This window comes from Rutidosis leptorrhynchoides, chromosome 7, assembly GCF_046630445.1.
Source record: "Rutidosis leptorrhynchoides isolate AG116_Rl617_1_P2 chromosome 7, CSIRO_AGI_Rlap_v1, whole genome shotgun sequence".
NCBI classification, from domain to species: domain Eukaryota; kingdom Viridiplantae; phylum Streptophyta; class Magnoliopsida; order Asterales; family Asteraceae; genus Rutidosis; species Rutidosis leptorrhynchoides.
Genome location: NC_092339.1, coordinates 258318708 through 258607065, shown reverse-complemented (window position 1 = coordinate 258607065; position 288358 = coordinate 258318708). Strand labels below are relative to the sequence as shown.

Below are 288358 nucleotides of genomic sequence, written 5' to 3'. Positions count from 1 at the left end.
CCACCCAGTTTTTCTGACGATTCACGAACGTCATAACTCGAAATAATTATATAATGATGTATGTATGGATATATATACTTATGATTTGATAAAATGATATTTAAGTATCTCATTACATATAATAACAATTGGTTATATACATAAAATGAGATTACTAACTTAAAGACTTCAAGATTATATACATATATATATAACGATTAACGTTGTAATAACTTCTAAATTAAAATGTATGTATATGTATTGTATTAATATGTATTAATACACTTTTGAAGGAATTAAACATATATACTAACATACTTATAGTCAACAAAGATAGCTATACTCATAATCTCATTCAATTCCATCAAGAATTCTATTCGTATTCATTCGGTATTTATACTCGTATCATACCCAGCTTCCATACCTAAATACTATGAGTATATACCAATATGAAATACCAATTATAGCCTCCTTAGCAGCCCTATGAGTCACAAGACAAGGATAAACATGATGGAGACTTGTGGGAACCAACATTTAACTTCTAATTTGTATTATTATGCTATATTCCAAATTTTGATAAAGTCTCTTAACCATATGCATGAACCACGACTTTTAACACTCTTTTTACTCATTCATATCAGCTATTTAACTTACCTTCACTCTCATAATACTCACACACAAGAACTCCAAGTATTCTCTCCATTTCTTACTCTTTAAACACTCATTAAACACACATACTTCAAGTACTAGAAAATCTTCATTCACTTTGATCATAAACTAGCTTCAAGAACACTTTGTTAACTCATCTACTCCTTTTTATCAAGGTAAGAATCATATATAAGCTTTGGTTCAATTTATATACTTATAACTATCTTAATTCAAGATATAAATCTTATTCGAACTTTTGTTCATTCTACGATTCTACTCCAAGGATTACAAACCATCAAGGATATCTTTGATCACAAGATTATCATCTTATTTTCTCAGCAACTTTGTTCATTTAATTTGAGGTAGTCACCTTATTCATAATCTTTTTCGATTCATATCCATATAGCTATCTTATTATGAGTTTATAACTTACAACAACAAGAACATAGTTTAGATTAATTCTAAACTTGTTCACAAACAAATTTAATCCTTCTAACTTGACTTTTAAAATACTTCAACACATGTATTATGACAGTATGTCAAGCTAACATAAGGATATAAAACTTGTAAACACGAAGAACACCTTAAAACTGAACATACGCCGTCATAGATCATCGGGGGCTGTTTTGGGTTTAATTTTAAAAACCTATCTTAAACTTTGAATTAAAAGATTTCCTTTGGTGAAATATTTTATATGGATATCAAATATATCCAAAATCCATGGTTAAACTGAAATGTCCCGTTCTTATTGATTAAAAACGTTCCATATTAATTGATTTCGTTGCAAGGTTTTGACCTCTATATGAGACGTTTTTCAAAAGACTCATTCATTTTTAAAACAAACCATAACCTTTATTTCATAAATAAAGGTTTAAAAAGCTTTACGTAGATTATCAAATAATGATAATCTAAAATATCCTGTTTACACACGACCATTACATAATGGTTTACAATACAAATATGTTACATCGAAATCAGTTTCTTGAATGCAGTTTTTACACAATATCATACAAACATGGACTCCAAATCTTGTCCTTATTTTAGTATGCAACAGCGGAAGCTCTTAGTATTCACCTGAGAATAAACATGCTTTAAATATCAACAAAAATGTTGGTGAGTTATAGGTTTAACCTATATATATCAAATCGTAACAATAGACCACAAGATTTCATATTTCAATACACATCCCATACATAGAGATAAAAATCATTCATATGGTGAACACCTGGTAACCGACATTAACAAGATGCATATATATAAGAATATCCCCATCATTCCGGGACACCCTTCGGATATGATATAAATTTCGAAGTACTAAAGCATCCGGTACTTTGGATGGGGTTTGTTAGACCCAATAGATCTATCTTTAGGATTTGCGTCAATTAGGGTGTCTGTTCCCTAATTCTTAGATTACCAGACTTAATAAAAAGGGGCATATTCGATTTCGATAATTCAACCATAGAATGTAGTTTCACGTACTTGTGTCTATTTTGTAAATCATTTATAAAACCTGCATGTATTCTCATTCCAAAAATATTAGATTTTAAAAGTGGGACTATAACTCACTTTCACAGATTTTTACTTCGTCCGGAAGTAATACTTGGCCACTGGTTGATTCATGAACCTATAACAATATATACATATATATCAAAGTATGTTTAAAATATATTTACAACACTTTTAATATATTTTGATGTTTTAAGTTTATTAAGTCAGCTGTCCTCGTTAGTAACCTACAACTAGTTGTCCACAGTTAAAGGTACAGAAATAAATCGATAAATATTATCTTGAATCAATCCACGACCCAGTGTATACGTATCTCAGTATTGATCACAACTTAAACTATATATATTTTGGAATCAACCTCAACCCTGTATAGCTAACTCCAACATTCACATATAGAGTGTCTATGGTTGTTCCGAAATATATATAGATGTATCGACATGATAGGTCGAAACATTGTATACGTGTCTATGGTATCTCAAGATTACATAATATACAATACAAGTTGATTAAGTTATGGTTGGAATAGATTTGTTACCAATTTTCACGTAGCTAAAATGAGAAAAATTATCCAATCTTGTTTTACCCATAACTTCTTCATTTTAAATCCGTTTTGAGTGAATCAAATTGCTATGGTTTCATATTGAACTCTATTTTATGAATCTAAATAGAAAAGTATAGGTTTATAGTCAGAAAAATAAGTTACAAGTTATTTTTGTAAAGGTAGTCATTTCAGTCGAAAGAACGACGTCTAGATGACCATTTTAGAAAACATACTTCCACTTTGAGTTTAACCATAATTTTTGGATATAGTTTCATGTTCATAATAAAAATCATTTTCTCAGAATAACAACTTTTAAATCAAAGTTTATCATAGTTTTTAATTAACTAACCCAAAACAGCCCGCGGTGTTACTACGACGGCGTAAATCCGGTTTTACAGTGTTTTTCGTGTTTCCAGGTTTTAAATCATTAAGTTAGCATATCATATAGATATAGAACATGTGTGTAGTTAATTTTAAAAGTCAAGTTAGAAGGATTAACTTTTGTTTGCGAACAAGTTTAGAATTAACTAAACTATGTTCTAGTGATTACGAGTTTAAACCTTCGAATAAGATAGTTTTATATATATGAATCGAATGATGTTATGAACATCATTACTACCTCAAGTTTAGTAGGTAAACCTACTGGAAGTGACAAGAAATGATCTAGCTTCAAAGGATCTTGGATGGCTTGAAAGTTCTTGAAGTAGGATCATGACACAAAAACAAGTTCAAGTAAGATTTTTACTCGAATTAAGATAGTTTATAGTTATAGAAATTGAATCAAAGTTTGAATATGAATATTACCTTGAATAAGAAAGATAACCTACTGTATATAACAAAGGTTTCTTGATCTTAGATGATTACTTGGAATGGATTAGAAAGCTTGGAAGTAAATTAGTAAACTTGAAGGAATTTTTGAAGTGTTCTTGAAGTGTTCTTCCTGTGATGATTATAGCTTGATTCTTGAAGTGATTTTTGATGAAGATGATGACTAACTACTAGAAAAATACGTTCATAATAGTGTGTGTGTGTTGAGAGAGAATTAGAAAGAGAATTGGAAGTGAAATGGAGTGAATGATGAGTGGTAATTGGTGAGTGGTGAGTGGGGTTAAAAGGAGTTCTAGTTAGTTGACTAGCTCATGGTAGAAGTTAAAATTGATTAGTCATACATGACATAATCAAGAGTGGAATCCCATGCTAGTTCCTATTGGTATATACTCATAGTAAGTACGTTTTGAAGCTGTGTATAATACGGGTAAGAATACGACTAGAATTCTTGATGAAAGAAAAGAATGGAAAAGTAACTGTAACCATTTTCATTAAGTATGAGTGTTTTGATATATGTCTTGAAGTCTTCCAAAAGTATTTTAATACATCTAAATACACTACTTGTATATACATTTTAACTGAGTCGTTAAGTCATCGTTAGTTGTTACATGTAAGTGTTGTTTTGAAACCTTTAAGTTAACGATCTCAATTAATGTTGTTAACCCATTGTTTATTATATCTAATGAGATGTTAAATTATTATATTATCATGATATTATGATATATTAATATATCTTAATATGATATATATATATATATATATATATACATTTAAATGTCGTTACAACGATAATCGTTACATATATGTCTCGTTTCGAAATCCTTAAGTTAGTAGTCTTGTTTATATGTATATAACTCATTGTTAATATACTTATGGAGATACTTACTTATCATAATCTCATGTTAACCATATTTATATCCATATATATATCATCATGTCATTTTTACAAGTTTTAACGTTCGTGAATCGCCGGTCAACTTGGGTGGTCAATTGTCTATATGAAACATATTTCAGTTAATCAAGTCTTAACAAGTTTGATTGATTAACATGTTGGAAACATTTAATCATGTAAATATCAATCTCAATTAATATATATAAACATGGAAAAGTTCGGGTCACTACAGTACCTACCCGTTAAATAAATTTCGTCCCGAAATTTTAAGCTGTTGAAGGTGTTGACGAATCTTCTGGAAATAGATGCGGGTATTTCTTCTTCATCTGATCTTCACGCTCCCAGGTGAACTCGGGTCCTCTACGAGCATTCCATCGAACCTTAACAATTGGTATCTTGTTTTGCTTAAGTCTTTTAACCTCACGATCCATTATTTCGACGGGTTCTTCGATGAATTGAAGTTTTTCGTTGATTTGGATTTCATCTAACGGAATAGTGAGATCTTCTTTAGTAAAACATTTCTTCAAATTCGAGACGTGGAAAGTGTTATGTACAGCCGCGAGTTGTTGAGGCAACTCAAGTCGGTAAGCTACTGGTCCGACACGATCAACAATCTTGAATGGTCCAATATACCTTGGATTTAATTTCCCTCGTTTACCAAATCGAACAACGCCTTTCCAAGGTGCAACTTTAAGCATGACCATCTCTCCAATTTCAAATTCTATATCTTTTCTTTTAATGTCAGCGTAGCTCTTTTGTCAACTTTGGGCAGTTTTCAACCGTTGTTGAATTTGGATGATCTTCTCGGTAGTTTCTTGTATAATCTCCGGACCCGTAATCTGTCTATCCCCCACTTCACTCCAACAAATCGGAGACCTGCACTTTCTACCATAAAGTGCTTCAAACGATGCCATCTCAATGCTTGAATGGTAGCTGTTGTTGTAGGAAAATTCTGCTAATGGTAGATGTCGATCCCAACTGTTTCCGAAATCAATAACACATGCTTGTAGCATGTCTTCAAGCGTTTGCATCGTCCTTTCGCTCTGCCCATCAGTTTGTGGATGATAGGCAGTACTCATGTCTAGACGAGTTCCTAATGCTTGCTGTAATGTCTGCCAGAATCTTGAAATAAATCTGCCATCCCTATCAGAGATAATAGAGATTGGTATTCCATGTCTTGAGACGACTTCCTTCAAATACAGTTGTGCTAACTTCTCCATCTTGTCATCTTCTCTTATTGGCAGGAAATGTGCTGATTTGGTGAGACGATCAACTATTACCCAAATAGTATCAAAACCACTTGTAGTCCTTGGCAATTTAGTGATGAAATCCATGGTAATGTTTTCCCATTTCCATTCCGGGATTTCGGGTTGTTGAAGTAGACCTGATGGTTTCTGATGCTCAGCTTTGACCTTAGAACACGTCAAACATTCTTCTACGTATTTAGCAACATCGGCTTTCATACCCGGCCACCAAAAATATTTCCTGAGATCCTTGTACATCTTCCCCGTTCCAGGATGTATTGAGTATCTGGTTTTATGAGCTTCTCTAAGTACCATTTCTCTCATATCTCCAAATTTTGGTACCCAAATCCTTTCAGCCCTATACCGGTTCCGTCTTCCCGAATATTAAGATGTTTCTCCGATCCTTTGGGTATTTCATCCTTTAAATTTCCCTCTTTTAAAACTCCTTGTTGTGCCTCCTTTATTTGAGTAGTAAGGTTATTATAAATCATTATATTCATAGATTTTACTCGAATGGGTTCTCTGTCCTTCCTGCTCAAGGCATCGGCTACCACATTTGCCTTCCCCGGGTGGTAACGAATCTCAAAGTCGTAATCATTCAATAATTCAATCCACCTACGCTGCCTCATATTCAGTTGTTTCTGATTAAATATGTGTTGAAGACTTTTGTGGTCAGTATATATAATACTTTTGACCCCATATAAGTAGTGCCTCCAAGTCTTTAATGCAAAAACAACCGCGCCTAATTCCAAATCATGCGTCGTATAATTTTGTTCGTGGATCTTCAATTGTCTAGACGCATAAGCAATCACCTTCGTTCGTTGCATTAATACACAACCGAGACCTTGCTTTGATGCGTCACAATAAATCACAAAATCATCATTCCCTTCAGGCAATGACAATATAGGTGCCGTAGTTAGCTTTTTCTTCAATAACTGAAACGCTTTCTCTTGTTCATCATTCCATTCAAATTTCTTCCCTTTATGAGTTAATGCAGTCAAGGGTTTTGCTATTCTGGAAAAGTCTTGGATGAACCTTCTGTAGTAACCAGCTAGTCCTAAAAACTGGCGTATGTGTTTCGGAGTTTTCGGGGTTTCCCATTTTTCAACAGTTTCTATCTTTGCCGGATCCACCTTAATACCTTCTTTGTTCACTATGTGACCGAGGAATTGAACTTCTTCCAACCAAAATGCACACTTTGAAAACTTAGCGTACAATTCTTCCTTCCTCAATACTTCTAACACTTTTCTCAAATGTTCACCGTGTTCTTGGTCATTCTTTGAGTAAATAAGTATGTCATCAATGAAAACAATGACAAACTTGTCAAGGTATGGTCCACACACTTGGTTCATAAGGTCCATGAACACAGCTGGTGCATTAGTTAAACCAAACGGCATGACCATAAACTCGTAATGACCGTAACGTGTTCTGAAAGCAGTCTTTGGAATATCATCTTCTTTCACCCGCATTTGATGATACCCGGAACGTAAGTCAATCTTTGAATAAACAGACGAGCCTTGTAGTTGATCAAATAAGTCGTCGATTCTCGGTAGTGGGTAGCGGTTCTTGATGGTAAGTTTGTTCAACTCTCGGTAGTCGATACACAACCTGAATGTACCATCTTTCTTCTTGACAAACAAAACAGGAGCTCCCCACGGTGATGTGCTTGGTTGAATGAAACCACGCTCTAAAAGTTCTTGTAATTGGCTTTGCAGTTCTTTCATCTCGCTGGGTGCGAGTCTGTAAGGAGCACGAGCTATTGGTGCAGCTCCTGGTACAAGATCTATTTGAAATTCAACGAATCGCTGTGGGGGTAATCCCGGTAATTCTTTCGGAAATACATCGGGAAATTCTTTTGCAATGGGAACATCATTGATGCTCTTTTCTTCAGTTTGTACTTTCTCGACGTGTGCTAGAACAGCATAGCAACCTTTTCTTATTAGTTTTTGTGCCTTCAAATTACTAATAATATGTAGCTTCGTGTTGCCCTTTTCTCCGTACACCATTAAGGGTTTTCCTTTTTCTCGTATAATGCGAATTGCATTTTTGTAACAAACGATCTCTGCTTTCACTTCTTTCAACCAGTCCATACCGATTATCACATCAAAACTCCCTAACTCTACTGGTATCAAATCAATCTTAAATGTTTCGCTAACCAGTTTAATTTCTCGATTCCGACATATATTATCTGCTGAAATTAATTTACCATTTGCTAATTCGAGTAAAAATTTACTATCCAAAGGCGTCAATGGACAACTTAATTTAGCACAAAAATCTCTACTCATATAGCTTCTATCCGCGCCTGAATAAAATAAAACATAAGCAGATTTATTGTCAATAAGAAACGTACCCGTAACAAGCTCCGGGTCTTCCTGTGCCTCTGCCGCATTAATATTGAAAACTCTTCCGCGGCCTTGTCCATTCGTGTTCTCCTGGTTCGGGCAATTTCTATTAATGTGGCCCGGTTTTCCACATTTATAACAAACTACATTGGCATAACTTGCTCCGACACTACTTGCTCCGCCATTACTCGTTCCGACACCATTTGTTCCTTTCGTTCTATTAACCCCTAGTCCGTAGACCTCACACTTCGCCGAGCTATGACCATTTCTTTTACACTTGTTGCAAAATTTGGTGCAGAACCCCGAGTGATACTTTTCACACCTTTGGCATAGCTGCTTCTGATTGTTGTTGTTGTTGCGGTTATTATTGTTGTTGGGATGATTGTTGTAGTTGTTGTTGTTGTTGTTGTTGTTGTTGTTGGGCCGTTTGTTGTAGTTGCGATTGATGTTGCGATTGTTGGGATAATTGTTGCGATTATTGTTGTAATTGCTGTTGTTGTTGTATTGGTGATTCTTATCACCGTTTTCCTCCCACTTTCTTTTGACTTGCTTCACATTGGCCTCTTCAGCAGTCTGTTCTTTAATTCTTTCTTCAATCTGGTTCACTAGTTTGTGAGCCATTCTACATGCCTGTTGTATGGAGGCGTATTCGTGTGAACTTCTATCTTCTTGGATTCTTTCCGGTAATCCTTTCACAAACGCGTCGATCTTCTCTTCCTCATCTTCGAATGCTCCCGGACACAATAGGCACAATTCTGTGAATCGTCTTTCGTACGTGGTAATATCAAATCCTTGGGTTCGTAACCCTCTAAGTTCTGTCTTGAGCTTATTGACCTCGGTTCTGGGACGGTACTTCTCGTTCATCAAGTGCTTGAATGCTGACCACGGTAGTGCGTACGCATCATCTTGTCCCACTTGCTCTAGATAGGTATTCCACCATGTTAACGCAGAACCTGTGAAGGTATGCGTAGCGTACTTCACTTTGTCCTCTTCAGTACACTTACTTATGGCAAACACCGATTCGACCTTCTCGGTCCACCGTTTCAATCCGATCGGTCCTTCGGTTCCATCAAATTCCAAAGGTTTGCAGGCAGTGAATTCTTTGTAGGTGCATTCTACACAATTTCCTGTACTGCCAGATCCAAGGTTATTGTTGGTATGTAGCGCAGCCTGTACTGCGGCTATGTTTGAAGCTAGAAAAGTACGGAATTACTCTTCATTCATATTCACGGTGTGTCGAGTAGTCGGTGCCATTTCCTTCAAAATAGTCAAATGGAACAAGTTAATCATACAGAATATTAAGAGTAGTTAATAGTATTTCGTAGCATAATATGAACTCATTTATAAAAGCTTTTTCTTCATATTAGCGTTTTATAAGTTTAAATTCGGGTAGTACCTACCCGTTAAGTGTGACAACCCGGAAATTTCCAATCAAATTTAAACTTTATCTTTATATTATTCCGACACGATAAGCAAAGTTTGTTAAGTTAAATTTCAAGAATTTTAAACTGTGTTCATACATTCATTATAACCTTGACCAAATTCTGACGATTCATGAACCGTTATATATAAATAGATATGTATATATATGTATATATATATATATATATATATATATATATATTATAACTTGAGAATATTAATAAAGTATTAAACGTATATTACTTTACACGAACGCATTTGTTTCAATATGTTTATCGATGGAATTAGAAGATAATATCAAATGATTGATTTATCAGATACATTGTGATATGATTACGGGTCTATGTTATGAGGTCCACTGTGATTTAAGAAATCTATTCTTTTTGACAACATTCGGAAAATGGTAAAGTGATTTATAAGTAAGAACGTGGAGTGTAAATAACTTAGATGTTGGATATCGACAAGTTAAGTAACTCGACATTTTTCATACGTTTATTTAACCTTTGGACTTTATCTCATGCTTCACCAACAGACCGTAATTTAAAAACTTGAAACCTATTATGAATATATATGATTCTACTTTTCTAAAACGTTTTATGATATAACGATTTCCATTATTTTAACCTTTTAACAAAATGATTCTTAAATATATTTAGTTTTAGAAAACAAAATTATCATATTTATTTGATTTATTTTCAAACGTACAAAAACGTTTTTAGTTTAAAAAGAACTTTATTATTAAAACGTATATAACTTTTATAAATATCTAGAACCACTTTTGACAACTCATTACTTAACCAGTATGATAAAGATAACGATATTTATATTTTATTTTATTAAATATAAATAATGATTTAAATTAATTTTATATATATTTATATGCGTATTATACGTACATAGTTTTATACTTTTACTATACTTTAACTTTACCTTTACTTTACTTTTACTTTACTTTAACTTTAATAATTTACTTTAATAATTCATACTTTAATAATTCACTTTAATAATTCATACTTTAATAATTCACTTTAATAATTCATACTTTAATAATTCACTTTAATAATTCATACTTTAATAATTCACTTTAATAATTCATACTTTAATAATTCACTTTAATAATTCAAAAATCTATTATAAATAGAATTCAATAGATTTCATTATTTCATAGAAACTTGAAATATATTTCTCTAAACTCTCTCAATCGACTTACATATATATATTTACTCAGTATTATTTCAAGATATTATTAGTATACATAAAATACTACGACGAGGACATGAGCGTATTATTTCAAAATGGATTTTTCGAGCGGGATAGAGCTAAGGAAAACATGGGTTATAGCTATGGAGGTGATGGGTATGGTTCATGGTATTGCTTGTGAGGTCAATCTAGTGTTTATCGTCTCTGTTGCGTCTACGTACCTTTCCTGCAATATTGAATCTCAATATTGATACGTGAGTACTCGTAAATTATTTTTACATATTAATAGTGTATCCCTGACTAGTGCTCGAGAATATAGGATTATGCATGCTTGTACTTTTGATATTGCCCTTAGATAGGTTATGTTGAATCCTGAATTAGTTACACTTGCGGTTGAGATAAGGTATAAGATATGCATGTCCTTGGAAGGATAGCGAAAAATTGAGAACTTTTCATTTAGATATCGAATGGGTTCGATGAACGGATTAGAAGTTATAGTCAATTGAATTTTTATAAAAATGATTATTATTATCGTCGTTATTATCGTCGTTCTAGTTTTATCTTACTATTGTCATTATTAATAAAAGGAATTATCATTAAAATTGTTATTTTTATTATTATTACTATTGTTATCATCGTTAAAGTTATAATTAGTATTATTATTATTATTATTATTATTATTATTATTATTATCTTATTATTATTATTATTATTATTATTATTATTATTATTATTATTATTATTATTATTATTATTATTATCATTATTAATATATATATATATATATATCACTATTTAAAAATGGTTATTGTTATTGTTATTATTATTATTATTATCATTAAGATAGTTATTATTATTAATAATATCATAGTAATTATCATTATTAGTATTATTGTAATTAAAACTAATATTAGTAACACCTAATTCTTTTTAGTACTATTATTATTAGTATTATAAACACAATATAAAAGACGATTAAAAGCTATTAAACGAAACGATTAGGAAATAATGAGTATGAGTATCATGATGAAATTAAAATATTATAAGATATTGATCTAGATAAAATTATCATTCTTATTATTTTTATCATTACTATTATTATTAAAAGTATCGTTAGTATTAAAACTATCATTTTAACAAAAAATATCATTTTAATAGAAATGTCATTGTTATTATAAAATATCATTATTATTATCATTTTAAATAGAATTATTATTTTAAAGTTAATATTAAAAAGTATCATAAATATTAAAGTTATCATAATTAGAATTATCGTTTTATTATAATATCATTATTAGTAAATATAAATATTGATATTTTTAAAAGAATAATAATAATTATTATTGCAAAATAATACAACTTTTACTTATTATTATTATCAATGTTATTTTATCAAATAAATATGTAATACAAATAATATAATTACCTTAATAAAACCTATCATAATATTTTTTTTAAATTAACTTTATAAATTTTATTACTTAAGATATATAAAAGTATATTTTTATATAAAATTTTATTTATTAATAAATGAATTATATTATTTACTCTATTAAATCTTTTAAAAATATTTAAAAATATAAAACGACGATATTTAAACTATATAATAATCATGTATAAATTTTGGAAATCATTTTGAGTCAAATTAACTTTTGTTAATCTTTGCATATTAGTCTCGAGCATTAGGATTGTGGTACACTATGACTTGACCTAATTTGTTAGACAAATATTGACCAGCACATATATATACATAATTAATTTAGGTTCGTGAATGCGAGGCCAACCTTGCACTTGTTCAATGACGTTATATGTATTTTTACTACGAAATACAGTATGGCGAGTTTCATTTGTCTTTTTACCCTTTATATTTTTGGGCTGAGAATACATGCGCAATTTTTATAAATGATTTACAAAACAGACACAAGTACGTGAAACTACATTCTATGGTTGAATTATCGAAATCGAATATGCCCCTTTTTATTAAGTCTGGTAATCTAAGAATTAGGGAACAGACACCCTAATTGACGCGAATCCTAAAGATAGATCTATTGGGCCTAACAAACCCCATCCAAAGTACCGGATGCTTTAGTACTTCGAAATTTATATCATGTCCGAAGGAGGATCCCGGAATGATGGGGATATTCTTATATGCATATTGTTAATGTCGGTTACCAGGTGTTCAATCCATATGAATGATTATTTTTGTCTCTATGCATGGGACGTATATTTATGAGAACTGGAAATGAAATTCTTGTGGTCTATTAAAATGATGGAAATGAATGATTATGGTAAACTAATGAACTCACCAACCTTTTGGTTGACACTTTAAAGCATGTTTATTCTCAGGTATAAAAGAAATCTTCCGATGTGCATTTGCTTGTTTTAAAGATATTACTTGGAGTATTTCATGGCATATTTCGAAGGACGTTGCATTCGAGTCATTGAGTTCATCAAAGATTACTATTAAGTTAATTTATAATTGGATAGTGGATATTATGAAATAGTATGCATGCCTGTCAATTTTTGATGTAAAGAAAGTTTGTGTTTTAAAAACGAATGCAATGTTTGTAATATGTATCATATAGAGGTCAAATACCTCGCGATGTAATCAACTATTGTGAATCGTTTATAATGTATATGAACGGGTCCTTTCAGTTGGTATCAGAGTGGTGGTCTTAGCGAACCAGGTCTGCATTAGTGTGTCTAACTGATAAGTCGTTAGGATGCATTAGTGAGTCTGGACTTCGACCGTGTCTGCATGTCAAAAGTTTTGCTTATCATTTCTAGTCGGAAATCATCTGCTTATCATCCTTAGGAAATTACCTACTTATCATTATTAGTCTAGACACGTCTTGCTACATTAATTGCATGAGTAGTGTATAGACAAAATTCATATCTTAGCGTATCTGCTAAATCATATCTTATCGTATCTATTACTGTAAACTTTGCCTGACATATTCCGTAAATTCCTCCGTAATCTACGAAATCTTTTGATCTATATACATATATGGATATCCTATGTAAATAGAATACCACCCGATAGCCGGAAAATCATTTTATATCGAAAAATCCTTTATCCAATCGTACGAAATGGAAGTTGTCATCAGTTCAACTCACTAGGATTCTGAAATGGAATCTCACTCAAGCTCCGAAAGCAGTGTGACCGGAATGGATCAACCAATCAGTCATCATCTATTATAGATGAATTGGGGATGGGTTCGTAGTCTCCTCAATCATTGGAGACAAGAAGAAGGCAATCCTTTCCATCCACCACATTGCCCTCTTGACGAAGAACCTGAAGCACTTACCGGCGAACCTGTCCGAAACACCATTTTCTCTCTCATTTCCAGAGTATCTCGTCACGATTATATACTCCATCAAATTCTAGATTTTATTTTTCCGCTCGTCCGAACCGACAATCACCCCGGTGTAATAGAAGAAGTCAACGAGCTTCGCGCTCAGGTAGTGGCTTTGGAGAATATGGTACAAAAATTACAAACACCAGTAGCAGCACCAGCAGCAACACCAGCAGCATAACCAGTACCACCATCATCAACGCCAACAGTACCATTACCGCCTCCAACCACAACCGCGTCGTAAACCTCAACTTCACAATCTGTCCCACGAGCATCAACGTCATACGCACCATAGATATCAAGGAATACCAGCAACAATAACTGACGATGTATTAATTCATAACTTCATTGGAGAAACATTCCACCGAGATTATGTAATCTCTAAAGTCTTAGAGATTATCTAATCTAGCCCTAACCATAAATCAGTTAAGCGAACCAAAATGATAGAAGGAAGAGTAGAAACCCTGACAAAAATGGTGTGTGATTAACAAGCTAAACTTGTTTTACCAACAGCATCAACAGTACCGTCAGCGTCACCAGCATCGTCAGTACAGTCAACATCAGAATCAACAACACCTATAACATCACAAACTTCGTCAGTTCAAGAATCACTGTGGACATCATTACGAATCAATAACGCGTATATTGTATCAAGGAGTTATGAAGAGTTAACTCATTCCCTCTGAAGAAATTATATGTATATTTTATATATACATATTTTGAAATAAAAATAAATCTTTCCGTGCTAAGCTATTGTGTGTGAATCTTAACTACTCAGTTAATTCATCTTACAAATATGCAATAATGTACGTCCTTCACCCGCAACTTAACCATCGTTAACTACAATCTCTGTCTCAATTCAACAAATTCCAATTCATAATAAATCAAGTATATATTTGATTTTACACTTTCATCATCGATGTAACCGAAACTTCTCAGATACCATCACTCGTACTTTGCGAAGTTCACAAGAATTTAACAAAATTCAACATCACACCTCAACAAATAACGAAGTATTGATTCGTAATTTCAATATTATTGAAGAAATACTTATGTAATCTCTAAAGCCTTCAAGGGATTATTCAATTCTAGTTTCAACCGTAAATCGAATGAGTTTAATTTAGTATTAACTCATTAAAATTTATGTTATATCTGAGGAGAATATATACATATATATTTTCACAAAGACTGTAATAAAATTCTTATGTACAAAATATTAATTGTGAAATTTTTTAACGGGTAGGTAATACCCGAGAGATATATATATATATTCACAATTAATATGTTACATTCTTCGAATCTGATCAAGCAAATTATCAACTATACTTCCTACTTTCACAATAATATACATTCTTTCATAGAGATCAAAACAACCATACTCATTCAAACCCAATTACAAATTTTGATTTTGAAACCTCAGAATTCAATTCGAGATATAACCGGTATCATCACTTTTAGATTCCTACATCTTTCAAAGCTATACTTTGACTTCAAAACTGTGTTAGAACATTAAATGTATATTAACGATTACAATCTGTGTTCAAACCCTTCGAAAATATCTGAAGACACTTCAAATAATGAGCAATCGAGATGATGATCCAACCACATATTACCCACAGTTAGGTACTTAAAAAGCACTCGAAACCAAAGTCATAATTCCACACATATCTGTGTCAGATTCTTTGGCATTTATTAGCAAAAATAACTTTGCAATTCCTTTTCAAAGTAGCCAATTTTGTCACAGCTCCAGCAAGTCAACTTCGACTTTTCAGTCAGACTAACCTTATTATAACCTTGAGATATACACTATCGTTACCAGGGAACCTTTTACATCCCACCACATTATTAGCAGATGTACCAACAACTTCAATACCCTTTGACTTTAACCTCTCCAAAAAGTCATTATAGTTATTCATTGAAACCCCACCATTTACTCATTCGCATCTTGTAACAAGAATTGCCATACGAATCATCGGGAATTAGCAATCATTAATTTGAAATCTCGCAGCATGTCTACGCCAACAGTTATATGTGTACGTACAACGTCTATCTCCTGGACTTACATACTTTGAATGTGAAGTTTCTGAAAAACACCTTGAACTGTGAACTAGTTCTTGAAATGCTGACGAAGCAGCAACAACTGTAAACGATCTTAACAGTAAAAAGTTTGATGATAAAGAATAGTGTATTGGCAAAGCTCAGAAAAAGAGAAGTTTTGGAACTGGAAAATGGATTGAGCAAAGTATGAAAGAGGCTGTGGACAAATCACAAGGGCAAAACATGCCTTCAAAGAATCTAAATGATTCAGTACCTGCTGAAGTCATTAAAGGAATACCTTGCTCTTGACTCTAAACCCCTGCGGACAATATTCTTCATCATCCTCTGATATTAGAAATTCTAAGATATCATCATATCTTTCATTATAAATATCCTCCATATTTCTGAAGATATTTTCTTAATTATTCTTATCCGAAATCATTTACCTCTTCGCGCTATCTGTATTACATCATAAAAGAAACTATTTTAGTTTCTAAATTCTGAAACATTCGAGTTTAAAATAGGATTTTTTTTTAAGTAGTGTTGGGAGCTGAAGCATGAGTTAGTATAATATAATGACACTTGATCAACGTGATTATATTACAGTAATTCATGCTGAGTTTCTAAATGGAACGTGATGATTCACAGATCATAACGTCATCATGTGCCATGTTACACGACTCCTATATTCTATTTAATCTCTAAAATATCAAGAAAATATTTCTTGATGATTCGGTCTTTTCTAGGGTATTCTGGTAATTTAACAAATCAAGATCGTGCCATTACAATTTCCTTCTTAGAACATTAACTATGTTCATTCAGAAATTCATATCTACGAATTCTGGACCATTACATACGGTGCTTAATCTCAAGAAGAGGAAACGAAAGAATGAAGCTCCGAAATAGAAATAGGAGTATAAATCGCATCAAATAGAAGGGAGCATTAACTGTGGATGACAATAATTATAGAAGACAGAAGCAGGGACTTCGAAATATAAAGGAGGATATAAAGCCCAACGACGACCCAGAAATTATAAACCATATATATCGATGCATATAGCAATATAAAGACATGGGAGAACTAAAAACACTATAAAACTAAGAGTATAGTAAAAGTAAATAGATTCTTCCGGTGGCAGATGAAAGAAAAAAATGACATATATGAAAGTTAGGAGTATATTAAGAATCAGAACTGGATGGAGCATATTAGTGAATAAAAGGTGTGAGTTGTGAAAATAAGGAAACGAAGGGGGTGGATATATAGTAAAATATCCGACAGAGCAATCAAAACATATTATCGCATTTAATCAAAGCTGATCTTAACTTCCTTAATTTTCGAAGAACCAAATCTTATTACGAAGATTTTCTCTAAATTCCTTGAATTTCGAAAATCGACCGTGACTATGTCATTGGTTAAAAGGAACGTGCATTTACTCATTTCATTCTTTTGTGATAACTTCACTCGTACCCTTCACAAAAATCAAATTGCTTTATCTATATTACTTGATGATAATAAAACTCTAATTTTCAACTCGTATACGTCATGAAAACATACTTATTGTCAGCCATGACCATTCCATTCAAATTTCGGGACGAAATTTCTTTAACGGGTAGGTACTGTGACAACCCGGAAATTTCCAATCAAATTTAAACTTTATCTTTATATTATTCCGACACGATAAACAAAGTTTGTTAAGTTAAATCTCAAGAATTTTAAACTGTGTTCATACATTCATTATAACCTCGACCAAATTCCGACGATTCATGAACCGTTATATATAAATAGATATGTATATATATATATATATATATATATATATATATATATATATATATATATATATATATATATATATATATATATATATATATATATATATATATATATATATATATATATATATTATAACTTGAGAATATTAATAAAGTATTAAACGTATATTACTTTACATGAACGCATTTGTTTCAATATGTTTATCGATGGAATTAGAAGATAATATCAAATGATTGATTTATCAGATACATTGTGATATGATTACGGGTCTATGTTATGAGGTCCACTGTGATTTAAGAAATCTATTCTTTTTGACAACATTCGGAAAATGGTAAAGTGATTTATAAGTAAGAACGTGGAGTGTAAATAACTTAGATGTTGGATATCGACAAGTTAAGTAACTCGACATTTTTCATACGTTTATTTAACCTTTGGACTTTATCTCATGCTTCACCAACAGACCGTAATTTAAAAACTTGAAACCTATTATGAATATATATGATTCTACTTTTCTAAAACGTTTTATGATATAACGATTTCTATTATTTTAACCTTTTAACAAAATGATTCTTAAATATATTTAGTTTTGGAAAACAAAATTATCATATTTATTTGATTTATTTTCAAACGTACAAAAACGTTTTTAGTTTAAAAAGAACTTTATTATTAAAACGCATATAACTTTTATAAATATCTAGAACCACTTTTAACAACTCATTACTTAACCAGTATGATAAAGATAACGATATTTATATTTTATTTTATTAAATATAAATAATGATTTAAATTAATTTTATATATATTTATACGCGTATTATACGTACATAGTTTTATACTTTTACTATACTTTAACTTTACCTTTACTTTACTTTTACTTTACTTTAACTTTAATAATTTACTTTAATAATTCATACTTTAATAATTCACTTTAATAATTCATACTTTAATAATTCACTTTAATAATTCATACTTTAATAATTCACTTTAATAATTCATACTTTAATAATTCACTTTAATAATTCATACTTTAATAATTCACTTTAATAATTCAAAAATCTATTATAAATAGAATTCAATAGGTTTCATTATTTCATAGAAACTTGAAATATATTTCTCTAAACTCTCTCAATCGACTTACATATATATATTTACTCAGTATTATTTCAAGATATTATTAGTATACATAAAATACTACGACGAGGTCATGAGCGTATTATTTCAAAATGGATTTTTCGAGCGGGATAGAGCTAAGGAAAACATGGGTTATAGCTATGGAGGTGATGGGTATGGTTCATGGGTATGCTTGTGAGGTCAATCTAGTGTTTATCGTCTCCGTTGCGTCTACGTACCTTTCATGCAATATTGAATCTCAATATTGATACGTGAGTACTCGTAAATTATTTTTACATATTAATAGTGTATCCCTGACTAGTGCTCGAGAATATAGGATTATGCATGCTTGTACTTTTGATATTGCCCTTAGATAGGTGTTGTTGAATCCTGAATTAGTTACACTTGCGGTTGAGATAAGGTATAAGATATGCATGTCCTTGGAAGGCTAGCGAAAAATTGAGAACTTTTCATTTAGATATCGAATGGGTTCGATGAACGGATTAGAAGTTATAGTCAATTGAATTTTTATAAAAATGATTATTATTATCGCCGTTATTATCGTCGTTCTAGTTTTATCTTATTATTATCATTATTAATAAAAGGAATTATCATTAAAAATTATTATTTTTTTATTATTACTATTGTTATCATCGTTAAAGTTATAATTAGTATTATTATTATTATTATTATTATCTTATTATTATTATTATTATTATTATTATTATTATTATTATTATTATTATTATTATTATTATCATTATTAATATATATATCACTATTTAAAAATGGTTATTGTTATTGTTATTATTATTATTATTATCATTAAAATAGTTATTAGTATTATTAATAATATCATAGTAATTATCATTATTAGTATTATTGTAATTAAAACTAATATTAATAACACCTAATTCTTTTTAGTACTATTATTATTAGTATTATAAACACAATATAAAAGACTATTAAAAGCTATTAAACGAAACGATTAGGAAATAATGAGTATGAGTATCATGATGAAATTAAAATATTATAAGATATTGATCTAGATAAAATTATCATTCTTATTATTTTTATCATTACTATTATTATTAAAAGTATCATTAGTATTAAAACTATCATTTTAACAAAAAATATCATTTTAATATAAATGTCATTGTTATTATAAAATATCATTATTATTATCATTTTAAATAGAATTATTATTTTAAAGTTAATATTAAAAAGTATCATAAATATTAAAGTTATCATAATTAGAATTATCGTTTTATTATAATATCATTATTAGTAAATATAAATATTGATATTTTTAAAAGAATAATAATAATTATTATTGCAAAATAATACAACTTTTACTTATTATTATTATCAATGTTATTTTATCAAATAAATATGTAATACAAATAATATAATTACCTTAATAAAACCTATCATAATATTTTTTTTAAATTAACTTTATAAATTTTATTACTTAAGATATATAAAAGTATATTTTTATATAAAATTTTATTTATTAATAAATGAATTATATTATTTACTCTATTAAATCTTTTAAAAATATTTAAAAATATAAAACGACGATATTTAAACTATATAATAATCATGTATAAATTTTGGAAATCATTTTGAGTCAAATTAACTTTTGTTGATCTTTGCATATTAGTCTCGAGCATTAGGATTGTGGTACACTATGACTTGACCTAATTTGTTAGACAAATATTGACCAGCACATATATATACATAATTAATTTAGGTTCGTGAATCCGAGGCCAACCTTGCACTTGTTCAATGACGTTATATGTATTTTTACTACGAAATACAGTATGGTGAGTTTCATTTGTCTTTTTACCCTTTATATTTTTGGGCTGAGAATACATGCGCAATTTTTATAAATGATTTACAAAATAGACACAAGTACGTGAAACTACATTCTATGGTTGAATTATCGAAATCGAATATGCCCCTTTTTATTAAGTCTGGTAATCTAAGAATTAGGGAACAGACACCCTAATTGACGCGAATCCTAAAGATAGATCTATTGGGCCTAACAAACCCCATCCAAAGTACCGGATGCTTTAGTACTTCGAAATTTATATCATGTCCGAAGGAGGATCCCGGAATGATGGGGATATTCTTATATGCATATTGTTAATGTCGGTTACCAGGTGTTCAATCCATATGAATGATTATTTTTGTCTCTATGCATGGGACGTATATTTATGAGAACTGGAAATGAAATTCTTGTGGTCTATTAAAATGATGGAAATGAATGATTATGATAAACTAATGAACTCACCAACCTTTTGGTTGACACTTTAAAGCATGTTTATTCTCAGGTATAAAAGAAATCTTCCGATGTGCATTTGCTTGTTTTAAAGATATTACTTGGAGTATTTCATGGCATATTTCGAAGGACGTTACAAAAATATGAGTAATCATTCATGACTTATTTACATGAAAACAAAATTACATATCCTTTATATCTAATCCATACACTAACGACCAAAAACACCTACAAACACTTTAATTCTTCAATTTTCTTCATCTAATTGATCTCTCTCAAGTTCTATCTTCAAGTTCTAAGTGTTCTTCATATATTCTACAAGTTCTAGTTACATAAAATCAAGAATACTTTCAAGTTTGCTAGCTCACTTCCAATCTTGTAAGGTGATCATCCAACCTCAAGAAATCTTTGTTTCCTACAGTAGGTTATCATTCTAATACAAGGTAATAATCATATTCAAACTTTGGTTCAATTTCTATAACTATAACAATCTTATTTCAAGTGATGATCTTACTTGAACTTGTTTTCGTGTCATGATTCTGCTTCAAGAACTTCGAGCCATCCAAGGATCCGTTGAAGCTAGATCCATTTTTCTCTTTTCCAGTAGGTTTATCCAAGGAACTTAAGGTAGTAATGATGTTCATAACATCATTCGATTCATACATATAAAGCTATCTTATTCGAAGGTTTAAACTTGTAATCACTAGAACATAGTTTAGTTAATTCTAAACTTGTTCGCAAACAAAAGTTAATCCTTCTAACCTGACTTTTAAAATGAACTAAACACATGTTCTATATCTATATGATATGCTAACCTAATGATTTAAAACCTGGAAACACGAAAAATACCGTAAAACCGGATTTACGCAGTCGTAGTAACACCGCGGGCTGTTTTGGGTTAGTTAATTAAAAACTATGATAAACTTTGATTTAAAAGTTGTTATTCTGAGAAAATGATTTTTATTATGAACATGAAACTATATCCAAAAATTATGGTTAAACTCAAAGTGGAAGTATGTTTTCTAAAATGGTCATCTAGACGTCGTTCTTTCGACTGAAATGACTACCTTTACAAAAATGACTTGTAACTTATTTTTCTGATTATAAACCTATACTTTTTCTGTTTAGATTCAGAAAATAGAGTTCAATATGAAACCATAGCAATTTGATTCACTCAAAACGGATTTAAAATGAAGAAGTTATGGGTAAAACAAGATTGGATAATTTTTCTCATTTTAGCTACGTGAAAATTGGTAACAAATCTATTCCAACCATAACTTAATCAACTGGTATTGTATACTATGTAATCTTGAGATACCATAGACACGTATACAATGTTTCGACCTATCATGTCGACACATCTATATATATTTCGGAACAACCATAGACACTCTATATGTGAATGTTGGAGTTAGCTATACAGGGTTGAGGTTGATTCCAAAATATATATAGTTTGAGTTGTGATCAATACTGAGATACGTATACACTGGGTCGTGGATTGATTCAAGATAATATTTATCGATTTATTTCTATACATCTAACTGTGGACAACTAGTTGTAGGTTACTAACGAGGACAGCTGACTTAATAAACTTAAAACATCAAAATATATTAAAAGTGTTGTAAATATATTTTGAACATACTTTGATATATATGTATATATTGTTATAGGTTCGTGAATCAACCAGTGGCCAAGTCTTACTTCCCGACGAAGTAAAAATCTGTGAATGTGAGTTATAGTCCCACTTTTAAAATCTAATATTTTTGGGATGAGAATACATGCAGGTTTTATAAATGATTTACAAAATAGACACAAGTACGTGAAACTACATTCTATGGTTGAATTATTGAAATCGAATATGCCCCTTTTTATAAAGTCAGGTAATCTAAGAATTAGGGAATAGACACCCTAATTGACGCGAATCCTAAAGATAGATCTATTGGGCCTAACAAACCCCATCCAAGGTACCGGATGCTTTAGTACTTCGAAATTTATATCATATCCGAAGGGTGTCCCGGAATGATGGGGATATTCTTATATATGCATCTTGTTAATGTCGATTACCAGGTGTTCACCATATGAATGATTTTTATCTCTATGTATGGGATGTGTATTGAAATATGAAATCTTGTGGTCTATTATTATGATTTGATATATATAGGTTAAACCTATAACTCACCAACATTTTTGTTGACGTTTTAAGCATGTTTATTCTCAGGTGATTATTAAGAGCTTCCGCTGTCGCATACTTAAATAAGGACGAGATTTGGAGTCCATGCTTGTATGATATTGTGTAAAAACTGCATTCAAGAAACTTATTTGGTTGTAACATATTTGTATTGTAAACCATTATGTAATGGTCGTGTGTAAACAGGATATTTTAGATTATCATTATTTGATAATCTACATAAAGCTTTTTAAACCTTTATTGATGAAATAAAGGTTATGGTTTGTTTTAAAATGAATACAGTCTTTGAAAAACGTCTCATATAGAGGTCAAAACCTCGCAACGAAATCAATTAATATGGAACGTTTTTAATCAATAAGAACGGGACATTTCAGTTGGTATCCGAGCGTTGGTCTTAGAGAACCAGAATTTTGCATTAGTGTGTCTTATCGAGTTTGTTAGGATGCATTAGTGAGTCTGGACTTCGACCGTGTTTAATTGAAAAATGATTGCTTAACAAATTTTGTTGGAAACTATATATTTTTAACATGTGAATATTATGTGATATATTAATCTCTTAACGCGTTTGATATTATGTGTTAGATGTCTACCTCTAGAACAAGTCCCATTGACTCACCTAATAATAATGAAGAGTCAAATGTAAATTGAAATGATTCGTGGACTGATTCACAAGTTCCCGAAGAGGAACCGGAAGAAGAGTCGGAACCGAAAGAAGAGTCGGAACCGGAAGAAGAATCGGAACCGGATGAAGAAATAGAACCGGTGGGGGAAATAATAAAACGGTTAAGTAAAAGAAAATCCTCAACCAACCGACCAAGGTTAATTATGGTCAATGGTGTTTCCGACAAAGAAGCAAAATATTGGGAGGATTACCAATTCTCCGATGAATCAGATTCCGACGAGAATTTCGATGATGTTAAAGAAATTACCACAACTGAATTTAAAAAGGCAAAAGAAAATAATAAGGGAAAGGGCATAAAAATAGAGAAATCTAATTCCAACCCCGATGAACTTTATATGTATCGTCAACCCCCGAAGTCCTTAAGTTGTAACAATGACCCGGGAACCTCTAAACCACCAGGTTTTTCTAAACCAATGTGGAAAACGACGGCTCGTATTAGGGGAGCATCATATATCCTTAGAAACTTGGCAAAACGAACCAAAACCGAAGAAGAAGAAACAAGCGAGTCGGAATAAGATAGTTGTATTTGTGTGGTGTAATATGTGTAATATAGTGTGCTTATGCTTTATGATATATGTAAAAATTTCTTGTATTAATAAGTATTTTTTTTTATGAATCTAACTCTTGTCTATTTTACAGTATAAAAACACAAAATGGATAGACAACCCAATATTTTAAGAGACCTACCCGGAGACATGATTGATGAAATCTTGTCTAGAGTCGGTCAGAATTCTTCGGCACAACTATATAAGGCGAGATCAGTTTGTAAGACATTCGAAGAACGTTCCAAGAATGCCTTGGTTTATAAAAGGCTTTCGTTTGAAAGATGGGGGATATCACATTGGGAAATCCATAAGTTAGAATGTGTTTACTTTGACGCATATATTGCGGGGAACCCAAATGCTATTTTACGCAATGGGTTAAGAAATTATTTTGACTCAATATATCCGAATATTGGACTTCGTGATTTAGAAAAAGCGGCTAACATGCAACATAAAGAAGCATGTTATGCTTACGGATTAGTAATGTTCGCTTCTCACTAAAGTGAGAACAAGAACATCGGGCTACAACTATTAAACAAAACGTTCCCACAAGTGACGGAGTCGGTAATTGGGGTAAGAAATGAGGTTTTTAGATTGTTACGGGACTATTGGACATTACGTAACCCTCGTCCATTTGACGACGTTACAACACACTGTCTTATCAACGGCCATAACGGTTATGTTCCACAAGACCAAGGATGGGAAGTAATCCTAGTAAAACCAGAATGCATGACTTGTTTCTGGACGTATGAATTACGTGTCTTTATTGCCTTTGCTGAACGACTTGTGTACTAGATAGAATTATCTTCACAACCATCTTGTATCAAATTTATTGTGTGCTATATTTCATGCTATATGTAAAATAAGCGGTATTGTAAGTTTGTAAAATATTGTGTAAAACTTTGAACGCGAAATATTATTATAATCAGTTTTTCATATAGAATTGTAGTAGTTGAATTGTATATTAGCTACTAAGTATGAACTTAACGGGTAGGTACTACCCGAATTTAAACTTATAAAACGCTAATATGAAGAAAAAGCTTTTATAAATGAGTTCATATTATGCTACGAAATACTATTAACTACTCTAAATGTTCTGTATGATTAACTTGTTCCATTTGACTATTTTGAAGGAAATGGCACCGACTACTCGACACACCGTGAATATGAATGAAGAGGAATTCCGCACTTTTCTAGCTTCAAACATAGCCGCAGTACAGGCTGCGCTACATACCAACAATAACCTTAGATCTAGCAGTACAGGAAATCGTGTAGGATGCACCTACAAAGAATTCACTGCTGCAAACCTTTGGAATTTGATGGAACCGAAGGACCGATCGGATTGAAACGGTGGACCGAGAAGGTCGAATCGGTGTTTGCCATAAGTAAGTGTACTGAAGAGGACAAAGTGAAGTACGCTACGCATACCTTCATAGGTTCTGCGTTAACATGGTGGAATACCTATCTAGAGCAAGTGGGACAAGACGATGCGTACGCACTACCATGGTCAGCATTCAAGCACTTGATGAACGAGAAGTACCGTCCCAGAACCGAGGTCAATAAGCTCAAGACAGAACTTAGAGGGTTACGAACCCAAGGATTTGATATTACCACGTACGAAAGACGATTCACAGAATTGTGCCTATTGTGTCCGGGAGCATTCGAAGATGAGGAAGAGAAGATCGACGCGTTTGTGAAAGGATTACCGGAAAGAATCCAAGAAGATATAAGTTCACACGAGCCCGCCTCCATACAACAGTCATGTAGAATGGCTCACAAACTAGTGAACCAGATTGAAGAAAGAATTAAAGAACAGACTACTGAAGAGGCCAATGTGAAGTAAGTCAAAAGAAAGTGGGAGGAAAACAGTGATAAGAATCACCAATACAACAACAACAGCAATTACAACAATAATCTCAACAATTATCCCAACAATCGCAACATCAATCGCAACTACAACAAACAGCCCAACAACAACAACAACAACAACAACAACAACAACAACAACAACTACAACAATCATCCCAACAACAATAATAACCGCAACAACAACAACAATCAGAAGCAGCTATGCCAAAGGTGTGAAAAGTATCACTCGGGGTTCTGCACCAAATTTTGCAACAAGTGTAAAAGAAATGGTCATAGCGCGGCAAAGTGTGAGGTCTACGGACCAGGGGTTAATAGAATGGAAGGAACAAATGGTGTCGGAATGAGTAATGGCGGAGCAAGTAGTGTCGGAGCAAGTTATGCCAATGTAGTTTGTTATAAATGTGGAAAACCGGGCCACATTATTAGAAATTGCCCGAACCAGGAGAACACGAATGGACAAGGCCGCGGAAGAGTTTTCAATATTAATGCAGCAGAAGCACAGGAAGACCCGGAGCTTGTTACGGGTACGTTTCTTATTGACAATAAATCTGCTTACGTTTTATTTGATTCGGGTGTGGATAGAAGCTATATGAGTAGAGATTTTTGTGCTAAATTAAGTTGTCCATTGACGCCTTTGGATAGTAAATTTTTACTCGAATTAGCAAATGGTAAATTAATTTCAGCAGATAATATATGTCGGAATCGAGAAATTAATCTGGTTAGCGAAACATTTAAGATTGATTTGATACCAGTAGAGTTAGGGAGTTTTGATGTGATAATCGGTATGGACTGGTTGAAAGAAGTGAAAGTAGAGATCGTTTGTTACAAAAATGCAATTCGCATTATACGAGAAAAAGGAAAACCCTTAATGGTGTACGGAGAAAAGGGCAACACGAAGCTACATCTTATTAGTAATTTGAAAGCACAAAAACTAATATGTAAAGGTTGCTATGCTGTTCTAGCACACGTCGAGAAAGTACAAACTGAAGAAAAGAGCATCAATGATGTTCCCATTGCAAAAGAATTTCCCGATGTATTTCCAAAAGAATTACCGGGATTACCCCCACATCGATCCGTTGAATTTCAAATAGATCTTGTACCAGGAGCTGCACCAATAGCTCGTGCTCCTTACAGACTCGCACCCAGCGAGATGAAAGAACTACAAAGCCAATTACAAGAACTTTTAGAGCATGGTTTCATTCGACCAAGCACATCACCGTGGGGAGCTCCTGTTTTGTTTGTCAAGAAGAAAGATGGTACATTCAGGTTGTGTATCGACTACCGAGATTTGAACAAACTTACCATCAAGAACCGCTACCCACTACCGAGAATCGACGACTTATTTGATCAACTACAAGGCTCGTCTGTTTATTCAAAGATTGACTTACGTTCCGGGTATCATCAAATGCGGGTGAAAGAAGATGATATTCCAAAGACTGCTTTTAGAACACGTTACGGTCATTACGAGTTTATGGTCATGCTGTTTGGTTTAACTAATGCACCAGCTGTGTTCATGGACCTTATGAACCGAGTGTGTGGACCATACCTTGACAAGTTTGTCATTGTTTTCATTGATGACATACTTATTTACTCAAAGAATGACCAAGAACACGGTGAACATTTGAGAAAGGTGTTAGAAGTATTGAGGAAGGAAGAATTGTACGCTAAGTTTTCAAAGTGTGCATTTTGGTTGGAAGAAGTTCAATTCCTCGGTCACATAGTGAACAAAGAAGGTATTAAGGTGGATCAGGCAAAGATAGAAACTGTTGAAAAGTGGGAAACCCCGAAAACTCCGAAACACATACGCCAGTTTTTAGGACTAGCTGGTTACTACAGAAGGTTCATCCAAGACTTTTCTAGAATAGCAAAATCCTTGACTGCATTAACGCATAAAGGGAAGAAATTTGAATGGAATGATGAACAAGAGAAAGCGTTTCAGTTATTGAAGAAAAAGCTAACTACGGCACCTATATTGTCATTGCCTGAAGGGAATGATGATTTTGTGATTTATTGTGATGCATCAAAGCAAGGTCTCGGTTGTGTATTAATGCAACGAACGAAGGTGATTGCTTATGCGTCTAGACAATTGAAGATTCACGAACAAAATTATACGACGCATGATTTGGAATTAGGCGCGGTTGTTTTTGCATTAAAGACTTGGAGGCACTACTTATATGGGGTCAAAAGTATTATATATACCGACCACAAAAGTCTTCAACACATATTTAATCAGAAACAACTGAATATGATGCAGCGTAGGTGGATTGAATTATTGAATGATTACGACTTTGAGATTCGTTACCACCCGGGGAAGGCAAATGTGGTAGCCGATGCCTTGAGCAGGAAGGACAGAGAACCCATTCGAGTAAAATCTATGAATATAATGATTCATACTAACCTTACTACTCAAATAAAGGAGGCACAACAAGGAGTTTTAAAAGAGGGAAATTTAAAGGATGAAATACCCAAAGGATCGGAGAAGCATCTTAATATTCGGGAAGACGGAACCCGGTATAGGGCTGAAAGGATTTGGGTACTAAAATTTGGAGAAATGAGAGAAATGGTACTTAGAGAAGCTCATAAAACCAGATACTCAATACATCCTGGAACGGGGAAGATGTAAAAGGATCTCAAGAAATATTTTTGGTGGCCGGGTATGAAAGCCGATGTTACTAAATATGTAGGAGAATGTTTGACGTGTTCTAAGGTCAAAGCTGAGCATCAGAAACCATCAGGTCTACTTCAACAACCTGAAATCCCGGAATGGAAATGGGAAAACATTACCATGAATTTCATCACTAAATTGCCAAGGACTACAAGTGGTTTTGATACTATTTGGGTAATAGTTGATCGTCTCACCAAATCAGCACACTTTCTGCCAATAAGAGAAGATGACAAGATGGAGAAGTTAGCACGACTGTATTTGAAGGAAGTCGTCTCCAGACATGGAATACCAATCTCTATTATCTCTGATAGGGATGGCAGATTTATTTCAAGATTCTGGCAGACATTACAGCAAGCATTAGGAACTTGTCTAGACATGAGTACTGCCTATCGTCCACAAACTGATGGGCAGAGCGAAAGGACGATACAAACGCTTGAAGACATGCTACGAGCATGTGTTATTGATTTCGGAAACAGTTGGGATCGACATCTACCGTTAGCAGAATTTTCCTACAACAACAGCTACCATTCAAGCATTGAGATGGCGCCGTTTGAAGCACTTTATGGTAGAAAGTGCAGGTCTCTGATTTGTTGGAGTGAAGTGGGGGATAGACATATTACGGGTCCGGAGATTATATAAGAAACTACCGAGAAGATCATCCAAATTCAACAACGGTTGAAAACCGCCCAAAGTCGACAAAAGAGCTACGCTGACATTAAAAGAAAAGATATAGAATTTGAAATTGGAGAGATGGTCATGCTTAAAGTTGCACCTTGGAAAGGCATTGTTCGATTTGGTAAACGAGGGAAATTAAATCCAAGGTATATTGGACCATTCAAGATTATTGATCGTGTCGGACCAGTAGCTTACCGAATTGAGATACCTCAATAACTCGCGGCTGTACATAACACTTTCCACGTCTCGAATTTGAAGAAATATTTTGCTAAAGAAGATCTCACTATTCCGTTAGATGAAATCCAAATCAACGAAAAACTTCAATTCATCGAAGAACCCGTCGAAATAATGGATCGTGAGGTTAAAAGACTTAAGCAAAACAAGATACCAATTGTTAAGGTTTGATGGAATACTCGTAGAGGACCCGAGTTCACCTGGGAGAGTGAAGATCAGATGAAGAAGAAATACCCGCATCTATTTCCAGAAGATTCGTCAACACCTTCAACAGCTTAAAATTTCGGGACGAAATTTATTTAACGGGTAGGTACTGTAGTGACCCGAATTTTTCCATGTTTATATATATTAATTGAGATTGATATTTATATGATTAAATGTTTCCAACATGTTAAGCAATCAAACTTGTTAAGACTTGATTAATTGAAATATGTTTCATATAGACAATTGACCACCCAAGTTGACCGGTGATTCACGAACGTTAAAACTTGTAAAAAGTATATGATGACATATATATGGATATATATATAGTTAACATGATACTATGATAAGTAAACATATCATTAAGTATATTAACAATGAACTACATATGTAAAAACAAGACTACTAACTTAATGATTTTTAAACGAGACATATATGTAACGATTATCGTTGTAAAGACATTTAATGTATATATATCATATTAAGAGATATTCATACATGATAATATCATGATAATATAATAATTTAAAATCTCATTTGATATTATAAACATTGGGTTAACAACATTTAACAAGATCGTTAACCTAAAGGTTTCAAAACAACACTTACATGTAACGACTAACGATGACTTAACGACTCAGTTAAAATGTATATACATGTAGTGTTTTAATATGTATTTATATACTTTTGAAAGACTTCAATACACTTATCAAAATACTTCTACTTAACAAAAATGCTTACAATTACATCCTCATTCAGTTTCATCAACAATTCTAATCGTATGCACCCGTATTCGTACTCGTACAATACACAGCTTTTAGATGTATGTACTATTGGTATATACACTCCAATGATCAGCTCTTAGCAGCCCATGTGAGTTACCTAACACATGTGGGAACCATCATTTGGCAACTAGAATGAAATATCTCATAAAATTACAAAAATATGAGTAATCATTCATGACTTATTTACATGAAAACAAAATTACATATCCTTTATATCTAATCCATACACCAACGACCAAAAAAACCTACAAACACTTTCATTCTTCAATTTTCTTCATCTAATTGATCTCTCTCAAGTTCTATCTTCAAGTTCTAAGTGTTCTTCATATATTCTACAAGTTCTAGTTACATAAAATCAAGAATACTTTCAAGTTTGCTAGCTCACTTCCAATCTTGTAAGGTGATCATCCAACCTCAAGAAATCTTTGTTTCTTACAGTAGGTTATCATTCTAATATAAGGTAATAATCATATTCAAACTTTGGTTCAATTTCTATAACTATAACAATCTTATTTCAAGTGATGATCTTACTTGAACTTGTTTTCGTGTCATGATTCTGCTTCAAGAACTTCGAGCCATCCAAGGATCTGTTGAAGCTAGATCCATTTTTCTCTTTTCCAGTACGTTTATCCAAGGAACTTAAGGTAGTAATGATTTTCATAACATCATTCGATTCATACATATAAAGCTATCTTATTCGAAGGTTTAAACTTGTAATCACTAAAACATAGTTTAGTTAATTCTAAACTTGTTCGCAAACAAAAGTTAATCCTTCTAACTTGACTTTGAAAATCAACTAAACACATGTTCTATATCTATATGATATGCTAACTTAATGATTTAAAACCTGGAAACACGAAAAACACCGTAAAACCGGATTTACGCCGTCGTAGTAACACCGCGGGCTGTTTTGGGTTAGTTAATTAAAAACTATGATAAACTTTGATTTAAAAGTTGTTATTCTGAGAAAATGATTTTTATTATGAACATGAAACTATATCCAAAAATTATGGTTAAACTCAAAGTGGAAATATGTTTTCTAAAATGGTCATCTAGACGTCGTTCTTTCGACTGAAATGACTACCTTTACAAAAATGACTTGTAACTTATTTTTCCGACTATAAACCTATACTTTTTCTGTTCAGATTCATAAAATAGAGTTCAATATGAAACCATAGCAATTTGATTCACTCAAAACGGATTTAAAATGAAAAAGTTATGGGTAAAACAAGATTGGATAATTTTTCTCATTTTAGCTACGTGAAAATTGGTAATAAATCTATTCCAACCATAACTTAATCAACTTGTATTGTATATTATGTAATCTTGAGATACCATAGACACGTATACAATGCTTCGACCTATTATGTCGATACATCTATATATATTTCGGAACAACCATAGACACTCTATATGTGAATGTTGGAGTTAGCTATACAGGGTTGAGGTTGATTCCAAAATATATATAGTTTGAGTTGTGATCAATATTGAGATACGTATACACTGGATCGTGGATTGATTCAAGATAATATTTATCGATTTATTTCTGTACATCTAACTGTGGACAACTAGTTGTAGGTTACTAACGAGGACAGCTGACTTAATAAACTTAAAACATCAAAATATATTAAAAGTGTTGTAAATATATTTTGAACATACTTTGATATATATGTATATATTGTTATAGGTTCGTGAATCAACCAGTGGCCAAGTCTTACTTCCCGACGAAGTAAAAATCTTTGAATGTGAGTTATAGTCCCACTTTTAAAATCTAATATTTTTGGGATGAGAATACATGCAGGTTTTATAAATGATTTACAAAATAGAAACAAGTACGTGAAACTACATTCTATGGTTGAATTATCGAAATCGAATATGCCCCTTTTTATTAAGTCTGGTAATCTAAGAATTAGGGAACAGACACCCTAATTGACGCGAATCCTAAAGATAGATCTATTGGGCCTAAAAAACCCCATCCAAAGTACCGGATGCTTTAGTACTTCGAAATTTATATCATATCCGAAGGGTGTCCCGGAATGATGGGGATATTCTTATATATGCATCTTGTTAATGTCGGTTACCAGGTGTTCACCATATGAATGATTTTTATCTCTATGTATGGGATGTGTATTGAAATATGAAATCTTGTGGTCTATTATTATGATTTGATATATATAGGTTAAACCTATAACTCACCAACATTTGTGTTGACGTTTTAAGCATGTTTATTCTCAGGTGATTATTAAAAGCTTCCGCTGTCGCATACTTAAATAAGGACGAGATTTGGAGTCCATGCTTATATGATATTGTGTAAAAACTGCATTCAAGAAACTTATTTTGTTGTAACAAATTTGTATTGTAAACCATTATGTAATGGTCGTGTGTAAACAGGATATTTTAGATTATCATTATTTGATAATCTACGTAAAGCTTTTTAAACCTTTATTGATGAAATAAAGGTTATGGTTTGTTTTAAAATGAATGCAGTCTTTGAAAAACGTCTCATATAGAGGTCAAAACCTCGCAACGAAATCAATTAATATGGAACGTTTTTAATCAATAAGAATGGGACATTTCAGTATCCCTTTCTTCAGCTCAGCAAAATTTCACTCACCGGCCTCCGCCCTACGGAGAAGTTCAGCAGCCTTTTCTTTCTCAGCATTCAAGTCTAATTTCAAAGCGTTCAGCTGATTCTCCAGTTCACTAACCTTCAACTTCTCCTCCTCAACCTTCTTCCTCTCAACTTCCACCACTCTCTCCTTCTCCTCTCGCAGGATAACAGCAACATCTTGAGCACCTTTTAACTCAGCTTCTTTAGCCTTCAAAGCTTTTTGAGTGCTGGTCGAATCACGTTCAGCATTAGTAGCTCTTTTGCGAGCATTTGAACCTTCAACCCTTTCAGAACGGGCTATCTCAAGAATGGACTCTTGATGCTTCTACAATTGCATAGAGGCCTTTAGGTGGTTCATCAACAATATAGCAGATGCAGGAGTTGACTGCCTAAGTTGTTCAGAACGGAGAGCAGTGAAGTGAGGATTTATCTCAGGAATAACACAACCCTGCAAAAGAAGAACGTTATGATCAATATCAACAATTCACGTAAATAAAGTGCAAGCACATAAATACAAATTGTTTTATCATTGGTATTTGAAGTAGAGTCAAGAAGTCTGTACACTTAGTGGCAGGGTTATCAATAAACGCCTGCAGAGCGCTCACATGAACAGGAATTGGTGGTTCTGGAATATTTGTAGATGTGATGGCAGGGATAATAGTAGTGGGGGGCGGAGAATGATAAGAGGAGTCACCTTCCGGCCTCTTCTCGGGATTCCTCCATGATTCGTTCAGCTCATGAAACTCAGTTTCATTAAACGGAGTAAAATTCTGGTCAGGAGTTTTCAAAATTTCCTCCTGTTGACTTTCGAGGATCTCCTCCGTCCTCCGCTCACCGCCTTCAACAGTCTTTCCTTGGCTGTCATCTGAATCTGCTAAACGCACTAACATAGCAAATAAGTTGGCATTATAAACAGACATAATAATTATGAACAAAGATATATACAATATCAAGAAAAGGCAATGTTGGCATACTTTTTCTGTGTTTTGGTTTAGGGCTCCCCTCAATATTTTTTGTTCTCTTAGAGCTTCTACCCTTCTTGGGTGTCTTTTTGATTACAGGAGGGCTGGGGAGCGTATCACCAGTAATATCAACCGAGCCAGTTGTTTCTTCCTCGGTAGTGGCGTCCTCCGATGTCCGTTCAGACTCACTGTCTGAGCTACTATTGCTGCTTTCTCCTTCTTTTTCAGCACTGGCAGCTGCAGCAGCCTTAGCTTCGGCTTCAATCCTTTCTGCCTCTAGCTCGGTAGGGGTTTTATCAAAAGTGGTGACTTCAACGTCATCCTCAAGGTCTAGTGATAGGATAGCAGAGCGGACAAGCATCTCGGTATGTTCTGTAAAAATTAAACAAAGGCAAATGCAGCAATATAAGCAATAATGGCATAAAATAGACAGACATGTATATGTATTAGGATGATCATAACACATCCTACCCTGGTTCTTCTGGAGGAGTACTGGCACAGAAGTACTTAGCCATTCTTGGCTTACTTTGCACAAAATAAGAATCCCCTCATACTTCTCGTATGATCTGGGCGGAAGGCGAAGATCTTTAAGATTATTCACTATTCGCTGTTCTGCGACGGTTAATGACACAGCCTTTCCTACACCAACATTTATAGATTTCCATTTACGGACAACGGAATATGCTTCCGGAATAACTCCCTCATCAACAAAGAAAAATGGATCCTTCCAGCCTTTTAAGTTTGAAACTTTATTTTTGCCAACAAAATGTGTTTTTGGTTTGTTGTCAATGGTGAGCCAGCATTGCCTAATTGTTCGAATTCTAAAAAGTGAAATAAAAACTTTAAGACGTGGCTTTATATTGACAGCATTGCAATACATTTCAAAAAGAATAATTTTTTGAAGGCCATGATGATGGATTTGGCTCAGGCAGGCTTTAAAATATCTGAGGATGCGGAGAAGAAATTGTGTAAGAGGAACACGGAGATTGTCGTGGGTGAGTTGTAAAGCGTATAAAGCAATTTTACTGGCAGGAGGTTTGTTGGCCCTTTGACTAGCAGAAGGAAGAATATGGTTGTATTGATTTAAATGATGAAAAGTAATCTTTAAACCATGAAAGTGATTCTCAGATAGTGATGAGGCTATCGTACTAACCTCGGGAAGGTCAGCTGTTTCTGAAGTGGATAGCTCTACGTTGTTTTGGCCAGTACTCGACGCATAAGCCATGGTAATAATGTGAATAGGAAAAGTGAATAAGAAATAATAGTGAGATGAAGTGTAACTAACCTTGAAAGATGAAAAAACCTTAAGAAGTTGAAAATAAAGCTTGAAGAAAGCGATGAAGATTTGCACAGAAATATGCTTTGTTGGATCTTGAACAAAGGTAAAAAGTAAAGGTAAAAGGTTATGGCAGTTTATATAGAAATTCATCAATGCATTTTTTATGAACATGATCGTGACACGTGTATGGACAAGTTTAAAGGTTGAGTACGAAGAAACGCTTTTTACAGCTGGAAGCCCGTGGAGTGTTTCAACCATTTAAAAGCAATCACCACAAAGTCAGTAAAATTCGTTTGTCATTATTGTCTATAACGTTTTCCCAGATGCAAATGGGAAATGTTGTAACGACCCGGATTTTTCTGCTAATATATAGAAGATTAATATTTACATAATTAATGTTTCCAACATGTTAAACGATCAAACTCATTAAGATTTGGTTATTTGAAATGAATTTTATACAAATGTTTGGCCACCCAGTTTTTCTGACGATTCACGAACGTCATAACTCGAAATAATTATATAATGATGTATGTATGGATATATATACTTATGATTTGATAAAATGATATTTAAGTATCTCATTACATATAATAACAATTGGTTATATACATAAAATGAGATTACTAACTTAAAGACTTCAAGATTATATACATATATATATAACGATTAACGTTGTAATAACTTCTAAATTAAAATGTATGTATATGTATTGTATTAATATGTATTAATACACTTTTGAAGGAATTAAACATATATACTAACATACTTATAGTCAACAAAGATAGCTATACTCATAATCTCATTCAATTCCATCAAGAATTCTATTCGTATTCATTCGGTATTTATACTCGTATCATACCCAGCTTCCATACTTAAATACTATGAGTATATACCAATATGAAATACCAATTATAGCCTCCTTAGCAGCCCTATGAGTCACAAGACAAGGATAAACATGATGGAGACTTGTGGGAACCAACATTTAACTTCTAATTTGCATTATTATGCTATATTCCAAATTTTGATAAAGTCTCTTAACCATATGCATGAACCACGACTTTTAACACTCTTTTTACTCATTCATATCAGCTATTTAACTTACCTTCACTCTCATAATACTCACACACAAGAACTCCAAGTATTCTCTCCATTTCTTACTCTTTAAACACTCATTAAACACACATACTTCAAGTACTAGAAAATCTTCATTCACTTTGATCATAAACTAGCTTCAAGAACACTTTGTTAACTCATCTACTCCTTTTTATCAAGGTAAGAATCATATATAAGCTTTGGTTCAATTTATATACTTATAACTATCTTAATTCAAGATATAAATCTTATTCGAACTTTTGTTCATTCTACGATTCTACTCCAAGGATTACAAACCATCAAGGATATCTTTGATCACAAGATTATCATCTTATTTTCTCAGCAACTTTGTTCATTTAATTTGAGGTAGTCACCTTATTCATAATCTTTTTCGATTCATATCCATATAGCTATCTTATTATGAGTTTATAACTTACAACAACAAGAACATAGTTTAGATTAATTCTAAACTTGTTCACAAACAAATTTAATCCTTCTAACTTGACTTTTAAAATACTTCAACACATGTATTATGACAGTATGTCAAGCTAACATAAGGATATAAAACTTGTAAACACGAAGAACACCTTAAAACTGAACATACGCCGTCATAGATCATCGGGGGCTGTTTTGGGTTTAATTTTAAAAACCTATCTTAAACTTTGAATTAAAAGATTTCCTTTGGTGAAATATTTTATATGGATATCAAATATATCCAAAATCCATGGTTAAACTGAAATGTCCCGTTCTTATTGATTAAAAACGTTCCATATTAATTGATTTCGTTGCAAAGTTTTGACCTCTATATGAGACGTTTTTCAAAAGACTCATTCATTTTTAAAACAAACCATAACCTTTATTTCATAAATAAAGGTTTAAAAAGCTTTACGTAGATTATCAAATAATGATAATCTAAAATATCCTGTTTACACACGACCATTACATAATGGTTTACAATACAAATATGTTACATCGAAATCAGTTTCTTGAATGCAGTTTTTACACAATATCATACAAACATGGACTCCAAATCTTGTCCTTATTTTAGTATGCAACAGCGGAAGCTCTTAGTATTCACCTAAGAATAAACATGCTTTAAATATCAACAAAAATGTTGGTGAGTTATAGGTTTAACCTATATATATCAAATCGTAACAATAGACCACAAGATTTCATATTTCAATACACATCCCATACATAGAGATAAAAATCATTCATATGGTGAACACCTGGTAACCGACATTAACAAGATGCATATATATAAGAATATCCCCATCATTCCGGGACACCCTTCGGATATGATATAAATTTCGAAGTACTAAAGCATCCGGTACTTTGGATGGGGTTTGTTAGACCCAATAGATCTATCTTTAGGATTCGCGTCAATTAGGGTGTCTGTTCCCTAATTCTTAGATTACCAGACTTAATAAAAAGGGGCATATTCGATTTCGATAATTCAACCATAGAATGTAGTTTCACGTACTTGTGTCTATTTTGTAAATCATTTATAAAACCTGCATGTATTCTCATTCCAAAATTATTAGATTTTAAAAGTGGGACTATAACTCACTTTCACAGATTTTTACTTCGTCCGGAAGTAATACTTGGCCACTGGTTGATTCATGAACCTATAATAATATATACATATATATCAAAGTATGTTTAAAATATATTTACAACACTTTTAATATATTTTGATGTTTTAAGTTTATTAAGTCAGCTGTCCTCGTTAGTAACCTACAACTAGTTGTCCACAGTTAGATGTACAGAAATAAATCGATAAATATTATCTTGAATCAATCCACTACCCAGTGTATACGTATCTCAGTATTGATCACAACTTAAACTATATATATTTTGGAATCAACCTCAACCCTGTATAGCTAACTCCAACATTCACATATTGGAAGTAAATTAGTAAACTTGAAGGAATTTTTGAAGTGTTCTTGAAGTGTTCTTCCTGTGATGATTATAGCTTGATTCTTGAAGTGATTTTTGATGAAGATGATGATTAAATACTATAAAAATACGTTCATAATAGTGTGTGTGTGTTGAGAGAGAATTAGAAAGAGAATTGGAAGTGAAATGGAGTGAATGATGAGTGGTAATTGGTGAGTGGTGAGTGGGGTTAAAAGGAGTTCTAGTTAGTTGACTAGCTCATGGTAGAAGTTAAAATTGATTAGTCATACATGACATAATCAAGAGTGGAATCCCATGCTAGTTCCTATTGGTATATACTCATAGTAAGTACGTTTTGAAGCTGTGTATAATACGGGTAAGAATACGACTAGAATTCTTGATGAAAGAAAAGAATGGAAAAGTAACTGTAACCATTTTCGTTAAGTATGAGTGTTTTGATATATGTCTTGAAGTCTTCCAAAAGTATTTTAATACATCTAAATACACTACTTGTATATACATTTTAACTGAGTCGTTAAGTCATCGTTAGTTGTTACATGTAAGTGTTGTTTTGAAACCTTTAAGTTAACGATCTCAATTTATGTTGTTAACCCATTGTTTATTATATCTAATGAGATGTTAAATTATTATATTATCATGATATTATGATATATTAATATATCTTAATATGATATATATATATACATTTAAATGTCGTTACAACGATAATCGTTACATATATGTCTCGTTTCGAAATCCTTAAGTTAGTAGTCTTGTTTATATGTATATAACTCATTGTTAATATACTTATGGAGATACTTACTTATCATAATCTCATGTTAACCATATGTATATCCATATATATATCGTCATGTCATTTTTACAAGTTTTAACGTTCGTGAATCGCCGGTCAACTTGGGTGGTCAATTGTCTATATGAAACATATTTCAATTAATCAAGTCTTAACAAGTTTGATTGATTAACATGTTGGAAACATTTAATCATGTAAATATCAATCTCAATTAATATATATAAACATGGAAAAGTTCGGGTCACTACAGTACCTACCCGTTAAATAAATTTCGTCCCGAAATTTTAAGCTGTTGAAGGTGTTGACGAATCTTCTGGAAATAGATGCGGGTATTTCTTCTTCATCTGATCTTCACGCTCCCAGGTGAACTCGGGTCCTCTACGAGCATTCCATCGAACCTTAACAATTGGTATCTTGTTTTGCTTAAGTCTTTTAACCTCACGATCCATTATTTCGACGGGTTCTTCGATGAATTGGAGTTTTTCGTTGATTTGGATTTCATCTAACGGAATAGTGAGATCTTCTTTAGCAAAACATTTCTTCAAATTCGAGACGTGGAAAGTGTTATGTACAGCCGCGAGTTGTTGAGGCAACTCAAGTCGGTAAGCTACTGGTCCGACACGATCAACAATCTTGAATGGTCCAATATACCTTGGATTTAATTTCCCTCGTTTACCAAATCGAACAACGCCTTTCCAAGGTGCAACTTTAAGCATGACCATCTCTCTAATTTCAAATTCTATATCTTTTCTTTTAATGTCAGTGTAGCTCTTTTGTCGACTTTAGGCAGTTTTCAACCGTTGTTGAATTTGGATGATCTTCTCGGTAGTTTCTTGTATAATCTCCGGACCCGTAATCTGTCTATCCCCCACTTCACTCCAACAAATTGGAGACCTGCACTTTCTACCATAAAGTGCTTCAAACGACGCCATCTCAATGCTTGAATGGTAGCTGTTGTTGTAGGAAAATTCTGCTAATGGTAGATGTCGATCCCAACTGTTTCCGAAATCAATAACATATGCTTGTAGCATGTCTTCAAGCGTTTGCATCGTCCTTTCGCTCTGCCCATCAGTTTGTGGATGATAGGCAGTACTCATGTCTAGACGAGTTCCTAATGCTTGCTGTAATGTCTGCCAGAATCTTGAAATAAATCTGCCATCCCTATCAGAGATAATAGAGATTGGTATTCCATGTCTGGAGACGACTTCCTTCAAATACAGTTGTGCTAACTTCTCCATCTTGTCATCTTCTCTTATTGGCAGGAAATGTGCTGATTTGGTGAGACGATCAACTATTACCCAAATAGTATCAAAACCACTTGTAGTCCTTGGCAATTTAGTGATGAAATCCATGGTAATGTTTTCCCATTTCCATTCCGGGATTTCGGGTTGTTGAAGTAGACCTGATGGTTTCTGATGCTCAGCTTTGACCTTAGAACACGTCAAACATTCTCCTACGTATTTAGCAACATCGGCTTTCATACCCGGCCACCAAAAATATTTCCTGAGATCCTTGTACATCTTCCCCGTTCCAGGATGTATTGAGTATTTGGTTTTATGAGCTTCTCTAAGTACCATTTCTCTCATATCTCCAAATTTTGGTACCCAAATCCTTTCAGCCCTATACCGGTTCCGTCTTCCCGAATATTAAGATGTTTCTCCGATCCTTTGGGTATTTCATCCTTTAAATTTCCCTCTTTTAAAACTCCTTGTTGTGCCTCCTTTATTTGAGTAGTAAGGTTATTATAAATCATTATATTCATAGATTTTACTCGAATGGGTTCTCTGTCCTTCCTGCTCAAGGCATCGGCTACCACATTTGCCTTCCCCGGGTGGTAACGAATCTCAAAGTCGTAATCATTCAATAATTCAATCCACCTACGCTGCCTCATATTCAGTTGTTTCTGATTAAATATGTGTTGAAGACTTTTGTGGTCGGTATATATAATACTTTTGACCCCATATAAGTAGTGCCTCCAAGTCTTTAATGCAAAAACAACCGCGCCTAATTCCAAATCATGCGTCGTATAATTTTGTTCGTGGATCTTCAATTGTCTAGACGCATAAGCAATCACCTTCGTTCGTTGCATTAATACACAACCGAGACCTTGCTTTGATGCGTCACAATAAATCACAAAATCATCATTCCCTTTAGGCAATGACAATATAGGTGCCGTAGTTAGCTTTTTCTTCAATAACTGAAACGCTTTCTCTTGTTCATCATTCCATTCAAATTTCTTCCCTTTATGAGTTAATGCAGTCAAGGGTTTTGCTATTCTGGAAAAGTCTTGGATGAACCTTCTGTAGTAACCAGCTAGTCCTAAAAACTGGCGTATGTGTTTCGGAGTTTTCGGGGTTTCCCACTTTTCAACAGTTTCTATCTTTGCCGGATCCACCTTAATACCTTCTTTGTTCACTATGTGACCGAGGAATTGAACTTCTTCCAACCAAAATGCACACTTTGAAAACTTAGCGTACAATTCTTCCTTCCTCAATACTTCTAACACTTTTCTTAAATGTTCACCGTGTTCTTGGTCATTCTTTGAGTAAATAAGTATGTCATCAATGAAAACAATGACAAAATTGTCAAGGTATGGTCCACACACTTGGTTCATAAGGTCCATGAACACAGCTGGTGCATTAGTTAAACCAAACGGCATGACCATAAACTCGTAATGACCGTAACGTGTTCTGAAAGCAGTCTTTGGAATATCATCTTCTTTCACCCGCATTTGATGATACCCGGAACGTAAGTCAATCTTTGAATAAACAGACGAGCCTTGTAGTTGATCAAATAAGTCGTCGATTCTCGGTAGTGGGTAGCGGTTCTTGATGGTAAATTTGTTCAACTCTCGGTAGTCGATACACAACCTGAATGTACCATCTTTCTTCTTGACAAACAAAACAAGAGCTCCCCACGGTGATGTGCTTGGTTGAATGAAACCACGCTCTAAAAGTTCTTGTAATTGGCTTTGCAGTTCTTTCATCTCGCTGGGTGCGAGTTTGTAAGGAGCACGAGCTATTGGTGCAGCTCCTGGTACAAGATCTATTTGAAATTCAACGGATCGCTGTGGGGGTAATCCCGGTAATTCTTTCGAAAATACATCGGGAAATTCTTTTGCAATGGGAACATCATTGATGCTCTTTTCTTCAGTTTGTACTTTCTCGACGTGTGCTAGAACAGCATAGCAACCTTTTCTTATTAGTTTTTGTGCCTTCAAATTACTAATAATATGTAGCTTCGTGTTGCCCTTTTCTCCGTACACCATTAAGGGTTTTCCTTTTTCTCGTATAATGCGAATTGCATTTTTGTAACAAACGATCTCTGCTTTCACTTCTTTCAACCAGTCCATACCGATTATCACATCAAAACTCCCTAACTCTACTGGTATCAAATCAATCTTAAATGTTTCGCTAACCAGTTTAATTTCTCAATTCCGACATATATTATCTGCTGAAATTAATTTACCATTTGCTAATTCGAGTAAAAATTTACTATCCAAAGGCGTCAATGGACAACTTAATTTAGCACAAAAATCTCTACTCATATAGCTTCTATCCGCACCTGAATCAAATAAAACATAAGCAGATTTATTGTCAATAAGAAACGTACCCGTAACAAGCTCCGGGTCTTCCTGTGCCTCTGCCGCATTAATATTGAAAACTCTTCCGCGGCCTTGTCCATTCGTGTTCTCCTGGTTCGGGCAATTTCTATTAATGTGGCCCGGTTTTCCACATTTATAACAAACTACATTGGCATAACTTGCTCCGACACTACTTGCTCCGCCATTACTCGTTCCGACACCATTTGTTCCTTTCGTTCTATTAACCCCTAGTCCGTAGACCTCACACTTCACCGAGCTATGACCATTTCTTTTACACTTGTTGCAAAATTTGGTGCAGAACCCCGAGTGATACTTTTCACACCTTTGGCATAGCTGCTTCTGATTGTTGTTGTTGTTGCGGTTATTATTGTTGTTGGGATGATTGTTGTAGTTGTTGTTGTTGTTGTTGTTGTTGTTGGGCCGTTTGTTGTAGTTGCGATTGATGTTGCGATTGTTGGGATAATTGTTGCGATTATTGTTGTAATTGCTGTTGTTGTTGTATTGGTGATTCTTATCACCGTTTTCCTCCCACTTTCTTTTGACTTGCTTCACATTGGCCTCTTCAGCAGTCTGTTCTTTAATTCTTTCTTCAATCTGGTTCACTAGTTTGTGAGCCATTCTACATGCCTGTTGTATGGAGGCGTATTCGTGTGAACTTCTATCTTCTTGGATTCTTTCCGGTAATCCTTTCACAAACGCGTCGATCTTCTCTTCCTCATCTTCGAATGCTCCCGGACACAATAGGCACAATTCTGTGAATCGTCTTTCGTACGTGGTAATATCAAATCCTTGGGTTCGTAACCCTCTAAGTTCTGTCTTGAGCTTATTGACCTCGGTTCTGGGACGGTACTTCTCGTTCATCAAGTGCTTGAATGCTGACCACGGTAGTGCGTACGCATCATCTTGTCCCACTTGCTCTAGATAGGTATTCCACCATGTTAACGCAGAACCTGTGAAGGTATGCGTAGCGTACTTCACTTTGTCCTCTTCAGTACACTTACTTATGGCAAACACCGATTCGACCTTCTCGGTCCACCGTTTCAATCCGATCGGTCCTTCGGTTCCATCAAATTCCAAAGGTTTGCAGGCAGTGAATTCTTTGTAGGTGCATTCTACACAATTTCCTGTACTGCCAGATCCAAGGTTATTGTTGGTATGTAGCGCAGCCTGTACTGCGGCTATGTTTGAAGCTAGAAATTTACGGAATTACTCTTCATTCATATTCACGGTGTGTCGAGTAGTCGGTGCCATTTCCTTCAAAATAGTCAAATGGAACAAGTTAATCATACAGAATATTAAGAGTAGTTAATAGTATTTCGTAGCATAATATGAACTCATTTATAAAAGCTTTTTCTTCATATTAGCGTTTTATAAGTTTAAATTCGGGTAGTACCTACCCGTTAAGTGTGACAACCCGGAAATTTCCAATCAAATTTAAACTTTATCTTTATATTATTCCGACACGATAAGCAAAGTTTGTTAAGTTAAATTTCAAGAATTTTAAACTGTGTTCATACATTCATTATAACCTCGACCAAATTCCGACGATTCATGAACCGTTATATATAAATAGATATGTATATATATGTATATATATATATATATATATATATATATATATATATATATATATATATATATATATATATATATATATATATATATATATATATATATTATAACTTGAGAATATTAATAAAGTATTAAACGTATATTACTTTACACGAACGCATTTGTTTCAATATGTTTATCGATGGAATTACAAGATAATATCAAATGATTGATTTATCAGATACATTGTGATATGATTACGGGTCTATGTTATGAGGTCCACTGTGATTTAAGAAATCTATTCTTTTTGACAACATTCGGAAAATGGTAAAGTGATTTATAAGTAAGAACGTGGAGTGTAAATAACTTAGATGTTGGATATCGACAAGTTAAGTAACTCGACATTTTTCATACGTTTATTTAACCTTTGGACTTTATCTCATGCTTCACCAACAGACCGTAATTTAAAAACTTGAAACCTATTATGAATATATGTGATTCTACTTTTCTAAAACGTTTTATGATATAACGATTTCCATTATTTTAACCTTTTAACAAAATGATTCTTAAATATATTTAGTTTTAGAAAACAAAATTATCATATTTATTTGATTTATTTTCAAACGTACAAAAACGTTTTTAGTTTAAAAAGACTTTATTATTAAAACGTATATAACTTTTATAAATATCTAGAACCACTTTTGACAACTCATTACTTAACCAGTATGATAAAGATAACGATATTTATATTTTATTTTATTAAATATAAATAATGATTTAAATTAATTTTATATATATTTATACGCGTATTATACGTACATAGTTTTATACTTTTACTATACTTTAACTTTATCTTTACTTTACTTTTACTTTAATTTAACTTTAATAATTCACTTTAATAATTCATACTTTAATAATTCACTTTAATAATTCATACTTTAATAATTCACTTTAATAATTCATACTTTAATAATTCACTTTAATAATTCATACTTTAATAATTCACTTTAATAATTTATACTTTAATAATTCACTTTAATAATTCAAAAATCTATTATAAATAGAATTCAATAGGTTTCATTATTTCATAGAAACTTGAAATATATTTCTCTAAACTCTCTCAATCGACTTACATATATATATTTACTCAGTATTATTTCAAGATATTATTAGTATACATAAAATACTACGACGAGGTCATGAGCGTATTATTTCAAAATGGATTTTTCGAGCGGGATAGAGCTAAGGAAAACATGGGTTATAGCTATGGAGGTGATGGGTATGGTTCATGGTATTTCTTGTGAGGTCAATCTAGTGTTTATCGTCTCTGTTGCGTCTACGTACCTTTCCTGCAATATTGAATCTCAATATTGATACGTGAGTACTTGTAAGTTATTTTTACATATTAATAGTGTATCCCTGACTAGTGCTCGAGAATATAGGATTATGCATGCTTGTACTTTTGATATTGCCCTTAGATAGGTTATGTTGAATCCTGAATTAGTTACACTTGCGGTTGAGATAAGGTATAAGATATGCATGTCCTTGGAAGGCTAGCGAAAAATTGAGAACTTTTCATTTAGATATCGAATGGGTTCGATGAACGGATTAGAAGTTATAGTCAATTGAATTTTTATAAAAATGATTATTATTATCGTCGTTATTATCGTCGTTCTAGTTTTATCTTACTATTGTCATTATTAATAAAAGGAATTATCATTAAAAATTGTTATTTTTATTATTATTACTATTGTTATCATCGTTAAAGTTATAATTAGTATTATTATTATTATTATTATTATTATTATTATTATTATTATCTTATTATTATTATTATTATTATTATTATTATTATTATTATCATTATTAATATATATATATATATATATATCACTATTTAAAAATGGTTATTGTTATTGTTATTATTATTATTATTATCATTAAGATAGTTATTATTATTAATAATATCATAGTAATTATCATTATTAGTATTATTGTAATTAAAACTAATATTAGTAACACCTAATTCTTTTTAGTACTATTATTATTAGTATTATAAACACAATATAAAAGACGATTAAAAGCTATTAAACGAAACGATTAGGAAATAATGAGTATGAGTATCATGATGAAATTAAAATATTATAAGATATTGATCTAGATAAAATTATCATTCTTATTATTTTTATCATTACTATTATTATTAAAAGTATCGTTAGTATTAAAACTATCATTTTAACAAAAAATATCATTTTAATAGAAATGTCATTGTTATTATAAAATATCATTATTATTATCATTTTAAATAGAATTATTATTTTAAAGTTAATATTAAAAAGTATCATAAATATTAAAGTTATCATAATTAGAATTATCGTTTTATTATAATATCATTATTAGTAAATATAAATATTGATATTTTTAAAAGAATAATAATAATTATTATTGCAAAATAATACAACTTTTACTTATTATTATTATCAATGTTATTTTATCAAATAAATATGTAATACAAATAATATAATTACCTTAATAAAACCTATCATAATATTTTTTTTAAATTAACTTTATAAATTTTATTACTTAAGATATATAAAAGTATATTTTTATATAAAATTTTATTTATTAATAAATGAATTATATTATTTACTCTATTAAATCTTTTAAAAATATTTAAAAATATAAAACGACGATATTTAAACTATATAATAATCATGTATAAATTTTGGAAATCTTTTTGAGTCAAATTAACTTTTGTTAATCTTTGCATATTAGTCTCGAGCATTAGGATTGTGGTACACTATGACTTGACCTAATTTGTTAGACAAATATTGACCAGCACATATATATACATAATTAATTTAGGTTCGTGAATGCGAGGCCAACCTTGCACTTGTTCAATGACGTTATATGTATTTTTACTACGAAATACAGTATGGCGAGTTTCATTTGTCTTTTTACCCTTTATATTTTTGGGCTGAGAATACATGCGCAATTTTTATAAATGATTTACAAAACAGACACAAGTACGTGAAACTACATTCTATGGTTGAATTATCGAAATCGAATATGCCCCTTTTTATTAAGTCTGGTAATCTAAGAATTAGGGAACAGACACCCTAATTGACGCGAATCCTAAAGATAGATCTATTGGGCCTAACAAACCCCATCCAAAGTACCGGATGCTTTAGTACTTCGAAATTTATATCATGTCCGAAGGAGGATCCCAGAATGATGGGGATATTCTTATATGCATATTGTTAATGTCGGTTACCAGGTGTTCAATCCATATGAATGATTATTTTTGTCTCTATGCATGGGACGTATATTTATGAGAACTGGAAATGAAATTCTTGTGGTCTATTAAAATGATGGAAATGAATGATTATGATAAACTAATGAACTCACCAACCTTTTGGTTGACACTTTAAAGCATGTTTATTCTCAGGTATAAAAGAAATCTTCCGATGTGCATTTGCTTGTTTTAAAGATATTACTTGGAGTATTTCATGGCATATTTCGAAGGACGTTGCATTCGAGTCATTGAGTTCATCAAAGATTACTATTAAGTTAATTTATAATTGGATAGTGGATATTATGAAATAGTATGCATGCCTGTCAATTTTTGATGTAAAGAAAGTTTGTGTTTTAAAAACGAATGCAATGTTTGTAATATGTATCATATAGAGGTCAAATACCTCGCGATGTAATCAACTATTGTGAATCGTTTATAATGTATATGAACGGGTCCTTTCAGTTGGTATCAGAGTGGTGGTCTTAGCGAACCAGGTCTGCATTAGTGTGTCTAACTGATAAGTCGTTAGGATGCATTAGTGAGTCTGGACTTCGACCGTGTCTGCATGTCAAAAGTTTTGCTTATCATTTCTAGTCGGAAATCATCTGCTTATCATCCTTAGGAAATTACCTACTTATCATTATTAGTCTAGACACGTCTTGCTACATTAATTGCATGAGTAGTGTATAGACAAAATTCATATCTTAGCGTATCTGCTAAATCATATCTTATCGTATCTATTACTGTAAACTTTGCCTGACATATTCCGTAAATTCCTCCGTAATCTACGAAATCTTTTGATCTATATACATATATGGATATCCTATGTAAATAGAATACCACCCGATAGCCGGAAAATCATTTTATATCGAAAAATCCTTTATCCAATCGTACGAAATGGAAGTTGTCATCAGTTCAACTCACTAGGATTCTGAAATGGAATCTCACTCAAGCTCCGAAAGCAGTGTGACCGGAATGGATCAACCAATCAGTCATCATCTATTCTAGATGAATTGGGGATGGGTTCGTAGTCTCCTCAATCATTGGAGACAAGAAGAAGGCAATCCTTTCCATCCACCACATTGCCCTCTTGACGAAGAACCTGAAGCACTTACCGGCGAACCTGTCCGAAACACCATTTTCTCTCTCATTTCCAGAGTATCTCGTCACGATTATATACTCCATCAAATTCTAGATTTTATTTTTCCGCTCGTCCGAACCGACAATCACCCCGGTGTAATAGAAGAAGTCAACGAGCTTCGCGCTCGGGTAGTGGCTTTGGAGAATATGGTACAAAAATTACAAACACCAGTAGCAGCACCAGCAGCAACACCAGCAGCATAACCAGTACCACCATCATCAACGCCAACAGTACCATTACCGCCTCCAACCACAACCGCGTCGTAAACCTCAACTTCACAATCTGTCCCACGAGCATCAACGTCATACGCACCATAGATATCAAGGAATACCAGCAACAATAACTGATGATGTATTAATTCATAACTTCATTGGAGAAACATTCCACGGAGATTATGTAATCTCTAAAGTCTTAGAGATTATCTAATCTAGCCCTAACCATAAATCAGTTAAGCGAACCAAAATGATAGAAGGAAGAGTAGAAACCCTGACAAAAATGGTGTGTGATTAACAAGCTAAACTTGTTTTACCAACAGCATCAACAGTACCGTCAGCGTCACCAGCATCGTCAGTACAGTCAACATCAGAATCAACAACACCTATAACATCACAAACTTCGTCAGTTCAAGAATCACTGTGGACATCATTACGAATCAATAACGCGTATATTGTATCAAGGAGTTATGAAGAGTTAACTCATTCCCTCTGAAGAAATTATATGTATATTTTATATATACATATTTTGAAATAAAAATAAATCTTTCCGTGCTAAGCTATTGTGTGTGAATCTTAACTACTCAGTTAATTCATCTTACAAATATGCAATAATGTACGTCCTTCACCCGCAACTTAACCATCGTTAACTACAATCTCTGTCTCAATTCAACAAATTCCAATTCATAATAAATCAAGTATATATTTGATTTTACACTTTCATCATCGATGTAACCGAAACTTCTCAGATACCATCACTCGTACTTTACGAAGTTCACAAGAATTTAACAAAAATCAACATCACACCTCAACAAATAACGAAGTATTGATTCGTAATTTCAATATTATTGAAGAAATACTTATGTAATCTCTAAAGCCTTCAAGGGATTATTCAATTCTAGTTTCAACCGTAAATCGAATGAGTTTAATTTAGTATTAACTCATTAAAATTTATGTTATATCTGAGGAGAATATATACATATATATTTTCACAAAGACTGTAATAAAATTCTTATGTACAAAATATTAATTGTGAAATTTTTTAACGGGTAGGTAATACCCGAGAGAGATATATATATATTCACAATTAATATGTTACATTCTTCGAATCTGATCAAGCAAATTATCAACTATACTTCCTACTTTCACAATAATATACATTCTTTCATAGAGATCAAAACAACCATACTCATTCAAACCCAATTACAAATTTTGATTTTGAAACCTCAGAATTCAATTCGAGATATAACCGGTATCATCACTTTTAGATTCCTACATCTTTCAAAGCTATACTTTGACTTCAAAACTGTGTTAGAACATTAAATGTATATTAACGATTACAATCTGTGTTCAAACCCTTCGAAAATATCTGAAGACACTTCAAATAATGAGCAATCGAGATGATGATCCAACCACATATTACCCACAGTTAGGTACTTAAAAAGCACTCGAAACCAAAGTCATAATTCGACACATATCTGTGTCAGATTCTTTGGCATTTATTAGCAAAAATAACTTTGCAATTCCTTTTCAAAGTAGCCAATTTTGTCACAGCTCCAGCAAGTCAACTTCGACTTTTCAGTCAGACTAACCTTATTATAACCTTGAGATATACACTATCGTTACCAGGGAACCTTTTACATCCCACCACATTATTAGCAGATGTACCAACAACTTCAATACCCTTTGACTTTAACCTCTCCAAAAAGTCATTATAGTTATTCATTGAAACCCCACCATTTACTCATTCGCATCTTGTAACAAGAATTGCCATACGAATCATCGGGAATTAGCAATCATTAATTTGAAATCTCGCAGCATGTCTACGCCAACAGTTATATGTGTACGTACAACGTCTATCTCCTGGACTTACATACTTTGAATGTGAAGTTTCTGAAAAACACCTTGAACTGTGAACTAGTTCTTGAAATGCTGACGAAGCAGCAACAACTGTAAACGATCTTAACAGTAAAAAGTTTGATGATAAAGAATAGTGTATTGGCAAAGCTCAGAAAAAGAGAAGTTTTGGAACTGGAAAATGGATTGAGCAAAGTATGAAAGAGGCTGTGGACAAATCACAAGGGCGAAACATGCCTTCAAAGAATCTAAATGATTCAGTACCTGCTGAAGTCATTAAAGGAATACCTTGCTCTTGACTCTAAACCCCTGCGGACAATATTCTTCATCATCCTCTGATATTAGAAATTCTAAGATATCATCATATCTTTCATTATAAATATCCTTCATATTTCTGAAGATATTTTCTTAATTATTCTTATCCGAAATCATTTACCTCTTCGCGCTATCTGTATTACATCATAAAAGAAACTATTTTAGTTTCTAAATTCTGAAACATTCGAGTTTAAAATAGGATTTTTTTTAAGTAGTGTTGGGAGCTGAAGCATGAGTTAGTATAATATAATGACACTTGATCAACGTGATTATATTACAGTAATTCATGCTGAGTTTCTAAATGGAACGTGATGATTCACAGATCATAACGTCATCATGTGCCATGTTACACGACTCCTATATTCTATTTAATCTCTAAAATATCAAGAAAATATTTCTTGATGATTCGGTCTTTTCTAGGGTATTCTGGTAATTTAACAAATCAAGATCGTGCCATTACAATTTCCTTCTTAGAACATTAACTATGTTCATTCAGAAATTCATATCTACGAATTCTGGACCATTACATACGGTGCTTAATCTCAAGAAGAGGAAACGAAAGAATGAAGCTCCGAAATAGAAATAGGAGTATAAATCACAGCAAATAGAAGGGAGCATTAACTGTGAATGACAATAATTATAGAAGACAGAAGCAGGGACTTCGAAATATAAAGGAGGATATAAAGCCCAACGACGACCCAGAAATTATAAACCATATATATCGATGCATATAGCAATATAAAGACATGGGAGAACTAAAAACACTATAAAACTAAGAGTATAGTAAAAGTAAATAGATTCTTCCGGTGGAAGATGAAAGAAAAGAATGACTATGAAAGTTAGGAGTATATTAAGAATCAGAACTGGATGGAGCATATTAGTGAATAAAAGGTGTGAGTTGTGAAAATAAGGAAACGAAGGGGGTGGATATATAGTAAAATATCCGACAGAGCAATCAAAACATATTATCGCATTTAATCAAAGCTGATCTTAACTTCCTTAATTTTCGAAGAACCAAATCTTATTACGAAGATTTTCTCTAAATTCCTTGAATTTCGAAAATCGACCGTGACTATGTCATTGGTTAAAAGGAACGTGCATTTACTCATTTCATTCTTTTGTGATAACTTCACTCGTACCCTTCACAAAAATCAAATTGCTTTATCTATATTACTTGATGATAATAAAACTCTAATTTTCAACTCGTATACGTCATGAAAACATACTTATTGTCAGCCATGACCATTCCATTCAAATTTCGGGACGAAATTTCTTTAACGGGTAGGTACTGTGACAACCCGGAAATTTCCAATCAAATTTAAACTTTATCTTTATATTATTCCGACACGATAAACAAAGTTTGTTAAGTTAAATCTCAAGAATTTTAAACTGTGTTCATACATTCATTATAACCTCGACCAAATTCCGACGATTCATGAACCGTTATATATAAATAGATATGTATATATATATATATATATATATATATATATATATATATATATATATATATATATATATATATATATATATATATATATATATATATATATATATATTATAACTTGAGAATATTAATAAAGTATTAAACGTATATTACTTTACATGAACGCATTTGTTTCAATATGTTTATCGATGGAATTAGAAGATAATATCAAATGATTGATTTATTAGATACATTGTGATATGATTACGGGTCTATGTTATGAGGTCCACTGTGATTTAAGAAATCTATTCTTTTTGACAACATTCGGAAAATGGTAAAGTGATTTATAAGTAAGAACGTGGAGTGTAAATAACTTAGATGTTGGATATCGACAAGTTAAGTAACTCGACATTTTTCATACGTTTATTTAACCTTTGGACTTTATCTCATGCTTCACCAACAGACCGTAATTTAAAAACTTGAAACCTATTATGAATATATATGATTCTACTTTTCTAAAACGTTTTATGATATAACGATTTCTATTATTTTAACCTTTTAACAAAATGATTCTTAAATATATTTAGTTTTGGAAAACAAAATTATCATATTTATTTGATTTATTTTCAAACGTACAAAAACGTTTTTAGTTTAAAAAGAACTTTATTATTAAAACGCATATAACTTTTATAAATATCTAGAACCACTTTTAACAACTCATTACTTAACCAGTATGATAAAGATAACGATATTTATATTTTATTTTATTAAATATAAATAATGATTTAAATTAATTTTATATATATTTATACGCGTATTATACGTACATAGTTTTATACTTTTACTATACTTTAACTTTACCTTTACTTTACTTTTACTTTACTTTAACTTTAATAATTTACTTTAATAATTCATACTTTAATAATTCACTTTAATAATTCATACTTTAATAATTCACTTTAATAATTCATACTTTAATAATTCACTTTAATAATTCATACTTTAATAATTCACTTTAATAATTCATACTTTAATAATTCACTTTAATAATTCAAAAATCTATTATAAATAGAATTCAATAGGTTTCATTATTTCATAGAAACTTGAAATATATTTCTCTAAACTCTCTCAATCGACTTACATATATATATTTACTCAGTATTATTTCAAGATATTATTAGTATACATAAAATACTACGACGAGGTCATGAGCGTATTATTTCAAAATGGATTTTTCGAGCGGGATAGAGCTAAGGAAAACATGGGTTATAGCTATGGAGGTGATGGGTATGGTTCATGGGTATGCTTGTGAGGTCAATCTAGTGTTTATCGTCTCCGTTGCGTCTACGTACCTTTCATGCAATATTGAATCTCAATATTGATACGTGAGTACTCGTAAATTATTTTTACATATTAATAGTGTATCCCTGACTAGTGCTCGAGAATATAGGATTATGCATGCTTGTACTTTTGATATTGCCCTTAGATAGGTTATGTTGAATCCTGAATTAGTTACACTTGCGGTTGAGATAAGGTGTAAGATATGCATGTCCTTGGAAGGCTAGCGAAAAATTGAGAACTTTTCATTTAGATATCGAATGGGTTCGATGAACGGATTAGAAGTTATAGTCAATTGAATTTTTATAAAAATGATTATTATTATCGCCGTTATTATCGTCGTTCTAGTTTTATCTTATTATTATCATTATTAATAAAAGGAATTATCATTAAAAATTATTATTTTTTTTATTATTACTATTGTTATCATCGTTAAAGTTATAATTATTATTATTATTATTATTATTATTATTATTATTATCTTATTATTATTATTATTATTATTATTATTATTATTATTATTATTATTATTATTATTATTATTATTATTATCATTATTAATATATATATCACTATTTAAAAATGGTTATTGTTATTGTTATTATTATTATTATTATCATTAAAATAGTTATTAGTATTATTAATAATATCATAGTAATTATCATTATTAGTATTATTGTAATTAAAACTAATATTAGTAACACCTAATTCTTTTTAGTACTATTATTATTAGTATTATAAACACAATATAAAAGACTATTAAAAGCTATTAAACGAAACGATTAGGAAATAATGAGTATGAGTATCATGATGAAATTAAAATATTATAAGATATTGATCTAGATAAAATTATCATTCTTATTATTTTTATCATTACTATTATTATTAAAAGTATCATTAGTATTAAAACTATCATTTTAACAAAAAATATCATTTTAATAGAAATGTCATTGTTATTATAAAATATCATTATTATTATCATTTTAAATAGAATTATTATTTTAAAGTTAATATTAAAAAGTATCATAAATATTAAAGTTATCATAATTAGAATTATCGTTTTATTATAATATCATTATTAGTAAATATAAATATTGATATTTTTAAAAGAATAATAATAATTATTATTGCAAAATAATACAACTTTTACTTATTATTATTATCAATGTTATTTTATCAAATAAATATGTAATACAAATAATATAATTACCTTAATAAAACCTATCATAATATTTTTTTTAAATTAACTTTATAAATTTTATTACTTAAGATATATAAAAGTATATTTTTATATAAAATTTTATTTATTAATAAATGAATTATATTATTTACTCTATTAAATCTTTTAAAAATATTTAAAAATATAAAACGACGATATTTAAACTATATAATAATCATGTATAAATTTTGGAAATCATTTTGAGTCAAATTAACTTTTGTTGATCTTTGCATATTAGTCTCGAGCATTAGGATTGTGGTACACTATGACTTGACCTAATTTGTTAGACAAATATTGACCAGCACATATATATACATAATTAATTTAGGTTCGTGAATCCGAGGCCAACCTTGCACTTGTTCAATGACGTTATATGTATTTTTACTACGAAATACAGTATGGTGAGTTTCATTTGTCTTTTTACCCTTTATATTTTTGGGCTGAGAATACATGCGCAATTTTTATAAATGATTTACAAAATAGACACAAGTACGTGAAACTACATTCTATGGTTGAATTATCGAAATCGAATATGCCCCTTTTTATTAAGTCTGGTAATCTAAGAATTAGGGAACAGACACCCTAATTGACGCGAATCCTAAAGATAGATCTATTGGGCCTAACAAACCCCATCCAAAGTACCGGATGCTTTAGTACTTCGAAATTTATATCATGTCCGAAAGAGGATCCCGGAATGATGGGGATATTCTTATATGCATATTGTTAATGTCGGTTACCAGGTGTTCAATCCATATGAATGATTATTTTTGTCTTTATGCATGGGACGTATATTTATGAGAACTGGAAATGAAATTCTTGTGGTCTATTAAAATGATGGAAATGAATGATTATGATAAACTAATGAACTCACCAACCTTTTGGTTGACACTTTAAAGCATGTTTATTCTCAGGTATAAAAGAAATCTTCCGATGTGCATTTGCTTGTTTTAAAGATATTACTTGGAGTATTTCATGGCATATTTCGAAGGACGTTGCATTCGAGTCATTGAGTTCATCAAAGATTACTATTAAGTTAATTTATAATTGGATAGTGGATATTATGAAATAGTATGCATGCCTGTCAATTTTCGATGTAAAGAAAGTTTGTGTTTTAAAAATGAATGCAATGTTTGTAATATGTATCATATAGAGGTCAAATACCTCGCGATGTAATCAACTATTGTGAATCATTTATAATGTATTTGAACGGGTCCTTTCATTAAGTTCATACTTAGTAGCTAATATACAATTCAACTACTACAATTCTATATGAAAAACTGATTGTAATAATATTTCGCGTTCAAACTTTTATACAATATTTTACAAACTTACAATACCGCTTATTTTACATAAAGCATGAAATATAGCACACAATAACTTTGATACAAGATAGTTGTGAAGATAATTCTAGCTAGTACACAAGTCGTTCAGCAAAGGCAATAAAGACACGTAATTCATACGTCCAGAAACAAGTCATGCATTCTGGTTTTACTAGGACTACTTCCCATCCTTGGTCTTGTGGAACATAACCGTTATGGCCGTTGATAAGACAGCGTGTTGTAACGTCATCAAAGGGACGAGGCTTACGTAATGACTAACAGTCTCGTAATAACCTAAAAACCTCATTTCTTACCCCAATTACCGACTCCGTCACTTGTGGGAACGTTTTGTTTAATAGTTGTAGCCCGATGTTCTTGTTCTCACTTTGGTGAGAAGCGAACATTACTAACCCGTAAGCATAACATGCTTCCTTATGTTGCATGTTAGCAGCTTTTTCTAAATCACGAAGTCCTATATTCGAATATACTGAGTCAAAATAATTTCTTAACCCGTTGCGTAAAATAGCATTTGGGTTCCCCGCAATATATGCGTCAAAGTAAACACATCGTAACTTATGGATTTCCCAATGTGATATCCCCCATCTTTCGAATGAAATCCTTTTATAAACCAAGGCATTCTTGGAACGTTCTTCGAATGTCTTACAAACTGATCTCGCCTTAAATAGTTGTGCCGAGGAATTCTGACCGACTCTAGACAAGATTTCATCAATCATGTCTCCAGGTAGGTCTCTTAAAATATTGGGTTGTCTATCCATTTTGTGTTTTTATACTGTAAAATAGACAAGAGTCAGATTCATAAAAAAAATACTTATTAATACAAGCAATTTTTACATATATCATAAAGCATAAGCACACTATATTACACCACACGAATACAACTATCTTATTCCGACTCGCTCGTTTCTTCTTGTTCGGTTTTGGTTCGTTTTGCCAAGTTTCTAGGGATATATGATGTTCCTCTAATACGAGCCGTCGTTGTCCACATTGGTTTAGAAAAACCTGGTGGTTTAGAGGTTCCCGGGTCATTGTTACAACTTAAGGACTTCGGGGGTTGACGATACATATAAAGTTCATCGGGGTTGGAATTAGATTTCTCTATTTTTATGCCCTTTCCCTTATTATTTTCTTTTGCCTTTTTAAATTCAGTTGGGGTAATTTCTATAACATCATCGGAATTCTCGTCGGAATCCGATTCATCGGAGAATTGGTAATCCTCCCAATATTTTGCTTCCTTGGCGGAAACACCATTGACCATAATTAACCTTGGTCGGTTGGTTGAGGATTCTCTTTTACTTAACCGTTTTATTATTTCCCCCACCGGTTCTATTTCTTCTTCCGGTTCCGATTCTTCTTCCGGTTCCGATTCTTCTTTCGGTTCCGACTCTTCTTCCGGTACCTCTTCGGGAACTTGTGAATCAGTCCACGAATCATTCCAATTTACATTTGACTCTTCATTATTATTAGGTGAGTCAATGGGACTTGTTCTAGAGGTAGACATCTATCACATAATATCAAACACGTTAAGAGATTAATATATCACATAATATTCATATGTTAAAAATATATAGTTTCCAACAAAAATGTTAAGCAATCATTTTTAAAGAAAACACGGTCGAAGTCCAGACTCACTAATGCATCCTAACAAACTCGATAAGACACACTAATGCAAATTTTCGGGTTCTCTAAGACCAACGCTCGGATACCAACTGAAATGTCCCGTTCTTATTAATTAAAAACGTTCCATATTAATTGATTTCGTTGCGAGGTTTTGACCTCTATATGAGACGTTTTTCAAAAGACTGCATTCATTTTTAAAACAAACCATAATCTTTATTTCATAAATAAAGGTTTAAAAAGCTTTACGTAGATTATCAAATAATAATAATCTAAAATATCCTGTTTACACACGACCATTACATAATGGTTTACAATACAAATATGTTACATCGAAATCAGTTTCTTGAATGCAGTTTTTACACAATATCATACAAACATGGACTCCAAATCTTGTCCTTATTTTAGTATGCAACAGCGGAAGCTCTTAGTATTCACCTGAGAATAAACATGCTTTAAATGTCAACAAAAATGTTGGTGAGTTATAGGTTTAACCTATATATATCAAATCGTAACAATAGACTACAAGATTTCATATTTCAATACACATCCCATACATAGAGATAAAAATCATTCATATGGTGAACACCTGGTAACCGACATTAACAAGATGCATATATATAAGAATATCCCCATCATTCCGGGACACCCTTCGGATATGATATAAATTTCGAAGTACTAAAGCATCCGGTACTTTGGATGGGGTTTGTTAGGCTCAATAGATCTATCTTTAGGATTCGCGTCAATTAGGGTGTATGTTCCCTAATTCTTAGATTACCAGACTTAATAAAAAGGGGCATATTCGATTTCGATAATTCAACCATAGAATGTAGTTTCACGTACTTGTGTCTATTTTGTAAATCATTTATAAAACCTGCATCTATTCTCATCCCAAAAATATTAGATTTTAAAAGTGGGACTATAACTCACTTTCACAGATTTTTACTTCGTCGGGAAGTAAGACTTGGCCACTGCTTGATTCACGAACCTATAACAATATATACATATATATCAAAGTATGTTTAAAATATATTTACAACACTTTTAATATATTTTGATGTTTTAAGTTTATTAAGTCAGCTGTCCTCGTTAGTAACCTACAACTAGTTGTCCACAGTTAGATGTACAGAAATAAATCGATAAATATTATCTTGAATCAATCCACGACCCAGTGTATACGTATCTCAGTATTGATCACAACTCAAACTATATATATTTTGGAATCAACCTCAACCCTGTATAGCTAACTCCAACATTCACATATAGAGTGTCTATGGTTGTTCCGAAATATATATAGATGTGTCGACATGATAGGTCAAAACATTGTATACGTGTCTATGGTATCTCAAGATTACATAATATACAATACAAGTTGATTAAGTTATGGTTGAAATAGATTTGTTACCAATTTTCACGTAGCTAAAATGAGAAAAATTATCCAATCTTGTTTTACCCATAACTTCTTCATTTTAAATCCGTTTTGAGTGAATCAAATTGCTATGGTTTCATATTGAACTCTATTTTATGAATCTAAACAGAAAAGTATAGGTTTATAGTCGGAAAAATAAGTTACAAGTCGTTTTTTTAAAGGTAGTCATTTCAGTCGAAAGAACGACGTCTAGATGACCATTTTAGAAAACATACTTCCACTTTGAGTTTAACCATAATTTTTGGATATAGTTTCATGTTCATAATAAAAATCATTTTCTCAGAATAACAACTTTTAAATCAAAGTTTATCATAGTTTTTAATTAACTAACCCAAAACAGCCCGCGGTGTTACTACGACGGCGTAAATCCGGTTTTACGGTGTTTTTCGTGTTTCCAGGTTTTAAATCATTAAGTTAGCATATCATATAGATATAGAAAATGTGTGTAGTTAATTTTAAAAGTCAAGTTAGAAGGATTAACTTTTGTTTGCGAACAAGTTTAGAATTAACTAAACTATGTTCTAGTAATTACGAGTTTAAACCTTCGAATAAGATAGTTTTATATATATGAATCGAATGATGTTATGAACATCATTACTACCTCAAGTTTAGTAGGTAAACCTACTGGAAGTGACAAGAAATGATCTAGCTTCAAAGGATCTTGGATGGCTTGAATGTTCTTGAAGTAGGATCATGACACAAAAACAAGTTCAAGTAAGATTTTTACTCGAATTAAGATAGTTTATAGTTATAGAAATTGAATCAAAGTTTGAATATGAATATTACCTTGAATAAGAAAGATAACCTACTGTATATAACAAAGGTTTCTTGATCTTAGATGATTACTTGGAATGGATTAGAAAGCTTGGAAGTAAATTAGTAAACTTGAAGGAATTTTTGAAGTGTTCTTGAAGTGTTCTTCCTATGATGATTATAGCTTGATTCTTGAAGTGATTTGTGATGAAGATGATGATTAACTACTGGAAAAATACGTTCATAATAGTGTGTGTGTGTGTGTGTGTATGTTGAGAGAGAATTAGAAAGAGAATTGGAAGTGAAATGGAGTGAATGATGAGTGGTAATTGGTGAGTGGTGAGTGGGGTTAAAAGGAGTTCTAATTAGTTGACTAGCTCATGGTAGAAGTTAAAATTGATTAGTCATACATGACATAATCAAGAGTGGAATCCCATGCTAGTTCATATTGGTATATACTCATAGTAAGTACGTTTTGAAGCTGTGTATAATACGGGTAAGAATACGACTAGAATTCTTGATGAAAGAAAAGAATGGAAAAGTAACTGTAACCATTTTTGTTAAGTATGAGTGTTTTGTTATATGTCTTCAAGTCTTCCAATCTATTTTAATAAATCTAAATACACTACTTGTATATACATTTTAACTGAGTCGTTAAGTCATCGTTAGTCGTTACATGTAAGTGTTGTTTTGAAACCTTTAAGTTAACGATCTCAATTAATGTTGTAACCCATTGTTTATTATATCTAATGAGATGTTAAATTATTATATTATCATGATATTATGATATATTAATATATCTTAATATGATATATATACATTTAAATGTCGTTACAACGATAATCGTTACATATATGTCTCGTTTCGAAATCCTTAAGTTAGTAGTCTTGTTTATATGTATATAACTCATTGTTAATATACTTATGGAGATACTTACTTATCATAATCTCATGTTAACCATATGTATATCCATATATATATCGTCATGTCGTTTTTACAAGTTTTAACGTTCGTGAATCGCCGGTCAACTTGGGTGGTCAATTGTCTATATGAAACATATTTCAATTAATCAAGTCTTAACAAGTTTGATTGCTTAACATGTTGGAAACATTTAATCATGTAAATATCAATCTCAATTAATATATATAAACATGGAAAAGTTCGGGTCACTACATAAACTCTAAGTGGAAGTATGTTTTTCAAAAGGGTCATCAAGATGTCGTTCTTACGACGGATATGACTATCTTCTCTTAGTTGACACCTAAGCTATATTTTCAACTATAAACTTATAATTTTTCTGTTAAGATTAATAATGTTGAGTTCGATACAAAACAATGGCAACTCGAATCACTCAAAACGGATTTGTAACGAAGAAATTATGGGTAAAACAAAATTGGATTTTTTTGCTTGTTTTTAGCTACGGTTTTGATTAATAAAAATGGATGCTAACCTTATCCTAGCTAACTTACCTTGTATCCTACATGTATTTATACATGTCTTGTTCCCGAACTTATGGAAATACAATTTATAATAGTCGTGATTAAGTTCTACGACAATATATTACAGTCTTAATAAAGATCGTAAGACACCATATATATATATATATATATATATATATATATATATATATATATATATATATATATATATATATATATATATATATATATATATATATATATATATATATATATATATATATATATATATGACTTGATCACCGTGGATCCGTATACAGCGTTTTGACATATCATTTTGATTTCTTCTATATATATTATTGGAACGAACTATAAGACACCATTGGCAGTAATTTCGAGTTAGCTGTGGGTCGAAGTCGATTCCAAAATATTATATACTTTGAGTTGTGATCGAGCCTGAGACATGTATACAATGGGTCGCGGATTGCTTCAGACAATATACATATTATGTGTCTTATTATATTAAGTATATTAAGACAATATATTATAGTGTTAGTGAATTCTAACACAATATACGCATTATATATATATATATATATATATATATATATATATATATATATATATATATATATATATATATATATATTTATATATATTTATATATATTTATACTGTTGGACTATTGGACTATGGGACTATTGGACTACGAACGTTGGACTACTAACAATGGACAATTAAAATTATCACAAGTATCATAAGTATGGAATATTATATATATATATATATATATATATATATATATATATATATATATATATATCTTGACACAAGAATATTATTATTAGGTTCGTGAATTTGTCAAAAGGCCAAGTCTTATCACCATCTATTCGAAAATCATCACAAGTGAGTTATAGTCCCATTTTTACTATCTAAATTATTTTGGGATGAGAAAACATGCAAATTTATAAATGTTTTACAAAATAAGCACAAGTTCATGAAACTACATTCTACGACTATTTTGTTATACCGGATATCTATACTTATTATTATTATGCTTGGTAACCTAAGAATTAGTGAAAAACACTAATTGACGTGAATCCTAAAGGTAGATCTACGGGCACCAACCACCCCCATTTTCGAATAGTGGAAATGCTTAGTACTTCGAAGGGTTCTTGTCATACATTTGAATAGTGGAATGTATGATGCTAGATATCTTAAGCGCTCTATGTTAAGATCGGTTACCAGGCGACTCATCGTATGAATGATTTTTGCAGTTGTAATGATCCTGCGCATTTAATTAAATGAAATCTTGTCTCTTATTAAATGCTATGATTATTATATAGAAATTAAACCTATGACTCACCAACATTTTTGTTGATGTTTTAAGCATGTTTATTCTCAGGTGAATATTAAAAACGCTTCCACTGTCGTATGCCAACCCAAGGTCAAGATTTGGAGTCGGCATAATTGTTTATATTGTTTAAACTTGCATTCGGAGTATTTGTTGTAATATATTTGATCATATTGTAATGGGTTGTGTAAAAACTTATTTATTTGATAAGATTATCTTTGATAGACAATCTAAATTATGTCATTAAGACCTTTATTCAATAATAAAGGTTATGGTTGTTTTTAAAAACGAATGCAAGATATGAAAAACGTCTCATATAGATGTCAAAACCTCGCAAAGAAACCAATTAATATAAAACGTTTATAATTAATATGAACGGGGCATTTCAAATGTGAAGACTTGTTTCGGATGTGTTAGCAAAAGTTTAATAACGTAACCCTTTTTCAAACGTTTAAGTCATTAAACTGGGGGAACTTAATGGTGTATCCTATCGTATACACGCATAATGGCATAATGATCGCATGAAATTAGCAACAGAAATACTTGAAATAGTAGTTTTGTGAAAATGTCCGTCCAGCGTTCTCCGCTGTGCAGGCTGCTTCCGTCATGCGTAAGCCCTGAAGGCCGTGATAATGCTAAAAACGAACATATATTTCATAGCATTATTCCTCAAGAAAGACAAGCTTTTAGTTGCAATTGTTCTATTTAAAAGTGATATTCGTTTAAATAATAAAAGGTGAAGACAAAAGACAGATTCGACGAATTGAAGACGCAAACGACCAAAAAGCTCAAAAGTACAAAATACAATCAATGAGGTTACAATTATTGATAAGAAACGTCTCAAAATTACAAGAGTACAAGATTCAAAACGCAAAGTACAAGATATTAAATTGTACGCAAGGACGTTCGAAAATCCGGAACCGGGACCAGAGTCAACTCTCAACGCTCGACGCAACGGACTAAAAATTACAAGTGAACTATGCATATGAACATAATATAATATATAATTAATTCTTAAAATTAATATATATATTATACTATATTTATAAAACGTCGGCACAAGGAAACAAGCAACATGTGAGCTCTCCCAGCTGGCCATGCGATCGCATGGCCAGGAAGAAGAAAGTCCATGCGATCGCATGGCATGAAAAGTCAGGCCACATCTCCTATAAATTCGCAGTTTGGTGAACGCAAAAAAAATATATATCCAATATCTATCTCTCTCTCAATATATACGTAAAAATATATATATAATTTATATTTTAATTTTAATTTTAATTTTAAATCCTAATAATAAGGGTATGTTAGCAAATGTTGTAAGGGTGTAAGTCGAAATTCTGTCCGTGTAACGCTACGCTATTTTTAATCATTGTAAGTTATGTTCAACCTTTTTAATTTAATGTCTCGTAGCTAAGTTATTATTATGCTTATTTAATCCGAAGTAATCATGATGTTGGGCTAATTACTAAAATTGGGTAATTGGGCTTTGTACCATAATTGGGGTTTGGACAAAAGAACGACACTTGTGGAAATTAGACTATGGGCTGTTAATGGGCTTTATATTTGTTTAACTAAATGATAGTTTGTTAATGTTAATATAAAGATTTACAATTGGGCGTCTCTATAAATTACCATTTACACTCGATCGGACACGATGGGCAGGGTATTTATATGTACGAATAATCGTTCATTTAACCGGACACGGGAATGGATTAATAGCCACTAGAATTATTAAAACAGTGGTGAAATTATGTACAAGGACACTTGGCATAATTGATAACAAAGTATTAAAACCTTGAGTTACACTCAGTCGACATCCTAGTGTAATTATTAAACAAAGTAATAAACCTTGTTACAGTTTAAGTCCCCAATTAGTTGGAATATTTGACTTCGGGTATAAGGATAATTTGATGAGGACACTCGCACTTTATATTTATGACTGATGGACTGTTATGGACAAAAACCAGACGGACATATTAAATAATCCAGGACAAAGGACAATTAACCCATGGGCATAAAACTAAAATCAACACGTCAAACATCATGATTACGAAAGTTTAAATAAGCATAATTCTTTTATTTCATATTTAATTTCCTTTATTTTATTTTTAATTGCACTTCTAATTATCGCATTTTTATTGTTATTGTATTTAATTGCACTTTTAATTATCGTACTTTTTAATTATTGCAATTTTATTTTATCGCACTTTTATTATTCGCAATTTCATTATCGTTATTTACTTTACGCTTTAAATTAAGTCTTGTATTTATTTATTATTTTACATTTGGTTTTAACTGCGACTAAAGTTTTAAAATCGACAAACCGGTCATTAAACGGTAAAAACCCCCTTTATAATAATAATATTACTTATATATATATATTTGTATTTTTATAAATGTAAACTAATATAGCGTTAAGCTTTGTTTAAAAAGATTCCCTGTGGAACGAACCGGACTTACTAAAAACTACACTACTGTACGATTAGGTACACTGCCTATAAGTGTTGTAGCAAGGTTTAAGTATATCCATTCTCTAAATAAATAAATATCTTGTGTAAAATTGTATCGTATTTAATAGTATTTCCTGCTAAAAATTAATAGTATTTTATACCCCTTAGCTTTAAACATCAAGTATTTTTGGCGCCGCTGCCGGGGACAAATCTAGCTTAAAAGTCGGAAGCGCAACGCTATATAAAAAAAAAAGATTTTTATTTTTTAAGTTTACTTTTATAAAAAAAATACGCTTTTGTAAAAATACGTTTTAAATATTCTAAAATATAAAAAGAAAAACAAAAATTTATATATTTTTAAGAGTTTGTTAAAAGTTTTATAAAGTTTCTTTATTTTTATTTTAGTTTATAAAAATATAAGTTTTATTTAAATATCTTTTATTTATATAAAAACAGAAAATTAGAAAACAGAAAAAAAAAATTAAAACTCTCGGGTCCGAACACTGTAGCAGCCCAGCTCCTGGCCCGAAACCCTACCTCATGCGATCGCATGAGATTTTAACTTCCAAACCATGCGATCGCATGGCTTGAGTTGACAGGCCTGGTAACCTCAGCCGACAGTTTAGGGTTTTAATTAATTTATAATTATTATTATTATAACCCTAATTAGGTTAGTTTATTTAATTATTAGTTTTAGTTTTATTTAATTAATTTGTATTTTTAGTTTAATTAGTTTTAATAAATTATAAAACTAATACTTTTATAAAATAAATAATATAAAAATTGTACTTTTTATAAAAATTGTACTTTTTACAACTTTTTGTATATTTTTATATTTTGTCCCTTTTTAATAGTTTTAGCGTAATTTTTGTATTTTTCGCTCGTATTTATTTTTAACTCATAGTTTTTGCCATAGTTATTTTTACTTCTAGATTTTTAGGCCTTGCCGTAAAATCCCTTAAGTGCTTTTTCTTTAGACTAAGATTTAGGTACTTTAGAATTTTGCGACGCCTTTTTAAGTTTTAGTTTCTTTTTAAGTTATTGCCATTTTGGATATAGTTTTACTTGTAAGCTTTAATATTTTTAGACGCCTTTTACCTATGTATCAATTATCATTCCAATTAGTAATTTCAATTTGCGATTATAATTTTAAGTTAGTTGTAGTGATAAGGTTGGGTTAGTCAAGTGTTTTTAAGTTTTATAAGTTTCTTTTATTTTTCCGTCACCTTTTATTTTTCAACCATTTTTCTTTTTCGACCTTTTTCGACGCACTCTTTTTCTTTCTTATTTCTCGCCATTCTAGTTTTTAGGACATAGCTTTTTTTATCTACTTCTTATCTAAATTTCTTAAAATTACGAAAATTTATTTTAAGTGGTTAAATTGATAGACATCAAAATTTTTTGGTTCGTAGTAATAGTTGGATTTGTACGTGGACCGGGTTATTGGAGCCAAACAGTCCTCAATTATATTGAGACCAAACGAATCCTGCCCCTCTGCTGCATCTTTTGGCTATTCGAAATGTGGGCAAAATCAGAAAAGTCTATTGATTGGATAACTTATTATAATTTTTCTTTCCTTTTAAAAACTAATAGGATATTCAGTGAATGCACCTAGCAAGACGTTCATCACCTTTTGTACGTTCACCACCTGTAACTAGATCAAGACATTTAGCAAATATTACCGCCGTTGATTTTTCTTTAGAATCGTCATCCAGTCGACCAAGTACTCCAGTTCAAATTTCCGATAATCCATTTTTTGAACCCGACTTCACAATTGAGAATCCGGAGAATATCCAGGGACGATTCGTAGATCCTGAACCACTAAACTTTCCTCCGGAACCACCAATCATTCAAACAGAGATTGTTGAGGAACGAACCATTAAATCAAAATCCTCTAGTGATTCCAATTCAACAAATTCAATTATGAAGAATCTGGAACCTTTAAGTATGGAAGACCGAATGAGAGCTAAACGCACTGGCCAAGGTCACGCAATTACTCATCCAGACATTAATGCGCCAGATTATGAAATCAAAGGACAAATTCTACTCATGGTGACTAATCAATGCCAATTTAGTGGTGCGCCGAAGGAAGATCCAAATGAATATCTACGTACCTTTAATAGGATCTGCACACTATTTAAAATCCGAGAAGTAGAGGATGAACAGATATATCTCATGTTATTTCCCTGGACTTTAAAGGGAGAAGCCAAAGATTGGTTGGAATCGTTACCTGAAGGGGCGATCGATACATGGGATGTTTTAGTTGAAAAATTTCTTAAACAATTCTTTCCTGCATCTAAAGCCATAAGACTTCAAGGAGAAATTGTTACGTTCACACAGAAGCCAAATGAAACTCTATATGAGGCGTGGACAAGATTTGGAAAGTTATTAAGAGGATGTCCGCAACATGGTTTAGACACCTGTCAAATAGTACAAATATTCTACCAAGGATGCGACATCACTACAAGGAAAGACATAGATATAGCAGCTGGTGGTTCTATTATGAAGAAAACCGAAACTGATGCTTACAAAATTATTGATAACACTGCTTCCCACTCACATGAGTGGCACCAAGAAAAAGATATCGTTAGATCATCTAAAGCAGCTAGAGCCGATTCTAGCCATGACTTAGATTCCATTTCCGCAAAGATAGATGCTGTCGAGAGACGAATGGAAAAGATGACTAAAGATATTCACTCAATACGAATTAGTTGTGAGCAGTGTGGAGGACCACATTTGACAAAAGATTGTCTTAGTATTGAATTAACAATGGAACAAAGAGAGAATATTTCATACATAAACCAAAGGCCTGGAAATAATTATCAGAATAATTATCAACCGCCAAGACCTATTTACAATCAAAACCAGAACTATAACAGAAATATTCCATACAACAACCAACAAGGTCCTAGCAATCAACAAGTATCCAATAATAATTATAATCAGCAAAGACCTAATTTTCAAAACAAACCACCACAACAAACAGATGATAAAAAGCCGAATTTAGAAGATATGATGACGAAGCTAGTTGAAACTCAAACGCAGTTTTTCACATCTCAGAAACAAACTAATGAACAAAATACTCAAGCATTTAGAAATCAACAAGCTTCTATTCAAAATCTGGAACAAGAAGTAAGTAACCTAGCAAGGTTAATAGGTGAAAGAAAATCGGGAAGTCTACCTAGTGATACAAATGCTAACCCCCGGAATGAAACAGCTAAAGCCATTACCACAAAAAGTGGTACAACACTTAAACCACCTGAAATACCTGTAACTTCTGATGAAGCTATTCCTACTCCACAAGAACCACAACCTAATCAAGATAAGGAAAAAGAAACGGTAGTTGAGAAGGTTAATGAAGATAACAAAGTTAAGGCTAAACCTTATGTTAAACCATACCAACCACCACTTCCTTACCCGAGTAAAATGAAGAATGAGAAACTTGAAGCCGAGCAATCCAAATTCTTGGATATGTTTAAACAGATAAATGTAAATCTTCCTTTTATTGATGTGATTTCAAGAATGCCTAGATATGCTAAATTCTTGAAAGATCTAATCTCAAATAGAAAGAAAATGGAAGAACTCTCGGCTGTTACTATGAATGCTAATTGTTCAGCAGTGCTGTTGAATAAGATACCAGAAAAACTATCTGATCCAGGAAGTTTCACAATTCCATGTTTTCTGGGTAGTCTTAGTTCAATAGAAGCATTGGCAGATTTATGTGCTAGTATAAATTTAATGCCGTATTCACTATATGCTAAACTAGCCCTTGGAGAATTGAAACCAACAAGAATAAGCATACAACTAGCCGATCGATCAATAAAATATCCTAGAGGGATAATGGAGAACATGCTAGTTAAAGTTGGTACTTTAGTATTTCCAGTAGATTTTGTTGTTCTGGACATGGAAGAAGATTCTCAAGTTCCTCTCATATTAGGAAGACCATTCTTAAACACGGCTAAAGCAATGATAGACGTGTTCGGTAAGAAATTGACCCTAAGTATAGAGGATGAGAGTGTTACCTTTTCAGTTGATAGAGCAATGCAACAACCACAATCTGCAGATGATACATGTTATTATATTCAAACTATAGATGCACATGCAGAATTATTAGAAGAATTTCAAGAATTACAAGGAACATGAGAATGTTCTTTAGGAGAAGGAACAGAACAAATTGATGAAGCTGAAATGTTAGTTACACTTATAGCTAATGGATATGAACCAACAACAGAAGAAATTCAAATGCTAAAAGAAGAAGACGGATATCGATATAAATCATCGATAGAAGAACCTCCAAAATTAGAGTTAAAGCCACTTCCAAACCATTTGGAATACGCTTATTTACATGGTGAATCTGAATTACCTGTAATAATATCATCTTCTCTTACTGAAAATGAGAAATCACAACTCATTTCTGTGTTAAAAGCTCATAAACCAGCCATTACATGGAAGATTCATGATATTAAAGGAATAAGTCCTTCGTATTGCACACATAAAATCCTTATGGAAGAAGGTCATAAAACGTTTGTGCAACGCCAATGAAGACTAAATCCTAATATGCAAGATGTAGTTAAGAAAGAGATTATTAAACTGCTAGATGCAGGTCTAATTTATCCAATCTCTGATAGTCCATGGATAAGCCCAGTTCAATGTGTGCCTAAGAAGGGTGGCATGACTGTCATTACAAATGAGAAAAATGAGCTTATTCCTACTAGGACTGTAACAGGATGGCGTGTGTGTATTGATTATAGAAAATTAAATGACGCCACCAGAAAAGATCACTTTCCCTTACCTTTTATTGATCAAATGTTGGAAAGATTAGCCGGAAATAGTTATTATTGTTTTCTTGATGAATTTTCCGGATATTTTCAAATTCCAATAGCACCCGAAGACCAAGAGAAAACCACATTCACGTGCCCTTATGGTACTTTTACTTACAAACGCATGCCATTTGGACTTTGCAACGCCCCTGCAACCTTTCAAAGGTGTATGATGGCGATTTTTCACGATATGATAGAAGAATGCATGGAAGTTTTCATGGATGACTTTTCAGTCTTCGGTGATACATTTGAATCATGTCTAGTTAATCTGGAACGAATTCTTATTAGATGCGAACAATCAAATCTAGTACTTAATTGGGAGAAATGCCATTTCATGGTTAAAGAAGGCATCGTTCTTGGACATAAAATTTCAAAAGAAGGAATTGAAGTGGATAGAGCTAAAGTAGATGTAATTGCTAAACTTCCACATCCCACCAATGTTAGAGGAGTTAGGAGTTTTCTAGGGCATGCCGGTTTTTACCGACGTTTCATAAAAGATTTTTCTAAAATTGCCACTCCTATGAATAAACTCCTAGAAAAGGATGCTCCATTCATCTTTTCAGATGAATGTATCAAATCTTTTAATATTATTAAAGAGAAACTTACTAATGCGCCGATCATGATAACATCAAATTGGAATCTACCATTTGAACTAATGTGCGATGCAAGTGATTTTGCAATGGGAGCCGTTTTAGGACAAAGGATTGAAAAACGATTTCAACCTATATATTATGCTAGTAAGACGTTACAAGGAGCACAAACGAACTATACAACTACTGAAAAAGAACTCCTTGCTATTGTCTTTGCTTTTGACAAATTTCGATCATATCTCGTTCTAGCAAAAACGGTAGTCTATACCGACCATTCTGCTCTTAGATACCTATTTTCGAAACAAGATGCCAAACCAAGATTAATCCGTTGGATCTTACTCTTACAAGAGTTTGATATTGAAATCCGAGATAAAAGAGGAGCAGAAAATCTCGCCGCTGATCATCTTTCTCGTCTTGAAAATCCCGAATTAGAAGTTCTAAATGAATCGGCCATACAAGACAACTTTCCTGATGAATATCTATTGAAAATAGATTATAATGAAATACCATGGTTTGCATACTATGCAAACTACTTAGTATGTGGATTCCTTGAAAAAGGATTATCGTACCAAAAACGAAAGAAATTCTTTAGTGATATAAAACACTATTTCTAGGAAGATCCACATCTATTTAAAAGTTGTCCAGATGGAATAATACGCCGATGTGTATTCGGAGATGAAGCTAGTAAAATTTTAAACCATTGTCACACAGGACCAACAGGAGGGCATTATGGGCCACAACTAACAGCAAGAAAAGTGTATGAAGCTGGATTCTATTGGCCTACAATTTACAAAGATGCACACCTTCTTTGCAAATCCTGTGATGCTTGTCAAAGGGCCGGAAAAATAAGTCAATGTGATGAAATGCCACAAAATGTCATTCAAGTATGTGAAGTATTTGACATTTGGGGTATTGACTTTATGGGTCCATTTCCAAAATCTCATAATAATCTATATATACTCGTAGCCATTGATTATGTATCTAAATGGGCGGAAGCACAAGCTCTCCCAACTAACGATGCACGAGTTGTAGTTAACTTTTTAAAACATATTTTTGCAAGGTTTGGAACACCGAAAGCTTTAATAAGTGATCGGGGTACTCATTTCTGTAATAATCAACTTGAGAAAGTTCTTAAAAGATATGGAGTAACTCATAAAATCTCCACCGTATATCATCCAAAAACAAGTGGACAAGTTGAAAATACCAACCGAGCTTTAAAACGTATTCTAGAGAAAATCGTAGGATCAAATCCGAAGGAATGGTCCATTAAATTGGAGGATGCACTCTGGGCTTTTAGAACAGCCTAAAAAACTCCAATTGGAACAACACCTTTTAGACTTGTTTATGGAAAAGCATGTCATCTTCCAGTAGAAATTGAACACAAAGCATTTTGGGCTTTGAAGACATGTAATCTTGATTTACATGAAGCCGGACGTCTACGGTTAAGTCAACTAAACGAATTAGAAGAATTAAGACATGAAGCATACGATAATTCGTTAATATATAAGGAAAGAACAAAGAAATGGCATGATAAAAGAATCAGAAGTTTAAAAGAATTTAAGGAAGTAGACAGGGTTCTTCTTTTCAATTCACGATTCAAGCTATTTCCTGGAAAATTGAAATCAAGATGGTCTGTGTAGTGACCCGAACTTTTCCATGTTTATATATATTAATTGAGATTGATATTTACATGATTAAATGTTTCCAACATGTTAAGCAATCAAACTTGTTAAGACTTGATTAATTGAAATAGGTTTCATATAGACAATTGACCACCCAAGTTGACCGGTGATTCACGAACGTTAAAACTTGTAAAAACTATATGATGACATATAATGGATATATATATATAGTTAACATGATACTATGATAAGTAAACATATCATTAAGTATATTAACAATGAACTACATATGTAAAAACAAGACTACTAACTTAATGATTTTTAAACGAGACATATATGTAACGATTATCGTTGTAAAGACATTTAATGTATATATATCATATTAAGAGATATTCATACATGATAATATCATGATAATATAATAATTTAAAATCTCATTTGATATTATAAACATTAGGTTAACAACATTTAACAAGATCGTTAACCTAACGGTTTCAAAACAACACTTACATGTAACGACTAACGATGACTTAACGACTCAGTTAAAATGTATATACATGTAGTGTTTTAATATGTATTTATACACTTTTGAAAGACTTCAATACACTTATCAAAATACTTCTACTTAACAAAAATTCTTACAATTACATCCTCGTTCAGTTTCATCAACAATTCTACTCGTATGCACCCGTATTCATACTCGTACAATACACAGCTTTTAGATGTATGTACTATTGGTATATACACTCCAATGATCAGCTCTTAGCAGCCCATGTGAGTCACCTAACACATGTGGGAACCATCATTTGGCAACTAGCATGAAATATCTCATAAAATTACAAAAATATGAGTAATCATTCATGACTTATTTACATGAAAACAAAATTACATATCCTTTATATCTAATCCATACACCAACGACCAAAAACACCTACAAACACTTTCATTCTTCAATTTTCTTCATCTAATTGATCTCTCTCAAGTTCTATCTTCAAGTTCTAAGTGTTCTTCATAAATTCCAAAAGTTCTAGTTTCATAAAATCAAGAATACTTTCAAGTTTGCTAGCTCACTTCCAATCTTGTAAGGTGATCATCCAACCTCGAGAAATCTTTGTTTTTACAGTAGGTTATCATTCTAATACAAGGTAATAATCATATTCAAACTTTGGTTCAATTTCTATAACTATAACAATCTTATTTCAAGTGATGATCTTACTTGAACTTGTTTTCGTGTCATGATTCTGCTTCAAGAACTTCGAGCCATCCAAGGATCCATTGAAGCTAGATCCATTTTTCTCTCTTCCAGTAGGTTTATCCAAGGAACTTAAGGTAGTAATGATGTTCATAACATCATTCGATTCATACATATAAAGCTATCTTATTCGAAGGTTTAAACTTGTAATCACTAGAACATAGTTTAGTTAATTCTAAACTAGTTCGCAAACAAAAGTTAATCCTTCTAACTTGACTTTTAAAATCAACTAAACACATGTTCTATATCTATATGATATGCTAACTTAATGATTTAAAACCTGGAAACACGAAAAACACCGTAAAACCGGATTTACGCCGTCGTAGTAACACCGCGGGCTGTTTTGGGTTAGTTAATTAAAAACTATGATAAACTTTGATTTTAAAGTTGTTATTCTGAGAAAATGATTTTTATTATGAACATGAAACTATATCCAAAAATTATGATTAAACTCAAAGTGGAAGTATGTTTTCTAAAATGGTCATCTAGACGTCGTTCTTTCGACTGAAATGACTACCTTTACAAAAACGACTTGTAACTTATTTTTCCGACTATAAACCTATACTTTTTATGTTTAGATTCATAAAATAGAGTTCAATATGAAACCATAGCAATTTGATTCACTCAAAACGGATTTAAAATGAAGAAGTTATGGGTAAAACAAGATTGGATAATTTTTCTCATTTTAGCTACGTGAAAATTGGTAACAAATCTATTCCAACCATAACTTAATCAACTTGTATTGTATATTATGTAATATTGAGATACCATAGACACGTATACAATGTTTTGACCTATCATGTCGACACATCTATATATATTTCGGAACAACCATAGACACTCTATATGTGAATGTTGGAGTTAGCTATACAGGGTTGAGGTTGATTCCAAAATATATATAGTTTGAGTTGTGATCAATACTGAGATACGTATACACTGGGTCGTGGATTGATTCAAGATAATATTTATCGATTTATTTCTGTACATCTAACTGTGGACAACTAGTTGTAGGTTACTAACGAGGACAGCTGACTTAATAAACTTAAAACATCAAAATATATTAAAAGTGTTGTAAATATATTTTGAACATACTTTGATATATATGTATATATTGTTATAGGTTCGTGAATCAACCAGTGGCCAAGTCTTACTTCCCGACGAAGTAAAAATCTGTGAAAGTGAGTTATAGTCCCACTTTTAAAATCTAATATTTTTGGGATGAGAATACATGCAGGTTTTATAAATGATTTACAAAATAGACACAAGTACGTGAAACTACATTCTATGGTTGAATTATCGAAATCAAATATGCCCCTTTTTATTAAGTCTGGTAATCTAAGAATTAGGGAACAGACACCCTAATTGACGCGAATCCTAAAGATAGATCTATCGGGCCCAACAAGCCCCATCCAAAGTACCGGATGCTTTAGTACTTCGAAATTTATATCATATCCGAAGGGTGTCCCGGAATGATGGGGATATTCTTATATATGCATCTTGTTAATGTCGGTTACCAGGTGTTCACCATATGAACGATTTTTATCTCTATGTATGGGATGTGTATTGAAATATGAAATCTTGTGGTCTATTGTTACGATTTGATATATATAGGTTAAACCTATAACTCACCAACATTTTTGTTGACGTTTAAAGCATGTTTATTCTCAGGTGAATACTAAGAGCTTCCGCTGTCGCATACTTAAATAAGGACGAGATTTGGAGTCCATGCTTGTATGATATTGTGTAAAAACTGCATTCAAGAAACTTATTTTGTTGTAACATATTTGTATTGTAAACCATTATGTAATGGTCGTGTGTAAACAGGATATTTTAAATTATCATTATTTGATAATCTACGTAAAGCTTTTTAAACCTTTATTGATGAAATAAAGGTTATGGTTTGTTTTAAAATGAATGCAGTCTTTGAAAAACGTCTCATATAGAGGTCAAAACCTCGCAACGAAATCAATTAATATGGAACATTTTTAATCAATAAGAACGGGACATTTCAGTTGGTATCCGAGCGTTGGTCTTAGAGAACCAGAAAATTTGCATTAGTGTGTCTTATCGAGTTTGTTAGGATGCATTAGTGATTCTGGACTTCGACCGTGTTTTCTTTAAAAATGATTGCTTAACATTTTTGTTGGAAACTATATATTTTTAACATATGAATATTATGTGATATATTAATCTCTTAACGTGTTTGATATTATGTGATAGATTTCTACCTCTAGAACAAGTCCCATTGACTCACCTAATAATAATGAAGAGTCAAATGTAAATTGGAATTATTCGTGGACTGATTCACAAGTTCCCGAAGAGGAACCGGAAGAAGAGTCGGAACCGAAAGAAGAATCGGAACCGGACGAAGAATCGGAACCGGAAGAAGAATCGGAACCGGTGGGGGAAATAATAAAACGGTTAAGTAAAAGAGAATCCTCAACCAACCGACCAAGGTTAATTATGGTCAATGGTGTTTCCGCCAAGGAAGCAAAATATTGGGAGGATTACCAATTCTCCGATGAATCGGATACCGACGAGAATTCCAATGATGTTATAGAAATTACCCCAACTGAATTTAAAAATGCAAAAGAAAATAATAAGGTAAAGGGCATAAAAATAGAGAAATCTAATTCCAACCCCGATGAACTTTATATGTATCGTCAACCCCCGAAGTTCTTAAGTTGTAACAATGACCCGGGAACCTCTAAACCACCAGGTTTTTCTAAACCAATGTGGACAACGACGGCTCGTATTAGGGGAACATCATATATCCCTAGAAACTTGGCAAAACGAACCAAAACCGAAGAAGAAGAAACGACCGAGTCGGAATAAGATAGTTGTATTCGTGTGGTGTAATATATGTAATATAGTGTTCTTATGCTTTATGATATATGTAAAAATTGCTTGTATTAATAAGTATTTTTTTATGAATCTAACTCTTGTCTATTTTACAGTTTAAAAACACAAAATGGATAGACAACCCAATATTTTAAGAGACCTACCCGGAGACATGATTGATGAAATCTTGTCTAGAGTCGGCCAGAATTCCTCGGCACAACTATTTAAGGCGAGATCAGTTTGTAAGACATTCGAAGAACGTTCCAAGAATGTCTTGGTTTATAAGAGACTTTCGTTTGAAAGATGGGGTATATCACATTGAGAAACCCATAAGTTACGATGTGTTTACTTTGACGCATATATTGCGGGGAACCCAAATGCTATTTTACGCAACGGGTTAAGAAATTATTTTGACTCAATATATCCGAATATTGGACTTCGTGATTTAGAAAAAGCGGCTAACATGCAACATAAAGAAGCATGTTATGCTTACGGATTAGTAATGTTCGCTTCTCACCAAAGTGAGAACAAGAACATCGGGCTACAACTATTAAACAAAACGTTTCCACAAGTGACGGAGTCGGTAATTGGGGTAAGAAATGAGGTTTTTAGATTATTACGGGACTGTTGGACATTACGTAACCCTCGTCCCTTTGACGACGTTACAACACGCTGTCTTATCAACTGCCATAACGGTTATGTTGCACAAGACCAAGGATGGGAAGTAGTCCTAGTAAAACCAGAATGCATGACTTGTTTCTGGACGTATGAATTACGTGTCTTTATTGCCTTTGCTGAACGACTTGTGTACTAGCTAGAATTATCTTCACAACTATCTTGTATCAAAGTTATTGTGTGCTATATTTCATGCTTTATGTAAAATAAGCGGTATTGTAAGTTTGTAAAATATTGTATAAAAGTTTGAACGCGAAATATTATTATAATCAGTTTTTCATATAGAATTGTAGTAGTTGAATTGTATATTAGCTACTAAGTATGAACTTAACGGGTAGGTACTACCCGAATTTAAACTTATAAAACGCTAATATGAAGAAAAAGCTTTTATAAATGAGTTCATATTATGCTACGAAATACTATTAACTACTCTTAATATTCTGTATGATTAACTTGTTCCATTTAACTATTTTGAAGGAAATGGCACCGACTACTCGACACACCGTGAATATGAATGAAGAGGAATTCCGTACTTTTCTAGCTTCAAACATATCTGCAGTACAGGCTGCGCTACATACCAACAATAACCTTGGATCTAGCAGTACAGAAAATCGTGTAGGATGCACCTACAAAGAATTCACTGCCTGCAAACCTTTGGAATTTGATGGAATCGAAGGACCGATCGGATTGAAACGGTGGACCGAGAAGGTCGAATCGGTGTTTGCCATAAGTAAGTGTACTGAAGAGGACAAAGTGAAATACGCTACGCATACCTTCACAGGTTCTGCGTTAACATGGTGGAATACCTATCTAGAGCAGGTGGGACAAGACGATGCGTACGCACTACCGTGGTCAGCATTCAAGCACTTGATGAACGAGAAGTACCGTCCCAGAACCGAGGTCAATAAGCTCAAGACAGAACTTAGAGGGTTACGAACCCAAGGATTTGATATTACCACGTACGAAAGACGATTCACAGAATTGTGCCTATTGTGTCCGGGAGCATTCGAAGATGAGGAAGAGAAGATCGACGCGTTTGTGAAAGGATTACCGGAAAGAATCCAAGAAGATATAAGTTCACACGAGCCCGCCTCCATACAACATGCATGTAGAATGGCTCACAAACTAGTGAACCAGATTGAAGAAAGAATTAAAGAACAGACTGCTGAAGAGGCCAATGTGAAGCAAGTCAAAAGAAAGTGGGAGGAAAACGGTGATAAGAATCACCAATACAACAACAACAGCAATTACAACAATAATCGCAACAATTATCCCAACAATCGCAACATCAATCGCAACTACAACAAACGGCCCAACAACAACAACAACAACAACAACAACAGCAACTACAACAATCATCCCAACAACAATAATAACCGCAACAATAACAACAATCAGAAGCAGCTATGCCAAAGGTGTGAAAAGAATCACTCGGGGTTCTGCACCAAATTTTGCAACAAGTGTAAAAGAAATGGTCATAGCGCGGCGAAGTGTGAGGTCTACGGACCAGGGGTTAATAGAACGAAAGGAACAAATGGTGTCGGAACGAGTAATGGCGGAGCAAGTAGTGTCGGAGCAAGTTATGCCAATGTAGTTTGTTATAAATATGGAAAACCGGGCCACATTATTAGAAATTGCCCGAACCAGGAGAACACGAATGGACAAGGCCGCGGAAGAGTTTTCAATATTAATGAGACAGAGGCACAAGAAGACCCGAAGCTTGTTACGGGTACGTTTCTTATTGAAAATAAATCTGCTTACGTTTTATTTGATTCGGGTGCGGATAGAAGCTATATGAGTAGAGATTTTTGTGCTAAATTAAGTTGTCCATTGACGTCTTTGGATAGTAAATTTTTACTCGAATTAGCAAATGGTAAATTAATTTCAGTAGATAATATATGTCGGAATCGAGAAATTAAACTGGTTAGCGAAACATTTAAGATTGATTTGATACCAGTAGAGTTAGGGAGTTTTGATGTGATAATCGGTATGGACTGGTTGAAAGAAGTGAAAGCAGAGATCGTTTGTTACAAAAATGCAATTCGCATTATACGAGAAAAAGGAAAACCCTTAATGGTGTACGGAGAAAAGGGCAACACGAAGCTACATCTTATTAGTAATTTGAAGGCACAAAAACTAATAAGAAAAGGTTGCTATGCTGTTCTAGCACACGTCGAGAAAGTACAAACTGAAGAAAAGAGCATCAATGATGTTCCCATTGCAAAAGAATTTCCCGATGTATTTCCGAAAGAATTACCGGGATTACCCCCACATCGATCCGTTGAATTTCAAATAGATCTTGTACCAGGAGCTGCACCAATAGCTCGTGCTCCTTACAGACTCGCACCCAGCGAGATGAAAGAACTGCAAAGCCAATTACAAGAACTTTTAGAGCGTGGTTTCATTCGACCAAGCACATCACCGTGGGGAGCTCCTGTTTTGTTTGTCAAGAAGAAAGATGGTACATTCAGGTTGTGTATCGACTACCGAGAGTTGAACAAACTTACCATCAAGAACCGCTACCCACTACCGAGAATCGACGACTTATTTGATCAACTACAAGGCTCGTCTGTTTATTCAAAGATTGACTTACGTTCCGGGTACCATCAAATGCGGGTGAAAGAAGATGATATTCCAAAGACTGCTTTCAGAACACGTTACGGTCATTACGAGTTTATGGTCATGCCTATTGGTTTAACTAATGCACCAGCTGTGTTCATGGACCTTATGAACCGAGTGTGTGGACCATACCTTGACAAGTTTGTCATTGTTTTCATTGATGACATACTTATTTACTCAAAGAATGACCAAGAACACGGTGAACATTTGAGAAAGGTGTTAGAAGTATTGAGGAAAGAAGAATTGTACGCTAAGTTTTCAAAGTGTGCATTTTGGTTGGAAGAAGTTCAATTCCTCGGTCACATAGTGAACAAAGAAGGTATTAAGGTGGATCCGGCAAAGATAGAAACTGTTGAAAAGTGGGAAACCCCGAAAACTCTGAAACACATACGCCAGTTTTTAGGACTAGATGGTTACTACAGAAGGTTCATCCAAGACTTTTCCAGAATAGCAAAACCCTTGACTGCATTAACGCATAAAGGGAAGAAATTTGAATGGAATGATGAACAAGAGAAAGCGTTTCAGTTATTGAAGAAAAAGCTAACTACGGCACCTATATTGTCATTGCCTGAAGGGAATGATGATTTTGTGATTTATTGTGATGCATCAAAGCAAGGTCTTGGTTGTGTATTAATGCAACGAATGAAGGTGATTGCTTATGCGTCTAGACAATTGAAGATTCACGAACAAAATTATACGACGCATGATTTGGAATTAGGCGCGGTTGTTTTTGCATTAAAGAATTGGAGGCACTACTTATATGGGGTCAAAAGTATTATATATACCGACCACAAAAGTCTTCAACACATATTTAATCAGAAACAACTGAATATGAGGCAGCGTAGGTGGATTGAATTATTGAATGATTACGACTTTGAGATTCGTTACCACCCGGGGAAGGCAAATGTGGTAGCCGATGCCTTGAGCAGGAAGGACAGAGAACCCATTCGAGTAAAATCTATGAATATAATGATTCATAATAACATTACTACTCAAATAAAGGAGGCGCAACAAGGAGTTTTAAAAGAGGGAAATTTAAAGGATGAAATACCCAAAGGATCGGAGAAGCATCTTAATATTCGGGAAGACGGAACCCGGTATAGGGCTGAAAGGATTTGGGTACCAAAATTTGGAGATATGAGAGAAATGGTACTTAGAGAAGCTCATAAAACCAGATACTCAATACATCCTGGAACGGGGAAGATGTACAAGGATCTCAAGAAACATTTTTGGTGGCCGGGTATGAAAGCCGATGTTGCTAAATACGTAGGAGAATGTTTGACGTGTTCTAAGGTCAAAGCTGAGCATCAGAAACCATCAGGTCTACTTCAACAACCTGAAATCTCGGAATGGAAATGGGAAAACATTACCATGGATTTCATCACTAAATTGCCAAGGACTGCAAGTGGTTTTGATACTATTTGGGTAATAGTTGATCGTCTCACCAAATCAGCACACTTCTTGCCAATAAGAGAAGATGACAAGATGGAGAAGTTAGCACGACTGTATTTGAAGGAAGTCATCTCCAGACATGGAATACCAATCTCTATTATCTCTGATAGGGATGGCAGATTTATTTCAAGATTCTGGCAGACATTACAGCAAGCATTAGGAACTCGTCTAGACATGAGTACTGCCTATCATCCACAAACTGATGGGCAGAGCGAAAGGACGATACAAACGCTTGAAGACATGCTACGAGCATGTGTTATTGATTTCGGAAACAGTTGGGATCGACATCTACCATTAGCAGAATTTTCCTACAACAACAGCTACCATTCAAGCATTGAGATGGCGCCGTTTGAAGCACTTTATGGTAGAAAGTGCAGGTCTCCAATTTTTTGGAGTGAAGTGGGGGATAGACAGATTACGGGTCCGGAGATTATACAAGAAACTACCGAGAAGATCATCCAAATTCAACAACGGTTGAAAACCGCCCAAAGTCGACAAAAGAGCTACGCTGACATTAAAAGAAAAGATATAGAATTTGAAATTGGAGAGATGGTCATGCTTAAAGTTGCACCTTGGAAAGGCGTTGTTCGATTTGGTAAACGAGGGAAATTAAATCCAAGGTATATTGGACCATTCAAGATTATTGATCGTGTCGGACCAGTAGCTTACCGACTAGAGTTACCTCAACAACTCGCGGCTGTACATAACACTTTCCACGTCTCGAATTTAAAGAAATGTTTTGCTAAAGAAGATCTCACTATTCCGTTAGATGAAATCCAAATCAACGAAAAACTTCAATTCATCGAAGAACCCGTCGAAATAATGAATCGTGAGGTTAAAAGACTTAAGCAAAACAAGATACCAATTGTTAAGGTTCGATGGAATGCTCGTAGAGGACCCGAGTTCACCTGGAAGCGTGAAGATCAGATGAAGAAGAAATACCCGCATCTATTTCCAGAAGATTCGTCAACACCTTCAACAGCTTAAAATTTCGGGACGAAATTTATTTAACGGGTAGGTACTGTAGTGACCCGAACTTTTCCATGTTTATATATATTAATTGAGATTGATATTTACATGATTAAATGTTTCCAACATGTTAAGCAATCAAACTTGTTAAGACTTGATTAATTGAAATAGGTTTCATATAGACAATTGACCACCCAAGTTGACCGGTGATTCACGAACGTTAAAACTTGTAAAAACTATATGATGACATATAATGGATATATATATATATAGTTAACATGATACTATGATAAGTAAACATATCATTAAGTATATTAACAATGAACTACATATGTAAAAACAAGACTACTAACTTAATGATTTTTAAACGAGACATATATGTAACGATTATCGTTGTAAAGACATTTAATGTATATATATATCATATTAAGAGATATTCATACATGATAATATCATGATAATATAATAATTTAAAATCTCATTTGATATTATAAACATTAGGTTAACAACATTTAACAAGATCGTTAACCTAACGGTTTCAAAACAACACTTACATGTAACGACTAACGATGACTTAACGACTCAGTTAAAATGTATATACATGTAGTGTTTTAATATGTATTTATACACTTTTGAAAGACTTCAATACACTTATCAAAATACTTCTACTTAACAAAAATTCTTACAATTACATCCTCGTTCAGTTTCATCAACAATTCTACTCGTATGCACCCGTATTCGTACTCGTACAATACACAGCTTTTAGAGGTATGTACTATTGGTATATACACTCCAATGATCAGCTCTTAGTAGCCCATGTGAGTCACCTAACACATGTGGGAACCATCATTTGGCAACTAGCATGAAATATCTCATAAAATTACAAAAATATGAGTAATCATTCATGACTTATTTACATGAAAACAAAATTACATATCCTTTATATCTAATCCATACACCAACGACCAAAAACACCTACAAACACTTTCATTCTTCAATTTTCTTCATCTAATTGATCTCTCTCAAGTTATATCTTCAAGTTCTAAGTGTTCTTCATAAATTCCAAAAGTTCTAGTTTCATAAAATCAAGAATACTTTCAAGTTTGCTAGCTCACTTCCAATCTTGTAAGGTGATCATCCAACCTCAAGAAATCTTTGTTTCTTGCAGTAGGTTATCATTCTAATACAAGGTAATAATCATATTCAAACTTTGGTTCAATTTCTATAACTATAACAATCTTATTTCAAGTGATGATCTTACTTGAACTTGTTTTCGTGTCATGATTCTGCTTCAAGAACTTCGAGCCATCCAAGGATCCATTGAAGCTAGATCCATTTTTCTCTCTTCCAGTAGGTTTATCCAAGGAACTTAAGGTAGTAATGATGTTCATAACATCATTCGATTCATACATATAAAGCTATCTTATTCGAAGGTTTAAACTTGTAATCACTAGAACATAGTTTAGTTAATTCTAAACTTGTTCGCAAACAAAAGTTAATCCTTCTAACTTGACTTTTAAAATCAACTAAACACATGTTATATATCTATATGATATGCTAACTTAATGATTTAAAACCTGGAAACACGAAAAACACCGTAAAACCGGATTTACGCCGTCGTAGTAACACCGCGGGCTGTTTTGGGTTAGTTAATTAAAAACTATGATAAACTTTGATTTTAAAGTTGTTATTCTGAGAAAATGATTTTTATTATGAACATGAAACTATATCCAAAAATTATGATTAAACTCAAAGTGGAAGTATGTTTTCTAAAATGGTCATCTAGACGTCGTTCTTTCGACTGAAATGACTACCTTTACAAAAACGACTTGTAACTTATTTTTCTGACTATAAACCTATAATTTTTCTGTATAGATTCATAAAATAGAGTTCAATATGAAACCATAGCAATTTGATTCACTCAAAACGGATTTAAAATGAAGAAGTTATGGGTAAAACAAGATTGGATAATTTTTCTCATTTTAGCTACGTGAAAATTGGTAACAAATCTATTCCAACCATAACTTAATCAACTTGTATTGTATATTATGTAATCTTGAGATACCATAGACACGTATACAATGTTTCGACCTATCATGTCGACACATCTATATATATTTCGGAACAACCATAGACACTCTATATGTGAATGTTGGAGTTAGCTATACAGGGTTGAGGTTGATTCCAAAATATATATAGTTTGAGTTGTGATCAATACTGAGATACGTATACACTGGGTCGTGGATTGATTCAAGATAATATTTATCGATTTATTTCTGTACATCTAACTGTGGACAACTAGTTGTAGGTTACTAACGAGGACAGCTGACTTAATAAACTTAAAACATCAAAATATATTAAAAGTGTTGTAAATATATTTTGAACATACTTTGATATATATGTATATATTGTTATAGGTTCGTGAATCAACCAGTGGCCAAGTCTTACTTCCCGACGAAGTAAAAATCTGTGAAAGTGAGTTATAGTCCCACTTTTAAAATCTAATATTTTTGGGATGAGAATACATGCAGGTTTTATAAATGATTTACAAAATAGACACAAGTACGTGAAACTACATTCCATGGTTGAATTATCAAAATCGAATATGCCCCTTTTTATTAAGTCTGGTAATCTAAGAATTAGGGAACAGACAACCTAATTGACGCGAATCCTAAAGATAGATCTATCGGGCCCAACAAGCCCCATCCAAAGTACCGGATGCTTTAGTACTTCGAAATTTATATCATATCCGAAGGGTGTCCCGGAATGATGGGGATATTCTTATATATGCATCTTGTTAATGTCGGTTACCAGGTGTTCACCATATGAATGATTTTTATCTCTATGTATGGGATGTGTATTGAAATATGAAATCTTGTGGTCTATTGTTACGATTTGATATATATAGGTTAAACCTATAACTCACCAACATTTTTGTTGACGTTTAAAGCATGTTTATTCTCAGGTGAATACTAAGAGCTTCCGCTGTCGCATACTTAAATAAGGACGAGATTTGGAGTCCATGCTTGTATGATATTGTGTAAAAACTGCATTCAAGAAACTTATTTTGTTGTAACATATTTGTATTGTAAACCATTATGTAATGGTCGTTTGTAAACAGGATATTTTAAATTATCATTATTTGATAATCTACGTAAAGCTTTTTAAACCTTTATTGATGAAATAAAGGTTATGGTTTATTTTAAAATGAATGCAGTTTTTGAAAAACGTCTCATATAGAGGTCAAAACCTCGCAACGAAATCAATTAATATGGAACGTTTTTAATCAATAAGAACGGGACATTTCAGTCTGGACCATTCATAGTTAAAAGAGTTTTTCCATACGGAACGATAGAATTAATAAATTCAAATGGGATTGAATTTAAAGTTAATGGTCACAGAGTTAAACACTACATAGATAGTCCGATGGAATTCGACAATGAAGTTAATCACAATTTCGATACCACAGCTAACTAAGTATAGGGGGTTTATGTATTTCTGTTAGAGTTAGATTGTCTGTTTTTGTGTAGTTCTCGAAAATGGAACCCGAGTGGTCTTTCCCTAGCAGACCCTAAAGAACTAGTCTTCTCCCCCCATTCTGAATTTTTATTTTTTTTAGGAAATGAAGACTGCCTGTGAACTAAACTATGGTCTAATGCTACACGCTTTGATCACTAAACGTAATAATAACACACTTCCGAGTGAAATAGTATCAGTAATCAGAGAAAGATTGGACGGAGTTAGAAAAGAATACAGATGCGAAGATAATAAGTCACAATTTGGTAAAGGAAAATCAAAATCCGCAGCGAAAAGAAGAGCACGACACCTAGAAAGATGTCACAAATGCGGAAAATGGTCACATGGAGGTAAATGTTCAAATAATCAAACCTATTCAAATACCGAATTTGTTACTTTATGCAGAGACGGACCGTTCATATGTTTAGAAGAAAAGACACTGAATGCTCGAGGTTACGCCTATGTAGCTATGGAAAACCAATTAAACCGACTATCTTATGAATGGGATAGATCATATAACTAAGAATACTATCTCACAGGTAAGTCTGTACAGTTTTTATTTTTTATTTTTATTTTTAACCTTTTGATAATAAACGCTAATTTGTTCGCTATAAAGTATTAAATTGGTATTAAATAAAATTAGGTTTGGCGACCGAAATTATTGATATCATACAAAAATTTATTACATCACTGCGAAATTTAACGTTTGTTCTTAAGGTATAAATATCTTTAATCAATCTACCCAAAATATTTTAAAAATTCGTCATGAGTTAAATTAGGTCATGGAACCGAAATTACTTTACCGAAAAGAGGGGCGCATATTTTTGATAATATTTGATTGATTAAAGTGGGATAAAAAGCCAAAAAGATTTTTAATTTTATTTTTATCATATTTTTAAAATTAATATATAAATCTTAAATTAATATTGTAAACTTTGTAAAAACAATATATTTAAAATTGTAAATATTTGAAAAATATAATATAAGTTTGGTGTGATTTTATACTATGAATTTTTAAATTAAGTTTGGTGTGAATTTTTAATTTTTAAAATAAGAATTTTTAATTTTATGCATTTCAAATTTTAAGTTTGGTGTGAATTTTTGATATTAATTTTGAATTTTATGCATTTTTAAATTTAAGTTGTGTGAAATTAAAAACAAAAATTTACTTTATTTCGCTAAGTTAAAAATATGATTTTTAAAATTCGTCGTAAGTTGAAGACTAGGTCTTTGAACCGAAATTGCTTTACCCGAGGAAGGGACGAGAACTTTTATTATCATTATTTTTATTCTTATTGAATTAAGGTATGCAAAAAAAAAAAAAATTTAAAAAACCCAAAAATCTAAGCTTTTAAAACAATCGCTTGAAAAAGACAAATTTTAAAATTTTGTCAAAGGACGGACTAGGACATCGATCCGAAACAACCTCGTCCTAAAACAAAGGGAAACAAAATTTTAAAATTAATTACTTAATTGTTTCATAATTTAAGATTAAAAAAAAAAAAAAAAAAAAAAAAAAAAAAAAAAAACCTGAAAACAGTGTACCCGGACCCCCATGCGATCGCATGGGATTTTCACTATACCTCCATGCGATCGCATGGAGGCAAAAATCAGGCCTGATATAAGGCAGTCGACTGGTCTGTCTTTCTCCACAAAAACACACACATACCCGAAAATACACTCAAATTCTCTCCAAATTTCACCAAAATTCACTGTAATTCGTCATTTTTCTTGCTCTAATCATGCCTAGATTCTCATTCTTCAGCAAATTGGTAAAAATTACACCCCTAAACTCTATAAATTCCTAGTTTTTGTGATAATTACCAATTTTTTACCTAATGCAATTTTGTTAATTTCTAGTGTAATTAGTGTTAAATTGTTAGTATTTTATGCATGTATAACCTAGATTGATGCTAATTAACATGATTTGAAGCCAAAAACTTCAAAAATTTTAGAAATCTAGGGTTTGTGTTCTTGAGCAATTTGGGGCTTTTTGATATAAACAGGTTATGGCCGATTTTTGTCATGAATTATTGCTAAATTGAGTAGTGTAACATGTTTAGATAGTTAAATGATCCAAACATTGATCCTAAACATGATTTTTGGAGATTAAAGTGGACTTTTTAAGTCCAAAATTCATGAACTTGATTAATTTGATATATTTGCCATTTGAGACTTGTTTAATTATTAGTAATGAATATTTTGACATGTTATTTAAGTTAAATGTTTATGAATTTTGTATACATTTTCATATGTGCTTATTTGAAAAATGTAGAATTGTGAAAAATTGTGAAAATGTGTATAAGTTTAATTTTGATTTAACATGCTATAGTGATTGTTTTAAGTTGTTATTTTGCTAACACTAATGCATATTTGGATGCACAAATTTTGTGTTTAATGTGTTTTGCAGAAAGCCTATACTGGAGGTTCAGGAGCATCATCATCTAGACGACCAGCACCCGCACCAGAACCAGAACCAGAAATGCAACACGAACAAGAACCACAACAGGAACAACAACATCCTGATCAGCACATACCTTATTATGATCCGGTACAGTTTGTTGATGAATTCATAGTATTCCCAATGAGGCCGCCAGTAGAATTCCCAACGATTCCTGAGCACACTCTGCATCCTAATCTGAGATTTGATAGGAGATGGAGAGATTACAAGACATATCAAAGGAACAAATTCAAATTGGTAACAAAAAATGTAGAGGTGCCAAGGGTAATCGATTGGGCCCTTTTGGAAACGGTCCATCTAGCTGACCGTGTTAGACAGCTTTTAGTTCAAAGGTATGGCAGTTCTTTTTTTACAGATTGGGAACGTCTTTTCACCATTCGTAGACCTGTATATAAGGAATGGTGTGTTGAGTTGATGAGTACTGTATCACTTGATACAAATATTGTTAGAATAGATGATAGAAGATTTCTTAGGTTTATCCTTGGCAGTAGGATGTACAGAATGTCCATGTTGGACATGGCCAGGGCCTTAAAGATATATACTCCTGGTGAGTTGCTATTACCCGATTGTACAAATTTGATTCATTATGGTGAAAGGGTAGATAGTAACTTTGACGCTGACGCCATTTGGAGGCGTATGTCACATTTTGATGTTTTTACACGAGCAGGAGGACACTCCTATACACATATTGACAGAGCCGAGCTTCGTATTATTCATAGATTTTTGGCTAACTCGATTACACAGAGAGGTCATAATAAAGAAAAAATTACCTTACATGATTTATTCTACCTAAAGTGTATTCGGGATCCTAGAAGCTTTGTCAATATCCCTTACTGTGTTGCTTTTTATTTATCTAAAATGGTAGAGGGAATGCAGGACGGGAGTATAATAGGAGGAGGTATTTTTGTGACTCTCATTGGAGAGTATTTAGGTGTTGATAGGAACCAAGGGGGTCCATTACAGCTTTGTAGAGAACAGGTTGAGCCCTTAGGATTGAAAGTTTATGTGGGTGCTAAGGTATTGAAAAGTAGACGTAACCAGGCAGTACCCTATGAGGGATCTCATCCTCAGGTAGAGAGAGGCTCAGACGAGGAAATGGAGGAGGCGGAAGACATTAGGGATGTCTTTCGAGATGCTATTCTTGACGTCCACGTTCGTATAGATGAGGAAGCAATGACGAACGCGGCCAGACATAGTATGTATGAGCAGTGGAACTTCGAGCAAGTATACGAGGATTATAGGTGATGCCAACATGATAGCTGGTTAGTTCATCAGCACCAAATCATGAGCCAGCTATCATATCAGGTACCAAATAACTATGTACCTACTCGACCTGCTCATTTTCCGCCACATAGCCCCGATATCTGACCACCCTTTAACCGGTATGACTATAACCAGGCCTATCAAAACACCTATAACCAACAATGGAACCCACCTGACGAGATGAACTGGAACCCATATCCAGACTGATTTAGTTCCATTTGGTTATTTTTATGATTTTTATGTTTTTATCTTTTGACTTTTTCATGTTTAAACTTATGTTATTGGATATATTTGTGTAATTTTTATTATTTTTATTATTATTGTGTACTAATATTTCATATTTAGAATATTAAAGTGGGATATTAAGTCCCATTTCAAATTGCCATGCATGATTATATTTGTATGTATGTATATTGTCGATTGTACAAAACAGGGTAAAACAGCGCATTTTCAAAGACTGGCATTAAGTTCAGCAAAAGCTACTAATTTTGACGACAAGATGACAAATAAATGTGATGTAACAACAGACGAAATGAACAAATGATATGCACCATTTATCATTCAGCAACCAAACGCCAATATATTTGGAAACTTTGGTAAAATTAAATCATTTTTACGCTAATCACCCTCAATAATTTAAATTATTACTGATTTCTTGCAAATGAGGGCATTGCAAGATCTTAAGTGTGGGAAGGGGTTAAATTCTTTCTGATTTTTAAATTTTTTATCTTAAACACTTGGTTACCATTAAAAATACTAGTAACGTAGTAGTTGTATTAGAATCTAGTGCTCTTTGATGATAAAGAACAGCCCTAGTCTTATATACTGACTACCCAATTCTAGTAAAAATTTTCAAAATTTTCAATTAATTAAACTCAAAATCATGTTTATACATATTTATGAATGATAAAACTAGGTGTTAACACCGAAATTATTGTTAGCTTAGAAAGGACATAAATTGAGAAACAAACCAAAATGTTAAAATTCATTTAAAATGGAATAGAGGACAATAAAAAGGAAAATAAAAGCCAAGTGTGGGAAAAATTACCAAGTTATCTTAAACATATGTCACATATTTCTGTAACAAATAACTGAAAATACTTTTGCTTTGGACTAAACTAAACTATTTTACCCGATGAAAGAAAAGAAGAGATGGATCTACACGATGAATCAATTCCATCACTAAAAGGAAGGAAAGTCTTCCGAAAAAGAAACGCGCTTCTTGATTTAGGTCAAGAAGTTGTCGTCCAGACCAGCTGTAGGTTGACGAAAATTCTAGAAAAGTCATCACTAAAATCAGCAGGAAATCCACGGACCTCAGCATTAAACAGGGTCGTCAAGTGGTCAGATTTATCCTAACCATGAGAAGGATTTATCTCGTAAAATGGGGGGACACCATGCAAATTAGCTGGACAAGACTAATGAATCAAATCCCCAGAAAGGATAATCTCCTTAAAAGATCAAAAATCAGCTTTTAAGACTGATATTACTCAATCCTTGAGATTGACCTTAAAGATTGAGAATTCAAACTCATGGAATTCAATGATATCTAAACTCGAGCTTGAACGAGAAAATATTTTGATAAAATTACAAACCGATTTGTTTTCTGAAAACCCATTTTCAATGCGTTCATTACCATTGAACGTAAAATCCTAGGAATTCACCTGGAATTCATTAGGTCATCTGAACCAAATCGGGTGTCAACCGTAAGAACGGTGGTTGCATAGCATGGTCGAAGACAGGACCTTGTGCCAGACCGGAAAATTATAAGGGTGAGCTTTACTATTGCTCCTACAAAGGATAGTAATTGCGTCCGACACGTTATAGACCATAATTAAAAGCATGTCAGGGGACATTGCCTTAACAGTTGCTTGTTCAACGCTTTCCTTTACAACCGAACGGTAGTTTACCGAAAGGTAATATACGGGACAAGTAAACTGGACGTGTTGCTTTCCTAATACAAGGTTAGCAAGTGGGTGACACAAAACCGCAAGTTTTGAGCTAAAATTTTCAAATCTGAAACCCACCAAACCCACAAAAATATTTTGCAAACACCGGTGAAGGGTTATTCCGGAAAACTTATCTAGGGTAAAAACTAGATTTAATTTTCAAAAGATCAAATGTTTTCATAAAGATCCAATTTCCTTAATGGATCTAAATTTTTATAGTCATGTGGGACTGTAAACCATATCGTTACTACCATTTTTATACCGCCGTATAGAAATCACTGATGTACAAAGTGTGAAGAATAAAGAAGTGATTCTAGTATTTCAAGACTATATTGCTTGAGGACAAGCAACGCTCAAGTGTGGGAATATTTGATAATGCTAAAAACGAACATATATTTCATAGCATTATTCCTCAAGAAAGACAAGCTTGTAGTTGCAATTGTTCTATTTAAAAGTGATATTCATTTAAATAATAAAAGGTGAAGACAAAAGACAGATTCGATGAATTGAAGACGCAAACGACCAAAAAGCTCAAAAGTACAAAATACAATCAATGAGGTTCCAATTATTGTGTAAGAAACGTCTCAAAATTACAAGAGTACAAGGTTCAAAACGCAAAGTACAAGATATTAAATTGTACGCAAGGACGTTCGAAAATCCGGAACCGGGACCAGAGTCAACTCTCAACGCTCGACGCAACGGACTAAAAATTACAAGTGAACTATGCATATGAATATAATATAATATATAATTAATTCTTAAAATTAATATATATATTATATTATATTTATAAAACGTCGGCACAAGGAAACAAGCAACATGTGAGCTCTCCCAGCTGGCCATGCGATCGCATGACCAGGAAGAAGAAAGTCCATGCGATCGCATGGCATGAAAAGTCAGGCCACATCTCCTATAAATTCGCAGTTTGGTGAACGCAAAAAAATATATATCCAATATCTATCTCTCTCTCAATATATACGTAAAAATATATATATAATTTATATTTTAATTTTAATTTTAAATCCTAATAATAAGGGTATGTTAGCAAATGTTGTAAGGGTGTAAGTCAAAATTCTGTCCGTGTAACGCTACGCTATTTTTAATCATTGTAAGTTATGTTCAACCTTTTTAATTTAATGTCTCGTAGCTAAGTTATTATTATGCTTATTTAATCCGAAGTAATCATGATGTTGGGCTAATTACTAAAATTGGGTAATTGGGCTTTGTACCATAATTGGGGTTTGGACAAAAGAACGACACTTGTGGAAATTAGACTATGGGCTGTTAATGGGCTTTATATTTGTTTAACTAAATGATAGTTTGTTAATGTTAATATAAAGATTTACAATTGGGCGTCCCTATAAATTACCATTTACACTCGATCGGACACGATGGGCGGGGTATTTATATGTACGAATAATCGTTCGTTTAACCGGACACGGGAATGGATTAATAGCCACTAGAATTATTAAAACAGGGGTGAAATTATGTACAAGGACACTTGGCATAATTGATAACAAAGTATTAAAACCTTAAGTTACACTCAGTCGACATCCTGGTGTAATTATTAAACAAAGTAATAAAACCTTGTTACAGTTTAAGTCCCCAATTAGTTGGAATATTTGACTTCGGGTATAAGGATAATTTGATGAGGACACTCGCACTTTATATTTATGACTGATGGACTGTTATGGACAAAAACTAGACGGACATATTAAATAATCCAGGACAAAGGACAATTAACCCATGGGCATAAAACTAAAATCAACACGTCAAACATCATGATTACGGAAGTTTAAATAAGCATAATTCTTTTATTTCATATTTAATTTCCTTTATTTTATATTTAATTGCACTTCTAATTATCGCATTTTTATTGTTATTGTATTTAATTGCACTTTTAATTATCGTACTTTTTAATTATCGCAAGTTTATTTTATCGCACTTTTATTATTCGCAATTTCATTATCGTTATTTACTTTACGCTTTAAATTAAGTCTTGTATTTATTTATTATTTTACATTTGGTTTTAACTGCGACTAAAGTTTTAAAATCGACAAACCGGTCATTAAACGGTAAAAACCCCCTTTATAATAATAATATTACTTATATATATATATATTTGTATTTTTATAAATGTAAACTAATATAGCGTTAAGCTTTGTTTAAAAAGATTCCCTGTGGAACGAACCGGACTTACTAAAAACTACACTACTGTACGATTAGGTACACTGCCTATAAGTGTTGTAGCAAGGTTTAAGTATATCCATTCTCTAAATAAATAAATATCTTGTGTAAAATTGTATCGTATTTAATAGTATTTCCTGCTAAAAATTAATAGTATTTTATACCCCTTAGCTTTAAACATCAGGCCGCCTAGCGCTTAAGCCCTGACCGGAGAGCGTCGCATCCAGCGCAAATATCGGACCAAGAATAACAGAATGCAGCATCATATGACATGTGTCCCCGAGCATTCCGGTGGATCTATCACTATAAATAGACCCATTGGGTCATCATTTTACACATTCAGACACTCTGATAACTTGTGACAAGAGATTTCACCTTTCTCTCTCACATAGTATTTTCTCTCACTAGAAGTCATCCGGCTAGTAGCTCAATGCTCAGCGGATAAAGATTGATTAAGCCACCCCACAGATTTATATATCTGTGAGCTGGGTCTAGAGGGATTATTTCCCGAGGGTAAACATCAATCGGCAACATTCCCCCACTTTTAGCTAGATACTTCTAGTACTGTGATGATACACTAAGCCTTACCTCATAAGGAAATAGGTATCAACAGCATGGCACGTGAGCGTAATAATGATTCGCGACCATTATTATGGTTGCAAACCAAGTCAAGCAAGTGATGTACAACAAGTATTGAACTAGATGGGGTGTACGGATGGTTATATATATGTGATTGTGAATATAGATCGTGACGATGTATGTAATTTATTCGTGTTGCGTTCCTAACCGAGTTCATTTCTTAGAATGAAGACGAGGAACAGACATGATAAGGATGATCAAAGTGAAGACTCCGAGTTTAAGGCCAAGTTTGAGGCCATTATACAAAGGCATCATGCGGCCTGTCTAGAGGACGTTAAGAAGATGTTCCTAGAGTCAATTGACGAGCAAGTAACCGATCTAATCAAGGAACAAGTTAAGGCTATTGTTCACGACGATAATGTTGGAAGGCGAGACTTCCACTATAAGAATTTCAAGGATGTCCAACCTCCCACCTTCGATGGTGAACGAGACCCACTCAAGAGTGATCGTTGGGTCTCCGATATGGAGGGGCCTTCCATACTAGTGAATGCCCTCTCGATAATAAAGCGAGGTATGGAAGCAGCATGTTGAGAGGTGATGCAAAGTTGTGGTAGGACGCAAAAATTCGACTTTACGGTGAGGAGCAAAGTATGAGTTTGACTTGGGATGAGTTCAAGTCATAATTCTTCAAGGAGTACCGAACTCCGACCGATATTTCGAGACTCAAGGATGAGTTGCGTGCTTTGAAGCAAGGGTCGATGGATTTGAACACTCTCAAGTCCATTTTCTTATCGAAAACCCAATTTTTCCCAGAGTATGTTGGGAATGATCATATGTTAATGGAAGATTTTTATCGAGCTTTGAACGACGATTTGAAGAACAAAATTAGTAGAGGGTCAGTTTACTCTTTTGAGAACTTTTTGAAGTGGCGAAGGGTTTTGAGACCCTTGTTCCGAAAGGAAGTAGTTCCGATGTTAGTAAGTGGAAGTTTGAAGCTACGATGCATTCGAACAAGAAAAGTAAAAGTGCTACCAAAGGTGTCAGAAGCGTGAAGATGAGTAGCACGGGTAGCTTTACATTCGCATGTTATAATTGTGGGCAAACGGGACATAAGTCTCGTGAATGTCCATTGGGTAAGGTCACATGTTTTACATACCGGAAGGAGGGAAATCGAAAGTTGAAGTGTCTCGAGTTGATTAATGATGGAGTGCGGAGGTTTAACGACGCTGGATTCAGGTACTATTCGATTTCGGTACCTATCTTTGTGTGAGTGACTTTTTGGGTAATAAGTGGTTTTATCCATGTGATGTAGTGACTAGCTAGGTCGAGTTAGTCCATTGAGGTTTGATTAGCTAATTCGGGTTAATCAATTGTCGTTAGGGGTTTAACCAAGTCGGGTTGACCTAGAGTGTTTGACTAACCGAGTCGGGTTAATAAATTTTCGTTAGGGGTTTAACCAAGTCGGGTTGACCGAGTGTGTTTGACTAACCGAGTCGGGTTAATCAATTGTCGTTAGGGGTTTAACCGAGTCGAGTTGACCTAGTGTGTTTGACTAACCGAGTTGGGTTAATGAATTGTCGTTAAGGGTTTGATCGAGTCAGGTTGACCTAGTGTGTTTGACTAACCGAGTCGGGTTAATCAATTGTTGTTAGGGGTTTGACCGAGTCGGGTTGACCGAGTGTGTTTGACTAACCGAGTCGGGTTAATTTATAATGCTAAAAACGAACATATATTTCATATCATTATCCCTCAAGAAAGACAAGCTTTTAGTTGCAATTGTTCTATTTACAAGTGATATTCGTTTAAATAATAAAAGGTGAAGACAAAAGACAGATTCGACGAATTGAAGACGCAAACGACCAAAAGCTCAAAAGTACAAAGTACAATCAAAGTGGTTCAATTTATTGATGAGAAACATCTAAAAATTACAAGAATACGATCCGCGAAACGCAAAGTACAAGATATTAAATAGTACGAAATGATGTTCGAAAATCTGGAACCGGGACCAGAGTCAACTCTCAACGCTCGACGCAACGAACTAAAAATTACAAGTCAACTATGCACATGAATATAATATAATATATAATTAATTCTTAAAATTATATATATATTATATTATATGTTAAAACCGTCGGCAAACTAGGAGACAAATGATTGTGAGCTGGATCCTTGCTCCATGCGAACGCATGGCCTGGACGCCTAATTCCCATGCGATCGCATGGCCTACTTTTTCTGGCCACATTCCTATAAAAGGCAGTCTGGTGCTCGAGCTCAACACATCTTTTTCTATCCTCTCTATCTCTATATATATATATATATATATATATATATATATATATATATATATATATATATATATATATATATATATATATATATAATTTATAATTTTAATTTTAATTTAATAATAATAAGGGTATATTAGCGAATGTTGTAAGTGTGTAAGTCGAAATTCTGTCCGTGTAACGCTACGCTATTATTAATCATTGTAAGTTATGTTCAACCTTTTTAAATTAATGTCTCGTAGCTAAGTTATTAGTATGCTTATTTAAGCCAAAGTAATCATGATGTTGGGCTAAAATATTAAGACGAGGTAATTGGGCTTTGTACCATAATTGGGGTTTGGACAAAAGAACGACACTTGTGGAAATTAGACTATGGGCTATTAATGGGCATTATATTTGTTTAATTGAATGATAGTTCGTTAATTTAATATAAAGATTTACAATTGGACGTACCTATAAATAACCATATACACTCGATCGGACACGATAAGTGGGATATTTATAAGTACTAATAATCGTTCATTTAACCGGACACGGGAATGGATTAATAGTCAATGGACTCATTAAAACAGGGGTGGATTACATGCAAGGACACTTGGTGTAATTGATAATAAAGTATTAAAACCTTATTACAGTTTAAGTCCCCAATTAGTTGGAATATTTGACTTCAGATATAAGGATAATTTGACGAGGACACTCGTACTTTATATTTATGACTGATGGACTGTTATGGACAAAAACCAGATGGACATATTGAATAATCCAGGACAAAGGACAATTAACCAATGGTAATAAACTAAAATCAACACGTCAAACATCATGATTACGGAAGTTTAAATAAGCATAATTCCTTTATTTCATATTTCATCGTACTTTTATTTACTGTCATTTTATTTATTGCACTTTTAATTATCGTACTTTTTAATTATCGCAATTTCATTTATCGTCATTTTATTTATCGCACTTTTATTTATCGCAATTTCATTATCGTTATTTACTTTACATTAAGTTATTTTTATTTTTAATATTTTACATTAGGTTTTAACTGCGACTAAAGTTTTAAAATAGACAAACCGGTCTTTAAACGGTAAAAACCCTCTTTTATAATAATAATACTACTTATATATATATATATATATATATATTTATATATTTACAAATATAGTTTTAAAAATATAGCGTTAAACTTGGCTAGCTCCTTGTGAAACGAACCAGACTTACTAAAAACTACACTACTGTACGATTAGGTATACTGCCTATAAGTGTTGTAGCAAGGTTTAGGTATATCCACTCTATAAATAAATAAATAACTTGTGTAAAATTGTATCGTATTTAATAGTTTTTTCTAGTAAAAATTAATAGTATTTTGTACCCCTTCGCTTTAACATCAAGTATTTTTGGCGCCGCTCCTGGGGACAAACAACGCCGAAAGCGAAACGCTATATATATATATATATATATATATATATATATATATATATATATATATATATATATATATATATATATATATATATATATATATATATATATATATATATATATATATATATAAGATTTTTAATTTCTTTTTGTAAAAATACGTTTTAAATATCAAAAATATAAAAACAAGAAAAAGAAAATATATATATATATATATATATATATATATATATATATATATATATATATATATATATATATATATATATATATATATATATATATATATATATATATATATACGTTTTTTAAAAAAAAATTAAAAAAATTTGTATTTTCTTTTAGTTACAAAAAACTAACAAGTAGTTTTTAAAATATAAGTTTTTAATTTATTTTATATAAATATAAATATTTTATATAAAATTAAAAAACAGAAAAAAATAATAAGTAAAAGTATACGGGCCTGGTACTGTAGCAGCCCAAGACCTGGCTTGATATCCGAAGCCATGCGATCGCATGGCCTAGCCATATAAAACTCATGCGATCGCATGAGGCTGTCTGACCGGTCTGATTCCAGTAATTATTACGATTTTGGGTTTAAATTAATAAATATTATTATTATTAAACCCTAATTAGGGTTAGTTATTTTATTAATTAGTTTTAATTTTATTTAATTTACAATATTTAGTTTAAATTAGTTTTATTATTTATAAAATTAATACTTTTATAAAAATAATAATATAAAAATAATATTTTTATAAAAATTAGTAATTTTATCATTTTTTGTTTCTTTTTATAAATTGTATATTTTTATTATTTATTACGTAATTTGTATTTTTATCGCTCGTAACTAGTTTTAAGATATAGTATTTGCCGTATTTATTTTTATTTCTAGATTTTTAGGCTTTGTCGTAAAATCCCTTAAGTGCTTTTTCTTTAGACTAAGATTTAGATGCTCTAGAATTTTACGACATCGCTTATCGCTTAAATATTTAATAAATTTTAGTACCTTTTTAAGTTATTACCGTTTTGGATTTAGAATTCCTTTAAGCTTTAATACCTTTAGACGCAACTTTTAATTCTTAGTTTTTAGACTTTTAAGTTTCGACGCGCTACGTTCTTTTTATTATTTTTTTCGACCTTTTATTTTTCGACGTTTTCCGATGCGCTCTTTTTCTTTCTTATTTCTCGCCGCTCTAGTTTTTAGGACATAGAATTTTCTATTTCTTCTCTAAAATTTCTTTAAATTTCGACAAAAAATTATTTTAAGTGGTTAAATTGATAGACATCCAAAATTTTCTGGTTCGTAGTAATAGTTGGATTTGTTAGTGGCAAGTTATGTGCTTCCGATTTAAAGGGTCCTGGCTACCTGCTGCATCTATTGGCTATTCGAAACGTGGGAAAAATCAGAAAAGTCTATTAATTTGATAGCTTATATAATTTTTATTTTTATAACTAATAGGATATTCAGTAAATGCACCGAGCAAAACGTTCACCACCTTTTATACGTTCACCACCTGTAACTCGATCAAGACATCTAGCCAATATTGTCACCGTTGATTTCCCTTTAGAATCATCATCTAGTCGAACAAGTACTCCAATTCAAATTTCCGATAATCCATTTTTTGAACCAGACCTCACAATTGAGAATCCGGAGGATATTCAGGGACAATTCAGAGATCCTGAACCACTAATCATTCCTCCTGAACCATAAATCACTCATCCAGAGATTGTTGAGGAAGAAACCATTAAATCAGAATCCTTTAGTGATTCAGATTCAACAAACTCAATCATGGAAAATCTGGAACCTTTAAGTATGGAAGACCGAATGGGAGCTAAACGCACTGGCCAAGATCACGCAATTACTCAATCAGACATTAATGCACCAGATTATGAAATCAAAGGACAAATCCTACACATGGTAACTAATCAATGCCAATTTAGTGGTGCGCTGAAGGAAGATCCAAACGAACATCTTCGTAACTTTAATAGGATCTGTACTTTATTCAAAATCAGAGAAATTGAGGATGAACATGATGGAATTCAACATAATAACAAGTTTCTTAATGTAAATAGAATCATGAAACCAATTCATTTTAAGTTATAACAAGTGGAAGCATAATTACTAAGAAAACAAGTTTATGTGCATAACCATTTTAAATTGAATTCCATGTAATATCAAGTCATGAATCATATGCTTACATATAACAAAAGGGAAGAAGATTCATACCTCCTCAAGCTAGTTAAGGGTTGTTTGATACAAGAAGATGATGAACAAGTGTGTTAAAACCCCAAGCTTTTGATGCACCAACACCACCCTTGAACTTGATTATGTTTTAGACACTCAATCACCTTGAAACCAAGATAGAAACCTTCTTCTTTTGAACCCAAAATTCTGGACCGCAGCTTGTCAAAAGATGATGATGAATGGAGTCTCAAAACTATGAGACCTCAAGAGATAATACCCTAAACTTTTCCCAACACCTAATACTATAGTTAGGATTTGATGATACTTGATTATCACTTGGAAAAACAAACTTTTGAACCCTTTTTTTTGCTGAATACCCACGGCCAGACAGCAAGCAGGAACCGGTTTTTTTGCTTGTTTTTCTACCTAGAATATGTGTAATGCATGTGGTTTTAAGTCTCCAACAAGTCCTACCTCTTCTACCCATGCTCATGAGGAGTTGTGCTACTTAAAAGCAACAAAAGAATAAGCATGAGTGGACTTCTTGGAGTCCCAAAATCTGGCCACCATGGGAGTATTATAATCATTATTGTAATTGTTTTATAAACTTGTTAATACAATTACAAAATTGTTAAATAAAACCATGCATTATTTATGTTACTTACATTTTATAAACCTTTTATAAAATATAACATAATATAATCATTTAAACCTATAAACAATTATATGTAAATTATCCAAATAATTTATCTCAAGTGATAATACTTTAGAAAACCAAATTTCTAAAGTCCAAGTGTCGCGTATTTACTTAATGATCCATTCGTTAAGCTTAAATACGTTTAAGGTGTCGGTAAGCTTGTTATTTGGTATGACCCGACTTGGATCATAACATATTAGCCACATTAATTTAATATGTCTCTCGGGCATATGAAATACCTTCAATCTTGAAATGTCCCGTTCTTATTGATTAAAAACGTTCCATATTAATTGATTTCGTTGCGAGGTTTTGACCTCTATATGAGACGTTTTTCAAAGACTGCATTCATTTTTAAAACAAACCATAACCTTTATTTCATAAATAAAGGTTTAAAAAGCTTTACGTAGATTATCAAATAATGATAATCTAAAATATCCTGTTTACACACGACCATTACATAATGGTTTACAATACAAATATGTTACATCGAAATCAGTTTCTTGAATGCAGTTTTTACACAATATCATACAAACATGGACTCCAAATCTTGTCCTTATTTTAGTATGCAACAGCGGAAGCTCTTAATATTCACCTGAGAATAAACATGCTTTAAACGTCAACAAAAATGTTGGTGAGTTATAGGGTTAACCTATATATATCAAATCGTAACAATAGACCACAAGATTTCATATTTCAATACACATCCCATACATAGAGATAAAAATCATTCATATGGTGAACACCTGGTAACCGACATTAACAAGATGCATAAGATGCATATATAAGAATATCCCCATCATTCCGGGACACCCTTCGGATATGATATAAATTTCGAAATACTAAAGCATCCGGTACTTTGGATGGGGCTTGTTGGGCCCAATTGATCTATCTTTAGGATTCGCGTCAATTAGGGTGTCTGTTCCCTAATTCTTAGATTACCAGACTTAATAAAAAGGGGCATATTCGATTTCGATAATTCAACCATAGAATGTAGTTTCACGTACTTGTGTCTATTTTGTAAATCATTTATAAAACCTGCATGTATTCTCATCCCAAAAATATTAGATTTTAAAAGTGGGATTATAACTCACTTTCACAGATTTTTACTTCGTCGGGAAGTAAGACTTGGCCACTGGTTGATTCACGAACCTATAACAATATATACATATATATCAAAGTATGTTCAAAATATATTTACAACACTTTTAATATATTTTGATGTTTTAAGTTTATTAAGTCAGCTGTCCTCGTTAGTAACCTACAACTAGTTGTCCACAGTTAGATGTACAGAAATAAATCGATAAATATTATCTTGAATCAATCCACGACCCAGTGTATACGTATCTCAGTATTGATCACAACTCAAACTATATATATTTTGGAATCAACCTCAACCCTGTATAGCTAACTCCAACATTCACATATAGAGTGTCTATGGTTGTTCCGAAATATATATAGATGTGTCGACATGATAGGTCGAAATATTGTATACGTGTCTATGGTATCTCAAGATTACATAATATACAATACAAGTTGATTAAGTTATGGTTGGAATAGATTTGTTACCAATTTTCACGTAGCTAAAATGAGAAAAATTATCCAATCTTGTTTTACCCATAACTTCTTCATTTTAAATCCGTTTTGAGTGAATCAAATTGCTATGGTTTCATATTGAACTCTATTTTATGAATCTAAACAGAAAAGTATAGGTTTATAGTCGGAAAAATAAGTTACAAGTCATTTTTGTAAAGGTAGTCATTTCAGTCGAAAGAACGACGTCTAGATGACCATTTTAGAAAACATACTTCCACTTTGAGTTTAATCATAATTTTTGGATATAGTTTCATGTTCATAATAAAAATCATTTTCTCAGAATAACAACTTTAAAATCAAAGTTTATCATAGTTTTTAATTAACTAACCCAAAACAGCCCGCGGTGTTACTACGACGGCGTAAATCCGGTTTTACGGTGTTTTTCGTGTTTCCAGGTTTTAAATCATTAAGTTAGCATATCATATAGATATAGAACATGTGTTTAGTTGATTTTAAAAGTCAAGTTAGAAGGATTAACTTTTGTTTGCGAGCAAGTTTAGAATTAACTAAACTATGTTCTAGTGATTACAAGTTTAAACCTTCGAATAAGATAGCTTTATATGTATGAATCGAATGATGTTATGAACATCATTACTACCTTAAGTTCCTTGGATAAACCTACTGGAAAAGAGAAAAATGGATCTAGCTTCAATGGATCCTGGGATGGCTCGAAGTTCTTGAAGCAGAATCATGACACGAAAACAAGTTCAAGTAAGATCATCACTTGAAATAAGATTGTTATAGTTATAGAAATTGAACCAAAGTTTGAATATGATTATTACCTTGTATTAGAATGATAACCTACTGTAAGAAACAAAGATTTCTTGAGGTTGGATGATCACCTTACAAGATTGGAAGTGAGCTAGCAAACTTGAAAGTATTCTTGATTTTATGAAACTAGAACTTTTGGAATTTATGAAGAACACTTAGAACTTGAAGATAGAACTTGAGAGAGATCAATTAGATGAAGAAAATTGAAGAATGAAAGTGTTTGTAGGTGTTTTTGGTCGTTGGTGTATGGATTAGATATAAAGGATATGTAATTTTGTTTTCATGTAAATAAGTCATGAATGATTACTCATATTTTTGTAATTTTATGAGATATTTCATGCTAGTTGCCAAATGATGGTTCCCACATGTGTTAGGTGACTCACATGGGCTGCTAAGAGCTGATCATTGGAGTGTATATACCAATAGTACATACATCTAAAAGCTGTGTATTGTACGAGTACGAATACGGGTGCATACGAGTAGAATTGTTGATGAAACTGAACGAGGATGTAATTGTAAGCATTTTTGTTAAGTAGAAGTATTTTGATAAGTGTATTGAAGTCTTTCAAAAGTGTATAAATACATATTAAAACACTACATGTATATACATTTTAACTGAGTCGTTAAGTCATCGTTAGTCGTTACATGTAAGTGTTGTTTTGAAACCTTTAGGTTAACGATCTTGTTAAATGTTGTTAACCCAATGTTTATAATATCAAATGAAATTTTAAATTATTATATTATCATGATATTATCATGTATGAATATCTCTTAATATGATATATATACATTAAATATCTTTACAACGATAATCGTTACATATATGTCTCGTTTAAAAATCATTAAGTTAGTAGTCTTGTTTTTACATATGTAGTTCATTGTTAATATACTTAATGATATGTTTACTTATCATAGTATCATGTTAACTATATATATATCCATATATATGTCATCATATAGTTTTTACAAGTTTTAACGTTCGTGAATCACAGGTCAACTTGGGTGGTCAATTGTCTATATGAAACATATTTCAATTAATCAAGTCTTAACAAGTTTGATTGCTTAACATGTTGGAAACATTTAATCATGTAAATATCAATCTCAATTAATATATATAAACATGGAAAAGTTCGGGTCACTACAGTACCTACCCGTTAAATAAATTTCGTCCCGAAATTTTAAGCCGTTGAAGGTGTTGACGAATCTTCTGGAAATAGATGCGGGTATTTCTTCTTCATCTGATCTTCACGCTCCCAGGTGAACTCGGGTCCTCTACGAGCATTCCATCGAACCTTAACAATTGGTATCTTGTTTTGCTTAAGTCTTTTAACCTCACGATCCATTATTTCGACGGGTTCTTCGATGAATTGAAGTTTTTTGTTGATTTGGATTTCATCTAACGGAATAGTGAGATCTTTTTTGGCAAAACATTTCTTTAAATTCGAGACGTGGAAAGTGTTATGTACAGCCGCGAGTTGTTGAGGTAACTCTAGTCGGTAAGCTACTGGTCCGACACGATCAATAATCTTGAATGGTCCAATATACCTTGGATTTAATTTCCCTCGTTTACCAAATCGAACAACGCCTTTCCAAGGTGCAACTTTAAGCATGACCATCTCTCCAATTTCAAATTCTATATCTTTTCTTTTAATGTCAGCGTAGCTCTTTTGTCGACTTTGGGCGGTTTTCAACCGTTGTTGAATTTGGATGATCTTCTCGGTAGTTTCTTGTATAATCTCCGGACCCGTAATCTGTCTATCCCCCACTTCACTCCAACAAATCAGAGACCTGCACTTTCTACCATAAAGTGCTTCAAACGGCGCCATCTCAATGCTTGAATGGTAGCTGTTGTTGTAGGAAAATTCTGCTAACGGTAGATGTCGATCCCAACTGTTTCCGAAATCAATAACACATGCTCGTAGCATGTCTTCAAGCGTTTGTATCGTCCTTTCGCTCTGCCCATGAGTTTGTGGATGATAGGCAGTACTCATGTCTAGACGAGTTCCTAATGCTTGCTGTAATGTCTGCCAGAATCTTGAAATAAATCTGCCATCCCTATCAGAGATAATAGAGATTGGTATTCCATGTCTGGAGATGACTTCCTTCAAATACAGTCGTGCTAACTTCTCCATCTTGTCATCTTCTCTTATTGGCAAGAAGTGTGCTGATTTGGTGAGACGATCAACTATTACCCAAATAGTATCAAAACCACTTGCAGTCCTTGGCAATTTAGTGATGAAATCCATGGTAATGTTTTCCCATTTCCATTCCGGGATTTCGGGTTGTTGAAGTAGACCTGATGGTTTCTGATGCTCAGCTTTGACCTTAGAACACGTCAAACATTCTCCTACGTATTTAGCAGCATCGGCTTTCATACCCGGCCACCAAAAATGTTTCTTGAGATCCTTGTACATCTTCCCCGTTCCAGGATGTATTGAGTATCTGGTTTTATGAGCTTCTCTAAGTACCATTTCTCTCATATCTCCAAATTTTGGTACCCAAATCCTTTCAGCCCTATACCGGGTTCCGTCTTCCCGAATATTAAGATGCTTCTCCGATCCTTTGGTTATTTCATCCTTTAAATTTCCCTCTTTTAAAACTCCTTGTTGCGCCTCCTTTATTTGAGTAGTAATGTTATTATGAATCATTATATTCATAGATTTTACTCGAATGGGTTCTCTGTCCTTCCTGCTCAAGGCATCGGCTACCACATTTGCCTTCCCCGGGTGGTAACGAATCTCAAAGTCATAATCATTCAATAATTCAATCCACCTACGCTGCCTCATATTCAGTTGTTTCTGATTAAATATGTGTTGAAGACTTTTGTGGTCGGTATATATAATACTTTTGACCCCATATAAGTAGTGCCTCCAAGTCTTTAATGCAAAAACAACCGCGCCTAATTCCAAATCATGCGTTGTATAATTTTGTTCGTGAATCTTCAATTGTCTAGACGCATAAGCAATCACCTTCGTTCGTTGCATTAATACACAACCGAGACCTTGCTTTGATGCGTCACAATAAATCACAAAATCATCATTCCCTTCAGGCAATGACAATATAGGTGCCGTAGTTAGCTTTTTCTTCAATAACTGAAACGCTTTCTCTTGTTCATCATTCCATTCAAATTTCTTCCCTTTATGCGTTAATGCGGTCAAGGGTTTTGCTATTCTGGAAAAGTCTTGGATGAACCTTCTGTAGTAACCAGCTAGTCCTAAAAACTGGCGTATGTGTTTCGGAGTTTTCGGGGTTTCCCACTTTTCAACAGTTTCTATCTTTGCCGGATCCACCTTAATACCTTCTTTGTTCACTATGTGACCGAGGAATTAAACTTCTTCCAACCAAAATGCACACTTTGAAAACTTAGCGTACAATTCTTCCTTCCTCAATACTTCTAACACCTTTCTCAAATGTTCACCGTGTTCTTGGTCATTCTTTGAGTAAATAAGTATGTCATCAATGAAAACAATGACAAACTTGTCAAGGTATGGTCCACACACTCGGTTCATAAGGTCCATGAACACAGCTGGTGCATTAGTTAAACCAAACGGCATGACCATAAACTCGTAATGACCGTAACGTGTTCTGAAAGCAGTCTTTGGAATATCATCTTCTTTCACCCTCATTTGATGATACCCGGAACGTAAGTCAATCTTTGAATAAACAGACGAGCCTTGTAGTTGATCAAATAAGTCGTCGATTCTCGGTAGTGGGTAGCGGTTCTTGATGGTAAGTTTGTTCAACTCTCGGTAGTCGATACACAACCTGAATGTACCATCTTTCTTCTTGACAAACAAAACAGGTGCTCCCCACGGTGATGTGCTTGGTCGAATGAAACCACGCTCTAAAAGTTCTTGTAATTGGCTTTGTAGTTCTTTCATCTCGCTGGGTGCGAGTCTGTAAGGAGCACGAGCTATTGGTGCAGCTCCTAGTACAAGATCTATTTGAAATTCAACGGATCGATGTGGGGGTAATCCCGGTAATTCTTTCGAAAATACATCGGGAAATTCTTTTGCGACGGGAACATCATTGATGCTCTTTTCTTCGGTTTGTACTTTCTCGACGTGTGCTAGAACAGCATAGCAACCTTTTCTTATTAGTTTTTGTGCCTTCAAATTACTAATAAGATGTAGCTTCGTGTTGCCCTTTTCTCCGTACACCATTAAGGGTTTTCCTTTTTCTCGTATAATGCGAATTGCATTTTTGTAACAAAAGATCTCCGCTTTCACTTCTTTCAACCAGTCCATACCGATTATCACATCAAAACTCCCTAACTCTACTGGTATCAAATCAATCTTAAATGTTTCGCTAACCAGTTTAATTTCTCGATTCCGACATATATTATCTGCTGAAATTAATTTACCATTTGCTAATTCGAGTAAAAATTTACTATCCAAAGGCGTCAATGGACAACTTAATTTAGCACAAAAATCTATACTCATATAGCTTCTATCCGCACCCGAATCAAATAAAACGTAAGCAGATTTATTGTCAATAAGAAACATACCCGTAACAAGCTCCGGGTCTTCCTGTGCCTCTGCCGCATTAATATTGAAAACTCTTCCACGGCCTTGTCCATTCGTGTTCTCCTGGTTCGGGCAATTTCTAATAATGTGGCCCGGTTTTCCACATTTATAACAAACTACATTGGCATAACTTGCTCCGACACTACTTGCTCCGCCATTACTCGTTCCGACACCATTTGTTCCTTTCGTTCTATTAACCCCTGGTCCATAGACCTCACACTTCGCCGCGCTATGACCATTTCTTTTACACTTGTTGCAAAATTTGGTGCAGAACCCCGAGTGATTCTTTTCACACCTTTGGCATAGCTGCTTCTGATTGTTGTTGTTGTTGCGGTTATTATTGTTGTTGGGATGATTGTTGTAGTTGCTGTTGTTGTTGTTGTTGTTGTTGGGCCGTTTGTTGTAGTTGCGATTGATGTTGCGATTGTTGGGATAATTGTTGCGATTATTGTTGTAATTGCTGTTGTTGTTGTATTGGTGATTCTTATCACCGTTTTCCTCCCACTTTCTTTTGACTTGCTTCACATTGGCCTCTTCAGCAGTCTGTTCTTTAATTCTTTCTTCAATTTGGTTCACGAGTTTGTGAGCCATTCTACATGCCTGTTGTATGGAGGCGGGCTCGTGTGAACTTATATCTTCTTGGATTCTTTCCGGTAATCCTTTCACAAACGCGTCGATCTTCTCTTCCTCATCTTCGAATGCTCCCGGACACAATAGGCACAATTCTGTGAATCGTCTTTCGTACGTGGTGATATCAAATCCTTGGGTTCGTAACCCTCTAAGTTCTGTCTTGAGCTTATTGACCTCGGTTCTGGGACGGTACTTCTCGTTCATCAAGTGCTTGAATGCTGACCACGGTAGTGCGTACGCATCGTCTTGTCCCACTTGCTCTAGATAGGTATTCCACCATGTTAACGCAGAACCTGTGAAGGTATGCGTAGCGTACTTTACTTTGTCCTCTTCAGTACACTTACTTATGGCAAACACCGATTCGACCTTCTCGGTCCACCGTTTCAATCCGATCGGTCCTTCGGTTCCATCAAATTCCAAAGGTTTGCAGGCAGTGAATTCTTTGTAGGTGCATCCTACACGATTTCCTGTACTGCTAGATCCAAGGTTATTGTTGGTATGTAGCGCAGCCTGTACTGCGGCTATGTTTGAAGCTAGAAAAGTACGGAATTCATCTTCATTCATATTCACGGTGTGTCGAGTAGTCGGTGCCATTTCCTTCAAAATAGTTAAATGGAACAAGTTAATCATACAGAATATTAAGAGTAGTTAATAGTATTTCGTAGCATAATATGAACTCATTTATAAAAGCTTTTTCTTCATATTAGCGTTTTATAAGTTTAAATTCGGGTAGTACCTACCCGTTAAGTTCATACTTAGTAGCTAATATACAATTCAACTACTACAATTATATATGAAAAACTGATTATAATAATATTTCGCGTTCAAACTTTTATACAATATTTTACAAACTTACAATACGGCTTATTTTACATAAAGCATGAAATATAGCACACAATAACTTTGATACAAGATAGTTGTGAAGATAATTCTAGCTAGTACACAAGTCGTTCAGCAAAGGCAATAAAGACACGTAATTCATACGTCCAGAAACAAGTCATGCATTCTGGTTTTACTAGGACTACTTCCCATCCTTGGTCTTGTGCAACATAACCGTTATGGCCGTTGATAAGACAGCGTGTTGTAACGTCGTCAAAGGGACGAGGGTTACGTAATGTCCGACAGTCCCGTAATAATCTAAAAACCTCATTTCTTACCCCAATTACCGACTCCGTCACTTGTGGAAACGTTTTGTTTAATAGTTGTAGCCCGATGTTCTTGTTCTCACTTTGGTGAGAAGCGAACATTACTAATCCGTAAGCATAACATGCTTCTTTATGTTGCATGTTAGCCGCTTTTTCTAAATCACGAAGTCCAATATTCGGATATATTGAGTCAAAATAATTTCTTAACCCGTTGCGTAAAATAGCATTTGGGTTCCCCGCAATATATGCGTCAAAGTAAACACATCGTAACTTATGGGTTTCCCAATGTGATATCCCCCATCTTTCAAACGAAAGTCTCTTATAAACCAAGACATTCTTGGAACGTTCTTCGAATGTCTTACAAACTGATCTCGCCTTAAATAGTTGTGCCGAGGAATTCTGGCCGACTCTAGACAAGATTTCATCAATCATGTCTCCGGGTAGGTCTCTTAAAATATTAGGTTGTCTATCCATTTTGTGTTTTTATACTGTAAAATAGACAAGAGTTAGATTCATAAAAAAAATACTTATTAATACAAGCAATTTTTACATATATCATAAAGCATAAGCACACTATATTACTTATATTACACCACACGAATACAACTATCTTATTCCGACTCGCTTGTTTCTTCTTCTTCGGTTTTGGTTCGTTTTGCCAAGTTTCTAGGGATATATGATGTTCCCCTAATACGAGCCGTCGTTATCCACATTGGTTTAGAAAAACCTGGTGGTTTAGAGGTTCCCGGGTCATTGTTACAACTTAAGGACTTCGGGGGTTGACGATACATATAAAGTTCATCGGGGTTGGAATTAGATTTCTCTATTTTTATGCCCTTTCCCTTATTATTTTCTTTTGCCTTTTTAAATTCAGTTGGGGTAATTTCTATAACATCATCGGAATTCTCGTCGGAATCCGATTCATCGGAGAATTGGTAATCCTCCCAATATTTTGCTTCCTTGGCGGAAACACCATTGACCATAATTAACCTTGGTCGGTTGGTTGAGGATTCTCTTTTACTTAACCGTTTTATTATTTCCCCCACCGGTTCCGATTCTTCTTCCAGTTCCGATTCTTCGTCCGGTTCCGATTCTTCTTCCGGTTCCGACTCTTCTTCCGGTTCCTCTTCGGGAACTTGTGAATCAGTCCACGAATCATTCCAATTTTCATTTGACTCTTCATTATTATTAGGTGAGTCAATGGGACTTGTTCTAGAGGTAGACATCTATCACATAATATCAAACACGTTAAGAGGTTAATATATCACATAATATTCATATGTTAAAAATATATAGTTTCCAACAAAAATGTTAAGCAATCATTTTTAAAGAAAACACGGTCGAAGTCCAGACTCACTAATGCATCCTAACAAACTCGATAAGACACACTAATGCAAAATTCTGGTTCTCTAAGACCAACGCTCGGATACCAACTGAAATGTCCCGTTCTTATTGATTAAAAACGTTCCATATTAATTGATTTCGTTGCGAGGTTTTGACCTCTATATGAGACGTTTTTCAAAGACTGCATTCATTTTTAAAACAAACCATAACCTTTATTTCATAAATAAAGGTTTAAAAAGCTTTACGTAGATTATCAAATAATGATAATCTAAAATATCCTGTTTACACACGACCATTACATAATGGTTTACAATACAAATATGTTACATCGAAATCAGTTTCTTGAATGCAGTTTTTACACAATATCATACAAACATGGACTCCAAATCTTGTCCTTATTTTAGTATGCAACAGCAGAAGCTCTTAATATTCACCTGAGAATAAACATGCTTTAAACGTCAACAAAAATGTTGGTGAGTTATAGGTTTAACCTATATATATCAAATCGTAACAATAGACCACAAGATTTCATATTTCAATACAGATCCCATACATAGAGATAAAAATCATTCATATGGTGAACACCTGGTAACCGACATTAACAAGATGCATATATAAGAATGTCCCCATCATTCCGGGACACCCTTCGGATATGATATAAATTTCGAAGTACTAAAGCATCCGGTACTTTGGATGGGGCTTGTTGGGCCCAATAGATCTATCTTTAGGATTCGCATCAATTAGGGTGTCTGTTCCCTAATTCTTAGATTACCAGACTTAATAAAAAGGGGCATATTCGATTTCGATAATTCAACCATAGAATGTAGTTTCACGTACTTGTGTCTATTTTGTAAATCATTTATAAAACCTGCATGTATTCTCATCCCAAAAATATTAGATTTTAAAAGTGGGATTATAACTCACTTTCACAGATTTTTACTTCGTCGGGAAGTAAGACTTGGCCACTGGTTGATTCACGAACCTATAACAATATATACATATATATCAAAGTATGTTCAAAATATATTTACAACACTTTTAATATATTTTGATGTTTTAAGTTTATTAAGTCAGCTGTCCTCGTTAGTAACCTACAACTAGTTGTCCACAGTTAGATGTACAGAAATAAATCGATAAATATTATCTTGAATCAATCCACGACCCAGTGTATACGTATCTCAGTATTGATCACAACTCAAACTATATATATTTTGGAATCAACCTCAACCCTGTATAGCTAACTCCAACATTCACATATAGAGTGTCTTTGGTTGTTCCGAAATATATATAGATGTGTCGACATGATAGGTCGAAATATTGTATACGTGTCTATGGTATCTCAAGATTACATAATATACAATACAAGTTGATTAAGTTATGGTTGGAATAGATTTGTTACCAATTTTCACGTAGCTAAAATGAGAAAAATTATCCAATCTTGTTTTACCCATAACTTCTTCATTTTAAATCCGTTTTGAGTGAATCAAATTGCTATGGTTTCATATTGAACTCTATTTTATGAATCTAAACAGAAAAGTATAGGTTTATAGTCGGAAAAATAAGTTACAAGTCATTTTTGTAAAGATAGTCATTTCAGTCGAAAGAACAACGTCTAGATGACCATTTTAGAAAACATACTTCCACTTTGAGTTTAATCATAATTTTTGGATATAGTTTCATGTTCATAATAAAAATCATTTTCTCAGAATAACAACTTTAAAATCAAAGTTTATCATAGTTTTTAATTAACTAACCCAAAACAGCCCGCGGTGTTACTACGACGGCGTAAATCCGGTTTTACGGTGTTTTTCGTGTTTCCAGGTTTTAAATCATTAAGTTAGCATATCATATAGATATAGAACATGTGTTTAGTTGATTTTAAAAGTCAAGTTAGAAGGATTAACTTTTGTTTGCGAACAAGTTTAGAATTAACTAAACTATGTTCTAGTGATTACAAGTTTAAACCTTCGAATAAGATAGCTTTATATGTATGAATCGAATGATGTTATGAACATCATTACTACCTTAAGTTCCTTGGATAAACCTACTGGAAAAGAGAAAAATGGATCTAGCTTCAATGGATCCTGGGATGGCTCGAAGTTCTTGAAGCAGAATCATGACACGAAAACAAGTTCAAGTAAGATCATCACTTGAAATAAGATTGTTATAGTTATAGAAATTGAACCAAAGTTTGAATATGATTATTACCTTGTATTAGAATGATAACCTACTGTAAGAAACAAAGATTTCTTGAGGTTGGATGATCACCTTACAAGATTGGAAGTGAGCTAGCAAACTTGAAAGTATTCTTGATTTTATGAAACTAGAACTTTTGGAATTTATGAAGAACACTTAGAACTTGAAGATAGAACTTGAGAGAGATCAATTAGATGAAGAAAATTGAAGAATGAAAGTGTTTGTAGGTGTTTTTGGTCGTTGGTGTATGGATTAGATATAAAGGATATGTAATTTTGTTTTCATGTAAATAAGTCATGAATGATTACTCATATTTTTGTAATTTTATGAGATATTTCATGCTAGTTGCCAAATGATGGTTCCCACATATGTTAGGTGACTCACATGGGCTGCTAAGAGCTGATCATTGGAGTGTATATACCAATAGTACATACATCTAAAAGCTGTGTATTGTACGAGTACGAATACGGGTGCATACGAGTAGAATTGTTGATGAAACTGAACGAGGATGTAATTGTAAGCATTTTTGTTAAGTAGAAGTATTTTGATAAGTGTATTGAAGTCTTTCAAAAGTGTATAAATACATATTAAAACACTACATGTATATACATTTTAACTGAGTCGTTAAGTCATCGTTAGTCGTTACATGTAAGTGTTGTTTTGAAACCTTTAGGTTAACGATCTTGTTAAATGTTGTTAACCCAATGTTTATAATATCAAATGAGATTTTAAATTATTATATTATAATGATATTATCATGTATGAATATCTCTTAATATGATATATATACATTAAATATCTTTACAACGATAATCGTTACATATATGTCTCGTTTAAAAATCATTAAGTTAGTAGTCTTGTTTTTACATATGTAGTTCATTGTTAATATACTTAATGGTATGTTTACTTATCATAGTATCATGTTAACTATATATATATCCATATATATGTCATCATATAGTTTTTACAAGTTTTAACGTTCGTGAATCACAGGTCAACTTGGGTGGTCAATTGTCTATATGAAACATATTTCAATTAATCAAGTCTTAACAAGTTTGATTGCTTAACATGTTGGAAACATTTAATCATGTAAATATCAATCTCAATTAATATATATAAACATGGAAAAGTTCGGGTCACTACAAATCTCCCACTTGCACGAGAAACATAAGAAATTAATGCAAGTGATGGATACCACCTAACGACCGTCCATCACCCCCAATATGTTATGACTTTGTGCCATTCAATAACATCATCCTTTTCGAGTTCCCATCTCGAATATGAATAGGTGAATCTTTCGTTACATCCTTTTGTCCTAGATGTCATGTTAAATCCAAGAGATACAGAGTGATCACTCTCCTTTAGATTTAACTTTATCAGGCCTTAGACATCTGACTCTCAACGAATTAGAGGGACAAATTCCATCTTGACTACATACGTTCTAAATATATACCTTGCATTATACCTGAGCTCCTCCTTATGAACTACCATATTTCAGAATAGTGAAGGAAAGAATCAAGGCACAATACTTGGCAAATATCTGAACCCAATATGTATCTCAGGTCAGAGGATACAATGATATTCGCCTTTACTCAAGATTACATGTGATCAACCACAAAGGCTCCATTTAGTGAATCTTGAGAGCGGGTCTTCCAATATTTGTATCCCACAAATATCTATGAACCTTGGTAGCAACCTTGCCCCACATTCAGTCCGTGAATGTATACCAATCCAAGTTCATAATATTCTAAACCTCACACTTGCTCCCACAAATGTGATCGACTACGGAATTTAGAATAATTACGTATTCATGGATAAAATATGCAAAATAGGAACATAACTCAAAATAAATTAATGCCATAATTATATTAATGAGTTTGAACAATTTCGTTCCGTTACAATACTTAAAACAAATCATGACCAATCACTAGAATATCGAAGCCCTAATGCACAAACATGTCCAGTATGTTTTGCTCCATGTAAGAGCTTCATGAGAGGATCCGCTATATTAAGATCTGTGTGAACTTTGTGAATACATATCTTTCCCTTTTCAACTTCATCCCTTATGTAGTTGAATCTCCGCTCAATGTGACAGGTCTTTTGGTGAGCACGAGGTTCTTTGATTTGAGCAATCGCACCCTCGTTGTCACAAAAGATCTCAAGAGGGTCCTGAATGGAAGGGACTACTCCTAAGTCGTCGATGAATTTCTTCATCCATGCAGCTTCCTGAGCTGCCAATGGTGCGGCGATGTACTCCGACTCTGTAGTGGATAAAGCAACAACATCCTGTTTTGAACTCTTTCAAGAGACAGCACCTCCATTTAACATGAAGACATAACCAGACTGTGATCGAGAATCATCTCGATCAGTTTGGAAACTCGCATCCACGTAACCTTTTACAGCGAGTTCCTCCTCACCAGACCCATATATCAGAAACATATCCTTAGTCCTCCTAAGGTATTTCAATATACTTTTGAAAGCAATCCAATGACTGTTCCCTGGGTTATTCTGGTATCTACTTGTTAGGCTAAGAGCGCATGACACATCCGGTCTAGTGCATATCATTGCATACATGATTGTCCCAATGGCAGACGCATATGGGACTTTCTTCATTCTCTCCTGTTCATCTTTCGTGGTGGGGCACTGAGATGAACTGAGAAGTGTTCCCTTTTGAATAGGTACCAAACCTTTCTTAGAGTTCTCCATCTTGAACCTTTTCAAGATCTTTTCAATGTATGCACTTTGATTCAAACCTATCAGTTTCTTGGATCTATCCCCGTAGATCCCAATCCCCAAAACATATTGTGCTTCTCCAAGATCCTTAATGGAGAAGCATTTACTTAACCAAGTTTTAACACCTTGCATTGCCAGAATATCATTTCCAAATAACAATATATCATCCACATATAGTACAAGGAACATGATAGTGCTCCCACTAGCTTTCTTGTATACACAAGCTTCATCGCCATTTTTAATGAAACCAAATTTCTTGGCCTCCTCATTAAAACGATGATTCCACATTCTAGATGCTTGTTTCAATCCGTAGATTGACTTCTTTAACTTGCATACCTTTTTAGGATATTTCGGATCAACAAAACCTTCAGGCTGAACCATATAGACATCTTCCTCAAGATGTCCATTTAAGAAAGTGGTCTTGACATCCATTTGCCATATTTCATAATCATAATGAGCAGCAATGGCAAGTAATATCCTAATAGACTTTAGCATTGCCACAGGCAAAAAGGTTTCATCATAGTCAACCCCTTGAGTTTGAGTGAAACCTTTTGCTACAAGTCTAGCTTTATATGTATCCAAGTTTCCATGTATGTCGGTTTTCATTTTGAAAATCCATTTACAATCAACTAGCCTTGAGCCAGTAGGTTGTTCAACAAGTTCCCAAACTTGGTTGTCATACATGGATTGCATCTCAGCGTTCATGGCTTCCTGCCATTTATCCTTATCAATCCTTGATAAGGCATCTTGGTAGTTTGTTGGTTCATCCAAATCAACCACATAGCAACCATCCATGAGAAACCCATATCTCTCAGGAGGATTACTAATCCTACTAGATCTGCGAACGTCTTGTATACTTTGATCATCCATCTGATCATTCTCAACATTTTCATGTTGAGTGCTAGTGTCAACCAATTGCGTATCATCTACTTGATTTTGAACATCTTCAAGATCTATCTTCCTTTCACTATTACTTTCCATTAGGAACTTAGTTTCAAGGAATTCAGCCTTCCGAGCAACAAATACATTCTGCTCGGAAGGATCATAGAAATAATATCCCATATCATCCTTGGGATATCCTACGAAGATACACTTCGTGGATCGAGCATTCAACTTATTAGGGACGTAACGCTTAGGGTAAGCTTCACTTCCCCATACCTTTAAGTATGATAGAGATGGAGGTTTTCCAAACCACATCTCATGAGGTGTTCGTTCCACTTTCTTGGTTGGGTCCATATTTAAAATACGAGCCGCGGAGCATAGACAATAACCCCAAAATGATAGAGGTAACGAGCTTCTAGCCATCATAGATCGAACCATATCCATTAGGGTTCGGTTCCTCCTTTCGGAAACTCCATTTAGTTGGGGTGTTCCAGGAGGAGTGAGTTGCGAGATGATCCCACAACCTTTAAGATGATCTTGGAAAGCATCGCTAAGGTATTCACCTCCTCTATCGGTACAAAGTACCTTGATTGTCTTATTGAGTTGATTTTATACTTCGTTTTGATATTCTTTGAATGCCTCAAAAGTTTCGTCCTTTTGTCTTAACAAGTAGACATATCCGAAATGACTGAAGTCATCAATGAAAGTAACGAAGTATCTTTCACCATTCCTAGTTATGGGCTTAAAGGGTCCACATACATCCGAATGTATTAATCCCAATAAGTCCTTAGCCCTTTCATAGGTCCCTTTGAAAGGTGCTTTTGTCATTTTGCCTTGTAAACAAGATTCACATACGTCAAACGAGTCTAGTTCATTTGATTTCAAAAGTCCATTCTTTTAAAGTGTATGCATTCGATTCTTGTTTATGTGACCAAGGTGACAATGCCATAAGTAGGAATCACTCAAATCCCTTTTGAGTTTCTTGGTGTTTGCATGGAATATTGAGCTATCATGTGATGTGTCATCATGAACCAATTCATAAATACCATTCAAAGGCGAAGCCTTAAAATAGAACACATTATCTAAAGAAACATGGATATCATCATTAATGAAATTAAGATTAAAACCATATTGTTTCAAATGAGATATAAAAATAATGTTTCGCGATAAATCGGGTGCATACAAAACATTTTTCAAAATAAGTTCCAAACCACTTGGAAGCTTTAGAATAAAGTCTCCTTGAGCTACTACGTGCACCTTAGCTCCATTTCCCATGTAGAGACTTGATGTTCCCGCTTCTTGTTTACTTCTTTTGAACCCCTGCATAGAATTGCAAATGTGAATTCCACATCCCGTGTCTAATACCCATGTATTAGAAGAAGTAATACTAAGCTCAATGTATACCATATATACATTACCTGAGGATTTCCCTGCATCTCTCTTTTCCTTCAACTCCTTTAGGTAGACCGGGCAGTTGCGTTTCCAGTGACCCATCTCACCGCAACCAAAGCACGGATCTTCCTTGGGGTTAGCTTTACCAGCAACCTTTTGTTTCTTGTTATTATTGGTTGGGGTAACCACCTTCCCCTTTCCCTTGCCCTTACCTTGGTAGGCGGGTCCTTTCCTCTTAGCCACCTTTAGCTTAGAAGTGTTATTGGTTTTGGACCCACCTTCATTGATCATAAACATGGGTGAAGCCCTTTTACCCATGCTCGCTTCTGCCATCTTAAGCATGGCGTGTAATTTGCCAATGCTCTTATCCCATCCATTCATATTGTAATTCATTACAAATGTGTCAAACCTCTTTGACAAGGAATTAAGGATAAGGTCCATGGCTAATTCATTAGACACATTGTAGTTTATACGGTTCGCTCGATCAATCAGGCTTTTCATCTTGAGGACATAAGAAGAAATGGATTGGGTGTCGTCCATCAGACATGCATGAAGCGCTCAAACTGTTTCGAAGCGTTCGACACGAGCTTGTTTAAGGAACATCTCCTTCAACTGTGTAATCATGTCATATGCACTATGATGCTCAAAATCCTTTTGGAGTTCGGGTATCATAGTCCCAATCATGAGGCAAGAAACTTGCAACGAATCGGTGCAATATTTCTCCCAATAAGACATGCCTTCCGTATCATCCTCGTCCGGTTGATTGGGAATGGGGTCTTCCAACACATACGCCCTGTCCTCTAGTTTGAGGACAATTATTAGATTGCGGAACCAATCCATGAAGTTCGTATGGTTGAGTTTTTCCTTTTCGAGGATTGACCTCAACGATAGGTTGTTAAAGTTTATTGGTGCGTTCGGAATGTTGTTGTTATTGGCGGCCATCTACAAAATTTAACAAAGTTGTTTAAGTATCAATTTTAATTTAATGATCAATACCCTTTAATTCCAATTGATATTTATTAAATTTTAGAATCCAACGGTAAACCAAATTTCGGTTAGGTGACCTTTATCCCGTCATTTGATTTAGCTAGGTAGTCATTATATGACAATTGCAATCCTTTTGCAACTTCTAAGTTATGGGATCATGCAATCATTTTGCATGGCATATTATCCCATCAACGCCTACTTGTTCATCATGTTTCGGTGACCCTAAGTTCATGATTTCCAAATCAAGTCATCCTACTTGTGTAAACGTGTAAACTTAACATACAAGTGGTTAGGTGACCTTTATCCCACAAGCATGCGAAATTCACCTTAATCATATTAGTTCGTTCATGACGGTTAGGTGACCTTTATCCCATCATGAGTTCCCTAATATGTCTAAGTGTCACATAAAAGGATGGCGTTTAACTTGTTTACCTTGTTTGTTAAAGGGATTTTAAGTTTTCATTATTTCTAGTTTGAGAAAACTTTTATGCCATACACCAACATGCATTTAGTGTATGGTTCATTTGAAATCCATTTTCAAGACTTGTAATTTTAGCCAATTACTTGATATAAACCATTTTATATATATATGATCCTTATCATGTTCTTAATAACCGTTTATTAATGTCCTTTTAGCCATTTCAATTTAACCATTTAAATTGTAGTTTGGTAAATTTCATGTTGTTTATAATTTAACCAATTAAATTTTAGTTTTGCTTGTTGTTAACTTGTGTGATAACTTGTTGTAGTAACATACACAATCCACAATCATACAAGAAATAAAACAACCACGCATGCAAAACAAATGTGTTCATAATCAAGCCAATTTGGTAGACATTTGTTTAGCTGAAAACAAATGTCACCGGTCAAGAGTTATAACACAAAGTAGGAGATTTCAAATCTCCCACTTAATCTTGCATATTCCTTGTCTTCATCTTGCATCTTCATTTTTACAAAAAAAATATCCTAATACATTTTTCTAGAAAATGAAAATACAACCTAATCTATTTTACATACCAAATATAAAATAAATTACATAACCAAATGAATTAATATTACAACCAAATGAATGACTTAATTATTACATACCAAATCAATAATAATAAATCAACCATGCATTCAATCATAAGGTCAAGGCATTGATTGTGAACTACTACATACAACAAATATTACCAATTTGCAAGTTCCAAACCCTCTTGGAACCTCTTAAGAATTCAGCCAACCTTACAAACCCACCTAAACCCGAACATTTTTACATTCCATATTCATGCATGTGCATGGAATGCAAATATAGTGGGTTTAAAGTGTGACGACCCGGAAATTTCCGACCAAATTAAAACTTAATCTTTATATGTTCCAACACAATAAGCAAAGCCTGTAATGTTGAGTCTCGAAATGTTTGAACTATTTATATAGATTCATTTAACCTGTGACTATTTCCGACGATTCACGAACAATTGTGTGTAAATAAATATGTAAATATATATACATATATAAATATAAGAGTGCATATTAAGTTGTATTAATAAAATACAAAATAATCATTTGAATTGAAAATGTAAAATAATGTACAAGATAATTAAGATTAAAATTTATTTATGATTTAAACGAATTCTTATTTTTATTTATTATCATTTTTATGATATTATTTTGTTATTTTATTAGAATTATTATTAATATTATTAGGGTATTTACTATTAATATTTATTTAAAATAAAAATAGGGAATCCCATTCTGTTAGAAGTAACTATCAATTTTTTTTCTTTTTCTTCACATGAAAATAATTTACGTACTTCATGTCTCCAGTTTGTTACAAGTCTACTTCACAAATCAATTGGAAATCAATTTAACTGTTAAATCATGTACCTAATCACTCTATATAAGTTACAAACTACAATTTGAGTTGAAAACAAAGAAAACCCAGAAAATAAGCTCGACACTCTGTACATTCATCTTTTTCACCATATTTTGATTTAGACCAAATTTTCAAAATGTAATAATGCAGTCATGTTAGGAATCGTCTATCTAAACTATCTGTAAGTTTTCAATCCTTAATTCTTTCTATTAATTTCTAATTTGAGAGTCAAAGTTTTGGTTTTCAAAGTCAACTAAGTATTCTTGAATCAAATTCGAGTTTGTTTTGATATCTCCAGTTAATTTGATGATCCATAAAGATTATAGGAATGATTTGCAACACAATTCATGTTGTAATCATAACCTATAACACTTAATCTAAAAATCAATTTTTGAGTTCTTGAGTTCTTCACAGTGATATACACTAACGTGAATTCGAAACAAATTTCAAAAACTAAAAATGTAGAGTTGTTAGGAATCATTTACTTAAACTTCCTGCAAAATCTCAAGTTCCAATTCTTGATAACGAATTCGAATTTGCGAGTTAAAGTTAAATTGTCAAAAGTCAACTGTTTTGTTCTTGGAGAAATTAGAGCTTGTTTTGATGTTTTAAGTTCAATTGACGATTTCAATAGTTTTTAGGAATGATTTGAAACATGTTTCATGTTGTAAAGATTGTCCAAAACGAACTCAAAATTGAAAACAAAATATTTTTTTCTTGGCTACTAGCAAGCAGTAGGATTTTTTTGTTTTTTTTTCTCATTTTTTTTTATATCATGAACACATTTTTATTTTTTGTTTCATGTTTGTTTAGAAGTCCTAAAACCATTTTGATGATTGACTATTAAGAATGAAGTTGTTTGATTGTTTAGATTTTGGTGAAGAAGATGAAGTGGGTTGAAACATGTAATAGATAAGTATTTGGGTTTGTATTATAAATCAGAAAAACTGAAATAGAGGAATGGTTAAGGGTGTTGATGAGTGAGCGAGAGGTCTCGGGTTCGAGCCCGGCTTGGTGCACTTTTTTTAAAACTGACTCCTAAGGTAGTTTTATACTTTTAAAAATTATTATTATTATTAATATTATTATTATTATCCTTAGGTATTTCTACAATTATTAATTTTACAAAACAAAAGATATATATGTAAATATATTATTACATAAAATATACTAATATTACATAAAATTATGTTTCAACTAATATTATTGATATAACATTAATTAAATATCAAATAAGTATCATAATATATTATAAGAATAATTAATACATAACAAATATATAAACTTAATTGATTTATACTATAATGTGTTAATACTTGATATAGGTTCGTGAATCCGAGGCCAACCCTGCATTGTTCAATGTCGTCATATGTATTTTTACTACAAAATACAGTATTGTGAGTTTCATTTACCTTTTTACCCTTTATATTTTTGGGCTGAGAATACATGCGCAACTTTTATAACTGTTTTACGAAATAGACACAAGTAATCGAAATTACGTTCTATGGTTGAATGATCGAAACTGAATATGCCCCTTTTTATTAAGTCTGGTAATCTAAGAATTAGGGAACAGACACCCTAATTGACGCGAACTCTAAAGATAGATCTATCGGGCCCAACAAGCCCCATCCAAAGTACCGGATGCTTTAGTACTTCGAAATTTATATCATGTCCGAAGGAGGATCCCGGAATGATGGGGATATTCTTATATGCATATTGTAAATGTCGGTTACCAGGTGTTCAATCCATATGAATGATATTTTTGTCTCTATGCATGGGACGTATGATTATGAGAAATGGAAGTATGAAATCTTGTGGTCTATTAAAATTATGAAATGATTCTTTATGATAAACTAATGAACTCACCAACCTTTTGGTTGACACTTTAAAGCATGTTTATTCTCAGGTACGAAAGAAATCTTCCGCTGTGCATTTGCTCATATTAGAGATATTACTTGGAGTCATTCATGACATATTTCAAAAGATGTTGCATTCGAGTCGTTGAGTTCATCAAGATTATTATTAAGTCAATTATATTTGGATATATTATGCAATGCTTTACATGCCTGTCAACTATCGATGTAACGAAAGTTTGTCTTTTAAAAACGAATGCAATGTTTGTAAAATTTATCATATAGAGGTCAATTACCTCGCGATGTAATCAACTGTTGTGAATCGTTTGTAATCGATATGGACTTCGTCCGGATGGATTAGGACAGGTCTCTACAGTTGGTATCTGAGCGGTGGTCTTAGCGAACCAGGTCTTGCATTAGCGTGCCTAACTGATAGTCGTTAGGATGCATTAGTGAGTCTGGACTTCGACCATGTCTGCATGTCAAAAGTTTTGCTTATCATTTTTATCGGAAAACATCTGCTTATCATCCTTAGGAAATTACCTACTCATTATTCTTAGTCTAGACACATTTTACTGCATTGACTGCATGAATAGTGTATAGACAAAATTCATATCTTAGCGTATCTGACAATTCATATCTTAGTGTATATGTTACTGTAGACCTTGCCTGATATCTCTCGTAAATTTCTCCTTAATTTAAGGGATCCTGGTACTATATATATCTATGCAAATTATGCATTGATAATACCATCTAACTATCAATTGATGCCACTAAACTCTTGATACCAAAAATCTTCCTGAGATCGTTTAAGATGGCCTCTACGAATCGACCAAGTTCCTCTGACTCCGAAGACAGCGTGACAGGAGCACACCAACCAATCAACTACCGTGATTACTGGAGAAAATGGGGATGGGTTCGCGACATACTCACCCTATGGAGAAAGGAAGAAGATACTCCATATCATGAATCAAATCTACCACCTAACCTTGGAGTACTTGACCCGCTCACCGGTGAACCCGTTCGCAATACCGTTTATACCCTATTTGCAAGAATTTTTCGTCTTGAAACTACCATTAATGGAACTAGAGAAGATATCCGACCTCTACCTCACATTGATAAACAACTCGGGTTAGTAGAAGAAGTTAGAGAACTCCGAGCTCGAGTATTAACTTTAGAGAGCACGGTATACAATTTGCAATCATCAACAGTATCACCAACACCAGTAACATCACCAGCTTTAGCACCAATGGCACTAGTACCACCAACAACCCAAGTTTCAACAATCCATGCCTCAACATCTCATTCTGTACCTCGAGTATAATTATCATTCCAAAAATCATTCTACATCATTTATCTTCGTTCGACATGACGATTATGTAAACTCTAATGTTTTAGAGATTATGTATCATAGTTCTAATCGTAAATCTGATGAGTTTAATATCACATTGACTCATTAAATCCATAATTACATCTGAAGAAAATATATATGTAAATATATTTTCATAAAGATTGTGATTAAAAATTCTTTTGTACAAACTGTTAATTGTAAAAATATTTTAACGGGTAGGTAATACCCGAGAAATATTTAAGATTTCACATTAATAAGTTACATTGTACAGTCTTCGAATCTGATTCAACAGTCGATTACCATCCTACCTACATCTATCGATATACGAATCCGTTCACCACAGAATAACCATTTTCATTCAAATTCAATTTCATATTTGGATTTTTACTTACCAGAATCCAACAAGTGGCATAATGAAGAAATAATGGACACAATAAAAATTGATTAGAAACAGACTAATTAACAATATGGAATTTTGTTAAGAAACCATGCTAACTGTTCCAGCTAACTGTTCCTAGCTAACTGATTACATTCTATTTATCGCATTTTATTTATTGCAATTTAATTATCACAATTTACATTCCCGCAATTTTATTTATTGTCATCTAATTTCTGTTATTTACTTTACGCACTTTAGTTATCGTTATTTAATTCCTGTTATTTATTTTACGCACTTTAAATATCGGGACACGTATACAAGGTTTTGACATATCATATCGATGCATCTATATATATTATTTGGAATCACCATAGACACTCTATATGCAGTAATGATCGAGTTCTCTATACAAGGTTGAGGTTGATTCTATAATAATATATATACTTTGAGTTGTGATCGAGTCTGAGACATGTACACGGGTCCCGATACGTATTAATTAATTCGGATATTATATATTAAGCTATATATGTATTATCGGACTGTTAATTGTGGACTATCAAATATGGACTGTCGACATTGGATAATTAAAATGAATTAAAATATTGATTATAACATATGAAACTAAACATATATTCAAGTTTGCCACTTGATCTCATCTTAAACCTCATATGTATCTTGACGATTACAATATGCGTTCAAACCTTTCATGATTCTTGAAAACACCTCAATCGATAGGATGAATCAACTGCACTTCATCTACGGAAGGAAAGGTTTATGCATATAGTTATGCACCTGAGAAACTCTCGGCAACTGAGTAAAAGTTTAACACGTAGCCGCATCAGATGCTTTGGCATTTATTAGCAAAAATAACTTTGCGATCCCTTTTCAAAGTAGCCAATTTTGTCACAGCTCCAGCAAGTCAACTTCGACTTTTCATTTGAAGTAGCCTTACTATAATCCTGATATATACAATTACCCTTTTTATAACGGAGAATTCTTTTATATTCCACCATATTACCAGAAGACGTACCAGCAGCCTCATTGTTTTTTTTGGCTTAAATCTCTCTGACAAATCATTATATTTATTCATTGAAACCCTATCATATACTCATCCGCATCTTGTAACGAGAACTGCCATACCAATTACCGGGAATCAGCAAATTTGTATTTTGAGTCTCGCAACGTTTCCACATCAATAGTTATATGTATCCATATAACATTTATCTCTTAGAACTATGATCTTCCATTCTGAAATTCAGAAAAGCACCCAGTCTGTGAATTAATGCTCTAAATTTTGAAAAGTTGAATGAAGCAACAAAAACTATGGATGATTTTAACATTCAAAAGTTTGATAAAAAAAAGATACGTTGGAAAAGCTCAAAAGGAAGTTTGGTACTGAAAAACGAATTGAGCAAACCATGAAGGAGACTCTGAGCAAATCACAAGGACTAAACTTGTACATAAAGAACCCTGATGATTCTGCTTCTGATGAAGTCTTTAGTGAATATCTTGCTCCTTATTTATTCTAAATCCTTGTGAAAGGATTTTCTTCATCAACATTCGATCTCAGAAATTCAGAAAATATCATCATAAATATCTTTGATATTTCCGAGAATATTTTCATAACAATTCTTATCTGAAATCATTAATCTCTTCGTGCTATCAGTGTTACATCATATAGAAACTGTTAGTTTCTATATTCTGTAAACTTTCAAGCTTGAAATATGAATGTTATTGAAGTAATGTTGGGAACTGATGCATGAGTTAGTATAATATAATGACACTTGATCAACGTGATTATATTACAGTAAGTCATGCTGAGTTTCTAATGGAACGTGATGATTCACAGATCATAACGTCATCATGTGCCATGTTACACGACTCTTACATTCTACCCAATCTCCAAGTATATTAAGAACATATATTCTTAATAGTTCTATCTTTTCAGATATTCTAGTAATTTGAAAAATCAAGATCGTGCCATTACGATTTCCTTCTAGAACATTAACTATGTTCATTTCAAAATCCATATCTACGAATTCCGGACCATTATTCGCTTGACTTGAAGTCGGGAAGAGGAGACGAAAGTATGGAACTCTTGAATATAAAGAAAATATAAAGCTCGACAACAACACATAAATTACAAACCGTGCATATCAATACGTATTGCCACGTAAAGGCACAGGAAAATTAAAAACACTATAACCCCAAGATAATAGTAGAAGTAAATATAATCCTCCGGTGGTAGATGAAAGAGAAGAATGACAGATATGAAAGTTAAGAGTATATCAAGGATCAGAACTGGATGGAGCATATTAATGAATGCTTTAAAAATATGAATCAGGGGAGAAAGAATGGAAGGTGTGAGCTGTGAAAATAAGGAAACGAAGGGAGTGGATTTATAGTAAAATATCTGACAGAGCAATCGAAACAGATTATTGCATTTAATCAAAGAAGATCTGATTTCCTATATCGCCGAAGAACCAAATCTTATTACAAAGATTTTCTTTAAATTCCATGAATTCCGAAAATCAATCATAACTACGTCATCAGTTCCCTCTCTTGCGATAGCTTCGATTATACTCTTCTCGTAAGCAAATTTTTTTACATATATTACTCACTGATGATAAAACTCTAATTTCTAGCTCGGATACGTCATGAAAACATACTTATTGTCAGCCATGACCATTCCACTCAAATTTCGGGACGAAATTTTTTTAACGGGTAGGTACTGTGACGACCCGGAAATTTCCGACCAAATTAAAACTTAATCTTTATATGTTCCAACACAATAAGCAAAGCCTGTAATGTTGAGTCTCGAAATGTTTGAACTATTTATATAGATTCATTTAACCTGTGACTATTTCTGACGATTCGCGAACAATTGTGTGTAAATAAATATGTAAATATATATACATATATAAATATAAGAGTGCATATTAAGTTGTATTAATAAAATACAAAATAATCATTTGAATTGAAAATGTAAAATAATGTACAAGATAATTAAGATTAAAATTTATTTATGATTTAAACGAATTCTTATTTTTATTTATTATCATTTTTATGATATTATTTAGTTATTTTATTAGAATTATTATTAATATTATTAGGGTATTTACTATTAATATTTATTAAAAATAAAAATAGGGAATACCATTCTGTTAGAAGTAACTATCAATTTTTTTTTCTTTTTCTTCACATGAAAATAATTTACGTACTTCATGTCTCCAGTTTGTTACAAGTCTACTTCACAAATCAATTGGAAATAAATTTAACTGTTAAATCATGTACCTAATCACTCTATATAAGTTACAAACTGCAATTTGAGTTGAAAACAAAGAAAACCCAGAAAATAAGCTCGACACTCTGTACATTCATCTTTTTCACCATATTTTGATTTAGAACAAATTTTCAAAATGTAATAATGCAGTCATGTTAGGAATCGTCTATCTAAACTATCTGTAAGTTTTCAATCCTTAATTCTTTCTATTAATTTCTAATTTGAGAGTCAAAGTTTTGGTTTTCAAAGTCAACTAAGTGTTCTTGAATCAAATTCGAGTTTGTTTTGATATCTCCAGTTAATTTGATGATCCATAAAGATTATAGGAATGATTTGCAACACAATTCATGTTGTAATCATAACCTATAACACTTAATCTAAAAATCAATTTTTGAGTTCTTGAGTTCTTCACAGTGATATACACTAACGTGAATTCGAAACAAATTTCAAAAACTAAAAATGTAGAGTTGTTAGGAATCATTTACTTAAACTTCCTGCAAAATCTCAAGTTCCAATTCTTGATAACGAATTCGAATTTGCGAGTCAAAGTTAAATTGTCAAAAGTCAACTGTTTTGTTCTTGGAGAAATTAGAGCTTGTTTTGATGTTTTAAGTTCAATTGACGATTTCAATAGTTTTTAGGAATGATTTGAAACATGTTTCATGTTGTAAAGATTGTCCAAAACGAACTCAAAATTGAAAACAAAATTTTTTTTTTCTTGGCTACTAGCAAGCAGTAGGATTTTTTTATTTTTTTTTCTCATTTTTTTTATATCATGAACACATTTTTATTTTTTGTTTCATGTTTGTTTAGAAGTCCTAAAACCATTTTGATGATTGACTATTAAGAATGAAGTTGTTTGATTGTTTAGATTTTGGTGAAGAAGATGAAGTGGGTTGAAACATGTAATAGATAAGTATTTTGGTTTATATTATAAATCAGAAAAACTGAAATGGAGGAATGGTTAAGGGTGTTGATGAGTGAGCGAGAGGTCTCGGGTTCGAGCCCGGCTTGGTGCAATTTTTTTAAAACTGACTCCTAAGGTAGTTTTATACTTTTAAAAATTATTATTATTATTAATATTATTATTATTATCCTTAGGTATTTCTACAATTATTAATTTTACAAAACAAAAGATATATATGTAAATATATTATTACATAAAATATACTAATATTACATAAAATTATGTTTCAACTAATATTATTGATATAACATTAATTAAATATCAAATAAGTATCATAATATATTATAAGAATAATTAATACATAACAAATATATAAACTTAATTGATTTATACAATAATGTGTTAATACTTGATATAGGTTCGTGAATCCGAGGCCAACCCTGCATTGTTCAATGTCGTCATATGAATTTTTACTACAAAATACAGTATTGTGAGTTTCATTTACCTTTTTACCCTTTATATTTTTGGGCTGAGAATACATGCGCAACTTTTATAACTGTTTTACGAAATAGACACAAGTAATCGAAATTACGTTCTATGGTTGAATGATCGAAACTGAATATGCCCCTTTTTATTAAGTCTGGTAATCTAAGAATTAGGGAACAGACACCCTAATTGACGCGAACTCTAAAGATAGATCTATCGGGCCCAACAAGCTCCATCCAAAGTACCGGATTCTTTAGTACTTCGAAATTTATATCATGTCCGAAGGAGGATCCCGGAATGATGGGGATATTCTTATATGCATATTGTGAATGTCGGTTACCAGGTGTTCTATCCATATGAATGATATTTTTGTCTCTATGCATGGGACGTATGATTATGAGAAATGGAAGTATGAAATCTTGTGGTCTATTAAAATTATGAAATGATTCTTTATGATAAACTAATGAACTCACCAACCTTTTGGTTGACACTTTAAAGCATGTTTATTCTCAGGTACGAAAGAAATCTTCTGCTGTGCATTTGCTCATATTAGAGATATTACTTGGAGTCATTCATGACATATTTCAAAAGATGTTGCATTCGAGTTGTTGAGTTCAACAAGATTATTATTAAGTCAATTATATTTGGATATATTATGAAATGCTTTACATGCCTGTCAACTGTCGATGTAACGAAAGTTTGTCTTTTAAAAACGAATGCAATATTTATAAAATTTATCATATAGAGGTCAATTACCTCGCGATGTAATCAACTGTTGTAAATCATTTGTAATCAATATGGACTTTGTCCGGATGGATTAGGACGGGTCTCTACATAAAGACCATAAAAGAAGCATAATCCATAGACTTCAGATCTAGATACCATTGATGAAATTCAACATAATAACAAGTTTCTTAATGTAAATAGAATCATGAAACCAATTCGTTTTAAGTTATAACAAGCGGAAGCATAATTACTAAGAAAACAAGTTTATGTGCATAACCATTTTAAATTGAATTCCATGTAATATCAAGTCATGAATCATATGCTTACATATAACAAAAGGGGAGAAGATTCATACCTCCTCAAGCTAGTTGAGGGTTGTTTGATACAAGAAGATGATGAACAAGTGTGTTAAAACCCCAAGCTTTTAATGTACCAACACCACCCTTGAACTTGGTTATGTTTTAGACACTCAATCACCTTGAAACCAAGCTAGAAACCCTCTTCTTTTGAACCCAAAATTATGGACATCAGCTTGTCAAAAGATGATGATGAATGGCGTCTCAAAACTATGAGACCTCAAGAGATAATACCCCAAACTTTTCCCAACACCTAATACTATAGTTAGGATTTGATGATACTTGATTATCACTTGGAAAAACAAACTTTTGAACCCTTTTTCTGCTGAATACCCACGGCCAGACAGCAAGCAGGAACCAGTTTTTTTGCTTGTTTTTCTACCTAGAATATGTGTAATGCATGTGGTTTTAAGTCTCCAACAAGTCCTACCTCTTCTACCCATGCTCATGAGGAGTTGTGCTACTTAAAAGCAACAAAAGAATAAGCATGATTGGACTTCTTGGAGTCCCAAAATCTGGCCACCATGGGAGTATTATAATCCTTATTGTAATTGTTTTATAAACTTGTTAATACAATTACAAAATTGTTAAATAAAACCATGCATTATTTATGTTACTTACATTTTATAAACCTTTTATAAAATATAACATAATATAATCATTTAAACCTATAAACAATTATATGTAAATTATCCAAATAATTTATCTCAAGTGATAATACTTTAGAAAACCAAATTTCTAAAGTCCAAGTGTCGCGTATTTACTTAATGATCCATTCGTTAAGCTTAAATACGTTTAAGGTGTCGGTAAGCTTGTTATTGGGTATGACCCGACTTGGATCATAACATATTAGCCACATTAATTTAATATGTCTCTCGGGCATATGAAATACCTTCAGAACAGATATATCTCATGTTATTTCCCTGGACTTTAAAGGGAGAAGCCAAAGATTGGTTAGAATCGTTACCTGAAGGGGCGATTGATACATGGGATGTCTTAGTTGAAAAATTTCTTAAACAATTCTTTCCAGCATCTAAAGCCGTGAGACTTCAAGGAGAAATTGTTACGTTCACGCAAAAGCCAAATGAAACTCTATATGAAGCATGGACAAGATTTGGAAAGTTATTGAGTGGATGTCCGCAACATGGTTTAGACACTTATCAAATAGTACAAATATTCTACCAAGGATGCGACATCACTACACGAAAAGACATCGATATAGCAGCTGGTGGTTCCATTATGAAGAAAACCGCAACTGAAGCTTACAAAATTATTGATAACACTGCTTCCCACTCACATGAGTGGCACCAAGAAAAAGATATCGTTAGATCATCTAAAGCAGCTAGAGCCGATTCTAGCCATGACTTTGATTCCATTTCCGAAAAGATAGATGCTGTCGAGAGACGAATGGAAAAGATGACTAAGGATATTCACTCAATATGAATTAGTTGTGAGCAGTGTGGAGGACCACATTTGACAAAAGATTGTCTCAGTATTGAATAAACAATGGAACAAAGAGAGAATGTTTCATACATGAACCAAAGGCCTGGAAATAATTATCAGAATAATTATCAACCGCCAAAACCAATCTACAATCAAAATCAGAATTATAACCAAAATATTCCATACAACAACCAACAAGGTCCTAGCAATCAACAAGTATCCAATAATACTTACAATCAGCAAAGACCTATTTTTCCAAACAAACCACCACAAACCGATGATAAAAAGCTAAATTTTGAAGATATGATGTTGAAGCAAGTTGAATCTCAAACTCAGTTTTTCACATCTCAGAAACAAACGAATGAACAAAATGCTCAAGCATTTAGAAATCAACAAGCTTCTATTCAAAATTTGGAACAAGAAGTAAGCAACTTAGCAAGGTTGATAGGTGAAAGAAAACCAGGAAGTTTACCTAGCGATACAAATGCTAACCCCCGGAATAAAACAGCTAAAGTCATTACCACAAGAAGTGGTATTACACTTAAACCACCTGAAATACCTATAATTTCTGATGACTCTATTCCTACTCCACAAGAACCACAACCTGAGCAAGAAAAGGAAAAAGAACCGGTAGTTGAAAAGGTTAATAAAGATAACACAGTTAAGGCTAAACCTTATGTTAAACCATACCAACCACCACTTCCTTATCCGAGTAAAATGAGAAAAGAAAGACTTAAAGCCGAGCAATCCAAATTTTTGGATATGTTTAAACAGATAAATGTCAATCTTCCTTTCATTGATGTGATTTCAGGAATGCCAAGATATGCCAAATTTCTGAAAGATCTAATCATAAATAGAAAGAAAATGGAATAACTTTCAGCTGTTACTATGAATGCTAATTGTTCTGCAGTGCTGTTGAATAAGATACCAGAAAAATTATCAGATCCTGGAAGTTTCACAATTCCATGTTTTTTGGGTAGTCTTAGTTCAATAAAAGCATTGACAGATTTAGGTGCTAGTATAAATTTAATGCCGTATTCACTATACGCTAAACTAGAACTTGGAGAATTGAAACCAACACGAATAAGCATACAACTAGCCGATCGATCAGTAAAATATCCTAGAGGGATAATGGAGAACATGCTAGTTAAAGTTGGTACTTTAGTATTTTTAGTAGATTTTGTTATTCTGGACAGGGAAGAAGATTCTCGAGTTCTTCTCATATTAGGAAGACCATTCTTAAACACGGCTAAAGCAATAATAGACGTGTTCGGTAAGAAACTGACCCTAAGTATAGAGGACGAGAGTGTTACCTTTTCTGTTGATAGAGCCATGCAACAACCGCAATCTGCAGATGATACATGTTATTATATTCAAACTATAAATTCACATGCAGAATTGTTAGAAGAATTTCCAGAATTACAAGGAACGGGAGAATGTTCTTTAGGAGAAGGAACTGAACCAATTGATGAAGCTGAAATGTTAGCCGCACTCATGGCTAATGGATATGAACCAACAACAGAAGAAATTCAAATGCTAAAAGAAGAAGACAGATATCGATACAAATCATCGATAGAACAACCACCGACGTTAGAGTTAAAGCCACTTCGAAGCCATTTGGAATATGCTTATTTACATGGTGAAACTGAATTACCTGTAATAATATCGTCTTCTCTTACTGAAAATGAAATATCTCAACTCATTTCTGTGCTAAAAGCTCATAAACCAGCTATTGCATGGAAGATTCATGACATTAAAGGAATAAGTTCTTCGTATTGCACACATAAAATCCTTATGGAAGAAGGCCATAAAACGTATGTGCAACGCCAACGAAGACTAAATCCTAATATGCAAGATGTTGTTAAGAAAGAAATTATTAAATTGCTAGATGCATGTTTAATTTATCCAATCTCTGATAGTCCATGGGTAAGCCCAGTTCAATGTGTACCTAAGAAGGGTGGCATGACTGTCATCACAAATGAAAAAAATGAGCTTATTCCTACTAGGACTGTAACAGGATGGCGTGTTTGTATTGATTATAGAAAATTAAATGACGCCACCAGAAAAGATCACTTTCCCTTACCTTTCATCGATCAAATGTTGAAAAGATTAGCCGAAAATAGTTACTATTGTTTCCTTGACGGTTTTTCCGGATATTTTCAAATTCCAATCGCACCTGAGGACCAAGAGAAAACCACATTCACGTGCCCTTATGGCACTTTTTCTTACAAACGCATTCCATTTGGACTTTGCAACGCCCCTGCAACCTTTCAAAGGTGCATGATGGCGATTTTTCACGACATGATAGAAGAATGCATGGAAGTTTTCATGGATGACTTTTCAGTCTTCGGTGATACTTTTGAAACATGTCTAGTTAATCTTGAACGAATGCTTATTAGATGCGAACAATCAAATCTAGTTCTTAATTGGGAGAAATGCCATTTCATAGTTAGAGAAGGCATCGTTCTTGGTCATAAAATTTCAAAAGAAGGAATTGAAGTGGATAGAGCTAAAGTAGATATAATTTCTAAACTTCCACATCCCACCAATGTTAGAGGAGTTAGGAGTTTTCTAGGGCATGCCGGTTTTTACCGACGTTTCATAAAAGATTTTTCTAAAATTGCGACTCCTATGAATAAACTCCTAGAAAAGGATGCTCCATTCATCTTTTCAGATGAATGCATCAAATCTTTTAATATTCTTAAAGAAAAACTCACTAATGCGCCAATCATGATAACTCCAAATTGGAATCTACTGTTTGAACTCATGTCCGATGCAAGTGATTTTGCAATGGGAGCCGTTTTAGGACAAAGGATTGAAAAACGTTTTCAACCTATTTATTACGCTAGTAAGACGTTACAAGGAGCACAAATGAATTACACAACTACTGAAAACAAAATCCTTGCTATCGTCTTTGCTTTTAATAAATTTCGTTCATATCTCGTTCTAGCTAAAACGGTGGTATATACCGACCATTCTGCTCTTAGATACCTATTTTCGAAACAAAATGCCAAACCACGATTAATCCGTTGGATCTTACTCTTACAAGATTTCGATATTGAAATCTGAGATAAAAAGGGAGCGGAAAATCTCGCAGCTCATCATCTTTCTCGTCTTGAAAATCCTGAATTATAAGTTCTAAATGAATCGGCCATACAAGATAACTTTCCTGATGAATATCTATTGAAGATAGATTATAGTGAAATTCCATGGTTTGCAGACTATGCAAACTAATTAGTATGTGGATTCCTTGAAAAAGGGTTATCGAACCAATAATGAAATAAATTCTTTAGTGATATAAAACACTATTTCTGGAAAGATCCACATTTGTTTAAAAGTTGTCCCGATGGAATAATACGCTGATGTGTATTCGGAGATGAAACTAGTCAAATCTTAAACCATTGTCACACAGGACCAACAGGAGGACATTATGGGCCTCAACTTACAGCAAGAAAAGTCTACGATGCTGGATTCTATTGGCCTACAATTTTCAAAGACGCGCACCTTCTTTGCAAATCCTGTGATGCTTGTCAAAGGGCTGGAAAAATAAGTTAACGTGATGAAATGCCACAAAATGTCATTCAAGTATGTGAAATATTTGACATTTGGGGTATTGACTTTATGGGTCCATTTCCAAAATCTCATAATAATCTGTACATTCTCGTTGCCATTGATTATGTATCTAAATGGGTGGAAGCACAAGCTCTCCCAACTGACGATGCACGAGTTGTAGTTAACTTTTTAAAACGTCTTTTTGCAAGGTTCGGAACACCGAAAGCTTTAATAAGTGATCGGGGTACTCATTTTTGTAATAATCAACTTGAGAAAGTTCTCAAAAGATATGGAGTAACTCATTAAATCTCAACCGCTTATCATCCACCAACAAGTGGACAAGTTGAAAATACCAACCGAGCTTTAAAACATATTCTAGAGAAAACCGTAGGATCAAATCCGAAGGAATGGTCCATTAAATTGGAGGATGCACTCTGGATTTTTAGAACAGCCTACAAAACTCCAATTGGAACCACACCTTTTAAACTCGTTTACGGAAAAGCATGTCATCTTCCAGTAGAAATTGAACACAAAGTATTTTGGACTTTGAAGACATGTAATCTTGATTTACATGAAGCCGGACGTCTACAGTTAAGTCAAATAAATGAATTAGAAGAATTAAGACATGAAGCATATGAAAATTCCTTAATCTATAAGGAAAGAATGAAGAAATGGCATGATAAAAGAATCAGAAGTTCAAAAGAATTTAAAGAAGGTGACAGAGTTCTTCTTTTCAATTCACGATTCAAGCTATTTCTCGAAAAATTGAAATCAAGATGGTGTGGACCATTCATAGTCAAAAGAGTTTTCCTATATGGAACAGTAGAATTAATAAATTCGAATGGAATTGAATATAAGGTTAATGGTCACGGAGTTAAACATTACATACATGATCTAATGGAAGTTGAAGATGAAGTTAATCACAATTTCGACACCACAGCTAACTAAGTGTGGGGAGAATCAAGTCTTTTAAGGATAATATTTATTTATGTTAGAGTTAGATATTCTGTTTTCGTGTAGTTTCCGAGAATGGAATCCGAATGGTCTTTCCCTAGCAGACCCTAAAGAACTAGTCTTCTCCCTCCATTCTGAATTTTTATTTTCTTAGGTTTTACGAGATGAAGAATTCCTTTGATCTGAACCATGGTCTAATGCTACACGCTTTTATTACTAAATGTAATAATGACACACTCCCGAGTGACCTGGTGTCTGTAATAAGAGGCAAAATGGACGGAGTAAGAAAAGAACTCAGAAAAGATCATCATAAAATACATTTTGGTAAAGGAAAATCAAAATCCGCAACAAAAAGAAGAGCACGACACCTTGAAAGATGTTATAAATACGGAAAATGGTCACACAAAGTTAAATGTTCAAACAATCAAACATATTCAAATACCGAATTTGTTACTCTATGCAGAGAAGGACCGTTTATATGTTTAGAAGAAAAGATATTGAAGAATCGAGGTTACGCTTACGTAGCTATTGAAAACCAAATCACACGAGTCTCTTATGAGTCGGATAAAGCAGGTCTCTGAGAATTCTATCTCACAGGTAAAGTATGTACAGTTTTTATTTTTATTTTTGTTGTTTTTAACCTTTTGATAATAAACGCTAAATCATTCGCTATAAAGTATTAAATTGGTATTCAATAAAATTAGGTATGCGTAACCGAAATTATTGATATCATACAAAAATTTATTACATCACTGCGAAATTTACCGTTTATTCTTAAGGTATAAATATCTTTAATCAATCAACCCAAAAATATTTCAAAAATTCGTCAGGAGTAAAACTAGGTTATGGAACCGAAATTACTTTACCGAAAAGAGAGGCGTATATTTTTGATAATATTTGGTTGATTAAAGTGGGATAAAAAGACCAAAAAGATTTTTAATTTTAATTTTTACCTTGTTTTTAAAATTAATATATAAATATTAAATTAATATTGTAAAGTTTTTAAAATCAATATATTTAAGTTTGTAAATATTTGAAAAATTAATATTTTTAATATAAGTTTGTATGTAAAAAAATATTAATAATATGAATTTTTAATTTTATGCATTTTAAATATAAGTTTGGTGTGAATTTAAAAACAAAATTTACTTTATTTCATTAAGTTAAAAATTTGATATTTAAAATTCGTCATGAGTTGAAGACTAGGTCGTTGAACCGAAATTGCTTTACCCGAGGGCGGGACGAGAAATTTTATTATCATTATTTTTAATCTTATTGAATTAAAGTATGCCAAAAACATTTAAAAAAACTCAAAAATCTTTGCTTTTAAAACAACGCTTAAAAAGTGACAAATTTTAAAATTTTGTCGAGAGACGGACTAGGACAACGATCCGAAACGCCCTCATCCTAAAAAGAAACAAAATTTTTAAATTTTAATTAATTATTTGTTTTAAAAGTATAAGGTTTTTAAAAAAAAATAAAAAAAATAAAAAAAATAAAAAAAAGAAGAAATCAGGACCCCATGCGATCGCATGGGGTTTCCTCTTAAAATCCATACGGTCGCATGGCCAAGAAAAACTGGTCAGGAACAAAAGACAGCGAGCCTTCTGCTTCTGTCTCACTCCACACACAACACACGAACACATACACATATACACTCTTCAAATCACCATTTTTCACCCAAATTTCACCAAATTTCTCACAATAATATGCTCTAATCATGCATAGGTTTAGATTTTTAAGCAGGAAGGTAAAGATTTCACCCCTAAACTGTAGTGACCCGAACTTTTCCATGTTTATATATATATTAAATGAAATTGTTATTTACATGATTAAGTGTTTTCAACATGTTAAGCAATCAAACTTGTTAAGACTTGATTAATTGAAATAGGTTTCATATAGACAATTGACCACCCATGTTGACCGGTGATTCACGAACGTTAAAACTTGTAAAAACTATACGATGACATATATATGGTTATATATATAGTTAACATGATTTTATTATAAATATGTATCTCATTAGGTATTTTAACAATGAGTTATATACATAAAAATGAGACTATTAATTTAAGAAACTCGAAAACGATATATATAACGATTATCGTTATAACAACGTCTTACTAGGTACATATGAATCATATTAAGATATTGATACACTTGGTTAATTATGTTAAATGATAAGTAAATATATTATTAAGTGTATTAACAATGAAATACATATGTAAAAATAAGACTACTAACTTAATGATTTCGAAAACGAGACATATATGTAACGATTATCGTTGTAACGACATTTAACTGTATATATATCATACTAAGATATATTATATATCATAATATCATGATAATATAACAATTTAACATCTCATTTGTTATAATAAACAATGGGTTAACAACATTCAACAAGATCGTTAACCTAAAGGTTTCAAAACAACATTTACATGTAACGACTAACGATGACTTAACGACTCAGTTAAAATGTATATACATGTATTGTTTTAATATGTATTCATACACTTTTGAAAGACTTTAAGACACTTATCAAAATACTTCTACTTAACAAAAATGCTTACAATTACATCCTCGTTCAGTTTCATCAACAATTCTACTCGTATGCACCCGTATTCGTACTCGTACAATACACAGCTTTTAGATGTATGTACTATTGGTATATACACTCCAATGATCAGCTCTTAGCAGCCTATGTGAGTCACCTAACACATGTGAGAACCATCATTTGGCAACTAGCATGAAATATCTCATAAAATTACAAAAATATGAGTAATCATTCATGACTTATTTACATGAAAACAAAATTACATATCCTTTATATCTAATCCATACACCAACGACCAAAAATACCTACAAACACTTTCATTCTTCAATTTTCTTCATCTAATTGATCTCTCTCAAGTTCTATCTTCAAGTTCTAAGTGTTCTTCATAAATTCCAAAAGTTCTAGTTTCATAAAATCAAGAATACTTCCAAGATTGCAAGTTTACTTCCAAGTTTTAATCATCCAAGATCAAGAAACCTTTGTTACTTACAGTAGGTTATCTTTCTAATACAAGGTAATAATCATATTCAAACTTTAATTCAATTTCTATAACTATAACAATCTTATTTCGAGTGGAAATCTTACTTGAAATTGTTTTCGTGTCATGATTCTGCTTCAAGAACTTTCAAGCCATCCAAGGATCCTTTGAAGCTAGATCTATTTTTCTCATTTCCAGTAGGTTTATCCAAGGAACTTGAGATAGCAATGATGTTCATAACATCATTCGATTCATACATATAAAACTATCTTATTCGAAGGTTTAAACTTGTAATCACTAGAACATAGTTTAGTTAATTCTAAACTTGTTCGCAAATAAAAGTTAATACTTCTAACTTGACTTTTAAAATCAACTAAACACATGTTCTATATCTATATGATATGCTAACTTAATGATTTAAAACCTGGAAACACAAAAAACACCGTAAAACCGGATTTACGCCGTCGTACTAACACCGCGGGCTGTTTTGGGTTGGTTAATTAAAAACTATGATAAACTTTGATTTAAAAGTTGTTATTCTGGGAAAATGATTTTTATTATGAACATGAAACTATATCCAAAAATTATGGTTAAACTCAAAGTGGAAGTATGTTTTCTAAAATGGTCATCTAGACGACGTTCTTTCGACTGAAATGACTACCTTTACAAAAACGACTTGTAACTTATTTTTCTGACTATAAACCTATACTTTTTCTGTTTAGATTCATAAAATAGATTCAATATGAAACCATAGCAATTTGATTCACTCAAAACGGATTTAAAATGAAGAAGTTATGGGTAAAACAAGATTGGATAATTTTTCTCATTTTAGCTACGTGAAAATTGGCAACAAATCTATTCCAACCATAACTTAATCAACTTGTATTGTATATTACGTAATCTTGAGATACCATAGACACGTATACAATGTTTCGACCTATCATGTCGACACATCTATATATATTTCGGAACAACCATAGACACTCTATATGTGAATGTTGGAGTTAGCTATACAGGGTTGAGGTTGATTCCAAAATATATATAGTTTGAGTTGTGATCAATACTGAGATACGTATACACTGGGTCGTGGATTGATTCAAGATAATATTTATCGATTTATTTCTGTACATCTAACTATGTACAACTAGTTGTAGGTTACTAACGAGGACAGCTGACTTAATAAACTTAAAACATCAAAATATATTAAAAGTGTTGTAAATATATTTTGAACATACTTTGATATATATGTATATATTGTTATAGGTTCGTGAATCAACCAGTGGCCAAGTCTTACTTCCCGACGAAGTAAAAAATCTGTGAAAGTGAGTTATAGTCCCACTTTTAAAATCTAATATTTTTGGGATGAGAATACATGCAGGTTTTATAAATGATTTACAAAATAGGCACAAGTACGTGAAACTACATTCTATGGTCGAATTATCGAAATCGAATATGCCCCTTTTTAATAAGTCTGGTAATCTAAGAATTAGGGAACAGACACCCTAATTGACGCGAATCCTAAAGATAGATCTATTGGGCCTAACAAACCCCATCCAAAGTACCGGATACTTTAGTACTTCGAAATTTATATCATATCCGAAGGGTGTCCCGGAATGATGGGGATATTCTTATATATGCATCTTGTTAATGTCGGTTACCAGGTGTTCACCATATGAATGATTTTTATCTCTATTTATGGGATGTGTATTGAAATATGAAATCTTGTGGTCTATTGTTACGATTTGATATATATAGGTTAAACCTATAACTCACCAACATTTTTGTTGACGTTTAAAGCATGTTTATTCTCAGGTAAATACTAAGAGCTTCTGCTGTTGCATACTAAAATAAGGACAATATTTGGAGTCCATGTTTGTATGATATTGTGTAAAAACTGAATTCAAGAAACTGATTTCGGTGTAACATATTTGTATTGTAAACCATTATGTAATGGTCGTGTGTAAACAGGATATTTTAGATTATCATTATTTGATAATCTACGTAAAGCTTTTTAAACCTTTATTTATGAAATAAAGGTTATGGTTTGTTTTAAAAATGAATGCAGTCTTTGAAAAACGTCTCATATAGAGGTCAAAACCTCGCAACAAAATCAATTAATATGGAACGTTTTTAATCAATAAGAACGGGACATTTCATAAACCTCTTTAAATTTGATTTTTAGTGTTCTTGAGCTATAATTTACCTAATTTGATTTTGTTAATTTCTAGTGTAATTAGAGTTAAATTGATGCTATTTAACATGATTTGAAGCTTTAAACTTAAAAAATTTTAGAAATCTAGGGTTTGTGTTCTTGAGCAATTTGGGGCTTTTTGATATAAACAGGTTATGGCCGATTTTTTCATGAATTATTGCTTAATTAAGTAGTGTAACATGTTTAGGTAGCTAAATGATCCAAACTTTGATCCTAAACATGATTTTTGAGAATTAAAGTGGACTTTTTAAGTCTAAAATTCATGAACTTGATTAATTTGATGTAAATGCCATTTGAAACTTGTTTAATTGCTAGTAATGGTTATTTTAACATGTTATTTGAGTTGAATGCTTATGAACTTCGTAAACATTTTCATATATGCTTATTTGAAAAAGTGTAGAATTGTGAAAATTGTGAAAATGTGTATAAGTTTAATTTTGATTAAACATGTTATTGTAATTATTTCAAGTTATTATTTTGCTAACACTAATGCATATTTGGATGCACAAATTTTGTATTTAATGTGTTTTGCAGAGATATACCGATACTGATGGTGCATCGTCATCATCTAGGCAACCTGCTCTGGAACCTGAACCAGAAATGCAATATGAACCGGAGCAACAACAGGAACAACAACAACAACCTGATCAACACATACCATACTATGATCCGCAACAAGAATATGTTAATGCCTACGTACAATTTCTGATTCATCCGATAATAGAACACCCAACGATTCATGAAGAACAGTTGCATCCCAATTTGAGATTTGATCGAAGTTGGAGAGATTACCCGACGTACCAAAGTAACAAATTTAAACTGGTAACGAAAAATGTAGAAGTACCGAGGGTAATCGATTGGGAGCCTTTGGAAAGGGTCCAACTAGTTAACTCAGTTAGACATCATCTGATCCAAAGGTATGGCAGCTCTTCTTTTCCCGATTGGGAATGTTTATTCACCATTCGTAGGCCTGTATATAAGGAATGGTGTGTTGAGCTTATGAGTACTATAGCGTTAAATACGGATGTAGTTAGGTTAGATGATAGAAGTTTTCTTAGATTTTTACTTGGCCGTAGGATGTACAGGATGTCCATACTGGACATGGCTAGGGCTTTACAGATTTACACTCCTGGTGAATCACTACTACCTGATTGTACAAATTTTATTTATCATGGTGAAAGGGTAGATAGGAATTTTGATGCAGACGCCGTCTGGAGGCGTATGTCAAATTATAATGTTTTTACGCTGGGAGGAAGACACTCCTATTTAGATATTAACAAAGCAGAGCTACGTATTATACATAGATTTTTAGCTAATTCGATTACACAAAGAGGTAAGAACAAGGAGAAGATGACCTTACACGATTTATTTTACCTTAAGTGTATTCGAAACACTAGAAGCTTTGTTAATATCCCCTACTGTATATGATTTTTATCTTTTTATTATTTTTATTTAATTATGTTTAAACATATAATATTGTGATACTTTAATGTAAGTTTTAAATTTTTTTTATTATGTTGTACTAATATTTCATATTTGATTTAAAAGTGGGATGTTAAGTCCCATTTCAAATTACCATGCATGTTATTATTTGTATGAATGTATATTGTCAATTGTACACAACAGGGTAAAACAGCGCATTTTCAAAGACTGGCATTAAGTTCAGCAAAAGCTACTAATTTTGATGACAAAACGAAAAACAAATGTGATGTAACAACAAGACGGAATGAACAAATGATGTGCACCATTTATCATTCAACAAACAAACACCAATATGTTTGGAAACTTTGCTAAAATTTAATCATTCTTCTACGCTAATCATCCTCAATAATTTAAATTGTTACTGATTTCTTGCAAATGAGGGCATTGCAAGATCTTAAGTGTGAGAAGAGGTTAAATTCTTTCGGATTTTTAAAATTTTAATTTATACACTTGGTTACCATTAAAAATACTAGTAACGCAGTAGTTGTATTAGAATCTAGTGCTCTCTGATAATAAAGAACAGCCCTAGTCTTATATACTGACTACCCAATTCTAGTAAAATTTTTCAAAATTTTCAAATAAATGAACTCAAAATCATGTTTATACATATTTATGAACGATAAAACTAGGTGTTAACACCAAAATTATTGTTACCTCAGAAAGGACATAAATTGAGAAACAACCTAAAATGTTAAAATTCATTTAAAATGGAATAGAGGAAAATAAAAAGGCAAAGAAAGGAAAATAATAGCCAAGTGTGGGAAAAATTTATAAAATTATTTAGAACATATATCACATATTTTTGTACAAATAATTGAAGATACTTTTGTTTTGGACAATTTTATCATTTTTACCCAATTTCTTATAATATATTTGAAAGAAAGATAGATCTACACGATGAATCAATTCCATCATTAAAAAGAAGTAAAGTCTTCCGAAAAAGACACACGCTTCTTGCTTTAGGTCAGGAAGTTGTCATCCAGACCAGTTGTAGAGTCTACGAAAAACCTTGAAAAGTTTTCTCGAAAATCAGCTGGAAATCCACGAACCTCAGCATCAAACAGGGTCGCCAAGTGATTAGACTTATCCTAATCATGAGAGGATCTGTCTCGTACAATGGGGGGCACCGTGCAAATTAGCTTATAAGACTAATGAATCAGATCCCCAGAAAGGATAATCTCCTTAAAGATCAAAACTCAGCTTTTAAGACTGATATTACTCAATCCTTGAGATTGACCTTAAAGATTGAGAATTACAAACTCATGGAATTCGATGATATCTAAACTCGAGCTTGAACAAGAAAATATTTTGATCAAATTACAAATCGATTTGTTTTCTGAAAACCCATTTTCAATGCGTTCATTACCATTGAACGTAAAATCCTAGGAATTCACCTGGAATTCATTAGGTCACCTGAACCAAATCAGGTGTCAACTGTAAGAACGGTGGTTGCATAGCATGGTCAAAGACAGGACTTTGTGCCAGACCGAAAAATTATAGGGTGATCTTTACTATTGCTCCTACAAAGGATAGTAATTGCATCCGACACGTTATAGACCATAATCAAAAGCATGTCACGGGACATTGCCTTAACAGTTGCTTGTTCAACGCTTTCCTTTACAACTGGACGGTAGTTTACTGAAAGATAATATACGGAGCAAGTATACTGGACGTGTTGCTTTCCCAATACAAGGTTAGCAAGTGGGTGACACAAAACTGCAAGTTTTGAGCTAAAATTTTCAAATCTGAAACCCACAAAAACAATTTGCAAACACCGGTGAAGAGTTATTCCGGAAAACTTGTCTATGTTAAAATCTAGATTGAATTTTCAAAAGATCAAATGTTTTCATAAAGATCTAATTTCCTAAAGGATCTAAATTTTCATAGTCATGTGGGAATGTAAACCACAACGTTATTATCATTGTTCATACAGCCGTATAGAAATCACTGATGTACAAAGTGTGAAGAATAAAGAAGTGATTCTAGTATTTTTATTTCAAGACTATATTGCTTGAGGACAAGCAATGCTCAAGTGTGGGAATATTTGATAATACTAAAAACGAACATGTATTCATAGCATTATCCCTCAAGAAAGACAAGCTTTTAGTTGCAATTATTCTATTTACAAGTGATATTCGTTTAAATAATAAAAGGTGAAGACAAAAGACAGATTCGACGAATTGAAGACGCAAACGACCAAAAAGCTCAAAAGTACAAAGTACAATCAAAGAGGTTCAATTTATTGATGGGAAACGTCTAAAAATTACAAGAATACGAGCCGCGAAATGCAAAGTACAAGATATTAAATAGTACGAAAGGACGTTCGAAAATCTGGAACCGGGACCAGAGTCAACTCTCAACGCTCGATGCAACGGACTAAAAATTACAAGTCAACTATGCACATAAATATAATATAATATATAATTAATTCTTAAAATTATATATATATATATATATATATATATATATATATATATATATATATATTATATATTATATATTAAAACCGTCAGCAAACTAGGAGACAAATGATTGTGAGCTGGATCCTTTCTCCATGCGATCGCATGGCCTGGAGGCCTAATTCCCATGCGATCGCAGGGCCTACTTTTTCTGGCCACATTCCTATAAAAGGCAGTCTGGTGCTCGAGCTCAACACATCTTTTTCTATCCTCTCTATCTCTCAAGATATATATATATATATATATATATATATATATATATATATATATATATATATATATATATATATATATATATATATATATATATATATATATAATTTATAATTTTAATTTTAATTTTAATTTAAGAATAATAAGGGTATGTTAGCGAATGTTGTAAGTGTGTAAGTCGAAATTCTGTCCGTGTAACGCTACGCTATTATTAATCATTGTAAGTTATGTTCAAACTTTTTAAATTAATGTCTTGATAATGCTAAAAACGAACATATATTTCATAGCATTATTCCTCAAGAAAGACAAGCTTTTAGTTGCAATTGCTCTATTTACAAGTGATATTCGTTTAAATAATAAAAGGTGAAGACAAAAGACAGATTCGACGAATTGAAGACGCAAACGACCAAAAAGCTCAAAAGTACAAAATACAATCAAAGAGGTTCCAATTATTGATAAGAAACGTCTCGAAATTACAAGAGTACAAGATTCAAAACGCAAAGTACAAGATATTAAATTATACGGAAGGACGTTCGAAAATTCGGAACCGGGACCTGAGTCAACTCTCATCGCTCGATGCAACGGACTAAAAATTACAAGTCAACTATGCACATAAATATAATATAATATTTAAATAATTCTTATAATTATTTAAATATTATAGTATATTAAAAATTCGTCGGCAAAGAAAGACTCCAAAGTTGGTGAGCTGGAAAATCAAACTCCGCGACTCGCGGAGTTTGAAGGCAAAAATTGCCGCGAGTCACGGAGCCCCAAATTCTTAAACCGCCTATAAAAGCAAATGCAGTTTGATCGCAAAAATATATAATTCAATCTCTCTCTATCTATCTATACGTAATATTTATATTTATAATTTATATTTTAATTTTAATTTTAATTTTAATCCTAATAATAAGGGTATGTTAGTGAATGTTGTAAGGGTGTAAGTCGAAATTCTGTCCGTGTAATGCTACGCTATTTTTAATCATTCTAAGTTATGTTCAACCTTTTTAATTTAATGTCTCGTAGCTAAGTTATTATTATGCTTATTTAAAACGAAGTAATCATGATGTTGGGCTAATTACTAAAATTGGGTAATTGGGCTTTGTACCATAATTGGGGTTTGGACAAAAGAACGACACTTGTAGAAATTAGACTATGGGCTATTAATGGGCTTTATATTTGTTTAACTAAATGATAGTTTGTTAATTTTAATATAAAGATTTACAATTAGACGTACCTATAAATAACCACATACACTCGATCGGACACGATGGGCGGGATATTTATATGTACGAATAATCGTTCATTTAACCGGATACGGGAATGGATTAATAGTCTATGGAATAATTAAAATATGGGTGAAATTATGTACAAGGACACTTGGCATAATTGATAACAAAGTATTAAAACCTTGGGTTACACGCAGTCGATAACCTGGTGTAATTATTAAACAAAGTATTAAAACCTTGTTACAGTTTAAGTCCCCAATTAGTTGGAATATTTGACTTCGGGTATAAAGATAATTTGACGAGGATACTCGCACTTTATATTTATGACTGATGGACTGTTATGGACAAAAACCAGACGGACATATTAAATAATCCAGGACAAAGGACAATTAACCCATGGGCATAAAACTAAAATCAACACGTCAAAAATCATGATTACGGAAGTTTAAATAAGCATAATTCTTTTATTTCATATTTAATTTCCTTTATTTTATATTTAATTGCACTTCTAATTATCGCATTTTTATTGTTATTGTATTTAATTGCACTTTTAATTATCGTACTTTTTAATTATCGCAAGTTTATTTTATCGCACTTTTATTATTCGCAATTTCATTATCGTTATTTACTTTACGCTTTAAATTAAGTCTTGTATTTATTTATTATTTTACATTTGGTTTTAACTGCGACTAAAGTTTTAAAATCGACAAACCGATCATTAAACGGTAAAAACCCCCCTTTATAATAATAATATTACTTATATATATATTTGTATTTTTATAAAATTAAACTAATATAGCGTTAAGCTTTGATTAAAAGATTTTCCCTGTGGAACGAACCGGACTTACTAAAAACTACACTACTGTACGATTAGGTACACTGCCTATAAGTGTTGTAGCAAGGTTTAAGTATATCCATTCTCTAAATAAATAAATATCTTGTGTAAAATTGTATCGTATTTAATAGTATTTCCTTGTAAAATTTAATAGCTATTTTATATACACCTCGCCTAACATCATGTCTCGTAGCTAAGTTATTATTATGCTTATTTAAGCCAAAGTAATCATGATGTTGGGCTAAAATATTAAGACGGGGTAATTGGGCTTTGTACCATAATTGGGGTTTGGACAAAAGAACGACACTTGTGGAAATTAGACTATAGGCTATTAATGGGCTTTATATTTATTTAATTGAATGATAGTTCGTTAATTTAATATAAAGATTTACAATTGGACGTACCTATAAATAACCATATACACTCGATCGGACACGATGGGCGAGATATTTATAAGTACTAATAATCATTCATTTAACCGGACACGGGAATGGATTAATAGTCAATGGACTCATTAAAACAGGGGTGGATTACATGCAAGGACACTTGGTGTAATTGATAATAAAGTATTAAAACCTTATTACAGTTTAAGTCCCCAATTAGTTGGAATATTTGACTTCGGATATAAGGATAATTTGACGATGACACTCGCACTTTATATTTATGACTGATGGACTGTTATGGACAAAAACCAGATGGACATATTGAATAATCCAGGACAAAGGACAATTAACCCATGGTAATAAACTAAAATCAACACATCAAACATCATGATTACGGAAGTTTAAATAAGCATAATTCCTTTATTTCATATTTCATCGTACTTTTATTTACTGTCATTTTATTTATTGCACTTTTAATTATCGTACTTTTTAATTATCGCAATTTTATTTATCATCATTTTATTTATCGCAATTTCATTATCGTTATTTACTTTACATTAAGTTATTTTTATTTTTAATATTTTACATTAGGTTTTAACTGCGACTAAAGTTTTAAAATCGACAAACCGGTCTTTAAATGGTAAAAACCCTCTTTTATAATAATAATACTACTTATATATATTTATATATTTACAAATATAGTTTTAAAAATATAGCGTTAAACTTGGCTAGCTCCCTGTGGAACGAACCGGACTTACTAAAAACTACACTACTGTACGATTAGGTACACTGCCTATAAGTGTTGTAGCAAGGTTTAGGTATATCCACTCTATAAATAAATAAATAACTTGTGTAAAATTGAATCGTATTTAATAGTTTTTCCTAGTAAAAATTAATAGTATTTTGTACCCCTTCGCTTTAACATCATTAATCAATTGTCGTTAGGGGTTTGATCGAGTCGGGTTGATCGAATGCGTTTGACTAACCGACTTGGGTTAATCAATTGTTGTTAGGGTTTTAGCCCATTCGGGTTGACCAAGGGTGTTTGACTAACCGAGTCGGGTTAATCAATTGTTGTTAGGAGTTTGACCGAGTCGGGATGACCAAGTGCGTTTGACTAACCGAGTTGGGTTAATCATTAGATGATAGGTGTTGGCCGAGGTAGGTTGACCAGTGTACTTGACTAACCAGGTCGGGTTAATCATTTGGTGTTGGGGGTTAAACCGAGTAGGGTGTAACCGTGATGTGATTATATGGTTACTTGTGTTTCTCTCCATTAAGTGTTAGCGTAGGAATGATATGCAGTTCAAGAGGCATTTACGTTAACCACGTCGTGTACGTTTAGAGTCACGGGAGTTGACCAGCTTCGAAGTGTGTTGATAACCGTGCTCATGATTGCGACGGTGTGTGGGAGGGTGTAAGACTTGGTGTTTCCAAGCGTCTCCTTAGTGATGAGTTGAAGGGTAAATAGGCTAGTTGTGCGGCCTAGGTGGATAAGGACTAGCGGGTGTCGCTAGAAAGTTGTGGGCGTTGAGCCGTAAGGTTCGTTGGATTTATGTGACTTCGAGTAGTCAGGTGACGTGTGACACCGAGGGTAGACCCTATAAGGGTCGAGCTCTTGAGACTCGATGGTAGTAATGGGAGTTGCATAACACTGCGTCAGGTGCCTCCGTATACATGCTAGTGGAATGTTTCACTCCGGTGGTTTGATTACCTCGTACTTGGGTACCGATGTGAAACTCGAAGGTACGATAATGGTTTATTGTGATTATTAGCGGGCGTTAACATTTGACCGATTTGAAACGTTGAGGTTCGAGTACCTTGTTGTAAATCTGCGAAGAATTGTTGAGTATGACCAACGTCGAGACCGGTCATGTGTTCTGTGGAATGTCGAAATTCCGCGAGATGTTATCATCTTGGCAGTGATAGTGTGGGGTCAAAACCCTATGTGGGGGAGTATGTACCTGGAGCATACGGTGTTGCCTCGGTTTGGTAGGCGTGTTCGACCAGTTTCCTGGAAGTCATCCTGTTTGGTGAGCGAACTCGGGACGTAGAGTGTTAATTTTGACTGTCTCGTATAGAGATATGTTAGTGTAGAGCGCTTTCGAGAGCGAGTTCTATAGAGTATAGAGGACTTGTACATGCGAAAGGTGACCAGATCATCCTTGATAGACGGTCAAAGTAAAGGTTCACTTGGAAAGATGGACGAGTGGTGAACTAAAAAAAAGATAGATTGTGTGTCGATTGGAGTTACCGAAGAGCGTATGGGGAATTCCATCACCTTGTGTGTGGTGCGGATGACCCAGATAGATTTTCGGTTGGCGATGATACTCTAAATCTTAAGTTAGAGTGTGCCACAGAATCGTGAAGGAAATTATTGTGTGGTTTAAACATTGCGTATTAAAGAAGTGAGACCGATATGATGCAATGGCGGCATCGAAAGGTCTCGAGTTATGTGAGAACTTGAAGAGTCAAGGAAGGTGTACTTTCTTGACTGTTATGAGGGCTTAGATTGCGAGGACGTGATCTAGTTTAAGTGGAGGAGAGTTGTAACACCCTGAATTCAAACGTACATGTGCAGGCATTTAAAAAAGATGTCGGAGTCGTAAAACATGTTTAATGTAAAAACATATTTCGTACGACATTTCTAACAATGTATGATGGTTGGTTTACCTCAATTATGATTGGGTGTATCATTGATGGCGTATGAATATTTAATTTTATACATCACATTCAGTTTCAGAGTGCCACGCCGTGACAAGAAAGTGGCACGCCGTGTCAAAGTAAAATTCAGCAAACCAGTTTCAGAGTGGCACGCCGTGCCAAGATAGTGGCATGTCGTGCCAAGGCAAAAATAAGCAAATTTAGAACCCAAGTGGCACGCTGTGCCAGTTACGTGGCACTCCGTGTAAAGACCTGATTCAGCATTTTTTTTAAAGGTGTTTAATGAGGGGTAGCTTCGTCCTTTCACATGTGGACATATTTTTGGCCACCAAAACTGATCCAAACCTTATCCGAACTTCATTTCTTCCATTTTCTTCTCATCCAAACACATGAAACCCTAGAGTGAGAAACAAAAGGTTTTAGAGAGAGATTAGGGGTTTTGGGGAAGAATAAGAGTGATTCGGTCAAGAGTGAAAGAGTTAAAGTTGTTCTCCTCGTTCACGGAAACATTGTGGTAGTGTTGGTAAGTTCTAACTCCAAATTTCATTGTTTATGTTTGTTGTTCAATTTAGGGTTTTGAACTTGCATGTTCTTAAGAAAACCCATTTAGCTCTTTATTGGAAGTTTGGAGCTAGTAATTGGTGTTGTTGACCCTTGTTGGTGGCTTTTGGGTTGGTTGATGATTTAACCATGGTTAAGACTTGTAATTAGGTTTAATCACTAGGTTTAGTGATTTTGGATGTGTTGAAACCTATTTGGGTGTATTTGGAAGACTAATTTTGATATGGGTCAAAATTAGAGTTTATGAGTCAAATTGGGGAAGACAAGTATTAATACTTGTGTTTTGGTTAAATTGGCTTTATAGGACCATTTTCACTTGTGTTAAGTGATTATTGGTTAGTTTGGGCTTTGGTTGTGCTTGGAGGTGCAATTGGGTTAAATTTGCACTAAGTGTCAATTTGGGTTGGTTTATAAATCCACCATAATTGTGTTGTTGTATGTGATAAATGGAATAGGTACATTCCATTGACAAGTTAAAGAGTATACGGTTGCATTCATCAAGACCTAAGGTGAGTGGAATATTTATACATGTATGTATGTAGTTTATTTACTCGTACGCGATGTGGGTCTTCGGTGCCACATCGTTAGTATTGGTGTTATGTCACAAGCCGGTGACTTATTGATAGTATGCATGATGAGAACTATGAGTTAGTAGTGTCTTGGTGGGTGATTCACAAGTCGATGACACCCTATGGTGATTCACAAGTCGGTGACACCTCATGGAGGTTCACAAGTCGGTGACTTCATATGTCTTGGTGTGTAATTCACAAGTCGGTGACACCCTATGGTAATTCACAAGTCGGTGACACCTCATGGTGGTTCTCAAGTCGGTGACCTCGTATGTGTTGGAAGGTGACTCACAAGTCAGTGACACCCTATGGTGATTCACAAGTCGGTGACACCTCTTGGTGGTTCACAAGTCGGTGACCCCTTATGTCGTGGTAGGTGATTCACAAGTCGGTGACACCTTATGATGATTCACAAGTCGGTGACATCATTGCGAGTTGGACTCGGCGATATTGGTCAACTACAAGTCGGTAGTACCAAAGTGGGAGAATGGTTAGCATGTTTATGCCTTGTTATGTTTAGTTTATATTCGTAGTGATGTATATACTAATGTTGTTGCTAGTTGTATGTTTGGTGATACTAGCTCGTTTATGCATTGTTTGCATGGTATTTGTAAGTGGATGCGTGTAGGTAAACTATATATTGTTTGCATTGGGGACTAGTGGTTTACGGATTGCTTTAGACTTTGATTAGGATTGGGTAGCGTAGTGTTCCCAATCACCATGCTCGGTTTTGGTTGTAAAGTAAACTAGTCGGGTCATGATCTATCTTTTGGATACGTCAAATGGGTCCCGGGTTGTATTCTCGTTTTGTAAACTTAATTCATGTATTGTATGTTTTAAAGATGTTTAAACTTAATATTGTAATGATGATGTTTTCGGAAACATAAATGGGCTAATGTTGTATATATTGTCATGTTAAAAAGAAAAAATTTTATGGGCCGGAATTACGACGGGTTGGGTCGTTACATTCTTGTTGGCCCCATCAAATCCGTATGAATTAAGTCAAGCAAACCTTGATTTCGGTTTGTTGACTTCTTATATGGAAGTCAGTGTGACTTTCTATATTGACACCCTTGGCATATTACCTTCTCACGAACATTCTTTAATTGAGGAATACTATTAACTAGCTTATGTGAGAATATCTTTTGTAACATTTGATATCCCACATGGCCTAGTCTTGCATGCCAAATAGCTCCGTTGTCGGTTTGACTTGTTTTCTTCACATAAGCCTCACCCACGGATAACAAAAACAAAGAACCTTTCTTTTCTCCCATGAAAAGAACATCACCCACAATCTCCTTAACATTCACAAGGACTTTCACATCCGTTGGACCAAAAAGAACATGCTTTCCGGATTTGGTAATTTGAGGTACCGAAACTAGATACTTGGTCAATTTAGAAACAAGATAAATATCTTCCAAAGTAAATGTATCATTATTAACATCAATAATAACATTACCTTCCTTTTTAACCGGATGAGTTGAGTTGTCGTCCGTGATTACAACTTGATTTTGATTGTGATCTTTAACATCATGAAGGAGAGTTCCATCACCGGATACATGATGAGATCAACCCGAATCGACAATCCATTGATTCTTCTTGAAAACCGTATCAATGGTAAAACATTGCTCCCATTTGACTTCATCATCATCGTTGTTTGAACAAGCCACATTTGCTTTTGTGACTTTAGAACGACAATATCTCTTGATGTGACCAACCTTCCCGCACTTGTAACATGTAGGAGGTTTCTTCTCATAGTTACTTTTGTAACTAGTTTGCTCTTCTTCTTTTTCTTTGCTAGAAGAACCTTTCTTGAAGTTCTTCCCTTTTGAAAATAATACCACATCATTTTCAAATCCTTTAGCCATTTGCTTGGCCAAAGCTTTTTGATTAGAGAGTAAATTCTCCAATTCGTCAACCGAAGGTTGAGTAGTCCACCCCTGAATAGAGGTTATGAATGAGACATACTCCTTCTTCAAACTGCGAATTAGATATCTTCGCAAACGAGCTTCACTAATTCTCTCATATCAATCTTTGATATTTCAGAACAGAGATTTTTGACCCGTAAGAAATATTCGAAAACATTTATACCTTCTTGTCTTAAGATTGCTAACTCGTTTTCCAAGATTTGCAACCTTGCGATATTTTTCTTAGAAAAGAGTTTCTCAAGAGTATCCCATACTTCTTTTGGAGAAGTAATATCATGAACGTGTTCTATGAACTCTTTGCTAATTAAAGTTCTCAATGCAAAGAGAGCCTTTCCACACCTTACCTTCCATTTTCTTTTTGACTCTATTCTCTAGAATTTCTACGGGAATTATGGCATCACCTCCGGTCACAAGTTCCCATAGATCATGACCTTGAAGAAAAGCCTCCATATACATCTTCCAATACTTGTAGTTGTTACCTACAAGTTTCTCCATTCCATTGACCATACCACCATTGTTTCCATTTGTGCCTTCCATTTTTGATAGCAAGATAACTAGTTTGAAAATTTAAGTAAACTTTGAGTATTTGCACACAAGAGTTTAACTTAGAACCAAGCTCTCGATACCATAAAACAACAAGTTATTTTGCTATGAATGAAAGGTTAAGGAAATAATATGAACAAGAATATGAAAAACTAAATGCGTTGGATTGATTTCAAATGGTTACAATAAAATCCTTATATAGAGGATTAAAGCAAAACATAATCATAACACAACAACAACTTGACCCACTAGTAAAGCTAAATGACAACTAGCATACAAGTGAAAACACTAACATGACAACTAGCATACATGTGAACATACCAATATGATAACTAGCACTAATAAAACAAAATAAAAGGCAACTTGATTATGCAAGTATGCCACAAAAGATAATGTCAAGTTGTCCACTAAACACCTTAACCATTAATTTCGTCAATAATGGCCTAAACCCATTTGAATAAGTTGAGCAACTTGAGCAATAAATTTCAAAATCAAGTTAAGCAAGTTGAGCCACTTGAGTTGTGCACTAATATTTTAACATGGTAAGCACTACCAAATAACAACTGTTATTACCTACCCACTAACCTTTTAAAGTTTACATATATATATTATGTATAATTGTGTACAACAACAACAAAATTCAATCCCACATGTGTGGGGTATGGGGAAGGTGAGACGTAGACAATCCTTCCTCTATCCTTGAATAAAGAGAAGTCATTTCTCCACCCCAGGTGAAACACTCCAAGAGTAGAGAAGGTTTTCCCTCTCTCTTTTCGACGGGTAAAGAGATTGCTTCCAATGGACCTCCGGCCAAAAAAATATAATAAAACTAAATAAATAAAATAAAAAATAAATAATATTTTTTAATAATAATAATAAAAAAATGGAAAACACGCCATGAAAATGGTAGAATCAAATTTTCATGGGATTTAGATCATGCCTGAGATTCAATTTAGGTTTTAAGCGGCCGTCAAGTCGCCAACAAATCGGCGCTTGCTGTTGCCTTACTTAATAAAGCCGTAATTATGTATAATTAACCTTATCTACTAATACCCACAAGATTTTGGGTCGTTTAGCCCCATTTGTGAGTATTGCAAACATGTCGTTTTCCCCAAGGAAGGAAAGAGTCAAATGGCTCAACTTTTAGGGGTATAAATTGTCAACTTTTAGGGTGAAAAAGTGTCAACATTCAATTGATTGGGAGTCAAAATTGAACTTTCAAGTTTAATATAATAAACATTAAATAAATTCCACCCAAATTTTTAACTGGTTCTATCCTTTTTTCCGCCGCGAGTTTAATTTTTACGTTATCACCGTTCAACTTGAAATAATTTTACGACCAAACGCAATTATGCCTAAATACAAAAAGGCATGGCCGATATCGTCATTTCAGTTATAGCGAATTGTCGTTTTGAGTTTGCGTTCACACTACAAACGGTCCCTCAATTTTGGCTTAATTTACACAACGGTCCCTCAAGTTTCCACTTTTTCAGGGGTAGAAAGCGTAATTATATAATTTTATTAAATTAAAGAAAACAATTACACCCAAATTTTTAACGGGCCCTATCTTCTCGCTCGGTCCGAGTTAAATTTTTCCGAGACCACCGTTCAACTCGAAAAAATCAGACGGACCCAACGGGACTAACTATACGCGAAACGGACATCGTTATAAAAACACTAAATAACGGACCCTATAGTCTCGCTCGGTGCAAGTTAAATTTTTTCGAGACCACCGTTCAACTCAAAAATTTTTTACGAACACAACGCGACTAACTATACGCTAAACGGACATCGATAAAAAAACTAAATATTTCGGGCTATATTTCATACATATGCATACACGTCCAACAAACAACCCAACCGACTAAATATATTAGGTATCAAACAACGTATATCCACATTCGACCGCGCGTTGAATACAACCGCAGCAACGTGCGGTCGAATTTTTTTCTAGTTGTGTATAAATTGCAAATGTTATCTGACATATACATGCTATTTAATGAATAGCACAATATATACAACCAACTCTTAGGTGCTGTTTGTTTTTTAAGATGTTTTTGTCTGAAGATCTGCGAACCACGTCTGTAGAGAAGATGTGATCTGAAGATCTGTAGATTGAACACCGAAGACTGTTTGTTTTTATGTCTGCTAGATACAATTTAAAATATTAATAAATTATTTTATTAGTTTTTATTTATAAAATACTAATTATAATAAATAATACTCTCCGTAATAATATATTGACCAGCATTTTTTTCACACCTAACTTGACTTTGGCATCATCTATCTATCTAAAGAATAATAACCCAACATCTAACTAAAGTTCATATCTCTCCCTCTACAAAACCCCATCTCCCTTTTCTCTCATCCCCTTTATCTCATGTTTACTTTACTGCTTATCTTTTTCATTATGAATCACCTGGGATCAATTCACCAAATTAAACCATAAAATCAAACAAAATTGTTCTTACTCACAATCATAATCATGAGACAACAGGTAAAAATATTAACGAAACTATTCAAGTGCAAGGAACGTGATATTGTGGCCGGAGGCGGTGGTGCGGTCGGAAGTGATGGCGTTAAATGAGGTGATGGAGGTACTTGATTCGACGACGTGGTGCGGTCAGAAGAAATTAACGGTCAGAAGAAAATAACGGTCAGGAGAGTTAGATGGGTGACGTGGGAGACGGTGTCGCCGGAGATGGTACCGCTGGAGATGATGTCGCCGAAAATGATGGTTTGGTGGTGGTGGTTAGGTGGCGCTGGAGATGTGGGTGAAAGGTTATAAAACAATCAGATACAAATGTCTTCCAATGTTAGAAGCTATGTTTTAGAGCTTCCAAATAGAAGATGTTTGCAGATCTTATATTAGCTTATGTCTTCTAAAAAACAAACGGTCTTAAACAAAATTGTCTGCCCGCCCGCAGACATAAGATCTAATAAGGTCTGCGATGTGAAAAACAAACACCACCTTAGTGTACTGAATGAAGTCATATGACCTACCAAGAAGTGGCCAATGAAAAGCATTATAGATCAGCATTAAGCGACATTGATCGAGGGAATTAACCGAATTTCTCATTTTGGGTACGCTTTATTATTATTTTTTTAACGGCAAGCTTGCATTAGCGTATCATTTATTTCAGCGACACTCATCATTTGTACACACACGCGTTCAGGAGGAAACCTGAATCGCATTACAGGAACCCGATCCTTTACCATCCCGAGGGGCAGGCGGACCGGGTTTGAATCCTGAATAGATCCGGGAGAAAACCCCCCTAGGGTCAATCTGGATATCCATATTTCAGGCAGATTAATTAATAGGATAATAACGACCCTCACTTTTCCACTTCTACATTTACTATATTGCCCTTAGGATATTTGTGTGCTCGTAAACTTTACTTAACAAAACGTCGACCAAATAGTAAACTTTTAGTCGATACTCTCTGTTAATTGAGGCTTACGTTTTTTCTGTGATATTATAAATATTAAACTACAAAGTAATAATAAAAATGTAACATTTATATAAATGTAAATGTTTAGAATAATAAAAGAAAATTTTAGGGACTAAATTAAAAAGAGTAAAATAATAAAAATGTAACATTTATATGAATGTAAATGTTTAGAATAATAAATATTAAAATTTGGGGACTAAATTAAAAAGAGTAAAATACACTTAATGCTATTTAAAATGTTACATCTAATAATAATAATGATAAAAGAAAAATATATATATATATAATATATATATGTACATGTACAGCCAAAAAATATATATAATAATAATACTAATATTAATAAAATGGCGGCTAGGATAAAAATAATAATAATTATAACATATACAGTTATAAAGATAAACACCAATACTCCTAATCCTAATCTAATCCCAACTTCCTATCCTAATCCTAACATAAAACCAATTTGAAGTTCATACTACTCCCCTTACTAGATAACCTTTGAGCAATTAGATAGTGATCCAAATTCTAGCAAATGCACTCTATAAAAAGACCCCAAGATTTCCCATAAACTCATCATAATTCACTTGAAAATTCCCTTCCCTTCTTTCTTTCTTGTTCGGCAGTTTTAATATCCGCAACACCACCATCCTTAGTCGATCACCACCTCTCCTAAACACCTTTCTGCAGCCCATCTGCAGTCGAGAACCACCACTCTCAAACACTTCCCTCTGCTGTGATTTTCTGCAGCCCATCACCACCCACCTGCTGCGTGTTTCTGCAGCTCAAACCGCCGCCCATGTGACAACCCGGAAATTTTCAACCAAATTTAAACTTTATCTTTATATTATTCCGACACGATAAGAAAAGTTGGTTAAGTTAAATCTCAAGAATTTTAAACTGTGTTCATACATTCATTTTAACCTCGACCAAATTCCGACGATTCACGAACCGTTATATATAAATAGAAATGTATATATATGTATATATATTATAACTTGAGAATATTAATAAAGTATTAAACGTATAATACTTTACACGAACGTATTTGTTTCAATATGTTTATCGATGGAATTAGAAGATAATATCAAATGATTGATTTATCAGATACATTGTGATATGATTACGGGTCTATGTTATGAGGTCCACTGTGATTTAAAAAATCTATTCTTTTTGACAACATTCGGAAAATGGTAAAGTGATTTATAAGTAAGAACGTGGAGTGTAAATAACTTAGATGTTGGATATCGACAAGTTAAGTAACTCGATATTTTTCATTAAGATGATTTCATACGTTTATTTAACCTCTGGACTTTATCCCATGCTTTACCAACAGACTGTAATTTAAAAAGTTCAAACCTATTATGAATATATATGATTCTACTTTTCTAAAACGTTTTATGATATAACGATTTCCATTATTTTAACATTTAAACAAAATGATTCTTAAATATATTTAGTTTTGGAAAACAAAATTATCATATTTATTTGATTTAGTTTCAAACGTAAAAAAACGTTTTCAGTTTAAAAAGAACTTTCTTATTAAAACGTATATAACTTTTATAAATATCTAGAACCACTTTTGACAACTCATTACTTAACCAGTATGATAAAGATAACGATATTTATATTTATATTTTATTAAATATATATAACGATTTAAATTAATATTATATATATTTATACGCGTATTATATGTACATAGTTTTATACTTTTACTATACTTAAACTTTACCTTTAATTTATTTTTACTTTACTTTAACATTAATAATTCATACTTTAATAATTCACTTTAATAATTCATACTTTAATAATTCACTTTAATAATTTATACTTTAATAATTCACTTTAATAATTCATACTTTAATAATTCACTTTAATAATTCATATTTTAATAATTCACTTTAATAATTCAAAAATCTATTATAAATAGAATTCAATATGTTTCATTATTTCATAGAAACTTGAAAATATTTTTCTCTAAACTCTCTAAATCGATTTACATATATATATTTACTCCGTATTATTTCAAGATATTATTAGTATACATAAAATATTACGACGGAGTGCTGTCCGAGTGATTTCGAAATTGTTTTTCGAGCGGGATAGAGCTAAGAAAATTATGGGTTATAGCTATGGAGGTTATGGGTATGGTTCGGGAGTATTGCTCGTGAGTCAAACTAGTGTTTATCATCTTCGTTGCGTCTACGTACTTTTCCTGCAATATTGAATCTCAATATTGATACGTGAGCACTCATAACTTAACTTTTATATATTATTAGTGTATCCCTGACTAGTGCTCGAGTATATAGGATTATGCATGCTTATACGTTCGTTATTGTTGTTAGATAGGTTATGTCGAATCTTGAATTAAATACATATGCTATTAAGATAAGGTATATGATATGCATGTTGTTGGAAAGCTAGCGAAAAATTGAGAACTATTCATTTAGATATCGAATGGTTTTGATGAACGGTTTAGAAGTTATAGTCAATTGAATTTTTGTATTATTATTAAAAATGATTATTCTTATCGTCGTTATAATCTAATTATTATTATTATTATTATTATTATTATTATTATTATTATTATTATTATTATTATTATTATTATTATTATTATTATTGTTATTATTATCATTGTCGTTATTAATAAAAGATATTATTATTATTTTTATTATTATTATGTTATTATTATTATTATTATTATTATTATTATTATTATTTTTATCATTCAAATAGTTATTAGTATTATCATTAATATTATTATTATTAGTATTATTATAATTAAAACTAATATTAGTAATATCTAATTATTATGATTACTATTATTATTATTAATATGAACGCGATATAAAAGACGACTAAAAGCTATTAAACGAAGCGATTAGGAAATAATGAGTATCATGATGAAATTAAGATATTGTAAGATATTGATTTAAAGGAAAAATATCGTTTTCATTATTTTACTATTATTATTATTAAAAGTATTATTAATATTAAAACTATCATTTTTACTAAAATTATTATTTTTAATAAAAATATCATTGTTAATATGAAACATCATTTTACATTAATAAAAATTATCATTTTATCATTTTTAGAAAATATAATTATTGTTATTTTTATTAGTAGAATAATAATAATTATTACAAAATAATACAACTTTTACTTATTATTATTATTATCAATATTATTTTATCAAATAAATATGTGATACAAAGATATTTTACTACGTATAATATAATTACATTAATAATACCTATCATATTATTTTTATGATATTAAATGAACTTTATAAATTTTATTACTTAAGTTATATAAAAGTATATTTTTATTATATAAATTTTAATATAAAATTTTATTTATTAATAAAAGAACTATATTATTTACTTTAATAAAATCTGTTAAAAATATTTAAATATGTAAAATGACTATATTTAAACTATATAATAATCATGTATAAATTTTAGGAGCCATTTTTGTCAATATGACTTTGGTTGACTTTTGCATATTTAGTCTCAAGCATTAGGATTGTGATACACTACGACTTGACCTAAATTGTTAGACAGATATTGATCAAACATATAAATATATATAATTAATATAGGTTCGTGAATCCAAGGCCAACCTTGCACTTGTTCAATGACGTCATATGTATTTTTACTACAAAATACAATATTGTGAGTTTCATTACTCCCTTTTTAAATGCTTTTATAATATATTTTTGGGACTGGGAATACATGCGCAACTTTTATAAATGTTTGACGAAATAGACACAAGTACTTAAAAACATTCTACGAATGAGTAATGAGTACACCGGATATCACCCCTTTTTGTCTGGTAATCTGAGAATTTGGGAACCGAGCCCCAAATTGACGCGAATCCTAAAGATAGATCTATGAGCACTAACAAGCCCCAGTCAGAGAATTTGAACTACTTTAGTACTTCGAAATAGGTATACAACCGCCGGATTTAAAAGATATGATCTGTTTGTGAGGTGTACACAACCATCATATTTAAAAGACTGGCCTGATTATATGCTTTTTGCATGACCGTGCGAAATGCCGGTATGCGGGGGATATTCTAGATGCATTTTGTTAAGGTCGATTACCAGGTGTTTGTAGTTTGTATGAATGACGTTTATCTCTAAGCCGTGCGAAATGCCTGATATGAGATTATGTTTATGAAAGATGGAATTTAAATCTTGTGATCTATTAAAATTATGGAATTGATGGATTATGATAAAGTAATGAACTCACCAACCTTTTAGTTGACACTTTAAAGCATGTTTATTCTCAGGTATTAAAGAAACTTCCACTGTGCATTAGCTCATTTTAAGGATATTACTTGGAGTCATTCATGGCATATTTCGAAAGACGTTGCATTCGAGTCATTGAGTTCATCAAGATTATTATTAAGTCAATTATAGTTGAATGTATTATGAAATGGTATGCATGCCATCAACTTTAGATGTAAAGAAAGTTTGTCTTTTAAAAACAAATGCAATGTTTGTAAACTGTATCATATATAGGTCAAATACCTCGCGATGAAATCAACTATTATGAATGGTTTATAATGTATATGAATGGGTCCTTTCAGTTGGTATCAGAGCGATGGTCTTAGCAAATCAGGTCTGCATTAGTGTGTCTAACTGATAGTCGTTAGGATACATTAGTGAGTCTGGACTTTGACCGTGTCTGCATGTCAAAAGTTTTGCTTATCATTTTTGTCGGAAATTTCCTGCTTATCATTCTTAGTCTAGACACGTCTTACTGCATTGATTGCATGAATAGTGTATAGACAAAATTCATATCTTAGCATATCTGTTACTGTAAACTTTGCCTGACATATCCCGTAAATTCCTTCGTAATCTACGAAATCTTTTGCGCTATATATAGATATTCTATGTAATTAGAATACCATCCGATAGCCATAAAATCATTTCATATCGAAAAAACCTTTATTCAATCGAACGAAATGGAATTCGTCATTAGTTCAAGTCCCTCGGATTTCGATATGGAGTTTCACCTAAGCTCCGAAAGCAGTGTCACCAGAATGAATCAACCAATCAGCCATCCCCAATTCATCTGATGGGTTCGTAGTCTATTAAATCATTAGAGACAAGAAGAAGGCGATCCCTTCCATCAACCACATTCCCCTCTTGGCGAAGAACCTAAAGCACTTACCGGCGAACCTGTTCGTAATACCATCTTCTCTCTCATTTCCCGAGTATCTCGTCACGATTATATACTATCTCAGATTCTAGATCTTATTCATCCACTCGTTTGAACCGACAATCACCCCGGTGTAATAGAAGAAGTCAACGAGCTTCGCGCTCGGGTAGTGGCTCTGGAGAATATGGTGCAAAGGTTACAAACACCAGTAGCAGCACCATCAGCATAACCAATACTACCATCATCAACGCTAACAGTACCATTATCACCCCCAACCACAACCGCATCGTAAACCTCAACTTTACAATCTGTCCCACGAGCACCAATGTCATACTGTGATGACCCGTGAATTTCCGACTAAATTTAAACTTAATATTTATATGATTTCGACACGATAAGCAAAGTCTGTAAAGTTGCATTTAACCCTTAACTATTCTCGACGATTCACGAACAATATCCTTTAAATAAAATATGTATATATAGATGTAAAGTATATGTATAATAACTTGAAATTATAAAATATAATGTATAAAATAAGATACAAAATAATTAGGTGTAATTAAAAATGAATCTATATATATAATATAATGCATATGATTCATTATTATTATGTATATTGTAATATATGAAATTTATAAATAATAACTATCCTATAAAAGTCATTATAAAATATATGTTATGAATATTAAATCTTACACAACTAATAATATATAACTACAAGTTTAAATATGGTATTGTATCAATATTATTATTATTACTCTCATTATTATTTATTAATATCAATATTAATATTATATATATATATATATATATATATATATATATATATATATATATATATATATATATATGAAGCTTGAAATATATAAAATTGCTATAGTATTATTATTACTAATATTATTATTATCATTAATAATATTAGTATTAGTATTATTATAATTAGTATTATTATTATTATTATTATTATTATTATTATTATTATTATTATTATTATTATTATTATTATTAATATTATTGTTATAGGTTTTGTAATTATTATTACCATTATCAATAATAATAATGTTATTATTGTTACTATGATATTATTATAAGCTTTTATTAGTTACAAAGATAAAGCATATTACTGTTATTGTTATATATTATTGGTTAATATTGTTAATATTAATTATGTTATATAAATATAAACTTAATAAAATAAAAAGACATATATTAAGCGAAATCTGTATTAGGTTCATTTTTTTTCCTTCCTCTTCTATTCTACTCCTGAACTCTGCTGTCCACATCATCCTTATTACAAAACAAATTTGATAAAAGTGTTGTTGGTTACTTCAATCATTCAACTACCCTAATGAAATTTCTAAACTAATACACAACCGAACCATTAACAATTTCTACTAGTCTTAAGTTCAAAGATCACATCAAATCATTATCAAACTTCACATGTATTTCATCTTCAACAAAGCAAACAAGCCATTTTCCATAATCTCTACCACTTAAACCACCATCACTTTAACCGCCACCATGGTAGTTGCACCTGCTGTCTTTATTTTGTTTATGTCATTGTGCAGCCCATAATACCACCACCATCATCGAACTCACCATCTTAAACCACCCGTCACCTTAGTTCAATCACCACCACCATTATCACCACAATTAAACTGTTTGATTTGAATGGGACCTAAACCAAACACTACTCTAGTTATTAACTACCTTTACTAAAGTTGCAATTTAGTTTCTAATTTCTAATCTATTCGAAATCCATTCAAACATCACACTTGATTTCTTTTATTTTCTTCGTGAATCCATAAGTTAAAACCCATCAAACCATCATATTTGTTTTGCTCTCCTGTTTCGTTGTTGACCCAGACCTAAAACACAACACCACCAATAATTTATTAACCTGCTACTACATTGATTGTTTTCTTGTTTCTGCTCGAAGACCCAAACAATCATCACTTTAAACGTCTCTATATTCTGATTCTATTTTATTCGAGTAACCACCATCACCAAGGTAACTATTAACCCTACACTTTCTCTCTCTCTCTTCTTTTTCTTTCTTCAACTCCTCGCTACTGCAGCTGCAACCTTGTGTTTTCCTGTTTTGCTGATCAAAGCACCCAAACATAACCGAAGAATATCTGGGTCATTGCTCGACTCATTTATTCCGTTTTTGTCTGAACAGCCACCATAATATCCCCACACCAAAACCCATCGTTGTTGCTCGAACTTTCTGTTTTCTGTCGAAACAATCACCAAGAACCATCATGAAACCCAATTGTAACTAATACTGTTAACGTTTCCTTTCACCTCCATCACCATCTTGGAAACCACCACTGTATTTTCACACGTACAATTCCTATTCCAACAACCGGTATATTTAGATTCGGATGTTTGCACAGCCGTGAAACCCCATTGAAGAAGTTGTTAATACAACCATGAGTGGATTAGACAGAAAAGATGTTTGATAAAAAAAATTAATTAAATAAAACATTGTCGGTTATGATAATGAGAAGGATAATTGGAATGATGAGCTTTAAAAGTTGTGGTTGCTGTTCCTGTGCTATCAGAGGAGCCCTACCACCCCATTTTTACATCGTGCAACTTGATTTAAACATTGATGATGGGCTTAATTCTTTTAGGATATTGGACTGCCATTTTTTTTTACTTGGCCGAGAATTATGATGATTGGGACGAGACCCAACGTAAGCTTTCTGTTGGACTATCTTATTTAAATTTGGGCCGTAACCTATTGATTTAAAAGGAATTGGATACAAGTTATTTGAGAAAAGAATACACAGAAGGATGGTTAAGATTGTTGACGGGGAACGGGAGGTCTCGGGTTCGAGCGAGGGTGTTAATTTTTTTTGGAGCTTGTTTTTAAAGGTAGCATACTTTTATTATTTATTATTATTATTATTATTATTACTAATATGTATTAATTATCAATTATCATTATAATTATCATAATCATAGTTATAATTAAAAACATTGTTATTACTATTATTATTATTGTAATTATTATGTTAACAGAAATACTATATAATTATTAAAACTATTAATCTAACTAGTAATAGCAGCAGAAGTTGCATTTTTATAATTAAAATTATTATCAATATTATCATCATTATTATTAGTATTATTATTATTAGTATTATCATTAAGTTAACAAACAAAAGATATTTATAAAATAAATAAAAAATATATATATACATACATATTTAATACAAAAACTATATAAATATGGTTATTTACTTTATATATATATAAAATGATACATACAGGCTACTAACAAAGATTAAATCACTAATAATAATAAATACATATATATTCGTTCGAATACAACTGTGTATATTAATAAATATACAAATGATATAGGTTCGTGAATCCGAGGCCAACCCTGCATTGTTCAGTTGTTCAAAATAGTCATATGTATTTTTACTACAAAATAAATTAGGTGAGTTTCATTTGCTCCCTTTTTAAATATTTTTGCAATATATATTTTTGGGACTGAGAATACATGCGCTGCTTTTATAAATACTTTATGAAATAGACACAAGTAATTGAAACTATATTCTATGGTTGGATTATCGAATCGAATATCACCCTTTTTAGTCTGGTAATCTAAGAATTAGGGAACAGACACCCTAATTGACGCGAATCCTAAAGATAGATCTATCGAGCCCAATAAGCCCCATCCAAAGTACCGGATGCTTTAGTGCTTCAAAATTTATATCATGTCCGAAGGAGGATCCCGGAATGATGGGGATATTCTTATATGCATATTGTGAATGTCGGTTACCAGGTGTTCAATCCATATGAATGATATTTTTGTCTCTATGCATGGGACGTATATTTATGAGAAATGAAAATCTTGTGGTCTATTAAAATGATGGAAATGATTATTTATGTTAAACTAATGAACTCACCAACCTTTTGGTTGACACTTTAAAGCATGTTTATTCTCAAGTATGAAAGAAATCTTCCACTGTGCATTTGCTCATTTTAGAAATATTACTTGGAGTCATTCATGACAGATTTCAAAAGACGTTGCATTCGAGTCGTTGAGTTCATCAAGATTATTACTAACTCATTTATAGTTTGGATATAGTATGAAATGGTATGCATGTCTTCAACTTTTGATGTAAAGTAAATTTGTCTTTTAAAACGAATGCAATGTTTGTAAAATGTATCATATAGAGGTCAAGTACCTCGAGATGTAATCAACTGTTGTAAATCATTTATAATCGATATGGACTTCGTCCGGATGGATTAGGACGGGTCACTACAGGTGGTATCAGAGTGGTGGTCTTAGTAAACCAGGTCTGCATTAGTGTGTCTAACTGATAAGTCATTAGGATGCATTAGTGAGTCTGGACTTCGACCGTGTCTGCATGTCAAAATTTTTGCTTATAGTTTCTAGTAGGAAATCATCTGCTTATCATCCTTAGGAAATTACCTGCTTATCATTCTTAGTCTAGACACGTTTTACTGCATTGACTGCATGAATAGTGTATAGACAAAATTCATATCTTAGCCTATCTGTTACTGTAGACTTTGCCTGACAGCTTCCGTAGATTCCTCCGTAACTTATGGGATTTTAGTATTATATATGCATATGTAAATTATGTATTGCAGGGTACTAATCTACATCCTATAATCTATTTCTTATCGAAAATCCTTCATCTGATCATACGAGATGAATCCCTCAACCAGTTCGAGTCCTTCAGATTCCGATAGCTATTCTGAGAGTTGTTCCGACAGCTATTGCGTCATGGATATTCACCTAAGCTCCAAAAGCGGTGTCACCAGAAGGAATCAATCAATCAACCATCCCCAATTCATCTGATGCATTCGTAGTCGACTTAATCAATGGAGACGCGAAGAAGGCAATCCCTTCCACCAACCAAATTCACCTCTTGACAATGAACCTAAAGCGCTTACCGACGAACCTATCTGAAACACTATTTTCAGCCTCATTTCCAAGGTAGCTCGTCACGATTATATTCTATCTAAAATTCTAAACCTTATTCATCCACTCGTTCCTACCGACAATCATCTTAGAATAATAGGAGAAGTCAACGAACTTCGCGCTCGAGTAATCAATCTGGAGAATATGGTACAAAATGTACCAGCTTCAACAACATCACCGGCACCAACAGTACCATCGGTAACAGCACCAGTACCATCAACAATCCATGCCTCAACATCTCATCCTATACCTCGAGCATAATCATCGTTCTACATGACATTCTATATCATTTATCTTTGTTCGACATGCAATTATGTAATCTTTAATGTTTTAGAGATTATGTATTCTAGTTCTAACGGTAAGCCAAATGAGTTTAAGTTTATATTAACTCAATGAATCCATGATTACATCTGAAGAAAATATATATGTATATATGTTTTCATAAAGATGGTAATTAAAAATTCTTTCTTACAAGGTGTTAATTGTGAAAATATTTTAACGGGTAAGTAATACCCAAGGAGTATTCAGATTTCACAGTAATAAGTTACACTGTACATTCTTCGAAGCTGATTCAACAGTCGTTTACTATCCTACTTACGTCCAATGATATACAAATCCGTTCACCACAGAATAACCATATTCATCTAATTTCATATTTGGATTTTGATTTATCAAAAATCAGGTGGCATAATGAAGGAAACATTTGACAAAATAAAATTTGTTAGAAACAAACAAATTAACTATGAGAAATTTTGTTAAGAATCCACGCTAACTGTTCCTAGCTAATTGTTCCTAGCTAACTGATTACACTTTATTTATTGCAAATAAATTATCGCAATTTACATTATCGCAATTTTATTTATCGTCATTTATTTTCTGTTATTTACTTTACGCATTTTATTTATCGTCATTTAATTTCTGTATTTATTTTACGCACTTTAAATATCGGGAGACGTATACAAGGTTTTGACATATCATATCGACGCATATATATATATTATTTGGAATAACCATAGACACTCTATATGCAGTAATGATCGAGTTCTCTATACAGGGTTGAGGTTGATTCTATAATAATATATATACTTCGAGTTGTGATCGAGTCTGAGATATGTACACGGGTCATGATACGTATTAATTAATTTGAATATTATATATTGAACTATATATGAATTATTGGACTGTCAACTGTGGACTATCGACTGTGGACTAATAATATTGGACAATTAAAATGAATTAAAATACTGATTATAACATATGAAACTAAATAATTCTTCAAGTTTGCCACTTGATTTCATCTTAAACCTCATTTGTATCTTGACGATTACAATCTGCGTTCAAACCTTTTGTAATTCTTGAAAACACCTCAATCGAGAGGATGAACCAACCGCACTTCATCTCCGTAAGAAGAGATTGATGCATATAGTTATGTACTTGAAAACTCTCAGAACCTGAGTAAACGTTTAACACGTATCTGTGCTAATTCCTTTAGCGTTATTATTACCCAAAATAACTTGGTAATTCCTTCCAAAGTAGCAAATTTTGTCACAGCTCCAGCAAGTTAACTTCGACTTTTCAGTCGGACTAGCCTTACTATAACCTTGATATATATGTGTGCTCTTTTATTGTTACCGGAGAACCTTTTATATTCCACCATATTACCAGCAGACGTACCAGCAACCTCGTTGCTCCTTGGCTTAAATCCCTCCGACAAATTATTACGTTTATCTATTGAAGTCTCATCATATTTTCATCCGCATCTGGTAACGAGAATTGCCATACCAATTACCGGGAATCAGTAAATTTGTATTGTGAGCCTCGCAACGTTTCCACATCAACAGTTATATGTAAACATATAACATTTATCTCTTAGAATTATGATCTTTCATCTGAAATCCTGAAAAACACTCAGTCTACAAATCAAATACTCTGAATGTTGAAAAAGCTGAATGAAGCAGCAGAAACCGTAGACAACCATAAACGACCTTAATCGTCGAAAGTTGATGATAAAGAATTGTAGCTTGGCAAAGCTCAGAAAAAGTTTGAAACTGAAAAAAAAAACTGATTGAGCAAACTATGAAGGAAGCCATGGACAAATCACAAAGAATAAATTTGATTTCAAAGAATCTAAATGATTCAGTACCTGCTAAAGTCATTAACGAATACCTTGTTTTTGACTTCAAACTCTTGAGGACAAATTTTCTTCACCATCCTTCGATATTAGAAATTCCAAGATATCATCGTATCTTTCATTATAAATATCCTCCATATTTCTGAAGATATTTTCATAACTATTCTTATCTGAAATCATTAATCTCTTTGTGCTATCAGTGTTACATCATATAGAAATTGTTAGTTTCTATATTCTGTAAACTTTCGAGCTTAAAATATGAATGTTATTGAAGTAATGTTGGGAACTGATGCATGAGTTAGTATAATATAATGACACTTGATCAACGTGATTATATTACAGTAAGTCATGCTGAGTTTCTAATGAAACGTGATGATGGTTCACAGTAGATTATACCATCATCATGTGTCATGTTACATAACTCTTTCATTTTGATTAACTTCTGAACATATCCAGAAAATATATTCTTGATAGTTCTATTCTCAGTGATTCTGGTAATTTGACAAATCAAATCGTGCTATTACGTTCCTTCCTGCTTAGAACATTATGATCATTCGAAACTATATATCTACAAATTCTGGACCATTATTCACTTGACTAGAGGTCGAGAAGAGAATAAAAAGGCAAAGAACTCCAAAATATAAGAGAAAATATAAAGCCCAATAACAACACGGAGATACAAACCGTGGATATTAATACGGATAGCAATATAAAGACACGGTATAATTAAGAATAGTATCACCCCAAGAAAATAGTAGAAGTAAACAGATTCTTCTGGTGGAAGATTGAAAAGAAGGATGACAGGAATGATAACTAGAAAAATATCAAGAATTAGAACTGGATTAAGCATTTTCAGAATCTTTTGGATGTATGAAACAAGAAGGAAAGTATAGGAATGGTGAGAATAATGGAACGGAAGAGTTTAATTTATAATGGAAATATTAGACAGAGTAATCGAAGCAGATCACCGTATTTAATTAGATAGATCTTAATTTCCTTACTCGCCGATGAATCAAATCTTTTAGATTTCGAAGATTTTCTTTAAATCCCTTGAATTCTGGAATTCAATCCTGACTCTGTCAAAAGTTAAGATGAATATTTACTTTTCTATTTCACTCTTTGGTGATAGCTTCACTCGTACTCTTCGAATAATCGAATTGTTTTATCCATATTACTCAATGATGATAAAACTCTATTTATCAACTCATATTTGTCATGAAAACATATTTATTGTTATCCATGACGACCTCACCCAAATTTCGGGACGAAATTTCTTTAACGGGTAGGTACTGTGATGACCCGGGAATTTCCGACTAAATTTAAACTTAATCTTTATATGATTTTGACACGATAAGAAAAGTCTGTAAAGTTGCATTTAACCCTTAACTATTCTCGACAATTCACGAACAATTGCCTGTAAATAAAATATGTATATATAGATGTAAAGTATATGTATAATAACTTGAAATTATAAAATATAATGTATAAAATAAGATACAAAATAATTAGGTGTAATTAAAAATGAATCTATAAATATAATATAATGCATATGTATCATTATTATTATGTATATTGTAATATATGAAATTTATAAATAATAACTATCCTATAAAAGTCATTATAAAATATATGTTATGAATATTAAATCTTACACAACTAATAATATATAACTACAAGTTTAAATATAGTATTGTATCAATATTATTATTATTACTCTCATTATTATTTATTAATATCAATATTAATATTATATATATATATATATATATATATATATATATATATATATATATATATATATAGATATGAAGCTTGAAATATATAAAATTGCTATAGTATTATTATTACTAATATTATTATTATCATTAATAATATTAGTATTAGTATTAGTATTATTATTATTATTATTATTATTATTATTATTATTATTATTATTATTATTATTGTTATAGGTTTTGTAATTATTATTACCATTATCAATAATAATAATGTTATTATTGTTACTATGATATTATTATAAGCTTTTATTAGTTACAAAGATAAAGCGTATTACTGTTATTGTTATATATTATTGGTTAATATTGTTAATATTAATTATGTTATATAAATATAAACTTAATAAAATAAAAAGACATATATTAAGCGAAATCTGTATTAAGTTCATTTTTTTTCCTTCCTCTTCTATTCTACTCGTGAATTCTGCTGTCCACATCATCCTTATTACAAAAGAAATTTGATAAAAGTGTTGTTGGTTACTTCAATCATTCAACTACCCTAATGAAATTTCTAAACTAATACACAACCGAACCATTAACAATTTCTACTAGTCTTAAGTTCAAAGATCACATCAAATCATTATCAAACTTCACATGTACTTCATCTTCAACAAAGCAAACAAGCCATCTTCCATAATCTCTACCACTTAAACCACCATCACTTTAACCGCCACCATGGTAGCTACACCTGCTGTCTTTATTTTGTTTATGTCATTGTGCAGCCCGTAATACCACCACCATCATCGAACTCACCATCTTGAACCACCCGTCACCTTAGTTCAATCACCACCACCATTATCACCACAATTAAACTGTTTGATTTGAATGGAACCTAAACCGAACACCACTCTAGTTATTAACTACCTTTACTAAAGTTGCAATTTAGTTTCTGATTTCTAATCTATTCGAAATCCATTCAAACATAACACTTGATTTCTTTTATTTTCTTCGTGAATCCATAAGTCAAAACCCATCAAACCATCATATTTGTTTTGCTCTCCTGTTTCGTTGTTGACCCAGACCCAAAACACAACACCACCAATAATTTATTAACCTACTACTACATCGATTGTTTTCTTGTTTCTGCTCGAAGACCCAAACAATCATCACTTTAAACGTCTCTATATTCTGATTCTATTTTATTCGAGTAACCACCATCACCAAGGTTACTATTAACCCTACACTTTCTCTCTCTCTCTCTCTCTCTTCTTTTTCTTTCTTTAACTCCTCGCTACTGCAGCTGCAACCTTGTGTTTTCCTGTTTTGCTGATCAAAGCACCCAAACATAACCGAAGAATATCTGGGTCATTGCTCGACTCATTTATTCCATTTTTGTCTGAACAGCCACCACAATATCCCCACACCAAAACCCATCGTTGTTGCTCGAACTTTATGTTTTCTGTCGAAACAATCACCAAGAACCATCATGAAACCCAATTGTAACTAATACTGTTAACGTTTCCTTTCACCTCCATCACCATCTTTGAAACCACCACTGTATTTTCACACGTACGATTCCTGTTCCAATGACCGGTATATTTAGATTCGGATGTTTGCACAGCCGTGAAACCCCATTGAAGAAGTTATTAATACAACCATGAGAGGATTAGACAGAAAAGATGTTTGATAAAAAAAATTTTAATTAAATAAAACATTGTCGGTTATGATAATGAGAAGGATAATTGGAATGATGAGCTGTAAAAGTTGTGGTTGCTGTTCCTGTGCTATCAGACGAGCCCTACCACCCCATTTTTACATCGTGCAACTTGATTTAAACATTGATGATGGGCTTAATTGCTTTAGGATATTGGACTGCCATTTTTTTTTACTTGGCTGAGAATTATGATGATTGGGCCGAGACCCAACTTAAACTTTCTGTTGGACTATCTTATTTAAATTTGGGCCGTAACCTATTGATTTAAAAGGAATTGGATACAAGTTATTTGAGGAAAGAATACACAGAAGGATGGTTAAGATTATTGACAGGGAACGGGAGGTGTCGGGTTCGAGCGAGGGTGTTTATTTTTTTTTTGAGCTTGTTTTTAAAGGTAACATACTTTTATTATTTTTTGTTATTGTTATTATTACTAATATGTATTAATTATCAATTATCATTATAATTATCATAATCATAGTTATAATTAAAAACATTGTTATTACTATTATTATTATTGTAATTATTATGTTAACAGAAATACTATATAATTATTAAAACTATTAATCTAACTAGTAATAGCAGCAGAAGTAGCATTTTTATAATTAAAATTATTATCAATATTATCATCATTATTATTAGTATTATTATATTATTATTATTAGTATTATCATTAAGTTAACAAACAAAAGATATTTATAAAATAAATAAAAAAAATATATATATATATATATACATACATATTTAATACAAAAACTATATAAATATGGTTATTTACTTTATATATATATAAAATGATACATACATGCTACTAACAAAGATTAAATCACTAAAAATCATAAATACATATATATTCGTTCGAATACAACTGTGTATATTAATAAATATACAAATGATATAGGTTCTAGAATCCGAGGCCAACCCTGCATTGTTCAGTTGTTCAAAATAGTCATATGTATTTTTACTACAAAATACATTAGGTGAGTTTCATTTGCTCCCTTTTTAAATGCTTTTGTAATATATATTTTTGGGACTGAGAATACATGTGCTGCTTTTATAAATGCTTTACGAAATAGACACAAGTAATTGAAACTATATTCTATGGTTGGATTGTTGAATCGAATATCATCCTTTTTAGTCTGGTAATCTAATAATTAGGGAACAGACACCCTAATTGACGCGAATCCTAAAGATAGATCTATCGGGCCCAACAAGCCCTATCCAAAGTACCGGATGCTTTAGTGCTTCGAAATTTATATCATTTCCGAAGGAGGGTCCTGGAATGATGGGGATATTCTTATATGCATATTGTGAATGTCCGTTACCAGGTGTTCAATCCATATGAATGATATTTTTGTATCTATGCATGGGACGTATATTTATGAGAAATGAAAATCTTGTGGTCTATTAAAATGATGGAAATGATTATTTATGTTAAACTAATGAACTCACCAACCTTTTGGTTGACACTTTAAGGCATGTTTATTCTCAGGTATGAAAGAAATCTTTCGCTGTGCATTTGCTCATTTTAGAAGTATTACTTGGAGTCATTCATGACAGATTTCAAAAGACGTTGCATTCGAGTCGTTGAGTTCATCAAGATTATTACTAACTCATTTATAGTTTGGATATAGTATGAAATGGTATGCATGTCGTCAACTTTCGATGTAAAGTAAATTTATCTTTTAAAACGAATGCAATGTTTGTAAAATGTATCATATAGAGGTCAAGTACCTCGCAATGTAATCAACTGTTGTAAATAGTTTATAATCGATATGGACTTCGTCCGGATAGATTAGGACGGGTCACTACACATATGCCCTGTAGATACCAAGGAATACCAACAACAACAAACGATGAAGTGTTGATTCATAACTTCATTGGAGAACCACTCAGCGGCGATTATGTAATCTCTAAAGTCTTAGAGATTATCTATTCTAACCCTAACCATAAATCAGATGAGTGAATCGAAATGATAGAAGGAAGAGTAGAAACCCTGACAAGAATGATGCGTGATTTATAATCTAGACTTGTTTTACCAACAGCATCAACAGTATCGTAGCATCACCATCACAGTCAGTGCCATCAGTGTCATCAGAATCAGCAGCACCTATAACATCACAAACTCCATCAGTTCAAGAATCACTGTGGACATCATTAGGAATCAATAACGCGTATATTGTATCAACGAGTTATGAATTATTAACTCACTCCCTCTGAAGAAATTATATGTATATTATATATATATATATATATATATATATATATATATATATATATATATATATATATATATATATATAAATTTTGAGATCAAAATAAATCTTTCCATACTAAGCTATTATGTGTGAATCTTAACTACTCGGTTAATTCATATTACTAATATGCAATGAGGTACGTCCTTCGTCCGCAACTTAACCATCGTTAGCTACAATTTCTGTCTCAATTCAATAAATTCCAACTCATAAAAAACCAAGTGTATTATTTAAATATATGTTTGATTTTACACTTTCATCATCGATGTACTCGAAACTTTCCAAATAACATCATTCGTACCTGGCGAAGTTCACAAGTATTTTACAAAAACCAGCATCATGTATCAATAGATAACGAAGTATTGATTCATAATATTAATGAAGAAATACTTATGTAATTTCTAAAGTTTTAGGGATTACTCAATTCTAGTTTCAACCATAAATCATATGATTTTAATTTAATATTAACTCATTAAATCTATGTTACATCTAAAGAAAATATACACATATATATTTTCGTAAAGACTGTAATAAAATTCTTTTGTACAAAATATTAATTGTGAAATTTTTTTTAACGGGTAGGTAATACCCGAGAGATATATAAATTCACAATTAATATGGTCGATCTTCGAATCTGATTCAGCAATCATCAACTATACACACTATTTTCTCAACAATACACATTCTTTTATAATAATCAAAACAACCATACTTATTCAAATTCAATTACATATGCTGATCTTGAAATCGCAGAATTCAATTCGAAATATAACCAGTATCATCACTCTTAGATTCCTATATCTTTCCAAGTTATACTTTGACTTCAAAACTGTGCTAGAACATCATATGTATATTAACGATTACAATCTATGTTCAAACCCTCCGAAATTCCTGAAGACACTTCAAACAATGAACAACTGAGATGATGATCCAACCACATGTTACCCACAGTTATATACCTGAAAAACTTATAAAACCACAGTCATAGTTTAACATGTATCCGTGTCAGACCCTTTGGCATTTATTAGCTAAAATGACCTTTTCAATTCCTTTTCAAAGTAGTCAGTTTTGTCACAGCTCCAGCAAGTCAACTTTGACTTTTCAGTCGAAACAGCCTTATTATGACCTTGAAATATACGTTGCCCTTTCGCCATCATTACCGGGGAACCATTTATGTTTCATCACATTAGCAATAAACTTACCAACAACTTCACTGATTTTTGATTTTTTGAAAAATCATTATAATTATCAAAACCCCATCATTTACCTATCTGCATATTGTAACGAGAATTGCCATACGAATCATTGGGAATTAGCAATCAGTATTTTAAAATCTCGCAGCATGTCGACGCCAACAGTTATACATATAACGTCTATCTCCTGGACTTACATACTGTGAATGTGAAGTTTCTGAAAAACACCCTAAACTGCGAACTAGTTCTCGAAATTTTGGAAAATGCCGATGAAGCAGCAAGAACTGTAAATGACCTTAACAGTAAAAAGTTTGATGATAAAGAATAGTGGGTTGGCAAAGCTCAGAAAAAGAGAAGGTTTGGAACTCGAAAATGGATTGAGCAAAGTATGAAGGAGGCTGTAGACAAATCACAAGGACGAAATCTACCTTCAAAGAATCTAAATGATTCAGTGTCTGCTAAAATCCTTAACAAATACCTTGCTCCTTGCTCTAAAACCCTTGTGGACAATATTCTTCATCATCCTCTTATCTTAAATATTCTAAGATATCATCGTATCTTCCATTATAAATATCCTCCATATTTCTGAAGATATTTTCATAACCATTCTTATCTGAAATCATTTATCCCCTCGCTTTATCTGTATCACATCATAAAGGAAACTATTTTAGTTTCTAAATTCTGAAACCTTCGAGTATAAAGTATGAATGTTTTGAAGTAGTGTTGGGAATTGAAGCATGAGTTAGTATAATATAATGACACTTCATCAACGTGATTATATTACAGTAAGTCATGCTGAGTTTCTAAATGGAACGTGATGATTCACAGATCATAACATCATCATGTGCCATGTTACACGACTCTTGTATCTATTTAACCTCTAAAATATCAAGAAAATATTTCTTGATGATACGGTCTTTTTCAGGGTAATCTAGTAATTTAACAAATCAAGACCATGCCATTACCATTTCCTTCTTAGAACATTAACAATGTTCATTCCAAAATTTATATCTGCGAATTCTGGACCATTACAAGCGATGCTTAATCGCAAGAAGAAGAAACGAAAGGACAAAGCTCCAAAATATAAATTGGAGTATAAATCGCAGCAAATATGAGGGAATATTAACTGTAGATGACAATGATTATAGAAGATAGAAGCATGGACTTTGAAGTATAAGGGAATATATAAAACCCAACAACAACCCAGAAATTACAAACCATATATATCAATGCATATAGCAATATAAAGACACGGGAGAACTAAAAACACTATAAAACCAAGAGTATAGTAGAAGTAAATAGATTCTTCGGCAGATGAAAAAGAAGAATGACAGATATGAAAGTTAGGAGTATATCAAGAATCAGAACTGGATGGAGCATATTAGAAAATGCTATAAAGTATGAATTGAGGGAGAAAGAATAAAAGGTGTGAGTTGTGGAAATAAGGAAACGAAGGGGGTGGATATATAGTAAAATATCCGACAGAGCAATCAAAATAGAATATCGCATTTAATCAAAGCGGATCCTAACTTCCTTAACTACCGAAGAACCAAATCTTATTACGAAGATTTTCTCTAAATTCCTTGAATTCCGGAAATCAACCGTGACTATGTCATTGGTTAAAAAGAACGTGCATTTACTCATTTAATTCTTTTGTGGTAACTTCACTCGTACTCTTCACAAAAATCAAATTGCTTTATCTATATTACTTGATGATAATAAAACTCTAATTTCCAACTCATATACATCATGAAAACATACTTATTATCAGCCATGACCATCCCATTCAAATTTCGGGACGAAATTTCTTTAACGGGTAGGTACTGTGACAACCCAGAAATTTCCAACCAAATTTAAACTTTATCTTTATATTATTCCGACACGATAAGCAAAGTTGGTTAAGTTAAATCTCAAGAATTTTAAACTGTGTTCATATATTCATTATAACCTCGACCAAATTCTGACGATTCACGAACCGTTATATATAAATAAATATGTATATATATATATATATATGTATATATATATTATAACTTGAGAATATTAATAAAGTATTAAACGTATAATACTTACACGAATGTATTTGTTTCAATATGTTTATCGATGGAATTAGAAGATAATATCAAATGATTGATCTATCAGATACATTGTGATATGATTACGGGTCTATGTTATGAGGTCCAATGTGATTTAAGAAATCTATTCTTTTTGACGACATTCAGAAAATGGTAAAGTGATTTTTAAGTAAGAACGTGGAATGTAAAAAACTTAGATGTTGGATATCGACAAGTTAAGTAACTCGACATTTTTCATTAAGATGATTTCATACGTTTATTTAACCTCTGAACTTTATCCCATGCTTCACCAACAAACTGTAATTTAAAAGTTGAAACCTATTATGAATATATATGATTCTACTTTTCTAAAACGATTCATGATATAACGATTTCCATTATTTTAACCTTTAAACAAAATGATTCTTAAATATATTTAGTTTTGGAAAACAAAATTATCATATTTATTTGATTTAGTTTCAAACGTACAAAAACATTTTCAGTTTAAAAAGAACTTTATTATTAAAACGTATATAACTTTTATAAATATCTAGAACCACTTTTGACAACTCATTACTTAACCAGTATGATAAAGATAATGATATTTATATTTTATTTTATTAAATATATATAACGATTTAAATTAATATTATATATATTTATACGCGTATTATACGTACATAGTTTTATACTTTTACTATACTTAAACTTTACCTTTACTTTATTTTTACTTTACTTTAACTTTAATAATTAACTTTAATAATTCATACTTTAATAATTCACTTTAATAATTCATACTTTAATAATTCACTTTAATATTTAATAATTCATACTTTAATGATTCAAAAATCTATTATAAATAAAATTCAATAGGTTTCATTATTTCATAGAAACTTGAAAATATTTTTCTCTAAACTCTCTCAATCGATTTACATATATATATATTTACTCCGTATTATTTCAAGATATTATTAGTATACATAAAATATTACGATGGAGTGTTGTTCGAGTGATTTCGAAATTGTTTTTCGAGCGGGATAGAGCTAAGGAAATTATGGGTTATAGCTATGGAGGTTATGGGTATGGTTCAGGAGTATTGCTCGTGAGTCAAACTAGTGTTTATCATCTCCGTTGCGTCTACATACTTTTCCTACAATATTGAATCTCAATATTGATACGTGAGCACTCATAACTTAACTTTTATATATTATTAGTGTATCCCTGACTAGTGCTCGAGTATATAGGATTATGCATGCTTATACGTTCGTTATTGTCGTTAGATAGGTTATGTCGAATCTTGAATTAAATACATATGCTATTAAGATAAGGTATATGATATGCATTTTGTTGGAAAGCTAGCGAAAAATTGAGAACTATTCCTTTAGATATCGAATGGTTTCGGTGAACGGTTTAGAAGTTATAGTCAATTGAATTTTTGTATTATTATTAAAAATGATTATTATTATCATCGTTATAATCTAATTATTATTTTTATTTATTATTATTATTATTATTATTATTATTATTATTATTATTATTATTATTATTATTATTATTATTATTATTATTATTATTATTATCGTTGTCGTTATTAATAAAAGATATTATTGTTATTTTTTTTATTATTATTACTATCGTTATTATCGTTAAGGTTATAGTTAGTATTATTATTATTATTATTATTATCATTCAAATAGTTATTAGTATTATCATTAATATTATTATTATTAGTATTATTATAATTAAAACAAATATTAGTAACATCTAATTATTATGATTACTATTATTATTATTAATATGAACGCGATATAAAAGACTACTAAAAGCTATTAAATGAAGCGATTAGAAAATAATGAGTATGAGTATCATGATGAAATTAAGATATTGTAAGATATTGATTTAAAGGAAAAATATCGTTTTCATTGTTTTACTATTATTATTATTAAAAGTATTATTAATATTAAAACTATCATTTTTACTAAAATTATTATTTTTAATAAAAATATCATTATTAATATGAAACATCATTATTATTATTATTATCATTTTAGTACTATTATTAATAAAAATTATCAGTTTATCATTTTTAGAAAATATAATTATTGTTATTTTTATTAGTAGAATAATAATAATTATTACAAAATAATACAACTTTTACTTATTATTATTATTATCAATATTATTTTATCAAATAAATATGTGATACAAAGATATTTTAATACGTATAATATAATTACATTAATAATACCTATCATATTATTTTTATGATATTAAATGAACTTTATAAATTTTATTACTTAAGATATATAAAAGTATATTTTTATTATATAAATTTTAATATAAAATTTTATTTATTAATAAAAGAACTATATTATTTACTTTAATAAAATCTGTTAAAAAAATTTTAATATATAAAACGACTATATTTAAACTATATAATAATCATGTATAAATTTTGGAAGACATTTTGGTCAATATGACTTTTGTTGACTTTTGCATATTTAGTCTCGAGCATTAGGATTGTGATACACTACGACTTGACCTAAATTGTTAGACAGATATTGATTAAACATATAAATATATATAATTAATATAGGTTCGTGAATCCAAGGCCAACCTTGCACTTGTTCAATGACGTCATATGTATTTTTACTACAAAATACAGTATTGTGAGTTTCATTACTCCCTTTTTAAATGCTTTTACAATATATTTTTGGGACTGGGAATACATGCGCAACTTTTATAAATGTTTGACGAAATAGACACAAGTACTTAAAAACATTCTACGAATGAGTAATGAGTACACCAGATATCACCCCTTTTAGTCTGGTAATCTAAGAATTTGGGAACCGAGCCCCAAATTGACCCGAATCTTAAAGATAAATCTATGGGCACTAAAAAGCCCCAGTCAGAGAATTTAAACTGCTTTAGTACTTCAAAATAGGTATACAACTGCCAGCTTTAAAAGATATGATCTGTTTGTAAGGTGTACACAACCATCATATTTAAAAGAGTGGCCTGATTGTATGCTTTTTGCATGACCGTGCAAAATGCCGGTATGCGGGGGATATTCTAGATGAATTTTGTTAAGGTCGATTACCAGGTGTTTGGAGTCATTCATGGCATATTTTGAAAGACGTTGCATTCGACTCATTGAGTTCATCAAGATTATTATTAAGTCAATTATAGTTGAATGTATTATGAAATGGTATGCATGCCATCAACTTTAGATGTAAAGAAAGTTTGTCTTTTAAAAACGAATGCAATGTTTGTAAAATGTATCATATAGAGGTCAAATACCTCGCAATGAAATCAACTATTGTGAATCGTTTATAATGTATATGAACGGGTCCTTTCAGCCCAGACCGCAGCTTTTTGCTGCTAGTTTCGACCTAAAATAGGCTGCTCAGTTGCAGTTGTGAACCGCCACCAAAACACCCACTTTCCCGCTACTTTTCTGCTATTTTTTGCCACCCACAAAAGCCCAGAAGTCGCCATTGTTGCTGCTATTTTCTTGCTGCTCCTGCTGTGTTTTTGTGTGATCAAACAGGCCCAAAAACCCATCTGTTTTGCACCTTTGAAGCTGCTATTTATCTGTCTGATGTCCGATGTTCAAACGTCCACAAACCACCACCTTTTCTTGATCTTAAAACACACTTGAGGTATCCATAAATTCCTAAGTTCATAATACTTTTATTTTGCTTCTTTATTAATTGTAATCTTGTATATATGAACTTGAAGATGATAATGAATATGGTTATAAGTAATAATAAAAGTATGAAAAAGTATGGTTATGATGATGGTTAGATTAATTATGATAGTGAATATAAACATGAACATAAAACATTAAGAGCTACGAATATGTTAAAGATTATGATGTATGAATGTGTTTGTTAATAAGCATATGAATATGATTATGATCATGATTAATATTAATAAGTTATGAATATAGTTATAATATAATTGTGAATAATAAGATAATGATTTTGATGATAAAAGTACATGTATTATGATAAGAATTATAATTAATATGATTAAGAACACTTGATTGATCTAATAAACATGATTTGATGATAAAAGAGTTTGTTAATGAAATTAAAATATAATATAATGGGATAAATTTAAAAAAGATAAAGCTTACCTAGATTATTATAATTATTAATTATGGTTAAGAGGATAATGATAAGTTTGAAAATACATAGGTTACTAATTAGATAAGATGAAAGTTAAAGGCTTAGGACTTATCTAGGTTAGTTAAAACTAATGTTATAAAATAATAATTAAGGTGATAAGATTAAAAGGGTTTAATAAAAGTGATACTAATATAATGGTAATAATAATAAAACATATAAACTATTAATATACTATAACATTAAAAGTTAACTAAATATTAATGATATAATATCAATTAATAAATACTATAAAGTATAATAATACTTAAATAATACATAAATAATACATTAACGTGTCGTATTCCTATACGCACCTAAAACGTGAAAACTATAATCATACCGATAACGTATGGCTTATACGAATCTCACCGCTACTTACGGTCGACTAGATGATGTCGCAGAGTGCTTATAGGAATAAGGTTTTGGATTAAACGAAAGGTTGTAGGCTATGTCCAACTGAAAGTTCCTGACCCCCGCATCTGGTCATCTTTAGACTTCCTTGATAGCACCGATGTTTGGGTAAGTTGTACAATGTCTAAACTTAATTATAGTGGACACAACTTGATTGCAAACACAACAACTCATAAGACTCTTATGAACACTTACTCGTTGGATTGAACAAACTAATGACCAAGTTTATATCTCTAGGTTGAGATCCTGGTCGTTTACTTCCGTTCATTTCATTTCTTGTGGATTAACTTCGACTGCTATATAAGGTGAACTTCATAGCCCCACTTTTTACTATTTCTAAACTGTTTACAAACTATTGGGGTGAGACACATGCTTGCTTTTAAAACTGTTTTTACGCTTAGACACAAGTACTCAAAACTGTTTAACTGTGCTGCCATGCTATGTTTCATGCTAAATCCCTAACATGATATCGTTAATTGCTTAGTGTAACGCAAGCTTAGTTAATGTGAGTAGGCCTACTGAGAGCAACGTCTCTATCCAGGTGACTGTTGGTCAATGGATACATGTTAATGATTCAACGACACGAATGTGAAGTGTTTAGGGTAACTTATGTTTAGTCTTGATATCATAACTTCGGCACTTACTTTGGAACGATGTTGCTACATCAAACTTGATAACTAAATCTTGTGGTCTAAAAACGATTATAAACCTATGTTGTTCACTCAACCATTTTTCGTTGACACTTTAAGCATGTTTTGTCTCAGGTGAAGATTGCTAGAGGTTATTTGCTACTTGAACTTTGCTACTTTGGAGTCCGCATTTTATATTCATGTTATGGCATTAAAACAATTACATTTACATTTTTGGTTTTTCCTTTGTAATGACAATTTAATTCCGCTGCTTTAAATACATTGATTTTTAATAAAAATGTCTCATTTAGAGTCGTTCTCGCTTTACATTTGTGTCTGGTATTGGTTACTCACATATCACCCCCGGTCCCATTTAGGGGGTGTGACAAAGATGGGCAGAGCGAGGCTTGAACCCATGACCTAACCCCCAGCCCCAACACACAAGGTGAGGGGATGCCGTTGAATCAAAGTATCACAACACATAAAAACGAATAAGAGACATTAGTGTCACCAGGCCAGTACTGTGATATTCACCATAAGTATAACTCTCAAAATGTGTGTACTACAAATAAACAAAAACTAATACAAAATATATGATTTGTAGTCCACATGCTAGCACTCTTTCTTAAAAAATCAACGGAATTACTAGCTAGCAAATCACCATCTACTGTTTTACTTATTCTATAATTATAAATGCTCCATTTTGTGATGTTGCAGGCTTGGGTGAGATCTTTAAAGCAACAATTTTACAAGAAAGTAAACTTAATGTTACCAAAGGATGACTTTTCTTTTTGGTGGCTCAATGTTTTAAAAAGGTATGTTTTTGGAAATTAACAATTATTATTTAATTGTCATGTTGTTTATAGGTAACTATACTTTCATATTCATCCATCTGCTATTGCATATGATTGTCTCATTTCATCTTTTGATTAGTCTTATTATGGATGTTATTAAACAAGGTTTAAACTCCAATATTTTGTATCACTCTCAAAAGACATTATTATGGGATGTTACTAAGTAAATAATGTAAATATCCAGTTACTAAAAGTTTCTATCTATAACTAACTAACCCGACGCATAGCAAGGGCTCTCCACTAGTTACTATCATACCTGAAATAAAACAGCTTGTGTTGAAGTTTGCACTAGTACACCACTGCTCATGTTATTGCTGGAAGGCACACTCCAGGTACTTTTACCAACCAGCTTTAGATCTCTTTCAGCGAGCCAAGGCTACTCATTTTGACTGACCAATGTACCGATCATCAGGTTTTGTTTTTTTGTTGATATAGTTATTTGAAGATTATTGTTGTACAGTTGTTAAATGTTTGATGTGAAACTATTTTTGATTTTTGACAGCCTATTAAGGAAGATTCTTTTGAAAACATTCCCACTATCGCTTTTTGCCATGCTGATTCACCTATGAGGTATGTTGACATTGGTATCCCTGCAAACAAAAAAGGGAAACACAGCATCGGGTGCTAGTTTTGGCTACTTGCAAGGATGGTTTTACAGATGCGAGGTGTGATCAACCAAGGTCATAAGTGGGATATTATGGTATGCATCAAAACTACAAAGGGGAAACACAGCATCGGGTATTGGTGCTATTGGATTGTAGGACCAATGGTCATCCCAGATCACTGATGCTCAATGGTTCGGTGATGTTGTTCAACCACCAATTGTTGGTGCCCCCGTTACTGTAGGTGGCTGAATAACTGATGGTAAGAAATCAGATTTTGTTGTGTTACAATTTCATATCCGAAGCAGTGTCGATTCAGTATTTGAAATTTATTTATTTATTATTTTCTTTTTGCAGCCCCAGTGGCTGGTACTGATGGATGGGAAGGTGCGGCAACACCAGTACCTGAAGGTGAAGGTGCTGGAGCTACTTGGTTAAGACTTGTTAAGAAAAAGAACTTCAATTTACTTCATAAGAATTTTACTTTTTAATAAACACCTAGTCAATATGTGATGACCCGGAAATTTCTGACCAAATTTAAACTTTATCTTTAAATAATTTAATGTTTTCGACACGATAAGCAAAGTCTGTAATGTTGAGTCTCAAAGTTTTGGAACTATATTCATGTAATCAATTATTCTTTGACTGTTCTTGAAGATTCACTAACAATATATATATATATAACTTAATGTGCATATATATATATATATATATATATATATATATATATATATATATATATATATATATATATATATATATATATATATATATATATATATATATATATATATATATATATGATTTCAAGTTATTTAGTAAATGATATTAACATTCGATTATTGATTCGATTAATATTTAGATAAGTTAACTAAAACGTTTAAGATAAACCAGTAAAACACTAATTTGCTACAGTATTTTCAAATTTCTACAGTACCTGAAAAGCTACAGTATTTTTGAAAATCACTATTTGCTACAGTAATGGAAAATATAAAGCCCCGAAAACAACCCCGAAATTACAAACCGTGTATATCAATGCGTATAGCAATATAAAGACACGGGAGAATGAAAAACACTATAACCTCAAGGTAATAGTAGAAGAAAATAACCTCCTCTGGTGGCAGATGAAAAAGAAGAATGAAGGATACGATAGCCAAGAAAATATCAAGAATCAGAACTGGATTAAGCATTTTCAAAATCTATTAGGACGTATGAAATAAAGAAGAAGCTTATAGGAGTGGTGAAAATAAATGAAACGGAAGAGGTCAATTTATAGCGAAATATCAGACATAGCAATCGAGGCAGATTACGCATTTAATCAAAGAAAATCCTAATTTTCGCAAATTCCGAAGAATCAAATCTTATTTAGATTATGAAGATTTTCTATTCCTTAAATTCCGGAAATCAATAGTAACTACGTCAAAAGTTAAGACGAATCTCTATTCTTTCATTTCACTCTTTTACAATAACTTCTCTTATACGCTTCGAGAAATCGGATTGTTTTATCAATATAATTCAACAGTGATAAAATTCTATTTATCAACTCATATCCGTCATGAAAACATTTTTATTGTTAGCCATGACGACCTCACTTAAATTTCAAGACGAAATTTCTTTAACGGGTAGGTACTGTGATGACCCGAAAATTTCTGACCAAATTTAAACTTTATCTTTAAATGATTTAATATTTTCGACACGATAAGCAAAGTCTGTAATGTTGAATCTCAAAGTTTTGGAACTATATTCATGTAATCAATTATTCTTTGACTGTTCTCGAAGATTCACGAACAATATATATATATAACTTAATGTGCATATATATATATATATATATATATATATATATATATATATATATATATATATATATATATATATATATATATATATATATATATATATATATATATATATATATATATATATGATTTTAAGTTATTTAGTAAACGATATTAACATTCGATTATTGATTAGATTAATATTTCGATAAGTTAACTAAAACGTTTAAGATAAACTAGTAAAACACTAATTTGCTACAGTATTTTCGAATTCCTACAGTACCCGAAAAGCTACAGTATTTTCGAAAATCACTATTTGCTACAGTAAAAAAACTTTGCTACAGTAAAACACTATTTCAAAATGAAAATGTATATATATTAACAAATAGCGAGACGATGATTTATCGAAGTAAATGACCAAAACACTCAAGTGTATAAGTTACAATTCTAGTGATATAATTTAGGGATAATTTAAGGCTATATTTTGACAAAGGTACGTGTCTCAAAATGTAAATTACAAGTTTTCTCAGCGTACGAAGGGACGTTCGAAAAACTGGAACCGGGACATAAGTCGAGTGATGACGTACGACTTATCGGAGCAAAAATTACAAATCAACTATGCACGTGAATTTAATATAATATATAATTAATTATATAAATTATATATATTATATTAATAAATTAATATGTCGACGAAACTAGATTACAAATCATATGTGAGCTGGAAAAGGGGTCCATGCGATCGCATGGAGTCCCCTCACAACAGCCATGCGATCGCATGGCAGTCTGGTCCAGGCCACATCTATAAAAGCCCGATGTTTTCTGCTTCTGATTTCATTTCAATTACTCCGTATTATTTATTTAATTATTATTATTATTATTATTATTATTATTATTATTATTATTATTATTATTATTATTATTATTATTATTATTATTATTATTATTATTATTATTATTATTATTATTATTATTAATAAGATTAATATTATTATTAATCTTATTAATTATTAGTGTTATTAATTATTAATTAGTATTATACATAAAATACTACGACGAGGTTATGAGCGTGTCACTTTCAAAAATGGGTTTTTAGCGGGATAAAGTTAAGGAAATTATGGGTTATAACTATGAAAGTTATGGGTAATGTTCATGGATATTATTTCGCAAGTCAAACCTAGTGTTTATCATCTCTGTTACATCTACGTACTTTCCTACAATATTGAATCTCAATATTGATACGTAAGCACTCATATTTTATCTTTTATATATTAATTGTGTATCCATGTCTAGTGCTCGAGTATATATATTTATGCATGCATGTATGCTAAATTTTGTCGTTAAATAATTTATAATGAATCACAAATTAAATACATATATTACTGGTAAAAGGTATATGATATACATGTTTTTGGAAAGCTGGCGAAAAATCAATAACTTTTCATTTAGATATCGAATAATTTCGATGAACGGATTAAAAGATATGATCAACTGAATTATGATTAACGTTAATTGAAATTGCTTTTGAATCTACAATTAAGATTTAAACAACTTGTTTACGAGATTGATAAATTGGATTTTTGAATATTACCAACCGAGTAAATGAATCCTTATATAAGGTACGTCTCGTCAAAATTGACTTTTTAAAACGACTTAGGATAACTTTTGTATGTCGATATCGAGCATTAGGATTATGATACACTATGACCAGACCTAGCTTGATAGACATTTATTGACCAGCATATGTTCTCTAGGTTTGAGATCTACGGTTATTTGGTAATCCGAGTTTCGGTCACATTTTGGTGAACGACTTTATATGCTGCTAAGGTGAGTTTCATTTACTCCCTTTTTAAATGCTTTTGCAATATATATTTTTGGGCTGAGAATACATGCACTTTATTTTAAACAATGGACACAAGTACATACTAAATTCTATACTGAGTTTGAACCGAAAATCCCTTAGCTTTGGTAACTAGTAACTGCCGGTTATAAGAACTGGTGGGCGCGAGCAGTAGTATATGGATCCATAGGGCTTGATATCCCCGTCCGAGCTAGAGCGCTAGCCTTTTAACGGACGTATGCTATTTGAGAAGCGTACACGTTGGTTTGCGTGTACTATTAAGATGATTATACAAAGGGTACAAATTATATATACGTTAAGTTTAGTTACCAGGGTGCTCAATCTTGTAGAATATTTTGATAAACATTCTGGATGAAACAACTGAAATCTTGTGATCCACCTTTATACACAGATTATGCGAAACATTAAAACTATTAACTCACCAACCTTTGTGTTGACACTTGTTAGCATGTTTATTCTCAGGTTTCCTAGAAGTCTTCCGCTATTTGCTTATATGTTAGACAACCTATGTGCATGGAGTCATACATGGCATATTTTTCAAGGAAACGTTACATTCACCAAATCATCACCATGTATCTTATTTTGACTGCATTGTCAACGGAAGTACTATTGTAAACTATTATTTACAGTGATTGTCTATATGTAGAAATCATCAGATGTTGAAAACCTTTGATTTAAATATTCATTTATGGTGTGCCTTTTTAAAAGAATGCAATGTTTACAAAACGTATCATATAGAGGTCAAATACCTCGTAATGAAATCAATGAATGACGTATTGTCCATATGGATTTGGAGCGATCGTCACACAATATCTTTTTTTGAATGGCAGGGGCTGCAACAAAGATGGAAACGGCAAGTCGATTCTAGAGTGTGCAAACTTTATTTTCAACTTGGTGAGTAAGCTGATCAGGTATTTTTTTTTTTTTTGGATAGCTGTTAGGATCACCCTGTGGGGACTTATGTGACAACCCGGAAATTTCCAACCAAATTTAAACATTAATCTTTATATGTTTCCGACACCGGAAATTTCCAACCAAATTTAAACTTTAATCTTTATATGTTTCCGACACGATAAGCAATATTTGTTAAGTTAAATTTCAAGAATTTTAAACTATGTTCATACATTCATTCAACCTCGACCAAGTTCCAACGATTCACGAACCATTAAACGGATATGATTATATATGTATATGTATATGTATATATATATTATAACTTGAAACGTAAATAAAATATTAGATTAAATACTTTATATGATTGTATCTGTTTCAAAATGCTTATCAATGGAATTAGAAGATAAGATCAAATGATTGAATTATCAGATATATTGAATTATGATTACAAGTCTCTGTTGAAAGGCCCACGTTGATTTGAGAAATCTTTCCATTTTAACAATATTCGGAAAATGGTAAAGTGATTTATAAATAAGAACAAATTGTCAATCATTGAGAACTAGATAAAGGATAGTGGAAGATTGAATCTCATAAAGACTCGATTGATCTATTTAGTTTCAAACGTACAAAAATGTTTTTAGTTTAAAAAGAACTTTATTAACTAAAATGTATATAACTTTTATAAATATCTAGAACCACTTTTGACAACTCATTACTTAACTAGTATGATAAAGATAACGATATTTATATTTTATTTTATTAAATATATATAACAATTTAAATTAATATTATATATATTTATACGCGTATTATACGTACATAGTTTTATACTTTTACTATACTTAAACTTTGCATTTACTTTATTTTTACTTTACTTTAACTTTAATAATTCACTTTAATAATTCATACTTTAATAATTCACTTTAATAATTCATACTTTAATAATTTACTTTAATAATTCAAAAATCTATTATAAATAGAATTCAATATGTTTCATTATTTCATAGAAACTTGAAAATATTTTTCTCTAAACTCTCTCAATCGATTTACATATATATATTTACTCCGTATTATTTCAAGATATTATTAGTATACATAAAATATTACGACGGAGTGCTGTCCGAGTGATTTCGAAATTGTTTTTCGAGTAGGATAGGATTAAGGAAATTATGAGTTATAGCTATGGAGGTGATTGAGTATGGTTCATGGGTATGCTCATGAGGTCAATATAGTATTTATCATTTCCGTTGCATCTACGTACCTTTCCTGCAATATTGAATCTCAATATTGATACGTGAGTGCTCATAATTTAACTTTTACATACTAATAGTGTATCCCTGACTAGTGCTCGAGTATTTAGGATTATGCATGCTTGTACTTTTTGATATTGCCCTTACACAGGTTAGGTTAAATCTTGAATTAGTTACACTTACGATTGAGATAAGGTATAAGATATGCATGTCCTTGGAAAGCTAGCGAAAAATTAAGAACTTTTCCTTTAGATATCGAATGGTTTCGATGAACGGATTAGAAGTTATAATCAATTGAATTTTCGATATTTTTATTAAAAATGATTATTATTATCGTCGTTTTTATCGTCGTTCTAGTTTTATCTTATTATTATCATTATTATTATCTTTATCAATAAAAGGGATTTATCATTAAAAATTGTTATTTTTTTATTATTACTATCGTTATTATCGTTAAAGTTATAATTAGTATTATTATTATTATTATTATCCAATTATTATTATTATTATTATTATTATTATTATTATTATTATTATTATTATTATTATTATTATTATTATTATTATTATTATTATTATCATTATTAATATGTATATCATTATTTAAAAATGGTTATTGTTATTGTTATTATTATTATTACTATATTATCATTAAGATAATTATTAGTATTATCGTTAATAATGTTATAGTAACTATCATTATTAATATTAGTGTAATTAAAACAAATATTTGTAACACCTAATTATTTTGATTACTATTATTATCATTATTATGAACACGATATAAAAGACGATTAAAAGCTATTAAACGAAACGATTAGGAAATAATGAGTAAGAGTATCATGATGAAATTAAAATATTATAAGATATTGATTTAGATAAAATTATCGTTCTTATTATTTTTAACATTACTATTATTATTAAAAGTATCGTTAGTATTAAAACTATCATTTTAACAAAAATTATCATTTTAATATAAATGTCATTGTTACTATAAAATATCATTATTATTATTATTTTAAATAGAATTATTATTTTAAAGATAATATTAAAAATTATCGTAAATATTAAAGTTATCATAATTAGAATTATCGTTTTATCATAATGTCATCTTAGTAATTATAAATATTGATATTTTTTTAATAATTATTATTATTACAAAATAATACAACTTTTACTTACTATCATTATAGATATTATTTTATCAAATAAATATGTGATACAAACATATTTTACTACGTGTAATAACTTACTTTAATAATACTTATCATATTATCTTTATGATATTAAATGAACCCTATAAATTTTATTACTTGATATATATAAAAGTATATTTTATTATATAAATTTAATATAAAATTTTATTTATTAATAAATAAATTATATTATTTACTCTAATAAATCTTTTAAAAATATTTAAAAATATAAAATGACGATATTTAAACTATATATTAATCATGTATAGATTTTTGGAAATTATTTTGAGTCAAATTTACTTTTGTTGACTTTTGCATATTAGTCTCGAGCATTAGGATTGTGGTACACTATGACTTAACCTAATTTGTTAAACAAATATTGACCAACACATAAATATATATAATTAATTTAGGTTCGTGAATCCGAGGCCAACCTTGCACTTGTTCAATGACGTTATATGTATTTTTACTACGAAATACAGTATGGTGAGTTTCATTTGCCTTTTTACCCTTTATATTTTTGGGCTGAGAATACATGCGCAATTTTTATAAATGTTTGACGAAATAGACACAAGTAATTGAAACTACATTCTATGGTTGAATTATCAAAATCGAATATGCCCCTTTTTATTAAAGTCTGGTAATCTAAGAATTAGGGAACAGACACCCTAATTGACGCGAATCCTAAAGATAGATCTATTTGGCCTAACAAACCCCATCCAAAGTACCGGATGCTTTAGTACTTCGAAATTTATATCATGTCCGAAGGAGGATCCCGGAATGATAGGGGATATTCTTATATGTATCTAGTTAATGTTGGTTACCAGGTGTTCACCATATGAATGATTATTTTTGTCTCTATGCATGGGATGTATATTTATGAGAACTGGAAATGAAATTCTTGTGGTCGATTAAAATGATGGAAATAAATGATTATGATAAACTAATGAACTCACCAACCTTTTGGTTGACACTTTAAAGCATGTTTATTCTTAGGTGTTAAAGAAATCCGCTGTGCATTTGCTCATTTTAAAGATATTACTTGGAGTCTTTCATAGCATATTTTGAAGAACGTTGCATTCGAGTCATTGAGTTCATCAAAGATTATTATTAAATCAATTTATAGTTGGATACTGGATATTATGAAATGGTATACATGCCTGTCAATTTTCGTTGTAAAGAAAGTTTGTCTTTTAAAAACGAAAGCAATGTTTGTAAAATGTATCATATAGAGGTCAAATACCTCGCAATGTAATCAACTATTGTGAATCGTTTATAATGTATATGAACGGGTCCTTTCAGTTGGTATCAGAGCGGTGGTCTTAGCGAACCAGGTCTGCATTAGTGTGTCTAACTGATAAGTCGATATGATGCATTAGTGAGCCTGGACTTCGACCGTGTCTGCATGTCAAAAGTTTTGCTTATCATTTTGTGTCGAAAATTAACTACTTATCATCCTCAGGAAATTACATGCTTATCATTTTTAGTCTAAGACACGTCTTGCTGCATTGATTGCATGAATAGTGTATAGACAAAAATTCATATCTTAGCATATCTGCTAAATCATATCATATCGTATCTGTTACTTTAAACTTTGCCTGACATATCCCGCAAAGTCCTCCGTAATCTACGAAATCTTTTGATCTATATATATATATATATATATTCCATGTAATTAGAATACCATCCGTTAGCCAAAATCATTTCATATCGGAAAAAAAAAATCCTTTATCCAATCGTACGAAATGGAATTCGTCATCAGTTCAAGTCACTCAGATTCTGAAATGGAATCCCATTCCCGAAAGCAGTGTGACCGAAATAGATCAACCAATCAGTCATCACCTATTCTGGATGAATTGGGGATGGGTTCGTAGCCTCCTCAATCATTGGAGACAAGAAGAAGGTGATCCCTTCCATCCACCACATTGCCCTCTTGACGAAGAACCTGAAGCACTTACCGGCGAACCTGTCCGAAACACCATTTTCTCGCTCATTTCCAGAGTATCTCGTCACGATTATATATTACATCAAATTTTAGATTTTATTTATCCGTTCGTCCGAACCGATAATCACCCCGGTGTAATAGAAGAAGTCAACGAGCTTCGCGCTCGGGTAGTGGCTTTGGAGAATATGGTGCAGAGATTACAAACACCAGCAGCAGCATCAGCAGCATAACCAGTACCACCATCATCAATGCCAATAGTACCATTACCACCTCCAACCACAACCGCGTCGTAAACCTCAACTTCACAATCTGTCCCACGAACATCAACGTCATACGCACCATAGATACCAAGGAGTACCAACAACAATAACTGACGAAGTATTAATTCATAACTTCATTGGAGAAACATTCCGCGGTGATTATGTAATCTCTTAAGTCTTAGAGATTATCTAATCTAGCCCTAACCATAAATCAGTTAAGCGAACCAAAATGATAGAAGGAAGAGTAGAAACCCTGACAAAAATGGTGTGTGATTAACAAGCTAAACTTGCTTTACCAACAGCATCAACAGTACCATCAGCGTTACCAGCATCGTCAGTACAGTCAACATCCGAATCAACAACACTGATAACATCACAAACTCCGTCAGTTCAAGAATCACGGTGGACATCATTACGAATCAATAACGTGTATATTGTATCAACGAGTTATGAAGAATTAACTCATTCCCTCTGAAGAAATTATATGTATATATATATATATATATATATATATATATATATATATATATTATCTTTCCGTGCTAAGCTATTGTGTGTGAATCTTAACTACTCGGTTAATTCATATTACAAATATGCAATAATGTACGTCCTTCGGCCGCAACTTAACCAGCGTTAACTACAATCTGAAATATCCCGTTCTTATTGATTAAAAACGTTCCATAAGAATTAACTTATTCCCTCTGAAGAAATTATATATATATATATATATATATATATATATATATATATATATATATATTATCTTTCCGTGCTAAGCTATTGTGTGTGAATCTTAACTACTCGGTTAATTCATATTACAAATATGCAATAATGTACGTCCTTCGGCCGCAACTTAACCAGCGTTAACTACAATCTGAAATATCCCGTTCTTATTGATTAAAAACGTTCCATATTAATTGATTTCGTTGCGAGGTTTTGACCTCTATATGAGACGTTTTTCAAAGACTGCATTCATTTTAAAACAAACCATAACCTTTATTTCATTAATAAAGGTTTAAAAAACTTTACGTAGATTATCAAATAATGATAATCTAAAATATCCTGTTTACACACGACCATTACATAATGGTTTACAATACAAATATGTTACAACAAAATAAGTTTCTTAAATGCAGTTTTTACACAATATCATACAAGCATGGACTCCAAATCTCGTCCTTATTTAAGTATGCAACAGTGGAAGCTCTTAGTATTCACCTGAAAATAAACATGCTTTAAACGTCAACAAAAATGTTAGTGAGTTATAGGTTTAACCTATATATATCAAATCGTAACAATAGACCACAAGATTTCATATTTCAATACACATCCCATACATAGAGATAAAAATCATTCATATAGTGAACACCTGGTAACCGACATTAACAAGATGCATATATAAGAATATCCCCATCATTCCGGGACACCCTTCGGATATGATATAAATTTCGAAGTACTAAAGCATCCGGTACTTTAGATGGGGTTTGTTAGGCCCAATAGATCTATCTTTAGGATTCGCGTCAATTAGGGTGTCTGTTCCCTAATTCTTAGATTACCAGACTTAATAAAAAGGGGCATATTCGATTTTGATAATTCAACCATAGAATGTAGTTTCACGTACTTGTGTCTATTTTGTAAATCATTTATAAAACCTGCATGTATTCTCATCCCAAAAATATTAGATTTTAAAAGTGGGACTATAACTCACTTTCACAGATTTTTACTTCGTCGGGAAGTAAGACTTGGCCACTGGTTGATTCATGAACCTATAACAATATATACATATATATCAAATTATGTTCAAAATATATTTACAACACTTTTAATATATTTTGATGTTTTAAGTTTATTAAGTCAGCTGTCCTCATTAGTAACCTACAACTAGTTGTCCACAGTTAGATGTACAGAAATAAATCGATAAATATTATCTTGAATCAATCCACGACCCAGTGTATACGTATCTCAGTATTGATCACAACTCAAACTATATATATTTTGGAATCAACCTCAACCCTGTATAGCTAACTCCAACATTCACATATAGAGTGTCTATGGTTGTTCCGAAATATATATAGATGTGTCGACATGATAGGTCGAAACATTGTATACGTGTCTATGGTATCTCAAGATTACATAATATACAATACAAGTTGATTAAGTTATGGTTGGAATAGATTTGTTACCAATTTTCACGTAGTTAAAATGAGAAAAATTATCCAATCTTGTTTTACCCATAACTTCTTCATTTTAAATCCGTTTTGAGTGAATCAAATTGCTATGGTTTCATATTGAATTCTATTTTATGAATCTAACCAGAAAAAGTATAGGTTTATAGTCGGAAAAATAAGTTACAAGTCGTTTTTGTAAAGGTAGTCATTTCAGTCGAAAGAACGACGTCTAGATGACCATTTTAGAAAACATACTTCCACTTTGAGTTTAACCATAATTTTTGGATATAGTTTCATGTTCATAATAAAAATCATTTTTCCAGGATAACAACTTTTAAATCAAAGTTTATCATAGTTTTTAATTAACTAACCCAAAACAGCCCGCGGTGTTACTACGACGGCGTAAATCCGGTTTTACGGTGTTTTTCGTGTTTCCAGGTTTTAAATCATTAAGTTAGCATATCATATAGATATAGAACATGTGTTTAGTTGATTTTAAAAGTCAAGTTAGAAGGATTAACTTTTGTTTGCGAACAAGTTTAGAATTAACTAAACTATGTTCTAGTGATTACAAGTTTAAACCTTCGAATAAGATAGCTTTATATGTATGAATCGAATGATGTTATAAACATCATTACTACCTTAAGTTCCTTGGATAAACCTACTGGAAAAGATAAAAATGGATCTAGCTTCAATGGATCCTTGGATGGCTCGAAGTTCTTGAAGCAGAATCATGACACGAAAATAAGTTCAAGTAAGATCATCACTTGAAATAAGATTGTTATAGTTATAGAAATTGAACCAAAGTTTGAATATGATTATTACCTTGTATTAGAATGATAACCTACTGTAAGAAACAAAGATTTTTTGAGGTTGGATGATCACCTTACAAGATTGGAAGTGAGCTAGCAAACTTGAAAGTATTCTTGATTTTATGAAACTAGAACTTTTGGAATTTATGAAGAACACTTAGAACTTGAAGATAGAACTTGAGAGAGATCAATTAGATGAACAAAATTGAAGAATGAAAGTGTTTGTAGGTGTTTTTGGTCGTTGGTGTATGGATTAGATATAAAGGATATGTAATTTTGTTTTCATGTAAATAAGTCATGAATGATTACTCATATTTTTGTAATTTTATGAGATATTTCATGCTAGTTGCTAAATGATGGTTCCCACATGTGTTAGGTGACTCACATGTGCTGCTAAGAGCTGATTATTGGAGTGTATATACCAATAGTACATACATCTAAAAGCTGTGTATTGTACGAGTACGAATACGGGTGCATACGAGTAGAATTGTTGATGAAACTGAACGAGGATGTAATTGTAAGCATTTTTGTTAAGTAGAAGTATTTTGATAAGTGTATTGAAGTCTTTCAAAAGTGTATAAATACATATTAAAACACTACATGTATATACATTTTAACTGAGTCGTTAAGTCATCGTTAGTCGTTACATGTAAGTGTTGTTTTGAAACCTTTAGGTTAACGATCTTGTTAAATGTTGTTAACCCAATGTTTATAATATCAAATGAGATTTTAAATTATTATATTATCATGATATTATCATGTATGAATATCTCTTAATATGATATATATACATTAAATGTCTTTACAACGATAATCGTTACATATATGTCTCGTTTAAAAATCATTAAGTTAGTAGTCTTGTTTTTACATATGTAGTTCATTGTTAATATACTTAATGATATATTTACTTATCATAGTATCATGTTAACTATATATATATCCATATATATGTCATCATATAGTTTTTACAAGTTTTAACGTTCGTGAATCACCGGTCAACTTGGGTGGTCAATTGTCTATATGAAACATATTTCAATTAATCAAGTCTTAACAAGTTTGATTGCTTAACATGTTGGAAACATTTAATCATGTAAATATCAATCTCAATTAATATATATAAACATGGAAAAGTTCGGGTCACTACAGTACCTACCCGTTAAATAAATTTCGTCCCGAAATTTTAAGGTGTTGACGAATCTTCTGGAAATAGATGCGGGTATTTCTTCTTCATCTGATCTTCACGCTCCCAGGTGAACTCGGGTCCTCTACGAGCATTCCATCGAACCTTAACAATTGGTATCTGGTTTTTCTTAAGTCTTTTAACCTCACGATCCATTATTTCGACGGGTTCTTCGATGAATTGAAGTTTTTCGTTGATTTGGATTTCATCTAACGGAATAGTGAGATCTTCTTTAGCAAAACATTTCTTCAAATTCGAGACGTGGAAAGTGTTATGTACAGCCGCGAGTTGTTGAGGTAACTCTAGTCGGTAAGCTACTGGTCTGACACGATCAATAATCTTGAATGATCCAATATACCTTGGATTTAATTTCCCTCGTTTACCAAATCGAACAACGCCTTTCCAAGGTGCAACTTTAAGCATGACCATCTCTCCAATTTCAAATTCTATATCTTTTCTTTTAATGTCAGCGTAGCTCTTTTGTCGACTTTGGGCGTTGTTGAATTTGGATGATCTTCTCGGTAGTTTCTTGTATAATTTCCGGACCCGTAATCTGTATATCCCCCACTTCACTCCAACAAATCGGAGACCTGCACTTTCTACCATAAAGTGCTTCAAACGGCGCCATCTCAATGCTTGAATGGTAGCTGTTGTTGTAGGAAAATTCTGCTAACGGTAGATGTCGATCCCAACTGTTTCCGAAATCAATAACACATGCTCGTAGCATGTCTTCAAGCGTTTGTATCGTCCTTTCGCTCTGCCCATCAGTTTGTGGATGATAGGCAGTACTCATGTCTAGACGAGTTCCTAATGCTTGCTGTAATGTCTACCAGAATCTTGAAATAAATCTGCCATCCCTATCAGAGATAATAGAGATTGGTATTCCATGTCTAGAGACGACTTCCTTCAAATACAGTCGTGCTAACTTCTCCATCTTGTCATCTTCTCTTATTGGTAGGAAGTGTGCTGATTTGGTGAGACGATCAACTATTACCCAAATAGTATCAAAACCACTTGCAGTCCTTGGCAATTTAGTGATGAAATCCATGGTAATGTTTTCCCATTTCCATGCCGGGATTTCGGGTTGTTGAAGTAGACCTGATGGTTTCTGATGCTCAGCTTTGACCTTAGAACACGTCAAACATTCTCCTACGTATTTAGCAACATCGGCTTTCATACCCGGCCACCAAAAATGTTTCTTGAGATCCTTGTACATCTTCCCCGTTCCAGGATGTATTGAGTATCTGGTTTTATGAGCTTCTCTAAGTACCATTTCTCTCATATCTCCAAATTTTGGTACCCAAATCCTTTCAGCCCTATACCGGGTTCCGTCTTCCCGAATATTAAGATGCTTCTCCGATCCTTTGGGTATTTCATCCTTTAAATTTCCCTCTTTTAAAACTCCTTGTTGCGCCTCCTTTATTTGAGTAGTAATGTTATTATGAATCATTATATTCATAGATTTTACTCGAATGGGTTCTCTGTCCTTCCTGCTCAAGGCATCGGCTACCACATTTGCCTTCCCCGGGTGGTAACGAATCTCAAAGTCGTAATCATTCAATAATTCAATCCACCTACGCTGCCTCATATTCAGTTGTTTCTGATTAAATATGTGTTGAAGACTTTTGTGGTCGGTATATATAATACTTTTGACCCCATATAAGTAGTGCCTCCAAGTCTTTAATGCAAAAACAACCGCGCCTAATTCCAAATCATGCGTCGTATAATTTTGTTCGTGGATCTTCAATTGTCTAGACGCATAAGCAATCACCTTCGTTCGTTGCATTAATACACAACCGAGACCTTGCTTTGATGCATCACAATAAATCACAAAATCATCATTCCCTTCAGGGAATGACAATATAGGTGCTGTAGTTAGCTTTTTCTTCAATAACTGAAACGCTTTCTCTTGTTCATCATTCCATTCAAATTTCTTTCCTTTATGCGTTAATGCAGTCAAGGGTTTTGCTATTCTGGAAAAGTCTTGGATGAACCTTCTGTAGTAACCAGCTAGTCCTAAAAACTGGCGTATGTGTTTCGGAGTTTTCGGGATTTCCCACTTTTCAACAGTTTCTATCTTTGCCGGATCCACCTTAATACCTTCTTTGTTCTCTATGTGACCGAGGAATTGAACTTCTTCCAACCAAAATGCACACTTTGAAAACTTAGCGTACAATTCTTCCTTTCTCAATACTTCTAACACCTTTCTCAAATGTTCACCGTGTTCTTGGTCATTCTTTGAGTAAATAAGTATGTCATCAATGAAAACAATGACAAACTTGTCAAGGTATGGTCCACACACTCGGTTCATAAGGTCCATGAACATAGCTGGTGCATTAGTTAAACCAAACGGCATGACCATAAACTCGTAATGACCGTAACGTGTTCTGAAAGCAGTCTTTGGAATATCATCTTCTTTCACCCGCATTTGATGATACCCGGAACGTAAGTCAATCTTTAAATAAACAGACGAGCCTTGTAGTTGATCAAATAAGTCATCGATTCTCGGTAGTGGGTAGCGGTTCTTGATGGTAAGTTTGTTCAACTCTCGGTAGTCGATACACAACCTGAATGTACCATCTTTCTTCTTGACAAACAAAACAGGAGCTCCCCACGGTGATGTGCTTGGTCGAATGAAACCACGCTCTAAAAGTTCTTGTAATTGGCTTTGTAGTTCTTTCATCTCGCTGGGTGCGAGTCTGTAAGGAGCACGAGCTATTGGTGCAGCTCCTGGTACAAGATCTATTTGAAATTCAACGGATCGATGTGAGGGTAATCCCGGTAATTCTTTCGGAAATACATCGGGAAATTCTTTTGCAATGGGAACATCATTGATGCTCTTTTCTTCAGTTTGTACTTTCTCGACGTGTGCTAGAACAGCATAGCAACCTTTTCTTATTAGTTTTTGTGCCTTCAAATTACTAATAAGATGTAGCTTCGTGTTGCCCTTTTTTCCGTACACCATTAAGGGTTTTCCTTTTTCTCGTATAATGCGAATTGCATTTTTGTAACAAACAATCTCTGCTTTCACTTCTTTCAACCAGTCCATACCGATTATCACATCAAAACTCCCTAACTCTACTGGTATCAAATCAATCTTAAATGTTTCGCTAACCAGTTTAATTTCTCGATTCCGACATATATTATCTGCTGAAATTAATTTACCATTTGCTAATTCGAGTAAAAATTTACTATCCAAAGGCGTCAATGGACAACTTAATTTAGCACAAAAATCTCTACTCATATAGCTTCTATCCGCACCCGAATCAAATAAAACGTAAGCAGATTTATTGTCAATAAGAAACGTACCCGTAACAAGCTCCGGGTCTTCCTGTGCCTCTGCCGCATTAATATTGAAAACTCTTCCGCGGCCTTGTCCATTCGTGTTCTCCTGGTTCGGGCAATTTCTAATAATGTGGCCCGGTTTTCCACATTTATAACAAACTACATTGGCATAACTTGCTCCGACACTACTTGCTCCGCCATTACTCGTTCCGACACCATTTGTTCCTTTCGTTCTGTTAACCCCTGGTCCGTAGACATCACACTTCGCCGCGCTATGACCATTTCTTTTACACTTGTTGCAAAATTTGGTGCAGAACCCCGAGTGATACTTTTCACACCTTTGGCATAGCTGCTTCTGATTGTTGTTGTTGTTGCGGTTATTATTGTTGTTAAGATGATTATTGTGGTTGCTGTTGTTGTTGTTGTTGTTGTTGTTGTTGTTGTTGTTGTTGTTGTTGTTGTTGTTGTTGTTGTTGTTGTTGTTGTTGTTGGGCCGTTTGTTGTAGTTACGATTGATGTTGCGATTGTTAGGATAGTTGTTGCGATTATTGTTATTGTAACATCCCGCGTTTTTCCGTTAAATTTATTTTAACACCGTTTTTTTTTTATATATATATAATATCTTCCGTTATTTAATTATAACGACACCCGTTTACTCTAGCGTTTTTTTTTTAATATTCGTTTGGTTAATTCACGCACCCGCACCCGAACTAGAGGGACCATTTTTGCCAAGTGATCAAAGGTGTGACTAGGTCAACTAGTCAACACCCTTTCTCCTCCATTCATTTATTTTCATTTCATTTTCATTTTTCCTTTAACACTTTCAACTTTTCTTTCAATCTTCATCATCAAGAATCATCATCTACTTACAATCGATCAAGCTTCAATCAAAACAAATTATATATTCGTGATCCTCTCTTCATCCTCTTCGATTTGGTACCAACTTCATCACATTTGGGTAACATTTCTAAAACACTAGATTTCTTTAAATTCGTGTTCTTGACTTATAAAGTTGTTAATTAGTGTCTATGGCTCATTGTGATGTCGTGTATGTAATTTGTATGCTCGATTTGTTGTATTTGGTGTAACTAGTTCATTATGAAAATTGCTTGCTAAATCTTTGATTTTGGATGATTAAAAGTTGTTTAATTGTTAAAGTTCATGTATTAAATGTGTTACTAGCATCATTAGCTTCAATTTGATGTGGAGGATGATTAAGAAAACTTCAAAAACATGATTATTGATTTTAAGATGTTTGACTAGGGTTTGATAGTTCTTGACATGAATTTTTGGATGCTTGAATGTCATGGAATGTTAATTGTTAGTGTTTAGTAGTAATGTATGCTCCATTACCTTCAAAACGGCATATCATATGTGTGAATTGGTTTCCCGAAACTCAAATTGCATTTGATGAACTTGAAACCTTGAAATGAACGTTTAATGATCACTTGATGAGTTTTCGGCTATTGTAAATGATGTTGTCGTTTGATGATAAGTGCTTAGTTGTGTTCCTTGTCAAAAGAGCTTTCCAACGGTATAAGATACGTCTTCTAGTTGTTTACGGTTTGCGTTTTGTGGTTGTTTGAAGTTTTGACCAAGACTTGAACCTTGAAACTGACCAGGTGCCAGACCACGTGTTAGGTCGCGGCGCGACACCCCTGGCCGCGGCGCGGCATAGGCCGTGTCCAGCTTCTGTCCCACTTGTCCATTTTACCAAAAATGTTTGGGATGTTCTAGACCTCCAATTCACTTGCAACTTGTTTTAACATGCTTATATATGAATAACTAGCATAGAAAATTTGTTCGAGACTCGACCCGAACATGTTGACTTTTTCGTTGACTTTGACCCGACCAAGTTTGACTTTTTGTCAAACTTAACCAAATACTTATGCAACCTTTCTAACATGATTATTTACTAGTATCTTGCATGAAACTTGACAATTTGATTCACATGCTAATATAATCGAGTCGTAACGAGCCATAGGACTAATTGAACATCTTTGACCGTTTGTGTTTACCGTTATTGATATAACCTATATGTTTAGGTCAAGACTAGCTTTGTCTTTGCACGCGTCTACTTGTTGAAGTACTTTATTAACTCTTGCACTCAAGGTGAGATCATAGTCCCACTTTTACTCTTTTTGAACTTATATTGGGATGAGAAAACATAAACGATTCTTTTGAACTAAGTGAACACAAGAACGGGAAAACAAACATTCTACATACGAGTTTAGAACAAAAATCCTCAATTCAATTATCATTAGTTACACTTGCCGGGTGTAAGCGAGAACTTATGTTATATGGCCATATGGGTTGACAACCCTCATCTTTGACGGTTCGCTACCGTCTACGGATGAAATATATTTTCGAGAATCAGTGTTTGTTCTAGCACTAAGTGATGGGGTATACAATGGAAGGAATGTTAAGCTTTGATAATTGGGTGCTCGTGAAACAAACTTTTGGAATGTATTACTATTATTTCATTGATGCAAATCTTGTGGTTCACTTGTACTTACTTACTTAAACCTATGATTTCACCAATGTTTTCGTTGACAGATTTCTATGTTTTTCTCAGGTCTTGCACAATATGTGAAACATGCTTCCGCTTACTATTTGATACTTGCATCCGATGTCGAGTATACATGCATTTCTAGGCGACACGGTTCAAAGTAAAGTCAAAAGACGCTCCATGAAATGCATGTATACTCGACATCGGATGCAAGTATCAAATAGTAAGCGGAAGCATGTTTCACATATTGTGCAAGACCTGAGAAAAACATAGAAATCTGTCAACGAAAACGTTGGTGAAATCATAGGTTTAAGTAAGTAAGTACAAGTGAACCACAAGATTTGCATCAATGAAATAATAGTAATACATTCCAAAAGTTTGTTTCACGAGCACCCAATTATCAAAGCTTAACATTCCTTCCATTGTATACCCCATCACTTAGTGCTAGAACAAACACTGATTCTCGAAAATATATTTCATCCGTAGACGGTAGCGAACCGTCAAAGATGAGGGTTGTCAACCCATATGGCCATATAACATAAGTTCTCGCTTACACCCGGCAAGTGTAACTAATGATAATCGAATTGAGGATTTTTGTTCTAAACTCGTATGTAGAATGTTTGTTTTCCCGTTCTTGTGTTCACTTAGTTCAAAAGAATCGTTTATGTTTTCTCATCCCAATATAAGTTCAAAAAGAGTAAAAGTGGGACTATGATCTCACCTTGAGTGCAAGAGTTAATAAAGTACTTCAACAAGTAGACGCGTGCAAAGACAAAGCTAGTCTTGACCTAAACATATAGGTTATATCAATAACGGTAAACACAAACGGTCAAAGATGTTCAATTAGTCCTATGGCTCGTTACGACTCGATTATATTAGCATGTGAATCAAATTGTAAAGTTTCATGCAAGATACTAGTAAATAATCATGTTAGAAAGGTTGCATAAGTATTTGGTTAAGTATGACAAAAAGTCAAACTTGGTCGGGTCAAAGTCAACGAAAAAGTCAACATGTTCGGGTCGAGTCTCGAACAAATTTTCTATGCTAGTTATTCATATATAAGCATGTTAAAACAAGTTGCAAGTGAATTGGAGGTCTAGAACATCCCAAACATTTTTGGTAAAATGGACAAGTGGGACAGAAGCTGGACACGGCCTATGCCGCGCCGCGGCCAGGGGTGTCGCGCCGCGACCTAACACGTGGTCTGGCACCTGGTCAGTTTCAAGGTTCAAGTCTTGGTCAAAACTTCAAACAACCACAAAACGCAAACCGTAAACAACTAGAAGACGTATCTTATACCGTTGGAAAGCTCTTTTGACAAGGAACACAACTAAGCACTTATCATCAAACGACAACATCATTTACAATAGCCGAAAACTCATCAAGTGATCATTAAACGTTCATTTCAAGGTTTCAAGTTCATCAAATGCAATTTGAGTTTCGGGAAACCAATTCACACATATGATATGCCGTTTTGAAGGTAATGGAGCATACATTACTACTAAACACTAACAATTAACATTTCATGACATTCAAGCATCCAAAAATTCATGTCAAGAACTATCAAACCCTAGTCAAACATCTTAAAATCAATAATCATGTTTTTGAAGTTTTCTTAATCATCCTCCACATCAAATTGAAGCTAATGATGCTAGTAACACATTTAATACATGAACTTTAACAATTAAACAACTTTTAATCATCCAAAATCAAAGATTTAGCAAGCAATTTTCATAATGAACTAGTTACACCAAATACAACAAATCGAGCATACAAATTACATACACGACATCACAATGAGCCATAGACACTAATTAACAACTTTATAAGTCAAGAACACGAATTTAAAGAAATCTAGTGTTTTAGAAATGTTACCCAAATGTGATGAAGTTGGTACCAAATCGAAGAGGATGAAGAGAGGATCACGAATATATAATTTGTTTTGATTGAAGCTTGATCGATTGTAAGTAGATGATGATTCTTGATGATGAAGTTTGAAAGAAAAGTTGAAAGTGTTAAAGGAAAAATGAAAATGAAATGAAAATAAATGAATGGAGGAGAAAGGGTGTTGACTAGTTGACCTAGTCACACCTTTGATCACTTGGCAAAAATGGTCCCTCTAGTTCGGGTGCGGGTGCGTGAATTAACCAAACGAATATTAAAAAAAAAAACGCTAGAGTAAACGGGTGTCGTTATAATTAAATAACGGAAGATATTATATATATATAAAAAAAAAACGGTGTTAAAATAAATTTAACGGAAAAACGCGGGATGTTACATTATCCACACCTCAGAAGAAATTTCGTCCCGAAATTTAGTTGGAAGTAATAGCCGATGTCTCTTACTCGAGACCTAGTGTTGTAACTCTACGACTGAGTGAAGGTGCTGTCTTGGGTATTCCACGAACCCGAATAGTGGGGGTGTTACGTAGTATCAAGGTTTGGTTTCACGACCCACAAGTTCAACCGGTTTCCTATGAAGAGAAGTTTGTCGTCGATAGTTGAGGTATCTAACAGGATTGCACGTTCCTGTTCCGCAGGACACGTTTCTAAGTTTGTTACACGAAATGTAAGGTAAACGGAAACTTAATTGAGTCGGAAGTTCTAAACGGTAGGAAGCGGTTCCAATACGCCCCAAGGTTTCAAAAGGGTCAACGTGTCGCGGGTTTTAACTTTCCCTGATTCCCGAAGCGGATCACACCTTTCCAAGGTGCAGGTTCTCAATATTACACTGTTACACATAGGGATTTTTGAGAGGTTTTCATCTAAGTTTGGTATAACTCTTTTGGTGACTATGGGTTGTCTCGAGCCCTTCTCGGACTTGAATGATCTCAATTGTTGTTTCTTGATGGAGTTCAGATTCGGTGATTTGCTTGCCACATGTTTTGGTTAAATGAACAGGGGTATGACATCTGCGGTCATATAGGGTTTCGGAAGTGTTGCGTTAATATACGAATGATAGCTGTCGTTGTAAGAAGAACTACTAAAGGTGACAATACGAGTTTGTGACATGTCTTTCCAAGACGTAAATCGTTCGTTTGCTTGGTTCGTCGGTTTGTGGGTGGTACGCGGTACTCATGTCTAAGCGGGTCTCCAAGGTTTCTTGTAAAACTAGAAGTGAAACGAGTATTTCGATACGGGATAATTGACAAAGATACACCGTGTTGGAATAGAATCTCTCAAGATATGTTTGAACAAGTCAGTTAGGGTTCGAAAAATGTTCGTTAGGACTATTCACCCTCGTGGCGAATACTAATGTAATATGAAGAGTTTCTCTATCCATTAGGAAATGTTACAAGAAGTTTTCTTATACGGAAGTGCGAGCGATAAAGATAGGAGTGAAATGAGAACTTAGAGTAGAGTGAGTTTACACATCGAGGTTGCCATATCGTGCCTCCAGTTGTCAAAAGTTGAGGTTTGAAAGAGAAACGAGATAGTACACGTAGTTGTATAGTTCGGGGTTGAATAGTGGTTGGCCGATTATCAGAAACACAAGGACGTTAAATCAAAGAAGAGTGAAGTATCGTTGGGTTGTGTGTTATCTTAAATTCCAGTAATATCAGACGGTGACGGTGAAATAACAGAGGTATGTAGTGTGGTACGTGATGACGAGAAGTTTGATCGGATCCACAATTTAGTATTCGAATTCTTCGTGTAAAATAACGAATTTTAGTTATGTTTTTCTTTTTTTTCTTTTTTTTTTTTTTTTTTTTTTTTGAGACGAGAGAGTATGCCTTTCGGCGTTCAAGTAGAAATATTTCCATGTTTGAGTTCCATCTAGTGCTATACGAATTTAGCTAGGAAGGTTGGTGTGAAGAATCACGTTCAAGGCTCAGACATGAAGAGGTTTAAAGTTTTCCTTAGTGAGTTAACGAGTTTAAAAGTCGTGTAACACGAGAAAAGTCAGAAATGAATCTTCGGTAAAAATAGACGAGATTTAAGATTTTACGAATACAAGTCTGAGTTGGGAGAGTTTCCTGATTACATGTGGCTTGATTTCGAGATTGATTGTAATGCCTTGACCTTTAACATCATGGTCTAGAAAATTGGACTTCGTTCAACAGAAATTCTCACTCGGAGAATTTGGTATAAAGCTGCTCTTTTCTCAAAAGTTCGAGCTTAAGATGGTGATGTTGTTCGTTTTCCTTCTTTACTTGAATAAGTTAAGATGTCATCTATAAATACAGATTAGTCTATATGAATTTGCATACGCGGTTCAAGAGGTTTATGGATACGGGCGAGCCCTAAATAAATCAAACGGTACTAAGAGAGATTTACAACTAACGTAGCGAGTTCGGAAAGTGGCTTAGGAGACATCGTCTCCCTTAACCCCCAATTGGTGATAACCGGAACGGAGGTCGATTTGGAATATACGGGATTCGTGCAAATAATCATGAGGTCATGGATGCGAGGGAGAGGGTATCGGTTTACAACCGAAAATTTCTTAGTTCACAATAATCTATACATAAATGTAGGGCAACAATTTCTCCTTAATGAATAGGTTTTGAGTTCCTTAGTTCTATTGGTGTCGAGTTAAATTTCTTAACGTATATCCTCCGATAATATTTATAGGCACACAATATTTTCCGTTGGTCGCTTAAATTGCCTAAGTAGTGTCTAGGGAAAACGTGGATTGCAAAGAGCACGAGTCAAAGACTTGGTTATAAAACGTCTAACGGTAATGAAATCGAATAAGTATGAAGTATACATTTTGTTGTGAAGAAACGTACCCGTTACTAGTCCATCGTCGTTCCGGGCATCCTAGGTGTCGATGTTGAAGGTTCAACGGCGTGCGTTGGGGTTGATTTTCTTATTTGGGCACACATTCCTAAAATGACCTAGTTGGCCACATTCGAAGCAAGCACCCGTTCTGTGTGCGTTGGGCATCCTTCGAGCGACGGGTCCTTGGCGCCGGTGGTGAAACCTGCCACATCCTTCAAAGTGATGCTTGTGGCATTCGTTACAAAAAGGTAGTTTTCCGGTATAGCCTTTCTTGTCGTTGGAGGCGAAAGGCTTCTTGGCGGGGTTGTTGTTATTGTTGTGGTTGCTTGATTGAGAGGCTTCCCATGTTCTTTTATTGTTACTCGGGTGGTTCTCGACCATTGGTGCCGGTGCTTCCATTTCATTCACCGTTTCTAAGGCTTGGCGGGCCATTGTTAAAGCCTCTTGTAGGTTAGTGGGTTGAGATGTCATTACCTTGTGTTGAATGCTCTTAGGGAGGCCATCCATGTAAAGTTCGACTCTTAGGGATTCAGGAGTCATGAGATTTGGACACATCGAGACTAGTTCGGTAAACCGTTGATTATAAGCTTCGAGGTCATTTCCGACTGTTTTTAAATTCCTTAGACCCTGTTCGAGCCTTCGAGTCTCGTCGCGCGGAAAGTATTCGGTGATCATTCTTTCTCTTAATTCGGTCCAAGAGAGTGTGTGGGCTTCATCGCTCCCCACCAATTGTACATACGTGTTCCACCACGAGAGAGCAATGCCGGTGAAGGTGAGGGTGGAAAACTTGACCTTATCTTGGTCTCGACAACCGCTTGTGTTAAAAACGGTCTCCATTTATTCAAACCATCGGGTGAGAGTAACCGGTCCTCCGGTTCCATCGAAAGTGGGAGGATTGTACTTCATGAAGTTCTTGTAGGAGCAACCCTCGATTGAATTACCGGCTCCATGATTGTTGTTGTTAGAAAAGTGATCGGCCACGGCCGTACCCACGGCGGTGGTTATCATTCGTTGAAGAGCTTGTTCCAGAGTTTCGAGAGGAGTATTGTGTTGACCTTGGTGAGCCATTGTTCCTTCATGAGACAAGAATATCGTTGGTTAGTATTTTCAACAATACTAACCGGAGTATGGAAATAGCATAGAGAGGAAATTTTTCCTTGACTCGCCTTAAATTCTTTACGTCATAATGTCGGAACGTCCATGTGAATCACCGTAATATAATCCCGGAAATTATATTACCCTGATTCTCATGTGCATTTAACATTACTTCATAAAGTCAAGGTGGCGCATCAACAAAATTTATCAACGTAAGATCAAGATCGAATACGAGTTAGATATGATAGAAGAGTTCGAGTATAAATGCACAATTAGTCAAATAATTCCTACTTCAGTCTATATGCCGGTTGTAGTCTAGATTCACCTATGTACCCTATGACTCGGGGTGGACACAAATGAACTCTAAATCCCTACAACCAAGGCTCTGATACCACTTGTAGCGACCCCGACAAATCGTCAAGTGACGGCGTCGGCTACGTGGGTCCCATTACCTGATTATAAGTCTTTAAGATAACGTTTGACCAAAATATGTCGCCTTCATTTCAAAATAAAGATTGTTTCAAAGTTTACAAGAATTGTTCAACCAAAAGTTAAGTTACAACGTTATAAGTACGATTGAAATCTAGGCGACACGGTTCAAAGTAAAGTCAAAAGACGCTCCATGAAATGCATGTATACTCGACATCGGATGCAAGTATCAAATAGTAAGCGGAAGCATGTTTCACATATTGTGCAAGACCTGAGAAAAACATAGAAATCTGTCAACGAAAACGTTGGTGAAATCATAGGTTTAAGTAAGTAAGTACAAGTGAACCACAAGATTTGCATCAATGAAATAATAGTAATACATTCCAAAAGTTTGTTTCACGAGCACCCAATTATCAAAGCTTAACATTCCTTCCATTGTATACCCCATCACTTAGTGCTAGAACAAACACTGATTCTCGAAAATATATTTCATCCGTAGACGGTAGCGAACCGTCAAAGATGAGGGTTGTCAACCCATATGGCCATATAACATAAGTTCTCGCTTACACCCGGCAAGTGTAACTAATGATAATCGAATTGAGGATTTTTGTTCTAAACTCGTATGTGGAATGTTTGTTTTCCCGTTCTTGTGTTCACTTAGTTCAAAAGAATCGTTTATGTTTTCTCATCCCAATATAAGTTCAAAAAGAGTAAAAGTGGGACTATGATCTCACCTTGAGTGCAAGAGTTAATAAAGTACTTCAACAAGTAGACGCGTGCAAAGACAAAGCTAGTCTTGACCTAAACATATAGGTTATATCAATAACGGTAAACACAAACGGTCAAAGATGTTCAATTAGTCCTATGGCTCGTTACGACTCGATTATATTAGCATGTGAATCAAATTGTCAAGTTTCATGCAAGATACTAGTAAATAATCATGTTAGAAAGGTTGCATAAGTATTTGGTTAAGTTTGACAAAAAGTCAAACTTGGTCGGGTCAAAGTCAACGAAAAAGTCAACATGTTCGGGTCGAGTCTCGAACAAATTTTCTATGCTAGTTATTCATATATAAGCATGTTAAAACAAGTTGCAAGTGAATTGGAGGTCTAGAACATCCCAAATATTTTTGGTAAAATGGACAAGTGGGACAGAAGCTGGACACGGCCTATGCCGCGCCGCGGCCAGGGGTGTCGCGCCGCGACCTAACACGTGGTCTGGCACCTGGTCAGTTTCAAGGTTCAAGTCTTGGTCAAAACTTCAAACAACCACAAAACGCAAACCGTAAACAACTAGAAGACGTATCTTATACCGTTGGAAAGCTCTTTTGACAAGGAACACAACTAAGCACTTATCATCAAACGACAACATCATTTACAATAGCCGAAAACTCATCAAGTGATCATTAAACGTTCATTTCAAGGTTTCAAGTTCATCAAATGCAATTTGAGTTTCGGGAAACCAATTCACACATATGATATGCCGTTTTGAAGGTAATGGAGCATACATTACTACTAAACACTAACAATTAACATTCCATGACATTCAAGCATCCAAAAATTCATGTCAAGAACTATCAAACCCTAGTCAAACATCTTAAAATCAATAATCATGTTTTTGAAGTTTTCTTAATCATCCTCCACATCAAATTGAAGCTAATGATGCTAGTAACACATTTAATACATGAACTTTAACAATTAAACAACTTTTAATCATCCAAAATCAAAGATTTAGCAAGCAATTTTCATAATGAACTAGTTACACCAAATACAACAAATCGAGCATACAAATTACATACATGACATCACAATGAGCCATAGACACTAATTAACAACTTTATAAGTCAAGAACACGAATTTAAAGAAATCTAGTGTGTTAGAAATGTTACCCAAATGTGATGAAGTTGGTACCAAATCGAAGAGGATGAAGAGAGGATCACGAATATATAATTTGTTTTGATTGAAGCTTGATCGATTGTAAGTAGATGATGATTCTTGATGATGAAGATTGAAAGAAAAGTTGAAAGTGTTAAAGGAAAAATGAAAATGAAATGAAAATAAATGAATGGAGGAGAAAGGGTGTTGACTAGTTGACCTAGTCACACCTTTGATCACTTGGCAAAAATGGTCCCTCTAGTTCGGGTGCGGGTGCGTGAATTAACCAAACGAATATTAAAAAAAAAAAACGCTAGAGTAAACGGGTGTCGTTATAATTAAATAACGGAAGATATTATATATATATATAAAAAAAAAACGGTGTTAAAATAAATTTAACGGAAAAATGCGGGATGTTACAGTTATAATTGCTGTTGTTGTTGTATTGGTGATTCTTATCACCGTTTTCCTCCCACTTTCTTTTGACTTGCTTCACATTGGCCTCTTCAGCAGTCTGTTCTTTAATTCTTTCTTCAATCTGGTTCACTAGTTTGTGAGCCATTCTACATGCCTGTTGTATGGAGGCGGGCTCGTGTGAACTTATATCTTCTTGGATTCTTTCCGGTAATCCTTTCACAAACGCGTCGATCTTCTCTTCCTCATCTTCGAATGCTCCCGGACACAATAGGCACAATTCTGTGAATCGTCTTTCGTACGTGGTAATATCAAATCCTTGGGTTCGTAACCCTCTAAGTTCTGTCTTGAGCTTACTGACCTCGGTTCTGGGACGGTACTTCTCGTTCATCAAGTGCTTGAATGCTGACCACGGTAGTGCGTACGCATCGTCTTGTCCCACTTGCTCTAGATAGGTATTCCACCATGTTAACGCAGAACCTGTGAAGGTATGCGTAGCATACTTCACTTTTTCCTCTTCAGTACACTTACTTATGGCAAACACCGATTCAACCTTCTCGGTCCACCGTTTCAATCCGATCGGTCCTTCGGTTCCATCAAATTCCAAAGGTTTGCAGGCAGTGAATTCTTTGTAGGTGCATCCTACACGATTTCCTGTACTGCTAGATCCAAGGTTATTGTTGGTATGTAGCGCAGCCTGTACTGCGGCAATGTTTGAAGCTAGAAAAGTACGGAATTCCTCTTCATTCATATTCACGGTGTGTCGAGTAGTCGGTGCCATTTCCTTCAAAATAGTTAAATGGAACAAGTTAGTCATACAGAATATTAAGAGTAGTTAATAGTATTTCGTAGCATAATATGAACTCATTTATAAAAGCTTTTTCTTCATATTAGCGTTTTATAAGTTTAAATTCGGGTAGTACCTACCCGTTAAGTTCATACTTAGTAGCTAATATACAATTCAACTACTACAATTCTATATGAAAAACTGATTATAATAATATTTCGCGTTCAAACTTTTACACAATATTTTACAAACTTACAATACCGCTTATTTTACATATAGCATGAAATATAGCACACAATAAATTTGATACAAGATGGTTGTGAAGATAATTCTAGCTAGTACACAAGTCGTTCAGCAAAGGCAATAAAGACACGTAATTCATACGTCCAGAAACAAGTCATGCATTCTGGTTTTACTAGGATTACTTCCCATCCTTGGTCTTGTGGAACATAACCGTTATGGCCGTTGATAAGAAAGCGTGTTGTAACGTCGTCAAAGGGACGAGGGTTACGTAATGTCCAACAGTCCCGTAACAATCTAAAAACCTCATTTCTTACCCCAATTACCGACTCCGTCACTTGTGGGAACGTTTTGTTTAATAGTTGTAGCCCGATGTTCTTGTTCTCACTTTGGTGAGAAGCGAACATTACTAATCCGTAAGCATAACATGCTTCTTTATGTTGCATGTTAGCCGCTTTTTCTAAATCACGAAGTCCAATATTCGGATATATTGAGTCAAAATAATTTCTTAACCCATTGCGTAAAATAGCATTTGGGTTCCCCGCAATATATGCGTCAAAGTAAACACATCGTAACTTATAGATTTCCCAATGTGATATCCCCCATCTTTCGAACGAAAGCCTTTTATAAACCAAGGCATTCTTGGAACGTTCTTCGAATGTCTTACAAACTGATCTCGCCTTAAATAGTTGTGCCGAAGAATTCTGACCGACTCTAGACAAGATTTCATCAATCATGTCTCCGGGTAGGTCTCTTAAAATATTGGGTTGTCTATCCATTTTGTGTTTTTATACTGTAAAATAGACAAGAGTTAGATTCATAAAAAAAATACTTATTAATACAAGCAATTTTTACATATATCATAAAGCATAAGCACACTATATTACATATATTACACCACACGAATACAACTATCTTATTCCGACTCGCTTGTTTCTTCTTCTTCAGTTTTGGTTCGTTTTGCCAAGTTTCTAGGGATATATGATGTTCCCCTAATACGAGCCGTCGTGATCCACATTGGTTTAGAAAAACCTGGTGGTTTAGAGGTTCCCGGTCATTGTTACAACTTAAGGACTTCGGGGGTTGACGATACATATAAAGTTCATCGGGGTTGGAATTAGATTTCTCTATTTTTATGCCCTTTCCCTTATTATTTTCTTTTGCCTTTTTAAATTCAGTTGGGGTAATTTCTATAACATCATCGGAATTCTCGTCGGAATCCGATTCATCGGAGAATTGGTAATCCTCCCAATATTTTGCTTCCTTGGCGGAAACACCATTGACCATAATTAACCTTGGTCGGTTGGTTGAGGATTTTCTTTTACTTAACCGTTTTATTATTTCCCCCACCGGTTCTATTTCTTCATCCGGTTCCGATTCTTCTTCCGGTTCCGATTCTTCTTCCGGTTCCGACTCTTCTTCCGGTTCCTCTTCGGGAACTTGTGAATCAGTCCACGAATCATTCCAATTTACATTTGACTCTTCATTATTATTAGGTGAGTCAATGGGACTTGTTCTAGAGGTAGACATCTATCACATAATATCAAACGCGTTAAGAGATTAATATATCACATAATATTCACATGTTAAAAATATATAGTTTCCAACAAAATTTGTTAAGCAATCATTTTTCAAGTAAACACGGTCGAAGTCCAGACTCACTAATGCATCCTAACAAACTCGATAAGATACACTAATACAAAATTCTGGTTCTCTAAGACCAACGCTCGGATACCAACTGAAATATCCCGTTCTTATTGATTAAAAACGTTCCATAGTAATTGATTTCGTTGCGAGGTTTTGACCTCTATATGAGACGTTTTTCAAAGACTGCATTCATTTTAAAACAAACCATAACCTTTATTTCATCAATAAAGGTTTAAAAAACTTTACGTAGATTATCAAATAATGATAATCTAAAATATTCTATTTACACACGACCATTACATAATGGTTTACAATACAAATATGTTACAACAAAATAAGTTTCTTGAATGCAGTTTTTACACAATATCATACAAGCATGGACTCCAAATCTCGTCCTTATTTAAGTATGCGACAGCGGAAGCTCTTAATAATCACCTGAGAATAAACATGCTTAAAACGTCAACAAAAATGTTGGTGAGTTATAGGTTTAACCTATATATATCAAATCATAATAATAGACCACAAGATTTCATATTTCAATACACATCCCATACATAGAGGTAAAAAATCATTCATATGGTGAACACCTGGTAACCTACATTAACAAGATGCATATATAAGAATATCCCCATCATTCCGGGACACCCTTCGGATATGATATAAATTTCGAAGTACTAAAGCATCCGGTACTTTGGATGGGGTTTGTTAGGCCCAATAGATCTATCTTTAGGATTCGCGTCAATTAGGGTGTCTGTTCCCTAATTCTTAGATTACCAGACTTAATAAAAAGGGGCATATTCGATTTCGATAATTCAACCATAGAATGTAGTTTCACGTACTTGTGTCTATTTTGTAAATCATTTATAAAACCTGCATGTATTCTCATCCCAAAAATATTAGATTTTAAAAGTGGGACTATAACTCACTTTTACAGATTTTTACTTCGTCGGGAAGTAAGACTTGGCCACTGGTTGATTCACGAACCTATAACAATATATACATGTATATCAAAGTATGTTCAAAATATATTTACAACACTTTTAATATATTTTGATGTTTTAAGTTTATTAAGTCAGCTGTCCTCGTTAATAACCTACAACTAGTTGTCCACAGTTAGATGTACAGAAATAAATCGATAAATATTATCTTGAATCAATCCACGACCCAGTGTATACGTATCTCAGTATTGATCACAACTCAAACTATATATATTTTGGAATCAACCTCAACCCTGTATAGCTAACTCCAACATTCACATATAGAGTGTCTATGGTTGTTCCGAAATATATATAGATGTGTCGACATGATAGGTCGAAACATTGTATACGTGTCTATGGTATCTCAAGATTACATAATATACAATACAAGTTGATTAAGTTATGGTTGGAATAGATTTGTTACCAATTTTCACGTAGCTAAAATGAGAAAAATTATCCAATCTTGTTTTACCCATAACTTCTTCATTTTAAATCCGTTTTGAGTGAATCAAATTGCTATGGTTTCATATTGAACTCTATTTTAAGAATCTAAACAGAAAAAGTATAGGTTTATAGTCGGAAAAATAAGTTACAAGTCATTTTTGTAAAGGTAGTCATTTCAGTCGAAAGAACGACGTCTAGATGACCATTTTAGAAAACATACTTCCACTTTGAGTTTAATCATAATTTTTGGATATAGTTTCATGTTCATAATAAAAATCATTTTCTCAGAATAATAACTTTTAAATCAAAGTTTATCATAGTTTTAATTAACTAACCCAAAACAGCCCGCGGTGTTACTACGACGGCGTAAATCCGGTTTTACGGTATTTTTCGTGTTTCCAGGTTTTAAATCATTAAGTTAGCATATCATATAGATATAGAACATGTGTTTAGTTGATTTTAAAAGTCAAGTTAGAAGGATTAACTTTTGTTTGCGAACAAGTTTAGAATTAACTAAACTATGTTCTAGTGATTACAAGTTTAAACCTTCGAATAAGATAGCTTTATATGTATGAATCGAATGATGTTATGAACATCATTACTACCTTAAGTTCCTTGGATAAATCTACTGGAAAAGAGAAAAATGAATCTAGCTTCAATGGATCCTTGGATGGCTCGAAGTTCTTGAAGCAGAATCATGACACGAAAACAAGTTCAAGTAAGATCATCACTTGAAATAAGATTGTTATAGTTATAGAAATTGAACCAAAGTTTGACTATGATTATTACATTGTATTAGAATGATAACCTACTATAAGAAACAAAGATTTCTTGAGGTTGGATGATCACCTTACAAGATTGGAAGTGAGCTAGCAATCTTGAAAGTATTCTTGATTTTATGAAACTAGAACTTTTGGAATTTATGAAGAACACTTAGAACTTGAAGATAGAACTTGAGAGAGATCAATTAGATGAAGAAAATTGAAGAATGAAAGTGTTTGTAGGTGTTTTTGGTCGTTGGTGTATGGATTAGATATAAAGGATATGTAATTTTGTTTTCATGTAAATAAGTCATGAATGATTACTCATATTTTTGTAATTTTATGAGATATTTCATGCTAGTTGCCAAATGATGGTTCCCACATGTGTTAGGTGACTCACATGGGCTGCTAAGAGCTGTTCATTGGAGTGTATATACCAATAGTACATACATCTAAAAGCTGTGTATTGTACGAGTACGAATACGGGTGCATACGAGTAGAATTGTTGATGAAACTGAACGAGGATGTAATTGTAAGCATTTTTGTTAAGTAGAAGTATTTTGATAAGTGTATTGAAGTCTTTCAAAAGTGTATAAATACATATTAAAACACTACATGTATATACATTTTAACTGAGTCGTTAAGTCATCGTTAGTCGTTACATGTAAGTGTTGTTTTGAAACCTTTAGGTTAACGATCTTGTTAAATGTTGTTAACCCAATGTTTATAATATCAAATTAGATTTTAAATTATTATATTATCATGATATTATCATGTATGAATATCTCTTAATATGATATATATACATTAAATATCTTTACAACGATAATCGTTACATATATGTCTCGTTTAAAAATCATTAAGTTAGTAGTCTTGTTTTTACATATGTAGTTCATTGTTAATATACTTAATGATATATTAACTTATCATAGTATCATGTTAACTATATATATATCCATATATATGTCATCATATAGTTTTTACAAGTTTTAACGTTCGTGAATCACCGGTCAACTTGGGTGGTCAATTGTCTATATGAAACATATTTCAATTAATCAAGTCTTAACAAGTTTGATTGCTTAACATGTTGGAAACATTTAATCATGTAAATATCAATCTCAATTAATATATATAAACATGGAAAAGTTCGGGTCACTACACAATCTCTGTCGCAATTCAACAAATTCCAATTCATAATAAATCAAGTATATATTTGATTTTACACTTTCATCATCGATGTACCCGAAACTTTTCAGATAACATCATTCGTACTTTGCGAAATTCACAAGAATTCCACGAACCGAACATCATACATCAACAAATAACGAAGTATTGATTCATAATTTCAATGTCATTAAAGAAATACTGCGTAAAAGTTATGTACTTTTTAAAGCCTTTAGGGAATATTCAATTCTAGTTTCAACCGTAAATCAAATGAGTTTAATTTAACATTAACTCATTAAATCTATGTTACATCTGAAGAAAATATACATATATATATATATATATATATATTTTCATAAAGACTGTAATAAAATTCTTTTGTACAAAATATTAATTGTGAAATTTTTTTAAACGGGTAGGTAATACCCGAGAGATATATAAATTCACAATTAATATGTTACATTCTTCGAATCTAATTTAGCAAATCATCCATTATACTCCCTACTTTCACAACAAAATATACATTCTTTTATAGAAATCAAAACAACCATACTCATTCAAAATTTAATTACATATTTCGATTTTGAAATCTCAAAATTCAACTTGAGATATGACCAAAATCATCACTCTTAGATCCTTACATCTTTCACAAGCTATATTTTGACTTCAAAACTGTGTTAGAATATCAAATGTATGTTAACGATTACAATCTGTGTTCAAACCCTTCGAAAATTTTTGAAGACACTTCAAATGATGAGCAATCGAGATGATGATCCAACCACATGTTACCCACAGTTATGTACCCGAAAAACTCTTGAAACTAAAGTAAAAGTTTAAACAACGTATCTGCGTCAGATTCTTTGGCATTTATTAGCAAAAATAACTTTGCGACTCCTATTCAAAGTAGCCAGTTTTGTCACAGCTCCAGCAAGTCAACTTCGACTTTTCAGTCAGACTAACCTTATTATAACCTTGAGATATACACCATCGTTACCAGTGAACCTTTTACATTCCACCACATTATTAGCAGATGTACCAACAACTTCATTACCCTTTGACTTTAGCCTCTCCAAAAAGTCATTATAATTATTCATTGAAACCCCATCATTTTCTCATTCGCATCTTGTAATGAGAATTGCCATACGAATCATTGGGAATTAGCAATCAGTATTTTGAAATCTCGCAGCATGTCTACGCCAACAGTTATATGTGTATATATAACGTCTATCTTCTGGACTTAATTTGAATGTGAAGTTTCTGAAAAACACTCTGAACTACGAATTGGTTCTCCGAAAATGGAAAAAATGCTGATGAAGCAGCAAAAACTATAAACGACTTTAAACGGTAAAAGCTGGACGATAATGATGAAGTGTGCTGGCAAAGCGCAGAAAAAGAGAAGTTTTGGAACTGGAAAACGGATTGAGCAAAGTAGGAAGGAGGCTGTGGACAAATTACAAAGACTAAACCTGACTTCAAAGGATCCAAATGATTCAGTACCTGCTGAAGTCATTAACGAATACCTTGCTCCTGACTCTAAACCCCTGCGGACAATATTCTTCATCATCTTCTGATATTAGAAATTCTAAAATATCATCATATCTTTCATAATAAATATCCTCCATATTTCTGAAGATATTTTCTTAATTTTTCTTATTTGAAATCATTTACCTCTTCGCGCTATCTGTATTACATCATAAAAGAAACTATTTTAGTTTCTAAATTCTGAAACATTCAAGTTTAAAATAGGAATATTTTGAAGTAGTGTTGGGAACTGAATCATGAATTAGTATAATATAATGACACTTGATCAATGTGATTATATTACAGTAAGTCATGCTGAGTTTCTAAATGAAACGTGATGATTCACAGATCATAACATCATCATGTGCCATGTTATACGACTCTTGTATTCTATTTAACCTCTAAAATATCAAGAAAATATTTCTTGATGATTCGGCCTTTTCCAAGGTATTCTAGTAATTTGACAAGTCAAGATCGTGCCATCACAATTTCCTTCCTAGAACATTAACAATGTTCATTCCGAAATTCATATCTGTGAATTCTGGACCATTACAAGCGGTGCTTAATCGCAAGAAGAAAAACGAAAGGACAAAACTCCGAAATAGAAATTGGGGTATAAATTGCAGCAAATAAAAGAGAGCATTAACTGTGAATGATAATGATTATAGAAGACAGAAGCAGAGACTTTGAAATATAAGGGAACATATAAAGCCCAGCGACAAACCAGAAATTATAAACCATATATATCGATGCATATAGCAATATAAAGACACGGGAGAACTAGAAACACTATAAACCCAAGAGTATAGTAGAAGTAAATAGATTCTTCCGGCGATAGATGAAAAAGAAGAATGACCGATATGAAAGTTAGAAGTATATCGAGAATCAGAACTGGATGGAGCATATTGATGAATACTTTAAAATATGAGTTGAGGGAGAAAGAATAGAAGGTGATGAAACATGACTAGGAACTTAGAAATCAATAGATTTAACTCACACAATGGCGGAATAAGTGAATCAAACCCTCTAGTGAATAGGTTAAGTTTTTTTTTTTTTGATTAATTTAGTCAAACCACAACTAAATCAAGTGTGATTAGATCAACACCTAGAGCTATTATTCACCACCTGGGTGATTTGGACTGAAAGAGAATCGGAGGAGCTTACTAGATCTGAGTGTGTGTAACAAATGAGAGGCTTAACCTTAAATGAAGAACATAAGACTTTATATACCCCTGCTGTTGACTCACCTATACGATTCATTCATCACACGTACGAGTTGGCTTCATAAGCCGTACGGGTGATCACTCACTCGTGTATTCTCATCTAGGTTGTAATTGTGACTTAGCTCAGCATCAACCGTGCGTATGAGCCGGTCATCCGTACTAGTGAGGCTTCACTCGTACGTCTGACTAAGTCTAACATAGTCAAACATCTAAATCTCATTCCTGCAGTTCCTGTAACCACATACAAACACGGATAGGATAATAACGAGCAATCATGGTGGCCTGTAAACTGTTGTACCTGCAATGGACGTGGGTAGATATCTAGGGACTTGCATAAAATGCATCAACAGAAGGTGTGAGTTGTAAGGAAACGAAGGAGGTGAATTTATAAGAAAATCTCTGACAGAACAATTAAAATGAACGATCGCATTTAAAGCGGATCCTAATTCCCTTGATTACAGGAGAGTCAAATCTTATTAAGAAGATTTTCTTCAAATCCCTTGAAATCTGGGAATCAATCATATCTACGTCAAATGATAAGATGAATCTACACTTACTCATTTCACTCTTCTATGTTAGCTTCATTCGTACTCTTCATATAAATGGATTGTTTATCCAAATTATTCGCTGATGATAAAACTCTAATTTTCAGCCCGTATGCATCATGAAAACATACTTATTATCATTCACGACCTTTTCACTCAAATTTCGGGACGAAATTTCTTTAACGGGTAGGTACTTTGACAACCCGAAAATTTCCAGCCAAATTTAAACTTTAATCTTTATATGTTTCCGACACCGGAAATTTCCAACCAAATTTAAACTTTAATCTTTATATTTTCCGACACGATAAGCTATATTTGTTAAGTTAAATTTCAAGAATTTTAAACTATGTTCATACATTCATTCAACCTCGACCAAGTTCCAACGATTCACGAACCATTAAACGGATATGATTATATATGTATATATATATGTATATATATATTATAACTTGAAACGTAAACAAAATATTAGATTAAATACTTTATATGATTGTATCTTTTTCAAAATGTTTATCAATGGAATTAGAAGATAAGATCAAATGATTGAATTATCAGATATATTGAATTATGATTACAAGTCTCTATTGAAAGGCCCACGTTGATTTGAGAAATCTTTCCATTTTAACAATATTCAGAAAATGTTAAAGTGATTTATAAATAAGAACAAATTGTCAATCATTGAGAACTAGACAAAGGATAGTGGAAGATTGAATCTCATAAAGACTCGATTGATCTATTTAGTTTCAAACGTACAAAAACGTTTTCAGTTTAAAAAGAACTTTATTATTAAAACGTATATAACTTTTATAAATATCTAGAACCACTTTTGACAACTCATTACTTAACTAGTATGATAAAGATAACGATATTTATATTTTATTTTATTAAATATATATAACGATTTAAATTAATATTATATATATTTATACGCGTATTATACGTACATAGTTTTATACTTTTACTATACTTAAACTTTGCATTTACTTTATTTTTACTTTACTTTAACTTTAATAATTCACTTTAATAATTCATACTTTAATAATTCACTTTAATAATTCATACTTTAATAATTCACTTTAATAATTCAAAAATCTATTATAAATAGAATTCAATACGTTTCATTACTTCATAGAAACTTGAAAATATTTTTCTCTAAACTCTCTCAATCAATTTACATATATATATTTACTCCGTATTATTTCAAGATATTATTAGTATACATAAAATATTACGACGGAGTGCTGTCCGAGTAATTTCGAAATTGTTTTTCGAGTAAGATAGGATTAAGGAAATTATGAGTTATAGCTATGGAGGTGATTGAGTATGGTTCATGGGTATGCTCATGAGGTCAATATAGTGTTTATCATTTCCGTTGCATCTACGTACCTTTCCTGCAATATTGAATCTCAATATTGATACGTGAGTACTCATAATTTAACTTTTACATACTAATAGTGTATCCGTGACTAGTGCTCGAGTATTTAGGATTATGCATGCTTGTACTTTTGATATTGCCCTTAGACAGGTTAGGTTGAATCTTGAATTAGTTACACTCACGGTTGAGATAAGGTATAAGATATGCATGTCCTTGGAAAGCTAGCGAAAAATTAAGAACTTTTCCTTTAGATATCGAATGGTTTCGATGCACGGATTAGAAGTTATAATCAATTGAATTTTCGATATTTTTATTAAAAATGATTATTATTATCGACGTTTTTATCGTCGTTCTAGTTTTATCTTATTATTATCATTATTATTATCTTTATCAATAAAAGGGATTTATCATTAAAAATTGTTATTGTTTTATTATTACTATCGTTATTAGCGTTAAAGTTATAATTAGTATTATTATTATTATTATCCAATTATTATTATTATTATTATTATTATTATTATTATTATTATTATTATTATTATTATTATTATTATTAGTATTATTATTATTATTATCATTATTAATATGTATATCATTATTTAAAAATGGTTATTGTTATTATTATTATTATTACTATATTATCATTAAGATAATTATTAGTATTATCGTTAATAATGTTATAGTAACTATCATTATTAATATTAGTGTAATTAAAACAAATATTTGTAACACCTAATTATTTTGATTACTATTATTATCATTATTATGAACATGATATAAAAGACGATTAAAAGCTATTAAACGAAACGATTAGGAAATAATGAGTAAGAGTATCATGATGAAATTAAAATATTATAAGATATTGATTTAGATAAAATTATCGTTCTTATTATTTTTAACAATACTATTATTATTAAAAGTATCGTTAGTATTAAAACTATCATTTTAACAAAAATTATCATTTTAATATAAATGTCATTGTTATTATAAAATATCATTATTATTATTTTAAATAGAATTATTATTTTAAAGATAATATTAAAAATTATCGTAAATATTAAAGTTATCATAATTAGAATTATCATTTTATCATAATGTCATCTTAGTAATTATAAATATTGATATTTTTATAATAATAATTATTATTACAAAATAATACAACTTTTACTTACTATCAGTATATAGATATTATTTTATCAAATAAATATGTGATACAAACATATTTTACTACGTGTAATAACTTACTTTAATAATACTTATCATATTATCTTTATGATATTAAATGAACCCTATAAATTTTATTACTTAATATATATAAAAGTATATTTTATTATATAAATTTAATATAAAATTTTATTTATTAATAAATAAATTATATTATTTACTCTAATAAATCTTTTAAAAATATTTAAAAATATAAAATGACGATATTTAAACTATATATTAATGATGTATAGATTTTTGGAAATTATTTTGAGTCAAATTTACTTTTGTTGACTTTTGCATATTAGTCTCGAGCATTAGGATTGTGGTACACTATGACTTGACCTAATTTGTTAAACAAATATTGACCAACACATAAATATATATAATTAATTTAGGTTCGTGAATCCGAGGCCAACCTTGCACTTGTTCAATGACGTTATATGTATTTTTACTACGAAATACAGTATGGTGAGTTTCATTTGCCTTTTTACCCTTTATATTTTTGGGCTGAGAATACATGCGCAATTTTTATAAATGTTTGACGAAATAGACACAAGTAATTGAAACTACATTCTATGGTTGAATTATCGAAATCGAATATGCCCCTTTTTATTAAAGTCTGGTAATCTAAGAATTAGGGAACAGACACCCTAATTGACGCGAATCCTAAAGATAGATCTATTTGGCCTAACAAACCCCATCCAAAGTACCGGATGCTTTAGTACTTCGAATTTTATATCATGTCCGAAGGAGGATCCCGAAATGATAGGGGATATTCTTATATGTATCTAGTTAATGTCGGTTACCAGGTGTTCACCATATGAATGATTATTTTTGTCTCTATGCATGGGACGTATATTTATGAGAACTGGAAATGAAATTCTTGTGGTCTATTAAAATGATGGAAATAAATGATTATGATAAACTAATGAACTCACCAACCTTTTGGTTGACACTTTAAAGCATGTTTATTCTCAGGTGTTAAAGAAATCTTTCGCTGTGCATTTGCTCATTTTAAAGATATTACTTGGAGTCTTTCATAGCATATTTCGAAGAACGTTGCATTCGAGTCATTGAGTTCATCAAAGATTATTATTAAATCAATTTATAGTTGGATACTGGATATTATGAAATGGTATGCATGCCTGTCAATTTTCGATGTAAAGAAAGTTTGTCTTTTAAAAACGAATGCAATGTTTGTAAAATGTATTATATAGAGGTCAAATACCTCGCAATGTAATCAACTATTGTGAATCATTTATAATGAATATGAACGGGTCCTTTCAACTTAACCACCCACGTGTTTATCTCCAACACAATTATACCCCCCACTAACACCCTGTGGGGACTTAACCACCCACGTGTTTATCTCCTACACAATTATACCCGCCCCTACTGCATGCTCCAGAGGAAACCCGCACCAATCCCATACGGGGCATGGACGGTAAAATCCCTCATCCCCTTTACCCCCCCCCCCCCCCCCCCAAACGTGATGTGGGAAAGGTGCCATGGGTGGAATTTCATGGCATGGATGAAATTGTGGGTTATTATGTAGCCAACGAGGGTCAAACTCCTTACCTTACCTAAAGGAGGCAGGCCACCAACCGCTAGACCACATCACAACTTCGATAAGGTATTGTATAACTAGATTTTATTATCTTTGAGTAGATCTAGTTATACTAAACGTGTTTTTTTTATAATACATACTAATTAGTTGGTGAATCGCTTAAGTTTTGTTAATCTTTAGGTTTTTTATAATAAATACTAATTTGTTTATACTCTCCACACTATCAGTAGTATTGTAACATCCCGCCTTACCGAGACCACAATATTGTCCGCTCTGTCCGTAGGCGCACGGCTTTTTCTTGGCGACCACACGAGGCCTTCTCAGGAGGTCACCCATCCTAGTAATACTACCGTTCGAGCACGCTTAACTGCAGAGTTCTAACGGGATTTGCTGTGATTGTAGCCCCAAAACGGGTTGTGTCTGGTAGGGACGGAAGTTACCTTATAAGGGACTCTAACTTTCTTACACATATCGATGTAGGATGGGGTATTACAAACTCCTCCACTTAGAATCCTGACGTCCTCGCTAGGCCGAAACAAATTGATAGCCATGATCTATACCTCAGGAGATGCACGAGTCGAGTAACCGTCACACCCCGAGAGGCTAGTGCTCTGATACCATCTGTAACATCCCGCCTTACCGAGACCACAATATTGTCCGCTTTGCCCGTAGGCACACGGATTTTTCTTGGCGACCACACGAGTCCTTCCCAGGAGATCACCCATCCTAGTAGTACTCCCACTCGAGCACGCTTAACTGCAGAGGTATGATGGGATCTGCTGTGCTTGTAGCCCCAAAATGCATTGTGTCTGGTAAGGACGGAAGTTACCTTATAAGACACTCTAACTTTCTTACACATATCGATGTGGGATGGGGTATTACAAGTAGTCTGGGAAAATTATCTTATAGAGGATTTCCTTAAGTTAGTAATCAACTGTGGGGCTGTTGTAACAACCCAACCCGTTGAATACCGGCCCATAAAATTTTTTTCCTTTTAATATACGTTAAATAACACTTTAGGTCCCATTAAACAATTTCCAAAACATATTTGTTATCCAAGTTAGTTCAACGAACTTGAAAACATACCATAATATTTTAAACTCATTAATACAATAATATGTTAGTTAAATCATAAACCGGTTATTCTCATTATGACCCGACTAGTTACTTTTACACAAAACCGAGCATGGTGATTGGGACTACGCTACCCAATCCTAATCGAGTCCAAAAGCAAGATCTTCTAAAGCAACCTAGCCAAGATCTCTAATTCCTGCGCTTACCCGAGGTGCCATCACGCGAACCTATAAAAATGTAAACAACGAGAGGGTAAGCTAACGATTAGTGAGTGAAAATATACTACATACATATATATGCATAAAATGGACACGTCACACAATAATAATCAAATAACGCATACCGGAGCATCCAAGCATAAAGGCAAGCTAAGCTAAACATACCGTACGATCACTAAGAAACAAGCTAATAACATCAACAATAAAGTAAGTTCACCAACGACGATGTGAACAACGCCAATAAGCTACACCCGGAGGGCTAGCTACAACACAACAATACGACAATATATATAACAATATATAAATGCCCAAGGTTAATCCCTTAACCCAATACCAAATGAAGATTGGCCGAACTACACGAGACTTAGTAAATCCGCATCCACACGAGACTACTATCTTCAATACCACAACAACATCGAGGTTGGCCGAACTACACGAGCCTTAGTGAATCCGCAACCACACAAGATCACCACCTCAATAAGATAATCGAACTACACGTGTCATCATGAATCCGAACTACACGATACTCACTTCCGATAAGATGACCGAACTACACGTGTCATCGTGAATCCACATCCACACGTGATCCACTTCTCCAATCACAACCCACATCGATCGGGGTATTCCAATCCACAACACAATAACAACCCTTCGCCATTGGGGTTATATAATCCACATCACAAACATGTGTGATAACGTACACACAAAGTGTGCACCTCGCCAAAGGTGGTCAACCAAAACGCACAACCGTTCCAATTAGACTTATACACAAGTCCATCAAATCCACTTATATGTGAAGTGAGCCCTATAACCGAGAATCTCTTCACCCGACCCGTACCCATCCTACACATACATATGCACATAGGATATTAACACTTACCTTGTCACCTTGATGAATGCTTCCGAATAATCCGCAACTCTTCAATGGAAAGTACCTATTCCATTATCACAAAATAAGCAACACAATTAGGGTGGATTTACAAACCAACCCAATTGACAACTAGTGCAATTTCGACCCAAATGCAATTCCAAGTACAAACCGCGCCCAAACTAACCAATAATCACTAACACAAGTGAGAATGGTCCTAATATGCCAATTAAACCCAAACACAAGTGTTAACCACTTATCATTCTCAAAATCGCCCATAAACCCTAATTTTGACCCTTAATAGCCAAAATCTCACCATTTACAAGTTTTGACACCAAAACATATTTAACTCGGGTTTACACTTCAACTTAATCCATTTTAAGTTTATAAACCTTATCAAATCGACAATCGGGACAAAAACATCACCAAACCCTAATTTTGACTTCAGTCAAAATTAGTCAACCACATGAACCCTAATGGTCTCCAATACACCAATAATCACTAATACTAGTGATTATTCACTCTTTGCAAGCCTCACATGTACAAACTTGCACACCAAACCCAAAACCCGCCAACATCAACAATAAACCCGAATCTTGGTGTTAATCTCCAATTAACAACTAATGAGGTTCCATTTATGAACACACAATCAAAAGCCCTAAATTTGAATGATGAACACAAAAACAAATTTCGAAGTTAGAGCTTACCGCTAGTATCACCTTGTAGCTAAGAACGAGGAGAACAAACTTGTCTCTTACGCTTTCGATCAAAACCCGAATCTTCCTTTCCAAAATCCCACTTGAATGATTTGAAGTATTTATGTTTTGAGAGAAATGGAGGAATAAAATGGAAAAGAAAATGAAATAAATGAATGAGTGGACCAGAATTGGGGCTTAAATCTGCCTCATATGTGAAATGACCAAAACGCCCTCGAAAAACCCTTTTTTTAACAAAATCTGGAATCAGAATGCCAGAGGTGCCGCGACACGGCCCTCTTTCTCGCGCCGCGACATACAACGCAGTCTTGGATCAGTTTTTCATGCCATCTGATCCTGATTTCAGTTCATTGTCGCGCCGCGGCCTATTCTGTCGCGCCGCGACCCAAGGCGTGCTCCGATCATTTCTCACATACATGAACTTTAACACACGAATTCGTCTCAAACCCTTCATACACTAGTCGTACATACACGATGCACCTATAGATCATATACGGGGAAAACGGGGTGTTACAACTCTCCCCCACTTAGATTCGATCACGTCCTCGTGATCCAAATCACTTAACTACTCTGAACCTACACATTACTCATTAACCCGAAAGTTAATCCACTAACTAAACCACCCTTGCACGCATTCCGAGCTGTGCAATACGTACCACAACCGAAGTATACAACGATCACTTAGAATATGCAAAATGACCACGTATTCTTTCAACTCCTCTAGTCGATTCTTCTCAAAGAGTTACCCTTAGCAACTAAACCGTCACCCGTGATTTATCAAAATCCACGATTCCGAGCACCAAAACTTGCTCAATCCCTCACATCGGGAAAACTCAACCAATCTCGTACCGAGATATCACCTCCTAGCGTACCATACCAAGTACATCGCTAGTAACAACCACATACCAAAATAAAGTCAACACCCGAACCGATGAAGACCGAATAAAAGTGAATCCTTACGGATAACACTTACCACTTAACATCCCTTGTAGTGCTCAATACGACCAATACGCAACTACCGCAACATCACAAGCAATGGCTAAAACCGTTAGCGCCCAAACGACTATGGCAACGCTAATCCCAAGGTGTACAAAATCGACCATTGTCACACCCTCAACAACATGTGAGTGAAACACGGCTATCGCATCACTATTCACACAACATGGTCCTTACGACCCCACCATTGGCATATAAAACAACCAATAGATCACACATCTAACAACATGAAGGCTGGCCGAAAACTACACGTGCCTTAGTGAATCCGAACTACACGCGACTCACTACCTTCACCGCAATAACAATCGGGACTGGCCGAACTACACGCGCCCTAGTGAATCCGAACTACACGAGAATCACTATCCCAAAAGAATGACCGCATCCACACTAGTCATTGTGAATCCGAACTACACGAGACTCACTTCCTCAATATAATGACCGCATTCACATGTGTCATTGTGAATCCGCAACCACATGAGACCCACTTCCACAATAAGATGACCGAACTACACGCGTCATCGTGAATCCGCATCCACACGTGATCCACTTCCCAAATCTCAACATAGGAATGGTACTCCCATTCCCCATCGATACTCGCATTTCCCGATAACGTTATACCATACCGATATAACACTACTCCCATGGTGAAGTTAGCGGACCACGTCAACGGCCATAACCCACCAATCACACACGCTCTTTTGGCCTCATACAACGAGTAGCGTAACATCGCGCACTGCTACACTATAGTGAATCCTAACGGAATACACAAACTATCAACCTCAAACAACATCCATTAGTGTACATACGCCGCGTAATCACTAATCTCTCGGGTGATGTCTTAAACACCGTGACTAACTCACCCCCATGAAAATGTGGTGTCCTGAACACTGCGACAATTTCACATGTCAATCAAACCAATGAGTGGTGTCTTGAACACCGCAACATTTCCACCCGTTACATAGAATGTAGTGTCTTGAACACCGCGACAATTCCACATGTCAATCAAACCAATGAGTGGTGTCTTGAACACCGCGACAATTCCACATTCCACGCTATACAATAAATACATTTTATACGTACACGCATCATAAGTACATTGAAATGTCCCGTTCATATTGATTATAAATGTTCCATATTAATTGATTTCGTTGCGAGGTTTTGACCTCTATATGAGACGTTTTTCAAAGACTGCATTCGTTTTTAAAACAAACCATAACCATTATTTTATCGACAAGGTTAAAAGAACACCACCTAGATTATCCAGAAATGATAATCTAAAAATATCACATTTACACACTACCAATACATATTGGTTTACAATATTAATATGTTACAACAAAGTAAATCTTGAATGCAGTTTTAAACAATATTATACAAGCATGCTGACACCAAAGCTTGTCCATATTTTAGCATGAAACAGCGGAAGCTCTTAATAATCACCTGAGAATAACATGCTTTAAACATCAACAAAAAATGTTGGTGAGTTATAGGTTTAACCTATATATTTATCAAATCGTAATAATAGACCACAAGATTTAATATTTCAATATACATCCCATACATAGAGATAAAAATCATTCATATGGTGAACACCTGGTAACCGACCTTAACAAGATGCATATAGAATATCTCTTATCATTCCGGGACTCCCTTCGGACATGATAAATTCGAAGTACTAAAGCATCCGGTACTTTGGATGGGGTTTGTTGAGCCCAATAGATCTATCTTTAGGATTCGCGTCAATTAGGGTGTCTGTTCCCTAATTCTTAGATTACCAGACTAAAAAGGGGCATATTCGGTTTAATAATTCAACCATAGAATGTAGTTTCACGTACTTGTGTCTATTTTGTAAAACATTTATAAAACTGAATGTATTCTCATCCCAAAAATGTTATATTTAAAAAAATGGGACTATAACTCACTTTCACAGATTTTTACTTCGTCAGGAAGTAAGACTTGGCCACTGGTCGATTCACGAACCTATAACAAATATGTACATATATATATCAAAGTATGTTCAAAATATGTTTACAACATTTTTAACATATTTTAATGTTTTAAGTTTATTAAGTCAGCTGTCCTCGTTAGTAACCTATAACTAGTTGTCCACAGTTAGATGTACAGAAATAAATCGATATATATTATCTTGAATCAATCCACGACCCAGTGTATACATATCTCAGGCTAGATCACAACTCAAAGTATATATATTTTTGGAATCAACCTCAACCCTGTACAGGTAACTCCAACATTACTGCATATAGAGTGTCTACGGTTGTTCCAAATAATATATATACATGAGTCGATATGATATGTCAAAACATTTGCATACGTGTCTATGGTATTCTAAGATTACATAATATATTAGAATACATGTATAATACAATATGAGTTAGCTAGGATATGATTAATATAGATTTGTTACCAATTTTCACGTAGCTACAACAAGAAAAATTATTCAATCTTGTTTTACCCATAACTTCTTCGTTTTAAATCCGTTTTGAGGGATTCAAGTTCCTATGGTTTCATATTGAACTTAACTTTATGAATCTAAACAGAAAAAGTATAATTTTATAGTCGGAAATACAGGTTACAAGTCTTTTTTGTAAAGGTAGTCATTTCAGTCTAAAGAACGACGTCTAGATGACCATTTTGGAAAACATACTTCCACTTTGAGTTCAAACATGATTTTTGGATATAGTTTCATGTTCATAAGAAAAATCATTTTCCCAGAAGAACAACTTTAAAATCAAAGTTTATCATAGTTTTTAATTAACTAACCCAAAACAGCCCGCGGTGTTACTACGACGGCGTATATCCGGTTTTACGGTATTTTTTGTGTTTTCAGGTTTTAAATCATTAAGTTAGCATATCATAAAGATATAGAATATGTGTTTAGTTTATTTTAAAAGTCAAGTTAGAAGGACTAACTTTTGTTTGTGAACAAGTTTACAATTAACTAAACAATGTTCTAGTGATTACCAGTTTAAACCTTCGAATAAGGTAGTTTTATATATATGAATTGAATAATGTTATGAACATCATTAATACCTCAAGTTTTGTAGATAAACCTACTAGAAATGAGAAAAATAGATCTAGCTTCAAAGGATCCTTGGATGGCTTGAAGGTTCTTGACGTAGAATCATGACACAAAAACAAGTTCAAGTAAGATTTCCACTTGAAATAAGATTGTTAAAGTTATAGAAATTGAATCAAAGTTTGAATATGAGTATTACCTTATATTAGAAAGATATCTTACTGTAAATAAGGAAGATTTCTTAAGGTTGGATGATCACCCAAAGTGGATTTGCAAGATTGGAAGTAAGCTAGCAAACTTGGAAGTGTTGTTGGTGTGTTCTTGAGTAGTTGTTTTATAATCTGTCTGTCCCCCACTTCACTCCAACAAATCGGAGACCTGCAATTTCTACCATAAAGTGCTTCAAACAGTGCCATCTCAATGCTTGAATGGTAGCTGTTGTTGCAGGAAAATTCTGCTAATGGTAGGTGTCGATCCCAACTGTTTTCGAAATCAATAACACATGCTCGTAGCATGTATTCAAGCATTTGTATCATTCTTTCAATCAGCCCATCGGTTTGTGCATGATAGGTAGTACTCATGTCTAGACGAGTTCCTAATGCTTGCTGTAATGTCTGCCAGAATCTTGAAATAAATCTGCCATCCCTATCAGAGATAATAGAGATTGGTATCCCATGTCTGGAGACGACCTCCTTCAAATACAGTCGTGCTAACTTCTCCATCTTGTCATCTTCTCTTATTGGCAGGAAGTGTGCTGATTTGGTGAGATGATCAACTATTACCCAAATAGTATCAAAACCACTTGCAGTCCTTGGCAATTTAGTGATGAAATCCATGGTAATGTTTTCCCATTTCCATTCTGGGATTTCGGGTTGTTGAAGTAGACTTGATGGTTTCTGATGCTCTGCTTTGACCTTAGAACACGTCAAACATTCTCCTACGTATTTAACAACATCGGCTTCATACCCGGCCACCAAAAATGTTTCTTGAGATCCTTGTACATCTTTCCCGTTCCAGGATGTATTGAGTATCTGGTTTTATGAGCTTCTCTAAGTACCATTTCTCTCATATCTTCAAATTTTGGTACCCAAATTCTTTCAGCCCTATACCGAGTTCCGTCTTCCCGAATATTAAGATGCTTCTCCGATCCTTTGGGTATTTCATCCTTTAAGTTTCCCTCTATTAAAACTCCTTGTTGCGCCTCCTTTATTTGAGTAGTAAGGTTAGTGTGAATCATTATATTTATAGCTTTTTCATGAATGGGTTCTCTGTCCTTTCTGCTCAAGGCGTCGGCTACCACATTTGCCTTCCCCGGGTGGTAACGAATCTCAAAGTCGTAATCATTCAACAATTCAATCCACCTGCGCTGCCTCATGTTCAGTTGTTTCTGATTAAATATGTGTTGAAGACTTTTGTGGTCGGTATATATAATACTTTTGACCCCATATAAGTAGTGCCTCCAAGTCTTTAATGCAAAAATAACCGCGCCTAATTCCAAATCATGCATCGTATAATTCTACTCGTGAATCTTCAATTGTCTAGACGCATAAGCAATTACTTTCATTCGTTGCATTAATACACAACCGATACCTTGCTTTGAGGCATCACAATATATCACAATATCATCATTCCCTTCAGGTAATGATAATAAGTGCAATAGTTAACTTTTTCTTCAACAATTGAAACGCTTTCTCTTGTTCATCCTTCCATTCAAATTTCTTCCCTTTATGCGTTAATGCAGTCAAGGGTTTTGCTATTTTGGAAAAATCTTAGATGAATTTCCTATAATAACTAGCTAGCCCTAAAAATTGGCGTATGTGTTTCGGAGTTTTCGGGGTTTCCCACTTTTCAACGGTTTCAATCTTTCCTGGATCCACCTGAATACCTTCTTTGTTCACTATATAACCGAGGAATTGAGCTTCTTCCAACCAAAAAGCACACTTTGAAAACTTAGCGTACAGTTTTTCTTTCCTTAACGACTCTAGCACTTTTCTCAAATGTTCTTCGTGCTCTTGGTCATTCTTTGAGTAAATAAGTATGTCATCGATTAAAACAATGACAAACTTATCAAGGTATGGTCCACACACTCGGTTCATGAGGTCCATGAACACAGCTGGTGCGTTAGTCAACCCAAACGGCATAACCATAAACTCGTAATGACCGTAACGCGTCCTAAAAGCAGTCTTTGGAAGATCATCCTCCTTCACCCGCATTTAATTATACCCATAACGTAAATCAATCTTCGAATAAACCGACGAGCCTTGTAGTTGATCAAATAAGTCGTTGATTCTCGGTAGTGGGTAGCGGTTCTTGATGGTAAGTTTGTTCAAATCTCGGTAGTCAATACACAAACTGAATATACCATCTTTCTTCTTGACAAACAGAACAGGAGCTCCCCATGGTGATGTACTTGGTCGAAGAAAACCACGTTCTAAAAGTTCCTGTAACTGACTTTGTGATTCTTTCATTTCATTGGGTGCGAGTCTGTATGGAGCACGAGCTATTGGTGCAGCTCCTGGTACAAGGTCTATTTGAAATTCAACGGATCGATGTGGGGGTAATCCTGGTAATTCTTTCGGAAATACCTCGGGAAAATCTTTTGCGACGGGAACATCACTGATGTTCTTTTCTTCAGGTTTAACTTCCTCGATGTGTGCTAGAATGATGTAACAACCTTTTCTTATTAGTTTTTGCGCCTTCATACTACTAATAAGATTTAATTTCGCGTTATTCTTTTCTCCGTACACCATTAAAGGTTTTCCTTTTTCACGCACAATGCGAATCGCATTTTGGTAACAAACGACCTCTGCTCTCACCTTTTTCAACCAGTCCATGCCAATTATTACATCAAAACTCCCTAACTCGACTGGTATTAAATCAATTTTAAACGTTTCATCCCCCAGTTTAATTTCTCTATCCCGACATATATGTTATGCTGAAATTAATTTACCGTTTGCTAATTCGAGTAAAAATTTACTATCCAAAGGCATCAATGTGCAACTTAATTTAGTACAAAAATCTCTACTCATATAGCTTCTATCTGCACCCGAATCAAATAAAACATAAGCAAATTTATCGTCAATAAGAAACGTACCCGTAACAAGCTCCGGGTCATCCTGTGCTTCTGCCGCATTAATATTGAAAACTCTCCCGCAGCCTTGCCCATTAGTATTCCCTTGGTTTGGGCAATTTCTAATAATGTGGCCCGGTTATCCACATTTATAACAAACTACGTCGGCATTATTTATTCCGACATTATTTATTTCTTTATTTTTGTTGTTCTTTGGTCCACAAACCTCACATTTTTCCATGCCATGACCACCTCTCTTACACTTGGTGCAAAATGTTGTGTAAAACACATTCGGATGGTACTCTGCACACCTGAAGCATGGTCGTTTCTGTTGTTTGTTGTTATTGAGGTTGTTGTTGGGATTGTTATTGTTGTTGAAACGGTTGTTGTTGTTGTTGTTGTTGTTGGGACGTTTGTTGTAGTTATTGTTAGGATTGCGATTATTGATGCGATTGTTGTTGCGGTTGTTGGGATAGTTGTCGCGATTGTAGTTGTAATTGTTATTGTTGTTGTACTGGTGATTCTTGTCACCGTTTTCCTCCCATTTCCTCTTGAGTTGTTTCGTGTTGGCTTCTTCGGCCGCCTGCTCTTTAATTCTTCCCTCAATCTGATTTATGAGTTTATGAGCCATTCGACTTGCCTTTTGTATGGAAGCGGGCTCGTGTGAACTCACATCTTCTTGAATCCTTACTGGTAACCCTTTAATAAACGCGTCGATCTTCTCTTCTTCATCTTCGAACATTCCCGGACACAATAGGCACAACTTTGTGAATCATCATTCATATGTGGTAATGTCGAACCCTTGTGTTCGTAACTATCTAAGCTCTACCTTGAGCTTGTTGACTTCGTTTCTAGGATGGTACTGCTCGTTCATCAATTGCTTAAATGCTGACCACGGTAGTGCGTAAGCAGCATTTTGTCCTACCTGTTCAAGATATGTGTTCCACCACGTTAACACAGTACCTGTGAAGGTATGCGTAGCGTACTTAACTTTTTCCTCTTCAGTACACTTACTTATGGTAAACACCGATTCGACCTTCTCAGTCCACCGTTTCAATCCAATTAGTCCTTCAGTTCCATCAAATTCCAAAGGTTTGCAGGCAGTGAATTCTTTGTAGGAGCATCCTACACGATTTCTTGTGGAATTAGTTCCACTGCTAGATCCAGAGTTATTGTTATTTTGCATCGCAGCCAGTACTGCGGCTATGTTTGCTGCAAGGAAAATACGGAAGTCTTCCTCGCTCATGTTCAAATTCTGACGAGTCGTCGATGCCATTTCCTTCAAAAATAGCCCTAAAGAATTAAGTTAATCATATAGAATTTTAAGAGTAGTCAATAGTATTTCGTAGCATAGTATGAACTCATTTATAAAAGCTTTTTCTTCATATTAGCGTTTTATAGTTTTAATTCGGGTAGTACCTACCCGTTAAGTTCATACTTAGTAGCTAATATACAATTCAACTACTACAATTCTATATGAAAAAACTGATTATACTAATATTTCACATTCGAACTTATATACAAAGATTTACAAACTTACAATACCGCTATTATACATATAGCATGAAATACAGCACACAATCACTATGATACAAAATAGTTGCGACAACAATCCTAGTTAATACGCAAGTTGTTCAGCAAAGGCAACAAAAACACGTAATTCATAAGTCCAGAAACAAGTCATGCATTCTGGTTTTACTAAGACGACTTCCCATCCTTGATCTTGTGGAAAGTAACCGTTATGACCATTGGCTAGGCAGCATGTTGTAATATCATTAAAACGACGAGGGTTTCGTAATGTCCAACAGCCCCGTAATAATCTAAAAACCTTGTTTCTCACCACAACTACTGAATCTGTCACTTGTGGGAAGGTTTTATTTAAAAGTTGGAATCCGATGTTCTTTTTCTCACTTTGGTAAGAAGCGAACATCACTAACCCGTAAGCATAACATGCTTCTTTACGTTGCATGTTAGAAGCTCTTTCTAACTCACGAAATCCTATATTGGGATATGTTGAGTCAAAATAGGTTCTTAACCCGTAGCGTAAAATTGCATTTGGGTTCCCCACATTTAACGCTTTAAAGAAAACACGGCGTAACTTACGGTCTCCCCAATGTGATATACCCCACCTACCAAAGGAAAGCCTTTTATAAACTAAGGCATTTCTGGAAAGTCTTTCAAATGTTTGACAAGTTAATATAGCCATAACTAATTGTGCTGATGAATTTTGACCGACTCTAGACAAGATTTTCTCAATCATATCCTCTAGTAGGTCTTCTAAAATATTCGGTTGTCTACCCTTAACGTCCATTTTGTTTTTTTATACTGTAAAATAGACAAGGATTAGATTCGTAAAAGATAATTAACAAACAATACAAGCAATTTTTACATAAAACATAAAAGTACAAGCACACTATAATACATATAATACACAACATGAATACAACCCTCTAATCTGAATCACTGGTTTCTTCTTCTTCGGACTTGGTTCGTTTCGCTAATTTTCTAGGGATATATGATGTTCCTCTAATACGAGCCATCGTTTTCCACAATGGTTTAAAAAACCTGGTGGTTTAGAGGTTTCCGGGTTATTGTTACATTTTAGGAAATACGGATGTTGCCGATACATATAAAGTACATCGGGGTTGGAATCAGGTTTCTCTATTTTTATACCTTTTCCCTTATTATTCTCTTTTGCTTTATTAAATTGGGTTGAGGTAATTTCTATAACATCATCGGAATCCTCATCGGGATCCGATTCATCGGAAAATTGGTAATCTTCCCAATATTTTGCTTCCTCGGCGGAAACACCATTGACCATTTTTAACTTTGGTCCGTTGGTTGAGGATTTTCTTTTATTTAATCGATTTACTGTAGGTATCAATATTTCTTCCTCCGGAATCTCTTCTTCTTCCGGTTCCTCCTCTTCTGGTTCCTCTTCTTCCGGTTCCTCTTCTTCCGGTTCCTCCTCTTCCGGTTCCTCCTCTTCCGGTTCCTCTTCGGGAATTTGTGAATCTTCTCAAAATATATTCGACACTTCATTATTATTAGGTGAGTCGATGGGATTTGTACTAGTGGTAGACATCTATCACACAATATCAAACACATTAAGAGGTTAATATATCACATAATATTTACATGTTAATAATATATATTTTTCAACAAAAGTGTTAAGCAATCGTTTTTAAAGAAAACACGATCGAAGTCCAGACTCACTAATGTTTCCTAACAACCTCGATAAGACACACTAATGCAAATTTCTGATTCTCTAAGACCAACGCTCGGATACCAACTGAAATGTCCCGTTCATATTGATTATAAACGTTCCATATTAATTGATTTCATTGCGAGGTTTTGACCTCTATATGAGACATTTTTCAAAGACTGCATTCGTTTTTAAAACAAACCATAACCATTATTTTATCAACAAGGTTAAAAGGACACCACCTAGATTATCCAGAAATGATAAACTAAAAATATCACATTTACACACTACCAATACAACACCAAATCTTGTCCATATTTTAGCATACAACAGCGGAAGCTCTTAATAATCACCTGAGAATAAACATGCTTTAAACGTCAACAAAAAATGTTGGTGAGTTATAGGTTTAACCTATATATTTATCAAATCGTAATAATAGACTACAAGATTTTATATTTCAATATACATCACATACATAGAGATAAAAATCATTCATATGGTGAACACCTGGTAACCAACCTTAACAAGATGCATATAGAATATCCCCTATCATTCCGGGACTCCCTTCGGACATGATAAATTCGAAGTACTAAAGCATCCGGTACTTTGAATGGGGTTTGTTGAGCCCAATAGATCTATCTTTAGGATTCGCGTCAATTAGAGTGTCTGTTCCCTAATTCTTAGATTACCAGACTAAAAAGGGGCATATTCGATTTAATAATTCAACCATAGAATGTAGTTTCACGTACTTGTGTCTATTTTGTAAAACATTTATAAAACTGCATGTATTCTCATCCCAAAAATGTTAGATTTAAAAAAATGGGACTATAACTTACTTTCACAGGTTTTTACTTCGTTGGGAAGTAAGACTTGGCCACTGGTCGATTCACGAACCTATAACAAATATGTACATATATATATTAAAGTATGTTCAAAATATATTTACAACATTTTTAACATGTTTTAATGTTTTAAGTTTATTAAGTCAGCTGTCCTCGTTAGTAACCTACAACTAGTTGTCCACAGTTAGATGTACAGAAGTAAATCGATATATATTATCTTGAATCAATCCACGACCCAGTGTATACACGTCTCAGGCTAGATCACAACTCAAAGTATATATATTATTAGAATCAACCTCAATCATGTATAGCTAACTCTAACATTACTGCATATAGAGTGTCTATGGTTGTTCCAAATAATATATATACATGGGTCGATATGATATGTCAAAACATTTGCATACGTGTCTATGGTATCCCAAGATTACATAATATATTAGAATACATGTATAATACAATATGAGTTAACTAGGATATGATTAATATAGATTTGTTACCAATTTTCACGTAGCTACAACAAGAAAAATTATCCAATCTTGTTTTACCCATAACATCTTCGTTTTAAATCCGTTTTGAGTGATTCAAGTTGCTGTGGTTTCATATTGACCTTAAGTTTATGAATCTTAACAGAAAAAGTATAAGTTTATTTTATGAAATATAGGTTACAAGTCATTTTTGTAAAGGTAGTCATTTCAGTCGAAAGAACGACGTCTAGATGACCATTTTGGAAAACATACTTCCACTTTGAGTTTAACCATGATTTTTGGATATAGTTTCATGTTCATAAGAAAAATCATTTTCCCATTGGAACAACTTTTAAATCAAAGTTTATCATAGTTTTTAATTAACTAACCCAAAACAGCCCGCGGTGTTACCACGACGGCGTATATCCGGTTTTACGGTGTTTTTCATGTTTTCGGGTTTTAAATCATTAATTTAGCATATCATAAAGATATAGAATATGTGTTTAGTTGATTTTAAAAGTCAAGTTAGAAGGATTAAACTATGTTCTAGTGATTACCAGTTTAAACCTTGGAATAAGGTAGTTTTATATATATGAATCGAATGATGTTATGAACATCATTACTACCTCAGGTTTTGTGGATAAACCTACTGAAAATAAGAAAAATAGATCTAGCTTCAAAGAATCCTTGGATGGCTTGAAAGTTCTTGAAGTAGAATCATGACACAAAAACAAGTTCAAGTAAGATTTCCACTCGAAATAAGATTGTTAAAGTTATAGAAATTGAATTAAAGTTTGAATATGAGTATTACCTTGTATTGGAAAGATATATTACTATAAATAAGAAAGATTTCTTGAGGTTGGATGATCACCCAAAGTGGATTTGCAAGATTGGAAGTAAGCTAGCAAACTTGGAAGTGTTGTTGGTGTGTTCTTGAGTAGTTGTTTTATAACTTGGTTTATGTATAGATTTATGAACTAGATTGAGCTAGAGTTTGATGAAGATGATGAAGAACACTTAGAAAAAAGTAAGAACACTTGAGAGAGACTAATTTGATTCAAGAAAAATTGAAAATGAATGTGTTTGTGTACTCATCCAGTCACGTGAATATTGAGCATCCATATAGGCACCATTAGTTTGTAATTTTGTGAGATATTTTATGATAGATGTTAAATGATGGTTCCTAAATGGTTAGGTGACTCACATGGGCAGCTAAGAGCTGATAATTGGAGTGTATATACCAATAGTAAATACATTTAGAAGCTGTGTATTGTACGAGTACAAATACGAGTGCATACGAGTAGAATTGTTGTTGAAAATGAATGAGGATGTAATTGTAAGCATTTTTGTTAAGTAGAAGTACTTTGATAAGTGTCTTGAAGTCTTTCAAAAGTGTATGAATACATATTAAAACACTACATGTATATACATTTTAACTGAGTCGTTAAGTCATCGTTAGTCGTTACATGTAAGTATTGTTTTGAAACCTTTAAGTTAACGATCTTGTTAAATGTTGTTAACCCATTGTTTATTATATCTAATGAGATGTTAAATTATTACATTATCATGATATTATGATATATTAATATATCTTAATATGATATATATACATTTAAATATCGTTACAACGATAATCGTTACATATATGTCTCATTTCGAAATCATTAAGTTAGTAGTCTTGTTTTTACATATGTAGTTCATTGTTAATACACTTAATGATATGTTTACTTATCATTTATCATGTTTATATAGTGTATCAATATCTTAATATGATTCATATGTAATTAGTAAGACGTTGTTATAACGATAATCGTTATATATATCGTTTTCGAGTTTCTTAATTCAATAGTCTCATTTTTATGTATATAACTCATTGTTAAAATATCTAATGAGATACTTACTTATCATAATATCATGTTAACTATATATATATATATATATATATATATATATATATATATATATATATATATATATATATATATATATATATATATATATATATATATATATATATCCATATATATGCCATCATATAATTTTTACAAGTTTTAACGTTCGTGAATCACCGGTCAACTTGGATGGTCAATTGTCTATATGAAACCTATTTCAATTAATCAAGTCTTAACAAATTTGATTGCTTAACATGTTGGAAACACTTAATCATGAAAATATCAAATTCATTTAATATATAAATATATAAACATGAAAAAGTTCGGGTCACTACATACGTGTACACAACGCCAACACAATATAGCAAGGACCACCTATATCGCACATAGGCACAAAACAAAAATTCTCTAGAAGAGAATCCGACACTCACATCCCTTAACCAAGGGATCTCACCTTGCTCGTCAAACAAGTCCATTATCTCTCAACGAGATTCACCACATTACCACCCCGGTGATAATTTAAATCCAAAACTATAAGTATAATTTATTCCAAATCATACTTTTACCCCAATCGACCAACGTAGGTCTCAACGCTAGCTCCGAATCCATACGAGCATCGTCCAATATCAACACTAGATCTCTCGTGTTTTATCCGTCCGATGAACCTCATGTTTCACCACCTCAAACACAAAAGCGAACACGCTCTTAACAACCGAACACCAAGGAATGCTTGGTTGCACCAAGTCTTACGCCCTTCGCCCATTAATCAAAACGTCACCGTAGGGTAATTCCATTAGGAACATCACCCATAACAATCTCATGCACAACACAAGGCATATAACAAACCCGAACTCAATCAGCACATGATAAATAATCAAAGGACATATTTACTAAAACGAAACGTACCTTAACGTCTCCTTTCCGCACCCGTCCCCGCTAACTCGGGACATTCCAACTTACGATGCCCTTCCCCTTGGTAATTGAAGCACACCGTGCCATCACCCTTTGGTACCGAACATTTCCAAGACTTGTGACCCCTCACGCCACAATTATAACACCTAGACACACTAGAATCCGATATACCCGTCCTTGTACCACCCGTGCTCACACTCGAACCCTTAGTCCTCTTACTTGGAGCACCATACGAAACAACCCTTCTCTCACTTGAAGGTTCACTAATCTTTGATCGCGAATATGATTTGAAACCCCTAGCCACCGCGAATAACTCCACAAACGACTTCGCGTAACCCCAGCTAATTTTGCTTTTCAAGTCATCATTCAAAGTTCGATAGAAATCCTCTATCAACAAACGATCATTCCCCAAATACTCCGGACAAAAATGAGCCTTCGCCATAAAGGTCGTCTTAAGAGTATTCAAATCCATAGAACCCTGTTGCAAATTTCGCAACTCATTACGCAATTTCGAAAAATCGGCTGAAGTCCAGAACTCCTCGAAGAATTCCTTCTTAAAATCATCCCACGATAACGCCATAAATGGTTCACCACCAACAAGATCAATCTTACCAACCAACCAATCCTTCGCCCTACCCGTAACAAACCAGTAGCGAGTCTTGTCTTTTTCTCGGGAGGGCATTCAATAGTACGAAAACACCCTTCGACATTCGAGATCCAAGTTGTGCTTACCAAAGGATTCGGTTTCCTGTCATACATCGGAGATTTAGTCCTCATGAAGCTCTTAAGACAATTCTCCATTTCACCACTATTTCGAAATTCGGAATACCTCCTATCCATTTCTTCTCGAAACACACTCATTTGCTCTGCAACGGCGGTCGCAACTCTAGAGTTAAACTCCTCGTCATTCGTCTCGATCTCGTTTCGCGTCGTCAATCTAAAGAATGCAAAACGATTAGTCCACGAACGTATAAAACCATACGCACAACACCGCCCCATCTTGCTCAACACTCGTCGTACATCAGTCGTTAGACACGATTTGCACCCGTAATAAGGTTTGCAAGTCCTTATTACGCACACACACACCGTATCAACCCATTAGTACAACGACTATCTTGCTCGATGATATTCGCACGCACACATAAATACAAACACAACGCAAAGTATATTAATAATATCCGCATATTAATATAAACGTTAGTCCACCTACAACCAAGGCACTAACTACAACCCATTCTGACCCGTACTCCTACAAGTCCCGCAACAATTTAGCACACACAAAAGTCTAAGTCTAGGCACCTATCTCAAGTCACCTAAATTCTTTAGACCATGCTCTGATACCACTAGTAACAACCCAACCCGTCGAATACCGGCCCATAAAATTTTTTTCCTTTTAATATACGTTAAATAACACTTTAGGTCCCATTAAACAATTTCCAAAACATATTTGTTATCCAAGTAAGTTCAAAGAACTTGAAAACATACCATAATATTTTAAACTCATTAATGTAATAATATGTTAGTTAAATCATAAACTGGTTATTCTCATTATGACCCGACTAGTTACTTTTACACAAAACCGAGCATGGTGATTGGGACTACGCTACCCAATCCTAATCGAGTCCAAAAGCAAGATCTTCTAAAGCAACCTAGCCAAGATCTCTAACTCTCGCGCTTACCCGAGCCGCCATCACGCGAACCTATAAAAATGTAAACAACGAGAGGGTAAGCTAACGCTCAGTGAGTGAAAATATACTACATATATATATATATGAATAAAATGGACACGCCACATAATAATAATCAAATAACGTATACCGGAGCATCCAAGCATAAAGGCAAGCTAAGCTAAACATACTGTACGATCACTAAGCAACAAGCGAATAACATCAACAATAAAGTAAGTTCACCAACGACGATATGAACAACGCCAATAAGCTACACCCAGAGGGCTAGCTACAACACAACAATATGACAATATATATAACAATATATAAACGCCCAAGGTTAACCCCTTATCCTAATACCAGATGAAGATTTTCCGAACTACACGAGCCTTAGTAAATCCGCATCCACACGAGACTACTATCCTCAATACCACAACAACATCGAGGTTGGCCGAACTACACGAGCCTTAGTGAATCCGCAACCACACGAGATCACCACCTCAATAAGATGACCGAACTACACGTGTCATCGTGAATCCGAACTACAAGAGACTCACTTCCGATAAGATGACCGAACTACACGTGTCATCATGAATTCGCATCCACACGTGATCTACTTCTTCAATCACAACCCACATCGATCAGGGTATTCCAATCCACAACACAATAATAACCCTTCGCCATTGGGGTTATATAATCTACATCACAAGCATGTGTGATAACGTACACACAAAGTGTGCACCTCGCCAAAGGTGGTCAACCAAAACGCACAATCGTTCCAATTGGACTTATACACAAGTCCATCAAATCCACTTATATGTGAAGTGAGCTCTATAACCGAGAACCACTTCACCCGATCCGCATCCATTCTACACATACATATGCACATAGGATATTAACACTCACCTTGTCGTCTTAATGAATGCTTCCGAATAATCTGCAACTCGTCAATGGAAAGTACCTATTCCATTATCACAAAATAAGCAACACAATTAGGGTGGATTTACAAACCAACCCAATTGACAACTAGTGCAATTTCGACCCAAATGCACTTCCAAGTACCAACCGCGCCCAAACTATCCAATAATCACTAACACAAGTGAGAATGGTCCTAATATACCAATTAAACCCAAACACAAGTGTGTTAAACACTTATCATTCTCAAAATCGCTCATAAACCCTACTTTTGACCCTTAATAGCCAAAATCTCACCATTTAAAAGTTTTGACACCAAAACATATTTAACTCGGGTTTACACTTCAACTTAATCCATTTTAAGTTTATAAACCTTATTAAATCGACAATTGGGACAAAAACATCACCAAACCCTATTAGTCAACCACATGAACCCTAATGGTCTCCAATATACCAATAATCACTAATACTAGTGATTATTCACTCTTTGCAAGCCTCACATGTACAAACTTGCACACCAAACCCAAAACCCGCCAACATCAACAATAAACTCGAATCTTGGTGTTAATCTCCAATTAACAACTAATGGGGTTCCATTTATGAACACACAATCAAAAGCACTAAATTTGAATGATGAACACAAAAACAAATTTTAGAGTTAGAGCTTACCGCTAGTATCACCTTGTAGCTAATAACGAGGAGAACAAACTTGTCTCTTACGCTTTCGATCAAAACCCGAATCTTCCTTTCCAAAATCCCACTTGAATGATTTGAAGTATTTATGTTTTGAGAGAAGTGGAGGAATAAAAATGGAAAATAAAATGAAATAAATGAATGAGTGGACCAGAATTGGGGCTTAAATCTGCCCCATACATGAAATGACCAAAACGCCCTCGAAAAACCCTTTATTTAACAAACTCCAGAATCAGAATGCCAGAGGTGCCGCGCCGCGGCCCTCTTTCTCGTGCCGCGACATACAACGCGGTCTGGGATCAGTTTTTCATGCCATCTGATCCTGATTTCAGTTCATTGCCACGCCGCGACCTATTCTGTCGCGCCGCGACCCAAGGCGTGGTCCGATCATTTCTCACATACATGAACTTTAACACACGAATTCGTCTCAAACCCTTTATACACTATTCGTACATACACGATGCACCTATAGATCATATACGGGGAAAATGGGGTGTTACAGCTGTCATGTATATCTGGATGAAGATGTGCCAAAAATCGTTAGGTTCACGTTTGAGTAGGTTTGTTCACAATACTATTCCTTTTTTTAGTCATTATGGATATCTGCATTAAATAGTATTTACATGTGATTTTCTATATATAAAATCAAATATCACATTAACCTCATCATTAGCTAACCTCTAATATATATTGATGATATTCTTATGCTGCATTATCTGTACCAACTCTTGTTGTTGATATAAAGGTCACTAAATTTGTATTGTATATTAACCATCATGAGACGACCCGTCCAAATTCATATGGACGAATACAATAACATTTGATCCCATTATGAGGTATTTGACTTCTAAATGATATGTTTTACAAACATTGCATTCGTTTTTAAAAGACAATCTTTCATTACAATGATGGTTGACAAATATGCATACCATCTCTCAATATAACCAAACTATAAATGACTTAATCTTCCATTTACTTTATAATAATCCTTTTTGAACTCAACGACTCGAATGCAACGTCTTTTGAAATATGCCATGAATGACTCCAAGTAATATCTTATAAATGAGCAAATGCACAGCGGAAGATTTCTTTAATACCTGAGAATAAACATGCTTACAAGTGTCAACCAAAAGGTTGGTGAGTTCATTAGTTTATTATAATCATTCATTTTCATAATTTTAATAGACCACAAGATTTCATTTTCATAATAAAGTGCAGGTCTGCTCACTGCTGTAAAAATTCATTCAAATGATGAACACCTGGTAACCGACATTAACAAAAATGCATCTAGCATATCCCCATACAGGCACCTCGTCTGTATATAATATAAACCTCAAAGTACTAAAGCAGTTCAAATTCTCTGACTGGGGCTTGTCAAGGCCCATAGATCTATCTTTAGGATTCGTGTCAATTAGTGGACTGGTTCACTAATTCTTAGGTTACCAGACTAAACAAAAAAAGGATACGTGGTATAATAATTCATCATAGAATGTAGTTCAAGTACTTGTGTCTATTTTTTCAAACATTTATAAAAGCGCATGTATTCTCAGTCTCAAAATATAATAAAAGGGAGTAATGAAACTCACGATACAGCATTTCGTAACAATTATGCATATGGCGGCACTGAACAAGTGCAGGGTTGGTCTCAGATTCACGAACCTATATTAAGTATTTATATTTATATGTTGGTCAATATCCGTCTAACAATTTAGGTCAAGTCGTAGTGTATCACAGTCCTAATGCTCGAGATTATCATGCAAAAGTCAACAAAAGTCATCTAATCCAAAAATGACTTCCAAAATCTATATATGTTTATTATATAACTTAAATATAGTCGTTTTATATATTTAAATATATTTATCAGATTTTATTAGAGTAAATACTACCAGTCATTAATAAAAATTTATATTAAAATTTATATATGATAAAAATATACTTTTATATATCTTAAGTAATAAAATTTATAAAGTTCACTGATATCGGCTAAAAAGTCACGTTTTCACCCCGGTATTAAGGCCCAAAAACAACAAAGATTCGAACTTTATCAGAAAAATACCCACTTTGTCGGTTAAAATTGAAGAACAAGTAATTACGAAGGCGGTGCAAAAAGAATCAAGAGAATCGGAGCTAAAACGAAGATTCTAGAGCGAAAACGGTGAAAGACAAGAAATCAAGTTACGATCCAGTGAATCAAGGTTGACCAGCATCAAAAACGGCCTACCATACGGCCTACCAGTATGGGGTACGGCCTGCCAAACGGCCCAGCAAACAGCCCCAAGAAATGAGCTGCCATGAAACGGCCTACCAAATACGGCCTGCCAAACGGCCTGCCAGCCGTTTTCTGGCAGAATCCTAGTCTATTTAAAGGGTCTTTGTCATTCATTCCAACACACACTTCAATTCACTTCTTTCTCTCTCTTGTACAATATTAGTCATACTCTCAAGGCCTTCGACTCCGTGCGGGAAACCTAGTACCCGGAGAAGAACGCTGAAGATTGTATTAGGAGCGGTCTGGAGTCTTTGAAGTTGTCATTTTTGTATTCAGAACTCGTTTAATCTACTGGTACTTCTATCCTTTATCTTATATAATGTTTTATGATATTGTTGCCATGATTAGCGAGTAGTTATCTTTAGTGTATGCTATGATGTAGGCAGTTATAATGCCGAAATAATATTATGGTTTGTGTATGTTGTTGAAATGCTTTCCGATTATGCTTTAAACTCAATCGCTTTTCCAACTAATAGAACATGGTTATAGGATCTGTTATTGGGAAGTCGCGAACCCCGATCCAGAGTACACTATCTGTGTCACCCCTTGGTAAGAGAAGTCTATCGGATACAACGTAAGATCGACTGAGGCACACCGGTTGTAGTAAGTCTATCAAGCTTTGGATTACGACTGAGGACTCTTTTGTAGTGAAATATCTGACTAGACCCTTAGTACATTGTCGGTCCTAGACCATGCTAGTGTAGTCACCAAGCATATAAACTTCGTACGTGCACGTTGAAGCACAGCGGTTGTTGTAAGCTGTACCTCTGCTAAGTAAGGCCATGGAACCCGGTTAGTGTTGACCAGTACACTGCACCATAACGCGGTCTTAAGCATTGCACCCCGCTTGAGGGATTCTTAGTTAATTAAGGAATTGTTTGTTTAGACACATAAAGGATTGGACCATTAGGATAACCGAACGTGTTCATGGAAGTCAGCTTGACTTGGCCATTGTGTTCTTTATGGTTGAACTCTTTTTAAAGGGCCTAACTATCTTTTACCAATCATTAACGAAAGCATAGAAACACATCACGTCTCTCGGATATGGTAAACCATGTATTCTATTATGCTTAAGAAAGTTTAGACCATTTTGGAATGTTAATACATCACCCAACCGAGTCGCTCAATTGGATGAGCTGTCTGAACGTGTATGCGTGTATTCAGACTGCACAGGTGTCGGGGGTAAGGGACATTACTGTCTATTCAGAATCTTCAAGCCTAACGCAGTACCCAGTGACATGTCTTATGACAGGGACGTTTAGGACCAGTGTAATGAATACAAGGCCCCTGCCTATTCATGAGCCAACATTCCATAATCTCGGCAGAATAACTGATGAAGGCATAGTATGCACTCACTTTAACCTTATCTGAATTATGAATTTTATCGTATTTACTTTATCTGTCTTATTAAATTAGAAAATCCCAAAATAAATATTCACTACTCCCTAACTATCTTACGCTTAAATATAGGTTCGATTCAACTGATATCTCAAAAATACGACTCTAGGTCATACTTCTCTTGCTTATAAGGAGTAGTAAGATTTAGGCCCCGCTAAATATAAATTTAAAACGGTACCCTCTCCCACGAGTGGCTGATCCCGGTGAGCTGCGGCCTGACGACACCACGCAAATAAAAACCATCCATTCGGCCATATTGCGGGAGGGGACATCAGTTTTTGGCGCCGCTGCCGGGGAACTGGTATCAGGCGATACTGCTCTCTATCAAACTTATTCACAAGCATTTAGTGGTGTCTAAGAAAGACAATTATACACGGACTTGGTTGTTGGATTTTCCGAACAGTCGCCAATTATATTGGGACCAAAAGGATCCTGCCTCTCCGTAGTCGGCCTGGCCACTTGGTTTGTTGAATAGTTCGTGTGGAGCTCTGTTACCGAAATACCAGGGAATTAGTAGCCAGAACTAAAAACATATTCAATCATAGGATAGTTAGTTAATTAAATTAGATTACCTTAGATTACTTTAGATTACCTTAGATTACTTTAGATTACCTTAGAATTAGATTACCTTAGACTAGTTTAGCTTACTTTAGATAATCTTAGTTTATTTTCGAAAAATTAAAAACAAAAAGGCATACCCAGTGTATGACCCAAACCCGATCTAGACCAGGGCCGTTGTTATTCGTACCTGATCCAGACGCAATAATCTCTAAAGCACGCAAGGAAGAACTAATCAGAAATCAAATGGCGTTACGCTTTACTTTAGCAAAAAACACCAAACCCTCGATTGAAGGTCGAGGAGGACCAATCAGATTTCCAGCTCATCTAAAATAGCTGTCAGTTTCATGGATTACCGAATGACGATCCTAATTCTCACCTTAATAAATTCATATCTCTTTTAAACTCCTACAAACAGCCAGGGATAGGACAAGATATAGTCCGGCTATACTTGTTCCCCTATTCTCTCACTCATCATGCTCAAACTTGGTTTGAAGGACTGGAAAAAGATTCCATCACGTCGTGGACGGAGATGGCTACTAAATTCTTAACTAAATATTTCCCTCCTTCTAAACAAACCAAACTGAAGAATGACATCATTAACTTTAAACAAAGTTATGATGAATCTCTTTACACTGCATGGGAGCGATTCAAAACCCTGCTGAAGAAATGCCCTAATCACCAGCTAGAACGGTCAGCCCAAATATGTACCTTCTACAATGGTCTTACGGTAAATCATAGGACGACGATCGATGCAGCAGCTCAAGGGAATCTGATGAACCAAACCACAGACGAAGCATGGGAATTGCTCAAGAACATGACAATGCATTATCATGACTGGAACAGTGGTGAAACTACTTCATCATCTGCCCCACTCTCTGCACTTAATAATCAAACAGAGGCCATTAAATCTCTCACGGATAAGATGTAATCTCTTGCTAAGAAACTCGGAGAATTGAAGACGCAGCCGCAGCAGGTTAACCAAGCTCAGGCTTGTGTTAATTGTAGCAACCCATAACCCACTGAAGAATACCAAGTTGAGTACGAAAACCCTGATGGTTCAGTATATTACGTTCAATACCCAGCTCATCCACCAAATCTCGGATTCAATCAACCACCTAGGGTTAATCAATTTCAGCGAAGCAGTCAACCTTTTCGCTATCGCTATCCACCTTATCCAGCCCAACAATCTCAATTGACCTACAATCAACTACTTCCACTCACTGGTCCCCCAGTTGAGGAAAATTCCCCTACCACCCAGATTACAAAAGCAACTAAACCCACTCTCGGAGCTGATGATCAGTTAACTCAGTTCATTCAAGGACAAAAATAGTTAAATTAGAGAACTGCAGCCAGACAAGATCAGACGGAGATACTAATGAGAAATCAATTAGCTCTGCTCAAAAGTTTGGAAACGCAGCTCGGACAGTTATCACAACGCCTTGAAACCCGACCGCAGGTGTAGTGACCCGAACTTTTCCATGTTTATATATATTAAATAAAATTGATATTTACGTGATTAAGTGTTTCCAACATGTTAAGCAATCAAACTTGTTAAGACTTGATTAATTGAAATAGGTTTCATATAGACAATTGACCACCTAAGTTGACCAGTGATTCACGAACGTTAAAACTTATAAAAACTATATGATGACATATATATGATTATATATATATAGTTAACATGATATTATGATAAGTAAGTATCTCATTAGGTATTTTAACAATGAGTTATATACATAAAATTGACTTTATTGAATTAAGAAACTCGAAACGATATATATAACGATTATCGTTATAACAACGTCTTACTAATTACATATGAATCATATTAAGATATTGTTACACTATGTTTAATCATGATAAATGATAAGTAAACATGTCATTATGTATATTAACAATGAACTACATATGTAAAAATAAGACTACTAACTTAAGGATTTCAAAACGAGACATATATGTGACGATTATCGTTGTAACGACATTTAAATGTATATATATCATATTAAGATATATTAATATATCATAATATCATGATAATATAATAATTTAACATCTCATTAGATATAATAAACATTGGGTTAACAACATTTACCAAGATCGTTAACTTAAAGGTTTCAAATCAACATTTACATGTAACGACTAACGATGACTTAACGACTCAGTTAAAATGTATATACATGTAGTATTTTAATATGTATTCATACACTTTTGAAAGACTTCAAGACACTTATCAAAATACTTCTACTTAACAAAAATGCTTACAATTATATCCTCGTTTAGTTTCATCAACAATTCTACTCGTATGCACCCGTATTCGTACTCGTACAATACATAGCTATTAGATGTATGTACTATTGGTATATACACTCCAAATATCAGCTCTTAGCAACCCATGTGAGTCACCTAACACATGTGGGAACCATCATTTGACAACTAGCATGAAATATCTCATAAAATTACAAAAATATTAGTAATCATTCATGACTTATTTACAAGTAAACAAAATTACACATCCTTTATATCTAATCCATATACCAATGACCAAAAACACCTACAAACACTTTCATTCTTCAATTTTCTTCATCTAATTGATCTCTCTCAAGTTCTATCTTCAAGTTCTAAGTGTTCTTCATAAATTCTATAAGTTCTAGTTTCATAAAATCAAGAATACTTCCAAGTTTGCTAGCTTACTTCCAATCTTGTAAAGTGATCATCCAAACTCAAGAAATCTATCTTATTTATAGTAATATATCTTTCTAATACAAGGTAATACTTATATTCAAACTTTGATTCAATTTTTGTAACTATAACAATCTTATTTCGAGTGGAAATCTTACTTGAACTTGTTTTCGTGTCATGATTCTGCTTCAAGAACTTTCAAGCCATCCAAGGATCCTTTGAAGCTAGATCTATTTTTCTCATTTCCAGTAGGTTTATTCACAAAATCTGAGGTAGTAATGATTTTCATAACATCATTCAATTCATATATATAAAACTACCTTATTCGAAGGTTTAAACTTGAAATCACTAGAACATAGTTTAGTTAATTCTAAACTTGTTCGCAAACATAAGTTAATACTTCTAACTTGACTTTTAAAATCAACTAAACACATGTTCTATATCTATATGATATGCTAACTTAATGATTTAAAACCGAAAAACACCGTAAAACCGGATATACGCCGTCGTAGTAACACCGCGGGCTGTTTTGGGTTAGTTAATTAAAAACTATGATAAACTTTGATTTAAAAGTTGTACTTATGGGAAAATGATTTTTCTTATGAACATGAAACTATATCCAAAAATCATGGTTAAACTCAAAGTGGAAGTATGTTTTCCAAAATGGCCATCTAGACGTCGTTCTTTCGACTGAAATGACTACCTTTACAAAAACGACTTGTCACCTGTATTTCCGACTATAAACTTATACTTTTTCTGTTATAATTCATAAACTTAAGTTCAATATGAAACCATAGCAACTTGAAACACTCAAAACGGATTTAAAACGAAGAAGTTATGGGTAAAACAAGATTGGATATTTTTGCTTGTTGTAGCTACGTGAAAATTGGTAACAAATTTATATTAATCATATCCTAGCTAACTTATATTTTATTATACATGTATTCTAATATATTATGTAATCTTGGGATACCATAGACACGTATGCAAATTTTTTGACATATCATATCGACCCATCTATATATATTATTTGGAACAACCATAGACACTCTATATGCAGTAATGTTGGAGTTAGCTATACAGGGTTGAGGTTGATTCCAAAAATATATATACTTTGAGTTGTGATCTAGCCTGAGACATGTATACACTAGGTCGTGGATTGATTCAAGATAATATATATATATATATATATATATATATATATATATATATATATATATCAATTTATTTCTGTACATCTAACTATGGACAACTAGTTATAGGTTACTAACGAGGACAGCTGACTTAATAAACTTAAAACATCAAAATGTATTAAAAGTGTTGTAAATATATTTTGAACATACTTTTATATATATGTACATATTTTTTATAGGTTCGTGAATCGACCAGTGGTCAAGTCTAACTTCCCGACGAAGTAAAAATCTGTGAAAGTGGGTTATAGTCCCACTTTTAAAATCTAATATTTTGGGATGAGAATACATGCAGTTTTATAAATGTTTTATGAAATAGACACAAGTAATTGAAACTACATGGGTGAATGATCGAAGCCGAATATGCCCCTTTCGCTTGGTAACCTAAGAATTAGTAAACCGATCTACTAATTGACGCGAATCCTAAAGATAGATCTATTGGGCCTAACGAACCACATCCAAAGTACCGGATGCTTTAGTACTTCGAATTCGTTTTTATCATGTCCGAAGGATTTCCCGGAATGATAGGGGATATTCGTATATGCATCTTGTTAATGTCGGTTACCAGGTGTTCATCATATGAATTAATTTTATCTCTATGTATGGGATGCATATTGAAGTATGAAATCTTGTGGTCTATTATTATGATTTGATAATATATAGGTTAAACCTATAAATCACCAACATTTTTTGTTGACGTTTTAAGCATGTTTATTCTCAGGTGATTATTAAGAGCTTTCGCTTTTGCATACTAAAATAAGGACAAGATTTGAAGTCCATGATTGTATGATATTATGTAAAAACTGCATTCAAGAAACTTATTTTTAATGTAATATATTCTTATTGTAAACCATTATGTAATGGTCGTGTGTAAAAGGTATATTTTAGATTATCATTACTTGATAATCTACATAATGCTTTTTAAATCTTTATCGATAAAATAAAGGTTATGGTTGTTTTAAAAATGAATGCAGTCTTTGAAAAACGTCTCATATAGAGGTCGAAACCTCGCGACGAAATCAATTAATATGGAACGTTTTTAATCAATATGAACGGGACATTTCAGAAGGGAAGATTGCCAAGTAATACTATCTTGAATCCCCACATAGAAGAAGCAAATAAAATGGATTCCGTAATCCCAGAGGAAGAACCACGGAGAAGGTCAGCTAGACTCAAGAACAAATTGACATATACTCATAAGCTGACCCCTGAAACTCCAGTTCGCGTACCTTATCCTGGAAGGCTACAAGAAGAACCATCCAAGCTTGATTCGTTCAAACTTGATGGAAGATTCCTGGACACCATGTCCAAGGTTCCTAACCAGAAGAGATACATCCGAAGGCTTCTTTCTACAAAGGAGAGGATACCATATTCCAACAAAATTCCACTGAGTGAAGAATGCTCTGCATTACTCAGAAACTCTCTACCACCTAAGCTAGGAGATACGGGTCGATTCATTTTTCCATGTTCAATCTACCAATCTGGAACCATTCATGCGCTAGCAGATTTAGGAGCAAGTATCAACCTAATCCCCTACTCTCTCTACCAACCAAAATGACAATCCAACTTGCCGATCACACAATTCGATATCCTAAGGGCATAGTTGAGAATGTCTTGGTGAAAGTCGACAAATTCTTGTATCCTACGGATTTCGTAGTCATGGATATTAAGGAAGACCTACACACCCCAGTAGTGTTAGGAAGACCTTTCATGAATACGGTTAGGACTGTCATTGATGTGTACAATCAAACCTTGATCTTACGATCACATGGGGAGAGCGTTACCTTCAAAATTGACCGCCCAACCGACCTTTCTGGACAGGCAGAGATGTTTGCTATTTCCACCAGACGGATCACTTTCGATGACGAGTCTTCACCACCAGCACATGATGTCGAGATGGGTGTTGAATCACAGTCTGTAGATGACCCAGAAATGGAAGAAGAGGATCCCAGCGAAGAAATAGAGGAAGAGGAGGAATCTGAAAAGGAAGAGGAAATGGAAGACGTAAAAGAAACTGCGACAATACATGTTCCAAGCATTGAGCGTCATGAAGAAATAATGAGGCTAGAGACGGAAGATCACAGTTTAATCATTCGCTTCAAGAAGAAGACCGACAAGGCTGAGGTTAAGGATGTAGAAATTGATCCGGCAAGTATCAAAGTGAAGAATCAGAATACTGAAGAAACCCGTTCATCAGACGCATCCTCAGAAGAACAATACACCGATGATGACGAGGTAGAGCAACATGAAAACATTCTGAATAACTCACACTCTCCAACTGAACCAGATCAAAGGGAGCCGGACTCTTCTTCAGATCGAATTCTGGTTATATCCACACACGTAGACATGATAACCTTCATCAATGATACCGATGAATTTGAATACATTCTCGCAGCCATCCGAAAATCAACCATTAATTTTTCACTACGCTTAATAGAATGAATTATGGCTATCAGAGAAGAACACCACCTCTATCTCCGAAGAGAAGACAATGATGTGGAAATCCTAGAAGAATGCATTCAAGACTTTATCAATTCTTTTCATGATCATATCTATCACGAAGAAAGGCAACGAGAGCATTATTCAGTGATTCGCACTATTCTGGAGACAAGATTTTGTCGAGATCAGAAGATCATTTACTCTAGGGTTTATAACGCCTTAGCCGGATCTGCGCTTCCGTTCTCACGAAACCAACGAGCACTACTGACTCTCATCCGGAAGCATATGGATCTTTCCACCGGATGCCTGACTTATCATTCTGATTTGAAAATGATCGAGGATATTCACAGCTTTTTCGCTCTTTTGGAAAGAGATAATTTCGAAAGCACACCAGAGAGACTAGTAATTTACGTAACAATTGATCACCACGCCGATCTAATTATCAAAGAGTTACGAGACACTGTTATGAAAGAAGCAAGGAGAAATAATCCGTTCTCTCATCTTGAACCTAACCGAGTCAACATTGCCACCTACGTTACTAAGCAGATAACACGTATCTTCCAAGAATCCACGGATCCTAGTTTCACATTTAAAGCTGGATGTAGGGAGATATACTCAAAGATGGTGACATTAATGCTTGGGTCAGGGTTGCCCTTCACTTCTTTTCAGCTTCGTCTCTTAGTAAATATGTGCAAAGCTACTGACTCTTACCGTGGAGATCACCGTTCCGAAGACTTCGAGATTCTAAAGATACAGTTTCTAACACTATTTGAAGACCTCCGAAATGAGCACCCCATCAGAGAATTAATCAACACAAGCACTGCTTCTATGATTGACATTCATGGGTCAACCAGCAGAGCCATGGATCATATTATCATCAAACTTCAAGACTTATCAAGAGCCGAAACTGCGCACTACTTATCTTTCAGAAGATCTTCAAGAGAAGTACCGGACCTTCTACCATTATTGGTCCGACACTTTCTCAAGATTTATCCACCAAGACTCACATTCCCCCGAGAAGACCAAGATCACAACCATCGGCGTGGGATGTTTGCTTTTTAAGGAATCACTACGGTCGAGCCAACGACCTTAAACAAAAGCGCTTCTCGGGAGGCAACCCGTGTAATAAAGTAGAGTAGAAGAATAAAGGACGACAAATGAGCCGATAAAGACGCAAGGATTGGAAGCCAGCCGCATCTGCTAGGGGTATTTCATTCTTTTTACTACTAGCTCAAGATTCAACCTATGCCACATCCTAGCTTATCACTAAGTGTGGGATAACACCCAATAAAAGCACTAGACAAATACTCCCAAATCTTCAACTAAAACTCCTAAGTGTGGGATACACTAGGAACATTGAGGACAATGTGCATCTAAGTGTGGGATGTTGGTATCTTTTTATGCTGTATTATAATAACCCATTACGAAGATTCCAAGTCCTTAAGCCAAATTTCAAAAATTTTGCAAAAGAAACCCTTTTCGAAAAAGTATTTTTGAAAACCTGAAACGTTTGTCAATAAAAATAAGGTTTAAGTAAGGTGGAAATCTTGTTAGATTGAAATCTCTAATAGAGCATTGCATGACTAAGGCATTATCGACCTAAATTGATTATGGTGAGGCATCCAAATAAGACCAGCATTCATATTTAATGCTTCACTAATTTCCGTTGAGAGTGCCGATGTCTGTGCTCAGAATCAGAACTTGCTCTAGATCTACATCTCCAAGCAGCAAAGCGTGATTCGGTTGTATTCAAAATAGCTAGCCATTTGTCAAACATATGCCTTCCGCACCTCCACTACTTCTACTCCACCACCACACCCACATCACCTTTACTATTTCTCGAAAACCAGAAAATGAGATTCCTTCCGAAAACCCGATGTTATAAACCTCTCAAGTATCATGGCAAAGGTCTTGAAAAAGTTTACCGGCTAAAAGTTTCTCGAGATGAAGTATCTTAAAAAAAATGTTCTGAGAAAAGGAGCGGAACTTTATAAGAGAAATGCCGAAGAGAACTCGACCGAAAATGATTGTCAAATGAAGAAAAGTTCAAAAGTGCTTCTCAAAATACTTCAGCACTCCTATCTATCCAAATAAAAGTCTGTATAAAGACTACATTACCCTTTATATCACCCCTCAAAAACAACTTCACTACCACTCCGAAATTCCTTTTCCATCATTGACAAATGACCCATAAGCTGAGATTACTACCGTTCTCGCGTTAGCAGCAAGGATTTGATTCTTTATCAAGCCTATGACGATGGGTGCAGCATGACTGGTTATGAGTGTATTCATTTCTTAGATCTATAGGGAATCCTAAACACTTGAGTGATTTGAGTGACCCGTGAAAGTTAGCATATGTCATGTAACCTCCTAGTATGCTCGCAGAGATAATTTTAATCCTAACATAGATAACTCACCTTATCTTTTGCTCTTATAATAAAAACAAACCGCTTAGGCTATTAGAAAAGAAACGCCGAAAAGATTCTTAAGGAAATGAGAGTTTGCTTGAGGACAAGCAAAGTCTAAGTGTGGGATATTTGATATCGGCTAAAAAGTCACGTTTTCACCCCGGTATTAAGGCCCAAAAACAACAAAGATTTGAACTTTATCGGAAAAATACCCACTTCGTCAGTTAAAATTGAAGAACGAGTAATTACGAAGGCGGTGCAAAAAGAATCAAGAGAATCGGAGCTAAAACGAAGATTCTAGAGCTCAAACGATGAAAGACAAGAAATCAACTTACGATCCAATGAATCAAGGCTGACCAGCATCAAAAATGGCATGCCATACGGCCTGCCATACGGTCTACCAATATGGGGTACGGCCTACCAAATGGCCCAACAAACGGCCCCAAGAAACGGGCTGCCATGAAAACGGCCTGCCAAATACGGCCTGCCAAATGGCCTGCCATACGGCCTGCCAGCCATTTTCTAGCAGAATCCTAGTCTATTTAAAGGGTCTTTATCATTCATTCCAACACACACTTCAATTCACTTCTTTCTCTCTCTTGTACAATATTAGTCATACTCTCAAGGCCTTCGACTCCGTGCGGGAAACCTAGTACCCGAAGAAGAACACTGAAGATTGTATTAGGAGCGGTCTGGAGTCTTGAAGTTGTCACTTTTGTATTCAGAACTCGTTTAATCTACTGGTACTTCTATCCTTTATCTTATATAATGTTTTATGATATTGTTGCCATGATTAGCGAGTAGTTATCTTTAGTGTATGCTATGATTGTAAGCAGTTATAATGCCGAAATAATATTATGGTTTGTCTATGCTGTTGAAATGCTTTTCGATTATGCTTTAAACTCAATCGCTTTTCCAACTAATAGAACGTAGTTATAGGCTCTGTTATTGGGAAGTCGCGAACCCCGATCCAGAGTACACTATCTGTGTCACCCCTTGGTAAGAGAAGTCTATCGGATACAATGTAAGATCGAATGAGGCACACCGGTTGTAGTAAGTCTATCAAGCTTTGGATTCCGACTGAGGACTCTTTCGTAGTGAAACATCTGACTAGACCCTTAGTACATTGTCGTTCCTAGACCATGCTAATATAGTCACCAAGCATATAAACTTCGTACGTGTACACTGAAGTACATCGGTTGTTGTAAGTTGTACCTCTGCTAAGTAAGGCCATGGAACCTGGTTAGTGTTGACCAGTACACTGCACCATAACGCGGTCTCAAGCATTGCACCCCGCTTGAGGGATTCTTAGTTAATTAAGGAACTGTTTGTTTAGACACATAAAGGATTAGACCGTTAGGATAACCGAACGTGTTCATGGAAGTCAGCTTGACTTGGCCATGGTGTTCTTTATGGTTGAGCTCTTTTTAAAGGGCCTAACTATCTTTTACCAATCATTAACGAAAGTATAGAAACACATCACATCTCTCGGATATGGTAAACCATGTATTCTATTATGCTTAAGAAAGTTTAGACCATTTTGGAATGTTAATACATCACCCAACCGAGTCGCTCAATTGGATGAGCCGTCTGAACGTGTATGCATGTAGTCAGACTGCACGGGCGTCGAGGGTAAGGGACATTGCTGTCTATTCAGAATCTTCAAGCCTAACGCAGTACCCAGTGACATGTCTTATGACAGGGGAGTTTAGGACCAGTGTAATGAATACAAGGCCTCTGCCTATTCATGAGCCATCATTCCATAATCTTGGCAGAATAACTGATGAAGTCATAGTATGCACTCACTTTAACCTTATCTGAATTACGAATTTTATCGCATTTACTTTATCTGTCTTATTAAATTAGAAAATCCCAAAATAAATATTCACTACTCCCTAACTATCTTAGGCTTAAATAAAGGATCGATTCTACTGATATCTTAAAAATACGACTCTAGGTCATACTTCCCTTGCTTATAAGGAGTAGTAAGATTTAGGCCCCGCTATATATAAATTTAAAACGGTACCCTCTCCCACGAGTGGCTGATCCTGGCGAGCCACGGCCTGACGACACCGCGCAAATAAAAACCGTCCATTCGACCATATCACGGGAGGGGACATCATTCACTTAATATCATAAAAATATGGTGATATGTATTATTAAATGTAATTATATTACGTGTGGTAAAAATATATTTGTATCATATTTTTATTTGATAAAATAATATTGATAATAATAATAATGAGTAAAAGTTGTACGGAGTATTATTTTGTAATAATAACAATAATTATTTTTATTCTACTAATAATAATAATTCAATATTTATATTTACTAATGATGATATAAAATGATAATTCTAATCATGATAACGGTACTTTTTAATATTAACTGTAATAATACTAAAATGATAATAATAATGATATTTTATAATAACAATGATATTTCTATTAAAAACGATAATTTTCAAAAATGATAGTTTTAATATTAATGATACTTTTAATAATAATAATAATGATCAAAATAATGAAAATGATATTTTTATCTAAATCAATATCTTACAATATTTTAATTTCATCATGATACTTATACTCATTATTTCCTAATCGATTTGTTTAATAGCTTTTAGTCCTCTTTTATCGCATTCATAATAATGATAATAATATTAATCATAATAATTAGACGATACTAATATTAGTTCTAATGATAATGATAATAATAATAATAAATATTATAATAATATTAATGATAATACTAATAGTTATAATAATAATAATAATGATAATAACGATAGTAATAATAATAACAATAACAATTTTAATGATAATACTTATAATGATAACGATAATGATAATAATAATAATAATTGTTAGATAATAATAATAATAATTGTTAGATAATAATAATAATAATAACGATAACAATAACGATGATAGTAATAATAATAATAATAATAATACTATTAGATTTAATAATAATTTAGTTGCTCATATCTTTTAATCCGTTCATCGAAACCACACGATTTCTAAATTAAAAGTTATTAATTTTTCGTCGGCTTTCTAACGACATGCATATCATATACATTATATCAGTAGCATATTTATCAAATTCGTGATTCATCATAAACTATCTAACGACGAACTTAAGCATACAAGCATGCATATTCATATATACTCGAGTACTAGTCAGTGATACACTATTAATATATAAAAGATAAGATATGAATGCTCACGTATCAATATTGTGATTCAATATTGCAGGAAAGTACGTAGACGTAACAGAGATGATAAACACTATGTTTGACTCACGAGCTATACCCCCAAACCATACCCATAACCTCCATAGCTATAACCCATAATTTCCTTAGCTCTATCCCGCTCATAAAACCCGTTTGAAATTACTCACTCATAACCTCGTCGTAGTATTTTATGTAGTAATACTAATAATATTATTAATACTACTAATTATAATTATAAGATTAATAATATTAATGTTAATAATATTAATAATAATATAAATATATATATGTATATAGAGAATTCAGGAGATAGATGAATGAAAAAATGAATTCAGAAACGAAATCGTTCGACTTTTAAAGGAGTGTAACCTCACCTACCCCCTCATGCGATCGCATGAGAGTTGTAAGGGGAACTCATGCGATCGCATGAGCCCTCTTTCCAGCTCACATTCGACTAATGAACCTTGCCGATAGTTTTAATTATATTTATATATAATCTAATTAATTATATATATATTATATTATATTTATGTGTATAGTTAAATTGTAATTTTAGTTCCGATAATTCGTACGATGTCTCTCGGCATATGTCCTGGTTCCGGTTTATCAAATATCGTCTCTTACACTTGGAAAACTTGTATTAAACGATACACGACGTGTACCTTTATTAATAAATAGACTTAAATTGTCAATACACTATATCACTCTAAATGTAATTTGAACGTTCGAGTGTTTTGGTCATTTGCTTCTATAAATCATTGTCTCGTTATTTGCTCATATATATATATATATATATATATATATATATATATATATATATATATATATATATATATATATATATATATATATATATATATATATATATATATATATATATATATATATATATATTATTTTAAATCGGCACGTCTTATAACCTAATTAATATTATATTTTATCACATTGTAAAATATATATATATTTTCATTTAGAAATATAAATTTTTACGTATAATATGTAATTGAAATATTTAATTAATAATATAATATTTAGTTTTTCCAAGTTAATTATATTTCAAAGTTCATTTTAAAATCGCTTAGAAAATATTATAACATGTAACATTTACACTTTAAAACTTAATTTGATATTATTCATTTATGGGCCAGTATTTATTTTAAAGACATATCTAAATATCAATCGAATCAATTAACCAGTGTTACTATTGTTTACTTAACTAATTTGAAATCATATATATATATATATATATATATATATATATATATATATATATATATATATATATATATATATTCAATATTCATAAACATGTTTTAAATACACGTTGCGAGTTATTTATATATTTAATAATCAACATTCCAACCTATTGTATATATATTCAAATTATGTTATTTAAACAAAACATTTTAGATAATTAAATTCTATTGAATCAAAAAATGTTTCCGCACGTTTGAAACTAAATTAATTGAATATTATGAAATCCAATTCTCCACTAACTTTTGTCTAATCTTCGTTAATTGACACATTTGTTCTTACTTGTAAATTAGTTTACCGTTTATTCCGAATACCGATAAAAAGAAACGATTTCTCAAATCAACGTGGGCCTCGTAACAGAGACTCGTAACAATATCATAATCCTCAAGGGACTTGATAAATATCTTTTAATTCAGTCGTTTGTCATTATCTTTTAACTTTGATAGTTCAATATATCCAATAGATATATAAAAATCAATAAGTCTAATATACGGTATCATACACGTAATACTTTGTTAATGTTTTCAATTAATATTTATATATATATGAAATTATATATGCACATCAAGTTAAATATAATTGTTCATGAATCGTTGGGAATAGTCGAAGGGTAATTGAATATATGAACATAGTTCCAAAATTTTCGAGACTCAACATTACAGACTTTGCTTATCGTGTCGGAAACATATAAAGATTAAGTTTAAATTTGGTCAGAAATTTCCTGGTTGTCACATATCATAGGTTACAAATTGCATTTTTAGGGGTCGCGTTCAGAAGATTAATGATGATGAAGGGTGGTTTAGTTTAGCTTGTCATAAGTTCAACAAAAAAGGTTTCGCCAAGGTATTCTGTTAAGACTAGTGGTGTTGTGTATGACTCTGATGTTTGTGGGCTGTATTGTAGGTTTATACTACGCAACTTCAACTGAATTTATGAAATGAACTTCAAATAAACTGATGACACATTCTTTTTCTCGTATTAAAAGAAAGTCATATATAGCTAATGTACGTGTTGAAGTTGATATCATTAGTCTTTTTATTGATCAATTGGTATTCAAGTCTTGAATTAAATAAATGTAATATGATTTAGATATAATTTAGATCACTTGGTGGGCTCGTTTGGGTTCATTGGTGTGTGGGTTCTAGGTCCGTGATTCCATTGCGATGTGTGTTTGTTCCTACCCGGCTCGTTCCATCTTCCTCGTCACCGGACTCGGTTCGGAACGGTCCGTTGTTGTTGTCGCCTTAGCGACTCTAGGGTTGTTAAGCGCCAAAAGATTTGTTTTTTGGGGTATTGTTCTCGGTTGTCTCCCGACCTTCTATTGGGTAGGGGCTCGACATGTTAGGGTTTCTAAGTTGACTGTTGTTTGGGGTTTGCTTAAATGTGCTAGCTAAACGGGGGTTTTATTCTTGTATTCTGATTGATGCAGTCTCGAGGCGGGTGTTCTTGGGTTGCCCGGCGAGTGGATGGGTTACAGATTTACGGGTTTGGGGATGATATGGTTGGTTGTGGGGGCTTGTGGATTAAGATACGCTGATGCAGACTTCGGTTCAGGTGAGGACTTTTTTAGGATTCGGTGGTCTTGGTGGTGGTTACTTCTCACGGAAGCAGTAGCTGCTCGGTATCGGCTAATGGTTGTTTGATCAAAGTTATAGTTTTATTTCAATCAAGTTCATGTTGAACATTAGATTTAATTTCAAACAGATTCGATATCTGTATTTGTAAAACTTCATGTAACGCACCAGATCATCGGATCTCCTTTTTATTTGTTTATAATAATATGTTCTTTTACCAAAAAAAAAAAAAAAAATGTCCAATTGGCATTTAAGTCTGGATGTATTGCTTTGACTTATATATGATTCTCTTAATCGTATTTTTGAAGATCATTACATACCATTAATTAAATAAAGACATATATAGTGTCTTAAAATTATTGATCCAGTATAATAAATCTATTTAATAATTCCTCGAATTTGCGGGTATTGAATTAGTTTTGCATTTTTTGTGACATTTTTTTGTGTACTAGGGTTCAAAGGGAGACTCTGGGTTATTAATGATTCTTGGGTTGTAACTCAATAACGGGCTGACTCTCCATGGCGTAAGAGTAAACTTTAAATTCTTTTAGTCCGGTAATTCTATACCGATGAAAAAGAATTAAGGGTAGTGCATTATTTTACTCCGTATTATAGTTACTATGAATAAATATTAATATTATGGGTGTGCTTGACACACAAGTTTCTTAGAGTTTATGGGAGCTTATTGGAGCTTGAACTTATGATTTTAATAAGTTCCAACTCATAAGCTTTGTTTTTTTTTTTTTTTTTTTTGGCAAAAATATTAATATGTATATATATAGCAGACCCGAAGATCCGGTGGTACAACATCATAACGATCTAAACATAACAGGTCACAAACAACCAAAACATATTGACCCTCGCTCTCATCGTTCTAAACAATATGAACGACTACAAACAACACAGCGAGCCCAATTGAATTACAATTACAATACAATGAGATTACATAACTCAAAACCACCAATCCACAGCCTACACACATACACATAAACCCGACCCGTAATCAACCCCGCATCAAAACCCTGCAGAAACCGCAAATTCAATCCAATCACCGGACAACCCAAGAACACCTAACCCGAGGCCTATTTACCGAAGTCAACTAAGTCAACAACGCCGGCAACAACATCAAGCCCATAAGAAACTCAACGACGGGAAATTTAACGACCTGTCAAAGTACACTTGACGACCATCGTTATCTTGGTCCCACAGCTTGATCATAACTCTATATGAATTTGATAAATAACCTTGCATTCTTTATTTAAAAATGATTTTCTATAAAGGAAACCTACCAAAATATGTAAGTTTAGAAAAACCATACATAAATACTTATTCAAAAGTTGACCAAAACAAAGTCAACAAACACCTACAATTTAATGTATCAAAATAGAATGCAAGTTAATGTTTAACAAAAGCTGCCATCATAAATATGCAGACTCTCTAAGCACAGCGGAAGCAATCAATCATGAACCTAAGAATAAAACATGCCAGTAACTGTCAACAAAAACGTTGAGTGAATTATAGCTTTAATATTGCAAACAATATTTAATTTAAACTGTAAAAATTTATGTTTGAAAACATAAAGCCTTATTATGGACCACAAAAATTATATGCACGAAAACACATAAACATTATTCCATTAACCCGTGAGCCACCTGGTAACCACTTAACCAATTCCACCCTTACCAAACACAATATACACTGAACAGGTGTATCTTCAAATAAATACGAAGTACTAATACATTTCGTCTTCAAAAATTGCTAGCGCGACTAGCACGAAATGGGGTTGTCAAACCCGATAGATCTATCCATAGGATTCGCGTTCACCAGTAGAAACCAGTGATTACAGTTACCAGACTAGGGAATATTTTCGTTCAACTCACAATGAATAATTTAAACCAATTTCCACTTGTATCCAATAAATAAAATAAATTGCATGTATTCTCATCTCAAAAGATTTAAAATAGAAAAAAGGGACTATAACTCACCTTAAAGCAAATGAAGTAACCACACAAAAAGCGAACAGCAAACGAAGTAAAGTCATCAAGAATGATCAAAACGCCGACCTATAAATAAAGCAGGTCGATATAAATAACTAACTTAGGTCAAGTCTTAGTATGATAGCTATAGTACTTGTTGCAAGTAGACATAGAACAACACTCAACATGCTTCGGTTTGATCAGAACAGCTTAAGGACACGTACTTTCTATTTTTAGAAAGTTTCTATTTTTGGAAAGTTTCTATTTTAGGAAAGTTTATATTCTAGGAAAGTTTCTATTTTAGGAAAGTTTCTATTTTAGGAAAGTTTCTATTTTTAGAAAGTTTCTATTTTTGAAAAGTTTCCATATTTAGAAAGTTGCTATTTTTGGAAAGTTTATAAGTTAAGAAAGTTTCCTTAATTAAAAAGTCAACAAAAGTCAACTGAAAGTCAAAGTCAACCGAAAGTCAACTCAAAAGTCAACCTTGGTCAAACATAGTCAACATTGAATTTTAAAGTATAAATTATATTAATAATATAAGTTATAATGTTATTTAAAGTCATATATGTATAATTATGTCATAACATAAGTTTAATTAAATTAAAATGAATTATTAAAGTTAACATAAGTTTAAATGATATAATTAATATAACATAAGTATTTAATTAATTAATTAAATATTAATCATAATATAAGTATTATTAATTAATAATAGATTTTAAATCATATCATAAGTATTATTAGTTAATAATAAATTATTAATCATATCATAAGTTTCTAATTATAATCATTAAATCATAAGAATTAAATAATTAAATTATAATTAAATAATAACTAAGCCTTATAATAATTAAATAATTAATTAATCCTTATTATAAGTCTTATTATAATAATATCATAATATAATTTTAATACTTACCATAAGTATTTTTCATTAATAATAAAAGTATTATTAATCATAAGTTTAATTAAATGTTTAATTAAATCAAAATGTAATCAATAAATGATATAATAAATATGTATATCATAAGTCTTAAATTTAAATAATTACTTTTATATCATAACTAATTTATTAATAATGAAAATCATTATTTTTATCATAAGTCTGATTTAATAACCATAAGTTTTAATTAAAAGTTCATCCGGTCATAACTTGAGTCCCGAGAATCAGTTTTCGGCGAGTCTTATATATATCTTTGCCTAACCGACCCACCCGACACATTAGTAAACTCAAGAACACCCCAAGAACAGCCACCAAGTCGTGACCTACAGCCATTATTCAACTTGGAGCTTTAATCCGTTCAAAAACATGTTTTAGTCATAACGGGTGATCCGTGGCTCGAATTTCGATGACCCGAACATGAAAGTTCATCCAATCATCAATCCTAACATACTAGTACACCCTGAAAACTCCAAAAATAGTCACAAAGTCGGACCATACCTGAATCAATTCGTTTTTACATTTCAATTTTATCAAAACCCTAAATCGGACATAACTTTTGATCCAAAACTCAAAACAACATGAATCCAAAGCCTAAAATTATTGTCTTGATGAGAGAAATTCATCTATACACTTTAATTTAACATTTATATCAGTTATGTTTACAAAAAAGATCTAACAAACCGCTGTCCCAAAACAATCAAACCGAAAACATATATAATCGAGCATTTCTACGCATACTATCAACAATACAATAACATATAATCATCATACAATCATAATAACATGAAAATACAGGAAAATAAATGAAAAATTAAAAATCTAGGGTTAGGGTTTATACCCAAATCGAGAAACAAGAAGAAGGATGTTAAAGATCATGAAATGGAGAATCCGATTGTGTCACTAATCTTGCAAAATGATGAAGAATTGTGTATGAATGAGTGGTGGACGATTTTTGTGAGTAGGGAGGATGAAAATTTTGGCCGTAATGGAGGGGAGAAGAGGAGAGGAGATTTGTTAGGGTCTGCAAAGTGTAAAATGATCAAATGAGCCAAAAACTGAGGTGTAATTGGCAAAATTAAAATGGAATAGGTATTGGTGATGGGTCGGATGAACTAGGCCTTAGGAAGGGCCCACACCATCCAAATTTAATTCCTTGATTTTTGTGTTTGGCCCAAAAGTCCAAACGTAGTCCGATTCGAGAAAATACCGCTACGCGATTAAAATTACAGAGGAAACACGCACACGCGAAAAATAAAATATAGAAATACTTTATATACTCATATGATATAAAAATATCATATATAAAATAATTTGGATTCAAAAATCTCAAAAGTCTAACCGTTGGTTTGAAAATCGAAATGATTTGTCGGATAGAAATCCATGACACGTAGAAACGTACAATTTAAAATATGAATACAAATATTCATTTAACACATAATAATTAATATATTATTACTAAAATAATATTTTAGGCCATAGAAATGATGTGGCAGGAATAACAATTAACGGGCGTTAAATAATAAACGGTAAAAGATAACGAAAAAAGTAGGGTTGTGACAGTACCTTCCCGTTACGAAAATTTCGTCCCGAAATTTAAGCAGGTGCAGGGGTTGACTCGAAATCTGGGAACAAATGCGGGTACTTCTACCTCATTTGATCTTCACGCTCCAAGTGAACTCGGGACCGCATCTGGCGTTCCATCGAACTCGGACAATAGGAATTCTACTTTGCTTGAGAGTCTTAACCTCTCTATCCATAATTTCAAAAGGTTCCTCAATAAAATAGAGTTGTTTATCAACATGCAGCTCCTCAAGAGGAATGGTTTCATCGGCCTCGGCCAAACACTTCTTCAAATTCAATACATGAAAAATGTCATGAACGGCACTGAGTTCTTGTGGCAATTTCAAACGATAAGCCCAACTCTCTCAATAATCTCAAATGGTCCAACAAAATGAGGATTTAACTTTCCCCTTTTACAAAAATGTATCACACCTTTTCAAGGTGATACCTTCAACATAACACGATCACCGACCTGAAATTCAATATCGTGCCTTCTCTTATTGGCATAACTCTTTTGCCCACTTCTGGCGGTTCTGAATCTTTCTTTAATCTGTACGGCCTTCTCGGTAGTCTCATGAATAATTTCTGGGCCTGTGAGTTGAGTATCCCCAACCTCATTCCAACAGATAGGAGACCTACACTTTCTACCATACAGAGCTTTAAACGGTGCGGCTTTAATACTTGCATGATAACTGTTATTATAAGAAAATTCAGCTTGTGGCAAATATCTATCCCACCCATTACCAAAATCAATGACGCACACTCGCAACATGTCTTCTAACGTATGAATGGTCCTTTCACTCTGACCATCCGTCTGCGGATGATAAGTGGTGCTCATGTCCAATTTAGTTCCCAAAGCTTCCTGTAAGGATTGCCAAAACCTCGATATTAATCGACTGTCTCGGTCTGAAATAATAGATACAGGAACACCATGTCTAGAACAATCTCCTTCAAATACAAACGAGTAAGCTTCTCCGTAGAATCTATTTCCTTAATCGGCAAGAAATGAGCTGACTTTGTGAGTCGGTCAACAATCACCCAAATGGTATCATAACCACCCATAGTTCTCGGTAACTTCGTAATAAAATCCATCGTAATACCTTCGCACTTCCACTCAGGAATCTTAAGTTGCACCAAAAGTCCAGACGGTTTCTGATGTTCAGCTTTAACCTTAGCACATGTCAAACACTTAGCCACATACGTAGCCACATCACCTTTTAAATTAGGCCACCAATACAGCTCCTTAAGATCATGATACATCTTTCCTGAACCAGGATGAATAGAGTACCTAGACTTATGAGCTTCATCTAAAACAAGTTGTCGCAGATCACCAAACTTTGGAACCCAAAGACGTCCCGTAAAGTACCTAGTACCATCGGTTCGTACCTCAAACTTCTAAGTCATGCCTCTGACTTTCTCGTTCATAAAATTCTCCTCCTTCAAGGCTTCTTGTTGTGCCTCAAGAATCTGCCTTGCGAGGTTTGTCATATTCAAGGCTCTAAACCTGCGAGGTTCAGCCCTTTCTTTACGACTTAATGCATTAGCGACAACATTCGCCTTCCCCGGATGATATAAAAGTTCGCAATCAATATCGTTCAACAACTCAACCCATCGTCACTGCCTCATATTCAACTGTTTTTGATCAAAGATATGTTGAAGACTTTTGTGATCAGTGTACACTGTACTTTTGACCCTATAAAGGTAATGTCTCCAAATCTTGAGCGCAAACACAACAGCCCCCAACTCTAAATCATGGGTCGTATAATTCTGCTCGTGAATCTTCAACTGACGTGATGCGTAAGCTATGACTTTCTTTCGTTGCATCAAAACACAACCGAAGCCCTGATGCGAAGCATCACAATAAACAACAAAATCATCATTACCCTCAGGTAGTAATAATATTGGAGCGGTAGTCAACTTCTTCTTCAGAGTTTGAAAAGCAGTCTCTTGTTTATCCTCCCACTCATACTTTTTCCCCTTGTGCGTTAAAGCAGTCAGAGGTTTCGCTATACGAGAGAAATCTTGAATGAACCTTCTATAGTAACCTGCCAACCCTAGAAATTGACGAACCTGAGTAGGAGTCTTCAGAATTTTCCACTTCTCAATTGCCTCAATCTTGGCAGGATCAACCTGTATTCCTTGTTTACTAACAACATGTCCAAGGAATTGAACTTCTCTTAACCAAAAAGCACACTTAGAGAACTTAGCATACAACTCTTCTTTCCTCATCAGATCAAGCACCAACTTCAAATGTTATTCATGCTCTTCATCACTTTTGGAATAAATAAGGATGTCGTCGATGAAAACAATAATGAATTTGTCCAGATAGGGTCTACACACACGGTTCATGAGGGCCATGAACACAGCAGGTGCATTTGTCAATTCGGACGCCATAACAAGGAATTCGTAGTGACCACAACGGGTGCGAAAAGCGGTTTTCGGAATATCAAATTCTTTAACACGCAGTTGATGATAACCGGAACGAAGAACGATCTTAGAATAAACAGACGAACCTTGAAGTTGATCGAACAGATCATCAATTCTAGGAAGAGGGTAACGGTTTTTAACTGTAAGCTTGTTTAACTTGCAATAATAGTACACAACCAGAACGAACCATCTTTCTTCTTAACAAACAAAACAGGAGCTCTCCAAAGGGACGAAATAGGACGAATGAGATATAGTTGCAACCAACGAAGGGAGAAATATGAAGAGTAGCCATATCAGTGGTATAGACATTTAAGGCAAATCCTTCAAAGGGGATAACGAGGGTCATGGACTTCAAAGTAAAATTTCATTACATTACCGAAAGGAAGACGTACGAAAGGTGTGATCTTTAAATGAGAGTGAACTTCCTTGCACCATGAGCGAGGCAATCTAGGATTCATCCTTATTCTTCAATTTATATGCGGATGAAAAGAAACATGAATCGTGGACTATAAAGAATAGTTGACTCCAGGTGAGATGAATCTCCAAAAATAATTTTGTGCACCTCAAAATATTGAATCATCGGATTGATGTTTACGAGGGTGTTGCGGTTATCCGTGAATATTGAGAGTAGAAACTCCTCAAACGGTCTAGTGTAATGTACATCCATGATACCCACTATAACAACAGTTGGGGTAGGAACCCACCTAGTGCCTTTTCTACAATAGGGTGACCACCGAGGGTACCCCAGAAAATTGATTTATCGGCCCGCGTTTCGACCATGTCCAACCATAAGAGGGAAAATTTATGAGCGCAAAGTCTCTCCAACAAATTTTATAAAACCGGCATCCAAAGTGGTGTAAGAGTTTCTATCTGGTGATGCCCCGTACTAAATCAACATGTACGGACCATCGACAACAGGATCATTACAAGGTTAAGTACTATATGCGATTTCAAAAAGAGTTTGCATTCATATTAAAAGGTGACGTCATAACTAACGTCAAATGTTTTACAACCAAAGTGTGCTCCTACGAATAGCAAGCATGAATAATAGTACGTGACCCCATAGGTTGTTATAAATCATTATTTCAAAAGTAATAATGTCTGAATGCAAATAAACATTCATGCAGTGACATCTCTAAAGTTGCGGGTGTCTACAGCAAGACTAGTACAACAGCGGAAGCAAGTATCCTTAAGCACCTGAGAAAAACATGCTTAAAAACGTCAACACAAAGGTTGGTGAGCTATAGTGTAAGTATAACAGTAATGTAAGTAGGCCACAAGATTTCAGTGCTACAAAGAGCGTTTCAAAATAGTAATCCAAATCCGTATGTTTAAGTATATGCTCAACCGTGGGCACTCGGTAACTAACTTAACGTTTATACCCCCTGAAAGTACACTTGACAAGTGCGTATGTTTACGAAGTATTAAACACTCGTTAAATGCTAGTGCGACTAGCCCGAGTGGGGATGTCAAACCCTATGGATCCATATCTAAGATTCGCGTTCACCGGTTCAAAAACCAATGACTAAACGTTACCGAGCTAAAGGGAATGTTTCTGCCGTTATATAACCCACACATATATAAGTTTAAGTACTCATGCCTAGTATGTAAAACATAAAATCTGCATGTATTCTCAGTTCCCAAAATAAGTTAAAGTAAAAAGGGAATGCTATAACTCACAATGATAATGTAGTCGTAAAGTCGGTTCGGGAAAGGTGTGCAAGTAATCGGTCCGAAGGTCCTCAACCTAAGGCAAATAGTACTAAGTCAGTAAATCGTCTTAATAGGTTTAAAAGTATGTATTTAAGGTCATAAAGGTCATCATCATTCATCATCAAACAAAAGGCGTAAAGTAGGTTTCGTTTATGAAAGTAGTTTAAAATAAAGGCTGACTTCGATCAGTCACCACGGCCTCTACCCTTACTGAATTAAGGTTAGACCAGTGGCCATGGCTCCGTATATGAGTCCTTTAAGTGTGGTAAAATTTACAGAAGCAAACTCATCTTCTTTTGACCGTGGCGACGGTCTAAGTGCGAGTAGGTCAGAAATTTCTGCACAACGTTAAAGGACATAGTGACCATCGGAGGGCCATAAATCCTAAACCGTAACTCGGATTAAGACAAGTCCTATATGAAAAGTTATCTACTCGAAAAGATCTATTTGGAAATCATAATCACAACAGCCCAGGTCTATTGGTCTGTTACAGAAACAGCAGAACACTAGGCAGAGAACAGTAAGCAGAAAAATAATGGGTTACGGTGGGTTTGGTGTTTGATGTTCATCATGGTTCTCATCCTTGATGCCAATAGCTTCAAGTGTACAACTCATTGATGTGTTTACATCATATTTACCAAGTTTTGACCATCATAACCCTTGTGCAAGTCCAAGACATGTAGCACAACTTCACTTAAGAGTTGTAAGTGTTTTGATGAACCAAAGTTACATCAAAGTCTTAGATCTAACACATACATGAACTTTAAAACTAATAATAAGTTACAAACTTGAAAATAAACTAACTAATCAAGATCTTAAGATGTAGAACATAGTTCTTAGTTAGATCTTGAAGATCCAAGACTCAAAAGTCTAGATCAAGCATAAGTATACAAAGTTATATTTAAAGAAAACTTATTTACATGTTCTTGAACTTTTAAGTTAACTTTAAGTTCCAAGAGATATGAGATCAAGACTAACTTGTAGTACTTGACCAACAACAACCAAAATCATAAAATTAAAGTGCAAGTAAAACTAAATAAACAAGTAATTTGTTCATGGTTTGTTCATACTTTTAAAGATTCAACCAAGGTTTGATCTTTAAGTAAAGTAAACTTTAAAGTTTACTTCATGAACTTCAAGTATGATTTACAACACATGAACCTTAAATCTTTTAAAATTAACAAGTGTAGAACATAACTAGAAAGTTTATGTTCTTGTTGTTCTTGTTATAACAAGATAAAATGAAGAATAAACTAGAGAGTTGATTCTTGTAACTAGTAAAGAACAACTAACAACAAGTAAGTAACTATTAATCAAAGAACAAGTAACAACAAACAACAAGGAATGATGATGATATGGGTGCTTGGTCACGGTTTTAATGAGAAAAGAAGAAGAGAAAACAAGGCTTGTTACTTACAAACTTGAGAGAAAAAGAGAGTAAAAGTTGAGAGGAAAATGAGAAGTAATTTGTGTGTGTGAGAAAGTGAATGAAATAGTGAAAGAGTAGTAAGGAAAAATTGAAAACAAAACCCCTCCTTTACTACCCAAAGTGACGGTTTGCAAGGAATAAGGGGGAAGGGGAGTGACCACAAGTTTAAGCATGTAAAAGCCTTCAAAAGTTGGATAAAAGATGTGCTTGCATGGGGATTATGGTAACTAGATTCCTTTAAGTGACTTAATCCATTTAGTTAAATCCTAAGGTAATACTTACAAGTCTTATGGGCTAATAAGTCCATTTAAGAAGTAGGATGGGCTCTTTAAGTCCATGTACAAATATAAATCCCAAGTTCCAAGTTTGTGGTAATTTGATCCAACAAAGCCCAAGTAATTAACTAATAACCATAGTTAATTAAAATGATTAATAAAACTTAATCATGAATGTAAATAATATCTAAAAATATTATTCGTGAAAGTTTCGTGTGTCACAAAGACGTTTCGGGCATTCAAAGTCAAGTATGGTAACAAGTAAATGTATATAAACAATACATTCATTAAATCATAAGTATTAATAATAATTATTAATAAATAAACGTTGGAAAATCCAGAGTCGTTACATTACCCACCTGTTAAAGAAAATTTCGTCCCGAAATTTTAAAGTGTGACCAACTATGGTACCGTATTCGAATAAGAAGGGGCGTATCAAAGTTCCGTGGGATTCGTAGGCTCAGAAGTAAGTTATTTACCTTGAAAGGTAATTCGGCGTATGAAAGTAAGAATGGGTATATGCCAGTAATTAAGCTTCCTGTCCTAGGAGATCAACAAGTTGATTCCGTTTCCGATTAATCTGAGTATGTTATCTGAATGTATATCCATAAAAGGAATGATGGTGTGTTTAGTCTTACAGGCATCTTATGTAAGTTGGATGCGTGAAATGCATCATGAATGATTCTAAGCTCATCCAAAACATTGAGCGTGTATGTCGTAACATAAGCTGACAGGTAGTATGGAAATCATGGTGATCACAACCATGCGCTTTGATGTCTGGATAGTGTTAGCCACGGGTTTTTCGAAACCCCTTGATTTCGGGAAGAGGCCATAGGTATAAGGATCTCGATATTTAAGAACGTTTCATTTGAGTAAGTGAATCGAAATTTTAGCTGAAAGTGACCAGTCGGACTTGCAAGCCATAATTATTTATATTGTCTTCAGAACGGTCTGAACGAACAACGAGGGATATCACCTAGTTTACCATACTGCAGGTGAACCTATCCTTGGATGAAATGAAAACACAGTTTCGCAATGTAACTTCATCCTTTCAGTTACATGTTGAAGCTAGGGTTAACGTTAACTAGAGCAACATACAGTTGCAACTAATGAAGGAAGAAATATATAGAGTATCCACCTGAGTGTCGTAGATGTTTTAAGCAGTCTCTTCCCAAAAGGGATAATGAGATTAATAGGTTCTCAAGGTGTCTTATATTACATTTCCCAAAAGAAAGTCGCACGAAAGGCGTGAGAGTGAACTCTTCGAGTGGTTCGTTCTGAATTTATCTGTGTACTTAAGGGAACGAGCGGATGAGAAGATACGTGAACTCTTGGTCCTAAAGAATGATTTATTCCGAGTGAAAAGAATCTCCAAAATGATTCTTGTATCTCAATATACTGATTCATAGAGATGATGTTTACGAGGGTGTTGCGTTTAGCCATGAAATCTTTGAGAGTAGAAACTCACCTAGTGCCTGTCCTACAATGGGGTGACCACAGAGTGTACCCTGGAAACTGATTTATCGGCCCGCGTTTTTGTCATGTCTAGCTTTAAAAGAACATTTTATGGGTGCAAAGATTTTCTAACAAATGTTATAAAACCGCCATCCAAAGTGGCTCAAGAGTTTTTAACAAGGATCTTAATAGTAATTTTCATCTCTAACGGAGGGTGAGAAAAAGTGTGACCCCTACATGGTGTGGTCTAGTATGAAAACCTTTAATAACATCAACTAAGGGAGTTTTGAAAAACAAAACCTTTAACCGTTTGTTGTGACAACGTAAACGGAACGAAGTTCCTAGTAGCTTTAGAAGTAGGTACAACGTGTACCATTTTGCACCAAAACCATTTGACTTAAGTTGAATAACTCGGTAAAGGAGCGGGTTTTAAATAATTTGCAGATATAACTTAGTATCAAAATAAGTAAGTATAAATTTTATACATATATGATTTTACAAATCGTATAAGTGACCGAAAAGCTTTTAGTATTTTCATTGTCTGTAAATCTTGTGAGGACTGCACAAATAAACAACGTGTAAAATTTTGATAAACATAGTTTTTCGTATTTCAAAGATTACGAGTTGAAAGAGATTGAGTGGGAAAAGCTTTGAATCATTGGGTGACCAGTTACTAGGTAATGAAAACTAATGACATAAATGTTGTTTTGGTAATTATCAGGACATAAGTCTTTGGGCCAAAATATTCACGTGCGAGGCCGTTGCTAAAAAAAAGTGAGGTACGAAGGATAGAGCACGAGGGTGAGAAGTTAATTGCTTCTTAAATATGCAAAATGCCAAACAGGTCGTGACCAATAATGAAGTCAGAATACCGATGGTGTTAATATTACTAGATGAGAGTTTCTTGGAATGAGTTAGGACTTAGAGTTATGTAAGAAAGTGCATTGTTCTAACTGGTGTGGTGAAATAAATCTACGGGGTAACGCGATAGTTTTGAATGGTTTGAGTGTTAGCAGATGCCCGAAGGCCTTGTATGACGTGATTGTCAGTGCCTTTATCACATACACACGAATCTCTCCATTTTGACGGTTATAAAGCCCTTATGATGACTTGGATACGGATAACACGAAAAGTTTTATATAATAAACAACGAAAGTTTTATAGAAATTGTTTATGGTGACAATGTATGAGAAGGAATGAAGTTCTTAGTAAGTTAGGGTTATGTACAACACGCACCGTTTAAAGTATAATACCCTTTTAAATGAAAGATTTGATTTGTAAAAGTGAAAGTAAAGTTTCATGTGTATTTGTCAAAAGTAATCATTTACTTTATTTTATATAACGGGTATGATTTAAAAAAAAAAAAAATTTGTATGAATGGCAAACAGAATAAATTTATTTTTATAAAGGTTTGAGAGGATAGCACAGTAAAAATAATGTGTGTAAAGTTTTGGCAAACAAAATTTCATATTTCGGAGGTTACAAGTTGGAAAAGGTTGATGAGAATCGAGTAAAAGACCTTTGAAAATTGCGAGTGATATTTGAGGTAATAAAAACTATTGAATTTATATGTGTTTGACGACTATTAGTAGGACATAAGTCCTTTGACCAAAAATGCTTAAGTGTGAAGTTGTTGCTTATAAGTGAGATACGAATGGGAGGGTATGAGGATGAGAGTTAACCACTCATTGATTTTAGGAAATTTTCGAACCGGTATGACTAATATCGAGGTAAGAAGGACGATGTTGTGGTTATCATCAAATAAGAAATTCCTCGTGATACGTTAGGATTTAGAGTTGCGTAAGAATGAGTATCAAATGAGATTCTTGGGAAATCTTCAATATAGAATTTGGATTGCTGAAGTGACAGAATACAATTTCCTTTAAGTATCGTTGTGCAAGTTTGTCCATTGTATCGGTTTCTTTCATGGCTAGAAGGTGAGCAGTTTTGGCGAGATGGTTAATAATAACCCAGGTGATGTCCTACCGTCTCTGGTAGTTTAGTGATGAATCTCTTCCCATTTACATTGTGGGATTTCGGGTTGTTGTCATGTAACTAATAAGGTTCAGTTTCCGGGCTACATCTCTTCCCATAATAGTTTCACCATTCTTGCGAGGTATACGAAAAATTTTCTCACTATAAATATCCTTTGCTTTCATCCTTGAAAGTCAGTTCGTTCCAACAATTTCATCAAAGCTTCCTAACTTGATGAGTATTAGGTTAATCTTAAAGTTCATCCCAAATCAAATCTTACTGTACTACTATGAAAATTTCTATCAATCTTCTCAAATAGCATATGCCTGTACGTAGGTAACTAATCCTTTTCAACTACTACATTAAAACTCCCAAGTTTGGTTAATATGAGGTCATCTCCAAATGACCACCTGTTAATCTTAAAGTACTACTTTAAATTATTCCTCTATCTTCCTCAGTTTACCATTTGCTTGTGTCCTATAGAATACTTAATTCCCATGGTTGTTGATGGTTTATTATTCATGATGATGCTAAGGTTCTTAGATGTAAGGTTTCTATCATTCTAGTATTAAACAACTCCGAAACAATAAAACATTGTGCCGAAATGTACCCTAACAAGAATCAGGATCCATGCAAGTTTCCTTAATGATTTCTTTACCGCAGGTAAGTTTAAAGTTTTTCCTATATGAGAACTTTCTCCTTAAATGTCCAGGGTGTTGATATCTATAACAAATCTTCGGGTTATCAATTCTGCAATCAAGGCACTTCTTGTACAGTATCTGGGCTACGTGGTTATTTCCTCCCTACCTTTAACAGACTATAATGCGTATGCTCAAATGATCTCTGCCAAAATTTTCCCTGGATCCCCCCATATTCCTCATGTAGTAACATTGGAACTTCTGCATGATTTACTTCAATATAATCACGCTGGCCTGGCATCATTATATCGTACTAAATCGTACGTTCATTCTAATATCACTTCATATGGTCAATGTAACGTGATCACTTCAAGTTCTACTCAATTTCATCTAACGGTGCTTTATCTATGCCATCTCAAAACAGAATTGAAAGGACCCGTTCATATACATTATAAACGATTCACAATAGTTGATTACATTGCGAGGTATTTGACCTCTATATGATACATTTTGCAAACATTGCATTCGTTTTTAAAAGACAATCTTTCTTTACATCAAAAATTTACAGGCATGCATACCATTTCATAATATCCACTATCCAACTATAAATTGATTTAATAATAATCTTTGATGAACTCAATGACTCGAATGCAACGTTCTTCGAAATATGCTATGAAAGACTCCAAGTAATATCTTTAAAATGAGCAAATGCACAGCGGAAGATTTCTTTAACACCTGAGAATAAACATGCTTTAAAGTGTCAACCAAAAGGTTGGTGAGTTCATTAGTTTATCATAATCATTTATTTCCATCATTTTAATAGACCACAAGAATTTCATTTCCAGTTCTCATAAATATACGTCCCATGCATAGAGACAAAAAATAATCATTCATATGGTGAACACCTGGTAACCGACATTAACTAGATACATATAAGAATATCCCCTATCATTCCGGGATCCTCCTTCGGACATGATATAATTTCGAAGTACTAAAGCATCCGGTACTTTGGATGGGGTTTGTTAGGCCCAATAGATCTATCTTTAGAGTTCGCGTCAATTAGGGTGTCTGTTCCCTAATTCTTAGATTACCAGACTTAATAAAAAGGGGCATATTCGATTTCGATCATTCAACCATATAATGTAGTTTCAATTACTTGTGTCTATTTCGTAAAACAGTTATAAAAACAGCGCATGTATTCTCAGTCCCAAAAATATATATAAAAAGGGAATAATGAAACTCACACATATAAATATTGCAAAACAGTTATTAAAACATTGCATGTATTCTCAGCCCAAAAATGTAATAAGTAAAAAGGGAAAATGAAACTCACCATACTGTATTTCGTAGTAAAAATACATATAACGTCATTGAACAAGTGCAAGGTTGGCCTCGGATTCACGAACCTAAATTAATTATATATATTTATGTGTTGGTCAATATTTGTCTAACAAATTAGGTCAAGTCATAGTGTACCACAATCCTAATGCTCGAGACTAATATGCAAAAGTCAACAAAAGTAAATTTGACTCAAAATAATTTCCAAAAGTTTATACATGATTAATATATAGTTTAAATATCGTCGTTTTATATTTTTAAATATTTTTAAAAGATTTATTAGAGTAAATAATATAATTTATTTATTAATAAATAAAATTTTATATTATATTTATATAATAAAATATACTTTTATATATATTAAGTAATAAAATTTATAGGGTTCATTTAATATTATAAAGATAATATGATACGTATTATTAAAGTAAGTTATTACACGTAGTAAAATATGTTTGTATCAAATATTTATTTGATAAAATAATATCTATAATGATAGTAAGTAAAAGTTGTATTATTTTGTAATAATAATTATTATTATAAAAATATCAATATTTATAATTACTAAGATGACATTATGATAAAACGATAATTCTAATTATGATAACTTTAATATTTACGATAATTTTTAATATTATCTTTAAAATAATAATTCTATTTAAAATAATAATAATAATGATATTTTATAGTAACAATGACATTTCTATTAAAATGATAATTTTTTTTAAAATGATAGTTTTAATACTAACGATAATTTTAATAATAATAGTAATGATAAAAATAGTAAGAACGATAATTTTATCTAAATCAATATCTTATAATATTTTAATTTCATCATGATACTCTTACCCATTATTTCCTAATCGTTTCGTTTAATAGCTTTTAATCGTCTTTTATATCGTGTTCATAATAATGATAATAATAGTAATTAAAATAATTAGGTGTTACAAATATTTGTTTTAATTACACTAATATTAATAATGATAGTTACTATAACATTATTAACGATAATACTAATAATTATCTTAATGATAATATAGTAATAATAATAATAACAATAACAATAACCATTTTTAAATAATGATATATATATTAATAATGATAATAATAATAATAATAATAATAATACCAATACTGATGTTATGCGAGGTGTATACAAAATAGTTTATATTTTAGTGCGAAAATACTATTAAATACGATACAATTTTACACAAGATATTTATTTATTTATAGAATGGATATACTTAAACCTTGCTACAACACTTATAGGCAGTGTACCTAATCGTACAGTAGTGTAGTTTTTAGTAAGTCCGGTTCGTTCCACAGGGAAATCTTTAAACAAAGCTCAACGCTATATTAGTTTACTTTTATAAAAATACAAATATATATATATATATAAGTAATATTATTATTATAAAGGGGGGTTTTTACCGTTTAATGACCGGTTTGTCGAATTTAAGACTTTAGTCGCAGTTAAAACCTAATGTAAAATATAAAATAAATAAAAGACTTAAATTAAAACTTAAAGTAAATAACGATAATGAAATTGCGAATAATAAAAGTGCGATAAAATTGCGATAATTAAAAAGTACGATAATTAAAAGTGCGATTAAACAACAATAAATAAAAGTGCGATAATTAGAAGTGCAATTAAATATAAAATAAAGGAAATTAAATATGAAATAAAAGAATTATGCTTATTTAAACTTCCGTAATCATGATGTTTGACGTGTTGATTTTAGTTTTATGCCCATGGGTTAATTGTCCTTTGTCCTGGATTATTTAATATGTCCGTCTGGTTTTTGTCCATAACAGTCCATCAGTCATAAATATAAGGTGCGAGTGTCCTCATCAAATTATTCTTATACCCGAAGTTAAATATTCCAACTAATTGGGGATTCGAATTGTAACAAGGTTTTAATACTTTGTTTAATGAATACACCAGGTTATCGACTGCGTGTAAACCAAGGTTTTACTACTTTGTTAACAATTACACCAATTACCCTTGAATGTAATTTCACCCCTGTTTTAATTATTCTAGTGGCTATTAATCCATTCCCGTGTCCGGTTAAATGAACGATTATTCGTACATATAAATACCCCGCCCATCGTGTCCGATCGAGTGTATATGGTAATTTATAGGGACGCCCAATTGTAAATCTTTATATTAACATTAACAAACTTTCATTTAGTTAAACAAATATAAAGCCCATTAATAGTCCATAGTCTAATTTCCACAAGTGTCGTTCTTTTATCCAAACCCCAATTATGGTACAAAGTCCAATTACCCAATTTTAGTAATTAGCCCAACATCATGATTACTTCGTTTTAAATAAGCATAATAATAACTTAGCTACGAGACATTAATGTAAAAAGGTTGAACATAACTTACAATGATTAAAAATAGCGTAGCGTTACACGGACAGAATTTCGACTTACACCCTTACAACATTCGCTAACATACCCTTATTATTAGAATTATAATTAAAATTAAAATTAAAATATAAATTATATATATTTTACGTATATATGAGAGAAGAGAGATTGATTAGAATTCGGTTGGCTTTATAGGCAGTTTTCAATTTTGGGGCTCCGCGACTCGCGGTGAAAACCTCTTCAAACTCCGCGAGTCGCGGAGGTTACTTTTACAGCTCAGTCCTTGGAGTTTTTCTCTGCCGACGGTTTTTTATTTATAAATATAATATATATATATAATTAATATAATTAATTATATATTATATTATATTTATATACATAGTTAACTTGTAATTTTTAGTCCGTTGCGTCGAGCGTTAAGAGTTGACTCTGGTCCCGGTTCCGGATTTTCGAACGTCCTCGCGTACAATTTAATATCTTGTACTTTGCGTTTTGAATCTTGTACTTTTGTAATTTCGAGACGTTTCTTATCAATAATTGGAACCTTTTTGATTGTCTTTTGTACTTTTGAGCTTTTTGGTCGTTTGCGTCTTCAATTCGTCGAATCTGTCTTTTGTCTTCACCTTTTATTATTTAAACGAATATCTCTTGTAAATAGAACAATTGCAACTAAAAGCTTGTCTTTCTTGAGGAATAATGCTATGAAATATATGTTCGTTTTTAGCATTATCAAATATTCCCACACTTGAGCGTTGCTTGTCCTCAAGCAATATCGTCTTGAAATACTAGAATCACTTCTTTATTCTTCACACTTTGTACATCAGTGATTTCTATACGGCGGTATAAACAATGGTAGTAACGATATGGTTTACAGTCCCACATGACTATAAAAATTTAGATCCATTAAGGAAATTGGATCTTTATTAAAACATTTGATCTTTTGAAATCTAGTTTTTACCCTAGATAAGTTTTCCGGAATAACCCTTTACCGGTGTTTGCAAAATATTTTTGTGGGTTTGGTGGGTTTCAGATTTGAAAATTTTAGCTCAAAACTTGCGATTTTGTGTCACCCACTTGCTAACCTTGTATTTGGAAAGCAACACGTCCAGTTTACTTGTCCCGTATATTACCTTTCGGTAAACTACCGTCCGGTTGTAAAGGAAAGCGTTGAACAAGCAACTGTTAAGGCAATGTTCCCTGACATGCTTTTAATTATGGTCTATAACGTGTCGGACGCAATTACTATCCTTGGTAGGAGCAATAGTAAAGCTCACCCTTATAATTTTTTCGGTCTGGCACAAGGTCCTGTCTTTGACCACTATGCAACCATCGTTCTTACGGTTGACACCCGATTTAGTTCAGGTGACCTAATGAATTCCAGGTGAATTCCTAGGATTTTACGTTCAATGGTAATGAACGCATTGAAAATAGGGTTTTCAGAAAACAAATCGGTTTATAATTTTGATCAAAATATTTTCTCGTTTAAGCTCGAGTTTAGATATCATCGAATTCCATGAGTTTGTAATTCTCAATCTTTAAGGTCAATCTCTAGGATTGAGTAATATCAGTCTTAAAAGCTGATTTTTAATCTTTAAGGAGATTATCCTTTCTGGGGATCTGATTCATTAGTCTTATCCAGCTAATTTGCATGGTGCCCCCCCCCATTGTACGAGATAAATCCTTCTCATGGTTAGGATAAATCTGACCACTTGGCGACCCTGTTTAATGCTGAGGTCCGTGGATTTCCTGCTGATTTTAGTGATGACTTTTCTAGATTTTTCGTCAACCTACAGCTGGTCTGGACGACAACTTCATGACCTAAATCAAGAAGCGCGTGTCTTTTTCGGAAGACTTTACTTCCTTTTAATGATGGAATTGATTCATCGTGTAGATCCATCTCTTCTTTTCTTTCATCGGGTAAAACAGTTTAGTTTAGTCCAAAGCAAAAGTATTTTCAGTTATTTGTTACAGATATATGTGACATATGTTTAAAATAACTTGGTAAATTTTCCCACACTTGGCTTTTATTTTCCTTTTTATCGTCCTCTATTCCATTTTAAATGAATTTTAACATTTTAGTTTGTTTCTTAATTTATGTCCTTTCCGAGGTAACAATAATTTCGGTGTTAAAACCTAGTTTTATCGTTCATAAATATGTATAAACATGATTTTGAATTCATTTAATTGAAAATTTTGAAAAATTTTACTAGAATTGGGTAGTCAGTATATAAGACTAGGGCTGTTCTTTTTTATCAGAGAGCACTAGATTCTAATACAACTACTGCTTTACTAGTATTTTTAATGGTAACCAAGTGTTTAATATAAAAATTTTAAAATCCGAAAGAATTTAACCCCTTCCCACACTTAAGATCTTGCAATGCCCTCATTTGCAAGAAATCAGTAACAATTTAAATTATTGAGGGTGATTTGTGTGAAAATGATTAAATTTTTACCAAAGTTTCCAAATATATTGGGGTTTGTTTGCTGAATGATAAATGGTGCACATCATTTGTTCATTCCGTCTTGTTGTTATTTCACATATATTTTGCATCTTGTCGTCAAAATTAGTTGCTTTTGCTGAACTTAATGCCAGTCTTTGAAAATGCGTTGTTTTACCCTGTTGTGTACATAAGATAAACTGCAAACATATATACATATTTTTGAAGTTTGGTATATTACCCCACATTCAAAAATTATTAAAATCTAAGAATAAAAGTTAGATAATTATAAAAATGATTACAATATTAACAAAAGTATTAAACGTATCAATAATTACAAATTACAAAATAATAAAAAATAATAAGTAAACTAAGGATGATATTGGTACCAATAGGGGTTCCAGGCATAACCATAAGTGCTATAGAATGCTTCGGCAGGGTCATACGTAGGATATGGTGGCTGCATCTCTATCGACCAAGGAGGGAAGACGGGTTTCGGTGTAGGAATATAGTTTCTACCTATATGTTGGCAATGAGCTATGATCTGGTTCTGATGAACTTGCCAATCTTCAAATGCTCTCTGTCTAGCATTTTCGTATTCCTGAGAAGCTATAAACCTATGCATTTCTTGCATCTCATTCCCCCCTCCTACATTACCTTGCTGCTGGTTTCTCTCCACCTGTGGATGTCTACCATGGTATCGTACTGCGGCGTTATTTCGCCTCTTCAAAACTTTCGCACCATGGTATACATTTAAACCTATAGTATCGCGGGGTTCCGGCTCTTCTAGTAATAATCCCCCCCGACTTATATCCACACCGAGATATTCACCAATCAAAGTAATAAAAATACCACCTCCTATTATGCTATGTGGTCGCATCCCCCGAACCATAGCTGATAAATAATAACCCACACAATATGGTATACTTACAGCGCTTTGTGGGTCTCGAATACACATATGGT

At 33.1% G+C, this 288358-nt stretch overlaps 1 non-coding gene and 1 pseudogene across 1 annotated transcript; one reads left to right on the top strand and one right to left on the bottom strand.

Moving 5' to 3' along the window:
- Positions 1 to 157494: 157494 nt before the first annotated feature.
- LOC139859975 (small ribosomal subunit protein uS2-like) lies at positions 157495 to 266925 on the top strand (annotated as a pseudogene).
- LOC139860617 (small nucleolar RNA R71) lies at positions 252655 to 252761 on the bottom strand. Its single transcript, XR_011763245.1, has one exon. It is a non-coding gene; the product is annotated as a small nucleolar RNA R71 (small nucleolar RNA).
- Positions 266926 to 288358: the final 21433 nt, after the last annotated feature.